This window comes from Leucopleurus acutus (assembly GCF_964270905.1).
Source record: "Leucopleurus acutus genome assembly, chromosome: 7".
Classification (NCBI taxonomy): Eukaryota; Metazoa; Chordata; class Mammalia; order Artiodactyla; family Delphinidae; genus Leucopleurus; species Leucopleurus acutus.
In genome coordinates, this window is record NC_139150.1 from 9,038,669 (window position 1) to 9,327,026 (window position 288,358).

General features: G+C 48.2%; 1 protein-coding gene across 1 annotated transcript; it reads right to left on the reverse strand.

The window, feature by feature from the left end:
* Window positions 1-70,259: 70,259 nt before the first annotated feature.
* Window positions 70,260-228,641, reverse strand: MVB12B (multivesicular body subunit 12B; the record flags this gene model as incomplete). Its single annotated transcript, XM_082841944.1, has 10 exons — window positions 70,260-70,352; window positions 93,519-93,578; window positions 96,137-96,192; window positions 145,657-145,751; window positions 173,389-173,511; window positions 176,235-176,364; window positions 184,255-184,351; window positions 189,153-189,260; window positions 215,283-215,405; window positions 228,561-228,641. The coding sequence occupies 10 exons, from the start codon at window positions 228,639-228,641 to the stop codon at window positions 70,266-70,268; spliced, it is 960 nt and encodes a 319-aa protein (XP_082698070.1). The 3' UTR covers window positions 70,260-70,265.
* Between the last annotated feature and the right edge of the window lie 59,717 nt (window positions 228,642-288,358).

Consider the following 288,358-nt stretch of genomic DNA (forward strand, 5'->3'; position numbering starts at 1 on the left):
CCGAGGTAGGCGGGAGCCAAGGAGATCCCAACCCCCAGAGATCAGGTGCTGACTGATCACCCTCGACGGAGGAGGAGGCCGCCAAGGTGCAGAGAGGGGAAGCCACTTGCCCAAGGTCACACAGCAGGTTAGCAGAGTGCTGGAAGGGGAGGCCGCATGCTCCCCTGGGCTCGTTCTACTTTTATGCCTGAGTTACTGGCAAAGCAACTCGGCCGCCCTGGGGCTTCACGGAAGAGGCGCTGCCCAGGGTTCCCCACAGGCCGGGGTCCGTGAAGCAGGATGGATAAGAGCGTGGACACCTCTTCCAAGGGGCTCCAGTCCAAGCCGAGGCCTCGGGCAAGCAGTGTTCTCCGAGCCCTGGTCTCCTCCTCTGTGCAACGGGACTGATGACAGCGTCTGTCTCGTCAGAGCCGTGCAGCTTGACGAGGGGTGAGAGCTCAGTAATAACCATTGTTATTATACTATTATCACTGCTAGTCTTCCATCCTACCCAGTGCTACACCCTCGGGCTCACCGCGGGCCCAGGAGTGTCCTACAAGATGTGTCAGTGCTGTTCCCGAGTGGCAGCTTCTCCTGCCGAGGCCGTGAGGGGCGTGAGGGGGGGCTGGCCTGTGTGTGAATCCCGACGGCTTGTCATCCCTGGGAGCAGACCAGGGATTTCACAAGGAATCACCCCCAGCCCCTCCCCGGTTGGGCCGGCAGCCCTCGCCCTGCCGCATCCTCCTCAGGGCACCGCTGGACCACCCATCCCCTGGCTCAGGCCCTCCCCCAAATCCACCCTCGCCGTTATTTAATTTTTTTTTCTGTATTTACTTTTCCCACCACTTCATTTCATTCCTGAAATACACCTCAAAGCCCCAGATAGACCCAACTCACCAGGCCAGTCGTGAGTCCGCCAGTAAGACCGGCATCGGACGCGTGAGGACCCGAGGAAACAGCCGAATCAAAAACCAAACATGGAACCAATAAAATCTTTAACCTGACACTACAAACTTCCCACAGACTTCAGAGAAATACCTCGAGAAGTGCACGACCTTTTAGTTTCTCCCCAAGGCTACCACCTCCTCCAGCGGGGTCTTTCTAAAATACAGATTTGACCTTGTCACTTCCCGGCTTCAGAACCCTTCGATGGCTCCTCATTATTTATTATTCTTATTCGCTTGCATTTATCGAGGTCCTCTGCTCGCTGGGTCCTGGGCTGGATGCCTTTCATGCATGTGTTCCCATGGGGCAGGGACTGTTGCTATCCTGGTCTCAGGGAAGAGGGAGCAGCGGTGCGGGGGGACCGCAGGGTCACGAAGCTGCTGAGTGGCGGAGCTGGGATGCAAACTCGGGTCAGCCTGTGTCCAGAGCCGGGGTCTCTCCAGCTCTCTGCGGCCCTGCTGGAGGCCTCAGCCCGCCCTTGACGAGCTCCCCGGCCCGGGGTCCGGCCGCTTTTCCCTCCGCCCCCTCTGGGTTGACCTTCCTACTCGTCACTTCTGTCACTCAGTCTCAGTGTGGGAACCACACTCCCAGCACGGGCTCCGGACCTCAACCTTGGTCTCCACAGGGACCTCCTCGTCTCCAGTCACCGATCAGCTCCTGTGGCTTGAACTCCTGAATCACCAGCGGCTCTTCAACTGCCCCGTTTTGAGATAACAGCCCTTCCTTGACCTTGAGGCTCCTGCTAGCTACCACCTTCTATCTCTTTTTCCATCTCCCGCCAAGCTTTTAAAAGCCCAGTGTGTGCCCCCCCGTATGCCCGCCTCGTCACCCCCACCCACCCCTCAGCTCTTTGCACTCTGCTCCCAAGTCTCCCCTGAAACGGCTCCGGGTGAGGCCACCTCTGACCCCTGGGTCATCTCGTCCACTTGTCCAGCTTCTGGGCTTCATCTGACCTCCTGCTTACCCCTGTCTCCTCTGGTTCACCACCTTCTGGCTGCTTCTACTCCAGCTACTTCTTGACAACTCTTCCTTTGCCCCCTGTCCTGAATGTTGGTGCACATGGACCACACTCCTTGGGGGAACTCAGCCACCACGACCACAGGGGTGATGTCCAAACCTGCACCCCAGCTCTGGCTTCCCTCCTGACCCACAGAGCCAACCGCCTCCTGGTGTCCTGGTGTCTTCGCTGGGACACCCTTCTGGCCCCGCAGACTCAGCACATCCGCATCGGAGCACCTAATGAGACTTCCTCTTGGGCTGCCCATCTCGCGGGCATCACCATCAGCCTCCAACCAGGCGTGAAGTCGGAGCATCCTGTGGACTCCTCCCTCTTCTCCTGTGTTCTTCACTCCTGCTGCGAGCGGGGCACCAGGTCCTATCACTTCTACCTTCTGTACGTCCTCTGTTCCCCCTCCTCCGCGTCCCCCGGCCCACCGCCCTCGTTCAGGCCACCATATTCTCTTGCCTTCTCGCTGGTCTTCCATCTCCAGCCCTGCTCCTCTAAACTCTTCTCCCTACTGTACAGAGAGCCACCTCTCTCAAAGGCAAATTTGATTCGGTTATGTCCCTTCAGTGGCTCCCCGTTGTTCTTGCAATAAAGCCCACCTCAGTAAAACCCACCATGGCCCCTGCCAGCCTCTCTGTCCTACTTTCTTGTTGGGGCATCTTGGGTCAGCCCACTACCCTCTCTTGCCAGTCTCCCACGCTCAGTATCAGCACGAACTGCGTGCAGATCCCCATCACTCGGGGCTTTGCTGCCTCCACGCTTTTATATGCGCCGTTCCTTCTGCCTTGAACACCCTTCCCCTCTGGTCCTCCAGGCAAACTACTGTTCCTTTTCAAGTCTTGACTCAGATGCCACCTCCCTTTGACTCCCCTGGAGGTCTCAGGTGCCCCTTCTCCTGTGGTCCTAGTGAGCTTATACAGGCACCGTGGAAGTGAGTATTTGTCATATTGTAAGAGTCTTGTTACCTCTGTCCGGCTCCCTCACCCCCACCCCCACTGGATGGGGAGTTTCTTGAGGGCTGGGCTCGGGGAGACTTTAACTCTGGGCCTCTAGTGCTCAGCCCAGGGTCCAGCGTGGAGAGGGAGCTCAACGAGTATTTGTTGGATTGCCTCCAATTCAGAAATGGAAAGAAAAGAAGAGAAAAGGAAAGAAAAGAAAAAGAAAAAGTGGACTGGAAGTTTGGAAGATCACCTGGGTGGGGCTTGGAGGACCAATAGCCAAAGGCTAGTGAATTGGGGTTTCAAGCCCGAGCCAAACCTGGGGGGGGTCTCTTGGGCTGTGTAATCCAACAACCCCCCCCAACACACATCTCAGGGTGTGGCGAGTCCTGCAAACTCTGGGGCTACAACTGGGCTTCTAGCTTCCTGGATGAGACCTGCCCGGACTCTTGCAGCCAAACACATGTGGCTTTAAACTTCAGTCCATCTTCCCAGCTGTGTGACCTTGGGCAAGTCCCTTCACTTCCTCCAAACCTGTCCCCCCTCTTGCAGCTCGATGGTAATCTCCACAGGGCTGCATGGATTCAATGAGGTGATCTCAGTAGGGCAGCTAGGCTAGTGCCGGCACCTAGTGGGTGCTCAGGAAATGTTTTTTCACGTGATCATGCAGCCTTGGGGGCCTCCCTGGTGACGCCGCCACCGCCTACCCCCTGGGGAGACCTGGCCTGACAGAGGGTAACGATCAGTAATGTGCCAGGCACCGTGCTTGGTGCCCTACTGCATTATCCCATACCATCCTCTCCATTTACCAATGAGGAACCTCAGGTTCAGAGAGGTCAGGCTACTTGCCCAAGGTCACACAGCCAGTGAGTGACACCGGGATTTGAAATCAGGATGACTTCTTAAAGGCTGGTCTGGTCTGTGTGTCCCTCCAGGCCAGGCTCGCCCAGACGGCTCCTGGTCCCGGACAGACCCAGGTTCCCTTGAAGCTCTCCCAGCCAGGCAGGCTCTTCCCATTCCCCCCGCCTCCCCTCTGCCCACCGCTAGATCTGTTTAAACTAGCTGAGCAGGGTGAGGTGGGGAGGCCGCGGAGAAGGTACAGAGATGTTTGTTTTCCTTGGGGGTTTATATCAACATTGGTCTTGACATTTCGCCTGTTATTATGTGTGGTTCTTTAGAGGGTGAAATAATATTTTCTTTTGCTTGAGAAAAGGACAAAGTTCAGACAGAGCTCTTGGCCCCAAATGGATTTTCCTCCTTCTCTGCTTTCCATGTGCCATAGCTACTCCGAGTTCCTTGGAGCCATCGCTGCGGGCAGACATCCTCTCTGGCCGCAGGTATCGTCAGCAAGCTGTGCGTGCGCCCGGGTGCTGCAGACTCGCTGTGTGCTGTAAATACCGTCCATTTGCTGGGGATGCAGTGTGTGGGCTGCACCTGGTGTTGCCCCCATGTGCACACGTGTGTGCCACGGGCTCTGTCTGCATCCTCCAAATTTGTTCTCCTTTCCTTAGACACACGTGGCGAGCTGCACTGGTACACACACCATGCTGTGTGCCGTCACCACCTTGGACATACCCCAGGGTTGGTGCACACAGGTGGCACTGATGGTGTACACTGTGGACTGTTGGTGACTCCCAGACATGACTGGGTGTCTGGAGATACAGACGTTCTCCTCGATGTGAGGAGAAAACCCCCGAGCTCCAGACTCAGCCTGGGCGCTGAGTTGTATGTGGGTCCCCTCAGCGGGTGGAGGCCGCTGTGTGCTCTGGGTCTGTTCCCTTCAGGTAATGACGAGCCCAGCCACCGGATGGCCACAGCCCCAGATTAGCTTGTAGCTGTATCACTCTGATCTCAGCCTCTGTCTCCACGTGGCCTTCTCCCCGTGGGGGTCTCCTCGGTGTGTGTCTGAATGTCCCCCTCCTTTCTCTTATAAAGACACTAGTCATTGGATTTTGGTCCCACCCTAATTCAGTGTGACCTCATCCTAGCTTAACTAATTACATCTGCAAAGATCTTATTTCCAGATAAATTCACAGGCTGAGATTCCAGTTGGACATGAATTGGTGGGGGGGAGCTATTCAACCTAGCACAGCCCCCATTCCTTGAGCTCTTTTTGAGAAGAACTGAGTTAAACTCTATTATACATTATCTCATTTAATCCTCCTGCGACCTACAGAGATGGGTGTGGTCTTCCCCATTTTATAGTCGAGGCGGCTGAGGCTCAGAAGGGGAACTTCACTTGCGCAAGGATACACAGCCAGTCAGAGGGGGTCCAGGCTTCGGCCCCAGGTCTGCTGGGGTCACGCTGCCCTGTGCAGCAGGGACAGTTCCATACACACCCTGCATCCTCAACTCAGGGTTTCTCAACCAAGCTCTACGGACATTTGGGCCTGATTAATTCTTCATGTGAAGGGCTGTCCTTGCTCTGGAGGATTAAACATACTGACTTCTACCCACTAGATGCCAGTAGCACCCTCCTTCCAGCTGTGACCACCCAAAATGCCCCTGACATTGCCAAACGTGCCCCGGGAGGGTGGCTAACTTTGCCCTTGGTAGAGAACCCCTGCTCTAGACCCTGCATCCTCTGGTGAGGATGTGGTCTGTGTGAGTGGACCGGGGCTTGCCTCTTAGGTCTGACAATGAGGTTCAGGGTCCTAGGTGGGAAGAATAATGAAGACAGTGCCTATGTCTGGGGCTCCTGCATGCGGTATCTTGCTTCGTCTCCACCCCAACCCCTGAGGAAGCCCCCCCTGGGAGGCTGGTGAAATCAGGGACGCTCAGTACTTTTAGTACCTTTGCCATTTTGCAAAAGGAAGTCCATGTCGTCAGCTCTCCCAGGCTGCTCTCTGGGGCATTGGTGATACTTCCTAATATCCCAGTTGATTTAGAAGCTCAAGGCCATCAAGGCTCCAGGAGAGGATTATCTGTCCCCGAAACTGTTCCAAGTGCTCTCTGACTGGTGGATTTCAATACTTGCTTCTTTGTTGACTTTTAGCACCTTCAAGGGCAAGGTCCTCTCTGGGTGGCTCCAGAAGGTAACATCCTATTTTTCAGAAGAGCAGCATCTTCTCTCCCCAGGATGAAGACCTATCAGCTTACTAGGTATTCTGTCCTAACTATGCCTGGCCCAGCTGATGCATGCGGAGTCCTGGCTTTTCAGTCTAATGTGCTCAAAGAGGAGCAGTCAGACTTGGTCGGGGTCATTCCTTTCAACCAAGCGCCAAGTGTGCACCAGGCCCAGTTTCAGGTGTTGGAGGCGGAACCCCATGGAGCCTGCAGTCTAGCTGGGCAGAGAGGAAAACACAAGTCAACCAAGCAAACACAGTCGTCAGGAGCATAAAAGATGCTGAGATGGGGGAACCAGGGGCTGGGAACGGGCCGCCAGGGAGGGACTCTGTCTTAGTCTGGGCCCCCCAGAAAGCAGGGCCTGAGACAAGGCATCAGTGCAAGTACTTTATGGGGAGCGCGATCCCAGGGAGGATTGAGGGACGCAGAACGAATCGGGGAGGAGGGAGAGTCAGTGTGAGGGCCTGTCATCAAGCTGGCCTCTGCTATCTAGGGACAGTGTCTGCTCAAATCCATGGCACAAGTGGCAAGATGGGGGAAGGGTTTGTCCACCACACCAGTCCTCCGTTGCTCAAAGGTTTACCCCATTTTCTGGTCACTGGTTTGCCCCATTGGGCATTATCTCTTCCTGAACGGTTGGGTTGCAAACGTGTGGGCTCCAAGTGGGTTTCCACCATGCAATGTGCGGGGAGAGACCCCAAGGCAGGAGGTGAGCTGAGGGTCGCCCAGCCTGAGTGAGGCATTGCCCTACTGCCCCTACGCATCCACAGTGTTCAACGGTGTCCAGACAGCATCTCCGAGGAGGTGACATTTGGGCTGGGACCTGAGATGAGAATGAACCAGCCTTGTGCCTGACCCTCTGAGCCACCTGTGAGGAAACCTTCCAGAAAGAACATGTGGTTGTGGCTTTTATGGGTTGTGTCTTGACCTTTGGGGAGACCTTGGGCCAAGCCTCGTAAGCCTAGCTGGTTTTCTAATGCCTACGCAGAACCAACTCTGGGTCCGGCAGAGTTGGCGCCTGTAGGGAGTGCCCCCTGGGAAGTTAGAAGAGATGTCCGGTGACATAAACCAGGGGTTGGAACCTTCGTGTTTGATGATAATTGTTGATACTTTGGTTGCTCTGGAGCAGTTTTGCACAGCTGTCCGGTCGAATACATAAAATATATGCAATTAAAGATTTTCTAGGAGTCGTATTAAAATAGAAACAGGTGAAATTAATTTCAATAAAATATTATTTAATCCAATATATCCAAAATGTTATTATTTCAACATAGAGTCGATATAAAAATAAATGAGATAGTTTATATTATTTCATTCGTATATCTGTTCACAATATGGTGTGTATTTTATACCAGCTGCAGGTGTCATTGGTACTGGCTGGATCTCAGGTGCTCAGAGGCTACACGGGGCTACGGGCTAGAGTTGCACAGCTCTAGAGGTTAGAAGTATAGTTTTTTGTGTGTATTCAGATGATGTGTTTCCGTTATCACAAACCGGAAGATTTTAGTGGACAACTGGCCCCTCGGCAATCACTGGCCCAGGAGTCAACAGCCGAGGTTAAGGTTGGGATAAAGATTAAACAAGATAATTCATGTAAAGTGCTTAGCAGAAGGACTGGTGAGGAATATGTACCTGATAAACGGTAACTGAGATAAAGTTATTTACAGAAGTGAATTTGGGTTTGCTCTAATGCACAGAAAGAGGAGGATTAAAACCTCCCAATTCAATGTCACTAAGCAGAGATTTTTATCCCAGAGATATTTCAGACTGGGCTGCCCAGGGTCGTCCACTGGGAAATAGAGGGTGGATTCAAACTTGGGCCTGTCTGACTCCAGGTTGCGGACATTGCGCCGTGTGCCCTGATGTCAGAGGCTGCAGGCAGACCACCGTCACTGGCCTGATGGGTCCCAGGACTCTCAAAGGAGCACTGAGAACCCACCTCCTTGGTTCTTCCCTATCCCCATGCCTACCTGCTGGCTCTGCCCACCTGGCCCAGCCTCTGCTTTGCACCACTCACTCCTGCCCCTCTGGGTGGTCAGATCCCAAGCCCTGCAATGCCAGGAGCTGCTCTCCCTGTGCCGGTGCTGGGGTGGGGAGGGGGTGACAGCCCCTCTGCCCTGATGCACCGCCTCAGCTGCCCAAGCTGCCCGCACTCAGTGGCATTTCTGCAACCACTGTAAAGTGTCACTCACCGCACAGCCCCATCCTCCGCTGCACCCACGTGCTGCCCTCAGTGCATGAAGTTAAAGGTCAACCTCCTCCCCATCCAGCCGGGTCCTTCCACGACCTTCCCCATCTCTACACGGGGAATTCCTTCCTGCCTCTGACTCCGGCCAGAAACCTGACTCTTCTCTCTCACCGCCTCCCAATCCACTCCATCGGGACACCTCCTCAGCTCTCCCTTCCACCCTGGGTTCCAACACTGCCTCATGCCTCTGGGCGGGTGCCCCAGGGATGCCCCTAAGTCTTACCCTCTAGTTGGGTCCTTCATACGCCATCATTCCCAGTAGAGCCATGGAGATGGCAGGGGATCATACGCCAATTCAGCGAGGTCCTACTGTGTGCCAGGCCCTCACTGGCCCCTAACATTGACCCTGGGATGCAGGTCCCACCATCGACCCATCCACACCTGGGCCCCTGAGAGCTGAACAGCTTGCCGATGGCCCCCAGCAAGTGCCAAGTGGAGCTGGGTGTTGGCCCGGCTGCCTGGTGCCAACACCTGTAGTGCGGAAAGGTTGCAGGAGTGGGGGGGGGGGCTTTGGGCTGATGTCTGCAGTTCGGGGGCTACCGCAGGATCTGCATGCCTCTGTGTCCCTAGAGCCACCTGCGGGCCACCTAGGATGCCGTGTAAACAGAAGGCTGGGTCGGGCGGCAGTACGTTCAGTTTGTCCAGGTTCTTGTAGATGCTTCCAGGGACTCAGCTTTGCAGAGGCTTCTCCCGTGCCCTACCAGCCTCTCCCTTGGGGTCCCATCTGCTTCTGAAACATGGGGTTGCAGGAGCTCAGGGGAGTCCCACACTGTGGGCAGCCCTGTGTGCTTGCGGTCTGGATGTCCCCTCCCACCACAGAGGGACATTGACCCCTTGGAGTGTGGGTGCTGTCACCAGGCAAGGGCATGGCCAGAGCTGTGGGGACACAGACAGGGACAGCAGGGATCACACAGTGGCCAGGGATGCAGGGGACAGTTGGCACTAGGCTCACCCCTGAATGGTGGGAGTGAGTCTCACCTAGACAGAGTCAGGGACACAGTGGACTGTGGTGGAGACACGGCGGTGTGGACAGGGCTCTGGGGGAGCCTGGCCCAGATCTGTCCCTGGCCCTCCCCTCCTCTCCCCGCCTCAGGTCCCTCAGCCCTCCCCACGCACCCCACCCCTGCCCTTCCCGGTCCAGCCGCTGCCACTGTCTGACGCGTCTTTGAAATCTTATCTCCATCTTGTTCTCCGTTTCCTCCCTGTCCAGGCCTCATCTGTCTCCTGCCTCCCATCCACCCCCCACCTGCTTCCATCTGTGGCCCCTCCCCCTCCCAGCCCGAGGGCCTCAGCCTCTGTCCTGTCCTGTCCTGTCAGCCCATCCCTGCCGCTCCAGGGGCAGATTTCAGCGCTGTGGCTTAGGACCCTGCCCACTGCTTCCTGTGTGCCCTGAGCTCCATACCCCGAGCTCATTCGCTGGTCCTCCTTCCTTCTGCTGGGGATGAGCTCCAGTCCCCAGGCCGGCCGTGATCCAGCCCTCGGGCCCCTGAGTCAACCTCTCCAGCTCCTGGAGCCCCTTGCTCCTCTGAGCTTTGCCTGGATCGCATGAGTCAGAGCGGCCTGGGGTTCTGCTTCACTTCAGTCTCTGACCTCCTCAAGGGTGGGGACAACTCCACCCTGCATCCTTTACAGATGAGGCTTGGTGAGCAGGTGTGCTGTCTCCGGTTCTTCACAAGTCTAGCTCTGTTCCATCCTTCAGGACTCAGCCCCAATGTCACCTCTTCAGCCAGCTGCCCTGACAACTCAATCTAACGTGGCTCCCTCCCCCACCCTGGCCCACCCAACCTCCATCCCTGCACCCTGATTTCATTTCCTTTGGGAGTTCAGCTTCTACTTTACAGAGGAAACAGATAGGAACCAAGGGCGTCTAACAGTGGGCCCATCTGAGTGCCCAGAGTGCCCCGGGGGCCCCAGCAGAGCCCTCCAGCTTCCTTCTCCCAACCAAAGCCAGGCTTCCCTGGCTCTGTCCTTGTCGCAGGGGTCCCAGCTACCTCTGGGAGTCTCCATCCTGTGGAATCAAACTCGGAGTGTAGACCCAGCCTGCCTGGTTTCAAATCCCAGCCCCACGACCTAGCAGCTGAAGATCCTTAGCTCTGGGCTGCATTTCTGCACCTGTAAGCTGCTGCGGAGGGTGAGGTGCCTATGTCAGAACTGTTGGACATAAGGATTAGGCCCCTTGCAGGTGTCATGGGCCCACAGGCAGCAAAAATACAGGAGTGAATTGCGTACTTGAACGTGAAGAGCCCCTTCACTGGTGATCAATGATAATCACAATTATCAATCATTTCGCTGTCACGATCCCGGTCTTTCCCGAGTGCTCTGCAAACCAAATCTCTCGGAGTCCTCTCAACACACTTGGAGGTGTGGACTCTTACTCCCAGCTTCCAGATGAACCAACCAGGAGGCAAAGGGCAGAGACCCCCAGGTCACCCCTGAGTATGCAGGAGGTGGGAAATGCAGGCCAACAGTGGGAACTTGGGGGCTGTCAGATACTGGGTCTGACCTGGCTCTGCCCCTGGTGACCTGGGGCAAGACATGCTCCCTCTCAGCCTTTGCTTGTCCGTCTGTAAAATGGGGACAATAACACATTGAGAATTCAGTGACTTCTATGGGCTTACTCAGTGATCACGTAGTGAATGGCGTCTGACAATAGAACTCAGCTGGGGTTTGCCCCAGACCTGTTGACCCTGACCCTGAGCCTTCCCAATCCAAGGCCTGGCCTTCCGGGAACGAATGCGGCCCCTTCCTGCTCTGCCAGGGACCCCCCCAGGCATCTGAAACTACCTGTGCACGACCCCATGTTCTGGGAGGCGAGTCTACAGTCCCATTTGGAAGCAATTGGGGCCCGAGTCTCTTGGGCCTGGAGTCCATGTTTAACTTATTTGAGGCATTTGTGGCTTCAAAGGCGAAACCTAAACGTGGAAGGGAGGGTAACGGGTGTTTTGCTGTTCATTCAGATTGTGCTTCTCTGAAGTGTATCGCTGGCTGACATCTCAACTGCTGCATGACACAGGCCTGTCTGGGTGGGCTGTGAGCTCCCAGGCATGAGCCTGCCACTGCCCTGGACATTCCATGGCTCCCACTGTCCACAGGGACCAGCCAGGTGCCTCAGCCAGATGACAGCTGTGGAGCCCAGAGACCCGGGCCCCTTCCTGGTTGTGGGACCCGGGGCTACTGCATAGCCACTCTGAGCCTCAGTTTCCTCCCCTGGAAAATGGAGAAAATGTTACCTACCTTACGGGTTTGCTCAGAACTGAGTGATTTCCTGGGATGTGGGACTTTAAGTGATCAAGCCTGGAAAGTTCCAGGCAAACCAGAACAAGTTGGTCACTTACAGGGTTGTATGTGGATGAAAAGGGAAAACGCATGAAAAGTGCTAAGCATGGTGCTTGGAGAAAAGCAGCGACGGCAGTGGCCCTGTGTGCACTGCACTTCACAGTTTACACAGCCCTTTCTTTCTATTTCACAAGTCTCCCAGTGACCCTGCTTATTCTCCTGACTTTAAAGGTGAGAAAACTGAGGCTGAGAAAACTGGCAGCGTATCTAGGGTCAGATGGGGTAGAGACGGGACCTGCTTAGGGTGAATGACCCCAGGGTCTGCCAGCCATAGCCACAGCCACGAGGGAAGCCCTTTCCTCTACTCTCACTATCTTTCCTCAGGGAGGTGAGGATTGGAAGGATGGATAGAGTTGACTCAGAGTGGGAGGGAGCTGTGATTCTGGAAAAGAGTGAGACTCTCAGCTCTCCTGCTGACAGGCGCTGGTCCACAAACTCTCACTCATTCAAGCCCCCTCTGCTGCCACCGAACTCTGTGCCTTTGGGCAAGCTACTTTATCTCCTGAGCCTCAATTTCCTCAGCTGTAAATAGGGAGTAATCACAGTACCTACTGAGCAGGATTTTTCTAAGGACTCAATGCAGTGATTTATAAAAGAGCTCTGGAAAGTGCCTAGCAAACATTAGCTAACAATAAGATTATAATGATTCAAAATAATACAATTCACAAAATGTTCTCCCCTCCAGGATCCCATTGAGTCCTCACAAAAGCACAGTTTTGAGGAGTAGCTGTGATTTTCCCCATTTTCCAGATGGCAAAACTGAGGCCTGGGTCAGGGGCAGAAGTTGCCCAAAGCTACACAGGAAGTGGGGGAGCAGGGCTGGGAAGCCAGGCCGACTGGACCAGACAAGCAGCAGAGCCCATCCCGTCTCTATGCCTGACAGCTTTTCAGCCCGTGGCCCTTCTGACCCTGCCTCCGAATGGACTTTTGTTCTCCTGTCTCCAGGAGAGTCCACCAGCTCCATTACCCGCCCTCTGCATTTTTTCCCCCTTTTTGTTGTACTTCTCACTAGTGGAAGTCAACTTATTGTTTTTCTTGTTGTTATCCATTTCTCCCACAAGAATGTCAGTTCCAAGAGGGCAGGGTCTTTGTCTTTTATGTTCACTGCAAAATCCCAGTGCCTGGCACAAAGCAGGCCTTCAGTAAACAGCTATCGAATGATTCGGTAATCTTCTAATTATTAGAAAAACAAACGAAGCTTGGAGTTCCGCACCGCCACCTGTGATGCAGTGCCCTATTCAAGCCAGCAGATGGCAGCAGAGAACAAGTTACCTGATGGGTGGAGCCCAGGTGAAGCGCACAGGTTTGACCTTAGAGCAGAGCCTCTGTGTGTGTGTGTGTGTGTGTGTGTGTGTGTGTGTGTGTGTGTGTGTGTGTGTTGTATGTGCCTTCTAGATCCCAACTGGACAGAAGGAAGCTTTTTCCAATAACATATAATAACAGCTATCACTGATTAACTACAAAAGCAGTTCGTGCCCAGTGCCACCTGTGCAAGATCTCGTTGAATTCTCATTATAGCCCTATTTTTAACCTCATTCTCAGACAAAGAAACTGAGGTGCAATAATATGCCCCAGGTCACAGCCAGGGGTGTCCAGGACCAGGAGACTAGGAGCCTTTCCTCAACCGCTGTCATATAAGACCTCTGAGCTTCAGCTGCCCCTCAGCAGACTCAGTGGGCCACCCCACCAGGAGGAAATGGGTTCCCCATCACTGGAGGTGTGCAAGTTGTGCTGGATAAGCACCCAACAGAGAGGGTTTGGGGCACCAGATGCCCAAAGCCACTCCTGACCAGGAAGGACCTGCTGTATAATTTTCAGGGCCTGGTGCAAAATGAAAATGTACAGCCCTCTGCTCAAAAAGTAAGAATTTGAAGATAGTGAGAGCAGAGCATCAAGCCAAGCGTGGGGCCCTTCTAAGTATGAGGTTCTGTGTCACTGCGCAAGTTGCATGCCCAGGGAGCCAGGGGTCTGGGTAAGGCCTATGAGGGACATGCCTCAGGAGCCCCTGGGATGTCACCAGCCCAGCTCTGCAGGAGTCCAGGGAAAAGTCCTCCTTAGCATGTTTATTCTCATAAGGCGGGACCCTACATCCCTGCACCTTTTATCTTCCTTCCCTGGCAGTGATTTATCTCCATGTGAAGGGCTGGGGCCTCAGAGGCACAAGTCCTGTTTGATGGTCCATGAATCTTTCCTGTCTGGATCCTCTGGCCACTCTCTGTGCTGCTGGGTGGACCCACTGCTTCCTTTCTGCCAAGTGTGGATTAGGACGCCATAAAACAAGGAACCCAAACTCCTGGCCAGGAGAGCACACACATGGGTTTCAGATGCGCTGGCCAGCTGGCAGGAGATGGATGGGGGCTGTGGGACTTGAGTCGAGAGGGGGACCGCTTCCCTTGGAGGCCACCATTTCCAGTCCACTTTCCCACGGGGAGGGGACTTCCTGGCCAAGCCTGGGGCCAGAGCTGGTCAGGGCCACTCCCAGAAAAGACCCTGGCTGAAGCCACAGCTAGAGGTGGTCCTGGTGGGGCAGGGAGTAAGGGAGCCCAGGCTGAGCTGAGCATGAGGGCCCCGGTAGGAAGAGCTGAGCACCACTCGGGTAGGAAGAGCTGAGCACCACTATGTGCTGGGCACTTAATACATGTTGTTCTCACGTCTCGCGAGGTTGCTCCCCTCAGAATAGCGTGGATGAGGAGCCCGAGGCTCGAGGTGAGGCCACTTGCTAAGGTCACACAGCCAGGAAGTGATGGGGTTAGGATTTGAACCCTGGTAAATAGATAACAAAGTTCTATCCCAAAGAGAAATTTTAAAACCATAATATTTGCAAAGCATATTATTTATGACTTATTTCTTGAATGTTATCTGTTTAAAAAAATTAGGTTGGAAAGGCATGTGGAACAAAATTGAAAAGTTGTATAAGATAACTTTGAGGGTTAAGCCTTCATCTCCCCTCCCCATTGTCCATAACATCCCCCCTCCCCCCCATGCCCGCTTTCAATTCTTTTGAGTATTTACCCAGAAGTGGAATTGCTGGATCATACAGCAATTCTATTTTTAATTTTTTGAGGAACTGCCATAATATTTTCCACAGTGGCTCTACCATTTTACATTCCCACCACAGTATATAAGGGTCCCAATTTCTCCACACCCTCGCCAACACTTGTTATTTATTTATTTTCATAATAGCCATCTTAATGGTATGAAGAGGTATCTCGTAGTTTTGATTTGCATTTCCCTAATGATCAATGACGTTGAGCATCTTTTCATGTGCTTATTGGCCATTTGTATATTTTCTCTGGAGAAATTTCTATTTAAGTCTTTTGCCCATTTTTGAATTGGCTTCTTTGTTTGTTGTTGACTTTTAGGAGTTCTCTCTATCATCCTGGATATTAATCCTTTATCAGATATTTGATTTACAAATATTTCCTCCCATGCTGTGGGTTGCCTTTTTACTCTCTTGATGGTGTCTTTTTTTTTTTTTTTTTGTGGTACGTGGGCCTCTCACTGTTGTGGCCTCTCCCGTTGTGGAGCACAGGCTCCAGACGCGCAGGCTCAGTGGCCATGGCTCACGGGCCCAGCCGCTCCATGGCATGTGGGATCCTACTGGACTGGGGCACGAACCCGCGTCCCCTGCATCGGCAGGCGGACTCTCAACCACTGCGCCACCAGGGAAGCCCGATGGTGTCTTTTGATGCACAAAAAAATTTAATTTTGATGGAGTTCAATTTGTCTATTCTTTTTCTTTTGTTGTCTGTGCGTTTTATGTCATAGCCAAAAAATCATTGCCAAATCCAATGTTGTGAAGCTTTTGTCCTACGTTTTCTTCTAAGAGTTTTATAGTTTTTGATTTTATGTTTAGGTCATGGATCTATTTTGAGTTAATTTTTATATATGGTGTTAGGTAAGTGTCTAACTTCATTCTTTTGCATGTAGGTATCCAATTTTTCCAGAACCATTTGTTGAAAGGACTGTCTCTTCTCCACTGACTACTCTTGACATTCTTGTCAAAAATCATTTGACCATACATGTGAAGATTTATTTCTGGACTTTATATTCTATTGAACTTGTCTGCATTTATGCCAGTACCACACTGTTCTCATGCACGTAACTTTGTAGTAAGTTTTGAAATCAGGAAGTGTGAATCCAACTTTGTTCTTCTTCGTCAGAATTGTTTTGGTTATTTGGGGTCCCTTGAGGTTCCATGTGAATTTTAGGATGAGGTTTTTTTTAACTTTTGAAAAAAAAATCATTGAGATTTTGGTAGGGATTGCGTTAAGCATATAGATTGTCTTAGGTAGTATTAATATCTTAGAAATATTAATTCTTCCAATCCATGAACATGGGATGTCTTTCCATTTATTTGTCTTCTTTAATTTCTTTTCAGAAGTGCATTGCAGTTTTTATTGTGCAAGTCTTTCACCTCCTTGGTTAGGTTAATGCCTAAGTATTTTATTCTTTTTATTCTTTGGCTGCACCACGCAGCTTGTGGGATCTTAGTTTCCCTACCAGGGACTGAACCTGGGTCACCAAAGTGAAAGCACCGAGTCCTAACCACTGGACCGCCAGGGAATTCCCAGTATTTTATTCTTTTTGATGCTGTTGTACATGAAACTGTTTTCTTAATTTTCTTTTCAGGTGGTTCATTGTTAGTGTACAAAAATGCAACTGATTTTTGTGTGTTTACTTTGTATCCTGCTACTTTGCTGAATTTGTTTATTAGTTCTATGAATGATTTTTGTGGAATTTTAGGGTTTTCTACATATAAGATTATATTGTCTGTGAGCAGATACAATTTTTCTTCTTTATTTTCAGTGGGATGCCTTCTATTTCTTTTTCTTCCCTAATTGCTCTGGTTAGCACTTCCAGTAATATGTTGAACAGAAGTGGCAAAAGCAAGCTTCCTTGCCTTCTTCCTGATCTTAGAGGGAAAGCTTTCAATCTTTCACCACTGAGTATGATGTTTGCTGTGGGTTTTTCGTATATGGCTTTTATTATGTTGAAGTAGTTACCTTCTATTCCTAGTTTCTTGGGTGTTTTTTTTTTTAAATCATAAAGGAATATTGAATTTTGTCAAATGCTTTTCCTGCATCAACTGAGAGGACTGTGTTTTTTGTTTTTTGTTTTGTTTTGTTTTGTTTCATTTTTGATCATGTGTTTTTTTTCCTTCATTCTGTTAATGTGATATATTACATTGATCAGTTCTCATATGTTGAACTATCCTTGCATTCCAGGAATAAATCCCACTTGTTCATGGAGTATAATCCTTCAAATATGTGATGCAGCACATTTTGCACCCGAGGTTCAATATCATAGATGTGACGCCTGTTTAATATCGATCTCCTCCCATTATGTTGAGCTCACCAAAGGCAGGGACCAGGTTGGTCTGTTTCCCCAGCACCATGCACAAGGCCTTGGCACAGAGTAAGAGCTCACTAAATACTCAGTGAATGAATGAGCAAACAGGAAAATGACAGAAAGAAATTACCCTAAAGAGATAACAGTATTGGATTACAGGTGATTTCAGTTTTCTTTTTATACTCTTCTTTTGTACATGTTTATCCTGATTTTATCAAAAATCAAATATACATTATTTTAATGATAGAATGAGAGACTACTCTGGGTACCCAGAGGGGACAGGATTGAAAGGCATGAAATCAGAGCAGGAACCCTGATAAGGAGGCCGCTGGAATGTTCACGTGTGGGGTGATGTTGGGGGGGTATACAATGGGTGATGGGGGCCAAAGCCTCAGTTTCCTCATCTGGATAATCAGGCTAATAGTCACCCCTGTACTTAAAATACAAAGTTCTGGTAAAAACAAACATCAGGGGCTTCCCGGGTGGTGCAGTTGTTGAGAGTCCGCCTGCCGATGCAGGGGACACGGGTTCGTGCCCCGGTCCAGGAAGATCCCACGTGCCGCGGAGCGGCTGGGCCCGTGAGCCATGGCCGCTGAGCCTGCGCGTCCGGAGCCTGTGCTCCGCAACGGGAGAGGCCACAACAGTGAGAGGCCTGCGTACCACACACAAAAAAACAAACAAACACAAAAAACCACATCATTTACTGAGACTCATTCCATGCCCTTCACTGTCCTATCTAAAGCCCCCATTCCCACTTGAAGATCATTATCTTCACTTTCTAGGTGGGAAAACTGGGGCAAGGATCCATCCAAATCCTAGCTCAGTCATAATGACCCACAGTAAGCTGTTTCTGAGCCTCAGTTTTCCTGTCTGTGTAAGGGGAACAACAATAGCCTCTACTTGTGGCGGTGCTGTGTGTGGTCAGTAGGATTGTGCTCTTAAAGCCCATAGCTTACCTTCCAGGATGGGCCAGCTTATGTGAGCTGCCCATCACCACCATGACCAATGAGGTGAAGTTACCCTCCTAGGGTCACACAGCAAACCAGTGGCCCAGCCGGGATTCAGCCCAGGCTTCTCTGACCCCAGAGCCCAACTCCTTCCAGTTTCTGGTGTGAGGGGCTCCTGTGCTTGGTAAGAGCTCTGGATGGCAGGTGCCCGTCTGGAATGTAGTAGAGCTGAGCGTGAGGGGGCCTGTCCAGAGCATCTCCCTGGTGGTACAGCGTGGACAGGAGAGGGGTCAGGGAATCTGGCCCCATGAGGGATTTCTCAGGGCCACACATCCAGTGCAGCAAGAGGTTTCCCAGCAGCCGATGCACCATTAATGGGCCTCCTTTCATCACAATACCCCGTGATAACAGACAGATTTAATTAAAAAGAACACACATCCTCCTCTGCAGGGCGGCTGCAGCCAGGGTGTAGGGCCTGAAATTAAAATTTAGCTCTATAAACTCAGCACACAGGCGAGGGTGCCCAGAGCTCCCGGGTTTTCTAAAAGCAACACCCCCGTCCCCGCATGCCCATGTTATTTATCGTGTTAATTTTGTCCTCTGGCCGCAGTGTGAACCAACTCTGAGCCCCGAGCCCCGACCCTGACTTGCCTCTAGCTCCCAGGCTGTGCCAGGCACGCGCGTGCCTCCTTTGTGGAGGAGCAAGACCGAGAATGCCAGCTTGAAATGCGGAAGACCGGGCAGGACTCTCCCTGGCTTTGTGCTATCGGGCAAGTGACCCACTCCACCCAGATCGTCTGCTTCTGCATCAAGAAGCTGAAGCTGCCCCCTGAGGCTGGGCGAGGCCTGGATGAGACAATGAGGAAGGCCACTGGGCACACAGTGACCGCTCAGCAAAGGTTGGCTGTTAACACTGTCGATGTTGTGACCACTAGCGGTGGGAGCTTCTGCACGGAGCCCAGGAGGCCTTGGCGACAGGGAGGCTGAGATGGCTGGGGAGGCCCAAGCTGGGCATTCAGGGTCCTAGATGCAGCAATTAAGAGTGGAGACTTGGGAGTCAGACGGGTCCAGGTTCAAATTCTTGTTCTGCCACTTCCTAGTTGTGTGGACCTGGGTGAGTGACTCTCCCCTGAGGCTCTGTTTTCTCATCTGTAAAATGGGAATGATAATAGAGCCTTCCTTTTAGGGCTGCAGACTGAGGAATCCACAGTCAGGTACTACACCTGGCACCGGGTAGAAGGCGCGGGCTTCGGTGCTCTGGCCCACGAGGACGGCTTTTAAAGCTGAGCGGAGGGGTTGCCCAGGCCCGGTTTTCTGCTCCGGCTCAGGGCGGTCTCCCCGGAGGCCCTCAGGCCAGCGGCACCCAGCAGGTTTACACCCCAGGTGCCCGCAGCTGTCAGGCTGGGGACAAGGGCGCCCGCTTTGTGACCAGATAGGTAGCCTGATAGCAGGGCCTGTGAGACAAAGCTATCAGAGTCGTCGACAGGATACCAAATGGGCTTCTCCGAGCAGGCGGGCGCAGAATTGCATTCAGCTCGGATTTAATTAAAAAGACTCGAATCTTTCTGATAATCCTCCCAGCAACGGCTGGAGCAGGGCCTGAAGCAGGTTTCCAGGCAACGGCGCATCCTGCAGATAAGGAACTTTGCAGGGAAGACGCAGTGAGCCCCTCGGCTGGCCCGACACCGCTGCTATCACCCTGCCCATCGCCCAGCCAGAGAGGCTGGGGCAGCCAAGTATCAGTGCTTGTGGAATGGGCAGGTCTCCAGCTCTGCTTGGAGGCTGAATCTGGAGGGTTAGGATGAGGCCGGGTGCTGCATCCTCAGCAGCACCTCCCCTCCCACCTCCCAGCCTTTGCCTGTGCTGGTCCCTCTGCCCTGCCTCCTGTTCGTGGATTCTGACTTGTCCTTCGAGTCCCAGCCCACAGTGTCCCTCCCTGTCCTCCTCTGATTACATATGAATCCCCGGCACCTGGTCCAGAGCCTGCCAGAGGACAGGGGCTCAGAGAATATCTGATATATGAATGGATGAATGAATGCATGCGTGAAGCAGACGAGCAGCCCTGAGTTTGGAACAGGGGCTCCTATACCAGTGTTACTTCTTACCAGTCTAGAAACCAGGCAGGCAAATGGTTCGTCTTCTCTGCTTCCTCACCCGCACAGAAGGGGTACCCATCACTCTGCCTGGGGAAGCGGTGTGATCCCTGCCACCCCCCAGTAGGGGCCCGAGGGGCACCCACCATGTATCCAGCACTGCACAGCCCCGGCTTCGGCTCCCCCAGGCTAGACTCAGGGCTCAGCTGAATCTTCTTCTCCCAGACCCTGCCTCACCCTGGAACCCATTACAAAATATTTTAAATTTAATTATTTAAAATAGGTAACAATTCACATGGTTCAAAGTTATATACAGACAGAACAGTGAAGTTCCCGCAGGGAACCACCACTGTTAGCTTCCCAGGTATTCTTCTCCGGGCAACCCCAGAGAGTAAGCCCCATGCTGCGTGGGCACCCTCACTGCTGCAGCACCTTCAGCGTGCTTGCCTGCTGTGCTGTGCTTGGAATACTGGCTCTGGGGTCACACTGCTTAGCTTCAAATCCCATCCCCATAGCCCTTGAGACCGATGGACCTGGGCAAGCCAGCAAACCTCTCTGGCCTTGGTGTCCTCATCTGAAAAATGGGGACAATAGTCTGACTACTTCCAGGCTTGTGGTGAGACGGCGATAAGCCCAGGTCCCTACAGCAAGCAGGACCGAAGCAAGCTGGTGTCATGTGCTTGCTTAATCCCCACAAATAGCTTCCCAGGGAGGGTATTAGCCCCGCTTTACAGATGAGAAAACAGAGGCCTGGAGAGCAGGGTTGGGATTGGAGTCAGCACTGTTTGGCTCTGTGATCCTTATCCTCAACCACCAACTTCTGCGGCCTCATGGGGGTCCCTGCAGCACAGTGACACCCACTCTGCCGACCACGGTGGGCTTTCCTGCCTGGCCCAGCCTTCTAGACCCTTGGAGCCCCTTCCCCCGCGCTGGGCTCTGGCTTCTCTCACTTGTTCACTCAACTCCCTCATTCAGCTGTGCCAGGCACCGTTCTAGGTGCCCAGGATTCAGCAAGGAACAAAAGGGATGCTCGCCGCGAAGGTCAGGAAGTTGGGGGGTGGGGGGACAAGCGTGCAGAGGGGGAGGGAAGCCCAGAGGAGGCAGGGTCTCCAAGGAAGGCTGGATGGGGAAGCTGACACGGGTGGAGACGTGCCTGGAATCAGGAGGCCGGGAGGGCAGGGCTTTGTTATTGGGGGGAGTGCAGCTGGGGTGCCCAGGACCCTACTGGAAAGCTTGCCTGTGCAGCGGGGGGAGCAGTGAGAGGGTGTGACTGATGGGGAAGGGAGTCAAAGGACTTTTGTCTTAAAAAGTGGAGAGACCTGGGCTTCCCTGGTGGTGCAGTGGTTGAGAGTCCGCCTGCCGATGCAGGGGACGCGGGTTCGTGCCCCAGTCCGGGAGGATCCCACATGCTGCGGAGCGGCTGGGCCTGTGAGCCATGGCCGCTGAGCCTGCGCGTCCAGAGCCTGTGCTCCGCAACGGGAGAGGCCACAACGGTGAAAGGCCCGCGTACCGAAAAGAAAAAGATGGACAAAAAGTGGAGAGACCTGAGAGGTTATAGGCCAAGGGTGCATGCAGAGAGAGAAGGGGCCTCTGATGAAGGGGTTCACTGCAGGCCAGGTGGGCCCCAGAGTGGGGCCACTTCCATGTGGGGCCCTGAGATGCAAGGGGACTTCCCACTGCAAGGCCCCCATTGCCTTGGGAAGGGGAGCTTGTTGGGCTGGGGTGATGAGAGGGGCTGGGGCGGAGGGGCCTGAGGGAGGACTGGAGGGCCTGGTGAGGTCTCCTCATCGATGCGTGGTGGACACGGGCAAAGCACAGAGGACAGGCAGCAGGATCCCCCTCTCAGGGACAGAGACGGGGAGCTGAAGCTCCTGGGGGGTCAGAGCGGGCCCCAGCCTGACTCTGGACGGCCCCCTCGTCTGCTCGTGTCTCTGACTCCCCACCAGGTTCTGAGCCTCATTCCTTCCTCATCCCCAGGGCCCAGGGCCCAGAGCTGCTCTACTACAGACCATCGCTTCTCTTCCATCCCATGGCCTCCCTGGGCAAGGCCTTCTCCAGGGCAGGAGCCAGCAAAGAGGATCCCCAGTGGGCTTCAGAGACTTCAAACCTTTCCTTCTTCCCAATTATTAGTTATTATTCTTTCGAAGTGATGGAGGAGGAAAGGAAGGGCGGCGCGGGGCGGGGGAGGGGAGCGCTCACTCGGGGCCAGCACCGGGCTGAGCTATGTGTGCGTACTCTGCTTTAATCCGCACAACAGCCAGTGACATAGACACGGGCTTCCTGCCCATTTAACAGAGGGAGAGACTGAGGCTAGAGAGGGTGGGGGTTTGCCTGAGGCTGCACAGCTAAGTAGCCAGGCAGCTGATGGCAGAGGTGGGATATGACATCCAGAGGCCAGGCCTTGGACAGGGCTCACTTCAGCTGGGACAGAATCAGTATCGCCCCCCTCCTGTGAGATCCCAAATCCTCTTGGGGCCTGGGGGGATGCAATTCAAGGCAAGCAGAGCGCCATACGACTTTGGAGCTGTAAACCGAGGCCAGACCATGAGAGCCCTTGAACGCAGGGGTGCCAGCAGGGCAGTGTCGTCGAGCCGTGATCTGTGGGCTGCCCCATGCCCTGGAGCCAGCTGGGCTCTGGAGGCTCTGGACCCGAGTGACCTCGGGCACCTCTGGAGAGCGGGCTGGTCTGGGCTGGGACTGTGGGATGACTGTTTGTAATTAGCTTCCAGGTGAAACTGATGCTTATTTGGGATGGAAACCAGGATGGTGGGGAAGGGATGCTGGGGAGGGGTCTTCAGTAGGTGTGCGCCCGAGGCAGACTGTGCCAGGATGTCTGGCCCCTCCCATCTGTCTTCCATGATGTCACCAGACCTCAACCACTTGGCCCATTGACCAGCCGTCAGTCACCCATTTTGTAGAGAAATGATTGGCTTTTATTTCTTTTTAATCAAAAAGGTAATGAAAGTAATAAACACAATATTTATTAAAGAAACTTTAAGGAAAAATGACAAATAGAAGAAAATAAAAATCTTTCATAATCTCATCACCGAGGGACTAGCACCATGTAAGGTATGAACATATATCTTCCAGGAACGTGTATTTTGATTTATCCAACAAATGTTTATTAAGCCCCAATTTTGTGCCAAGCAATGAGATGAAACAATGACCAAGCCAGATACGAACAAAACACACACATACACACGCACGTGCACGCACACACGTATTTCTTTTTTTTTTTTAAAGATGGTACCATGTTATTTGTGCTAGTTTTTGACAGCTCTGCTGTCAAAACTTGCTAATTTTTGACAGCTCTCCCACGTGAAAATGCACACACATAGTTAGTATAACTTTGTTTTATTTTTTTTAAATAAAAAAATCACAAGATAAAAAGTTTAAAAGTACAAATAGCTATATCCCCCTTACCATCCACTGTTAACAGTTTCTGGGGGGCATTTTTTCAGAATTTTTATGCACATAGAAATAAATATATGTTTTTTTCCCATAACTATAAACGTACTAAAAATACTGTTTGACACTTGCTTACTTACTTATTTACCCATAGTCTTGGAGATGGTTCCACATCTACACACAAAGATCTCCCTCATTCTTTTTAATGCTGCTTACGATGGATGTGCGACAATTTATCTGTCTCCTAGACTTTTCGCTGTATCTAGTTTTCACATAACTTATGGTGCCTCCTTGAATGCTCGCGTATGGAAGTTATCTCACTATCTTCCTGACAAAGTCCTAGAAGCAGAAATGCTGGATAAAACGTTATGTATATTTTAAAGGCTGTCAACATATGCTGCCTCTTTCAGAAGGCTGACCAATCGACTCTCTCTGCAGCCTCCCCAGCACTGGGTATTATCATTCTTTTGAATCTTGACCAATCTGATAAGCCAGACATGCTATCTTGATGTTGTATTAATTTGCCTGTTTTTGAGTATTGGTGGCATTGAGTACCTTTTCTTACACATATGGACCACTTTCATTTCTTCTTTTGTGAATTGTCTCTGACATATTTTTAGATTTGTGAGAGATACTTGTATGTATATGTACTTTATATGTAAATATGTTCACTTCTTTCTGTCATATCTAGCAAATATCCCTCTTCCCTCCAATTTACAGTGTGTCGTTTATATTTTGCTCATTTGGAATACTTTGCTATACCAAATATTTTGCAATTTTATGTACTTAAATAGAGCAATGAAAATTTTTTTTGTCTTTGGAGTCAGATTAGAAAGATCTTTACCACACTCAACATTATAAAAATACTCACCAATATTTTCTTCTGGTAATTAAAAAATGAATTCCTTTCTAAATCTATCTGGAATTTATTTTCACTTAAGGTAAAGCTCTAACTTTATTTTTTTCTCAGTGGTTCATTAGACATTAGGTCTCCATGTCATTTATTAAAAATCCCATTATTTCCTTATTGATTTGAATTGTCTTTTGCTGTAATTAATTCTTATTGTCTTTGGATCTATCTCACTGACATGCTTGTCTCTTCCTCTGCCAGTCTCTCCCTGATTTAATTACTGTAGTTTTATAATATGCTTTGTAATCTTACAAGCAAACCCTCCTCATTAATCTTTCTTTTCAGAACTTTCTTGGTGATTCTAATATGTTTGTATATCCAGATGAACTTTAGAATCATTTAATTTGAAAAATAAAATTCCATTGACTTTTGTTTGTATTTGTGTTAAATTTGTAGATTACTTCGGAGAAGATAGGCATTTTATAGATTTTTATAGCACTCTATCTTCCTATCCCATAAAATGTCTTGTCTCCCTGTTATTTAAAAGTTCTTCTATGTCTCTCAATAAAGTTTAAAGTTTTTATTTGTATAGGTCCTATACATTTTTGGTTATGCTTATTTCTAGGCGTTTGGTACTTTTTTATGGTTTTTATAAATGGGATTTTTTCCATTATATAGTCTAACTGCTTGCTAATGAAATATAGAAAAGTCTTTTCTTTCTAATTATCTAACTACTAGCTATTTTACCAAGCTCTCTTTTTAGTCCTAATCATTTTTTATTTGAGTGTCTTGGATTTTATAGGCAAACAGCATCTTCATTTGAAAATGGTGAAAAAAAAATGGTGATGCTGTCTTTTCCAATACTTATACTTCCTCTTAGCTCCCTGGTATGTCATGATTTTTTGGAGTGGATGGGTTACAGTCTGTGGTCTGGGAATCACCAGTAACCTCAGATGTGGCTTAGTCCGCCGAGCACCACTTTCAATACCTGGAGGGGACCATGAAGAGAAGGGTGTGAAAGTGTGTATCTGTGTCACTAAGACAAAAGGAGGAGGACCCCTGGACAACGTTGTAGCTTAGCCGCCATCACAGGCACCCTTGTCAGCAACCTGGGCTGGCTCATCTGTCTGCTGCTGGCGTTTCACTCCTAAGTACAAAGTCTGCATAATATTTAAATGTGCATATGTACTGGGCTACTTAAGTAGTCTTTCCTGGTGTTGACCATGTATTCTTGGACCTTCATTCCTGGAATAGATGCTATTTAATTACAGTGTATTAGACTTTTAATGTTCTACCAGATTCCCTTTGATAGTGTTTGATTTCCCATTTTCCCATCAATATTTCAGATGAGATCGGTCTATGGGGCTTATGGCACTGTCTTAGCTGGGTTATAGCATCAGATTTTTGACCGCTTCAGAGCATTATAAGTGAAACTTTACATCTTTTCCTATTATAAGAAAAGCTTTTCATCTTTTCCCATTCTTGGGAAAGTATGAATTGCATGTGAAGTATATATTTTTTGTGAGAGCTCATAAAACCATCTGGGCCTGGTGCCACTTTAGTGTCATCTTTCTAAAACTGAAATCTGCCTATGCCATGTGCTTTCAATAATTTTTCATTGATCACAGGATAAAGCGCAAATCCTTTAACCTGACATTCAAGGTAGAGTATGATTGAACTCTGCACCAACTCTCACCACTCTCCCTCCCTCTCTTATATTCTGGCCACATCTAACTTCTGGAAGTTCCCCAGACCCTAGAGTAGGAGATTCAAGAGGATAGGAACAGGCTTGTTTTGTTCAGTGCAGAATCTCTGGCACCCTGTAGAAGCTTCCCTTTGATAGGTATTCCTTGAACTCCTGTTGAATGGCATTCACTGTGTTAATATTGTTGTATCTTTTAGTTCACATCAATACATGTTCACTGAGCATCTCCTTTGTGCCTGGTCACATGCTGGCCCTGGGGGGAAAGAATCCCAGCCCCTGTATTCAAGGTGCTATTTGGCTATGGGGGAAACAGGTGAGTAAACACACATTATACACAGTGAGGTAATTGCAGTTGGGGGGATATGAGTGGCATTATGGGAGCATGGGGAAGGGCCATCCGACCCAACCCAGGAAGAGAGATCCAAGAGGCTTCCTGGAGGAGGTGGCCCTGGAATTAGTCTTACATGATGAGAAGTGGGGACAGGTCATTCCATGCTAAGGGGATATAGCGAGCCAAGATCCAGAAGGAAGAACAAGCACAACTCTGTTATCTCTTCTCAGGATGACTGTAGTTGCCTCCTAGCATGTCATGTCACTCTTCTGCTGAAAATCCACGAATGGCTTTTTAAGACTTTTTCCAAAGTCCTTTGTGTGAGCAAGGCCTGATGTGATCTGGCCCCTGTGTTTCTCTGAATTGACCTGATCACTCTGTTCCAACCACTGCTGCTCCTTGGAGAGCCCAAACAGTACCAGCTCAGGACCTCTGCACTGCCTGTTCCCTCCGCCTAGAGACTCACACCTTCACTCTTCCTGGGTCTCTGCCCAAATGTCACCAACTGGTGACGCTGTCCTCGACCCCTGTATAAAACAACAGCCCTCTCAGTTATTCTCTGTCCTGACACTGCTTTATTTTCTTCCAAGCTAGTAAAGACACCTGATATTATACACACACATACATATATATGTATACATACACACATTTTATGCTATATGTATGTGTATATCATAATATGTGATATGCTGTATACTTAGGATTTTTAACTTTTTTTTCGCCTGTTAGAATGGCAGTTTCGGGAGAACAGGGAGCTTGTCTTGTTCGCTCTTGTGGCCCCAGTACTCAGAACACCATCTAGAAGAATGTGCCAATCAATACAAGCAGTTTGGCATTGCTGGTAGCAGAACATACCTGAGGGGTGAAGTGGGAGGTGTGGCTGGGACCCAGTAGAGAGCAGCGGCAGGCTGGGGAGGCGGGCAAGCCTCGGGTGATGGCAAGGAGCTTGGACCTTCTGAGTGAATCAGGAGCCAGGCAAGGGTAATGAATGGTTGGATTTATACTTGGGGATGGTCACGCTGCCCGTTGGGAGGGGCGTGGTGTGGAAGGAATGAGACTGGCAAGTTACCCCAGTGCAGGTAAGGAGTAGGGGTGAAGGGTTGGTTCAGGGGGAGGGAGGCAGGGAGAAGGCGAGATTGATGATGCCTTGCCCCTCACTGAGCTGGGGAGTCCCAGAGGGGAGATTCTGTTCTGGGGGTGTCAAGTCCAAGGCGCTCTTGGGCAACCTAGTGGAGGTGCCTGGGAAGCTGGGGCCAGGTGGGTCTAGAGCTCAGGAGAGAGGCCTGGGCTGAATAGAGGTTTTGGGCTTGGAACACGGGGAGCATGACATCATTGTTGCCATCATCCCCACTCAATCTTCGTCTAAGCGAGCTTTAATTGAGCACTTAGTATGTACCAGGCACTGTGCTCAGAGTGATTTCTTTATTGACTCTTCTCTATAATCCAGTGGTGTGCTGGTACAGGTCTCCCAACCAGCTCTCTGGAGAAAAACTGTACAAACCCTGATTTGTAGAGTTCGCCAATTTCCATGATATAAATACTTCAACCATGGTTGATTTCAAGTGACTGAGGCAATGTTATGGGAGGTGGAATTTGAAGAGATGGGCAGTGGCGCAGCATCATGTGGAATTTCCACCACAGATACAATAGACTCAGACAACCTCCAGGGCATCAATGAGAGTAAAATGAAGTAATTTTACAGGAATTGACAGGTTTGGAGTATTTATTACCTTTAATTTTAATATTGCTTATTTAATTGTAAGTTTACCTAATTTAATTTTTAACAATGGCTGTTTCTAATGACCACCTTACAAAATTAATTCCTGAAAATTTAACAAGCAGCTCTTGTGAGCTGGTCTGAATCAGTTCCAGCACACGGCTGCTACAATCCCATGACGTCGTTGCTGTGGTCGGGGAGGTGAAGTGAGGTCACCCAGCTGGTGAATGGGAGATTTGGGTATTCTTGAGCAAGTCACTTCCTGTCCTCGAGCCTCAGTTTCCTCATCTGTAAAATGGGAACAATAAAACGTATCTCCTGGGGTGCTGTGGAGAGTTCATGAGTTAATGCTTGTAAAGTACCTGACATACAGCAATTGGTCGACACGTGGGAACCACTAGTGTGTTATAGTTATTTTAGTAATAATAATGAACATATATCCTCTCCTCGAGGTATTCATGTTTTAGTAGGGGGAGTTGGTCAGTGACAAGACATATACACATTCATAGGATTCTGATGCAGGCAGAAAAGGAAGACTTCCTGGAAGAGGTTGCGTTTGAACTAGGTCTGGCAGAATTGAGAGAATGGGGGTCCATGAGGAATAGGGGGAGGCATTCCTGGCTGCTGGTCCATACAAGCAGAGGAGGGATGAGAGATGAGACTGAAGGCGACTAGAAGGATGTCGAATGCCAAGACAGAGTCTGAACTTTTCTCTGAGGGCCCTGGGGAGCCGCAACAAGCTGCTCAGCAGGGCCTGGTGGCACCAGGTTGGCCTCTTGGAACATCGGTGTGACTGCGGTGGGGAGAAGGGCCAGGAGGGGGCAGGAGTGGAGGCAACATCGGCCCCGATGAAGAGACGTGGAGATGGAAGCCCACCCATCTGGGCGGGGCTGGGGTGGCCTCCAGAAACACAGGCTCCCTTGACCCCCTTCTCCCATGCAGCTACAGTGAGGGGGCAAGCAGTAGGGTTCCCTTCCTCAACCGCTATCATCCCCACCCCTGCTCAGGCCCAGGTCCAGCTCCAGCCCCAGCAGCTAATCCTGGTGACACTGGGTCCCGAGGCCGGGGCGGGGCAGCCAGGCAGCTGGCCTCAATTAGCTGGGGAGCCGGGTCTGGACAGTGTCATTAGGAGAAAAGCAGAGCCCCGCCATAAACTCTAATGAATGCATTAATGGAAGGCTTGTGCGCCTCAAAGGGGAAAAAAAAAAGTGGGTCTAAATAAAGTTATTAACACAGCCCACCTGTGTTCGGCTCTCGGCCTATATTGTTCAAATAGCCTATTAACTCCTGAAGCATCCAGTCTTGAAAGTGAGCCCTGCCTCTCTGAAGCAGACGTTTAACTGCGTTCATATAATTCAATTAGGTTCCTCAGTCGTGGTCCAAAGGCATTCTCTGGGCTTTCATCTCAGTAATGGCCTACAGGCTGGAGTGGGGAACAGGGGGTTAAAAAGAGGGGCTTGGAACCTGCTTTCTGGCCTGACTCACCGCATCACCTGGAGGGGCCTCCAAATGAGTTTCCTGGGGCAGAAAGCATTCCCCATGTGCCCGGGCTCTCCGATGGCCTTCTGTGCCTGGAATTCCCACCTACATCCTTCTTGTGCATCTCTGTCCAACATCCAGGCCCTGCAGCCCCCATTCTGCCCCACCCCCCTTGTCCAGCAGTCCAAGGACCCTGACTCCACCCAGCTGACCCTATTAATAAAGAGTTAAGAAAATTCATTAGGAAGTGGGTCTTTTATAGATTCTGTTAAAGCCTTCTTCCTACTTCTGTCACTGAAAAAGGATAAAAATCCTTTTATCACTCTACAACTTGTTAATGTTCCGCCCCGGGAGCACTTCATCTGTAATAAACATCTTCACAAAATATGCATCCCCAGGGAGGAGCCGTTAATTTCCTCAAGGCCTCACACATGTGAGGGGTTTTTATTGGCTGCAGGTGCTTCACGAGGTTGCGTGGGCTTCTAATAAATGTCCACTAAACCGCAGGTAGCCTGGGAGTGAGATGCGCCTGTGCACCTGTCCACAGAGGGCCTCCACACGCAGCTCCTCCACCTTCCCCTGGTCCGCCCTGGCAGCGGCAGCTCCCGAGACCGACCTGCCCCTCGGACGCCTGCAGGTAAGTTCTCAGGGCCCCTAGATTCCATCCGAGCCACTCACAGAGCCCTGGTGGGGGGGGTCCGGGGCCTCGCTGCTGCTGCTTGATATCAGGAGGATTCCTCCCTGGACCCCACACACCTTGGCAGGCATGGCAAACACACAAAGACGTTGAAGGCGTGTTCGCTGGTTGATTTCTGGGTTTCCTTTCCTTGTTTGCTGTGAGGGAGTCACCCACATTAGGATCTACTGTGGAAATGTGATTATCAATAAATTTGACTTCCCATTTTCTTAGTAGCTGAGGCAGAGAGAAAAGAGAGCTTGCCTCTCTTAAGTGCGATTCATAGGAAATGTGTTTTGCATATCTTCAGGGCGGTTTTTGGGATGTTAAAAATAATTGCTAGAAAAATAGGGGGTAGCTCAGTCACTAGAAAAGAAAAAGCTTACTTAAGGAGTAGTTTTCATCTGCATTCCATGAATTAATTAGAAGTTTGCATTTAATAAATACCTCTCTAGTCTCCGGGGCTCTTTCCATGTCATGATCGCCAAATTAATCGCGAGCTATGTGCTGGGTTATGGACAGATATGATGCCTTGTGGCTGAGGGAGCGGGGATGCGGCCAGTGGCTGTTTCTTAACCTCGATGTGAGCTGGAGAGTCAGCCCTAGGCTCCTGGGGGTTCACGGAGGCCCAGGGGAGAGAGATGGGGGCCCGACATGGATCTGCAGCCTCTTCCAGGATGAGGTGCCTCTGAGGACCAGAGGTCGGGATGCTGAGCTCATCCCTAAATCAAAGGGTGTATGTTGCTTCTGGACACTTAATAACTGGCATTTCTGGGGCACTTCCATGGTGGCGGTAGGGACATGACCTGAGGTCTGTCCATATGGCTTGGTGCACGCATGCCCCCACCCAGGGAAGCCACCCACGCTAGGGAAAGCGGCTGCTGGATTCAGCAGAGACAACACACTGGGGCCACAGAGGCTTCTGGAAAGAGGAGATAATCCAGATCTTTCTGAAAGCCCTGAGGAGGAACACTTAATTCAGCTGCGTTCACAGGCCCCTCCTTCCCAGCCAGGGGGCTGTGCAGAATCTCACAGTCTCCGGATCCAGGGCCGGGAGGGAGGTAGAGCAGGGCCTGGACAGCTGAGCCTTGGGATGTGCACATTCCTTGTCTGGGAAGATAACGATAACATCCCGTCACTGGGCGCAGCACCCGCGATAATACAGGTCCTGAGGTCTTGCAGTGGGTCAGGGCCAAGCACCCGGACGACAGGGGCTTACCTCTGGAATCTTAACTACCCCTTTGTGTGCCAGGAAACGCAGGTTTAAGAAGTGAGGTTACTGACCCAAAGTCACCCAGTGGAGAAAGAGAGTTTGGCAACAGAAGCAGAGGACCCTACCCGTATCACCTGCAGGCATCCTCCCTTCAGACCTTCAAGGGAGGGCACAGGCTGCCCAGCTTGCAGACCACAAGCTGAGGCTCACCTAACAGTGGGGAAACCAACCTGGCAGGGCCCTGACCTCTGCCTCCGTCCCCCGGACACGGCTGACCCCCCCACTTCTCTGTGCTGGGAGGAGAGAGGGTCATTCACCCCCTGCCCCGACTCCCACTAGTCTGCCTGGCCCGGGCCAGCAGAAGCCATAGGAGGTCCAGGGAGCCTGGAGCAGCTTCAGAGGCGGCGATGGACATGATGAAAGGCCCGGAGCACGGGACCCAGCCAAAAGTTTAGAGGAAGCAGGGTCACTGCGCCTGGGGAGCGGAAGGCCCAGGGGGCCGGGGCCCCGGCTAATGGAGAGCACCAGATGCTGACCAGCTGTTCTCTGTCTCCCTGGAGGCCTGGCAGAACCAGAAAAGCTTCTACAGCAGGAGAGAATTAGGGGGGATAGCAGAAAGAACTGGCTGAGGGAGTGGTCGGGCTTTGAGGAGCTGTAAGAAACAGGATGGCAGCTCCGAACTAGGGCCTGGGGGCCAGAGAGAGAGAGAACTCAGAAAGTTAGCCCTGATACACTGACCCCCCTCCTCTACAACATGATTTGAATGAATCCACCACCCTCTCCCACCCAGCCCTGCCTCGTGGGCCAGAAGCCCTACTCCTCCAGTGGCAGGGCCAGCGGTCTGGGGCCTCAAGCCTTGGACAGGAGCCTCTGAGGCTAAACAGTCAGGGTTCCGGGGAGACCCATGTCTCGGAGGCCTGGGCCCCCACAGGCTGGGGACAGCTGGTCCCAGGAGGCGAGACCTTTAGCGGCCAAAGCCCTCCAACATGAAGCCCCCAATCCCTTGGCTCATCAAAATAAACTGTAAAGTACTAAACTATAAAGTAAGGGTGAGGAAGGCCTGCAAAGTCCCAGTTCTACCCACAGTGAATACTTTGGTGCTTTAAAAATCCAACTAAAATATCTAGGTGTCTGTGTTCAGCTGGTGCTCTAAGCACAGGCTCTGTCTGCTCACAGGGTGACCCAGCCTGGTACTTCCTCCCTCGCATCAGGGCCGGGGCCAGGGCCACTGACTTGGGGGCTTGGGAAGGGAGGAGCGGGAGAGACTCCGGAAAGCCACGCTCAGGGCTGGTGCAGAGCTGCAGACCTCACCCCAATCGCCAACTCATGATAGGAAAACCGGGGTACAGAGAGAGAGAATGGAACAGGTCTGTGGAGTCACGGCCAGACGATGGTGGCCAAGCATTGTTCCAGCCCCAGCGGAAGCACTGTTTTCTTGATGATTTGATTCTGTTTCTGGGTGGAAAACTAGGATGTCCCTGCTCAGCTTCCTTGACCCCTTGTGGAACCCAGGGCTAGGGTTGTTCAATCAAATATAGGGCACTCCATCCAACTGGAATTTCAGATAACGAGGAATAATGTTCTAGTATGAGTGTGTCCAATGCAATATTTGGGACAGACTTACACTAAAAAAAAATTATTTCTCGTTTACCTGAAATTCCTATTGAATGGTGCATCCTGTATTTTTATTTGCTAAATCTGACAACTCTACCCAGGGCCCCTTCCCCAGTTGGGACTGCTGTGCCCTCCCGGGAAGAACCTTCCAGGCGTTTCTCTGGCAGCAGGAACCCGGGCTGGATGCACTGCTCTCACAATTCGGAGATGCCAGGGGCCGTAATCGCTCCTTTACTGTTGCGAAGAACAGAAAATGCAATTTCTTGCTATATTTTTCTTTCGGTACATATTTTTGGAGGCGGCTTGGAGGGCTCCCTCACTATGGGAGTTATTTATCAGGGAAATGAGGCGTTTTTGAGTTTGTCGTTTGTGGAGGATACGGCAGTGCCAGGCAAGCTGCTTCTGTGATCTCCTGTTTCTCTGGAAGATTATGGAAAACAGCCGACGGTGTAAGGCAAACTTTTCCCTCTGATGCTTCTGGAAGCTCATCTCCTTGATTTAAAACTTGCTAGGACACAGGTGGATTTTTTTAAGACATAAAATGGAAGGAAGGAAAAAGACAAAATACCAGCAAATGTTCTCCGGCCAGCTCTTGGAATATGATTCTTGGGATCAATGGTATTTCATTTTTCAAATTGTTGAGGTCTTTTTCAAAAAATTATTTCCAAAAGGGCCATTGCCTTTGCATATAAAGAGACTTAGAAAGGTCTTTTTCTTTCCCACTCCCTCTCTTTCTTAAGCTAACAGAAAGATGTTAAAGACATTATCTGAACTAAGCAATCAGGAAAAAATATTTGCAGAGTCAAGAAAGATCAACAGAACACGGAAAAAAAAGGAAACAGATAAAAAGCAAGTAAAACACACAGAAAAAAGTCTTTATGTTAGATTTTCGTTAAAAGTTTTTGACATCTGACTTTATACCTTGGCTTGCGAACCTGATCACATTTAGTTTCAAGATGCCATAACTAAAACATCAAATCCTGATGGCTTTTTCTCACTTTTTCCAAATATTTGATGCATTTTTCTTTTTTTTTTTTTCTTAACATCTTCCCGGACCAGGAGAAATATTCCAATATGGGAAAATAATGTATTCAGTGTATTTCTTTTCTAGAATGGTATCCGAAGGCAGTCAGGGTCTGCTCTAAAGATGGCAAAATTTTGCAAAGACAATATCCTAGTCCTAATTCACACCAGAATGAGAGCAGGGGGGTTTACCTACACTCCCTTTGCCAAGTCTAAACCATGGGAGAGTTCTGCTTCACTGAGCAAAGAGCCTGGCTGAAACCCAAGGGACCCAAACCTCAGCCTGCACCCCCTTTCCAGCTCCCATCTATCCTCTTCCCTTTGGGATCATAGATCTCAGATCGGAATCTTGGCCGGGAGCCTGGAGCCGGAAAGTGCGGCTTGATGTCAATTACGGCCCAATTCCAGAGGTGCCGTCGAAGAGTTAACTAGGATGTCCCAGCGCGCGAATGTGGGATAATTGGGAAACAAATTCTACAAACATCTTGAAAGGGGCAAAAGACCTTTGATCTTTCTATAGAGAGGCAGACATTACCAACGTTACTGCCTTTTGGGGCCTGCACACATCTCATACCAGGTTAGAGGATGCCATCTTTCTGAGAAATCAGCCGACACCTAATTCCATCATACCTTAATTATCCTAACTGGTTTCGTATGTCCAAAGGCATTTTCCCCAAAGATTAGAGGAGAGAGTAGGACTGACAAAATAATTAAATATGCAATTTGCCAAGCGTGGGCAATATGGCTTTGAAATCACCTTTTCAGGAAGTTTTACTGCTCGTTCGTGGACATGTATATTGCAGCCTTCAGACTTTTATTTAAGCTCTTTTGATTGCCTTAATGGATTAATACCTGGGTGCTATCAGCGAGGGCCTGAGACCCAAGGCTGTTTCTAATTTCGCAAATATTGCGTCCGCTTCCTCTGGTGTTATGACAAAAGCAAGCCTCTAGAATTTGCCTTCTCGCTTAAAGCAACATGCTGATCCCCTCAAATAATTGCCTGATGTCAGAATCGGCATCTCCCAAGTGGCGTTGTGGGTTACAGGAAAGTCCCGCGGTGCCAGGGGCCTGGGCGGCCGGCGGCGGGCTTGGCAGGACTGGGGAGGCCCGTGTCGTGCTCGGGGCCTGGGTCTATTCGGGGTGGCATTCCAAAAACGAGTCCGTGTCTCCTGACGGCAGGATGCCTCTCGGGTACAGAGGAATGTGTTACTGTCCCTGCTTAGGACTCCTGCCAGTGCGTAAGGAACATTCCATGGGAAGGGGCGGGGGAGGTGCTCGTGGGGATCTGCAGAAGAATCTCCGCTCAGGCTCAGTCTGCTGCGTGGAGGGAGGCATCCGGAAACCGGAGCTGGGGGTTTGCTCTGGGGGAATAGTTTGCATTCTGTCCCGGAGGCCGGGAGAGCTGGAGTCCAGGAGGAGGAATCCACGGAAGTGATCGCACCGTTCCCATCTTTTGGATGAGCTGGGTGTCTGGGGGCAGCGTCTCGGGGCCAGTTCCAAGGACATGAAAGCAGGGTCTCTGGGGGTGGGGGGAGTTCTTTTCTGGTATGGAACATGGGTGGGTACCCAGTGGGCAGAGGATGGATCGGTAACAGCATGCAGAATCGCTTGGTGCTGGGAGTAGTGAGAGGGTAGGTGGAAAGGAGGGAGAGAGAGAGAGAAACAATCAGAAAGACAGCACACACACGCACGTGTGCACACACACACGCACGTGTGCACACACACACACACACACACACACAGATTGCCTTTGAAGGCTGGGGTGGGGGGGCGGGGAGGAGACAAGGCCTAATTGTCCTAGGGATGTGCGCTGCAGCCGGGCTTTTTCATCGTCCCCAGAGCTCCCTAATGAGGCTGTGGCCTCTCCTGGTGGGAACACTGCTCCCTGGACTCAGCTTTGATAAAGCGGATGGACCGTCTGGGTCGAGTTACCAGGTTTTCCTCTTTTCCTTTTGAACCCTGCGGTGGTTTTGCTCTTTCATGACAGAGGGGGCCAAAGTCCCTGGCCTCTGTCCTCAGGGGACACAGGCCATCCCACCTCCTGGGAAGGGCAGGGAGGTGGCAGGCCCTGGAGTGGGGATGCTGGCCCAGGCCACGGGCTGGGGGAGAGGAGGGGGCTTTGCTGGGCTTGATATTCAGAACTGCTTGCCAGCCACACCGGGTCTACTGGCTGCCAGCAAAAAAAATCACCTAAAATGCTTCTTAGCAGCCACGGGGGATGCCGGCATGGTGAGCGAACACGGGTTAATAACAGCAGCGGCAGCAGAGATGATGCTGTCTGCTTACCGAGAGCTCACTCTGCTGGGTACCGAGCCAAGTGTTTGACAAGGATGATACTGTGCCCCTTTTACAGAGGGGCACATGGAGGCTCCGAGCTCAGTGGCCTACTGGTCAGAGGCAGGATGGGACTGGATCTGTCACCCCGTGGCCCAGCTCTTAACCACTGGCCTTCCTGAAGGGGCGGGGGCCTAGCTGGCCCTTGAGCCCCTTCAACACGCCAGTTTTCTAGGTGCACAGACCCTCCCTCATTTCTTCTTACCCGTGACTGGGCTTTCAGTAAGACCACAGTCATGACGTTAGCAAGACCCCAGCTTTGAGGTCCTGCCTCCCCCAGGTGTCCAGAGGTTGCCCCGGGCAGTGGCTCTGGAAGGGGCGAGCCTTGAACCAGGCACCCTGAAGCAGGAGGAGAGAAGAGGACCCCCAGCCAGTGGGACTTGGCTTTGATCTCTGATTAGAAGAAAACGCCCTCTCAGGTGGTTCCTCCTTATCAGGGAGGAAAGCCCCCTTTCTGGGCGGCAGATGGTGAGCGGCTGGAGAGAGACTGTCCCCTCCCAGGGCCTTCACACAAGACAGGTCCTGCTTTCAAAGGCTCACCTGCACTTCTGGGTCAGACCTGTCCCTGGCCTGGTGGTCTGCCGTCCCACCCCCACCTTCCGGCCCCCGTGCCCTGACCCCAGCCGCCTGCCCTTGAGGCTTTCCCATCAGGGCTCCTCGGGCCCGCTGCCTGCGCGTCCTCAGCCGCTGCTGCCCGGAAGACGGGCGGCAGCTGTGCCCAATGCCCCTATCGCCGCGGCCAGTCACTCTTGATCTCTGTGGTCCGCTGGGCTGTGAGCAAGGACCTTAACTTTTGTCTAACTTGTGAGAAGAGAACCTCATAAGCCTTGACTCATTCCGTCAGGCACCCGCTATGTGCCAGGCCCTGGGCTGGCACCGGGGGCACAGTGGCCAGTGAGGTGGATGCGGTTTCTGTGTTCAAGGAGGGGTGGTGGTTTGGTGGTTTCTGATTCTGATCAGCAGTGGGTTCTGGGCCACACGCTCCACGGTGGATCGGGACGCCCCAGAGTGCAGCCACGCCCCAAGCGAGAGCTGGGGACAGAGCCTTACAAGGTGGGGTGGCAGCCCTCCCGTGGTCCCTGTGGGTCCCTAGGGATGGTGTGTGTCGGGGCAGCGGTGCTCCTGCTGCTTCGCGCTCCCACCTGGACCCGCAGCTTGTGGGCGGAGCCACGTGACGCCTCCATTAGGAGCTGGAGAGTTGAGAATTCCTGCTGGAGCCCCTGGCAGAGTGTTCTTTCCACGTCCCATCATTGACACGCCCTCTTGGACCTCTGGGTCACATTTGTGGTAAGAGGGTGCAGAGGGAAACAGCGATAAAGGGAGGGGCATGATGAGAGCAGAGGACTTTCCCCCAACATTTTAAAAAACTTATTGAAATATATTTATTATACAGTGTGTTAATTTCTGGTATATAGCAAAGTGATTCAGTTATACATATATATACATTTTTTTCATATTCTTTTCCATTATGGTTTATCACAGTATATTGAATGTAGTTCCCTGTGCTATACAGTAGGACCTTGTTTTTTATCCATTCTATATATAAATTTGCATCTGCTAATCCCAAACTCCCAATCCATCCCTCCCCATTGGTAACCACAGTCCATTCTCTATGTCTGAGTCTGTTTCTTAGCTAAGTTCATTTGTGTCATATTTTAGATTCCACATATAAGTGATATCATATGGTATTTGTCTTTCTGACATACTTAGTGTTAGAATCTCTAGGTCCATCCATGTTGCTGCAAATGGTATTATTTCATTCTTTTTTATGGCTGAGTAGTATTCCATTGTGTATATATATATACCACATCTTTATCCATTTGCCCATCAATGGACATTTAGGTTGTTTCCATGTCTTGGCTATTGTACATAGTGCTACAATGAACACTGAGGTGCGTGTATCTTTGAATTACAGTTTTGTCTGGATATATGCCCAGGAGTGGGATTGCTGGATCATATGGCAATCCTAATTTTAATTTTTTGAGGAACCCCAATGCTATTTTCAATAGTGACAGCACTAATTTACATTCCTGTCAACAGTGTAGGAGGATTCCCTTTTCTCCATACCCTCTCCAGCATTTGTTATCTGCAGATTTTCAAATGATGGCTATTCTGACAGGTGTGTGGTGGTACCTCATTGTCATTTTGATTTGCATTTTTCTAATCATTAGTGATGTTGAGCATCTTTTCATGTGCCTGTTGGCCATCTGTATGTCTTCTTTAGAGAAATATCTGTTTAGGTCTTCTGCCCATTTTTCAGTTGGGTTGTTTGGTTTTTTTGTTACAAATATATTCAAATACCTAGAACGTTTTATTACAAATACATAGAAAAATCATGAGACCAGTCCAAGGAATGCCCACATACCCACCTCCTAGATTCAATACAAGCGAACTTTTTACTGTACTTGCTTTATCTATGTATACACATATCTGTATCTGTGTATTTTTTGTTATAAGTTTGAAAGTAAATTCCGTGTGCCATCCCTAAATACTTCAGTGTGCATTTTCTAAGAATAAGGACGTTCTCCTTGGTAACTGTAACACCATTACCACGTGAAGTAAATTAACAGTAATTTGAGAGGGAGGGATTTTGATAATTAGTTAAAAATCAAGTGCTGGTACCTCAGAAAAACAAAAGGCCTGGCAGAGTGTTATTTTAAAAGCTTCCTTTGGTTTCAATCTCTATCCAGGACAGCTGGAGGAGGAGGGGATGGCACTCTGGTGACAAAGCCCATGAGTTCCATGAGAGCAGAGCGTGGGCACGCAGTGGGTGCTTTCGAGGTGTTTGTTGATTGAATGCATCCCTGGCAACAGCGCATCCCTGAATCCCCCCTTGTGCTCCAGAGTACAGGGGGGTCTGTCCTTCCGGCTCCTTCCTTGCCCAGAGGAGGGAGGCATGTGGGGAGAGTGGGGGCTTGCCTGGGGGACAGACTGGAGCTGTTTGAATCTCTGAGACCTGGGCTGACTGGGGTACCCCCAAATCTCCAGTTCCCTCGGGACCATCGAAACATCTGGGGTGAGGGTGCGATGTGGCGCCTCCCCATGCGCTGTGAGGCCCTTTCCCCTCCCTGAGGGGAAGCATCTTGTACCTGTGTGTGTGACGTTGGGAGAGTTTGAGTGGAATTTGATGGAATAGTATTCGGCCTTAAAGAGGAAGGAAATCCCGACACAGGCTATAGCATGGAGGAACCTGGAGGTTGTTAGCTCAGTGCAGTAAGCCAGTCGCCAAAGGACAATAACTGTGTGATGTCACTTATGTGAGGTACTTAGAGCAGCCAGATTCACAGAGACGAAGAGTAGAGTGATGGCCGCAGGGGCTGGTGGGAGGGGGAGATGGGGCGCTGTGGTTTAATGGGGACAGAACTTCAGTTTTGCAAGATGCAAAGGGTTCTGGAGACGGATGCGGGCGACGGTTGTACAACCACGTGAGTGTACTTAATGCTATTGAGCGGCACACTTAAAATGGTTAGGGTTACGGTTAGAGAAATATTATGTATTTTACCACAATAAAATGGTGGGGTTTCGGTGTCTGTGATTGGCTGGTTTGTTAAGGTTCTGTTTCGGAACGATGGTGCCCCCCTCTCCTCCCATGCTAGCGGAGCCCACAGCGTGGTCAGTCAGGCAGAGTCCCCGAGAGCTGAAGATGCTTGGGAGCGTCAGACCCGAGACCCGTTTCTGGAAACGTTTCTGTTTGAAGTGAGTCTCGCCAGCCAGGAATGAAACAGAGGCATTTTGTCAAAGGAAAGAACTTGATGAAAAATTGTTTTATGAAACCCGAATTTTGGCATGTTTTCACATTTTAGTTTGTCAGAAGGCAGCGTAATAAATGTTAAGTGTGTTGTTTATTAGTATGTGCGGTTGACTTCTTTTATGATGACAATTTTATTTTCAAGTTTGTCACCGAGTCCCTGCCGGACGGGGTGGGGAGTCTAGAAAAGAAGGGCGGGAGGCACGGTTTCCAGTTTATCCAAGTAGAGAGCAGTTTTTATTAAAACAACAGAAAAGGAAGAGGCAGCCCAGGCCCAAAGCCCCCTCCCACGCACGGGTCGGGGGGCCAGCGCGGCCTGCGGGCGCCTTGTCCTGGGGCCTGGCCTTGACCTTCCGATGTCTGTCTGGCTGCGGTGGGAGCCGTGCACTGCCCGGGCCGCCTTGTGGGCCTCTTGGCTGGGCCGCGCCCGCAGCCTTTGTTCCCCAGGCCGGCACTGGGTAGCTAGTTTGTGGTTGTAAATGGAGGCCGTGCAGGGTGTGGACAGCCCCTGCCAAACCCTCCGTGAGAGCCGGCCGAGGGAGAGAGGGACGGAGCGTGTGTTTCCTTTCCTGTCACCTCCTCTCCACCCACAGTGGATGGAGGGGTAGAGGTTCCAACCCCTCGTGAGCTGAGGGCAGTGGGACCCAGGAGGAGGACACTGGGAGCTGTCACGCAGCTGGCCCTGCCACTGAGACTGGGGGCGGGGGGGTGCTTCCCTCCAAAAGCCTCCGTTTCCTCAACTGTAAAATGGGGTCTCCACGCTTACCCTGGGGCTGCTGTGAGCTCCTGTTTCCTGGGTGCTCTCCCTGGGCTGCTGTGAGCTCCTGTTTCCTGGGTGCTGTCCCTGGGGCTGCTGTGAGCTCCTGTTTCCTGGGTGCTCTCCCTGGGGCTGCTGTGAGCTCCTGTTTCCTGGGTGCTCTCCCTGGGGCTGCTGTGAGCTCCTGTTTCCTGGGTGCTCTCCCTGGGGCTGCTGTGAGCGCCTGTTTCCTGGGTGCTCTCCCTGGGGCTGCTGTGAGCTCCTGTTTCCTGGGCGCTCTCCCTGGGCTGCTGTGAGCTCCTGTTTCCTGGGCGCTCTCCCTGGGGCTGCTGTGAGCTCCTGTTTCCTGGGCGCTCTCCCTGGGGCTGCTGTGAGCTCCTGTTTCCTGGGCGCTCTCCCTGGGGCTGCTGTGAGCGCCTGTTTCCTGGGCGCTCTCCCTGGGGCTGCTGTGAGCGCCTGTTTCCTGGGTGCTCTCCCTGGGCTGCTGTGAGCTCCTGTTTCCTGGGTGCTCTCCCTGGGCTGGGTGCTTTGCAGGCCATATTCCACCCAACCCCAGGGCGGCCCTGTGTCCAGTCTGATCCCCCCTTTCAGATGAGGAATTGGGGATCAGAGCGAGGGAGCCCTGTTACCCAAGCCGCCCAGCAGTGAGAGTGTGGCTGGCTAGGGTCCTGAGTCTGCTTGGAGCCCAGGCCGGAAGTAGGGGGACAGCCCTGCCCCGCCGGCTCCGGGTGGGCCTCCTCGAGGTGACTCGGCAGCTGCCCTCAGGCTGGGGAGGAAGTACAGGTTCCGAGGACACAGGGAGCCCTGCTCTGAGAAGAGCCGGGGGTCCTGGCCAAACGTGGTGACTTTCAGCCCCGAGGGTCTCTCCCTCCTGGAGTTAGGGGCCTGGGGCCCCTGCATCTATGCTCTTGGCCCAGGTCTGGTCAGCTGGTGAAGGGGCTCCTGAGCCCCACCCGGTGGACGTACCAAGTGATGAATCCCCACCTCTATTCGGGTGGTGGGCTCCTCTTTGGGGCTTTCTGGGCTGGGGGCGGGAAGAGAGGCACGGGGCCTGCCGGCATCCAGAGCGTTTTCTGCGTAGTTCCTGACGGGGCACAGAGAGGCTGTGGCCCTCTCTGGTGTCACAGAGCATTCTGGCAGAGGGCCACCTGCCTGTCCCTTCCTGAGGCCACTGGTGCGGGCACTGAGGCTGGTGCTGGGGTTGGGTGGGACTAGGGGAAGAGTCTCCCACCTTGGGCTGCTGCCTCCTCTGCTTCCTTTGGCATGTGGGGTGGGGACTTGAAGGAAGGTAATGGGTCCCCAACACCCCTTGTTCGTCACATTGTGTTTTAGCCCCAGGTCTGGCCAGTGGCTTTGAAATAGATGTTGGTCAAGATCAAGCCAAGGGGAGCTCGTTTGGGATCCTTTCCCTAGATTTGGACCCTCCAGGGCCCACGGTCATCACCCCTGCTGTAGGAAAGGCTTTTAAGAAAGTCGAGGTGGGGGACTGGAGAGCACTGGCTGGGCCTCTGGCTGTTGGCAGCTCCTGCCCCATCTGACCTGAAGCTTCCCTGGCAGGGCCTCCAGCGTGGCAGTCGGATCCTCCATAAAAGAATAAGGATCACATTCTTCACGTTTTAAGTTGTACAAAAGCTGTATGCATAATTAATGTGCAATAAACGTGAGCAGCTGGAAATTAACTAAATAAAAAAAAAGGAATATACTTAATTGTAAAACTTTAATTTTGCTTTTATTCTTTTCCTTTCTCTCTCTCTCCCCGTTCCCCCGCCCTTTTACAACTTGTTATATTCTCAGAGCCCTTCAGATCTTGCCGGAGATCATATTCTGAAAGACTCACCTCCTGACCTCTTGCCGGGGAGCCGAGGACAAGATTAGTTTTAAGCCTTGGCCCAGTCAGCTACTTTCAGCAGAGGGTCCGAGAGTGTCCACGAGCGGGGTGTTATTGTGTCGCAGAAAGGAATGTTGTAATCACCCCACAAGACCTTCCTTGGGGGACCGCTATACCCTGGTTTCAAGGGCTTTGGTAGATGCAGCTTGGAGAGTCGCTGTTTGAAACTCAGAGAGCCCATCGTGGTATTTAAAATTCAAAAACGTGAATTCAGCGGTTAAGAAGCCAAAGGACTAAATACATTTACATAAATTCAAACAAAGTATTTTAAGCAATACCATCCAAGGCCCCCTTTCTTCTTCTCCTTCTCATTTTTTAAAGGACAAGACCTTTTCTAGGTGATAAAATTGGATGGCAAAATTTCCCAGTGGAAAAATGTATTGACCCATTCTTACTTATTGTCACATCTTTTCATAAAACCTGGGAATTCAGCTAAAAACAACAATCCATCCACTTGAAAGAAAAAGAAATATTTTTAAAGAATAAAACACTCTATTAACAGATACTTTAAAACATGATTTATTGCACACACATAACAACAACAGTAACTTAAAATATCAAATCCTTGGAATAAATCACTGCCGATCCCATCTCTCTTAAACGCCAGCTGTCTTCCTGTTTCTGCTGTCTTTCTCAGCCCTGGTCTGTATCACCAGATAATTTTAAAAGAGGCAGAAGAATCAGACGAAACTCAGAGGCATCTAGCTTATTTGGGCAAGAATTGTGTTTTTAGAACATCCTTGTTTGTCCTGGACGGTTCACAGCTGGCCCTTCTCAAGTCTTTTCAAATAGCAACCAACTCAGAGTCTCTCTTTGACTTGCTCTGTTACCAGATGAATTTATAATAAGAAAAAGACTGTCAATAGTCAATCACGTTCGTTGCCACCTCTGCCAGGTACCTGGTCCTTTTTAAGGCAAACCGCCGTCATCCTAGAGATGCCCAGGCATTGGGGACCACAGGCGAGCTGTAAATAACCAGGTCCGTGGCTGTAGATCACCTCTGGCTGGCCAGCCATGCAGCCTCCACGGCAGCCCAGCTGGCAAATGCAGCCGCCTTTGTGAACAGGTGGTCCGCAAGGGCGGCGGCTGGTTTCTGCAGCAGCCTTGAAGGACCAGCCTGGTTCCAGCCCAAGACAACCCACCCAGTGCTCCGCCAGGCCCCAGCCGCAGGCCTTCGCATTAAACAGGTTCTGACACTAAAAATCAAGGTCTGTCGGCTGTTGTCAAAGGTATATGCAGTATCCTCTGGAGGTCTCCTTATTGAAAAACCACATCTTGCTGCTGCCTGGGCTGGGTTTCTATTCCATTTGTATTGATCATGGGAAAATGTCTCATTCCCTGGCTGACAAATACAGCCAGCAGGAAGGGAGTTTGTGTTTGGTGGAAAACATTTGTTTCCACAGTGATCTGGGGGGCCCCAGAGCTGCGGTTATGTTCATGAGATGGGGGGGCATCTCTAGTTAGGCTGTGGGATTACAAATGTGGGGATGACATGGGCTTCGGAAATTAGCCAATGTGGCCACTTTGCAGATAGTGGCACTTCTAGGAGTGTGTCCTATAGATGGTACCTGTCAGTGTGTGAAAGGTCATCCAGCACAGCGCTGTTTTTAGGTACCAAGGGTACCTATAAACAGTGCTGAATACTGACACTCTCATATGGTTCAGTCTACTAGATCTACTGAATAGAATGGCGTGCAGTCTTTTTTATAAAATTTATTTTTCACTAAAGTATAGTTGATTTACAATGTTGTGTTTCAGGTGTACAGCAAAGTGATTCTGTTATACATACATGTGCATACGTATGTGTGTGTGTATATATATACACATATATTCTTTTTCAGATTCTTTTCCATTATAGGCTATTACAAGGTATTTTATAACTTTTTAAAAATTTTTATTTATTTTTATTTTTGGCTGTGTTGGGTCTTCGTTTCTGTGCGTGGGCTTTCTCTAGTTGCAGCAAGCAGGGGCCACTCTTCATCGCGGTGCGCGGGCCTCTCACTGTTGCGGCCTCTCTTGTTGCGGAGCACAAGCTCCAGACGCGCAGGCTCAGTAGTTGTGGCTCACGGGCTTAGTTGCTCTGCGGCATGTGGGATCCTCCCAGACCAGGGCTCGAACCCGTGTCCCCTGCATTGGCAGGCAGACTCTCAACCACTGTGCCACCAGGGAAGCCCTATTACAAGATATTGAATATAGTTTCCTGTGCTATGGCATTGCCGTCTTAAAAGGCATGAGATGGAGAACTCTCCAAGGTGTATTAGGAAATGAAAAAAGCAAGCTGCAGAATTATGTACCTGCTATGCTCTGTATGTGGGTTTTAATTTTTATTTATTAAAAAAATTTTTTTTTTTTGGCCGTGTGGCATGTGGGATCTTAGTTCCCTGACCAGGGATCGAACCCACACCCCCTGCAGTGGAAGCGTGGATTCTTAACCACTGGACCGCGGGGGAAGTCCCCATATGTGTTTTCTAAGAAGGAAATATACACGTTTGTTGGAATAAGCCTCAACTCTGGAAGGAGACATTAGAAACTGTCCAAAGAGACTGCTTTGGGGAAGGGACTGAGGAAGGGTGAGAGCAAGGCTGACTTTCCCCTTTACAGCCTCTCTACCTTCTGAATTTTATACTGTGTGTATGTAGGGCAGATATAAAATAATTAAAATTTAAAACAAAGATCAAGATGTCAGGAAAGCCGTCATTATATTAGGGGTTAGGAGCTCAGACCCTGTGGTCTGAGAATTCTGGGCTTCAAGCCACTTCGTCTCATGGAGCCTCAGTTTCCTCATCTGTCAAGTGGGGATAGTAATGGTGTTTACTTCACAGAGTGGAAGTGAAGAGTTCCTTGAGACATGAATGGGAAAGGCTCAGCCCAGCGGCACAGAGAATTCAGTAAATGTTACATGTTATTATAGACGACATATAAATCATAACACACACTCATAAATCCTTACAGTGACTTGCTTGGCATTTTTGTTTTCTTGAAAGAGAATTTTAAAATATCTGCGTGTGTTTAGAGCCAGGAGCTGAGACTCCTGAGTGTTACGTGGAACTCTGTTTAGGGGACCGTTTCGCTGATGCAGTGACGGCCCACGCTGAATCTGCAGGGTGGGTCTGGTGTTTTTTTTCTGAACCCGTAAATGGTCTTCCGCATCTCTGTGTACACAGGCAGGTGAACTAATAGAATTAGGCTTATTGGTTTAATTCCTCTGGGCCCCCTTGGCGAGGGGAGAGCAGCTGGATGAATATTTTAATTAAGCTCTGACACCCAGAAGTCAAAGTCCCCGAGCGGTCCCAGTGGGCAAGGTCTCAGCAGTTTGGGGTTTAATCAAGTTCGGTTTCAGAGTTCAAATTTCTTCCTGGACAGAAATGTGTCATTAGGTGTCCAAGATTTCGACTGGAAAAAAAAAAATACAACTTGACTGTATTTTCTCTAGAGAATGACACTGTGATTCGATTAGCTCCTTTTCCTTGACATTTTGCCCACTTTATTAACTTCTGCTTTGCTTCTAAGCAGGCAACTACTGTTTTACTTCCCTGAAGAAGCTCATAATATTATAATTCAAGTGTCAGGACAGATTAGGTTAAACGAACTGTGTAATTCCCCAAGGAAAACAAACTTCAAAACGGACGCGGTTCGAGTTGTAACATGTCATGGCTTGCATTAGCGTTGAACGGGGTGATTCTATCACCTGATGTGCTAAAGTTGGCTCGAATGTTCCCCATTCTGCAAGGTGAGAAATTACTTAGCTAACAAAACATTTCGTTTTCCTCTCTTTGCATTCTTTCTTTATGAGATCCTGAATGTGACATTTTCACCAAAAAATCTCTGTGCTTATTTGTGAAAAAATGTATATTAAAACCAAAACCCATCAAATGGAAAGAAATCACAGATGGTTTTATTCACAAGCAGTAGAATTAATGGCCTCTCTTCTCTTTATAAATATTAGAAGCAGATGAGTTCATTACGATTTCACCCTAATAAAGAAAACCTGCTTGATTTTGACAAGACAGTGACTTATCTAAAACATCTCCTAAATAACAAAGCTACTTCCCGCCCGTAAAACACCAGCTCGCAAACACCAGCTTTACCTGGACTGCTTCTAAATTAATGAAAAACACTCGAATCCGAAGAGCGCAGAAGAAGGGGCGGAGGGGGTGGAGATGGAATTCAAGGGATTTTTGAAAATGTGACTGATTTTGCAAAGAGCGAGTTTTGAAATGTTTACTCTGTGGTGGTTTGAAATTTTTACATCTTTCAACAAAGCGCGCGCGGAGAAGTGAAACCATCTGAAAGGGCTTTTGAAAAGAGCGACTCAGCACAAGTTGGCGGAGGCTGTGGTTCCTTTATCTCGGGCGATCTGTGCCCATCGTGCAGGAGGGAGCCCCAGCCCTTTCCCCCCTCCGCTCCGCGCCTCCGAGCTCCCAGCTCCGCGGCGGCCTCGGCCCGGCTTCAAAGCGCTGCTGGCGGAGCGTCCCGGGAGGGAATCGGAATCGGACACCTCGCTCCGGGGACGCCGGGCCGGCCGGCGCGGTCCTCTCCCCCAGCTCGGCTGCCTGATGTGGTCATCTTGTTAGTCATGGCAAGCCCGGGGTCTCTCTGTTTGTGCCGCTTTCAGCACTTATTAAGCGAGAAGTGGGAGGCTTTACACGAAACTGCAAAAGATGTTTTTTCTCCCCAGGGCCACGGCAGTCGGGGCCACGGCTTATCCATCATCGCAAAGATCTCTCCGAGGCACGGAACGAGTCAGCTCTGCCCAGAGGGGGAGAAAAATGAGCGGCACATGGGGCCCTCTGTCCCAGGACCTTCTTGGCTCGGCTCCCGGGGAAGAGGGTGGGCTCCTTGGTCTGGAAACTGCCGGGGGAAGGCCTTTGGAGAGGCAAAGGCACACAGCTTCAGGAAAGTGGCACATCTCTGTGGCTCTGGTGCCCAATTCTACAGTTTGGGGCTTTCCACTCAGATGCCCCCACTCTCCCCAGCCCCGAGACCAACAGGGGGCTCCCACCACGGAGATCCAGACACCTGTACACAAGTGGCAGTGCTGGGGCAGGGGTGCTGTTGAAGGTGGAAATAGTTTCTAAGCAGCTCCTGGAAAGTGAACAAATTCTGGTACCTGCACACCGTCTCAGGAACCTGCGTCTTTCTTGTCGCTCTGTGCTCCCTTCCTCCAAGGGAGGGGCTGTGAACTCCCCGACAGGCCCAGGTGGAATTCTGAGTTCTGAGATCATCAGAGTCCCTCCTTTGAGCCTCAGTTCCATGAGTATCAAACTGCTGGGGAGATTTTGGGGGAAGCAACAAGTTTGAGCCAAGAACCCATGATTGAAATTCTCCGCCAATAAAGCCCTCCCAGCTGAGCCCCAAGGGTCTGTAGTTGGTTCAGCAAGCAGGGGCGGCAGGAGGCAGTGGGGGATTTGCAAACTTCAAACAGGACCTCGGGTGGGGTGGGGAGACTGTGCTGAGGAAGGAGGCCACCGACAGAGGGCTCAGGGTTAATTAAAGAGACTGCACCGTGGCACCTATCAACTCAACCTTCTCCTTATTTTCTCGGCATGAAAGCACCAGCGACTCAAGTTCTACGCAGGGTGGCCTCCCTCACCTAGGGTGAGCCTGGAAGGGCGGGAGAGTCGAGCCACACTTAGGATGGACATTTGCAGCCCCCTGGAGGACCCCAGCCAAGGCTACTTTGCCTTCCCACCGAACGCTACTTTGGACATCGAGGGTCTACTGTCTTCTAGGCACTGGGCTGGCCATATCACCTGGGAGATAGGGCCCATCAGCTCTCCCATTTTACAGATGAGGAAAGTAAGGCTCAGAGAGGCAAAGGCTAAAGGGCTCACCAGCTCAAGGGTATTTGGCTGCTTTGTGGGAGAGACGGGGTTGGAGCCTGGAGCCTCAGGCTTATGCCACTGGCTTGGGCTGGGGCCAGAGACCAGCAAAGGACAGGTTATCACTGCTTACAGCCCGCCCTCACCTCGGCCCTGCCCCCTCGCACTGTCCTTGACATTCAATCAGGTGCCTGTGATGTCTGGCCCAGCAGTTGGGGCTGGGCCTCCCCAGCTTCCCCACGACAAATGGTTCTCATTTGAAAGGGAGGTTATAAAAACACATGCCCAAAGACACTGTCAGGGAACCGAGGATTAATCTCATTTCAGTCAAAGACCATTCCAAATATTTTGGGGGTGGGGGAATGGGGGTGGGTAACAGCCCTTGACTGGGAAGGAAGTCAGGGTTCGAGGGTGCCCCTCAGGTCGGGGCCGGTTTGGAGGCACGGATGTGGACTGGTGAGGTCAGGGGTCATTGCATACCTGGTGAGGCTAAGTCTGACCGGAGGCATTGCTTTGCTGCACAAAGTCCACGAGGCCGGCTTTACCGGGGGGCCGGGGCCGGGGCTCCATCGTGAACACTCACACTGGGTTTGCTATCTTGGTTATGTTTCAGGGTGGTTTAAGTTGCCAAAAGGAAGGGAAGGATTAGACGCCCAGGACATTTGCATTTTCTGGATGGTGTCAAAGCTGCATGTTTTTGCCTGGTGACTCAACCAGAGGGGGCCCTGAAGACCAGTCAGGAGGAGGGGGGCACTGCCTCCCAGCCCCCTGCCCAGACGCTTGTGGGCTGCACAGCGAACCCCCCACCAATCCGAGCCAGGGAAGTGAGGGAGCATCAGCTTGGCTCTAAGCCGGCAGCTCCCAAACTGGGTGGCTTGATCCCTAAAAGACGACCTGTGGTTCTGGGGCACAGGCGTGAGCTGTGGACTCGGGGCCTCTGCAGAGCTTTCCGAACCCCAATGGCTCCACTGACTGAGCGGTCGGGGGGTGCCAGGTGGCTGCTGCTGCAATCTCGTCTGTTCAATGACCCTGGGAGGTAAGGACATTTATTATCCCCATTTTGTGGCTGGGGAAACTGAGGCTCAGAAAGATGCAAGTGGCTTGCCTAAGGCCTGGAAGCTGGACCACAGTGATACATCTCCTTTAACTTTCTCAGCAACTTTTCAAAGTAGGGACTGTTGACTTCCCCAATTTATGGATGTGGAAGTTGAGGCTGGGAGTCGAGGCGCCGTGATGTGGCTCGTTCAAGCCACTGGGGAGGGAGGGCGGAGCTGGGGACTTTGGGTCCCTCCAGCTGATCCGGATCCGGAGCTCTGGCCCCGGCCGGTACCCCCTCGGGGCGGTCCAGAGCCCACATGGGCCGCTCCCCGCAAGCCGGCGGGCGCAGCAGGGGTGGGACCTCCAAGCGGCGCGGAGGGGGCTCGCGCTGCGGGCTGGCCTCCTTCCAAACAAATGTCCGCAGGGTGGAGTCGATGGATTCATTTTCCAACTGTCGGAGGTATTCGCCGAGCTCCCGCACGCGGAGGAGTCCCCGCAGAGCCCAGCGAGGGCCGGCGCCGGGCCGGGCTGGGCGCAGCAGAGCGCCCCCGCGTGGCCGGATTCGGGCGCGCGAACTTGCGGCCCGGGCTGTGGGCTGAGAGGGGCCTCGCGCTTTACAGGGACCCAGGAACCTTGAGAGGGAGCTGCTAGGATGGTCCCCATTTTACAGAGGGGAAAACAAGCAGGAGAAAAGTGCAAGAGAACCCCCAGGTTCCTCCAACCGGGAAATGGGATTCAAAGTGGGGGGCTGCCTGCCTCCAAAGTGCCTCCTCCCTGGAAGCAGCAAGAGGCTGTCCCGGCCCCTGCAGAGGCCTGCCCTAGGGAGCCCCTCCAGTCAGTGTGTGTGTGGGGGTGCCGGGGGCCCACAGCGGTTTACTACCCCAGCAGGAAGCGCTGATGGGTGCGGTAGCGCTGGAAGCAAATTCCAAACACGAAGCTCTTGGATTTTCTGGCAAAATCCAGCCAGGGAACACTGATGTGCTAGTGTGCACCAGGCCAGGGCCTCCCACGCTGGGTGGACAGGTCTGAGGGGGGGTGGGCGTGGGGGCTCCTTAGACCCTCTGTCCCCCTTCCTGCCCACGGTGAAGGGGTCTTCTGGGGCCTCCCTGTGGCCCAGTGCTCTCTGCTGGGTGCCGGCCAGCACTGTGCCACACCCTGCGCCAAGCATGCTGCGGGTCTGATCTCAATTCCTCCTCTGGAAAGCTCTGGGTGGCTGCTGGCTGTCATCCCAGAGCCCCAGGGTTGCATTCAGGGGAGTTGGCAGAGCTGGGCCTGTCGGGCCTCATGAGTCATCCCGATACCAGACAGGACGCCTCTTCTCTGGTGCACGGAATCCCGGCTGCCTTCAGGCACAGCTCGGGAGCTGGGCATGCTCGGGTTGGACGTCCTCAGCTCCCTGTGGTTGACCCATGCTTCTGAGCACTCTCTGCAGCCTGGTTTCTACATGCGCTGAAGTGGAGAGTCCCCGCCTGCAGGAGTGTGGTGATAACACACGCAAAGCAGAACCTCTGTTGCCCTACGTAAATGTGTGCCGGGGCTGTGTGACCAAATGCAACCCGTCCCCCCCATCATTTGTTTGCCCCTCACCTGGAACATCCTTCATCCCAGTCCATCCACCTTAGAGGTCAGCGCTCACCTTGTCTCCTCTAGGAACACTTTCTCTCCCATCTTCCAGGGCTCCTCTCCAAGGGACGGTACTGGTGGGTTATGAAAGCCATTTTTAAAGGGTTCGAGAGGATGGGCAAAGATTCTTAAACAAGGCGCAGAAAGGAAAAGATTGATAATTGGACTCTATTAATAACTAAATATTTAAAATTTTTTCATCGAGGTAATTGACATAACATTAGTTTCAGGTGTACAATATAACAATTCAATATTTGTATATACTGCAAAATGGCTACAACAAGTCTAGTTAACGTCAGTCATCATACAGAGTTAAAATTTTTTCTTTCTCATAATGAGAACTTTTACGATCTACGCTCTTAGCAACTTTCAGGTATGCAATACAGTATTAATAACTGTAGTCACCATGTTGTACATGACATCCCCAGGACTTGATAACTGGAAGTTTGTATCTTTTGACCCCCTTCACCCGTTTTGCCCACCCCCACCCCCGCCTCTGGCAACTACCAGTCCTCTATACTATGAGCTAGGTTTGTGGTGGTGGTGGTGTTTTTTAATTTATAAATAATACATTGCAAAGTGCTTATGAATCAGAAATCGTATCTGAAAGGTTAGCTTTGTGTCCCCATTTTAAATCCACCATTTATCAGCTTATGTCCTTAGGCAATCATTTAACCTGTTGAGGATTCGGTTTCTTCATCTGTAAAATGATGGTGATAACGGCTGCCCTTTCTATCTTTTTTAAAAAAATGGAGGTATAGTTGATTTACAATATTATATTATTTTTAGGTGTATGACATAGTGATTCAATGTGTTTACAGATTTTACTCAATTTAAAATTATTACAAAATAATGGCTGTATTTCCCTGTACTATATATCCCTGTTGTTTATTTTATAAAGTAGTTTGTGTCTCTTAATCCTATAACCCTATCTCGCCCCTCCCCACTTCCTTCTCCCCATGGGGAATCAGTGGTTTGTTCTCTATATCTGTGAGTCTGTTTCTGTTATATACATTCCTTTGCTTTATTTTTTAGATTCCACATATAAGTGATAACAGAGTATTTGTCTTTCTGGTCTGACTTATTTCACTAAGCATGATACTCTTTAGGTCCATCCACATTGTAGCAAATGGCAGAATTTCATTATTTTTTATGGCCAAGTAATATTCCATTATATATGTGTATATATACACATATATATGTATGTATACACACACATATATGTATATATATATATACACACACACACACACATCTTCTTTATCCATCCGTTGATGGGCACTTAGGTTGCTTCCATATCTTGGCTATTGTAAATAATGCTGCTATGAACATTGGGATGCAAGTATCTTTTTGAATTATTTTTTTCATTTTCTTCAGATATATACCCAGCAGTGGAATAGCTGGATCATATGGTAGTTCCATTTTTAGTTTTCTGAGGAAACTTCATACTGTTTTCCATAGTGGCTGCTCCAATTTGCAATCCCACCAACAGTGGGATTTCTCCACATCCTTGCTGACATTTGTTATTTGTAGACTTTTTGATGATAGTCATTTTGACAGGTGTGAGGTGACATCTTATTGTGGTTTTGATTTGCATTCCTCTGATGATTAGTGATGATGAGCATCTTTTCATGTGTCTGTTGGCCACATGTCTGTCTTCTTTGGAAAAAATGTCTTTTCAGGTCTTCTGCCCATGTTTTGATTGGGTTGTTTATTTTTTTGATATTAAGTTGTATGAGCTGTTCATATATGTTGGATATTAATCCTTTATCAGTCATATCATTTGCAAATATTTTCTCCTGTTCTGTAGGTTGCCTTTTCATTTTGTTGATGGTTTTCTTTGCTGTGCAAAAGCTTTTAAGTTTAATTATGTCCCATCTGTTTATTTTTTCTTTTCTTTTTTTTTTTTTTTTTGCCTTAAGAGACAGATCCAAAAAAATATTGCTATGATTTATGTCAAAGAGTGTTCTGCCTATGTTCTCCTCTAGGAGTTTAATGGTTTCAGGGCTTACATTTAGGTCTTTTTTGAGTTTAGTTTTGTATATGGTATGAGGAAATATTCTAATTTCATTCTTTTTACATGTAGCTGCCCAGTTTTCTCAGCACCACTTATTGAAGAGACTGTCCTTTTTTCATTGCATATTCTTGTCTCCTTTGTTGTAGATTAATTGACTGTAAGTGTGTGGGTTTATTTCTGGGCTCTCTATTCTGTTCCATGGATCTATGTGTCTGTTTTTGTGCCAGTACCATGCTGTTTTGATTACTATAAATTTTTAGGATAGTCTGAAGTCAGGGAGTGTGATACCTCTAGCTATGTTCTTTTTTCTCAAGATTGCCTTGGCAATTTGAGGTCTTTTGTGGTTCCATATAAATTTTAGGATTATTTTTTCTAGTTCTGTGAAAAATGCCATGGGTGTTTTGATAGAGATTGCATTAAATTTATAGGTTGCTTTGGGTAGTATGGGCATTTTAACCATATTAATTCTTCCAATCCAAGAACATGGGATATCTTTCCATTTCTTTGCATTATTTTCAAATTCCTTCATCAGTATTTTAGTTTTCAGAGTATAGGTCTTTCACCTACTTGGTTAAGTTTATTCCTAGGTATTTTATTCTTTTTGATACGATTGTAAATGAGATTGTTTCTTTAATTTCTCTTTCTGGTAGTTCATTAATAGTGTATAGAAAAGCAACAGATTTCTGTGTTTTTTATCCTGCAACTTTACTGAATTCATTTATTCTAAAAGTTTTTTTTTTGGTGGAAACTTTAGGGTTTTCTATATATAGTATCATGTCATCTGTAAATAGTGACATTTTTACTTCTTCCTTTTCAATTTGGATGCCTTTTATTTCTTTTTCTTGTCTGATTGCTGTGGCTAGGATTGCCAATTCTATGTTAAATAGAAGTGGCAAGAGTGGGCATACTTTTCTTGTTCCTGATTTTAGATTTTCATTGTTGAGTATGATGTTACCTGTGGGTTTGTCATAAATGGCCTTTATTATGTTGAGATATGTTCCCTCTATACCGACTTTGATGAGAGTTTTATCATGAATGGATGTTGAATTTTGTCAAATGCTTTCTCTGCATCTATTGAGGATCATGTGATTTTTATCATTCCTTTTGTTAATATGGTGTATCACATTGATTTGCAAATATTAAACCATCCTTGCATCCCTTGAATAAACCCCACTTGATCATGGTGTATGGTTTATATATTGTTGAATTAAATTTGCTATTTTTTTTGAGGATTTTTGCATCTATATTCATCAGAGATATTGGCCTGTAAATTTTTTTTTTGGTAGTGTCTTTGTCTGTCTTTGGTATCAGGGTAATGGTGGCCTTATAGAATGAATTTGGGAGTGTTCCATCCTCTTCAATTTTTGGGAATAGTTTGAGAAGGATAGGTATTAGCTTTTCATTATGTGTTTGGTAGAATTTCCCTGAGAAGCCATCTGGTCTTGGACTTTTGTTTGCTGGGAGTTTTTTGTTTTTAAATTTATTTATTTAAATTTTTTTTTTTTTTTTTTTGCCTGCATTGTGTATTCACTTGCACATGGGTTTTCTCTGGTTGCTGAGAGCAGGGGGGGCTACTCTTTGTTGTGATACACGGGCTTCTCATTGCGGTGGCTTCTCTTGTTGCAGAGCAGAGGCTCTAGGCATGCAGGCTTCAGTAGTTGTGGCACATGGGCTTCAGTAGTTGGGGCTCGCGGTCTCTAGAGCACAGGCTCAGTAGTTGTGGTGCACAGGCTTAGTTACTCTGCGGCATTTGGGATCTTCCTGGACCAGGGATCGAACCCATATCCCCTGCATTGGCAGGTGGATTCTTAACCACTGTGCCACCAGGGAAGCCCTGCTGGTAGTTTTGTTTGTTTTTTACAAATTCAGTTTCACTACTAGTGACTGGACTGTTCAGATTGTTTATTTCTTCCTGATACAGTCTTGGAAAGTTGTGTCTTTCTAGAAATTTGTCCATTTCTTCTAGGTTGTCCAATTTGTTGACATATAATTTTCACAGTATTCTCATTATATTTTGTATCTCTGTGGTATTGGTTGTTATTTCTCCTTTTTCACTTCTTATTTTGTTTATTTGGGTCCTCTCTCTTTCCTTCTTGATGAACCTGGCTAAAGGTTTATCAATTTTGTTTATCTTTTCAAAGAACTGGCTCTTGGTTTCATTGATCTTTTCTTTCTGTCTTTTTTTGGTCTCTATTATTTATTTTTCTCTCTCATCTTTATAATTTCCTTCCTTCTGCTGACTTTGGGCTTTGTTTGTTCTTGTCCTAATTCCTTTAGATGGAAGATTAGATTGTTTATTTGAGATCTTTCTTATTTCTTGAGTTAGGCCTGTATGACTATAAACTTCCCTCTTAGAACTGCTTTTGTTGCATCCCATAGATTTTGGAAAGTTGTGTTTCCATTTTCATTTGTCTTGACGTATTTTTTGAGTTCCTCTTTGACTTCTTCATTGACCCATTGTTTTTTTTAATAGCATGTTGTTTAGTCTCCACGTTTGTGCTTTTCCCATTTTTCTTCCTGTAATTGATTTCAAGTTTCATGTCATTGTGGTCAGAAAAAAAATGCTTGATATAATTTCTGTCTTCAAATTTGTTGAGACTTGTTTTGTGGCCTTGCATGGAATTTATCTTGGAGAATGTTCCATGTGCACTTGAAAAGAATGTGTATGCTGCTGTTTTGGGGTGGAATGTCCTGTAGATATCTATTAAATCCAACTGGTCTATGTGTCATTTAAGACCACTGTTGCCTTATTGATTTTCTGTTGGGATGATCTGTCCGTTGATGCAAGTGGGGTGTTAAAGCACCTGCTATTATTACATTGTAATGTTCTCCCTTTATGTCTATTAATGTTTGCTTTATATATATTAGGTGCTCCTGTATTGGATGCATATATGTTAACAAGTATACTATCCTCTTGTATTGATCCTTTTATCATTATATAATGCCCTTCTTTGTCTTTTGATTTGGACTTTATTTTTTCTGGTGTGAGTATTGGTACCCCAGCTTTCTTGTTGTTTCTGTTTGCATGAAATATCTTTTACCACCCCCGCACTCTCAGTCTCTGTGTGTCTTTAGTTCTAAGGTGAGTCTCTTGTACGAAGCATATAGATGGGTCTTGCTTTTTTCTATTCAATCAGCCACCTTATGTCTTTTGATTGGAGCATTTAGTCCACTGACATTTAAAGTAATTCTTTTCAGGTGTGTACGTACTTACATTTTATTACTTGTTGTCTGGTTGTTTTTGTAGGTCTTCCCTGTTCTCTTCTTCTTTTATTTCTTCCCATGTAGTTTAATGATTTTCTTTAGCGGTATGCTTGTGTTAATTTCTCTCTTGTTTTTGTGTATTTAATATAGGTTTTTGATTTTTGGTTACCATGGGGTTCATACATGTTGACCTAAAACTATATCTGTTTTATTTTTTATTTTTATTGGAGTATAGTTGATTTACAATGTGTTAGTTTCAGGTGTCCAGAAAAGTGAATCAGATATATATATATATATATATATATATAATCTCCATTCTTTTCAAGATTCTTTTCCCATATAGTTCATTACAAAATATTGAATAGAGTTCCCTGTGCTATACAGTAGGTCCTTGTTAGTTATCTATTTTTTTTAAAGATATATATATATATATATATTTTTTTTTAAATGAATTTATTTTTGGCTGTGTTGGGTCTTCGTTTCTGTGCGAGGGCTTTCTCTAGTTACGGTGAGCGGGGACCACTCTTCATCGCAGTGTGCGGGCCTCTCACTGTCACGGCATTCTCTTGTTGCGGAGCACGGGCTCCAGACGCGCAGGCTCAGTAGCTGTGGTGGGCGGGCTTAGTTGCTCCGCGGTATGTGGGATCTTCCCAGACCGGAGCTCGAACCCGTGTCCCCTGCATTGGCAGGCAGATTCTCAACCACTGCGCCACCAGGGAAGCCCTAGTTATCTATTTTATATATAGTAGTGCATATATGTTAATCCCCAAATCCTAATTTAGATATCTATTTGTTTTAACTAGGTAGTCCTTTAAGTGCAAACACATTCTAAAAGACCTACATTTTTTACTCCCTTCCCCCTCACTTTGCATTTTTGATGTCATATTTTACATCTTCTTGTTTATCCCTTTACTGATTATTTTAGTTATAGTTGATTTTTACAATTTTGTCTTTTAATCTTCATACTAGTTTATTTAAGTGGTTGATCTTCAGCCTTTATGTTTGCTTTTATTAATGGGATTTTTCCTTTTCTATAGATACTTCTTGTTATAGCCTTTTCTTCTTCCCTTAGAAAAGTCCTTTTGGCATTTCTTTTTGGGTCAGTTTAGTATTGATGAACTCTTAGTTTTTGTTTATCTGAGAAGTTCTTTACCTCTCCTTCACTTCTAAGTGATAATCTTGCTTGGTAGAGTATCCTAGGTTGCAGGTTTTGCCCTTTCAGCACTTTAAATATATCATGCCATTCCCTTCTGGCCTGCAAAGTTTCTGCAGAGAAATCAGCTGATAGCTTTATGGAGGTTCCCTTGTAACGGACTCTGTTTTTCTCTTGCTGCCTTTAGAATCCTCTCTTCATCTTTTGTTATTTTAATTATGCCTTGGTGTGGGTCTGTTTGGGTTCATCTTGTTTGGGACCGTATGTGCTACCTGTACCTGGATATCTGTTTCCTTCTTCAGGCTTGGGAAGTTTTCAGCCATAATTTCATTAAATACATTTTTGACTCTCGCCCCCGCTTTGCTCTCTTCTCCTTGTGGGACCCCTATAATGTGAATGTTGGTACACTTGATCTTATTCCAAAGATTCCTTAAACTGTTTTCATTTTTTAAAATTTGTTTTTCTTTTTGCTGTCTGATTGGGTAATTTCCATTATTCTATTTTCTAGATCACTTATGCTTTCTTCTGTATCACCTAGTCTGCTGTTCATTCCTTCCAGAGTGTTTTTCATTTCAGTTATTGTATTCTTCAGTTCTGACTGGTTCCTTTTTATATTTTCTAGTTCCTTGTTAAACTTCTCACTGTGTTCATCTATTCTTTTCCCCAATTCAGTTAGCAATCTTATTCTACCGCTTTGAATTCTTTATCTAGTAAATTGTTTATTTCTATTTCATTTGTTGTTTTTTCAGGGGCTTTCTCTTGCTCTTTCAATTGAGACAAATTCCTCTGTCTTTTCATTTGCCTATCTTTCTCTGTCTCTATGGAATTAGGTCAAACAGTTACTTATGGTGGTCTTGAAGGGGTGTCCTTATGTGGTAGTTTCCCTATACCGTCTGCATGTGCCCAGTGGCTTTGGTGGGAGAGCTGGATTTGACATGAACGTAAGTCACGTCTTTCCTCAAGGTGTTCTGGCAGCTATCTCCTTGGTAGGAGCTGGGGCTGGAGAAAGAGGGGCTAGGGCTGGAGCCCTCTACTCAGTGGATGTCACCACCCTGTTGGGGGTGGGGTCAGGTCCCAAGTTGCTGGAGCAGAAGCCCTGAGGGTTGGCTCTGACCTGGCTCAGTTCCCTTTAAGTGCGTGTTCTTCCCCCTCCCGGGCCCAGCACCCTCAGTCCCAGAGGGGAGCAGTGCTGGAGTAAGAGGGGCCAGTGTGGGCATTTGGTGAGGGTCAGGGCAGGGGGTGTGGTGGTCTGGCTGCCATCAGAGATCTGGAGTGCCTCTGATGGCCTCCCTGTGCAATCGTCAGTAACGGCTGCCCCTTCCCACTAAGGCATCACTTAGCATTCGAGCTGACACCGCGTCTCATGGCCCGAGCTTTTTTCCTTGGTTGTGGCAGCCCTTGCCCCAGTGTGGAGCTGCAACGTGAGGCAAAGGGTGCTGGAGCACCTTTTGCTTGGCTCAGGCGCGGGTGCACACTGGGGTGGTAGCGGGAAACAATCCAGCCAGCTGGCTGTTTCCATCTGCCCTTTCTGCCCTGCTTTGGGGGCAAGCGAGCATTTGTGCACTCCTCATGAGCAGAGTCCAGGCTTCCCACAGCTCTCCTGTTAGTCCCACTGGCCCTCCAACCAGCCAAGGGGCTCATCTTCCCTTTATTGGACCCCAGGGCTGGAATGCCCACTATGTGGCTCACCCCCGGGGAGGGTCTCCACCCATCTAACCTCCCTTTTCCTCTGAGTCCCTTCCTGGGGACACAGGTCCTGCCCTTATTGCTTCTTTTCCCCTCCTGCCTGATCCTGCTTGTATCTTACAGCTTTGTTAGTACGGGAGCCTTTCTGCTAGTCTCCAGTTAGTTTTCAGTAAGAATTGTTCCACATGTAGATGGATTTTTTTTTTTTTAACATCTTTATTGGAGTATAACTGCTTTACAGTGTTGTGTTCGTTTCTGCTGTGTAACAAAGTGAATCAGCTATATGCCTACGTATATCCCCATATTCCCTCCCTCTTGCGTCTCCCTCCCACCCTCCTTATCCCACCCCTCTAGGTGGTCGCAAAGCACCGAGCTGATCTCCCTGTGCCACATAGCTGCTTCCCACTAGCTATCTGTTTTACATTTGGTAGTGTATATATGTCCATACCACTCTCTCACTTCGTCCCAGCTTACCCTTCCCCCTCCCCATGTCCTCAAGTCCATTCTCTATGTCTGTATCTTTATTCCTGTCCTGCCCCTAGGTTCATCAGAACCGTTTTGTTTTTTTAGATCCCATATATATATGTTAGCATATGGTATTTTTCTTTCTGACTTACTTGACTCTGTATGACAGACTCTAGGTCCTGTAGATGTATTTTTGATGTGTACGTGGGAGGAAGTGAGTTCTGGGTCCTTCTACTTCGCCATCTTGATTCAGGTCCTTATTGTTACGTTTTAGATTCCACATGTAAGTGAGATCATACAGTATTCGTTTTTCTTTGTCTGACTTATTTCATTTAGCACATTGCCCTCAAGGTCCGTCCATGTTGTTGCAAACAGCAAGATTTCATTCTTTTTTATGGCTAAGTAGTATTCCATTGTATAAATACACCACATTTTCTTTATCCATTCATCCACTGACGCACACTTACATTGTTTCCATATCTTGGCTATTGTAAACAATGCTGCAATGAACATAGGGGTGCATAGATCTTTTTGAATTAATGCTTTTGTTTTCTTCAGGTAATACCCAGAAGTGGAAGTGCTAGATCACATGGTAGCTCTATTTTCAATTTTTTGAGGAACCTCCATGTTGTTTTCCATAGTGGCTTCACCAAGTGACATTTGTACCAAAGGGCGCAAGGGTTTACTTTTCTCCACATCCTTGCCAACACTTACTTGTTATTTCTGTCTTTTTGATAACAGCCATCCTAACAAGTGTGAGGTGATATCTCACTGTGGTTTTGATCTGCATTTCCCTGATGATTAGTGCTGTTGAATATCTTTTCAAGTACCTGTTGGCCATCTGTATACCTTCTTTGGAAAAATGTCTGTTCAGATCTTCTGTTTTTTAATTGGATAGTTTGGTTTTCTGCTAATGAGTTGTGCGAGTTCTTTATATATTTTGGATATTAATCCCTTGTCAGACATACGATTTGTAAATATTTTCTCCTATTCAGTATGTGGCCTTTCATTTTGTTGATGGTTTCCTTTGCTGTGCAGAAGCTTTTTTTGTTTTATGTAGTCACACTTATTTTTGGTTTTGCTGCCTTTCTTTTGATCTCAAATCCAAAAAATCAGCACCAAGTCCTATGTCAAGGAGCTTACGGCTTATGTTTTCTTCTAGTAGTCTTATGGTTTAAGGTCTTACATTTAAGCCTTTAATGCATTTTATTTTTGTGTATGGTGTAAGATAGTGGTCTAGTTTCATTCTTTTGCTAGTGGCTGTCCAGTTTTCCCAACACCATTTATGGAAGAGACTGTCCTTTACCCATTATAAATTCTTGGCTCTTTTGTTGCAAATTAATCAACCATATATGTGTGGGTTTATTTCTGGGCTCTCAATTTTGTTCCATTGATCTATATGTCTGTTTTTATGCCAATATCATACTGTTTTGGATATGAAAGCTTTGTAATAAAGTTTGACACCAGGGAGCATGATGCCTCCAGTTTTGTTCTTTTTTCTCAAGATTGCTTTGGCTATTTTTTTTGTGTGTGGTTCCACACAAATTTTAGGTTTGTTCTCTTTCTGTGAAAATGACCTTGGAATTTTGATAGGGGTTGCAGTGAATCCTTAGATTGCTTTGGATAGTATGAGCATTTTTTTTTTTTTTTTTTTGCGGTACGTGGGCCTCTCACTGTTGTGGCCTCTCCCGTTGTGGAGCACAGGCTCCGGACGCGCAGGCTCAGCGGCCATGGCTCACGGGCCCAGCCTCTCTGCGGCACGTGGGATCCTCCCGGACCGGGGCACGAACCCGTGTCCCCTGCATCAGCAGGCGGACTCCCAACCACTGCGCCACCAGGGAAGCCCTAGTATGAGCATTTTAACAATATTAATTCTTCTAATCCATGAGTATGGGATATCTTTCCATTTATCTGTGTCTTCTTTGATTTCTTTCATCAGTATCTTATAGTTTTCAACATACAGTCCTTTCACCTCCTTGCTTAAAATTTATTGCTAGGTATTTTATTCTCTTTGATGCAGTTATAAACTGTATTGTTTTCTTAATTTCCCTTTTTGATAGTTCATTACTAGTGTATTGAAATGCAACTGATTTTTGTATATTGATTTTTGTATACTACAACTTTAATAAATTCATTTATTAGTTCTAACAGTTTTTGCTGGAGTTTTTAGGGTTTTCTATATATAATATCATGTCATCTGAAAATAGTGAGTTTTCCTTCTTCCTTTCCAATTTTGGATGCCTTTTTTTATTCTTGCCTAATTGCTCTGGCTAGGACTTCTAATGCTATGTTGAATAAAAGTGGTGAGAGTGGGCATCCTTGTCCCTGATTTGAGAGGAACAGCTTTCAGCTTTTCATTGTTGAGTATATGATGTTAGCTGTGGGTTTGTCATATGTAGTCTTTATTATGTTGAGGAATATCCCCTCTAAACCCCTTTGCTGCGATTTTTAAAAAATCATAAATGGATGGTGAATTTTGTCAAATGCTTTTTCTGCATGTATTGAGAGGATCATAAGATTTTTTATCCACGTTGTTAATGTGGTGTATCACATTGATTGATTTGTGAATGTTGAACCATTCTTGTTTCCCTGGAATAAATCCCACTCGATCATGGGGTATGATCCATTTAAGGTATTGTTGAATTTGGTTTGCTAATATTTTGTTGAGTATGTTTGCATCTATGTTCATCAGGCTTTTGGCCTGTAATTTTGTTTTCTTGTGGTGTCTTTGTCTGGTTTTGGTATCAGGGTAATGCTGGCCTTGTATATTGTCTTGTATTTTATCAACTTGGCTACAGTTTCTGTATTAAAATCTTCAAGTGCAGCTGCTGATTTATCTGTTTCTTCTCCTCTTTGGTCAGCATTTCAGAACTTTTAGGCTCTTACTTGAAACAACTTGCTCCTGCCTGTTTCAGTGTCCTCCCATATCTCTTAAGGGCTACTTTTTTTTTTTTTTTGGCGGTACGCGGGCCTCTCACTGTTGTGGCCTCTCCCGTTGCGGAGCACAGGCTCCGGACGCGCAGGCTCCGCGGCCACGGCTCACGGGCCCAGCTGCTCCGCGGCATGTGGGATCTTCCCGGACCGGGGCACGAACCCGTGTCCCCTGCATCGGCAGGCGGACTCTCAACCACTGCGCCACCAGGGAAGCCCAAGGGCTACTTTTTGTTTATATTAAACTCATGTTCTGTCTGGCCTATTAGTGCTTCTTCTGGTATTGGTGGGTTAGATTCTTGTGTTCCTTTTGGTGGACCAGCTCTTCTGGTGTCTGTTTTTCCCATGTGAACTCACTGTTCCCTAGACCTCTCAGCTCCATTGGCTGGAAATGGAGCTGAGCAGAGTGGCAAGGAAGCTGGTTCTTAACCTCAACTGCACACTAACATCACTGGGGAGCTTGACAAACAACTGGCTCCTGGGTCCCTCCTCCAGAGATTCTGCTTTCTGTGATCTGGGCACAGGAAGTTTTAAAAACTCTCCAGGTGATTCTAACGTGCAGTCAATGTTGCAAACCCTTGCGCTCCCTCCAGAGAAGGACAAGGAGGGTTATAGAGGAATTGATGCACCTTGGATGTTCCAATCTGTGCCAACTTCTGCCCGTGTGTCCTCCCCAATCAGGAAATTCAGACCTTCAGGAAAGTGTCCAAGACCTCTGCCCCAGAACCACCTTTCCTGAGACCTGTGTCTCTGGTTGCACTTACTTGGCCCAAGATGTGGGGAGAAGGGAGGGGTCCAGCCCAGCTGTTGTTTTGGTGGTGAAAGGATGAAAATGGTGAAGGGATGGTGAGAGGATGAAAATGACCCATGCAGAGCGATGTGTGTGTGTGTGTGTGTGTGTGTGTGGGGACGGGCAGATGAATGAGCAAAGCCAGAACGCCGCTCGCCCACGCAATCTCTCACCTGTAGCATTGGCTGTCTTTCCCTCTGGCCTGTTGCTGTTCACCGAGCCCCTTCTAGCTTTAGTGTTGGGTCCTGTGGTCCACCAATCTTCCTGTCGCTTTCTCCGGCATCTCCCCGAGTTGGGCTCAAGGGAGAGAACCAGCAGCCCGTGGCAGTCCACCTTCCTGCCCCCACCCCACCGCCATCGTGGATCGCATTGGGCGCCGCGGCTTCAAAAAGGAGCCAGATAAGGGCCCAGCTCTCACTCTTGTCTCTGGTGTCTTTGAAGCCAGCGTAGACTTGTCCATGGAGGCCCAGTGCTTGTCATCATGATCCCTGGGGTGGTCCCAAGCCTCACAGCAAGTGCCACTGGGGCCCATTCTTCTTAGCCTCCTCAGCAATTGAGTCCAGCCCACCCACTTCAAGAAACGCATTCAAAGAGCGTCTGCTCATGCCTGCTACTTCTCTAGGCTTGTACTGGGGGCTCAGTTCGAGTGTATGTGTGGCTGGGGAGGACTGTGTAATAAGTGAGACATATACCCCTTCTTCCAGGAGCAGATAACATGAGAGGATCAAATGGCTCCAGTACCACCAATGGATCAATGGGTTTAAAATGCAAGGTGTACAGTGGCTTGAAGGGGTCAAGAAGGACATCCCAGAGGAGATACATGAGCAAGTCTTGAAGGATGAACAGGAGTTTACCAGGCAGAAAAAATGAGGGAAAAGTATTCTGGACAGAGGGAATAGCATATGCAAAGGCAAGGAAGCAGAGCTTAGGGTTTGAGGAAGCACTAATAATTCAGCAGGGAGATTTAGTGGCAGGTGAGGCTGGGATGGGAGGTGGGGGTCAGACCTAGGACAGTGGTGGACGGAAACCTGGGGGGCTCAGATTTCATTCTTAGGGTGAGGGGTGAAGCACTGTCAGTGGAGCAGTCCTATTGGATCCTGGCCATGAGGAAGATGGATGAGAGGGGAGGACATGGGCGGCAGGGGAATGGTTAAGGGGCTGATGCTGTCATCCAGGGAACAGTGTCGAGGCCAGAACTTAAAAAGAAGTAGCAAGAAAAATAGTGGCTGAGTTTGAAAGCAAGTTTAGATGAGAGAACTGTCCAGCTGGAAACAGGGTGATCATAGATGGCTCCAGGTGGGGGTGTGGGTGACTCTCGTGAGAGATGGTGGAGCTGCTCCAGGGATGGGGAAGTTAGGAGAAGGGGAACGATGTGGGGCCTGGGGGAAGATGGTACATTCAGCTCGGGATGTGCTGAGGTCAAGGCGAAACATCCAAGTGGAGACCTCCAGGTGGCTGCTGGGACTACGTGGCTGGACCTCAAGGAGACTGGCCGCGACAGAGCTAAGGGTAGTTAAAGACACAGCTGCTCCCAGCTGCCAGGAGGATGCAGAGGGGGAGAAAGGTGAGGGTGGGGCTCAGGGAGCCTCTCGAGTTTTAGGGATGAGCCAGTTATGGTGGGAAATAGCAGGCAGAATTAGGGGGAGTAGACATGGCTGGGGTGTGTGTGGTGGGGGTGGAGTGGGATGGGCTAGACCGTCGGCTTCGCAAGGACAGGGACGTCAGTGGTGTCAGTCATTGCTGAGTCCCCAGTGCCCGGCTCGGGGCCTGAATGTGGAAGGTGCTCATGCAACACGGCTTGGACGGTTGGGTGAATGTACGAATGGTGCTCCACCCACCTCACCGTCCTCCCCCCTCGTCACAGAGTGCTGGAGGGCTCCTCCATCTCTCCAGGGAGGTGTCTCACTCCTCTGCCTACAGCCTCGCCCCACTGTGTAGCAGATGCCTCTAGAGGGTCTAAACCTACACCTGCTCCAGATGCCTTGTGATCACACACTCCCCCTCCCACCAGGGCCAGAGCTGCTAGGGGCAGAAGGGGGTCACCTGACCCAGGCAGCCAATCAGAGTCTGTCCTGGGATTCTTGCCTCTGGGTCTTGTGAACTGAGAATGTGTGAACTTGGGTGGCCCTGTGAGCATGTATGTGCCACATATGCTGGTGCACAGAGCACGGGAGAGGGAGGGCCAGGGTGTGAGAGGACGAGAAGCAAGAAGACGCCCAGACAGAGACAGACGAGGCAGTGTGGGTGAGACAGAGGAGAAACAGGTGTTCCTGCTCTGGCCCCTTGGAGGCTAGGCTGTGTCCTGCTTTGCGGTCCGAGTGTCCTTTGGGTCTGGCCACTAAGCCCACCCTGGCCCAGGCTGTAGAGTGTGGACTTCAATTTCTTGCTGCCCAAAGGCCCATGTGTGAGGTGCTTCCCCCCGGCGACCCCCGAGCAGTGCAGATTCTGTGTCTTGGATGTCAAAGGCTACTACGTGTACTTCCTTGGTGACCCGGCACTAGGAGGGACTCTTCAAACTCCATGTTGAGTGTTCTGCGTGGGTTTCTCGTGGAATTCTCTGGGCTGTTCTCCCTCTCCCACTGTGGGAAAAAGACCTGAGGGATGCCAGAGGTGGGGGCCTGGGCTGGAGGTGCCAGTACGCTTTTGGGGACTTTCATGGTCCTAGTGAGATGAGAGCTAAGGGTCACCCGATTCTCGCCTTAGTCTGGCATAAACAGGGTGTCCAGCCCCAAACTGCAAAGCCACTTATGAAGAAGGTAAAGAGCTATGGTGGTGAAACCTCACCAGTCATGTGCTCACAAGGAGCCTGTGTGCGTACAGGGCTGGCAGCCCCTCCCTGGCATTTGGGGTGGCATATTGCCAGCAGGTGAGCAGTGGAGACAGGACAAAACCACCGGCGCCGGACGTGGTTGCATGTCCCCCCGCTCCCGGCAGCCAGACGGCCCCGGCTCGGCACAGACAAGGCTCGGGGCGAGCCAGAGATAGAAGCGCCCCTTTGCGTTCCTTGCTGGCGACCCATTAAAATGCACGCGTTTCACATGCTTTTATGGAAACTGGTGTTTTCTCCCTCCAGAAGCATTCCAGAGGGCTGTCGCCAGGGAGTGGCAGGGCTTTCTTCACTCCTCTGGGATCCTTCTGGCTTGTCACCAGGTCACCTAAGCTAAACGGGGGCGAAGAAACCCACCAGCTCTTTCTAGAAGGCTGGAAGGCCAGGGTGCTGGCCAACCTGGCCAGCAGCTGGGCTGAGCTGGGGAGAGCTGGAGCCCAGAGCATCCCCGAGGGAAGCCGATCGCGGTGCCTCAGAGAGAGCAGCAGACTGGGGAAAGGTTAAAACAAACGTTTATTTAACAAATTATATTAAGACGACAACCACGCAGTGAACTCCCCTTTGCCAAGTACTGGAGTCACCTCAAATAAATACACGCGCTGCGACGTTGTTCCTAAGCTAGTGACATAGCCACCTGCCTGAGGCCTGTCTCCTGGTGGTGACAGGCCCCACCGGCACGGTCGCAACAGGTGAAGAAAACTGGCCACCCCGGGGGCGTGGTGAGCGTGGGCACCCGGCCCCTCCAGGCCCTGGGGAGGTGGGCTTGGCTTTCGTGCGCCCGGCAGGCACGGGGCTGCCGTCAAGGCCTCCCTGTGCCTCACCCTTGGGCGCGCCAGCTCTCAGGGGAGCTGCGGGCTGGGACCCCTGTAAACGGTGACGGGCAGCCCGCAGCCCCGGGACTGCACCCAGCTCTCGCCCCGTGCTCGGCGAGACACTGTCACACCAGCAGGGCCAGTGACAGCTGGGAACCCATTACTGGACTGGAGGCAGGTGATCGTGATGGGACAGCTGGCACCGGGGGCTCTGGGGCCAGATCCCGCCTCTGCCACTCACCAGCTTTGTGCCTGTGGACATGTCTCAGCTTCTTCATCTGGAACCGGGAGCAAACAGCATACGCTTCGGAGTATTTGTTTTTTTGGGGGGGGAGGGGTGGTGACAGGAGAAAATGTGCTTCAAGTGCCAGCCTAGCGCCTGGCAAGGAGTAGGAGCTTTGTACGTGTTGGTCCTCCTCGCCCCCCGCCGCCTTCTGAAGGACACGGGGGCAGGTGGTGGCCATCAGAGCCTCCCAGCAGGGTGGCCCTCTGGGGAGCTAGGGCGGGGCCCTAACCCGCTACTTCTCCCCGCCACCAGGGTGCTCATCCCTCCAAGTGGAGGCTGTGGCTGGTACCAGTTCCCGGACTTGGTGGGAAAAGCCTTGTTAGAAATTTGCAAGTGAACTTGGAGTCAACTGCTTGCTCCTTATCACCGCTGTGCTGTTTCCAAGGCCTTTGGAGAGAGACGTGGAACGTTCAGGGGGGCAGAGAAGGCAGCAGGGGGTGCTGTGCTCTGGTCAGTCCTTCCGGGAAGGACGGAGGCTGCTGCCTTCACGTCTCCGAGAGAACCCCTGCCTTCCCTCCCCACGTGAACAGAGGGTTTGTGAAGAAAAGCACCGTCCCAGAAAGAAAGAGAGGTGGCTCGGTCCCGAGGTGAGCGAGCTCCACTTCCACACGGGGCAGGCGGGGCACGTGGGCACCCACCTCAGAAGGAAAGGTGCAGGGTTTGGAGCAGCCTAAAATCCACCACGGACGCGACTTCTTAACACTGTCACTGCTTCACTGTCTTAAGCTGCCGTCATGGCGACGTTCACAGTCGCTGTTAGACCCAGACCGAGTCTGGAACGTTGTGGCGGCCTCTCCAGCTCGCCTGAGTCCACAGAGGTTTGCCCTCTTCCCGGCGGCCCTGCAGCCCTGCCTTGCCTGCCTGTCCCAGAACTGCAGGGTGGCCCGGGGCTGGCGGGGGCTGGCGGGGGCTGGCGGGGGCTGGCGGCTCCTCTCCCCAGACACACCCTCACTGCTCTCTTGCTCCCTGACAAGGGGTCCCACGGGGCTGTCTCTGGACCTCCTAGGGCCCATCGGAGCCGCCGAAGTGCTTGGTTCTCAGTCAAGGGAGAACGGCCGTGGGGTGTTACCTGTTGGAGATGATCCCACAGCTGGGGTGTGAGGAGAGATGCAAGGACAGAGCCCACGAGCCAACACAGCCGGACAGAGGTGAGCAGAGACGTCACCCCTCTGCCGGTTTTAGACCAGCCCCACCCGTCCAAACGGCAGCAGCAGACACAGGGTCTCCGGGCCCCACGGGGCTCCCCCAATTCCCCAGAAACAGCCCGCTCATTTCAGTGGGTACATTTGAGACCGGTTCATCGGCTCTGTCCTGGGTAAGCACCGATCCCAAAGGGTCCTCATGGGGACTTTCCATCCCGCGCCTCCCGGGCCCTGGCGGGTTCCACCAGCTAACTACCTTTTCCTGCCACCTGGCCACGCGGGAAGGCCAGCCCCACTGGGGATGTCCTCAGGTCTCGGGGGCAGTGGGGAGAGGTGAGCACATCTCTAGCGCCCAGAAATCAGGAGGTATCGAAATGAAGCCCAAGGGGCAGCCGTGGGGGAAGAGTGGAGGGGGACGGGGGTGGTGGGGCTGATGCAGGTCTGTGAGGGATGTTCTGCCCCGGCCTCACTTCTCAGCCAGAGGCGGCAGCTCCTAACTGCCGGCCAGTTCCTGCTGCGCCCCAGCCAGCCCTGTGCCGCCCTAGGAACTGCAGGGAGGAGGGGCTGTCCCTGGCTGGGCAGTGGTTCTCCTAGGCTGCCTTCCTATGCCAGCGACCAGACACACATCGAACCTCACGTCCAAAGCGCCAACCATCTGGTGACCCCCAAGATGTGAGATACCAAGTTCTGGGGAGTTAGGACAAATTCCAACAGCCAGACAAGGCAGCCACAGGGTGAGGACCGAGCCTCCAGGGAGGACAGCGGCCCCGTTCCCATGGCACCCAGTCCCAGCCGGCACTGTGGGGAATGCCAGCATGGCCGCTGGCCACTCGTGGCAGAGATGTCAGTTCTGGCCCCAGTTTGGTGACCTGGGTCAGACGGACTTTTCAAAACAACTGTTCCTGTTAGCAGAGGCCACTAAGACACAGCCTGGCTCTGAGAAGCTGGGTGACCGCGTGTCCACGTCCCTGGGCACGGGCTCACAGAGCCTCTTCACCCACGGCCTGGTCACGGTCAGAGCACCGGGCCGGGCAGTTGGAGCTGTTGTTGGCACGTGGGCACTGCAGAGATGAGCCCTTTGTGGGGATGAGGGTGTGAGGTGAGTGAGCCCAGCGTCCTGGCAGCAAAGCTCACGTCCAGGCAAGCACCTGGCCACACGGCCGTCTTGCCGGGAAGGCAAGTCCTCTCTGGGCCGGTGGCTGGGGGATGGCTGTCCCCCGACCTCAGGGCATCCAGTGTGTGAATTGAGGGGCAAGTCCAAGGTTGTCCACTTGGGGACCCGCTGGCCGCCTCCTCCCACGTTTCCTTAGGGTCCCTGGGAAATTCTCGGGCACTTGATGCCGTTGGCGTGAGCGATGTGTTCCGTGGGTCTGGGGCGATCCGTCAGCCCTGGAGGGCCCTGTGCGAAGCCGCCAGCCCCTCAGGGTCTTCTGGGAGGAAGCAATGGCTTAGTGGTGGTGACGGTCCGGAGAGCAGGGAGCCGGTGGCGTCACTGGGCGGCCAGAACAACTGTCCAGGGCCCTCGGGGTGACTCCCGTGGTGGGTAGGGTTGTTCGCAGGACAACTGGTCATCACACAGACATGGTAGGAGCCACTGGTCACTACAGCACACACAGATTAGTCGAGATTATGAACAGCATCCCCAGGGAAGCGGGGTGTCACGTCAGGCAAGCTGATGACCGAAGAGGTAACAGCTCAGCTGCCCAGAGTCTCCCAGAAGCGCCAAGCGGGGCAGTGTGGATGGGCGGCGGGAGGGACCGGGCGAGGGGGGCGCTCAGTAGTCTGGGCAATGCATCTTCTCCCCGCAGGCGGCCCCTCAGGACTGGGGGATCTGCTGGCACCGGGTGGGGCTGGGCGGGAGCCGGGCGGCGGCGCTCTGCTCCGTGCGGAAGCTGTACTCGTACTGCAGGGGGAGGGGGTAGAGCAGCACAGTCAGGGCTAGAGGACACCGGAGAAGGACCCCTCCCATCCCACGGCCTCGGACAGGCAGGCGCAGGCCCTGAGGACACGGAAAGGGCGGCCCTCTGCACGTGCACACGTACCGCAGGCGTGAGCTGTGCACGTGCACGGCGGGCGGGGGGGGGGTGGGGGGAGACGCCTTTGGTACTACAGGTGGCTGGCTAGTTAGTGACAGTTGGTGCCTTCTGGGCCCTGCCCGCCCCCTGAAAGGTGAGCTCTCGGCCCCAGCAGTGCCCAAAGCCGCGGTGCCTGCAGCGGACGCGCACAGCTGGCTGCTGCCCCCCGGCGGATGGTCCCCACGCTCCTGCTGCTGGAGGAGTCCCACGGACGGGAAGGGACACAGCTGGGGCTCCATCCCAGACCTGACCTGGGCTAGCCGCAGCCACCAGGCTTGGGGAACCCCTGGACTTGCTGCTCTGTTCACTGCTTCCTGACCTGAAGACAAACACCGGCTGACATGGGATGCAGGGAAGAGGCAGCACCCCACACCCCGCAACGCACTCCGCACTGAGCTCCCAGCACTTCCTCCCACGTGATGGACCTGGGACTCCGTGAGCCTGGGCCAGGGCGGGCGCCGGCGGAGTGTACCTGTGCCCGGCCCGCCCTGCTGCCCGCCCGAACCTGAGCTCAACCCTCCTGCCTGAGACCCAAGCCTGCCTACCTGACCCCGGCTCACGGAAATGACAGAAGGTAGCTTCCGAGTCTGGCGGAAATTTGCAGAAGGGGTGGGGACACCTGTGGTTCACCTTGAGGGCCAGGCAGGATCTCAACATCCAAACGTTGGGCAGGGCATGCCAGGAAGAAGAGGGGGCACAGGTGAGGAGTGCCTGCCGGGCAGAAGGGCCAGGCCCGAGGCTGGGGGCTGGGGAGCAGGGCCGTGGGAATGGCCTGGACACCACGCAGGGCAGCCACGTGGGTCCACGGGTCTTAGAAATGAGTTGCTTAGATTAGGTCAGTGGTGGTTAAACATTTAAAATAATATTTTAAAACTTTTTAGCAGTAGAATGGCCATAAAACGGGCTTCCCTACGTAACGCAGTTGAGCTGCCTGGTTGAACTCAGCCCCTACTTGAAGTTGTCGCCTCGGAGACCCCGGGGTGGGGGGCTGCCAGGAAGGTGACGTGCAACCATCGCAGCACGAGGGTGACCGCTGGGGGCCCACCCAGTAGGGTGCAGACCCCAGCTGCAGCCGTGGGCTCCAAATGCCCTCCCGACCCCCAAAGTGAGCTGCCTGCGGCAAGGAGGCGTTTCTGAGGGCCGTGCAGAGCAAGGAGCACAGCTACGGGCTGAGGGGCTTTAGGGATCGTTCTAGAAATGAGGGGAAGCAGAAGCTTCCGGAGGGTTTTACTCCTCCCAAGGGGAAATGGTGGGGAGGCCGAGGCAGCCAGCAGACTACCACTGCAGCACTGCGTCCTCAGCCACCCTGCCCGCGGTCCCGGAGGCCGACCCAGGACCGACACAGATCCAGGCTGGCGCTGCGTGCGGGGGCGAGGCCTGGGCTGGCCCTGGCTGTCCTGTGCGAGCGGCAGAGGCGAGCAGCCCTGAGCAGCCACAGGGGCCAGGTGACACTGGTGATGGGACTGTGGTCCCTACAAACAGAAGGGGCGGGGAGGGAAGGACTCGACGTTGCAGGGTGACCTCAGGCAGGTCTTTCCTCCTCTGAACCTCAGTGAACTCATCTCTAAAGAGGGGTCACATCAAGAAATAAATGTTGGCGATGACGTGGAGCAAAGGGAACCCTCGTACACTGTTGGTGGGAATGTAAATTGGTACAGTCACTAAGGAGAACAGTATGGAGGTGCCTTAAAAAACTAAAATAGCACTGTCACACGATTCACTTCTGGGAATTTACCTCAAGAAAAGGAAAACACTAATTCAAAAAGTTCTACGTACCCCCGTGTTCACAGCAGCATTATTTACAATAGTCAAGATATGGACCAACCTAAGTGTCCATCAATGGATGAATGGATAAAGAAAATGTGGTACATATACAGTAGAATATTCCTCAGTGATTAAAAAAAAAAAGAATGAAATCTTCAATAAAACTGAAAGCTGGTTCTTTGAAAAAAGAAGCAAAATTGATAAACCTTTAGCCAGACTCATCAAGCAAAAAAAGGAGAGGGCCCAAATCAATAAAATCAAATGAAAAGAGAAGTTACAACTGACACAGAAATACAAAGGACCATAAGAGACTCCTACAAGCAACTATATGCCAATAAAATGGACAATCTGGAAAAAATGGACAAATTCTTAGAAAGGTACAATTTCTCAAGACTGATCCAGGAAGAAACAGAAAATATGAACAGACCAATTTACAAGTACTGAAATTTAATCTGTGATTAAAAAACTCCCAACAAACAAAAGTTCAGGACCAGATGGCTTCACAGGCGAATTCTATCAAACATTTAGAGAAGAGTTGACACCTGTCCTTCTCAAACTAAACTATTCCCAAAAAATTGCAGAGCAAGGAAGACTTCTGAACTCATTCTATGATGCCACCATCATCCTGATATCAAAACCAGACAAAGAAAGATACCACAAAAAAAGAAAATTACAATATCACTGATGAACACAGACGCAAAAATCCTCAACACAATACCAGCAAATTGAATCCAACAATACATTGACTCACGTTGGATCATACACCATGATCAAGTGGGATTTATCCCAGGGATGCAAGGATTTTTTCAACATCTGTAAGTCAATCAATGTGATACACCACATTAACAAATTGAAGGATAAAAACCATACGATTATCTCAATAGATGCAGGAAAAACTTTTGATAAAATTCAACATCGGTTTATGATAAAAATTCTCCAGAAAGTGGGCATAGAGATAACCTATCTCAACATAATAAAGGCCCTATACGACAAACCCACAGCTAACATCATACTCAATGGTGAAGAGCTGAAAGTGTTTCCTCTAAGATCAGGAACAAGACAAGGATGTCCACCCTCATCACTTTTATTCAAGGATGTCACAAAGAAAGAAAACTACAGGCCAATATTGCTGATGAACATAGATGCAAAAATCCTCAACAAAATACTAGCAAACAGAATCCAACAGCACATTAAAAGGATCATACACCATGATCAAGTGGGGTTTATTCCAGGAATGCAAGGATTCTTCAATATACGCAAATCAATCAACGTGATACACCATATTAACAAACTGAAGGAGAAAAACCATATGATCATCTCGATAGGTGCAGAGAAAGCTTTCGACAAAATTCAACACCCATTTATGATAAAAACCCTGCAGAAAGTAGGCATAGAAGGAACTTCCCTCAACATAATAAAGGCCATATATGACAAACCCACAGCCAACATCGTCCTCAATGGTGAAAAACTGAAACCATTTCCACTAAGATCAGGAACAAGACAAGGTTGCCCACTCTCACCATTCTTATTCAACATAGTTTTGGAAGTTCTAGCCACAGCAATCAGAGAAGAAAAAGAAAAAAAAGGAATCCAAATCGGAAAAGAAGAAGTAAAGCTGTCACTGTTCGCAGATGACATGATACTATACATAGAGAATCCTAAAGATGCCACCAGAAAACTACTAGAGCTAATCAATGAGTTTGGTAAAGTAGCAGGATACAAAATTAATGCACAGAAATCTCTGGCATTCCCATACACTAATGATGAAAAATCTGAAAGTGAAATTAAGAAAACACTCCCATTTACCATTGCAACAAAAAGAATAAAATATCTAGGAATAAACCTACCTAAGGAGACAAAAGACCTGTATGTAGAAAATTATACGACACTGATGAAAGAAATTAAAGATGATACAAATAGATGGAGAGATACACCATGTTCTTGGATGGGAAGAATCAACACTGTGAAAATGACTCTACTACCCAAAGCAATCTACAGATTCAATGCAATCCCTATCAAACTACCAGTGACATTTTTCACAGAACTAGAACAAAAAAATTCACAATTTGTATGGAAACACAAAAGATCCCAAATAGCCAAAGCAATCTTTTTTTTTTGCGGTACGCGGGCCTCTCACTGTTGTGGCCTCTCCCGTTGCAGAGCACAGGCTCCGGACGCGCAGGCTCAGCAGCCATGGCTCACGGGCCTAGCCGCTCCGTGGCATGTGGGATCTTCCCTGACTGGGGCACGAACCCGTGTCCCCTGCACCGGCAGGCAGACTCGCCCAACCACTGCGCCACCAGGGAAGCCCCAAAGCAATCTTGAGAACGAAAAATGGAGCTGGAGGAATCAGGCTCCCTGACTTCAGACTATACTACAAAGCTACAGTAATCAAGACAGTATGGTACTGGCACAAAAACAGAAATACAGATCAATGGAACAGGATAGAAAGCCCAGAGATAAACCCACGTACATATGGTCACCTCATCTTTGATAAAGGAGGCAAGAACATACAGTGGAGAAAAGACAGCCTCTTCAGTAAGTGGTGCTGGGAAAACTGGACAGGTACATGTAAAAGTATGAAACACTCCCTAACACCGTACATAAAAATAAACTCAAAATGGATTAAAGACCTAAATTTAAGGCCAAACACTATCAAAATCTTAAGAGGAAAACATAGGCAGAACACTCTATGACATAAATCACAGCAAGATCCTTTTTGACCCACCTCCTAGAGAAATGGAAATAAAAACAAAAATAAACAAATGGGACCTAATGAAACTTCAAAGCTTTTGCACAGCAAAGGAAACCATAAATAAGACCAAAAGACAACCCTCAGAATGGGAGAAAATATTTGCAAATGAAGCAACTGACAAAGGATTAATCTCCAAAATTTACAAGCTGCTCATGCAGCTCAATAACAAAAAAACAAACAATGCAATTCAAAAATGGGCAGAAGACCTAAATAGACATTTCTCCAAAGAAGATATACAGATTGCCAACAAACACATGAAAGGATGCTCAACATCATTAATCATTAGAGAAATGCAAATCAAAATTACAATGAGATATCATCTCACACCGGTCAGAATGGCCATTATCAAAAAAAATCTAGAAACAATAAATGCTGGAGAGGGTGTGGAGAAAAGGGAACCCTCTTGCACTGCTGGTGGGAATGTAAATTGATACAGCCACTATGGAAAACATTCCGGAGGTTCCTTAAAAAACTACAAATAGAACTACCATACGACCCAGCAATCCCACTACTGGGCATATACCTTGAGAAAACCATAATTCAAAAAAGAGTCATGTACCAAAATGTTCATTGCAGCTCTATTTACAACAGCCAGGACATGGAAGCAACCTAAGTGTCCATCATCGGATGAATGGATAAAGAAGATGTGGCACATATATACAATGGAATATTACTTATCCATAAAAAGAAATGAAATTGAGTTATTTGTAGTGAAGTGGATGGACCTAGAGTCTGTCATACAGAGTAAGTCAGAAAGACAAAAACAAATACTGTATGCTAACACATATATATGGAATCTAAGGGGAAAAAAAAAGGTCATGAAGAACCTAGGGGTAAGACGGGAATAAAGACACAGACCTACTAGAGAATGGACTTGAGGATATGGGGAGGGGGAAGGGTAAGCTGTGACAAAGAGAGTGGCATGGACATATATACACTACCAAACGTAAAATAGATAGCTAGTGGGAAGCAGCCGCATGGCACAGGGAGATCAGCTCGGTGCTTTGTGACCACCTAGAGGGGTGGGAGGGAGGGAGACTCAAGAGGGAAGAGATATAGGAACATATGTATATGTATAACTGATTCACTTTGTTATAAAGCAGAAACTAACACACCACTGTAAAGCAATTATACTCCAATAAAGATGTTAAAAAAAATTACCTAAGGAGGCAAAAGATCTGTACTCCAAAAACTATACGACGCTGATGAAAGAAATTGAAGATGACACAAACAGATGGAAAGATACACTGTGTTCTTGGATTGGAAGAATCAATATTGTCAAAATAACTATACTATCCTAGGCAATCTACAGATTCAATGTAATCCCTATCAAATTACCAACGGCATTTTCACAGAACTAGAACAAGAAAAATCCTTAAAATTTGTATGGAAACACAAAAGACTCTGCATAGCCAAAGCAATCTTGAGAAAGGAAAGTGAAGCTGGAGGAATCAGGCTCCCTGACTTCAGACTATACTACAAAGTTACAGTAATTAAAACAGTATGGTACCGGCACAGAAAAGAATATATAGATCAATGGAACATGATAGAAAGCCCAGAAAGAAACCCATGCAATTATGGTCAACCAATCTACAACAAAGGAGGCAAGAACATACAATAGAGAAAAGACAGTCTCTTCAATAAGTGATGCTGGGAAAACTGGACAGCTACATGTAAAAGAATGAAATTAGAACATTCTCTAACATCATACACAAAAATAAACTCAAAGTGGATTAAAGACCTACCTGTAAAACCGGATACTATAAAACTCCTATAGGAAAACATAGGCAGAACACTCTTTGACATAAATCGTAGCAATATCTTTTTGGATCTATCTCCTAGAGTAATGGAAATAAAAACAAAAATAAATAACTGGGACCTCATTAAACTTAAAAGTTTTTGCACAGCAAAGGAAACCATAAACAACCTATAGAATGGGAGAAAACACTTGCAAATGATGTGACTGACAAGGGATTAATCTCCAAAATATGCAAACAGCTCATACAGCTCAATATCAAAAAAGCCCAAACAACCCAATCAAAAAATGGGCAGAAGATCTAAATAGACATTTCTCCAAAGAAGACATAACAGATGGCCAAAAGGCACATGAAAAGATGCTCAACATTGCTAACATAGAAATGCGGATCTAAACTACAATGAGGTATCACCTCACACTGGTCAGAATGGCCACCATGAAAAAGTCTATGAATAATAAATGCTGGAGAGGGTGTGGAGAAAAAGGAACCCTCCTACCGTGTTGGTGGGAATGTAAACTGGTATAACCAGAGAACAGTACTGGAGAACAGTACGGAGCTTCCTTAAAAAACTAAGAATAGAGCTACCATATGATCCTGCAATCCCACTCCTGGGCATGTATCTGGAGAAAACCATAATTCGAAAAGATACATGCACCCCAATGTGCACTGTAGCACTATTTACAATAGCAAAGACATGGAAACAACTTAAACATCCATCAACAGACAAATGAATAAAGAAAATGTGGTATACACACACACACACACACACACACACACACACACACACACAGTAGAATACTACTCAGCCATAAAAAGGAGTGAAATAATGCCATTTGCAGCAACATGGATGGAGCTAGAGATTATCATACTAAGTGAAGTAAATCCGACAGAGAAAGACAAATATCATATGATATCGCTTACATGTGGAATCTAAAAAAAAGATACAAATGAACTTATATACAAAACAGAAATAGACCCACAGACATATAGAAAACAGATTTATGGTTACTAAAGGAAAAGCAGGGGGGAGGGATAAACTAGGAGTTTGGGATTAACATATACACACTACTATATATAATATAGATAATCAACAAGGACCTACCGTATAGCACAGTGAAATATACTCAATATTTTGTAATAACCTATAAAGGAAATGAATCTGAAAAAGAATATATGTATGTATGTGTATATATACACACATACATAACTGAATCACTCTGCTGTACACCTGAAACACAACACTGTAAATCAACTATACTTCAATAAAAAACTTTTTTAAATAAAAAATAAAATAATGAAATCTTGCCTTTGTGACAACACGGATGGACCTTGAGGGCATTATGCTAAATGAAATAAGTCAGACAGAGAAAGACAAACACCATCTGATCTCACTTATACGCGGACTCTAACACACAGCAACAACAGCAACCACAAAACCAAGCTCACTGTGCAGAGAGCAGATGGATGGGTGGTTGCCACAGGCAGCGGTGGGGTGGGGTGCGCGAAACGGGTGAAGGGAGTCAAAAGGCACAAACTTCTAGTCACGAAATAATTAACGCCATGCGGGGGGGGGATGTACAGCCTGGTGACTACAGTTATTAATACTGTACTGCATCTTTGACAGTTGCTAAATCTTAAAAGTTCTCATCAGAAGTCAAAAAATTGTTACTGTGTACGATGAGGGATAGTAACCACTTATTATGATGATCGCTTTGCAATATACACAAATACTGAAACATGTTGTACACCCGCAACTAATACAATGCTATATGTCAATTACACCTCGATAAAAAAGGTGGCTTGATGATCTCTACTCCCGGGGCCTACTGTGAAGGCAGGACAAGGTGCGGCAGGTTAAGGGCCCGCCTGCCCCAGCACCAGGCAAGCACTCGCTGCACATCTGCTGGCTACGTGGGGGAGCCCATCAAAGTAGCCCCACTTTCCTGCTAATGACCTTGGTCTGGGGACTCCAGCTCCCAGGAGGCTGGAGGAGTAGTGCAGCCCCGGACCAGGCCTTCAGGCAAAGTTTGGGACAATACCGCCACCTGGTGGCTGCTCAGGCGCATCACGGCTCCATCGGCACCCATCACATTCCCTGCCCCCGTGCTGGGCGCTGGGGCCAGGCGAGAGCCCTACAAGAGTGGCAGGGGTTGGACATGGGCACACCGGAGCCTTTAACCCAAATGGGCAACACAGGACGAAAGCAGCTTGGGGGAGAGAGCATAAGAGCATTTCTGCCAATGGCCGAGGGTGGTCCCTGAGCGCACCCAGGGGGTGCCACAAGCCCGGCTGGAGATATATGGAACCAGGAATAAAGGGATGGGACGTGGAAGCACTTGGGGGGCAGGGTATCTGGAGTTACAGGTGTGGAGCCGTTTCGAGAAAAGCACCCAGGGTCGGAAGACAAGAAGATGGGCCTGTAACTTGGGGCCAAGAAGGGAGGAGGAAACCAGCCCTGACGATGGACCCAGGGGCCAGGGAGGAGGGCAGCGGTGCCTGAGCTGCACAGGCCGGGCGCACGGTAGTTGAAAACACATGGTGATCTTAGCAGGGGCAGTTCTGGGTGGGCAAAAGTTCAAGAGAGCAGTGCTGACGTGGACAGGCGAGTGTGGTCTCTCCTCAGGCGTGGGGAGAGGGTGGCACCCAGCGCTGAAGAGGCTGTTAACAGCAGGCGGACCCGCCTTTAACACACGCAGGTCCTGACTCAGTAGGTCTGGGGTGGGGCCTGAGATTCTGCATCGTCAACCAGCTCCCAGGTGACCTGATGCTGTGGGTCGGTTCCGTGGCCCAATCAGTGAGATGTAGGAGCGGATGTGGATGGGAGTGAGCAGAGAGGAGCCCAGAGGCATCAGGGCTGAGGGGCTGCTGAAGAGGGGCTGGGGGAGAGGGTGGCGAGGGCCTCGCTTTGGCTGCTTTGAGGCCTTGCCTGGGAGACGCCCACCTGGGGCCGCAGCAGAGGTGAGGGAGCGAGCCCGGCGCCAGGCGCCCTGCAGGGGCACCGTCACGCGCTGGAGAGACAGCTGTGGGCTGTGCCACCTCTGCTCTTCCAGAGTGTCCGGCTCCCAGGCTGGCGGGGACGCCCAGGGCAGCGAGGCCACCTTGCTTAGCTGGGGGCTGGCCACAGAGAGCGCGTGGAGGGAGACGGAAGCCCGCGCTCCCAGACGTCCAGAGCTGGCCCGGAAGCGGGCCGCAGACCTGGACGCTGCCCTGCCGGTGTGGGCCCGGCAAGTGCGCTCCCGATGGCAGGGTGGGGGGCGGGACGAGGGGCGCAGGTGGGCAGGCCAGGGTGGAAGGGCCCTGGTGGGGGGTTGGAGGCCAGTCTTTGTGGCCAGGGGTAGGGACACGGTCACTGCGGGGGGGGGGGGTATAGAAGGGTCTTCACGGACAAACTGCTAAACTCCTGTTTCTCTCACCCTCGGGGGCGGGGGGAGAATCAGGAGTACACACGCCGCCTCCTCCTGACTCACGGCCCAAATTCGCCGCCGCCCCAGGAGGGGGCCAGGGACCCGCCGCACAGATTGCTGTCCGCCCACCCCTGCCCTTGAGATTCTTCCCTTTGTAGGTTATCTTGGCTGGAGAAAAGCACCTCTTGTTTTCTCTAACTCCCCAAATGAAATTTCAACATATGTCCCCCGTCATAATCCCCCTTAGGCCGTGGATAACCCTTCCCACAGACGCTGTCCTCTGCCTGGGATTGCTGGCCCCAAAGTGTTTGCCCAAGAGACTAGGGCCGCTTCTGGAAGCCCTTTCACTCCCTTGGGCAAACACTGAGTACCTTTGAAGGTGGATTTGGGCCCGGATCTGTTGACTCAGGACATTAGCCTCCTGCATGAGGAAAACCTGCACTCGCGTACAAACAGCAAATCCTTTTTGAATTAAAAAAATTTTCAATTAAAAAGCATTTTGGTTCGTAGAGCTGAGCCCAGCCGAGCGGCGCCCGGCCCTGGCCACAGCGCCCTCTGGTGGGCATGGGCCATTATCACAGCAGCAGGAAGTCCAGGAAAGAGACGTCGCTGTCAGGGGATCTGTGGGGCTTCCCTGGGCCGGGGATGGTGGGCCCCTGGCAGAAGACCCTGCCACCAACGTATCAGACCTCTTGAGACACAGCACGCGATTCCCAGATTCCAAGAGCCTTTTGTCACGGTGAAGCCAGCATCCTGGCAGTGGGAGATGCCGACCTTGGTTTCCAGCTGCACTGGGGAGGCTCTCTAGCCCCAGCCTCATGGCAGAAGGAGGGTGATCAAACCCCCCACCCACTCTTGAGAGTGCAAAAGCAGTCCTCCATGTGCATCAGAATCAAGGGTTTGAACCAAAGCCAGGGCTGCCTGGACCCTGCCTGGGGTCAAGGTGGGGTTGAGGGCAGGGCAGGCATCGGCATTTCTTAAAAGCATCCCAGGGACTTTAATGGTTAAGCAGGTAGAGAACCACGACCTGAAACCTTTTGCTAAATAAAATAGAGGGGAAAGAAGTAAAGGCGAGCACACACCCTCCCACCCTTCCCTCCCTGGGTCTTGTTAACTATCAAATCAACCAGAGGGCTCCAGACAAGGAACAGCAGTAAGGGATTGTTTTTAGAACCTGAATTTTGAGATGTGGAAGCTGAGGCTCAGGGAAGGATCAAACTTCCCAAGGTCCCCGAGGGCTGGATGAGGCCAGGGGCGGGGACAGGCACACTGCTGGTGGGGCAACCAGCCTCAGGACCGGTGTCTACACGCACCTCTCAATACGGGTGGAATTCTGAAATGGGGGACAGGTGGGGTCACAGAAGGGCCTGGAAGGATGTGGCAAGAGCGGGTCTGAAGGAGCCCAGGCTGGGCCTCAGGGCCCTGGCCAGGTGAAGACAGGTAGGGGGAAGTAAAGGAACAAGACACCAGCCAACTTGAAGTCTGGCTCAGGGCTGGAGTGACAGTCACGGCGGGTCCCCAGGGCAGATGGGCGGTGGGTGAGGTTCTGAGCAGTGGCCCCGGCCGTCCCCACAGCCTGCCTTTCCCAAGACTGTCCTGGCACCTGTCCTGGCCCCATGGGCCAGGCCATGACACCTGCTGTGTCACCCTGGGTTCAGCCACTCTGGGAATTTCAGCTCCGGGAAGCTTCCTCTCCTCACACGAGGACTCTGTGTCCCCCCATCTGTTTCTGGAAGCCTGGCTGCTGGATCTCGGGTACCCCTGGAGAGGAAAGGGCCAGGTGCCATTGTGAGGAGTGGGCCCTAAGGGGCCTCACGTGCCACGGCGCAGGCCTCCTCCGTGTGCTGGGAGGGCTGACAAGCCTGTAGAAGGGCTCTGTCCAGAGAAGGGCTGTCACGTACAGACTGGGGCCTGGGGGATGAAGGGAAGCCAGGACTGCCCCCCCAGACCTGGCGGGGGGCGGGTCCTGAAATACCCCCAAGCCGGGGAGATGCCTTGTTCATCCCCTCACTTGCTGAGAGCCCACAGCTGGGCCTGGAGGTCAGGGCTCCTGGACTACAGCCCATGTGCCCTGTGGTCACTAATAAGGGGACAGGAGGGGTAGGAGCTGCCGTGTCCCAAGCCAGGGTCGGGGACAGAATCCTTACGCCCGGTGAAGCTGGTACTGCTGTCCTTCCCACGTGAGCACAGCGGGGCTCAGAGAGGGGAGAAGCCTGACCGAGGCCACCGGGGTCGGGAAGCAGGAGGGTCCCACAACAAGCCCACAGCGGGGTCGGTGCGACCCTCGCGGGAAGCCTCTTCTGTGTTTCCCTTCAGGCTTTCCTGCTGGGCTGCTCAGCTCTGACCCGAGAGCAGCAACCCCAGAGACCTCAGAGACCCTGAGCCCCACCCAGCCCCACTGCTCAGCCTCACCCTAAATGAGGGGCTGAACAAGGACCCCTCGCGACCCACCTGCTCCAGGAGCAGGCACCACGTCTGTATGGGCACGGGGCACGGCTGCCGGATGAATGCATGGACCACGTGCCTATTCAGGCCGTACCTCTTTTGACTCCGGGGCACCCAGGTCATTCTCATCAACGCTCATCAGCACCCCGTCCCCCTTTCCTGCTCTAAGCCGGGGACTCCCGGGGGGGGGATGGTGACACCCACCAGCACCCTACACAGCCTGCTGCCCTGGGCTCAGTGCCGCGAGAGCCCCCCCACTCTCAGGGCACCCTCAGCTCAGGAGCACCTCCACCTAGGAACCGACAGAGCATCAAAGAGCCCTGAAGCGACTCCTACGTCCCCACCTGGGCGGAGCCCCAGCCCCTGCTCTGGGAGTGAGGCGTCAAAGGTTTCTGCACAGACCTTTCCCCACACATGGCTTCTCAGATCTCCCCTCCCTCTTCCTGTCAAACACCACACCTCTGTGCCTTTTCGAATGCTACTCCCTCTGAGACATTCGTCCTCCTCCAGGGAGGATTAATCACTAGCTTCCAGGGCCCCACATCACTTTCCATCTCCTCCTTAAGTGCAGGGTCAGGATGGGGCCTCAGACATTTCTGTAGCTTCAGAGGCTGGTAGAGGCTGTGGCCCAGAATAGATGAATGAATGAATGAATGAATGAATGATGGATGGTACAGGCTGTGGGGAGGGGGGAGGTGAATGGGTGGATGAATGAGTGGATGGAGACACAGGTGGATGGATGGACGGGTGGATGGATAGGTGAGTGAAGGGACAGATCAGGATCTGGGGACAGCTGAATGCAAAGGAGAGAAGACAGCTAGCCTAGGGACTCAGTTCTCAGGTAGGGGGCAGGTCATTCTGGTCTTCAGTCTTTGGAAGCAGCAGTGTGGGCTGTGGGTCCTCTGAATTCCCACAGCCTCTGAGCGTGATGGTGTGATGGCCCCTAATCCGTGGTATTTAACTCATGGAGGCAAAGTGCTGACCCCAGGGCTTCTTGTCCACATCACCCCTGTGAATGGTGAAATTATGAGTCGACATGTGATCTGTGTTTGTATCTCCATGCACAGACATGGGCAAGCTGGAGGTTCACACACTAGTGGCCTGTGTGGTGTTTAAAATAGTTATAAACATTGTAAGTTGAAGAGACTTTGCATAAAATGCCAGCATTTTCCAGATTTTATAAAACAAATAGGGGGCTATGGCGATTTTGGACCTTCATTCTTGCACCCCAACCCTTAGCCTCACACAGGTGAATGAAGGCTGCTTCCTTTAGAGAGAGGCGTGCTTTCCAGTTTGCCGCAGTCCCCACCATTCCCTACGAACTGCCCAACCAGAGTGTCAACTGCCATTTTATCCCTGTGAGTGCATTTTGTGTGGGCACATGGGGACAAAGTAAGCAAGAAAGTGAAATATTTCTGCACCCATGACTCTTAAAAGTAGAAAGATGAAAGACAGAGAAGGCCACGCATTTTAAGGAAAATGGGGGAAAGCACATTCTGTGGTGGCACTAGGACTGCTGCGTGATTAATAACAAGCTGACTTCTCCTGGCCCCTCCCAGGCTGCAAGGCTGGGGGCCCAGCAGGTACCTGCGGGTCCAGCCATTGGTGTCGGCATGGGGCTCTGGGCAGGGCTGGGGGCTGACGGACGCCTTTGTGGCTGAATAAACGCCGGTTCTGTTGGCAAAGAGCCATGGGGGCTCACCCCTCAGTGAGTCAGCGTGTCAGAATTCAGCTGAATGTCACCTAAAAATGGATATTTGTATTTTCCCCCTCCTAGGTTATTTGTGGAAAATATTTAAAACAATGCCGCTTTCTGGCACTGATTTCTGAGTGGAAAAGGAGAAGCCGTGGATGACTCTGGGAACGTGCCCTACCCATTCTTTATCTTTATGGTAATTTTTTTTACCTACATGCCGGGCAACCTTCTAAGAGTTCAACTGGCGGGGGGGGGGGGGGTATTACTTTCAAACTTGGGGGATGAGAGTTCCCAAAAGGACAGAAAATGACAGAAAAATCCTTTTATGATAGACGTCAAAAGACAGAATATTCATCTTGACCTCAGTTCTGCATGACCCAGGTATACAACTCATGACAGTATCCAGGGCAGGTAATTCTGTCCACCAAACATCGCTCCCTCATTTATATGATGAACGCCCTGGGCCGCTGCAGGAAGCGACCCGGTGACCTGGGTGGCGGCTGCTTGCTTGGCGACACCACTGCCGACAGAACCAAAGAGGGTGGGGGGGGGAGGGGGAACGCAGACTCTCAGAATTAGGAACTCTATTAATATAATCTACCGTATTAATATTCCTGCAGAGAAAAAATATGATCATCTCAATGGATGATTAGAAGACATTTATCAAAAGCTACCATCTAGGGCTTCCCTGGTGGCGCAGTCGTTGAGAATCTGCCTGCCAATGCAGGGGACACGGGTTCGAGCCCTGGTCTGGGACGATCCCACATGCCGTGGAGCAACTAGGCCCGTGAGCCACAACTACTGAGCCTGGGCGTCTGGAGCTTGTGCTCCGCAACAAGAGAGGCCATGACAGTGAGAGGCCCGCGCACCGCGATGAAGAGTGGCCCCCGCTCGCCGCAACTAGAGAAAGCCCTCACACAGAAACGAAGACCCAACACAGCCAAAAATAAATAAATAAAGAAAGAAAAGGTATTATGAAAATAATTTAAAAAAAAAAGCTACCATCTAATCCTGATAAAAACATCTAGGAAAATAGAAATAGATGGCTAATTCTTTAACATGATAATAAAAAAAGATATGTCTATATGCAGCAAGCCAAAATGCAGCATTATGGGTTAGTATAGAACTAGAAACTTCCGTCCAGACAAGGCGGCCCAGTGACCTCACCGAGCTGGCCGCGGTGCCAGGTGAGGCACAGGAAGAGGGACAGGAGGAAGCAGTGTTGGTATTTGCAGACGACATAAACTCTGGCCTGCGAAACTGAAGAAAAGCAACTGAAAAACCGTCAGAAACAATAGAAGTCAGTGGGGAGAGCCAGCCCACAAAATGATGCAAAAGTCAACAGCTCTTTGATACATAAATGACAGAAAATATAATGGAAGAAAAGATCCTGTTCATGAGAGCCACGAAAACATCAAACACCTAGGAATAACCTACAAAGAAGGGTGCAGGCTCTCCACAAAGAACGCCCTTCCACTCTGCTGAGCAACAGAAACAAAGACCCGGGCGCAGGCTTTTCACCAATCGTTCCTCTATTAATCTATATGCTCAGTGCAGTCACAATAAACATCTAGAATGGAGAGTTTCTCCCCCTGAAAAGATTCTCAAGTTCAGCTGGAAGAATAATCATGTGAATATAATTAGAAAAATTGAGGTGGGGCAGACAGGAGAACTAACCTCATATTAAAGTTGATTATAAAGCTATCAGATTCAAAGCAGTGTGGCAATCATAAAAAGAACAGAGATGAACAGAGTCAAGAAAAATGTCTATTGGTCCACTTACAGATGGAACTGTCCGATAAGAGTAATACTGAAAACTCACTGAAGAAAGTAAACACTGTTGTGAAAACTGGCTAACACTTTAGGATAAAATAAAGCTGGATCTAGATCTTACCTTCTAATAAACTTCAGATGGATTCAGTAGTTGAAAAGTATTTAATATTTTATATATATTAAATACTTGTGTTTTATATATATTAAAACACAAAGGGTATGAAAAAATATGGGCGAATATTTTTATAATCTTCTAAGTAGGACATGAAATCAAAAATAAAACCTTAAAACAAAGACAAAATTGCCCATAAAAAAATTAAAAACCATTGTATAGCAGAACACATCTTTAACAAGGTGAAAAGCCACTGGTTGAACGTGTGTGTGTGTTTGAACACAGGACAGAAAGGAGGTTGTTGCAAAGAACATAAAGAACTCAAAAATGAACGAAAGAAGCTAAATAAGCCAATAGAAAAAACTGGGCAAAGGGCACAAACAGAAGAGATTCACAAAAGAAATACAAACGGCCAATAAACATATGAAAAGATGTTCACCTTTAAATACCAGTGATGCTTAGCTATAGTGAGGACGTGGGAAACAGGTACCCGCTCACACACCACAGGATGGGGGAGGGGAAGTTTAAATGGGCACACTCTTTTTGGAAGGCAAAATGGTAATACCATGCCTTCTTCTAAGAAACACCCAGGGAGCAAAGACACATGTACAAGGAAATATATTGCACCGGTGTAATAGCAAATAATTGGAAACAACTCAAAAGTACATCAATAGTGGATTGCTTAAATAAATTATGACAGTCATAAAAGGGAACCATATGTAGTCATTAAAAAGAATGAGGTAGGTTTGTGTGAAATGATACGGAAGGTTGTGCAAGATACACCGGTCTGTGCGAAAGCAAGATACAGAATATTATGTCCAGTGTTGAACTCCTGTGATCTTTGTTTGACACGTGTGTGTGTGTATGTGTGTCTCTCCCAGGAGTGGACCACGGGGGACTCTCACCTTTGAAATGTTTCTGTAATGTGTGCATTTTAATAAACACGCACAACCTTTGCACTCGGAAAGAAAACACTAAATATTAAAAAATCGATTCTGATCAGCAGGGTAGCTGCTTAAGATGACAAACTGCCCATGATGTCTGCCACAATTTGTGGGGAGAGAACTGATCTCGTCTGTGGCATCAAATAGTGGTTCCCAAGCTGTGGTCAGACTCCTGAAGAGTCCAAGAAGTGGAGGTCCCCAGGCTACTTCCCACATTTCAAAAGAAGCCTAACACTTATGTGTTTGGAATGGCTATCCATTAAACTAATTCATTAGGTTCCTTTGTTTTTGGCTGAAATTATCTCAACTCAGGGTGACAGCTCTGTAAAAATTTGGTGGCAGCTCTATGTCTTTGAACAATATAAAAAAGGGGAGCGGAACAATATATAAGAAGGGTTAACTTCTATTTAATTAACTTTTATTTAATAAATGAAGTAGGCAAATTTCTTTCCCAAAACATATCAGCTTCCTGACTGAAAAAGAAAGAAGAAAAGATTCTGGGTGTTGAAAAATACTAAGTCTCACAGATAGAACACACCTTATTTCCTGTTGCAGTTTAAGACCTGACCACTAGATGGTGCAAAGAGATCACACATTTTGCAACATCTCCCTCTACAAAATTCTTAACATTAATAAGCACAATGAAAGCTTTCCAAAAGTAGAAAGAATGAACAATTGTGCTGGGATATGAACATTTTGCTTTTATAAAATTGGACTCTGCCATTTCATTACTGATACAAAAATCTTCTGCCTCACTTTCTTCCTGCATATGCAGATCCCAAATCCAGTCTAATCTCATATATTGCAAGGGCTTGCAGAAGTCCATGCAAAGTGGATGTACAGAAGTTGGATTCAAAAATTCTTTTTACCTCGCGATGCCAAATGTGTTTCCATTAATTTCAATGCCGTGAGGTAAATGCTAGTGGAATCTGCCCCAAGCTAAATAAGCAATAAGCCCTATTTTTCAATACACAAACACATAAAGATGTCAGCTCAAACTGTTTACTAATTAACACTTAAAAAGACACAAATTAGATATGCGTGGCTAAGAGCAATTATAATCAAGACGAATTTCTCCAGTCATTTGGGAACTGAAAAAAATGCCTAATTGCTGGAACCAATGTTTTAAAAACTGAAATCACGCCAGTTAGCAAATATGTTCATTTAAAGAACATTCCACGTGACTACACTCTTGAGGATTGACTACAAACATAAGAACAAGGAAAATATTTAGGTATAAAATTAAAATTTTAAGCTCCTTTAGATTTATAATTTCTTCATTAAATATGTCTGCAAACAGCAGCCCATAAAAACCTGTAGCAATTAAGTGGTTAAATGAACTGCCTCCCTTGTCAGTTTTAAAGGAGTGATTAATATCAGATCCTCCCTTTACTAATTAGACTCTCCCTTGTCTTTCAGCCTTAAAGCCTAGTGAAAATGGAGGCTGTTTGCTCCACCAGGAAGTGTGGTGGGCTAATGGCGCTCCCTTGCCACGGTTTTGAGTGCGGTGCCCACCGAAGGGAGGGTGAGCACTGTGGTTTTCCATGGAGGGTTGGCAGCAGGTGGGGAAAGGGCTTTGTGTGCGGGTCTGGAAGGCACTCTGGATGCCCTTTCAATCACAGGAATTGCCGGCTCCTATTTTTAGAGGCTTGCAGTGCTATGCACAAGGCATGGAATCTACAGTCCAGGCCACCTCTCCTGGCCACCACTCGTGAGACAAGGGACAGGGCAGTCTGTGAGGGAGGCGAGGCTGGGGATGGACGGGCCACAGGGGACGGTGGGGTAGTGGGCGGGGAGGGAGGATACACAGGCTGCAGGAAAGGTAACCGAGACACAGGAATTATTTTAGAAGCTGCTGCCCGAACTGAGGAGCTGGGGAGCTCTCACCCTGGCTGCGATGGGGCGTCCATCAGATGGAGAAATAGGGTGACTGCTTACAAGGGAAATAAAGAGCGGCTGAGACAGAGAATATTTATATGCCCATCTTCTCACTCCCAGAGAAGATGCTTCATCACGGGGTCGGCTGCGAAATTACACTTTTCCCGACTCTTGAACAGAGAGAACCTTTTGTTTGGGCAACAGGGAGGACAATAAGGGCTTCACTGGGACACAGCCCTCCGGGGTCACGGCCACCCTCCTGCAGAGCCAGACGGCTGCTCCCCGGGGCAAGGGGGCCAGGTCAGGGCCAGAAAGCACTCCCCCCCCCACCGCCGCCCTTGCTGCCGACAGCTGCCACTGGCTGCTCCCTGGTCGCCTCCCAGGGCGGAGGGGAGGTAAGCAAACACACACTCTCCTGCCTCGGGGTAATGTACACTGGCAAAGCCCCTACTCTGAGCCTCGGAAGGTCACACACGGCAGGAGATGTGGCTGCTAAAGGGCGGGGTCGGGCCGCAAGGAGGCTGGGCTCAGCGCTGGGGACCAGGAGAGGGACAGCTTCACAGCGGGAATTGGTTTACAACCTTGGCTTTTCCGCTTCAACAGCCCATGCCACCTGAGCATGTCTGAAGAATTTTTTCCCCCATATCTGCCGGATGGCATGGGCACTGATTTTTATCATGACCTTCCTTGGGGGCCTTTCATGGAACGTAACCAGGTGCTGCGTACACCACGACTGCCGGGGCCTCCCGTCAGTGCCACAGCAGCAGCCTTGGGACCAGCACTCCGGCCAGGGTGGGATCCCTGGGCCTGCACGCCAACCTGAGGAGGGGGAGGCCAGGGGACTTGCCCCAGGGTCCAGCCTAGGTGGCAGATTTGGCATGCTACCCTGGGGGGCTCGACTCGAAAACTGTGTCCCTCCGCTATGCTGTGTTGCCTCCATTGTCTACACCGTCCACAAACGTCCCTGCAGACACCCGGTATCTACACACCCACGCGGCAGGCGGCTCCGGCCCACACGGCCAGCGAGCCTCGTCCCACCTTCCTGCTGGAGAGCCGAGTGGCACGCTCTTGCTTAAGATCGTCAGATTCTCGTGTTGGCGGGCTGGAGGCGCACCGTCACCCACTGCGGGGAGGCGACACCTCATCTCTTTGCATCTGTTACTCAGTTCACGGCGGGTCCGCGCTGTGGTGATGAGGGCCGCTGGGGACAGCACTCCTGGGCTGGCTGTCGGCGATCCCTCGGGTCCCTAATCGCCAAGCTCAAGGCTGTTGGGGTGATGGGGCTTGTTCAGGGGGTGACCTGTCCCCGAGGCTAAATGGTGGTGACAGGGCGCACGCTGGCTAACATGCAGAAGCATCCCCCAGGCAGGGCAGGGTGAGTAACGTTCAAGTTGGCAGGAGAGCGGGCCCGCGCCAGTCCTGGACGGGAGGCAGCACGATGCCTTTGGGGCGAGCACTCCCACTTCCTTTATAGCTGCGGTCACCCAAGCCCAGGTTTCTGCTGTGAGCTGGGGTGACACCACGTCTCCCAGGGGGCACGGACGGATAAGGGAGGGGAGCGCCTGCCCCAGACAAAGCAGCCCCCACTGATGCTGGGCTCTCCCCGCTGCTGGGGAATCCCAGGCGAGATCCAAGGGGGTGTCTGGGATGGGCAACGGGACAGCGCAGGTCACGGTCAGCCCTGAAGTCTCCCGCCTTCTTGGGGGAGGGCGCTTGGCTTGACAGTGTAAATGTGGGGAAAGCAAACCCCCAGTGGAGCACCCCTGCCCCAAGACCCCTCCCCAAGCACATCCCCCCGCCCCCACCAGGGCAGCCAGACTGGGAATGGAAAGGGGCAAAATCATCCTGACTAGGGGGACCCCCAGCTACTCAGGGCCAACCCACAGGGCCCGAGTGTGAGGCCAGGGGGCTGTGGGCAAAGCTTCTCCTCGGCCTCCAACCCTCGGAGCTACTCTGAGTTCAGCGGCTAAAAGGGGAAAGTTCCAGTTTATTTACAGAGAAAATCCTCTGACCTTGTTGCAGGAGGAGGAGCCCGTTCACCAAAGTGTGTAGATGTCAATACACTAATCACCATTAAATGCACGTGGATGGCTGGTGGAAATAACTTTTAAATCCTCAGAGTAAATAAACGTCTCCACGGCACCCTCGACTTCGGTGGTATCTGTGATGGTTTTATGCCCTATTTAGCGTTTCTAACCTCTCCCCGTTTCCCTGTATTTTCTTTAACTCTAATTTCTTTCAACAGAGAACACAGACGTGTGTTTTTAACTCATTACTGAAAACAAGGAAGCAAGCCAAGCTTGGTCAACGGGGCTGTCTCTCCTCCGCCACCAGCAAGAGGGCAGCTCGCCGGGCTGCAACAAGACAGACTTACACCGACTCTCCCCGCTTCCTGTGGACCGGGGGAACAGTAGTAACAATGACCATGACCATGACGGCAGCCGCTGATAACTAACCGAGCAGTAGCCACAGCAGGTGCTGTTCTAAGCCACTTCCGTGACTGTCCTGGTCAAACCCATAAATGCTACAGGGCATTTTTATTACTATCCTGATCTGACAGAAAAGGAAACTGAGGCTCAGAAAGGTTAAGTGGAGGAACTGAGGATTCCGCCCCACCAGGCTCTGTTCAGAGCACCTGACATCAAGACGATGCATTCACACCAAACACATTTTTGGCCCTTTAGTGGGGAAGAGAATTAAGAGAACTTACGATGGTTTCCACCACATGTACTGGCTCTACACTGGGCTCTCTCCTGTTTCACCCCGTCCTGGTAACCTGAAGGCCCAGCCGGGCTCAGAACCCAGGTCGACGGGCCTCCCAGGTACCACTGTCCCCATCAGCCCCAACAGTAGGACAGGGAGCAACAGACTTAACGTCATAACGGAGCGGATGTGGAGTATGACACGCTAGGTCTCAATCTTGTCTTGGGTATTATTATCATTTCACCTCTCAGTCTCGATTTCTGCCCCATGAAATGGGGAGGAACGATGCCACCTGGTCAACTCGGGGTGAGAATCGATGATGATGGAGGTAAAGCCCAGGCCCAGAGCGGAGCACGCAGCAGGTGCTTCAGTGAACGGGGCTCTGGCTACAGCCCAGGAGGATGGGCGGGGAGAGAAGGGGCGACATTCACAGCTGCCAGTCTCTGGCACTCACCACCTACCCCACCTACCCAGGGTGATGAGCAACTGCTGTCCGCAGTGCTTCACACATCTATCCATTTAGTGTTCGTGAGACAGGTTCTACTGTTATCCTGGCTTTAAGCAGAGAGGGGGCGTGACCGCCCGACCCCCACGCGCGCCCCTTAAGGTCACAGGCCACGCATGGCCCTGCTTCACCGCCTGCAGCCAGAGCAGGTCCCGGCAAAGGCATCCCACATAGGCTCGCTGGTGCCACCCTGTGCGGGACCCCAAGCAAAGGCAGTCTGTAAGCGGACGGCCGCCTCAATTTTGAGCAAGGTTGACCTGGGGCTCCATGCACATGTATATTTCTGGTGTGGAAGCCAGACATTCTTTTTCCTAAGTTTACCCCCACCCCCCAAAATCTATAGATGACAATCACGTTGGTTTTTATGATTTACTGAAAATCAAAGACAAAAGGGGACTTTTTTGTCTTGTTTTTGCTATGACAGGTTTAGAAATTTGTTGTACTACATTGATTCAATTTTCCTGGATTTCAGCCATCTTTCAATAATGCAACCTGCTTCTGCAAGCTGGGTACACAACAGAAAACCCAGAGGAACTGAGAATATTGAAATGGTTCTACCATTTCCATCTTTGAGACAAATGTGCCTCTCAGAGGAGAGCTGGCTGCAAGCATGTGACCGCTTAACAACCGTCTACATGTGAAAGACGACACACACGCTAACGCTGTCTTATGGAAGTGGGGAGACCACCGGCAGATCTGACCTCTAGCTTGATTCCATTATCTCAACTCTCTTTCTTCGGAGTTGTCACATGTGCTCCAATCCTGGGTTTCTTTCTTTTTTATTAGGAAAACATCCAAACTCTTTCGAAACAGGCGGCCAAGTGGGGTCTGGCTATTAAGCAGAACGGAATGTACCGTCATCCTTCCTCTAAATCACGAAGAGCCTCTGACATTTCCCCAAACTCCTACTGGTGGCAAATAATAAAACAGAAGGAGGAAAAGCCAACTCTGCACACACACCCCAACCTCTACCTTCGTTACGCCATGACATTCTAAAAAAAATGAAGCAGAATTGATTGTTCCGTGCATCATGTAAAACCTTCTGTCTTATTACTTTAAGTAATATACACATTAAAAGTGAGTTTCTTTTTCTCAGAAATAAACTTGAATGAAATGAAAGTATTTTTCTCAGAGGGTCACCCCACACCTAGGTCCCTCCTGTTCCTGGAACACAAACCCTAATGGGGATGGGAGACCCTGGGTCGAGTGAGTGATGACCCAGGCCCCCCACCTGTCCCACGCTGGGAAGCTTGCTTACCTCTTTTTCAATTTCTGCCAGAGATTTGATGGTGATTCCCAAGAGATCAAAGGGCTGCATCTGAAAATACAGATCAAGTCATCCTTTTAAACGGCTGGAAAAATGGTTCTTCACATTTGCTCTTATTCACAATTGTGACACTTCAAACCCCCTTGTGATCTGGCGTTTTCTCCACTCCTTTTCCATGGAAACCATCGATGTGTCTATAGTGACGAGTGAGGGTAAATGGACCAGTAGCAGGAGCAGACTCAGAAAACCTGGCCGTCACCGGGGTCCCTTCTGGTGGGGACCCCGGCCTAGGCACCTGTCTACAGCAGCCGGGGGGCGGGTCACGGCTCTCCTGAAAGACCATGACTGTCACCAATAATTTCTGCCTCTTGTCTCTCCCTGCCCGCAGGAAAAGCCGGTGTGCTCTTTCTGCAGCCGCGGGGATGGAGGCGCCCATGGCTTCCCCACGCTGCCCTGACATCCGCGTCTGTGTGCTGGAACGGGTCTAAGGAACTCCACGAGGCAGGCAGCCAATCTTCTGCCTGGGACTCCTTGGCATCAGAGAAGGAGCTGGAGGGAATTCCAGGTCTTTGAAAATGCAAGGTAAATGAAGTAACTGCCCATCAACTGTCGTTTAAGAAGTCAGTGGTGGTGGAAAATGGTAACACTGCATTTTAATGGGTATTTCTGTAACTTCATAGAGATGGGGACCTTTCTTTAAAAACGCTGGCTTTTCTAGACAGCATGCAAAATCAAATGCACATGGCAACAAGAGTCAGCTGGAGGCCCAGAGAAGCCTGGGTTGAAATAATGCACGGTGAGGGGTGGAGGGAACCTGGTCTCTGAGGTCCCTGGTCCGAGTCCCCTCAGGGATCATCAGTGGTCTGTATTCCCGAGGGGTACCAGCCCAGCCTTCTGCAGCCCAGGCCAGCAGCTGGCAGCCGGGGATGAACAGGTAAAACCTGAGACTCTCTGACAAAACCCCGGGGCCTTCACGGTTCTGAACTGCAGCCCAGAGGCGGGGGATTTCCTGGGAGGGGTGGTAGAAAGAGGCCGGCTCTGAGCCCAAGGACCTGGATTCTAACTGGGCTCAGTGCCCCTTCGTGATGCAGCAGCGGCAGGTTAATCACTCGAGCATTTCCTCTCCGGTTACAAAGCGTTGCGGGAGGGCCCTGCCGGCTGGGCTGCTGAGATTAAACACAGAAGCGCAGGGAAGCGCTTGCACTGGGCTTGGCCCGAATCCGCCTGCCTGAGCACTTGCTGAGTCGGCAGAGCCCGATCTTGGGACAGGGCCACCGAATTAGGCGCTCAGCTCCTGGGGCTGCTCTGCCAGTAGCCACAAAACAGTTTGGCTTTCTCCTGCTGCCAGCCCGAGTGGTGCGAGAGCGGGGCTGCCTGCCTGAGCGGCCCGGGATCCAGCAGAGGTCCAGCTGTTGTATCATTAGGCTCTACCTGCCCCACTAAACTTTCCTGATTGGAGCCGGTGTGCAGGACAGAACAGCCTCTCCAAGGGAGTGGGCGGGAGAGGCGCCAGCATCTCCATGGCAACGCGGCCAAGTGGAGTCAGCTGAAGTTACTCATGCTCCGTAGGTCAAGTCACCAGCGTTTTTCAAGATTAAGCTGCTTACCAGAAGGGTTCAGAGAAGGCCTATTATATTTCATGAAAATGGAAACTCCACTGCGGGTCAAATCGCGAGCTGGGTGGTTTTAAGCTGGGTCCAAGAAAAACACTGAAGGATTCTTTAGCTGGTGCCCAAACTAGGGCCTTCATGTTTATTAGCTACTCAAAGCAAACTTCTGCAGAAAGGATTTTAAAAAGCCCAGAAAGCAGTCTACTGAGCCAGCATGGACCAGGCCTGCACAGCTGAGGGAGGGCCACTGCCACACTGGGGGGAAGGCACCACCGGAGAGAGGGCACAGGGGTGCCAAGCGGGGCCCGCAAAGCTGTGCGTGCTGGGTGCCTCTCACGATCTGGATTCTGGCCCTCAGACCCAGCTAGCTCACTCAATCCCTCTGTCACTAAAGATGGCTCAAGGGCCCAGCCTGGCCTCAGTTGCCTCACGTGTATCATGGGGTCCGTGCTAGCCTGCAGTGGGCGGGAGACCCACAGCTGCGGGGCACCCTGCACTAGCAGGCCCAGCCCTGCCACTCGATGCCTGCGATTTAGAGCAGAGAACGTGGTCATCTCGGAATGCGGCAATGACAATGGGGAAGTGAGGCAGCTTTCTTTCTGCTAGACATTGACTTTGTTAAATAAAAAATAACAGAAATTAGTAAGGTGAGCTTGGAAAGCAAGAACATTTACAGCCGGTGAAGTTCAGTACAATTTACCATCACCATCTGAATCAAAAAGCCTTCGCTGCGGCTGCGTCTGGGTGTGTCTGCTAGTCTGTCTCCCTCCCTCCCCACCCTCATCCCTTCTTTCACTTCTCAAGCACCCACTACAGGCAGCATTAGCTGAAGGGGCCCAGGGAGGAACACGACCCACTTCCGGCTCTCAGGCAGCCCTGCTGTAGGCTGCAGGGCTGAGCTTCCAGGGGCGGGGAGAACACGAGGACAGCAGTGATTCGGGCAGGGGCAGGGGAAGGGGAGTGGGGCAGAAGGGGAGGGCGATCGTGCTTAAAACTTACACTTTCTGGAACACAAGAAAACTTCTCTGAAATCATAAATGGCACACCATCCATTGCTGCAAAAGAAGAAAAAAAGAGAGGAAATGACATTGCAGACACCACTAATGTTCAGCACCTTGAGATACTGACACAGACAGTACAGGCCGGTCAGGGCTGGAGCCGGCCGACACGTGCACAGGTGAGTGGGGCCGAGGGCAATGGGTGCCCAGGTACCATTCCTGCTCCTGGGAAGGACACACACCTGGTGAGCGAGGCAGACGCACCTCCGAAGTGCAGACGAGCTGTGAGAGCAGGGAAGGGTCCAGAGCCCACCCGGGGTCCAGCCTGTAAGCGGTGGGAGCCACCGAAGGGCTGGTGGCAGGACAGAGGTGCACGAGGGCTGAGGGGACAAGGCCGGGCTCGGCGAGGAGGTGGGCAGTAAGCGTGTTCTTGAGATGTCCTTCCAGCTGAGCCTGATCACAGCCAGGCCGTCAGGCTCCCGGGAAAGGTCCAGGTTGGAGGAAGGAGTGGTTCTGGAGTCAGACGGCTGGGTTTGGACCCTGGCCACGGCTTTGGGTGTTGGGGGTCCGCCTGCCGATGCAGGGGACACGGGTTCGTGCCCCGGTCCGGGAAGATCCCACATGCCGCGGAGCGGCTGGGCCCGTGAGCCATGGCCGCTGAGCCTGCGCGTCTGGAGCCTGTGCTCCGCGACGGGAGGGGCCACAGCAGTGGGAGACCCGCGTACCGCAAAAAAAAAACCAAAAAAAACGGCGCAGCCTGCGGAGGAGTAGGTGTGAGCGGGCTGTGTGTGAGGCTCCGCCCCCGGCGCCCAGGTGCTCGGCAGGCGGGGCTGCGCGGCCACCATCGCCGGCTCCTGGTCCGCTTTCCTGGGCTGAATCGCGGCTCCCCCGTCTCCTCAGTGTTAACAGGACACAGAAGGGGCGGGAATGGGTCCTCAGCAAAGGAAAACGGGGCGGGGGTGTGTGTTCAGCGGTTCAGTTCCTTTCCCACAGCCCCACGCCCACCGAGTCCCCAGGTCATCGCTGTCAAATCACGACCAGGAGCTGCCTCCCCGAGCGCGCCCTCTCCCGGGAGGGGCGGAATAATGACGTCAGTGTGGAAACCTCGGCACACGGAGGAGCAGGTCGCACTGGACGGAGTGTGATACCGGTACCCCGCCGCGTGAAGTCCAGGCAGCCGCGGGCCGTGGGGCGGGCGGAGGCTTCTCCTGGGGCCCGGCTTCGCCCTCAGGTCTGAGCAGAGGCCAAACCCGGCCTCCCTGGTCCCAGCCACTGGCGTGGAGTGGAGCGTCACTCCGAGGGCAGTGGCTTTCTGGTAAATTGTGGTCACAGGAAGAAACGGAGTGATGAGTTCCCTGGGAGGCGATCATCTCTGCCTCCCCCGACATCTAAGATGGGGCCCTCTCTGGTACACAAGTGGTGGACAATTTTTTTTCAGTCCTAAGAAATAAGAGTCACAGAAGCAGAAAGAAGAAAAGGAAATAAGAGAAAGAAAAGAAATCTGGGACAAAGCCTCTCTGATCAGTAAGATAAGCCACATGTCTCATTTTAAGCTACATTCACAATTTCTGGGAAGATAAACATGGAACCTTCTCTGGTAAGTTTGAGGAAAAAGCAATAGCATAGCTGGCCGCAGCTGCTACACTGGAAACCTCCTCCTTTCCTGGGAAGCCTGCTTGGCCACGGGGCTCCGACAGAGACGTCTGTGGTCAGAGACCTCGCATCACGGAGGCCCTGCGACCTGCCGTCACTGCCTGGAAGAGGCCCAGCTAAGCACTGGGGACAGTGTGACAGCTCCCCAGAAAGGCAGGGGAAAGCCCACAGTGACCTTAACACAGTATAGCACACACGCAAATACACTAATGAAATCTGAGCACCTTTGCTCACTTACAGCTGGGAAAACCCATCCCTGAACAGATGATCCCTGAAAGGCCACGCCGCCTTCTAGAAAGAACAGGACCAGGCCCACCCAGGACCCAAGGAGAGGCCAAGCTCCCTTCCCAGAAGTTGCCACCGTGCACTCAACGTGGCTGGGAGTCAAGGCTCACCCCATGCGGCACTCTGACCCCAGCCCCCTTTCAAAAGCCACAGAGGCAGGAGAGCGTGCAGCACTGACAGCATTTCGGACCACTCACAGATTGGGGGTCAGAGCCCACACAGGCGCCAAGCAGTGACTCCAGTCTTTGGCCCTTCCATGAGGTATACATGAAATTTCTGAGAGCAAACCTGCTTCTTCCACACCAGGGCCTTTCACGGTTTTGACAACATTACCAGTCCCTCCCCAAGTGTCTAGCTGGCCCTTCTACCAGCTCCTTCCCATCAGACCGACGGGCCAGGAGGTGGGCTTGTGTGCAAACAGCCCCATCAGACCCATCATGGTCTTTCCGAAGCCACTCTTTCCTTGGCCATCCCCCTCACCGTTAAGGCACCGCCCCCATCCTGGCCACCCCAAGTCAGGCGCTAGAAGCCACAGCCTACTTTACCTCTTCTTCAGATTCTCAAAGCCCCCTGTTGTCACCTGCCCTGGCCCTGTCACTCTCTGCTCTCTGCACACGTGTCTGCACACACGCACCGCTTTCCCAGCTTCTCTCTGCCCAGGAGACAGACGGCAGGGCCCAGGGCAGAGCTCCCTTCCTGCGCTCGGGAAGCAATCAGACCCAACGCTGGAGAGCGGTTTCCAGCGAGCGCATCTTTGCCCACGTCGCTACGCGGAGAACCCCGCTCGTTCATTCACTAGGCTTTCTGCCTTTGGTGTTTAAAGACCTCCTTAGTGTCTGGGGGTTTCTGGTAAGATATGGTGAAGATCTCCGTTCTCCCTGGTGACAGCTGTTTCCATCCAAACGTCAACACATGTTCAGACAACTGGTGTTCTGACAAGGTGGGAAGTAAGTGACCTGCAAAGGCCCGACTACCCCGGGAAATGAGAGACCTGGGGAGCACTGGGCGAAACTGAGGAAGGCTAGTGACCCCTGCCCAGCATGAGGCTGGCAGTCAAGCCTGCATACAAAGGGAAGAGACAGGAGGATTTCCAAGGCGGGGTGCTTACGGCCCCTCCGCACAGGATGCCCCTCCCCTTCACGCTACGCCCACCCACCGCCATCCCTCTGGGATCCGCTCAGAGGGGCCCCCTGGGTGCCTAGCCAGGGCCGCATCACCTCTCCCGGCTGAGGGTCCTGGCCATCCACGTGTGAGTCACCTCTGCATTCCTGTCCCAGCACAGGGGGTTCCCGGGGTGCTCAGCACCCCCCATAATGGGGCTCCAGCCTGGGGACATTTGGAGAGAACAAAGGGAAGATGCCTTCCCGAGCCTGTCTGCGAAGCAAGAGGCAGCCGTGAGGGTGGCCCTCCGGACTGTGGGGCTGATGCCCTCCTGACAGGGTTTAGCAGCAGAGGAGACGGTGCGGAGATCCACTCGGACCTAATCCGACCTCAAGGGGAGCTGGGAAGGGAGAGAGATGTGAACTTGGGGATAAGTTACCACTTTATCTTAGAGCTCAGGACAGAAAGACGGGCACAGCCGGATGCTCCTCTTATTCTAGACAGCAGGCTTTAACAATCTCGGAAGAAAAGAGAGTCCATAGGCTCCCAGGGGCTGAAGCTCCTGAAGGGGAGCTGGCTCAAGAGGAACAGTCGCCACGGTGACACGCCCCGAGCCCCCGGGAAGGGGAGCCAGAGTCCCCAGGAGCCAGTGAGAGTCTGCGAAACAGATGATATGCCAACCGAGTTCCACTTATTTAAAAAATCTAATATGGCCAAGATTATGGTAGGCTGAGAAGAACATGGATTTCAGCAAAGCACTTGACAAGTTTCCCATGTTACCCATATGGACAAGATGGATAAATACAGCTGGACAATGTTAAGGGCAGGAGAATCCATAACTGGCTGGACTAGACGTTCAAGAAGCTGATTAATAAATGGATGTTGACCTCAAGTGACCTCTCTGGAGGGTGCCCAGGGCACTATCAATTACTCTAATGAAGACACGCGTAGTGGGCTTATCCACTATGTGGCTGGTGAGGACAGTCTACAAACCGGATAACAGAAGACCAATAAAGATCTCAAAAAGCCGGAGTCACGGGCTCAATTTAACAGATGGAATTTACTAAAGGTCAGTGCTAAGTCCTGTACTTTAAGTCCAAAACACCAACTGCATTAGATGGAATGAAAGAGATGTTCATGCTGGAATAACAGCAGAAGACATGAAAAAAGACTGGTCTGTAGTTGAACAAGTCAACAGCGTGACTTGACTGTTTAGAAAGGGGAAGGGATGGCACTGTAAGGGACAGTGCAGCAGTCCTGGTGCCAGGGTGAGGGAGCTGCCACCTTGGTCTGCTCTGGGCTCAAGGGAGGGGTTCAGTGCTGGGATCGCACTCTCAGAGGGTCGTCCTGGGCAGCCTGCCAGATGGTGAGGGACCTGAAGCCAGCCCACAGGAGGGAAGGGGAGGAAGCCATCAGACCTGCTGCTCCAGGAAGGCCTGATCCCGTCCACTTTTGTTCATCGTTGCACCCCACCTGGCACCCGAGAGCCCAGCGCCGTGCCCGGCACACGGGAAGTGCAGCAAGATGGAGTTTGGTCCAGATACGAGAGGCCTTGAAGGTGAATGTGGTCAAATGTCTGCACGTGTTCTCAGAGCTGTCACAGGAAGAGGGGCTAGAGAGACGGGGCACGATTCAGAGGGGGGGACCCTGACCTCCTCGGGGAAAGGCAGAAGGCAGGACCAGCAGAACCGGCGGACAAAGGTCCAGGTGGCCGGCCGCTGGGAGGGATTTTATGTGTTGGTAGAAAGCTGATCTGTGGGACTGCTAAATCCCCTTCTAATCCCACGACATCCATTTGTCTTCTCCTTATCTGGGCAGCCTTTCCATATCTTAAGGTATCTAGAGGTTTGCCAAACATCATTCTTAAAATCAATGGCACACATTTTTCATGCCTTCCAAAAAAGTTCACAGATCATCTCCATCCGGGCTCCTTGTGGGGAGCCACGTTTACTTCCTTCCTTCCTTGTTTCCCGAGCTGAGGCCAGCGTTTCGTCCTCACCGTGATCCTCCTTCTAGCCTTCAGCCTGCTGCAGAGTCCTACTCGGACTGACGTGCAGTGGAGGGGCTGGAGGGAGAGCCATGACGAGGGGGCAGCTCTCATGGAGCCACTGTTCAGGGGGTACATGTGCGCCCCCCAACCGGCGGCCCTCCCAGTCAGCCTGGGGTTCTACAGGGTTCTCACACGGACACGGCCTGACCGATCCACGGTCACAACCCAGAAGCAGGACACAGGAGTCTGTCCTTTCCTCACTGGCGCCAAAGGCGGCATTCCCGGGACCCAGAGCAGTCCGCTCTCCAGGCTCCTCGGCTCCCTTAAACCTTGGCTGGTACAGAACTTCTCCCCTAGCCCAGTTCTAGGCTAGAAAGAGAGAAAAGGAAAGGAAACCACATTTACTGACCACATACTAGAGAGCGAATGGGCATCAAATAACGTAACCCTCAAAATGATCACGCGCAAGTTACATTTAAGGAAACCGAGGCTGCAGGAGTTACGTAGCTTGGTGGGTCCAGGATTCAAGTCCAGAGCTGTGGGTGTGGCGCTGCCATGGGTGTGGCAGGGAGGAGGGGTCTGAACTCCAGGGGGCAGCACGTGTGGCAAGAGGCAGTCTCACCTCTCTGAGCCGTGGCCGCCCTGCCTGCAAAGCAGGGACAACACAGCCAGCTGTCCTAGGAGGTACTGTGAGGGCTGGAAGGGGCCCACAACCAACGTGGGCTTCTGCTACAGTCCACAGCCCCGTGCCAGGCAGGCTCCCTTTCGGGACCAGGACGGTGCTTTCTTCACCGTCTTCCTTTCTCTTCCTTTTTCTATTTTATTTTTTGGTGGCAGTTTTAACAAAACGCTGATCCTCTGCACCGAGCGAGCGGCGCGGAGCAGATGAAAGCGAGGATGTGCCGTGGGCTCCGTGGCGCAATTAGCATTCTCCTAAACAAACGAGCTTCAGCAGAGCTGTAATTAAGCAGGCCTGTAATTAAGTATATGCCCTTTATCATAACGATCATGCTGGAAAATGGCATGATGTATGGAGCTCTGTTATTAATGCTGTAATCCCAAACCGAAGTGCGAGTACATAGAAATCAGCGTGTCAGGCCTGTCACCGGAGTGTTTGTAAAATACATTAAAGAGAAAAGCCGGGAAACAATGAGCTCATTCAACTGTTCTTTTCACAATCAGGCTCTACAAGTCAAGAGGATTGTGAATGCTTACAGAATCTGCAACGTTTCAACAAATAAAGCTCTAATCTGCTACTGTATTAATACCACCCCCTATTCTAAAGAAGGAAAGCAGGGGGGGTGATTTTTTTTTTTTTTTTTCCCCAACTGACCGGGATACCTGCCTTTGCTTTCCTAGGGGAAGAAGTCCAATTTGCGTGCCGTATCTGTTTGGACATAAAATTGGATTTCAGCTTTTGCACAGACGGCTCTGCCATGAATCTCTAGGAACTCTGCCCGGCAAGGGGATAGGTCACCGCTCCTGCGTACGGGAGCTACTGTGTAACGGTACTTGCCAAGGTAATCCCTCAGAGCCTTCCCTTGATTCTCCCCTCCAAATGCACGCCCATGGACTTCTGAGGGCTCAGCACAAACCCACCGCTGACCAGCTCCCAAAGGCGCCGGGCCAGGAGCAGCCCATCACCTCGGTCAGGCCTGCCGATTCCTTCCTCAACGAGGAAATGCTCCGATCGACACATGCGTTAATTTCAACGCACTTGATAAAGAGATTCGTAAAGTCCTGCGGTAAAAAATGTAAACTTTTTAAAAAGACTCCATTACTAGCGTCTCAATTGTTGTCTGCTTACAGTTGCCAAGTGGTGTTAAGTGAGCTTGGTCACGGTTCCTCAGAAGTTCTCGCAGAGATGAGGGTGAACAACGTGGCCTGCTGGCAGGCAGTCATTTTCAGAATAAAATTGAATGCAGTTGGAATGGTAGGAGACCTTTAATTCTGTGGGCCTGCTTGGGGCTCAGAGCTGTACATAATCAGTAACCTGGCCCTTGCTTCTCCCCTTTCCTGCGGCCTTTCAAAGGTTCTTTACAATTTGTGATGGGAAAAATGCCAGCAACTCTAGATCTCAAGGCCATTTCTCAAAACTCATTTGTAAACCAAAAACACCAAGCCGGTTCGGCTTTCCTGGTGATTTCACTTTGGGGATATTCCTTGGAAGACATCTGTAGACGCCCCAGAGCCGTCTGCTAGGTGACATTCCAACTGAGTTTACACAAGGCCAACAACTTCCTTCTAGGTCCCCAAAGTAATTTGTTTTGCCACGTGATTCATAAGCCGAAAGAAGTGATTCATCAGCCACGGCGAGAGCCTCCCGAGTCCCACGCAGGAGGTAGCTCCGAGGGAGGCAAGAGGGGCCTCACGGCGTGAGCTCCCCGGGGCCTGGGCAAGTCACTCAGCCTCCGCGTCTGCCCGTCCTCGGTGAAGGCGGACAGCCGCTCCGCAGCATGACCGACGTGAGGAAACCAGAAGGGGCCAGGGGCACACCAAGCAGCCCACTGCTTCTTCCGAGGAGCGAATTCAGGTCAGGCCCTCCGCCCCATCTCTGACTTAGGACAAGCGTTCAATCTCTCTGTGCCTGATTCTTTGACTGAAGAAGGAAGGAAATCATACCTGGATTGCTGTGAAGTTTAAATGAGATAAAAGCGTAAGGCTCAGCAGGTCATGGAATCAACCTAAATGCCCATCGATGGACGATTGGATAAAGAAGATGTGGTGCCCATATACAAAGGAATATTGCTCAGCCATAAAAAGGGACGAAACTGGGACACTGTTGAGACGTGGATGGATCTAGAGACTGTTATACAGAGTGAAGTAAGTCAGAAAGAGAAAAACAAATATCATGTATTAATGCATATATGTGGAATCTAGAAAAATGGTACAGATGAACTGGTTTGCAAGGCAGAAATAGAGACACAGATGTAGAGAACAAACGTATGGACACCAAGGGGGGAAAGTGGGAGTGGGATGAACTGGGAGATTGGGATTGACATATATACACTAATATGCATAAAACAGATAAGTAGTAAGAACCTGCTGTATAAAAAATAAATAAAATTTTTTAAAAAAGCATAAGGCTCAGGTACAAACTAACTGCTCAGTAACTGTCATCAACACGGCACTAGAGGAAAAGCCCTTCCAAGGTAGACCTTTTTCTTCTCCCTGCTTTTACATAAAAACACAAGCGCATCCACATTAAATTATGTAACCCGCGGCTGTAACTCCTGATCCAAAGGCTTTTGGAGGTGCGGAAGCGAAGCCTACCCAGGAGGGCTTCCCTTGGTGTCCGGACCATGGCTCTCCTGGCATCTGCCTTCCCTTGAGCTGTCACAGGTCAAGCTCAACGGCAGGAGCAGGGCCCAAGCTGGGCCCAGGTGCTAAATGTCCCCTGGAAAAGAGCCCCAAAGCAAAGAGAAGAAAACTGCCCCTGGGCATCAGGAGGCTAGTTCACCAGGTTAGTCAGAAACACCGTAATCTTCAAATAAAGGTGCCTTCGCACCATAAACGAATATTCTCTGAGCTTCTATTTCGCATGGGTAATTAGGAAGCCCTCCCCCGCATTTCTCTGGCCACCCCCCCACCCCAGGCCTCCAAAACGCGGAGCACCTGACAGTAACTGTCACTTTAGCCCTGCAGCCTGCTTCACCCTTCCACGTCCCCACATCCTGGGAGGAAGCTGAGGGCCCTCCAGCCCTCCTACACCCCTCCTTCTGGAGTAACCACCCAGGGGGCCCCATGGGCTTTGCAGCAGGACACCTCGTGGGTCTCTGCTGGGAGGCGGGAGCCCACAGAGGCTGGGCCACGTGCCCCACAGGGACTCTAGATATATGAAGGAGAACATCCTCACTCTGCTACAGAAATGCATTTTAAAACTTTATGAGTACTTAATGGCTTGGGGCAGAGACCAACTGCATTTTGCTCAAAGTAAAGATAAAATCCAATTAAGTGAGACTTTTCCTTGCTGGCTGTTGAGCGGCTCCTGGGTAAGTCACCGTCACTGTGTGTTCACACCTGCTTCCCCAGTGCACACGCACAGAAACTCCTCGGTGAGCTCGAGACCAACAAAAAGGGCTTTGGGTGTGCAGAATAAAAAGCTGAACCGAGGGGCCAACACAGGGGTATTGCCGCCAGGCACATTCCTGGGGAGGCAGGCATGGTCTAAACGCACTGTCCTCCCGCGACTGAGGCAAAGCCTTGATGGGGACGGGACAGGCCTGGGCAGGGCTCGGGCCCCAGCGCAGGAAGATACACTTGCATTTCTAGAGCTCTTTTCACCTTCTCAAAACCAACTAATATATATTCTTAAGTTTTTTTTTTTTAACCCCTCAAAAAATGAATGCATTCTCTAAAGAAGCAATTCCAATAGTCCAGCTACGTTAAGCACCCCTTGACACCAGAGCCACATCTCAGGGGTCTCCTCGGGGGAGGAGCCGGGGTAGTGGTCTGTGCACAGTCCTTGGGGTCCCCCCCCCAGCTCATTTCCTATGGGCTTATGTATATGTTTGCACGTACAGAAGAAATGCAGGATTTTCGGGGGTATGTGTTTGTGTTTTTAATAAAAATAGCATCACAGCGTAACTGTTCTGCAACTTGCTTTTTTCACCTGTCAGAGGGTTTCCGTGTCAGGGTAGCTACAGATCTATCTCAGTCTTTGTTACACTTGCACAGAAGTAAGGGTGGGGCGACAACCGAGCGCCAGCTCATAAGGAGCCTTGATTGCCATTTAAAGTGGCCTGAATGTCCCCGTGAGGCCCCTGGGGAGCCGCTGTAGGGTTTTTGAGCTGGAGAGTGACACACTGTATTTATATTTGAGGGATGTCTCCTAGTCCAGGCACATGAGAGGGAGTTAGGCTGGAGGCAGGACCACCAGGAGGAGGTTCTGACAGTAAATCAAGGGGGGCTGGTGGCCTGGACTAGGCCTGTGACAGTAGGAACGGAGGAGAGGGGACACACGGAGGAATGTTTAGATGGCAGAATCCAGGGATCCCACAACCGGCTGTGGAGGGGTAAGGGAGGAGCAGAGGAGTCAGGGGCGTCTGAGGTTCTGCCTCAAACAGCTGGGAGAAAGGGGTGCCAGGCACGGATATGGGGGCCAGTGGGGTGGAGTCGGAAGCATGAGGATGAGCCGGTGGGTTCCATTTTGGATGTGTCAGGTTTGAGGGGCTTTTGAGACATCCAAGGGAAGACCCTGGCCGACACTGGTGGGAACACCACGACCAAGAATGCAAGACTGGTTGGTGAGGACTGCCTGGATGCAAGTACAGAAGTGAGCCCTGATGGAGCGACTGGGAGTTACCAGCATGGTGACAACCAAGGACACGAGAGGAGGGAAGATGTTCTGGAAGAAAACACGTGAGGATAGAGGCAGGCCCAGGATGAACACTGAGGGATGCTGACAGTTAACACTCAGGCTGAGGAAGAGAAGTTGGCAAAACAATGCGAAGAAGATTAGAAGGTACTCGGTGATGATGGATCAAAAAATTGGAGGTGTTAGTATAAACTTGGTTTTAATAAGCAGATATATGTCTGTGAGTCTGTTTCTGTTTTGTAGATAGGTTCATTTATGCCATATTTTAGATTCCACATATAAGTGAAGTTATACGGTATTTCTCTTTCTCTTTCTTACTTCACTTAGTATGATAACCTCTAGGTCCATCCATGTTGCTGCAAATGGCATTATCTCATTCTTTTTTATGGCTGAGTAGTATTCCGTTGTAGAAAGAACATACTTGTGGTTGCCAAGGGGGAGGGGAGGAGGGAGAGGGATGGACTGGGAGTTTGGGGTTAGTAGATGCAAACTATTACATTTGGAATGGATAAACAACAAGGTCCTACTGTATAGCACAAGGAGCTGTATCCGATCTCCCTGTATAAACCATAATGGAAAAGAATATTAAAAAAAAAGAATGTATACATATATATATATATATATATATATATATATATATATATATGTATAATTGAGTCACTTTGCTCTACAGCGGAAATTAGCACAACACTGAAGATCAACTATACTTCAAAAAAGGAAAAGCAGGTATACGTGAAAATACATGTAGATACGTATATGTAAATACACATGTACATTTACATGCACGTGTATGTGCTCCAACACACACACACGTAATATATTTCTATTTGCTGAGGCCCTAGAAGCAATGGCACCTCGAGAGTGATGAGCATACCCAGTGCCCAGCTTTTGGTTTCCAGGATTCTCCTCTCAAAGAAATAGGGCTCTTTGGAGAAATGGCTGATTCAGCACTGAGCAGGGAAGGAACACACCTGGGACATCTTGTTGCACCAGAAAGTAAAGACGTTCTCTAAGAATCGGGGAAATGCATCAGAGGGACACAGGAGCCAGGGCTCCCAAGGGCTAAATATGGAAAAAATTTGAGCATCAAAATAAATAATGATAAGAATGGATAAGAATCCACTAGTCCACATCAATACACACAAACTGGAGATAAGGGAAAGCTCTTCCTTATGATAAAATGCCAAGTAAGAAATACTGAAGGATGGAGTTATAAAATGAATGGATGCTAAAACTAGTAGGTGAAAATCTGATGAGGAATGAGCTATTTACATAGTCCTGAAGTATTTCCCACAAATTACATATTAATTACAAAAGGAAAAACAGAAATTTCACAGTGAAGAAACCGGGCACACAGCACTTCAACCACATGATCCCAGTTAATTTTACCAATGCTGGGTCATGCCAACATCATGGACCTCCTAATGTGATGCACTGAGAATAAATACCTGTTGAATAAATAACAGTGACGAGAACTGTGCTGGGAGTCAGGGGGCCCACGTGTAGGCCAGTCAGGTCTCAGTGTCCTCATCTGTGAGTGGACGGCTTGGGCCACATCAGCCACTTGGCTGGGGCTCATCTGGCAACTTTAAAAAATTATTACTGCTGCCTGTTGTTCCTCCCCCAGAGGTTCTGATTTACTTGGTCTGAGGGTAGACTCTGGGCTCCCAGGTGAGAATATGTGCAGCGAGGTCTGTGCAGCCCTGGGCCATCAGACGATCTCAAAAATCCCTCCCAAGCAGCCGCACAGCACAGGGAGATCAGCTCGGTGCTTTGTGACCAGCTAGAGGGGTGGGATAGGGAGGGTGGGAGGGAGGGAGACGCAAGAGGGAAGAGATATGGGGACATACGTATAACTGATTCACTTTGTTATAAAGCAGAAACTAACACACCATTGTAAAGCAATTATACTCCAATAAAGATGTTAAAAAAAAAAATCCCTCCCAACCCTGACACTCTCAGTCTCACAAACCGTAACAATCACCGTCAGTATTAAATAAGCGTTGGTGATTTGAGACCCGGATGTAAACCTCAGAAGATACAACATACAAAGTCCACCAAGGCTGGCCCATCCTAGGTAACGTGATTTCTCTAGCCCTCCTCTAGGTTCTACTCAAACAGCCTTCTCCAAAGCAACAATCAGGAAGAATTATAGCAGGTTCTGGGCCAGATGCCTCCCCTCCCCTCCCCTCCCCTCCCCTCCCCACCCCTGGAGTCAAAGGGCAAGGAGAGAAGGTGTCCCAGGGCGTCCGGGTGTCTACAGCCAGCGCTGACCCACGCTCCAGAGAGCACTGTCCAGGGAACAGCGTTGGGGCACTTACACACGTGCCCTCTTGAACCTCCCAGCAGCCCCGTGGGTGTCGCCATCCCCACTCTGCCAAAGGGACCTGAAGCCCAGGAGATGGGCCGTGGTCAGGGCCGCAAAGCTGGTACAGAAAGGGAGCTCTTCCAATCCACTGCCTTCCCACCACTTGAGGAAGAGGTGGGAACACCTCCCTACGTGGCATGAAGGAGTCATCCAAGGATGGAAGCAGAAAGGTATAATCGAGAAGGGCGAACATGTGAACGGAAGGTACGCAGAGCTGGAAGGTGTTAAGAAGCCAGCATGCGCGGGGTCTTCATGGTGTCTTCTGGGCTCTCTCCTCAGTGGCCCAGACAGACATACCTGCCCCAGGGATCTTTGGAGTTGGCTTTCAATGCAGGTCTCCTTAGGCTATTCCCTTACTTAAAATCTTCAACTGTTTCCTCAGGTTTAAGGGGTGATGTCCAAATGCCTCAGCCCAGGCCCTCACAGGCTGACCCCAACCTAGCTTTGTGGTCTAGCTGCCCTCCCACCCTGGCTCCCCACACCTCGGGATCTAGCTACGCCAACCTCCTCACCATTTCCTGACCAAGCCATGCATTCTGTATGCGATATGCCCTTCTCCTTGCTGTGTGCTCGGCCTGGAGAGCCCACTCCTGCCTGTGAACCCCCCAAACCAGCTGAAAGTTACCCATGTGGGTCACCTTCCGAGCTGTCACTCACTGGAGTCAGTGGCCTTGCTCCCACTGCCTCTCTGCTGCAATCATCCATCCCAATGCCTTTCCCCAGATGACAAGCTCCAGGCTAGCCCAGGGCCTGCAAGGATGAGGCGATGGACAGATAAATGATGCAAGGCCACCTTTCCGAAGAAAGCTGTGTTTCGAGATGGGAATTCTCTAGGACTCTGTGAAACGGAGACGTTCTAACTCCTTTTCTTCCGATTCCTTGATCAATGAATAAGCTTTTGATTACTTGTCTGTTTGCCCAAGTACTTTAACAACAGGATAGTAGGCCTGAGCATCACACAAACTGGAAAGGTATAACCTCGTTATAAATTATAAGATTTGAAAAAAAAGACTGCCCACAGGTTAAAGGAAAATGGTACAAAATGTGACACTCTGGTACCACAGCACAGAGATCTTCTGATCGTGATTAGTGGGGTCACATTCCCCAGGGCCTGGGCGCCCCTGAGTGAACAGGAGAACTTAGGATGAGTGCCCCGGAGCCAAGGCCCTGAGCCCTGGGGTCGGGGGTGGGCCCTGGAGGGGCAGCCACCATGGGAGGCCCCAGGCTACATCCTCCCCAAGATGCCCAGTGATTCCAAAAGCCCCGCCACAGTGACAGACAGACATGGACCAAATGAAGAGCGACCTGCTACGGGAAGTCTCACAACAGTCGAAATCCGACCTATGTTTACGTAAGACTGCACTGCCTGTGTGCCTTCCGACCAGGTTGTAACTTTATAATAAAACTTAATTTGAAAAGAAAAAAAACCCCATTTCTACACCTTGTATTTTTCTCAAACACTGAACTTCCCAATTCAAAACCAAAGGCCTGGGCTTCCTCCCCTTCATGTAGCTAGACTTGCAGCATCTGTGAGGAGGGTGGTGCCCACAGAGGGTGCGCGATGACAGGAGAGGACAGAATTACCACCTGTAGTTGGGACAGGGCACAGGCGGGCACACTGACCGACACAGAGGTGCCTTTCCAATCAGCAGAACGTTCAAGGGACTTTTCCCTGGGAAACAGCTTCTCGGGAAAACAGTACATCACATTTCCAAAATTCAGCTCCAGTGGACAAGCTCCCTGGACCACGGTAACGTGAGGAAAACGAGCGGCCACAGACAGAACTGACGCCTCGGCTGACCCCGATCTGACGTGGAAAACTGGGCGTGGGCTCCCTTCTATCTGGTTGCTGCGTCCCCGAAGTACAATGCCACAAATTACCCAGATTTCAGATTTAATATTAACCTTTAAAGGGCATGTCACAGAAACGTATTCTCTAAATATTGGTTGTGAGCTCACTTTGTAAGTCTATCACGGAAAATAGGTGTGAGGCTGCCACCCATCTCTGACTACATCTGTCATGGGCATCTCCCGCCACCTGACAGTAATTCCAACTGAACCCAGCAGTCCCACAGACGAACAATTCAGCCATCCTCGCTAACCACCGTCTGAGCTCAACCTTAAGATTTAATAATAGAGCCTGCTAATACTGCTCTCATTTCTAGAGCTGATGAACTTTCAGAGGCAACATGAGTTGAAATAATGAGTGCGGAGATGACAAAGAATTTTAATCCAAGGTTCTTTGAAATATCCAGTATAATAAGCACTTGTTCCTTTCTACAATGGGCATATAAAAGAGAAATCTAAATAATAATTGCTGTAATCATCTTGAAAAATATGCAGAGATTAATGGTGATTATGAAAATCTGTATAATTGTTCTCTGAAATCATCACTGATGAAGTGGTATCTTGAAATGGCCATAGCCGGAGAACTTTTAACACCGAACTCCATGTGGGCATGGAAACGTGACACTTCAGCTTTCTCCTCGTAAAATTATTACCCTGTGTTTACGAAATTGTTTTTCATCATTTCCAATACGCTGGCCTGCATTTTAACTCTTCATACCAGCGCCCTGAAAAGGTTCTAAGACGCCCTTAATGGGATGCATATGTCATTGTGGTTCAAAGCCCCAAGTTCAACTTGTTATTTATTCAAATAATTAATTACTCTTGTATCCATCGAGCAGTTTGTCATGACACATTAATGACTTGATAGACTTCTATGAACTGGTGAACACAGAACAGCAGAGCGTTTTTATCGTCATTTAATTTTAAAACGATCCTGTGTGAAATTATCTAGTCGTGAGTGATGGGAGCATAAAGAACAGACTCAGCAAAGCCCCTTTTGGATCATTGCTTTATTAATGGTAACGTCAGGGAAATGAAAAATGCTAACATTGTCATATTCCGCTGCTGGGGGGAGATGAATGGCTGGGGGAGAGGGTGAGGGTGCTGAGCGCTCACGCCAAGTGCACAGGCCCCTCCTGGCGCCAGGCGGGGCGGGGCTCACGCCTTGCACACCCAGAACTCCAGCTCGAGACACCACTTCCACGCCCAGGCTCCCTTTTGAGTTTATGGCTCTCAACGTCTATTACTTTTGTGTGTGTGGTCTTTTTTTTTAACTTGAATTTTCCGCTAGTGATATAAAGCAGCCTCACGAAAACATTTCGCTTTATTGCTTTGAACATTAAACGTTATTAATCCAATAGAAAAACGTTAAAGATATTGCTGTCACCTTTAAATGTGAAATGATATTAGGCGCTAAAAAAATGCTGGGTTAGGAGAAAAGATGTTCCCTTAGTTTCTTTGGAGCTTTGAGATAACTGTGCTGGGTTGATGATAAGATAATATTTCTACAGGGCTCACAGCACAACATCTGCTTAAAAGAGATTTCTTTTTTTTTTTTTATACAGTGAAAATTGTTTCTCAATTGTTTTAATTACAAACTTGGGAATCTATGCAAACTACTCCCCAGCAGTGTGATTCAAAGACAATAGACCGCAATCCCTGAAGAGCCGCAGCGCAGCCGGCGGGCGGGCGGGCATCGCGGGGGCTCTGCCTGCACGTGGCCGAGCCCGCGAGGGGACCGTGGCAGAGGCAGCAGGCATTGTTCTGCCCTCTCGGAAAGAGAAGCAAGCAAGGGTGGATCTCTTTTTCCTCGCGAGCTTCCTGTTTCGTCTTCCCAATTCCGGTGAGCAGTGATCGGCTCTACCACCCACCCGGGGGCCTGGAGCCACAGGGACCTGCCCCCTCCCTCACATCTGTCATCAGTTTCTTTAAATCCCAAAGAGGGCAGTCAGTGGTGGCAGCTCACACTGAGTTGAACTGCTCTGTGCAAGCCCCGGTCTAGGTGCTTTCTGTGTACTGACTGAGTTCTCATGACAATCCCGTGAGCTTATATATTATTATTATTTAGATCATCCTCCTCCTCCCCATTTTACAAGAAACATTCCGGCGAAGGGCAGGTAAGCAACCTGCCTGAGAGCACATGGCCAGCAAGATGCAGAGGAGGAACTGAACCCGAAGTCTGACTCTTTCCCGCGACGCCACGGTGCCTCTTAATTCTACCCAGGGATCTCTGGAACCTGGCCCTCCTGCCCACCTCTGCTGCCCTGGACCCAGGGGGATGCCGACCCTTCTGACATTAGCTGCTTCGCTACCCCTGGCTCCCTCTAATCTCCTCTCTTACAGAAGCGGATGTGGAAAGAAATGGGGTCCAGGCAGTCGCTTCCACAGTACATGGGAAGTGCAGTAAAAGTGGAGCACTGGGGGCATACGGCGGGGCAGCTGAAAACGCAGCTGATGTGAGTTGAAACAGGGGTGTTAGAATTCTGAGGATAAACAAGTCAAGGGACGTGGGAAGGCCCAAGCCAGCAGTTCGGTGGCCTATTTTGCGGAATGCCCCCCCTTTTCAGGTGGAGACACGTGGGTCAGAGTCTCATGATTTTCACAGGGACATTTCAGGCCAGGTGGCCACAAAGCCAGAGCTCAAGCCCAGGTTGCCTGAGGCCCCAGGGCACCTCCGCCCAGGTCCCACCTCGTTAGGCAGTGAGTGCCGGGCCCCACCCGGCGGTCAGGGCCTCGTTTTGCTCTGTCAGGAGGTCTGAGCAGAGCCGAAGCAAGCCACCGTGGCTCGGTGGAGTTCTGCCAGGTTTAGAGGTTGTGAGGTGTATCACAGGTTCATCTGGGGGACTGCTAGGGGGCCCTCAAAGAGACAGAGCCGCTGAGACGGAGCTACACGAGATCACAGATGCCACAGGCAGGGGAAAAAACAGTGGTTTCAATAGGAGCCCCAGATGGAAAGTCCAGGCAGGTAGTCTCGATCGTAGGGTCACTGCTTCTCATCCAGGGCACCTTCACTCAGGAAGCCGACCACAGGGGCCCTCTCTTTGGAGAGCAATCGCACCCTTCGAGATGACAAGTAGCACCGCCATGGGAGACATGCTGGTCCAGACGGGGGAGGCAGGGAGGGTGGGCACCGGTGAGCCCGGCCTTTGTTAGTGCTTTAAAGACGGTGCCTTCAGAGCTTTATTTATTTTCAGATCAGTATATTGTAGCATAATTCTTTTTTTTTTTTTCTCAGTACGTGGGCCTCTCACTGTTGTGGCCTCTCCCGTTGCGGAGCACAGGCTCCGGACATGCAGGCTCAGCGGCCATGGCTCACGGGCCCAGCCACTCCGCGGCATGTGGGATCTTCCCGGACCAGGGTTCAAACCCATGTCCCCTGCATTGGCAGGCGGATTCTTAACCACTGTGCCACCAGGGAAGTCCCCAAAGCAGTAACTTTCTTGAATTTTCTTCATTAAAAAAAATTGAGCCCCACAAAGCGCCTCCTGCTGGTGCTGGTGCTGGTGCTGGAAGCGGGAGGGGGAGGGGGAGTCAGACAGGTCTAAGAAAGCGAAGGGGCATCTCGGAGGGTGAGGAGAGGGGTCTGGGTTTAATCACAGAGTGGGCTGGGAGGTGGGGCCAGGGCACAGCTGGACTCCGGCGCAGCCAGGCGCTGACCACGCGAGGACTGCTCGCCAAGGGAAAGAGGAAGGAGCCTGGGTGAGACTGAAGAGCTGTGTGACCTGTGGTGTGAGGATATTCACAGAAAGTACAGATTCTCAAAGGTGGTTCAGGAGCTTTAAAGGAGGGACCCGGGAACACTTCCAAGACTAAAGGCAGCTTGAGAATTTTTGGAGGCCTTTTTGTCGCGTGTATTTTACAAAGGGAAGTCGGAGAGGGAACTGTGGGCAGAGGAGGCTGCTGGTGATGGCATCACCACCTGGCTTCAGGGCTGAGGAGAAACACGTGGTGCAGGTGAAACTGGCCTCTGTTGGAAGCAATCACCGTCCCAGACCCAATATCCCGGAGCAAAGGAAGCTTCTGGGTTCCATGTGGCCTAAGAACAACTGCTCCTTGGGCTCCACAGCTGTCTTTACTTTTATTTATTTATTGTTTTTTTTGGCCGCGCTGTGCAGCTTGCGGTATCTTAGTTCCCCGACCAGGGATTGAACCCAGGCCCTGGCAGTGAAATCGCCAAGTCCTAACCACTGGACCGCCAGGGAACTCCCTCGGCAACTGTCTTTGGATTCACGCCATCATTTGGAACATCCTGAGCTGGGGCGCAGGAAGGGGCAAAATGGGAACCTGGGCCAAGTACACTGACAGCCTGATTAGCAAAAGCCTGGGTCTTGGCCCGATTCTTTTTTACATAAACAAAACCCACAGTTAAAATTATTATTAATGGTGATGTAATATATGGAGGAATTTACTTAAATGACAAAATTTATTTTAAGAACTTTATAAATGATGTCAGTTTTTATTCATAGAATTGTTAGTTCTAAAGGTTCACCAACACACGCCACTTTTACATGACTGGATTCTGTGGGAGAAATTATGTGCTGAAGAGCTGTTTGCTTCTAAATTTGGGCATTCGGGAATGTCTTGGGGAACCGTCCCATCAAAACATTTATGGTCTAATTACTGTATTCAGACGAGATGGTCAAGATGACCTATCAAAGTTCACTATTCTAGAATCACCCATGACCACAAAAACACAACCCGGAGCACCAGAAGCACAAAAATCCACCCTCACCCCAATTATTTAGTTGGGTCTTTGTGGGGCGACAGCATGCAGGGGTTAAAATCAACCATGCCCACACCCCCGGCCACCGCAAACTTGCCCCTACGCTTAGACGGGAAGTCCCTTTGGCCATGACCAGGGCCACCACCCCTTCTGCCCAGCACTGGACACTGGCTGTCTCAGTTACCGAGACTGGGGTTCATGGGAGGACCGAGAGCTGTGAACAGTGCCCAAATACAAAACATTTCTTCCAGTAATAAAAAAAAAAAAAATCAATTTTGCCCCATGGGGCTCTAGCTGAACAGAAATCAGCCTGGGGGACGCTGGGAAGAGGCTGGGGCGACGCGCTACGTGATGGTGAGGTAGCTGGTGTAACATTTAAGGGAACGAAGTGGGGCAGTCTCAGAACCTTTGCAGTTAAGAGAACCGAGGGGCAGACAAACACATTTTAACAGCCAAACTCCTCCTTTCACATATGTGTAAAACCTCTGGAATTTCATAGGAAAAAACTATTTCAGAAGTAATCTTTGAAGTCTGAAAATAAAAGCAGAGAGGCAACGTCTTGGTATAGAAAGATGGTTTCAAACTACTGAGGGCACCAAGGGAAGGCGCTAATGGGCAGTGAGTCGCACCAGGTCAGAGCTACACGCTTGCATGTGTATCTCTGGATGCCTGGCCTTGGCTGTACTGACTGCATCTCCTCCTGGCGTAGCTTTTCCGTGATGGGACAAGAGACATTCGTCTTCTCTATCTCGCTTTGCCCTCTCGGGGCCTGGATGGTGACTGGGTTGGTAACGCTGATGATCCAAAGAGAAGGCTGGGCCAGGTGTGCACGTATGTGTGTACATGCGTGTGTGTGCATATGCGCACACGTGTGTGGATGAGAAAGTGGCACAGTGAGAAGAAAGAGACCACTCGAGCCCCACATGTGTGACTACCGACCTCTTCCACGAAGCCCCAGGCACACACAGGGCCCGTGATGTTGGCAACCCAGTTCCTTCACAGTCCGCAGGGACAGACAGAAAACAGTCACGGAAATTTCCAACAGTAGCGTTGACAATAAAACTCCAAACTTGAGAACGTGGCAGGGGCAAATGGGGATGGCCCTCGGGGTGTCTCTGCTGCCCTGGCCAGGTCCCTGGCCGCCCCCACTCATCCCCCCCCGCCGCTGCCAGCACCATTCACGCACCAGGAAGTTCCCACCCTGTGGGCAGGGATGCCGAGGACCAGCTGACCTGGGGAGGGCTCGCAGGGAGGCGGCGCCTTCACGGGGTTTTGTGTCCATGACACTGGCACAGGCAAAAACAGATGCTCAGTGAAAGCCTGCTGCACGGGGGAAATCGGGATTCCATCCTTACGCGTCTCACAGCTGACCGGGCACTTCAGCACATCTTCCTTGTGGTCTGTCCCACAATCCCCATTTGACAGAAGATGAGCTGAAGCTGGAAGGTGACTTGTCCTAGGAGCAGAGCTGTGACGCGAGTCCAGGGCTTTTAAAATGAAGCCACGCTGTCCTGCAGCCAACCCCCCGCCCCCCCGCCCAATGCTAGCAGGTCACTCGTCCCAGAGAAAGAGCTGCACCGCGGCCTGCAGAGAGGCCTGGAGCGCTACGTGCTTCACGGTGCTTTTATTTTGGCCTCAGTCGGCACCTACCCTTGAACTTCTCTTCCCTCCTCCCTCCTATGATATTTCAATTACTATGTCAATTATTATTGCAAGCACTTCGGCCAAAAAGCTCACCCCAACCCCAAATCACTGCACCCCAAACACACAGGTCTGAGAGAGCCCACGCGTGGCGGAAGAGGGTTCTGACAGCTCTGCCCTTCTCTGGCTGAAACCCTTTTCGCCTATTCACCAGCACAGAGGCTGACAGCTCCCCTGTTATTTCCAGCAATATTTGGAATAGAACCAATTTCCAGGACAGCCAAACCACCTGGAGGCCCCATGAAATCTGTTGCTGCGGTTGTCCCCAAATCACCACACAGACTGTGCTCCGTGGGGGACACGTCTCCCCAGCCCCAGGCCCACGTGCACAGCAGAGCTGTGCCGCCTCCTGAGGGAGAGCCCCTGGCCGGGGCAGGGCCGCCTTCTCTGCCTTTTACGGCCCAGAATCAAGCAGTGACTGGTGGGGAGCAGAGCTTCAGGGTTTAATAAACGACTGGCTGAAAGGTCTACACCCAACACCAGCAACAACGCAAGTTCTACTCGAGAGCCCCGGTCGTGTGCAGGTGTGCACCTGCGTGTATGCACGCGGCCACACGAGCATGAAGCCCAGCTTCATGGGCACACATGACATGAAGACCCTCCCGGGCACTCCGTAACCTCTCTCCTTCCTTCATCTTCCAGAGGAAAACGAGGCACCTCGTTTCGAACGTCTGCACAAGGCTTTGACGAGCTACCCTGCTCCCCTGTGCACAGGGGCTGAGGGAACGGGGTTTCTTGTACAAACCGTCACACGAGCGGTAAGCGGGTCCGAGGAGTGAAGCAGCGTGACTCTCATCACCACCAAGCCCGGGACATTCCAGGTGGCTCCAGTTAGCCAACTGGCCTGGCATTTACACAGAGTGAGCTCAGCAAACAGCTCGGGACGATCACACGGTTCACCTAAGTTGCTTTTCACTGCTTACCTGTGACCAGAGGCTGTGCGAACGGCGTATCTTTAAAGTTAAATCAGAAAGACAGATACATCAGGTATCTGTGCGTAAGTCAGGTGCATGCTGGGCACCCAGCCAGGCCCTGAGTGTTTCCTCTTCCCGCCTCTGGAAGGCAGGGGCGAGGGCAGTCCCACCTCGACCTCCCGGGCCTGCTTCTCTGAGAGCCCTGCTGTGGCCTGGCGCCCGGGCCCCTCCTCAGAGCACCGAAGGACCTACAGGTGCAGCCAGCCCTCAGGGTCATCCCCTCGGCAGGGGCCACCGTGCGGCCCCGATGGCTCTTCCTCACTGCCGCCCCCAGCCCACGCTCTGCTCCCACTGTGGGCCAGGCCATTCACCTCGTTGAATCCTCACTGTATTCTCCGAGGACACTTTTCGTGCCTCCCTTTCTGTTTCTACAGCTGAGGAAACTGAGGCCCAGATGGTGAGGGGCCTGCCTCCTGATCACAGTCTGGGGTGAAAGGCAGAGCTGGGGGAGACTCGACCCCCTGGGCCCTTGCACCTCCTCTGACCCCTACCCTTCCAGTGATGCGAAGATGTCACCAGCGAGGAGCTAGGCCACAACCTGGGGTGGAACAAAGGCCTGACGGTCCAGACGCCCCTACCGTAGTGTCTCGCATTTCAGGCTGCAGAGAGTGGCTGGTCTGCAACCACAGGCCCGCAAGACGCCCCTGGGATCCCGCAGCTGCCCTAGTGACCTCAGTCCCGGGTGCCAGCCCCGAGTAAGGGGCAACTGCCCTTTCAGCCTCCACCACACACTGGACACTGGAGTGTGGCGACTGAGTAGCTGCTGGACCAGCCTGCCTGAGCTGTGTGACTATGGGTAAGTTAACGAAGCTCTCTGTGCTTTCAATTCTGTATCTGTAAGCTGGGATTAATGATACCTACACCCCTTAGGGCTGTTAGGAGTATAGAAATGGTTTGGGTAAAGCACTCAGAATAGGGGCCGACACTTCATAAATGCTAGGTAACTATCTGTTCTTGTTATTATTATTCACTTCCCAAACATGAAACAAAATGACCAACGTCTATTCTGGAAACGCTCCGTCGCTGTGCCCTCCCCCCAACCTACAAAAACCAGTTTCCTGTAAATAATCCTCACACAGGGAGGGCACAGGACAGGGAGGGGGGCGTCCCTGATCCACGAGGCTGCTGTGACATGACAAATAAGCCGCAGGCTGACAATGTCTCCAAGACATATTGGAGTTTACTTTGTCGTTTGGGCTTGCCATCTGTGCCACACCGCCGGGGGCCGGCTTCCCAGGCTGCTCTGGGAGCACGCGGGAGAGTCCACCAGTCCCTGGACAGATCTGCAAGCTCAGCAGGCCATCAGTTAGGCAGCCTAATGAGAGGAAATGGAATTTCCCCACCACCTCCCTGGGAGCCAGGCCTTCCTTCCCAGGGAGGGCCTGGGGTCCTGGCTCTACACAAGGCAGGTAACCTGCAGCGCTCATCACCTAGTGGGCCTGCCCGCCTGGGCCGCACTGCTGCCACTGTGCCGTGGCACAGGTTGTCAGCCGGAGGGGAGACCGAAAGGCGGTATGAACTTGACCACAGAGCCCTCGCAGTCAAAGCTATAAACACCAGGAGGCTGGGGGTACAAAGACTGACAAGGCCGAGCACTTTCCTCATGGAGTATCCAGTCCAGGAAACGAGAAGGAAACCTGAAACCAAGAGGAGATGGAGAAAGGCTGCGACGGAATTCTGCAGAAGGCACCACGGACGCACCCTGGGGCACCGTCATGATTTACTGTCTGACCCTGGGAAACCCACTAACCTCTCTGAACCTCTGTGCCTCATTTATAAAATGGGAATAACAGTTAAATAAATTCCTGTAGCAAAGCAATTTCACTCAATGAATATTATTATTCCTGAAACCAAACAGAAGCGTGTCACTTGCTCCTCCGTGGGACGGCTGGTCCAAGGAGAGGCGGAGCCAGTCCTTCGCAGTGTGGGTGACGATGCAGCCGTCATCCCAGCCCGGGCACAGCTGCCCACAGGGCTCAGGGCTTACTGGGCCCAGGCCAGGCCTTCCAGGTTCAGAAAATTCTGGGGTCTGAGGGCAGGAAAGGTAGGAAGTGTCTAAATCTGCCCCAGTTATAGGCTGTCCTCACTCTTAACCATGAAGGATGAGCCTCTGCCTTCCTGTGGAAATGAGCCTTGGCGAGGAGGCGCTGGGGCACATCCACTCTCATCCGAAACCACGCTAACGACAGGAAGCCAGGGAGGCTGTGCCTGTCTGTCAGACACCCAGCCTGAGAGAGAGCACCCGCGGCTCTCTGGGGCCGTGCCCACCTGCCAGGCTCACTCTGGACGTGGCGCTGTGCGCCTGTGGCCGCCGAGCCTTCTTCAATGACATATCCACAAGCTGACGAACACGTCTGATTCCCACCGTCTGATTCGAACGTTTCTGGTGGTGGGTCACAGCAGTGCGGTGGGTGGTACACGCTGAGCACCTGCCCACCGTCCCCAGGGTCTGCCAGGCACTGTGTGTGTCACCTACCACACCTGGCCCCCAGGCTGGGCCCTCAGGAGCTTCTCAGTGACTGCTTGCTGAATGAGTGGACGGCTCCGTGAATTCTCACGGCCCGAGTGTGACACGGGTGCAGGGAGCCCTGCGAGCCTGAATGAGAGCAGCCACAGTTACTGGAGGGCGGGGGTCTCCAAAGCCCCCGTGCTCTCCCCTACCCAGCCCCCGCCCCGCGCCTGGTATTCCTGTGTGTGTCCCTGGAGTATCGCCAGGGAATGTGCAAGGCTTCAATAGCACTTCCGATGATCAAAGTTTTAGAGTAAGGGTCTTAAAGTAATTTTTGAAAGATGAAATAGTTGGTGTTTCATGTTGCTCTCTAAGAACAGAACAGCCAGTAGCAGCAATGAGCCCCTTTAGTAACAAGGTAACTATGTGGCAAAGAAAGACTGAGCAGGGCTAGACTTGGTACCATGTGCCAGGAATGGGAGACTCTGAGAGCAGAGTTCCTGTCCACAAGGAGTGGACAAAGCCTATGCAGGGCAGCTGACGTTCACGTAAAGGACACTTGAGAGACCGTGCTCACGCCTGGGTACAAAGGTGGGCTGGACGCACTTGTAGAAGGAACCAGGGGGCAACAGGAGTCACCAGGGATAAATGGCTTCTGGGAAGAGCTGGGGCTAGGGCGCAGGGCAGGGGCTGGGGAGGACGTGGAGGGGACAGGAAGGCTCTCTGGGGCAGGAGGAAGCCCAAAGCAAGGGCCCTGTGGGCAGCGCCCTGCGGACCCTTACCGCCGGAGCAGAGGGAAGAGTGACCAGGCCCACAGCCTCAGGGCCCGTGCTAAGAACTTGAGAGCCAACGTGGGACAAGAACATTATAGAACTTAAGGCCCCAAACACAAACTGGAACAAAAAGGGGGCATTTTATTTTCATGAAAGGTAAAATACACAGTCATAAACCTTCACGGCCTGAATAACACCACTTTGAAACAAACAAAACCGATGATCGAAATGATAATGACACAAGAAGAAATTAAAAAAACAATAAACGCTACCATCTTTGGTCAAACATGATGGATGGATGGATACATGCATACGGATATAGATCCATTCTTCCTATTTGATCAAAGAACGGTAGTGTGTACGTCAAACACTGTGCCTCACAGAAAGGAGACATAGTTTCAAGTGACGATGGAACATTTACTAAAACGGTTCATGGACTAGGTGACAAAGAAAGACCCAATAAATGTGAAAAAATAAAAAAATTATAGAGGTCATATTCTCTGACCACCATGCAATAAAATTAGAAATTAACTAAACAAAATCCCAATCACTCAGAAAAAAAAGTTTCCTATTATTTAAGTCAAAGAGGCAGTCAAAACTAAAATTATTATGTATTTATAAATGGGAGTACTATATAACAGACTACCATCAAAGCAATACACAAGAATATTTATATAGCTTTGAATACTTTTTACAAAAAATCAAAAAGAACTGAAAACAAATGAGGTGACCTTTCAACCCAAGAAGCTATATAAAGAACCCAGAATAGGCCATAAGAAAGTAGAAAAAAGGAACTAATAAAAATAAAACTAAATGATGAAATGTAAAGCAAAATCCTAATGCCTTTATAAGCAAATAAAAAACTGGTTACTTGAAAAGATAAATAAAACAAATCTTTAGTAAGGATGACTAAGAAAAAGGAAGAAAAAAGCCCATTTGTGCTATATATGACCACAGGTATTTTTTAAAATACTTTTAAAATCAAAATAAACTCTTAGGTGCAATTTTGTACCACTAAACTTTAACATTTAGGTGAAAGGGCTGATTTTTCTTTCAAAGAAAATGTAAATGACAAAACTGACCAAAAAAAGCAGAAAGCCTGAAAAAAAATCACTGTGAAAGAAATTGAAATTGTTGTCCTTCCTCCCAAAGTACCCCTGGCTCCCCCAAATGCTTCCAACTCCATTTAGTTTTTACAGGGTATTGTTTTTTCATTTTCTTTTTCCCCCCAAGAACAGAAATTAAAATATTTTAAAAATATTCTTTTATTTGAAAGAAAAAACGGATTCTTAGATCACTCAAAAATATCTTAATAAGCATAAACCCAACCTCACATATAAAATACCAAAATCCTAACTTAAATAACAGCAGCTCAAATCTAGTGCCATAAAGAAAAATGCACCATAGTAAAATAAGATTTATTTCAGAAATATAGCAATAATTTTCTAAATGCTAAATCATCAAAATAAAAGGATTCATATCAATAAATTAAATGAGTATGAATACAATAATACATGGATAGATTCTGAAGTTATTTTTATATGAACTTGAAATTAGCATCTGAATTAAAAAAACAAAAACAAAAACTGGGACTTCCCTGGCATTCCAGGAGTTAAGACTCTGCACTTCCAATGCAGGGGGTGCAGGTTCAATCCTTGGTCAGGGAACTAAGATCCCACATGCCGCCGTGCGGTGAGGCCAACAAAAAAAAGAACCCCAAACAAAAAACAAACGAAAAGTTAAAAAAAGAAAACCTCCCAGGAAAATAGAAATAGAAGAATCATTCCTTTAGTATGATCAACCTCTCTTTCTTAAATTACTAGCCTACCTTAAACCTGACTGCAGGACACTAGAAACATCTTCACTGAGGTCGGGAACCAGATAAGAATGCAAGCTATTGCTACTATCATTTGCTGCTTTGGATATTCTGGCCAATAATATAAAGCAAGAAAAAGAAATGAGGTATAAATATTATTGAAGAGACAAAATCATATTTGCAGATGACATTGTTGTCTACAGAGAAAACCCAAGTAATCAGTTGGAAGCTACTGGAAATAACAAGCAAACAGAGAGGTGGCCAGTTACAAAATGAATATTCAAAAACCAACAGTACCTTTTAAAATATATATACGCAATCCCCAGTTAAAACATAATGGACAAAGCAACACCAACAACAAATTTAAAACCTAGGAATTAGATAATCAGGAAGAAAACTGTAATACTTTACTGCATGATATAAAAGAACATTTGAATGGATGGAGTGTCGTATTACGTTTCTAGAAGGAAAGATCAAGTATTTTAAAGATGATCATTCTCCCCAAATTAAGTTATAACTTCAATATTTTCTCAGTCAAAATCTTGAAAGTATTCTCCTTGGAACTTAAAGTGATTCCAAATGTCAACTGGGTAAAAGGTTGAGATAGAATTACCAGGAACATTTTGAAAATCAACTACAAAGAATAATAAGACAGGATATCAAAACATACACATGTATAATACTTAGAGGTGTGATTCTCTCATTAGAATATGCATTCAAGCCAACGGAACAGGACATAAGCCACAAAATATATCACAGTAGACAACGAAGGTTAATATAAGATTGTTTTCAAGTAAGTTGGTAAAACAAGATTATTTAATAAGTAGCACCAGGACAATGATAAATAATTTGGGAGAACATAGTTAGATCCTTATCTCATGTCGTATATCAAGTTATAGAAGAAATTCAGATTTAAATGTTAAAGAAAAGGAAGGTACCAGAATACACCATGAGATAGAGAAGGTCTTTCTAAAATGTGATGGCAAAGGCACAACAAATAAAGGAAAAGCAAAATTAAAGGTCAAACCACAAACTGGAAAAAGGCAGTAGTAACATGAGAGCACGTCCTTAAAGACCCTGTCCTTAGGGAGCTGCTGCAACTCAATCAGCAAAAGCCAGACTTCAACAGAAGAGAGGGAGGGTGGGTACAGGAAAGAACTGGAGGGATCCGGGTGGCCAAGCCACACGGGGAACAGCCCGCTCACTATCTCACCTTCCAAATTGATAAGGAGTTGGGAAAACAACAGCCAGCTGGTAAAGGCTTCAGGGAAAGCAAGGGTTAGGTGGAAGTGTAAATGGATTCAACCATTTTGGTGGGCAATCTGTCATTACGCATCAAAATGTTTAAAAATGCACACTTAACCTAAGGAACAAAGACTCATCTAAAGGAATGCTCACCAAAGTATAACTTTGAGAAGTGAGGACAACAGAAGTATCCAGTCACAGAGGACTGGTTAGAAAAAGTGCACTGGATCCAAGAGGAAGACTGTGCAAACGTTCAATTCGCCCTGAGGAAGGCTCGGGAAATGATGAGTAAAAAGCAGCGGGTCTCCAGATGGAGCGGACATTCTAAGGAATAAAAAGGAGCTGCTGAGACATTCAACAACGAATCTCGAAAACATCACACCGAGTGACAACAAAACTACACACTGTATGATTCCATTTATGGTACATGAAACACATGAATGACTGCCAGAGACTTGGGGGGAGGTGCAGGAAATGACTGGAAACAGGAAAAAGAGAACTTTGGGGGGTAATGGAAAAATTCTATATCTTACTTCTGGTGGTAGTTACATGACATTTATCATGTGATCTGACATTTGTCAAAACTCATTAACTGTACACATTATAGTTTTAATAAATACGCAATAAACTTAAGGGTGAATTTTATTGTATGTAAATTATACCTCAATAAATCTAACATAAAACCCCATAATGGATGGTTAGGTAGAAATATACTTTTATATATAAATATATATGATATATACCCTAAAATAATTGTTTCTCTGGATAACGGGATTATGAGTGATACTTATCTTCTGCCCTATGCTTTTATATATTTTCCAACTTTTCTACTTTTATCAATCAGAAAAGTTTGTGTCTATTTTGATAAAAAATATCAATGAACTGTTCCGTCTAGCAACAAACTTTTTCTTAGGTTCTTATGGGAACCGCTGAGTCCCACCAGCCCTGAGGCAGAACTTTCTGGAGCACCTCTGTTCCAGTCTCTGCAGGTACCTGGCTCTCAACAGGTGCTCAGAAGGGGGGTGGGAGGGCCGAGCAGCAAGAAGGACCACCTGGCTCAAGAGCTTCATTTTGCAGCTGGGAAAACTGAATCCCAGGCAAAGGAAGCGACTTTCTCGAGTTTGGAAGTGGTCAAAAATGAGCCTTAAATCCCAGAGGGCAGTGCTATTTCCGCCACACTGGAACACCTGTGAAAATCCCTGAGCGACTCCCTAACCGTCCCAGGAGAATTCAAGCTCCTGATGAGCTGACGATCAGCAGCAGACACTCTAGGCCAACGTTTCCCACACTTCAGGAAACAGTATCTCATGTCCCAGATTCACTTATTTTTATTCCAGTATTATTGCTGACTTTATATTTTTCTTTACACCTGAAAACTCACTTAAAATTTTTTTAAATTAAAAAAATCCCATTTTATTTTTATCCTTTTAAATTTAATTTTTCTGAACTACTTTTTAAAACTCAAAGTTACCATTCCTGGGTGTGTGTTCCCACTCCCCTGTGAGAGGTGGGAGGCCAGGGCCTCCTGGGGAGGAGAATGCACCCCGCACACTGACCTGGCTGGCCTGGACGCCTTGCCACGTCTGACCAGAGGCTTTCAGAGCCACTGGGTGTTTCTTCCAGGTCTCCTGCTCTTCCCCTCTACTCTGAGAACAGCGCGTTGCAGATGGGAGCTGCTCCTGCATCCTGGGTCCCAGAAAGAGATGACAGATGGAGCATTAACCTGTGGTCACCAACTCGGAACTTGAGTGACACACAAAATGGTGGTATGGTAAGCCACCAAGGTTTGGGGGGTTGTTTGCTGACTGCAACAGTACCCAGCAAAGACTGATTAATATACCTGCTTTAATCTTATTCTCAACAATACTATCTGTTGATATGCTATTATGGTTGATATAAGATAATTTTAAAGGCCATCCGCATCTCACACTCCCTCACGGGCACGCGCCCCGTCTTCTGGGAAACACTGCTACGGCCTGAGGAGGGAGTAGATGGGTACCAGAGGAGATGCAGATAAAGAAGCAGCTCCGAAGGGAGGAGATCCTAGGACTACACAGATAAGATTCAGAAAGCTCTGAATGTTCCCCTGCCAACTGTAAGCTGCACTGTCAACTTCATCATTCACTGCGCTCATGTGTGTGTGTAACTGTTTTAAGAGTACACATCAACTGTAAGACAGAGCCAATATTCAGAAATGTTAAGGTATATAGGGAGAGTACATCTAAGATTCAAGGGATATTGAGAAGCATGGGGAAACCAGAGTCAAGGAGATGACTACATGGCCAGCTATTTCCCTAAGCAGAGAAGTGTCCTGGTTTAACCTTCCCACTCCTGAATCTTCTTAAAACAAAAACCACTCTGACCAGCTAAATATGAAAGGTGCTTACCTACTCTATGACAATAATTTAGATTCTCTGCATAATGGATACCATTTAGCTATCTAGAACTTTCACTCAGCTCTGTCACGTTCTAATAATTAATGGTCCAATTGCTTGGCTCAGGTAAATTACATTTGCATATGCAAATGACGTCTAAATACTCTGTACTATTAATGTTATCACTAATTACATAATAACAGTTACCAATTTCCACACGGATCAAACTTACAGTTTTGTAGCTGTTAGGGAAATTGTGCTTTGTAATTAAGATAATCCTCATTTCCAGATGCTAATTAACTATATAATAATTAGTCTCATTCACTAACGCAAATTAAGGATTTTCATCTTTATTGATAAAGGAGTTGCTTCTTATCAGTTAAGGAAAGATAGTCCTAGAAACCTTGCAGAGAAATACTTTTCCCCTCTAAAGGTTAAAAGGTAAATCCATTTTTATCAGTCTCATTTGAGAATGCAAATTAGGTCTGATTAATCAAGTCAAAGATAAATGTGCTCGTCTGATTTCAGGACAGAATGTATAGCTTACCCAGTTCATTTCTTTTCCCCTTATAAATACCCAGATAAACAGAGTCACAAGCAGAAGTCCTCCTAGCAGAAGTAATTCATCTATGGTCAGAGGAGAGCCGGGCGACACATGTCCCCCTCCACTACGCTACCTTGTGTTCCCCCTTCAAGGATCAGGGCAGCGTCTCGAAGGACCTGTGTGCTCATGGACCAGCCACAGTGGGAACAGGCGAGAAGAGAGTTTTGGGAGTAAAAACAGAGGAAAATGGGAAAGCCACATTTGCTTGGATTATTAAGTTTTCTGTGCTCCAAACAGAATACAAACTGGCACCTCCCATCGTGACTAATGAGGGCTGCCTCCGCGAGAACAGAAGGGCTGACAGCCAGCGAGGCCTAGTTGGCAGGTCCCAGCCCAGGCCTCGCCGCATTCATCATCCGCTAAACCAATCCACCGATTCTGTACCACCATTTGTCATTAATTATGCTAATCAGCACACCATTACTCTCTGATGACACTGTAGCTGTTATTAGCTAGTTATGGCTTTTCAGAAGCACAACTTATTGTGCACGCAGGGGCCGTGCATGCATTAGCCTACAGGGAAGAAATGTCCAATTATGAAAAGAAGAAATTTGCTATTATCTTTTTATAACAAACCAATTTAGTAATTAGAAAAGTCTCTGAACTCATAGGTTCTTTTTTTTTCTTCCCCTAAAATAATTGTAAACCACCCCCACCCCCACCCCCCCCCCCCCCCCCGCCAAAAAATGTGCTTTTCAACATTTCTCTGAAAGAAAAGGGAATACCAACAGAGATTTTTTTGTGACACGTCTAGAAGTGGGGCCTGGGGAATGACTGTGCACAAGCGCGGGGCACACAGAGACTCTGGTGGGCTGGGTTTTTCTTTCCAATTTTGAATTTGCAGGACCACTTTATTATGTATATTTCAGTCACTAGGAATGCCTACGAAAGCACACCCACGCGACCTTTTACAGTTCACTTACGGCAGATCGAAGCTGTTCACGTAACGCTGCCAGGCTGTGCACACCTCACCTGGCAGATGCTTCCAGGAGAAGCACAGCAACAGCCCACTTTAACCCTCCCGTGCCCCAACGATACCGCCAAGGGCGTCGACGCCACTCAGATGACCTTGGAGACAGACGATTTGGCCAAATTAGCACATGTCCTGTGCACGGTGTGGGGCTGTGCTCAGGGCTGGCAGAAGGAGGGAGTCGTCTGGGTCAGCAGTCAGACCAAGTCAGGGGAGACCGTTTTCCAAAACTTAAGGCTCCACAGGGGGTCTGCCCTGACTCTGCGTGTCAGCAGGGCTGACCTGGGGGCTCTTGTGCAAACCAGGTTCTAAGCCCAAATTGTTGTGTTCAGGCTGGAGTCGTTACCATTAGTTTTAGAAGCTTAGTCTGTATTAAGAGCTCATTAATATCATCAGAGTAAATGGGCCTATTAAAACATCTTTAAGCAATATCTGAACATAAATCTCCCTAAACTATATTTAATGACTGTACTTAAGATACATTATATGCAAGTCTTAATGAGACATTAGATAGCATTTTGAAGATTAAAATTAGAGAACCCATATAAAGTCTGTCCACTTAATGTAGCCTTAAGCTATACTGATGAAAGCATTACTACGAAATTATTGCTGCGTTAGAACAAATATTTTTAATCATGTCTGATTTATGCATTCTCTTTCTCATATAATTTTCATTTTCACAAAATACATTTTGAGTTTACAAAAGAGGGCATGCGAAAGGTTTGAAGCGTTTGAAGTACTCTGGAGGTACAGCAAATACAGAATTTAGTTAGTACTGCTTATTGAAAGTGCTCTGGGCTCCAAATCACATTTCTTTATGCTTGGTTTAATTAGTCATTCCAGTACTACAGGCAGCCAAATATATTTACCTTACCATTTAACTTCTTTCACAACTAGACTAGATACAAAGTAGACCTTAACCGAAAATATTTTGAAGACCAGAACACAGTACAATCTACACAACACTGGCAGTGGTAACATCTGGGCAGCTAACTGAATCTGTTTTCCTGGGCCCTCTGCAGAGCCCACGCTCCCAGACAGCACCCCTGCCCTGCACCGTGTGCTCCCACCCTCAGCAGACAGCTGGACAGACGTCCTCTGACCTCTGAGGTCTGCAACCTTCTGTTTGTCTGTTTCCCTTGAGCCTGTCATGGAGGCATCAGTGAAGTCCTGCTTCTACTCCGGGGCCCTCGCTGTGAAGAGCAATCAGTGTTGCTAGTAGAAGGATATTTTTTTAAAAAGTTTGATTCCCCCAGGGCTAAGGGGATTGAACCTTTTAAACAGATCCAAATCCACCTCAAGTCTGTTCAAACAAGGAAGCATTCTCAGGGCCTGCGGGAGGACGGCGGTGGGTGTGAGGTGCTGATGCCCAGAACTGAACTAACTGCCCAGAGCAAGCAGTCGGGTCACAGAAAGATCTGCGAGTCTCTCTGTATGAGGGATTCTACTCTATCTGAAATAGAAATGTATATCCCGAGTCTATAATAATCCTGATAAGACTTATTACCCAGCGGCCTCTTGAAAACAAGTCAAACTTCAGATTATATCCATTAGAAATGCTTTTCTTCTTTATGTACTGTATTTAAAATACTATGCACCCAAACAGGATTCTTCATGCAACAGAAAAATCTATCCGCTTCCCCCTGCTCTTGGGAGTTCTCCCAAAGGAAAGAAACTGCATCTACCCCTGTATCAAGATAAGAGCCTTACAATCTCATTTTGGGGTGCATCTGTTGAGTCCATCATATCCCACTACCAGCTCAACTGTAGAGAGAATGTTATCTGAGAACCTGGACAGGGATAAGCCTAGATTAATGTCACCCAGTAGCACGCAGAGCCTGGACTTGGATCTGACACCAGCGCAAGATGCTTTGCAAAAATTAACGCTGTAGAAAACGTTAAGAGACGAATTATCATTGGAGCTTTTTAGACTTTTTTTTGGATACTTTATACCAAAGTATAACCACCTTTTATATATGCTATTCAATTATGAAAGACTTCTGGGATTATGTAAATCAAGACAAGTCAACTGGTGACACCTCTCTTAATAGAATGAGATTATCTCGGCTTTTTTTTTCTCCTTCACAGAAGAAGAAAGTAGCACAATTTAAACACTCTGGTCATTAAAAGAAGACCCCGCCTCCAGCATGTAAAATCTGTAGCAACAAGCCTATTTCCATTTGCTTCTCCCAGATATTCTCTCCCCAAAAGGAACCACTACATAGTACAATTTTGCATTTTTAACTGTATGAATTAGGCATTCTTCATAAATAACAGCTATGTGCTATACACAGGAGCTCCTTTTTATTAGGGACACAGTAATGAACAATGAGCAATGTGTTCTATTATTCTTTGTCAAATCACAAAATGCTACATTAGAATAACTGTGCTGGTCAATGTAATATAGTAGATTAAATTCAACTTCTGTGGAAAAACCACTGTAAAACAGCATGATAAGAAGGCTATAAAAAATTTAATTTTACTCCAAACTCCATCACAAAAAAAATGGTGTGAAAAGTAATTTTGCATAATCAGTACACGCCATCTGGAACAATTAACCAAGTTCTATAGAACTATGAGGATCAGTCATATCTGCTTATTAAAGATCAGAAATTATACAAGTAATAAATCCTTGAAAAAACTAAGCGTACTCCCGCCTGTCAACGCTATTTTAACTTCAAATACTGAAGAACGCCTGATAAGGCTGAAAAGAAGAGATTAATATATGCAAATTACATCCAGCATTTAAAATCCCCACAACTGTCTCCGGTTTTCTGTCCCTTATTGCTGGCTTTATGTTTTATTCATACACCAACTCACCTGTCACTTCATAAGCTATAATATTATGGGGGTATTATTAAACAGCATAAAGCCGTGCTTTAATTGGAAAGCTTCATTGCATTTTCCAATTATTTGGAGTAAATTAAAAGCAGATGCACATAGTTTAATAAGGAGTCTAATATCAGTTCCGGGAAATCAAAATTCATTGTCATTACTAGGTCGTGATAGTTTTGCAAACTGTACTCAATTTCAGAGGTTTTCAAAAGAAAATCTGTCTATGCAATCTGTTAATTGTCATTCGGTTAATAACTGTTTAAATATCCCAACTACACAGCAGCTTCCTATTAAAAAATATTAAACTATGGGGTTTATGCAAGGAAACAAATTGTGAGAGCCACTCCCGGGCTGGGCTGGGCTTTTCAGACTTGCCAGTTCCCCATAAAACAACGGAGGCCCGGAGACACCCACCCACACAGCAGCTTCCCGGGACGGGAGGACAAAGGACAGTGGTTCTGTACTCTGAGCACCAGGGATTGCAGCACGATCAGACAGCTCTCGGTGGCAAAGGGCAGAAGCTGTATTATAAATTGTGCTTCCAGAGGTCCACGCTACTCAGCAAAAAATTAGCTTCCAAAGTTTTAATTGGTCCACCTAAAATAAATCCTTTTAATGAGTGAATTAACGGATTCAGGAGGCAAACATGGGCAAATCAAAGAAGGCAAACGTCGTGAGCAATTTGTTTTTAAAAAACTGACCCCTGAAGGGCCGTCCCTCACTGGTTCATGACCCGGGAGTGGAGTGTCCCCAAGGCCCTGCAGGGGCTGCCACGGTGCCTACAAGTGGAGTGAACCGCCAGACAAAGGACTATATTCCAAGCGGTTACGGATGTAAAGAATGAAATCCTAAAGGTTACTCTCCCTGAAGAATCCTGCTCACAGCTGTAGTAATATTAGAACTCCGCAGCTACAAGTTGCACACACACAAATATGTGTCGCTAAAGCATTTACAAATGAAAAGTCACAGGAATACTCAAACTAGCACACGTAACCTTTTCATTTTTATACCAAGTGACAGACTTTTTCAAATCCTAGGTGTGTAAATTATAATAGGACAAGCAGTAATTGACTTTTAAACTCCACCCACTGCGAGGGCTACAATTAATCTGTTTTTAGCATAAAAACTGCTGCTCTGCAAAGTTCATAACTTGTAGGCTCTTTTCCCCAATCCAATTAAAACCTAAGAGTCTTTCTAAAAGGTAACAGCACAGAATTTATGCTTCACCTCCCGGTTCAAAGGGCATAGAGGCCAACAACCCAATCATTCAAGGGCAAGCCCCCCCCCAGACCAGAGAGGACACCAAACGCTTGAACATGAGAGAGCCTTTTGGCAAAACAACCAGAAACTATGCTCAAAGATGAAGATAAAAGCAATTCTTGTGCAGTGATCCAAAAAATAGCATCTCTCTCTCTTTTTTTCCAAAATTACCTGTTTTAATAAAGTAGACACACTGTGCCAACTGAACCATTTAATTATCTGCAAAAATGATGAATCAAAACAATAGTTTGCAAAAATAAATGACTAACCTCTGATTAAAATGTCTGTCCTCATTAAATCCAAATAAAAGATACAATATCTTTTAAAAAAAATGTAGTCTGAAGAAAGGAGCAGTCCCTTAGCATCGATAGATACCCTGGCTTCCTCCCCTAAGATGGGGACATCTAAGAAAGTTGTTTAAACTGCTCTCCCAAACCCCAAGAAAGATCGTCTTCAGTGCATGGTGTGTCCTGTGGCTGCCGACCAGCCCTCGGCACAAGCCCTGGAGCCGGCACCCGGCCTGGCAGCAGCTCTGGAGCGCGGGGAAGCCTTCATGATGTGCTCGGTGGGTGGTGTGACTCTCATGGACCCTGAAAGCAAGCCCTGGCTCACAGTTACGTAAGGACTCCGGCTCAAGGGTCCTGGGATGACAGGGGCAGGAAAGAAAGAGCCACAAACCAAAAGGCAAAGAAGAAAGAAGTCAAAGTGTTTAGAGGGCTGAGCACGGATATGCTCCTTTCTCAGTCGGAGCTGATTCGATGAGAAGGGGAGGGGAAAACTGGAGGCTCATTTCAATGTTGAGATGTTCTCTTTTAAATTGTTCTACCCAGGAACAAACTTACATCTCATGCAATTACCCATTTCTGGGCTAGGATGGGGGGTTGGTCTTATATGACACCAAGAAGCCCCCTGAACTGGGCAGGGTCCCTCCAGGTGTGAGCTGTGAGTTCTCCTCTGGCCCTGCCTAGTGGACCAGCTGCCCCTCCTGATGGTATTTTAGGCGGGGTGGAGGTGGGGGTCTTACTGCAGGTGACTAAGCCCAGCGCTCCCTGGAACGACAGTGTCTGCGACAGCCATTCAGCTGCCATCTCTGCGGGGCCCACTCAGCACAAGGCACTTCACATCCATTATCCCTAATCCTCAAGATTCAGAAGAGGAGACGAATGAAATGTTACGCAAATTGTCCAAAGTCACGCAGCTGGGAAGGGCGGATACAAAGGGTGGATTTCAAGAAGCAATCCCACGACAAATATCACCGAGCGCCTCCCGCGGGCCGGGCCCTGCTTGGACGCACACCAGTGAATGAGGCGCGTGGTCCTAACCTCCTGGGACGGACCCTGGACGCCAGCAGAGAACGAAGCACTGAACAAGACGTTGTGACCAAAGACAGGTCGCCCTTATTAGAACCGGGAAACCAGTTAGACGACCAAAGTTTACAAGCGGCATGAATAGCCAAGAGGCTTACGGCCAAAGAAGCTGCCCACGCTGGGCCTATGAAAGGTCCAACCACCTTTGGCAGAAGAAGGGTGAGGGGGGCCTGTGTAATTCGTGAGCCAAAGGACCCCCTGACGGGAGTGACACTGACATTTTGTTAGCACAGGGCATATGTAAGGTAAACACAGGAGGCAACGGAACAGAAAGATGGGTGCGTTTACTGCCTCCAGATAGGAAGCGATTAAGTACTTCTAAGCGTGTCACCAGGAGCGATGCTTGGGGCCAACGAGGCACGCTCTCCTCTCTCCTTCAACATTATGGATGTTGCCTCGCCAGTGGATCATGAGATCGTTCACACTGTAGAACAAGCCAGGCGCGAGAAACTGCTCTAAACAAAGGATCTCGAGCTTGGAGGACAGTTCTGCCTCACTCACCGTCTGAGACGATCAAAACACAAATTTGAGGAGTAAGGAGCCTCGTTCTCCGGAGTATGTGATAAATACATCCTGTCCAAACCCTAGGCTGGAGCAGTGAAGACTGTGTTTTTAAACATAAAAGGTTAAGACCACCACCGGCCATTTATAAAAAGAGGGAAGGAAGCATTGGGTATTCAGGACACAAACACCAACTGCACAAAAACGGATGGATTCAGGTATTCTGTCCAGAGGGAAGGTGGCTTCACTGCTACAAAACAGATCAGAATGTCTTTTGTCCTAATGTTAGCAGTTAAATGCATTCGTCCTGACATCCTGTGTGACGGACAGAGAGGATAACTCCTGATCTCATCACCGAATTCCGTACAGCCATCCAACCTCTCCCTGAGTTCTGCCGACGCCCACACCTTTACTCACTAAGTTTAAAGACGCTCTCCTGGAAGCTGATCCCCTGTGACTACCGTCATAAGTCAGCCAGGCTGGAGCCTGGGAGCTGGGCCACGCGGGAGAGCAGGAGAACCTAGGCAGCGGGGCCAGCAGGACGGGAGCTGCGACCAGGAGCTCAGGAGAGGGTCGCACAGGGTCTGGAATGGCTCAGTGACCTCAGCAGAGGCTGGCACCTTAGAAGGCCCAATCTAGAGAACGAAGCTTCAAAGCGGATGGCACTGAGGTGACTGTCAGTTCAAATAAGAGGCCTATTGTGGGCAGGGTCCGGGAAGCTGAGACAGGGGAAGAAGACGCCTACACTTCAGTCCCAAGGTGTGAAATGGTCTGTTTGCGCTGCCCACTGCCACCACAGGGCTGATGGAAGGCCACAGCAAGGGGACATCCAGGTGCCCAGAGCTCCGCACCCCACCCCACCCCCCGACAAAGGTCTCCGTCTCTGACACAAGACCAGCAGTAGCCTTGCCTACTGATGGAGAGGAGGTTCCCTGAAGCGTCTGGAGTATTTCCCTTTCCTGGTTGGGAAAGAATCTGAGAAGGGGCGGGAGGGAGGTGCTGTGGAATAATTACAATCATAATCAACACATCTATAGCACCTTCCACGTACCAGGCACGGTTCTAATCTTCACGACAAACCGCTGCCATTCCCATTTAACAGACAAGGAAACTGAGGCCCAGAAAGGTGAAGCCGCTTGCCTAAGGTCACTCAGCTTCAAGTGAGGGGCTGTGTGCTCACCTCTTCACCGTTCTGCCCAGCAACGGCCAATAGGAGCCACACCGCTCTTGGCAGTGCCCTGCGGACTGGGGGGGTCATTGCCAGCCAAGGATCAAAGGCCTCACTCCGATGCGGTCCCAGAGATGAGGGGCCAGGGATCATCTGAGATTGAAACAACACTGAGACCTAATAAACCGTGAGCCACTCTGGGTGTGTGGGTCCTTCCAACTTCAGTTGACAAAGGCAGGGAAATGGTCCACAGCCAGAAGGAGCGTCCTCCAGGCGGGGGCTGGGAGCTCAGGGTCTGGGTGGGCTTGAATCTCAGCCCTCCCGCTTACTGGCAGTGTAACTGGGGGCAAATCAGTCTCTCGAACCTCAGTTTCTCCGCCTGTAAAATAAAGATACTTATTTTATGAGGCTCGAAACAAGGCCTGAACGTAGGACCCCAGCGACGCTGGCAGCTGTGCTGTGTCTGTAAAATAGGGGCAGAAGCAGTAACAGGGCAAATCCCAAAGGCTTTCTCGGCAGCGATTTGCTGGGATTAAACAACAAAACGCGTGGGAAGGGCTTACTCCAGAGTCTTGTACACGGTAAGTGCTAGAAGGAGGCTAGGTATTATTAAAATAAATGAATGCCATCCATTTTAATAAAAGCAAACACAACTTCAGCTCCCTAAATGTGTTTAAAGAATTTCCCTTAATTATACCATTTCCCCCTCTCAGCTGACAGTCTATTATTGCGACACAGGGAGAGACAGAGATAGGAAGAGGGACAAAGGGCCAATCCGATATAAGCTGCTCCTAGGCAGGAGCGTTCGGTAAACCTGACGACTTCATTCGCCCCAGACAAAACCTCTGAAGAAGTGCTAAGAGCAGATGAAGAGCTGGGATTAAGCGTCTTCCCTTTGTTTTCAGCATTTCTCTGGCTAGGCCTTCAGAAACGACCACAATCACGCTGCCTGCCAGGAAGGGAATTACGATGGGGAAATGGAGGCATATTTCTGCTTAAAAACTAGACAAAGAAGGTAAGCATGCAGGGAGAAAGGTGTCAGAAAGTTGGTTTTTCTCTAACTGTCCGTGTCTGGGAAGTTTATAGTCAAGACAGCGTTTGGATGGAATTTCTCTGAAGTCTGGAGTCAGTAAGTACACATTTGCTAGTAACACCTCAGGTATCCCAACCCGAAAAACACACAGGCTCCTTCCCACACAACCCCAGCCCTGGGAGGTGGGTGTTACCACCGCTACCTTAGCTACTAGACAGTGGTTGACACAGAGGAAACTTCCAAAAAGTATTAGCTGAACTACAGTTACATTTGAATCACTGATGTTGTTATTGCAATTACTGATGTCGAGAGACGTGGGCATTTAGATCCAGAAACGCGTGGTGCCGAGCCTGGCATCACCGGGCTAGCCAGCAGGAGAGGCTGGGCCTGCACCCGGCTCTTCCCACTGCCTCTCAGCTGCCTCACTCGAGGATTTAAGAGGGGGATGTGGCCCATTAAACCAACGCCGCCTACACTCCGCCGTGCCTAAATACCGAAGCGAGACTGAAGGTACAGCAGGGCGTGGCCACCTTTTAAGAGCACTGAAGTATCTGTCACCTAATAATATTTTTATTTTTCACGATGACGAAACTGGAAGAAGTCGTAACTTTCTCCTGCCGGTGGAGCACAGGAAAAGCAGAAAGGAAAGCCTGGAGCGGAAGGTAGCCAGCCCAGCAGCACTTTTCCTCCAAAGACACCAAAGGCACGTTGGAAGATTTTATGGAAGTCGCCAGCTCACTCTGCCAAGTGCGTCTTTCCTTCCTGCCCTCAAGCCAGCATCCTGTCACCTTCCCGAGAAGGGTTCATGGGCTGCCTGCCACGGAGAGCTGCCAACGTCTAAGTGACGATGCGTGACAGTGGGCCTCGGTTTCCAGGGGGTGCCGAGCCGAGCCCTGCCAGAGCCCTTATTGCAAGTTTCTCTGGCCTGAGGAAGATGTTTTCGCTGAGCACTCAGAGCGCTCTGACTGCTGAGAAGTAAAATCTCACAGATAAAATCGTACAAGGGAGCGCGGGGCCCAGATGAGCCAGTGTGTCCTGAGCGGCAATCCTCATCCAACCTTTGGGCTCCGACTCTGATCACAGCCCTGCAGGGGAGGCGAGTATGGAGGGAAGTGACATTCCCGCACTGCCTCCTGATTTATAACACACTCTTCTCTATCCTGGATCCTCTCAGCAATCCTGGGAAGCTAGTGGGCGGTTACTGTATTATTTTCCAGGGGTGAATAACTAGCATTGAGTGACCTGCCCAGGGTAACATAACGCAGGGCCCTTGCACAGCTCCAGCCAGGAACCATGCACATGCGTTGTGCGGGGCGGCCATTCACAGCGGCTCTGTGCGATGGCCCCACGTGCTTCTGACCCCAAACGCCCCGTCAGTCACATGCTGAACCTTCTTCCCCACGCTTCCCTCGAAGAGGGAACACGGGGCCTGGCACATGGCAGCGCTGTCTGCTGAATGAACAGGGAAGTAAACAGTCGTTCTGGTCTCTCTGCCTTTAATTACAACCGCATGGATTCAAAAAGGATTGAAGACAGTCTCCATCGTCTCTTCTAAACATAGCCTCTGCTGCCTCAGAGTGCTCCCAGGTGAGATCGCTCTAACACAAAGCAGTGTGGGAGGAGACCAGCAGCCCCGACTGGAAGGGACGCAGACAAGCTTCACGAAGAGGTAGTGTAGGAGCAGGGCTTCAAGGATGGGTCAGCAGAGAAAAGGAGAAGAGACGATGGGGCCACCTGGGCCATGGGACTGGCAAGGGCAGATGCACAGAAAGACACAAAGATGAGGACACAGGGAGCGACCCCGGCTGCTGGGCACAGAGGAAAGGACGCCGGACAGGTGGAGACTGGCCACTGACAGCCCCAACGCCAGGCAGGGGAGGTATGAAAGAACGCAAGGTCTGATCTGAGAGGCTGTGCTTTGGGGACATGAGTCTGCCACCTGGGCAACTGGACTGAGGACTGATAAGCCAGGTCCAGGAAGTGCGAGGCACCAACACCTGGTACCTGCCGGGCCCAAGCCCAGCCAGCCCCGTAAGCGGGGACACAGGAGACCACCAGAGGACCATGCCTGATGCTCAGGTCCAGAAGATGCGCCGGGGGAACTGGACATGGCTCTGGACCTCATCTGTCGTAAGGTGACCCAGAGCCCAGCCAAGGGGTTTCAGGGTCTCTCTCCGCAAAATCCTAGCAGAGGCACTTGCAGAGTGGAGCACCTCGAGTTCCCAAGTGCCCTGCGTGTCTGCCCGCACAAACCGTTCATTAACTCCAGTGACCACGGTGGCTGTATGAAAGCACGTCCAATTAGCCAGGCCTCCATGAATATTTGCACTCTTGAATCTTTCGCATTTCGAAAGGGTTAAAGCTTATTACTAGCATATAATTTACAGTCCTTTCTCCCAGGAAAGGAATAATGCACAGTAAATGCCACATTCATTTTAATAATACATGTTACAGTCTGTGCCCAACATCTGCACAAAGGTAAAGGAGACAGATTTTTTTGACGTGTCCCACTCTGCCATCTAAACACAGGCTTTTTGTTTCTTAAGTGACGGAAGGTTTAATCAAGAAAGCAGGCAATTCATCAATCGAAACAAGGCAGCGTGTGAGCGCCTGACAGCACACACATGGTTGTGTACAGAGCAAACCTGGCCACCTGTCACCCGCACCTTTACGACAGGATGTACAGATACACTATGCAATAAAGTGCCCACCCACTCCCATTCATTTCTGCTTTTTCTTATTCTATTTTCCTTTGTTGTCAGGGCAGGAATAGATGGATAGACAAGGGACGCAATGGCTGTTAGAGGGGATGATAAAAATTTATATGTCTTTAAAATGACTTATTTCCTCCTTGATTTGAGCACCGTTATTATAAATATTTTTTCACTTCATTGAGGAATTTTCCCCATATGCTATAATCTGGGCCTGCATCAAACTGACGTTCCTCCCGCGGATCCCTGCCACCCTCCCACGTGCTCACCCACCACCTCTCCAACCAGTTCTAGGTGAGTATGAAAATCCTCATCGGAGGATAAAGGAAAGAAGGGGTCTGAAGTTCAAGGCCACAAAAGCCGCGTGAACATGTCCATTAATGACAGAGGCCACAGGGGTACCTGCGAATGCAGAGGGCGATTCACATTACTCCGGGGCTCCCACTAGAAGCTGGCGGCCCTTCCCCTCCTTTGAGGTTGTCAACCCAATCGCAGGCTGACACTCACCCACATGCATGGGAAAAGGAGAACACACACACACACACACACACACACACACACACACACTCACTCACTCCACACGCAAACTCTGCAGCATAAACGTGACATGTGGAGCAGCTGTCTGTTAGAACACCTTACACAGAAAAGAACAGCATCTCTCACACACCCTATTGTTTTAGTCCTTGGGTCTCTTCATTTTCTGACCCGGCAGTGCTTTATGACCATTACAGTATTAAGTTTATTTCCGATATTCCAGGTGAGATTTTTTTTTTCCTAATTAAAAGACAGAAATAATGTAATCACCAGAAATGAAAGGAAAATATGTTTGCAGTTGTTTGGTATGCTGCAGATGAGTTTTTAAATGATCACACTGTGAAATATACAGATTTTCTTTCATAATAAGATGAAGGGCTGATGGCAGAAATTTTATCCAGTTGGATGAAATATATAAATCATGAATTTCATAATACTGATAATTAAATGTCCATCTTCCAATTTAAATGAGGACTAGATTAAAACTGCATGGAGAAGGCTGATATTCAGAAATCATTAATTATTTTTAATTGCTTTGCGCTTTCCCGGTCTGATGTCAGAGTTACACGGCTCGTACGGGGTTCTGTGTTTCAGATAAAATTCTCCTTCTCTCTGCACGAGTGTCGTGGCTAAACTGCCGGCCGATGGACTCCAGCTTGTCCACTCTCACACGCTTCCTGATGTCAAACATCTTGAAAAGGGACTGGTTTTTAAGAGGCAACAGCTGTGCAGGGCAATAAGCTGGCTTTTCCAGCAATCAAAAAACAAAAGCAGAAACAAAAACAGAAACAAAAAAAACCTGAAGAAAACAGAAAAACTAAAGGCAAGGTGACCACAGCCCCTGTCTGCCGGGTCGGTTCCAGGTTCCGGCTTTGTCCTGATGCAACTCCGTGCCCCTTTCACTCTCAAAAGTGACGAAGTGGAAAATAGGTCACGTGGTCAGCCTGGTGCTGACGGACAGATGAAGATGTCAGGCGCTAAAAGGTGCTTCCCTGCACCACGAGGCCTCAGCGCATTTCTGCACGTGGCTCACCCTGAAACTGTGGGCTGAGCTGGAGATGTTTGGTTTTATTACATGCTGGTTTTAATATGCCTCTGCTTTATTACTGTACTAATTTATACGACTGTGTCAGTTTTTTTCAAAACAGAGAAAAACAAGTTCTTTGGTAAAAATTCTTTACATGGCGCTATAAATCAGTTTATAACCACCACAAAAACAAGACTCTTACAGCGTAGTGTCCCATACCTACTGTCACCTGTTCCTTAAGTAAAACCTGCCACGTGGCTGACAAGACATTCCTAGGTTGGAATAAACAATCCTGGTGCCTCTGGGCTGAGCTGCTTGTTACAGGGACCCTCGGCACAGGTGGCCCTCAGGTTGGACAGGACGTTGGGGATCTCCTCTTTCCTGACGTCCCCCGAGGTCCCCAGCCTCTAAGGCACATGACACCCAGCACAAGAGCATTTCTTAAGAAACATCTCACTCAACTTCCAAACATTTTAGGGGTTCAAACATGAGTGGATCTGCCTCACGTGGGCATACAGTCTGTCCTTATCAAACTCACGGAAAGGCGGCTGTTCCCAGCTCCTTACAGGGCCCTCTGTACGAAGAAAAATTCATAAAAGGAACAGTTAGGCTCTCCTCAAACAACCAGCTTATTTTTAGGTTGTCCGTAAGGGAACTGTTGACTCAGAACCAAATCCAGAATCTCTGCTTCATACAAAGTCTCACCCAGAGCTGCACCCTACTTTGCTATCCTGTATTTTCATTCACTCTTACGTTTCCCCTTCCGTTTTCACTTTGTTACATGCATTTTTGCAGCTACCTTAAATCTTTCTGGAATAGGTGCAAGAGAAATGAGCAAACGGTCAGACACCTAAACATCTAAAAAAAATTATAAGGAAACAAAAAGGGAGGATACCATCATGTGGGACTAAAGTAGAAGACGTTCAGGAGAGAGAAGATATTCTTTAAAAGAAAACTAACAGCCACTAAAAGTTCTGCCAAGGAAACTTAGGAACTGGGGCTTTGGGACAGAATCTAGAGAAATCAACATGGCCCTGCAGCAAGTCCTCCCAGGAGAAGATCTTAAGGGCATGTAACTGAGGGAGACACACCGATAAGAACATCGCCAGGAAAGAATGAGCCCATGAGCTGCCACTTATCACAAGTAAGGACAATTTAAACAGTGGTTTGCCAACCCTACTATATGCAGGTTACAGAGTGAGACAAACCAGGTGCCCACCATTTTATTTCATCTACTCTTTCAAAGAAAACCATCCTCAAACCCTAAGGAGTGAATAACATGGTGATGGGGAATTTGAGGGGCAAGAAAGGTGAGCAGCCTGGTGCTTTCAAGCTCAGTCGGTGTCTGGGGGGCCACTGGGCACAAAAGATAAGTCAGTGGTCTCTGAGGAACATCAGTGGACAGGAGGTTCCAGGGGACTGAACAACAGAAAAAACTCATGTCCTCAAAAAGGGATAATAAGATAGTTATTGATCTGTGGCCTGGAAGTGATATCCACTAGAATTTGAAAGCGTATGATGAGTCAGAAGACTTGCGAGCACTCAGAAAAGACGGCGATCACTGGAATCTGCAAGGCTTCCCAAGAGCGTGACAAGTTAACATCCGTCCTATGTTGTTTCTTCTTACGAGCGCAATATGTGCGATCACAGAAAAAGGAGACACCGCAAAGAAACAGAAAGGAGAGCAGGAAAATCCAGTGAAAACCACTATAAACACCTCGGCATGTACCTTCCCAGACCTTTAGATATATTTCTTAAAACGAGATCACACTGCACGTCCTGGCTGTCACTTAACAGCATTCATGCACATCTTTTTATCTAAATCAGAACTGTTTCTGATGCTTGAAAAGTTAAGGCCACTGTATGGATGTTTCGTAATTTAACCACTTCCCTTTATTTTAGACATTTATGATATCCACCCCCCACCCCTTTTTTGGGTATTATATTTAAAAAGCAGCAGTGCTCGCCCTTGTGGATAAATCTTTTTTGCACATCTGTATTTTCCAGAAGAAATTCCTGGAAGAGGAGGTGTGAGGATCAAAGGTGTGCTTCATGGCCATTTTGATGAGGGTACAAGATGGCAGAGAAGGGAATAAGCTTCTCAGGATTTCAGCACGATGTTCCTCACCCCAATCCTGTGGGCAAGAGAGAACTACCCACTGGCTGGACAGTGCAGAACAGTCGGCATGCAATGCTGACGGGACGCGTGGTACCCCAGATGGCTGGAGGGATATGAACATACAGTAAGACAGCCCCGCTGAACACGGGAGCACCGCGCAGAGATGGGCTGGGCTGCTCAGAGATGGTGGCCCAGACACTGTAGGGTTGGAGCAGCAAATCAGGACGATCACCTGCCCCAGAGGTCATAGAGGGTACTCCCAGGCAAGGCAGACACTAGGCTAAATGCTTTCCTTCCTCCCCACTTCCTTCCACAACCATTTCACGAGCACCTCTGTGTGCTGGGGACAGAGCTACATGCTGTGTCCACCGGTCTCTCAGCAGCTCTGAGCAGTGTCTCTGCCTCTGCAGGCAGGACAGGGATGAACTGTCTCAGTGAAAGGTACAGAAGGAATATATGCCCTTGGGAAAACAGGTATGCCCTTGGGAAAACACTTAAAAGTACATATTACTTTAATAACCATACGTACAAATTAAATGTGGGCTGCTCTTCAAACTTCTAATAACATTGTTTGGAAACCTACGTATCTTAGGAAGGGACTGCAAGCAAGGGACGCAGTGATCAAATGGTTTCAGGAACGAACCAGAGCAGCCCAGGAGTTCGCACCAAAGGCTCAGTGCCCGACGTCCGCTGCGAACGTGTGCCAGAGCTGCTTCGGGAGGAGAACAGTTTGGGGATTCGTTCCACTACCAGCAGAGCGCCAGACATCATGGCTTTGGGCACTGTGCGTGGGCTGGGGGCTGGGGCACATGCTGCCTTGACTGTTTTTGGAGTGAACCACTGAAACCTTAACTTTGCAATACCAAACTGAGACATGCCACTCAGTGCCAAATACTGTTGGAACGGGGGGGGGGGGGGCATGGTCTCTGCTCCCTTTTAGCCAGAATGGCTCGCAGGCAGGCTGCCGCTGGGCAGGCCTCCCAGCTGCATGCACCACGACTGCGCAGTGTTGAGTCTGCCGGCCTTACGGAGCCCGCGGGTCCCGCAGGGCACGCCTGGCAGCATCACAACAAAGCAGTCCTGGACCCTGGCGGGGCACTCTGGTGCTGCCACCACCGAGGAGGCCCGAGCTGCCTGCTGCCCTGGGCCACAGCCTCGACTACCTCTGTTTGGAAGCTAAAATCCAATTGACTGCCACTTATGCAAACGTAACAGGAAGTTTTTGAATGGCTTCCCCTGCGTCTTGAGACTGTTACCTCGGCATTGCTAAACTAACAGCTGTAATGAACCCAGACAACACCTCATCAAAGCCGCGGGGCGAGGAAGCAGTGGCCCAGAGGCAGACAGGAACATTCCTGCCAAACCAGAGGAGATTTCACTCTGTGGGCCCTTCTCTGCAGAAACGTCAACAGCTGGGAAAGCCATCAGAGAATCCAGGTACGGTGGGGGCAGCCGAACCCCGTGGCTGGAAAAAGATTTGCGAGCTGGAGGGGAAAAAAGTCATCTGCTGTGACTGAGCTCTCCTCATGTGCATTGGGAACGGGGCCGCCCTGCTGGATTTCACAGACCTATTTTGCACCACTCTGCCACCAGGCATCTGGGGAAATATTCAGCTTTTCTACAAAATAGGTCATCTTTCCACACTTGTTATGCTCCTTGTCGACTCTGCTGAAATAGCCAGCGCACAAAAGAAATTCTCCCTGGAGATGCTTCTCTTCGACAACACGTTCCCGCTGCCCTGGGGAGCTTGGCTCCTGGAGAAAAGCCAGGATGAGGGCTTTGAGAACATCCCCGTCCTTCCCCTTCCCCTTCCCCAGCAGGAGCGCCACCCAGAAACGGAACGACTGGCCTTTGCTTATACTTCCAAACCTATTAGGGCGTGATCATAACAAGAAAAACTAATACTGACACGAATTATACCATTGTTCTATTTCATCTGTTTAGTAACCTGAAGTTGCAATTTTTAGAAAAAAGATTACCTTTCAAATAACCGATTCATTATGGTACATGAATGAATGCCATGTTCCCGTGTTCAAAACATCACTCACCATTAAGGGTACGTGCTGGTAAGTGGTACCGATTTGCCATTTCCCCCTTATATACAAACGCCCCCCAACTGGAGGCCCCGTACAATCAGAGTCAAGTTTGTGGGTCTCCTCAGCTCTTAGCAAGTCACCTGCCCTGCCAGGCACCCAATGAATCTCAATTCTGTAATAAGGCTTGTAAGTTTTTTGAAAAAGGAAACCAGGACTGACCAAGTTCCTGCCAAGGTAACACTATCCATTTCAGGGCCGAGTTCAGAAATCACAGACTCATACGATGGGGCCGGGGGTGGGGGAGACGCCAGCGCACCCGCTGGTCACAGACCTGGCTTTGAGAAATGAGCGATGAGGACAGACGTGGATACGGAGGGCAGGCGGCACCAGGCCTCAGGTCTGCGGGGTCCCCAGTCCCCGCGGGGAACCTGCCCTGGATCTGGTAGGTGAACGATGTGGTGACTATTCTCTGGAAACCTCCCTTCAAGCTTGTGAAATCCACGCATTGTTTTTCATCATTAGTTTCAAAACATGCTGAGGATCTGGCCCTTCACTAAGCGCTACGGCGACACAGAGGAAAGGGAAGGCCTGGTCCCTGCAGGGAACAGGCCCCCTGCAGGGGTAAAAAGAGAGGTAAGACACACAGATGCCGTTAGCAGCCAGGAAGCATGTAGAGGGAGGCGGTGCCTGGGACACAGACGCGCTAAATAGCTGGCCCTTCGCAGCGGCCGCACGTACCTGATATGGCATACAGATTGGAGTGCTGGTACCCATAGTCAGCCCGAGTGCTGTTCCTGCCTCGGAAGGTAGCAGGGAGCGTGAGAGAGATGTGCCTGAGAAAGACAGAGGAGAAAAAGGAGGTTACAGGGTGCACGGAGCAGTCCCCAAGGCTCAGAAAGCACAGGCGCCACCAACAGCCCACAGAGCCCGGGAAGCGGGCAGTCCTGGGCACCTCCGCCTTCTCAAGCAGGACTTGAGCTGCCCCACCAGCTCGAGTCCCCCTAGGAACTCAGAAGTTTCCAGACGTCAGTGGCCACTTTTTTCCATATAGCGAAGGACATCCAAGAGGAAGAAAGGGTTTCCCAAGCCTTAAGTGACGTGGCAGGTGCCCCGAGGAAGTGGGTGATTTAACCTTGATCTCTATCCACTGGGCAAAGTGCACCAGTGGGACCAGGATGCTCAGCTCTGAGTGCAGGACTTGGTTTGCCCTGTTGTCTTGGTCCCATTCCCCATCCAGTGGCTTCCACTCCTGTCCCGCGGGGCTGTGGAGGGTCACAGCCCAGGAAGCACTTTGTGAACGAAGGCGTTAGGTGTTATTACCACGTGTGTCCGGGAAACGAACGCCCACTGAGAACCACAATGGCACGTTCCCCTGAACTGCTGTGTCCGCACGTCCCCCTCAGGTGGGAGCACACAGTAGGTGCTCAGAAAGTACCTTCCATCGACCCAGCTCGTCTTTTATGGCGCAGGCGTTGGCCATTAAGGCCCACGCTGCCCACACATAAGCAGGTATCGATCAAAACACATAATCCACTTGTCGTGGTCATCAGCTGCCTTTAGAGAATGCCGAGAAGAAAGGTTACAACGATAGGAAAACCATTAAAACCCAACAGGTCTGGGGGACAAAAGCAACACAACTACCTCTTCGTGGTGTGACTGGGGGTTGGTTTGAAGTAGCTCAGTAGCCTGAACTCTGGTCACACACAGTCATTTCTAAAACGGAAGAGGGGTGGGTAATGATCACATAAAGAAAGCTCACGTTCTACATGCTGCCCTTTCCACACAACAAACGCGTGACCTCCCAGAATGACTCTGGGCGGGGCCTGTTCCCACAGGCCCCCGGAGGAGCAAACATCTGTGCCACCGGCCGGCTAGCTGGACCAGGGAGTGGGGCCTTGCTGAGCGTGAGTCCTGTGTCCACGGCTCAATCCTGATGAACTGAGGATGCAGAGGTGAGCTACCCCCTGCAAGGAGCTCTCAGGCTGGGGGGACAACGGGGCAGGAACAAGCCACTGTGCGACAGGACACGTGCTCGGAGGAGAATAAAAACCACGTGCTGAGTGAGCACGAAAGCAGGCGGGTGGGGCTTCCGGGGACACTGCCTCAGAGGAGGTTGCCGGTCTTACAGGAGGAGACAGGAGCAACGGCAGTCAGGGAGAGCTGACTCTGCTGCAGGGTAAGGCTGCCTGCGGGAGACAAAGCCGGGGCCAGACTGAGAGGACACCAAACGCCGCACCAAGGGCTCATCCGCTTGGACGAAGGTTCTCGCGCTCCGTTCTGCGCGTCACAGCACAGATGCAGGCACTACTGCTAACCATACAGACTCACAGTCCCAGCTCCGGGGAGTCTGGTTCAGTGGGCCTTGGACGCAGCCCAGAAATCTCTCTGACAAGCCCCAGCAGTGCCTCTGAAGACAGGCCGTGTTCGGGAACCCTGGGAGGGAGAGGAGCAGCTGCAGAGGGATTTGACGCAGTTGATCGATGCCTCTGACCACAGCACTTAGTCAATGAAGCTGAGCAAACAGAAGAATGAGTTACTGACTGTGGTTGTGGGTGAGCAGAGCTAAGATGGTGACAGGCGACCCTGCAGAGAGGGCTTGCCCTGAGCTGGGCCCCGGCGTCTACAGATCCCAGGGTTCTCTCGTGGCCCCGCACATCGCCCCCGCAAGGCAGGTACAGGGCCCGGTGCAAAACCATTGGGGTACCTGTCAAATGTCATTAAGAATTTCAAGATGGCGACAGCGGAGGCGGAGCGTTAAACCAAGTGCGGGGCCCTCCTGAGCGCGGGGCCCTGTGCGATGCACTGGCCGCACACCCGAGACACACCTGCCGGGGGCAGGTGTCGGCACTGCACCCACTGTACACCGAGGGCTTTTCCAGGAGCCGGGAAAGAACCCACACCCCGAGACTGCTGTGCCCCGAGAGCCCTAAGAAGGTGCATCCCACCTAACTAAGGACACGGAACATCTGCGCGGTGCGGCAGCCGCTCCAGGAAGCTCGCAGAGGAGGAGGCGTGTTGGCTGAACCTCGGACGACAGGTGCACCTGGGTGACTGCACAGAGCGTCTCCTCCTTGGAGGAGAAGACAGGGTCAGCCCAGCCATTCAGCTGTCAGAGATGGTTGAGCAAGCCGTGGCCCACATCAACCCAGATGGGTGGGGGAGGGGGGACTTGGGGCGGCAGGACAGGCAGGGTCCCTGCTTTTGCAGAGCTCACCCTGCAGCGGGGGACACAAACACGTCCATGAAGTTACAGGAGCAGCGGCTGACGCAGGGCAAGCAGGAAGACTGTCTGCACTGCCCCGAGGAAGTGCTGTTCTGGTGGGGAACTGGGGGTGGGCAGGGTTGGCGGGGTGAGGCAGGGAGGGGCTCTGGGGCATCTCCTAAGCAGCAGGAGGTCTGGCTGAGGGGGGACCTGGAAGGAGGCCGGGGTGGTCAGGGCCTGAGGCTAGGGAGAGGGTAGGGGACCAGGCTGAAGAGAGCTTCGGGGGCCACGGCACCCAGGACCCCACACAAGCTCTGACTTTATCCTGAAGGGTTTTTAAGCAGAGAAGTGACGAGATGCAATTTTAAAAGATGACCTGCTTGAGGGAAAGTGAGGGAAAAAACCGAGATGCCACGGTAGATGGGAACAGAGCAGCCAATCACAATGAGGACTGTCATGGAACTGCAAGCAATTATGCAGCACCTACTGCATGCAGACTCAACAATTCCCGTCAATATCACCTGCTGTGACCCTCTAAGTGAACGATTTTGGGGTAATTCTACGGCCCACGGAACTTAAGTGTATGCTAGAGAATCAAGCTGCCCGGTTCCTCAGCTGCCCTGTCCACAGGGACTTCCTGGCCGAAGCTGCCTGCCTCTCTGGGGCAGCAGGTTTTGCCTGGCTGACCCCACTCTGCAGCTCCTCCTTCCCTGGCCTAGTTCCTTCTGTCTCGCAGCAGCCCCTCCTGGCTCCTCCCCAACCTTGTGAGGGCTGCTGTTGGCGAGGGTTCTGGTTTAGCGTGTGCTCTCACTCCACACACTTTCCCTGGGCAACCTAATCCACAACTGTACCCTGGTTTTAGCCGTCCTCACACACCAGCCCGCCTCTCCAGACTCTTGTCACTGCTTACCCCTCCCTCCACCAGGAAGAGTGAAGGTCCTGTACGTCTCTGAATCTGCCACGTTTTTTCCCTGCCTCAGCCTGATTCTTCAGCCACCCCACTCCCTCCTTCTAGAATCCCCATTTCCTCCCTTACCTCCTCTTCAAACTCCCCTTCGTCCTTCAAGACTCCACCTAAGCATCCTCATTTGGTAAAACCCTTGCTGGGCTTGTCCCAGGCTAGATGGGTGTCTGTGCGTCCTCTCTCACTCCAGTTATCCCAAGACACCTTCTCAAGAGCAGGACCAGATTAGATCAAGTTGGTACCCCATTTTCTAGGACAATTTCTTCCCCAGAGCAGACAATCATTGAACAAATGGCCGTTGAACAAATCGAGTGTTGAACCTACGGCATTAAAACCCCTGGATCTTTTTGGACATGAACTGCTGCTGCCTCTACTATTGCATTTTCGCCCGTGTGTTTGCTGAGTTAGACTCAGGGGGTCTCTGGGAGACCCATGACACCACACATCCCACTCCCCTCTGCTACGGAGGAAAACAGGTATGACGTAAGAAGTCAGTGGTGGCAGCAACCAGGAATTTACAAGGGAAAAAACCGAAAAAGTTTCTGATCACATACGATAGACAATGTGGGGCTGATGCGGTAAATGGGAAATTAAAAGAGATTTCAAGTTGCAGGCCTGACTCTTTTACAGACCAATTGCTCAACAGGAATCACTCAAATTGAAATCAGGTTACCAAAAACTCCAGCTCTGGTGGCTGACGGTCAGGGGGCCGGGGCAACATTAAGACCAGACAGTGGGACGGCCCCCGGCCAGAGAGGGGTCCCTGCACCACAAATAGCTGCTGCTTTTGCATTTTCATTTCTATTGTTCCTGGACATAGGGAGGAAGGGACGTGGGGACAGGAGAATGAAAAGCACACCGAGGCCTCCCGTTAATGAGAATGGACAGTTTGGGCCGAGGAGACAGATCACCTGTAGTTAAATCAAACAAAAAAGTCCCCTGCTGAAGGAGAAGTGGCCCAGGGGCGCTCAACCTCCTATCAGCCTGAAAGTGAGGACGGACAGGAACGGCCGTGCAGTCAGCCGAGCCTCAGAGCGAAATGAGATTCTAATTCCTCAGCATCTGGTGGGGACCCACCTGCCAGGTGCTGGGCTGGGTTCCTTCACGTATGTCACCTTGCCTAATCCTCTCAGCAACCTTTTTAGGCAGGAACAATCACTTTCAGTTAACAGAACAGGAAACTGAGGCCCTCCGAGACGAAGCTGACAGAAGCGAGCTAGAATTCATGAACAGGTCGGTCCACGTGTCCTCTGGAGGTTACCATCCTCATCTAAAAGTTGCCCTGATGGATCATCTTTACCATCAGGTACGCAGAGTGAGATCACTCAACCAGGAATCTGGGGTCCACCCTGAGATGCCCGGGACTCAACCTGTCCGCCACTTAGTAGCTCAGTGACCCTCACAGGTCACAGTCCCTCTAATATGGGAGAAGGGAAAAGCTACAGGCGGATTTGGACACCCAATGGAGGCAGTGCTGGTGTAGTGGTGAAGAGTACCGAGCCCAGAGTCCACCCGACATAGGTTCAAATCCCAGTGCCACCAGCAGGGGCTGGGTGCCCTTCAGCAAGGGGGTGTTGCCTCCCAGTGCACAGACGCAGGCAGAGCCGACAGCACAGCACCAGGACGTGCCAAGCACGTGGCAGTACGATTCCTGTTCTGCTTCTTCCCCTTCCTGCCCTCCCTGGCACTGTTTTAAGCCCCGCTCGCTCGTGAGAGCCTCAGTACAGGACCACTATGAAACGCCTGTACCTTCCCTCTGCATTAGAATGAAACCTGAGCTGCCCCACAGCTGGAGGTCCTGCCAGTTCTGGCCCATCCCTCCTCTCTGACCTGGGCTTGTCTGTGGTCCCTGCACTCACACCCTCCAACCTCACCAGCTGCTTTTGGTCCCCTCCTCCCCTCACTCGCATTCCCTCTTTGGGGCCTCTGCACTTGCAGTTCCTGCTTCCCTCAGGCACCCCTGGGAAAGCACCCCGCCTCTCTCTGGTGGCGCTCCCCCTCGACACTCACTTCCCTTTCTGCTGAGCCCTTCCCGTTCAACAGGACTGTCGATTTCTTTATATGTGTCACTAGGACACGATCTCCGTGACACTTTCTCTTTCCACCGTATCCTTAGTGCCTACAACAGTGCCCTGCACACAGTGGGCACTTAAAAATTATTAGGGAGAACCCTAGAAGATTACCTAATGCTGTTGAATGAACCAATGAATCCAGTTCTGACCTGTAATTAGAGATCATTTGGGGAAACTTATAGGAATTACCTTTGTCATGGCATTGCTTATAAAGCCAAAAAATGGAATCAAATTCAGTATCAAATAATAGGGGACTGCTTAAAAAATTACAGTACAGCCATCTGATAAAATATTTTACAGTCATTTAAAATATTTTACAGACTACTTAACAGCCTGAGCCCATGCCCATTACCATAGCGCCTACTGAGAAAAAATATAAAACCCTTATTTTTACACTTGGAATTATAATCAGTTAACCCAACACTCTTTGGCTTACTGCCCATAACCTGATGATCTAATAAGATTAAAGGGATGCCCCACTCATGGCACTGGGTGTTGCTGGAGGAGGAAAGAAAGAAGAAGCCGGGCACTTCAGCAGAACGTGGGCGCTACACACTCAGCTTTTCTGAAGCACCTAAGCCAGGGGAGTTACAAGAACGAGCATCAAACAATGCTGAGACCAAGTCCATGACCATGATGCTGGCTGGGACCCCCCCCAGACGGCAATTTCAGTGGAGTCATTTCAATGGGCCCCAAAGTTGTTTGTTGATCACGCTGTGATCCCTCTAGATCACTCTGTTGATCTAGAAGAGTGTATTTTAGATTTTAAGAGAGTTCATAAAGATCACCAGCAGGCCAAGGAGAAGTAAACCCAAGAACTCAGGAAACTGGCTCTACCTGGGGTGGCACCTAGAGATGAAGACCCTCTGGTACCATCCCCAGTAGGTCTTGGACCACCGGAACAGGGGACTGACCGTTAGAGGCCAGCAATTTCTGCCACTTGACTCAAATGATGGATCATGATTCCAAAATCTGTTTGGCAACCAGAGAATTCCAACTAGGACAGCCTCTGAATCCTAGGGGAGCTTTACCAAGCTTTCCTCCCTGTCCCCCACCCCCAGAATGGCCCAGAGAAGACAGGGCACACCCTGCAAGCCATCACGTCTCTCTGCACGGGCCCTGGCTGTTCCGTAATAAATAGGTCAGCATTGCACGTGCTGCCAACCACAGCTCCGGCTAAATAGAGGCTGAGGGAAATTCCGTTTTTTTCCCCCAAGTCAGTCTTTGGCGCCTTATTCAATTAACATGGCCACTAAGCCGCAGACAGCTCCATGTAAGAGCCCTTCAGTTACAGAATACATTTTATTATGTGACAACAGTTGCCAGCACGATTTATTTCCTTTGATGGGATTCTGCTTTTTCCTTGTTAATTTAAATCTGTATTTTCTAGTGCTGATTCCAGGTCTGTGTGAATTTTTAAAATGTTACCATTAATCTTCCGAACCCAGTGGCCACATGTAATGAAGATGGCTCTGCCCGGGCAGCCGCGATGCCGGCTCTCCTCTCAAACTGTTGGAGGGCAGCGCTGAGGGGCCCGTGGCTGGTACGGCAGCGGTGGACTCATGGTTAGAGACAGATGTCACTTCTATCTTCCACCCCCTGCGCGTGCGCGCGCACACACACGCACACACACACACTTGCAACCAACAGATTTTGTGGTATTAAATCACGATTCCCATTCTGTTTTCTGGCTATATCAAAACCACCTTCTGCGTGCAGCAGCAGTTTTCCATGTGTGCTCCAGGGACCTCCAGGGGTTCCTCAGACTCTCTCAGGGAGTCCACGAGGTCACCACTACTTTCATAATAACACTAGGACATCACTTGCCTTTTTCCCTCTCATCCTCTCACGAGCAGACAGAAAAATCTTCCAGAAGCTTATGAGGATGTCATCACTCTGACGTCTGCTTAGGTAGTCTCGTGTTTTACGTTTTTCTCAGTTTTAAGTTTTAATAAGGGAAATATAGATAAACATAACCCACATCAACAAAAGCTCTTTTGAATCCTCATTTTTTTTTTTTTTTCTCCAGCAGGATGGAATCCTCAAGTTTTAAGACTATTAAAGTCCTAGACCCAAAAGTTTGAAAGCCACTCTTCTAGGACAGTGTGTTAAATGTAACTCTGTGGAGGCAGGTGTGTGGCTGTGCTACCTCTGGGTCAGGATGCTTCTTGGACACAAGGGCCCTCTGAGTCAGAATGACAGACTACTCTAGATATTTAAACAGTATATCACCCAAATAATGAGAAATAACATTTGTTTACTCACTTTCACTGGTATAAAGAAGCATTAGTTGAAAATATTTAAAAGACTGAAAAAAATTCAAACTAGGAGGATGAAATGATACATGTCCTAAAAAGACATCAGGACTATATGACTTGTAGGGCCAGACGTGGCTCTAGCCAGACTCCAGTCACCAAGCGTCTACAAAAACTAATGAGAACAGAGAAAGGTAATGATGGTTCAGAAGATTACCACCAAACAATGAGCGCCCAAGGGAGAGGAGGGGAGGGGAAGGAGCAACTCATACATCCTGCCCTTTGGCCAACATCCAGTATAGAAATATATATCCTCACGAGGGCCTGTAAAAAATGTCACACAACAAGATAAAAAGAACATTACCTCTGGGAAAAAAATGTACTGTAGGATGCAGAAAAAGCTATCTGCATTAGGAATAATGCGGAAATAAAATCCCCCAAACTGAATCAGCAGTATCGTGGATAAGCCCCCCACTAGTTTCCAGAATGCAGAGAAGGAAAGAACACAGAGGTGACAATGTGGAGGAAAAATATGATAAATATGGAGAACAAAGACCAATCTAAATATTCTATGTGTTAGCGAGAAATCAGAACAATTAAAAGAGAAATAACAATAAAAAACAGTTTAAAGCTTGCCTGATTAAATCTAAACAACAAACAAAATATAGAAGCCAACAGGGCTTCCAACATTCCAAGCAAAATCAATAGAGACTCACAGCAAAATAAATCCTGATTTCAAGACTACCTAATTTCAAGACTTAGTGTAAAGCTACAGTAAGCAAGACAGTGTGGTACTGGCATAAACACAGACATATAGATCAATAGAACAGACAGAGAGTCCAAAAACAGACTCACACATGTATGATCAATTGATTTTCAACAAAGGTGCCAAGGCAATTAAACTGGGAAGCAGTAATCATTTCAACAAATGGTGCTAGAACAACTGGATAGCCACACACAGAAAGGAGAACCTTGACGCTTACCTCACACCACATACATATATAAAATAACCCAAGAGATTCACAGAACTATTCTAGAAAAGAGGAAAAGGAAAGGGTAAATTGTTAAGTCCAGGCCCTGGGGTTTGATACTTTTTATTTAAACACATCTTGATTGACCAGGCATAGCATGGCCTCTTCTCAGAGAAAAGACAGGAGAAAATCTTTGTAACCTTAGGTTTGTCAAAGACTTCTTAAATAGGACACAAAAAACCAAAACTCTTCCAGAAAAAAAAAAAAATTGATATATTGGACTTCACCAACATTTAAAACTCTTGTTATTCAGAAGATGCTGTTACAAAAATGGATAGGCAAACCACAGACCCGAAGAAAATATCTGCGAACACAAACCTTACTTATAACTAGGATATACCCAGAACTTACAACCTAATAGAAGACTAACAAGCCAATTTAAAAAAGACCATATGGGGCTTCCCTGGTGGCGCAGTGGTTGAGAGTCCGCCTGCCGATGCAGGGGACACGGGTTCGTGCCCCGGTCCGGGAGGATCCCATGAGCCATGGCCGCTGAGCCTGCGCGTCCAGAGCCTGTGCTCCGCAACGGGAGAGGCCACAACAGTGAGAGGCCCGCGTACCACAAAAATAAATAAATAAATAAAATTAAAAAGACCATATGATTTGAACAGACACTTCACTAAAGAAAATATACAAATGGTAAATCAGCACATGAAAAAAATGTTCAACATCACTAGTCATTAGGGAAATGCAGATTAAAACCACAATGAGATATTACTAAGTGCTCCTACATTACTGAGGAGCAATTAGAACTCTTATGCACTGTTCGTAGGAATATAAAATGGTACAACCACTTCAGAAAACAGTCTGTAGTTTCTTAAAAAGTTCAACGTACCCTATGGTACAAGGCAGCCACTACACTTGTAGATTTTTTTTTTTTTTTGGGTTTTTGCAGTACGTGGGCCTCTCACTGTTGTGGCCCCTCCCGCTGCGAAGCACAGGCTCCAGACGCGCAGGCTCAGTGGCCACGGCTCACGGGCACAGCCGCTCCGCGGCATGTGGGATCCTCCCGGACCGGGGCATGAACCCGCGTCCGCTGCATCGGCAGGCGGACTCTCAACCACTGCGCCACCAGGGAAGCCCCTACACTTGTAGATTTTTACCCAAGAGAAACAAAAGCATATAATTTGTATACAAATGTACCGAGCAACTTTATATGTAAAAAGTAAAAAACTAAACACAAGCCAAATGTCCAGTATCAAGTGACTGGATAAACACATCGTGGTCTAGCCAGACAATGGATACTACTCGGCAATCAGAAAGGAACCAGTGATACATGCAAAATGGATAATCTCAAGATAAAGATGCTGAGTAAAATAAGAAAGATAAAAAAGAGTACATATGGTATGATTCCGTTTGCATAAGATTCTAGAAAATGCAAACTAACCTATAGGGTTAGAAAGCAGATCTGTGATTGCCTGAGGAGAGAGGATGTATTACAGAGGAGCACAGAGAAACTTCTGGGGGGTGTGTATGTGGATATATTCATGATCTTGATCTTGGTGATGGTGTCACGGGTGTATACCTACCTATGTCAAAGCTCATCAAATTATACTTTAAATATGTGCATTTATTGCACATCGAGTATACTTTGGTAAAGCTGAAAAGACTTTCCTGATCTTAAAAAAAAAAAAGACCTAATAAAGAAGCCAACGGGGTTCACAGTATTCCAGAAAAGGCAATGAATCCCACGATGAATCCTGGCAGGTACTAACGGCGACTTCAGACCTTTCTTCCGTCATACTACATGCTGAAGGCTGGGGAGCCACAGAGTTAGGAAGGGAAAGAAAGCTGAATGGACGAAAAATTTCTGAATCCCTAGGTGTCTTTCACATGTGAAGGCAACAACAAAAAAGATCCCGTCCCTTTCCCTGAAAGAAATACATTAAAACATGCTCCAGGTGATTCAAAATTAAGACCTAAGAATAGGGAAGTAATGAGACAAGAGGACTGGCGTTTATTCTTTCCCTCTGGAAACCTAGCCTGAGGAAGCAATCTGAAACATGAGAAATGACTTATTTAAGATAAAAACAGTAAAATAATGTTCGCTGACATTTTCGCAGGACTTGCCCTTCACATGCATCATGTAATCCCACCCGGATCCTATAACGAGGCACTGAGATCATCTCTATTGGACAGAAGGTCTCAGAAAGGTTCAGCAGCTTGCCTGAGGGGGCAGAGCTTGGATCTGAACCCTGATGAGGCAAATTACAAAATTCAGCTCTGAGTCATGACTCCCTCCTCAAACACGGGAAATAACATTATAAGATGTCTGATTCAGAATATTTTACAGACATGAAATGATGTTTACAGGTTTTCTCGGTGGAATTGGGGGAGGGTGCTTATGACATGATGCTGAGTGAGGAACTCGGGCGTAGACTGTGTTGAAGACAGTGATCTCGGCTGCAGGAAGAGGCAGAAACCCGATCCTTGGCATGGCGTTTGTAAGAGCAAGGAGTCGGGAAAGTGTTCAGACAACGCTAGCAGGACAGACCAAGGAAAGGGAACGAGCGAGACATTTTTATATCAACACGGTCAGATCTCGAAGACATGGCTGTACGGTCAAAACAAAAGGGAATAAAACAAAAACCAAGTTGCAGAACGACATATATGTAAGCCACCACACAAACAATATATTCCTATGCGTACGCATACACATATGTCCCAGGACAAAAAGGACCTGGTAGCTTAGAGCAGTGATGGCCCTGGGCTACTGGCAGGACTGGGATGCAGGACGGTGTCTGTGGTGTGGACAATACAAGTCTCTGAGGTCAGGGTGTGGATTGTTTTCCCCCTGCTTTTTATATATTTTTATATGTTAATTTTTTCAACGAGAAATTATTTTTCTTTTTATCAGAAAAAAAAGATGGCAAACATTAGGAGAAGAATTCTAGAAGAGCAAAGGTATAAAAACGTCCTGCACAGCACTTGGTGCTACAGGAACATCTTGTTTTCCAGCTAATGTGGCTGCTGGTGGACAAGGACCAGAGGTAATGTGCAAAAGAAAGTGGCGGGATGCGGGGAGAGATGGAGGAGGAACAGGCAAAAGCCACAATAACTGAGTGAAGGTGGGCAGCGGGGGGGGAGAGCACAGCAAATGGCTAAATGAAACTCTACTTCATTCCTGCAAAACACCACTGGGAAGAAGTCATCTGTGACACACAGCTTCTGTGCCAGGTGTAAGGACATGCTTAATGAATGCCATTTAATGAAGAAAAAGGCTCTTATAAAACACCTGGCACAAGCAGGGTGAGGGAGTCACAGGAAGGGAGACCTTCGCCGCACCTGCTGGCATTTTAATAAGCACCTTCTAGAGCATCCGCTCTCCAAGGCTGGTCAACGGTGTCAGAACCAGGTCCCTGACCACTGCCCGCACTCGCTGACAGTTTGGGGAAGCTTATTTCTTAAGGACCATATGCTCAGGTATTGGAGAGCTCTGGAAGGTAATTAAAATGGATCACTTTCAGCTGGAAGGGCCTGACCGGCACTCACATCCTCCTCTAAGACTTCACAGCCAGAATTCCTGCGCCGGGTCCCCTGTGCTTCCAAACCGAGATTTTGAGTTACCATTCAGATCTGTGCAGACCCGGAGAGGTGAGAAAACACTGTGTTTTCTTGTAACCTGGTTCTACTAAAACAGAGAGTCCGTTATTGTAATGACCCTGGGCCCTAAAATATTTTTAGGTGTGGAGATTTTTTTTTCTCACTGATTTTGGAGCCAACCTCAGAAAGTGCAAAGTTTACTACCCTTTCTCGTGATCTGATGAGACATTTAGCTTTGTTCTGTTTTGTAAATGACACCAGCAAAGTCAAGTGAGGTTTTATTAAACCTAAAATGGACCTATTTCCTCTGCAATGATAATTCACCATCTTAAACCTTCCATGCCCAGACCTGAAACTTAATTCCAAATATACCCAATAAACTGAAGCCATCCAAGGGGAGACAGACTGTGGGATCCGGAGGCACACAAGGGTACTAGAATCAAGGCGTTGTGACCAGCTCAGTCCACCAGTCTTTAACTGAGCTCCCACTGTATGCCAAGCACTGTGTTTGGCCCTGGGATCATTTTTTAAAAATGATAAGTGCGTCTTACTAAATGAAAGAAGCCAATTTGAAAAGACTACATACTGTATGATTCCAACTCTTATGACACTCTGGAAAAGGCAAAACTATGGAGACAGTAAAAAGATCAGTAGTTGCCAGAGGGGCCTCAGGGAGAGATGAACAGGCAGAGCACAGAGAATTTTTAGGACAGTGAAAAGACTGTTCATGATATTATAATGATGGACATACGTCATTATACGTTTGTCCAAATCCATAGAATGTACAACACCAAGTGTGAACCCTAAGGTAAACTGTGGAATTTGGGTGATTATAATGTGTCAATGTAGGTTCATCTTAAAAAAAAAAAAGAACGAACCATTCTGTTGAGTGAGTGACATTGATCATGGAGGAGGTAAGGCGTGGGTGAGGGAAGGGGGTATATGTGAAATCTCTGTACCTTTCTATTTTGTTGTAAACCTAAAACTTCTTTAAAAAAATAAAGTCTTTTAAAAATAATTAAAAAAAAACACCCCAAACCCAAATAAAGACTCATATCTTTCCCCTTCAGTTGTATCTATAAGTAAATTGAAACACATACAAAAATCCCCTCTATCATAGAGTAAAAAGCTCTAAATATCATAAGCTATACAAAGAGAAGACTCTAAGGTTATATGCTTCAATTTTAAGGCAATGGCATAAAACAAAACAAACATCTATTGAGGGCCTACCACACACCAGTGCCTCCACTACAGCCTGTGAAGTACCCAGGGACGTGGGAGCTGCAGTGCCACCTGCCAAGAGGGAAGAACGTGGTGGGGGAGGAAAGGCCGGGGCAACAAAACTGCAATTCAAGAGTCAAGACAACGACCTAAGAAATGTCACAAAGTAAGGGACGGGCAACAGAGGCTTCGGCAGTCAGAGACCTGGGAGGTCATTGCGGATTCACGGTTGGGAGTAGTTTTCTGGAGGGGGGGGGGGCGGCACTGAATGCTTTGTTCCTGTTATCACCTGTGTTTATGACAGTCACCACTTACTGAGCACATTCTTCATGCTTCTCACTCATCTCTAATCTTCACAACCCAGTGGGTTCTACAGGTTGGAAGAAAGAAGGTTCAGAGAGGTTAAGGAACTTGTCCAAGGTCACACAGCCAAAGGAACTGGCTGAGCTAGGATTTGAGTTTATGCTTTTTCCACAAAGCCAGGTTGCTTCACCAAGACAACACAAGCACAGAAGTATAAATGCAGACTTGTTCATTTTCCATTCAGGCAACCCATTTGCCATGATCAATATAACTTCAACCTACCAACTCGACAATATAATGAGTCTTCCTCATGGGCAACACAGACACACACACAGACACAAGCATACTCCAACAAAATCACTCTGCATTGGACAAGGGAAAAAAAGCTGCCACTGGAAGACTAAGGAAATCACAATTCCAAACTCCCCAAGTTCCTAAACGCATAACTTTAAAGTATGTTACGACAACATACCCGACAGCATATGGCAAATCAATTACTAGTTTAAATCTTAAAACAAAAACATGGCAAGTGTGGTGCAGAAATAATCAAGAACAACGGTTCAGTTTAGATTACAGTGGGCCACTAGAGTTTTGAGTACAATTAATCATCATTCCAGGCAATGGGAAGCCATATTGACACTTATTCCTAATTTGAATATTTAATTAGGGTGAAGTTCTTCATCAAATTACCGCAGAACTGGGAGAAAGCCTGGAAGACTTACACAATTGCTATCTTAACCCCTTCCCAGCTGCTCACCTGTGAGCGCAGCTCTGGCGGGGAGAAGGCCTGTGCCCAGCCTGACGCCGTGGGAACTCAGGGGGGATGCTGGCGATCGAGGCTGAGAGCGGCCAGATGGTGACAACAGAAAGGTCCAAGGGAACGAACTGCTCGTGCCCAGAGTGAACTCTGAAACGAACTCTGGACCAAGACAGAAAGTCACATGCGTGAGTGTCCACTGTGCCCGGCGTGGCACTTCCATGTGTTTCCCTATTTGGTTCTCACAGCAACCCTGCAAAGAAGGTATTCTTATCTCCATTTTATAGACAAGGAAACTGAGGCTCAGAGGACTGATATAACTTACTCAAGGTATCACTGCTTGTGAGTGGTATCAAGAAGGCCAAGCTACTCATCACACACACACACACACACACACACACACACACACACACACCCCTACCTTGTACTCCCCAAAAGAGACAAAGAGAACACCTGACAGTCAATAAAAATGTGTTTAAAGCTGTATTTTGGATATTCTGCATCGTGCAAATAAATTGGAGGGGGAGGGCAACCAAACCCAGGCCTCCTCAAGCAGCATTCTAAAATTCATCTCTTAGATTCAAAATGCACCACTGAGCTCCCCAAGCTGGGACAGCACAATGACGCTGTGTCCAGCTGCTCCGGAGACGGGTGAGGGCATGGGCAGCAAAGCTCAAGGAAACAGCCTTGGACTGCAAACGTGACACCTGGTGCGGCCGCCCCGACCCTGCACAAGGGAGCCTCGCCGAGGCAGTCACTGCACAACACCACTGGTGGCCAGGGCGGGGTGGCAGGGTGGCCGTGGTCAGTAACAGGACAAGAAAATGTGAATTTGTTTTTTTTTTTCTTTCAAAATGGCAACAGTAGCATTTATAACTACCTATCAGTTTGGACAAGAGATTACATTTCCTTAAGGTCCTCTTTCTCAATGTATGAAAAGACTTTTATTGACATTTCACGGGTGCCATGTGATTCTGAGTGACCAAAAGTAACACATTTTCCCATGCAATCTCCCCCAAGACCCCCAGGATGGGGCCAAAGGCTGACTGTGCACACTGCGCTTGGCCATGGTGGGTTCAGAGATCTTTCTGCTTCCAGATTCCACCGAGGTGCTGAGAATGTGGGGCGTCCTGATGGTTTCTGACTAGCGGTTTTCTTTTAGAAGCTCACGATGGGTTCAATTACCCTCCTGTGGACGTGGCCAGAGCTCCATATGCAGCGGCCACTTTCGGCAGGAAGCGGATTACGGGATGGAAGGGAAGAGCCGGCCGCGCAGCCCCGCGCTCGGCCCTCTTCCCGGCGGGCGGGCTGCAGGAGACCCAGGATCCAGCAGCCCTGCTCCAAGCCCGCTCCTTGCGGGAGCAAGTGGCGTCGGGAACTTTGAAACTTTCCTTTGTATATTACATTAATCCATACAAGAAAATCTCTTTTAATGAGGAGTGATGTAGTTACAAACTCTCCAGAGCCATAATTAGAGCAAACTAATTGAAGTTGTGTTTTGACACACTTTCCAAATTCACGGGTGCCGGATGACATATTCACAACACTGCTGCCGCACAACCATGGCGACGGCAAAATCATTAGGCTAATAACACTTATTTGCATTCTTCTCACGCCGGCAGCTCTCCCTTAAATACTGTTTCTACTACTGCTCCTTTACTGTAAGTTTCCACTGGAAGATATTAACAGTAATTATTAGTCCTTTAGTGGAATTTTAACGTTAAAGAATCGCAACCTGCATTAACATACATAGAATGCCAATTCTCTTCCGTAACCACCGTTGGAAGGTTGGGGGTCATCTTCCTCCACCCCTCACCCCACAACCTGATGGCGACACAGTTTCACAGCTTCACTTGGGACGACCACTCCTAGCCCACCCCCGGTGGGATCTGAAGTCCGGGCTCCTGAACTATTCTGTTTCGAATGTTTGACGAGGAAAATTTTTTTTTTTTTTTTAAAGTACGTTAAAATGAAATAGTTAAGGAGAAATTTTTTCCGAGCAGTTAAAAATCAACAATTTACAACACGGTCTTTGGTGATAATACTAATGAATTCCAGGGGGACGCGGTTTAACCACTCTGTCACCACCCTTTCAGTGATGAAAGACAGACTTGGAATAACCAGACGTGAGAAAGGCCAGCGCGGGTGGGGCAGGTCTGATCTGTCAATAGGGAGGCCCTGTTTGCCACCAACAAGGCCAGTTTTGGGGATGCTTAACTCACACACAGAGAGGAAGACTCGACAGTTCTGAATAATGGTTATTAATGACTCCCTCCTCTAAAGTGACAAATTACTTCTGAAATTTAGAACCGGAGAGGTATGAAGAGTGAAGGGAACATGACAGGAAATGCCAGCAGAACGGAGGTCCTGCTCACTACTCCACGGCGGGGAAGGGCTGGGCCCTGGAAGACAACTCAGCTCAAGGGCCCACCTCTCTGGGTATCTGGTGGCTCTTCCAGGGCCGTGAGCACAGCCATCCCCGCCTGTACCTCGTGTCAGTGACCAGCGTCTCACCTCCCAGGTGCACCGTGACGGGGAGGTGAGACCTGGTTCCAGCCCTGCTCTCCCCACGTGCCAGCCTCAACCGGTCGCTGCCAACAGCCCCTCACTGGATACTCAGGGTTGGGCTAGACAGTCACTCAGATTCTGGGCTTCCATAAATAACTTGGGATCAAGAAAAACCACCACCATGTCATTTACCTTTCGAAATTCAAGAGAAAATGGGGGCATAAGATGACACTGTCTTAACTAAAAATGGGCACTTGTGTACAATTTCAAACTACAGTATTCAAATATGTATTTCAGGATAGACGTCTAATCTCAACCAGGGAAGATTTAATTGAGTGAAGAAAATGCTTTCTTAGAAAAATGTCAAAGGCTATACTCCTTTAACGCTTGGCAGTTTTCAGTTTCTTGAACTACCATTCTCGGACCACTCTGCTATTTTTCAAGTCGCTGATTACTCATAAAACAAAAAAGGAAAAAAAAAAGGGAAACTAATTTTCATAGCTGCAGCAACATTCCAAATCATGGTACTTATTCACTACATATAAGTTTTATTACACTTGAACCCTGAAATGCCAAAACACCTACCTCCATTATAAAAGAAATGAAGAAAAAAGCCAAGCCTGGCTGAGGGCACTGCACTTCCATTGCAGATGAGCTAGTCTCATCTTATAAACTGAAATATTTAAACAGTCTCTAAACCTCACTGACCCTGCTTTTGAAAACAAGGGACATATGGGCACTGCTAGCTTTTCATCTTCTTCCAGCCTACTAAAATATCCGCCCCTCCAAAATTCAAGAGTAGCGAGGCTGCCAAACTCAGATTCATGAAAGGCCCCGTGCGTCTTCCCCTTCTTGCCCAATCAATCTCCAAAGCTGTGGAAAACAATTTGTTTAGCAAAATGAAGCAATGACTAATTAGGAGGTGGAATGTGGGTCCTGGTCTGGAAGCCTTTACGGCTGGGTTTGGTTCCCGGGGGAGGCCGTGCCACTGGCTGCAGGGGACACTGAGGTGGAGGGTCCTAAATTCAGGAAGCCCTGAGGCTCCTTGAAGGCAGGGAGGACAGGATGGTGGGGCCTGGGTTCCAATCCTGGCCCTTGGGTAAGTCACCGTCTCTCCAAGCTTCGGGTTTCTCATTTCTTAAAATGAGGACACGATTATTCACCTCACTGCACGGTTGTAAAGACTAAAACGATATACATGAAGTGTTTACACAATGCCTGGCACAAGACGCTCAAAGAATTGTAGCTGAAATAATAATGATAATGGTGATAATTGTATGTATTCTGATAATTATTGGTATTATTATTCAACTGGAAACAAAACATCTGCTGCTCAAGAAGGAAGTTCAAGTTGAATGCTACCCTACCCACCGGCAAAAGTGCCACCTAAAGAAATCCAAAAGGCCTTTGAAAAGTTACTGCAAGCAAAGGATTCTATTAACCATCCAAATTAATAACGGAAACCCTGCCTTGAGACAGAACAGCACGGGCGGGGGGCGGGGGGAGCGCTGTGCGCTCAGAGGTGGTAACATACCAGGCAGTCTCACTTAACACTCATTTTTACTTCGTTCGGAGGCTAGATTTATGCTGAGAGACCCAGGTGAAATATTCCACAGAGCCACCTGCAAACAGACTATCAGCTTCCACTCTGATAAAAGGTGAAATATCCTCCTCTAAATGGTCTGCTTCACAAAGCCGACCCTGAAGTGAACGGATAAATCTGCTCTGACACATGGAAAACTATTTTCATAATCCTGAAAAAGGCCTTTCTCCAACCCCCCGAGCTCAAACCCACTGTGCAAAGAGCCCTCGCACATTTGAGAACCAGGCATAGGAGGGAATCATTTCACGTGTATAAACCCGCTCTCTGGGACAACAACAAGCCCGCATAACCATCATAACCACCAAGAAAAATAAGGCACTCACAGTCACAAAAATTACAAAGATAACACATTTACAAGCAGCAAATACCTTGTCGAAAGTCTGATGCGCGAGACTGAAAGCAGGGAAGGCCAGCTCAGAGGTGGGAGCCGTACTGACTACTACCTAATTGTTCATTAAATAGAATCTCTGACTTCCCAATAAGCCCTATTAAAAATTAATATCAAAAATAATACCATTCCGCCTAAACTCATCATTCATATCTAACAATACCAAACTGCATTCTAATGAAATTTCACCTTCAAAATAACTCTGACACCAAAACTAAGTCTGATACTGTTACAAAAGCAGTGCGGGCTTTGTGGCCCACGCATTTGAAAGATATTCCAATAACCTTGCTCTGTAGGTCTCTCTCACACCACTCTCACGATCCCCAGAATAAATCAGACTGCTCGCAACCCTGCGTAATCGCGGGCTTGGAAGCCGGCCGAGGGGACCCTCTGGTGTATGGCCCTCACAGGTTCTCCTCAGGCAGCTCCCACCCACATGGCAGGCTCTGGGAAGTCCTTCTCTCCAGCGCCGGTCAGGAGCCTGGAGAAGCTGCACGTGAAGACGGATGGGACACCTGGGGCTGCACCACTCCCCAGCGAAATGCTTCACACCAGTGAGCCTGTGACCACGAGCATCAGGGCACAGGGACAGTCTGCAAGCCAGGGGCAGCTCATCTGCTTGGGTTCAAATCCCAGCTCTGACACTTAGTAGCTGTGTGACCTTGGGAAAGGAATTTAACCTCCTTGATTTCAGTTTCCTCACCTTGAAAAGGAGGAAAAACTAGTACCCGACTCACAGATCTGTGATGAGGATTAAATGAGCTTTTCTTTGTAAAGTACTTGAATAGTGCCTGACACCCAGTAAATAAGTATCCGTTGGCTGGCCGGTTGCCTGGATGGATAGATGGAAGGAGAGATGTATCAATATACGATACCTGGTCCTATGTGTCCAAATCAGCTCACTTTATACATTCAATTCATACTTTCTGAGTGCCGCCACGTACCAGGCACCTGAAGTTCAAAGGTCCCTACCATTCTGGAGCCACACATTGGTCACTGAATACTTACTGTATCAAAGGAGATGACGCAGCTCAAAGTACTCGGTACCTTTTGATACACAGTGATGCAATGTTATCATCATTATTTTTGTGACTAGCCTTTTCTGGGGCTTTAAAGGAGAAAAAGGAAACATGAGAACCCCTGTCATCAGTAAGCCAGAAATCTATTCATAAGACCAAGCATAAATAAACTCGGCAATGACAGGGAAACGTGAAATGCCAGACTGCACGGTGCAGGCAACTGGAGGAGAGGAAGGCGGAAAACGATGTGGCCAGGCTTTCCGGAAGAGGTGAGGGCGAGGCGAGAGCTGGAGGGTGGACAGGACCCGTCCTCTGCACTCTGGAGCCCAGTCTGTGTCTTTCAGGAGGGCAGGGGCTCACAGCAATGGCCCGAGCAGAGATGGCCAGGGTGCCAAGGAGACTGGCCTGATTCGAGCGAGATGATGTGGGAGGCGTGTCAGGCAACAGGAAGCCAGCGAAGGCTCCGGACAGGTAAAAGAGCACGTGCACGCTTGAGAGCCCCAACAGGACGGCAGGCAACCCAGGACTTTAAAGTTCCAGACAAAGAATGTAAGCGTGGGCTATTTATGTGAAATAATACCGAGCCCCCGGAGCCGCTCATCTAAGTTTGATTTCGCGTTCAGGTCCCACCCCTCCAGCAGGCTCTTCTTTGGGACACCCCTGGTGCTGGTGCTTCCAGCTGGAGCGGGGGGAGGGTACCACGAGCAGAGTGAGACGATTCCCGCACCCGTGCTCCCTGTGCTGGAAGAGCAAAGCTGTCTTACCACCTCCATCTTCAAAGGAGGGTCATAGCAGGAAGGATACGAACACGGGTGTCCTATCTTCAGAGTTAAACAAAAATGGGTGTGGTGTTCGCATGAACAGAAAGTAAGTCTACTTCTCCTACGTAAAGCCAGATCCGCAGTTGTGCCTGGCCACGGCCTGCAGAGGGGCAAGGTCCTGCAGGCCCTCCCTGGGCACACGTACCCCCAGACTGTCTCTTGCGACTGTGGAGCTCAAAATCCATGTCATAAGTTGTTTACTACGGGGGGAAAAAAAGAATCAGTGGAATCAGCCCTTGGGCTTGCCTTCTAATCTTACCTTGACGGGGGGCACATATATCCTTCTCATAAGTGATGAGCCCTTATTAAACAACAGTTTTCCACTCTAAAATGAACTCCCTCCAATCCTCTGGGCCGAGCCTTCTCCTACTAAAACCTATCAAAGAGGAGAAACTGCTGGGCCTCCTCATAGGCAGATGCCCCCGCTCCAACCCAGCCGCCGCTCGGGGAGGGGCAGACACCTCGGCAGGAAAGGGAGAACAGCCTCCATGATCTGTGCAACTCCAGGCCTCTTGTTCAAGTCCTGCCACAACAGGGCGGGTGACAGATGTTGTCTGTGGTTCAAAGAGCATCTTATGACTGAACACTGACAGAAGGCAGCCCGAGCACTTTAGGCCGTCAGCTCAGACGACAGGACTGCAGCTGGTGGGCAAAGGCTCCGTCCCCGCTGCCGGCTTCTTCCGTGGGGGGATCAAGTGGCCCAGTGGATCCCACACCCGTGGGAAGGTGGGGTCGGGGGGCCAGGACAGAGCACGGCAGCCCACAGGCTCCCGAAAACGGATGTGACAGGGATGAGCCCGGACGTGCACGGCCTGAATGCTAGATCACCGTGGAGGGATGTTTCCTCTCCTTTAGGAAGAGCTATTAACCTTTCAGATGACAGCCCTGGGATGGGAGTGACGAGACGATTTCTGAGGTCAGCAAGGATCTCTGTTCTCAAAACCTGACATCGACGTGCAAAAGTTGTGACTGAATCCTGGTGTCCCTGAGTGGAAGACTAAATGCATGTGACAGATCTTCTGCCATCAAAATGCCCCATTTCCCAGAGTATCTGTCACAGATTGATAACATCCACGCAAAAAGTTAAGTACAATTATGACTGTCACTAAGAAACATCCTTCGGAACCTGTGACTGACAACTTGCTGGAAGCTGACAAATCACTGGAAGATTCCCGAACAACTCGAGCAGCGCCGCGCACCTTATAAGGGAAGCTCAGCCCCAGCGGACGCGGGGAGGGGCTCCCGGGAGGCTGCGCCCTGTGTCTCTGCGAGGGAAGATGACATTTTCTCCTGGGGGGACAGTGTCGGTGAACGGTCACCGCAGGAGCCCATGGCCTGAGATCTGGGGGGCAGAGTTCAGGGGGCCGCTTCTCCCTCAGGACCCCAGGCCAGCAGGAAGGGCAGAGTGGCGCTGCCGGAGCCACGGGGCCCCGCCCAGCGCTTGTCCACAGAGCCGTGAAGTGCCCGGACATCCCAGCACTCCGGGGTGCAGACTATTGGCTTCAGCTGGACTCCGAGAGCGAGCTCCTGCCTGCCCACGCTGGGACGGAGCCACGGGCCGCAGCGCGTGGGCCTCTGTGTCTCCATCTCGGGAGGGTGCCACGGTGCCACCCTGCAGGCCCTGAGCTCCGTCCTGACACCGGCTCCAGTGCGCGGGAGGAGGCCCGGCTGCAGGTCGGAGGATGAGGAAGCGCCGACAGTGGCGCGAGCAGACCTGGGTGACAGGTGCCCGTTGGAGCTCCCCGAGTCACCCGGGGCAAGGTGTCTGCGGCCCTAACGTGCAAGTCTGCTGAATCTGTATTTCTGAGGGTGGGGCTAGGGAATATGATGCATTTCAAGAATCACTGAAGGTCTGAAAACCCAAACGCTGTTTGAATACTGCCAGCAATTGGGTGCACATGACCTCGCAAGCCGGCTTCTTCAATGCCACGGGGTTTTTTTTACCCTTGGGAAGTTCTCTTTATTAATTTTTTTAAAATGTTAAGCCCAAACCTGCCTCCTTATAACTTCATCCCACCTGATCTAATTTTGCCTTCGGGGGCTCCCAATGCCCCAGCCCCACCTGGAAGCACTTCTACTTTCCCTTCTACACCGCGACCATTTAGACATTTGAAGCCAGCTGCCTCGACTTGACTCAGATCAAAGCTCAGCGATTCCTCACACTCAAGCTCAATGCTCGAGTCGGGTAACTTTGACAAGGTGGTGCATGGCAGTGGACGCGACCCTCCTGATGTCCTGACAGGCGCAGGACACCGGGTCAGGGGGCGTGCCCCACTGTGCACGCCAGGCTGCGCTCGAGGTACCCAAGCTCGTGCCCGGCCTGGCTCCTTCACGTGGACCGCTGCTAAGCCACATCTCCTCAATTTGGTGCCCGAGCAGTTGACTTTTTGAACGTTGGGGGCCCTGTCCATTTTCGCCCATCACCTTTCATCCCCTGGTAGCGGCAGGGTGTTCCGGCTGTAGAGGAGATGCGGAGTATTGATTCTGTCACTCAGCACATCAGCTCTCCCTGATGACTCTGTGTCATCTGCACATTTGATATGCATGCCTCTGATGTCTTTATCAAGCCACGGGTTCTGCTGTTCAGCAAGCCGGGGGGCAGCAGCCCACCAGGGCCCCTCGTGGGAAGGCACAGAACTGTTCACTCAGCCACACTCTGGGGCTACTGGCACTCCATCAACTGCGAGTCCACCTGCCTCCCCGAGCTTTTCCGGACCTCGGTTCCAGCAGAAGCTGAACCTTCTCTTCCCCGCAGAATCATATGTGAGAGCCGGTGTGTGGGACAGGAGTGGGGGCTGCTCTGGCTGAAGGGGGAAGGTGCTTCCTCTGTCTGCACGTGCCCCAAGGCAGCAGCAAAGAAGCAATCGGAAAAGCCCAAATCCAGGGACCCCGATGTTTGCTCACACACACCAGGCCGACTTGCAAAGCTGAGGCCAGCCCGGGAGAGAGGTGGGGACGTGGGATCACGCCCGACGCCCAAGGCCAGGCCCACCCTGCTGATCAGTGTGTGTGAAGCAGACGGCAGAGGACGGGGCAGCGCTGGGGCCCAGGGAGAAGAGGAAGGCTCCAGGCCCCCGGAAGAAGTGGCACGCCCTTCTTCACATGGGAAAAACTGTCAAGAAATGAGCGCAGAGACGTGTGTGTGTGTGTGTGTGTGTGTGTGAGATGAAGACTCGCTGGGTGAGGAAGAGGAGCTCTGCCAACACGTCTTATCCTGCCTTTGGCCGTGACCTTAGACCACTGTGCCCCATTCACCGGATACAGCCAAGGGGACTGCCCATCCTGAAAGGACAACGCCACATCTGGCCCCACGACTAGCATTCTCTGCAGTAACAGGGCGGAAACAGGCAGGAGGCGCTCGTTCTGAAGGGCAGTACCGGCCTCTGGAAAGGGAAGGCGGCTCTGCCAGGACCACGAGGGCCTCAGGTGATGACCCATCAACAGAAACTCCACCAGCTGCCCCTTTTGTCTGACATAAGCTGGGGACGACAGCTCTCCAAAAAGTGACAGGAAGTTCTTTGATATACGAGTGACAACGAAAGAAATGTAGGCAGCGAACACGTTTTTAGCTTTTCAGACAGAAGCTCCGGCTCAAGAAGGCAACAAGGTCGGCTACTGGCCCTCCCTGACTCCCTTCCTTCCCCCGGGGATTGGCTGGGAAAATGGCCCGCTGCCCGCGGGGGAACCGGCCTGCCTGTCCTCCAGGCTCCTCCAAATCTGGTCAGTAGAGGGCGCTGCATCACCACACTCTCCCTCCAGCCTGGGCTTTGCAACTTGATCCCTGTGTCCACACAAAGACCACAGCTGAGGTATTTCTTATGCTTGTGGTTTAATAGTACAGGAGAAAGAAGCAGCAAAAACAAACTTGCTATTTTATGATATGATATCACCTATGTAAAAAGTACACAGAAAAATGACTTGAAGGAAATATAGCCAAAGGTTATGAGCCTTTGCTTACTGGAGATGGAATTCGTTTTTTTTCATTATTTTCTATACTCTGTCAGTTTTCTACAAGCTTGTATTCCTCTCATAATCAGAAAAACCTGAGGAGTCTTCGGGGACTCAGGAGCTGTCTGCGGGTGGGAGTGGAGAGGCTGCAGCCCAGGGTCTGAGGCTGTCGGAGAAGCATTTGTTGCAAAACTGAATACATGCCTGCACCTGGGCTGAGCTCTGGGAAATAAAAGGCACTAGACACAGTCCCTGCCTTTAAGGAGTTTACAACATGAGTGAAGGCATAACGGCTGAGAAGCGCTCTGAGGGGAGAGCCTGGCACAGGGCACTCAGGGAAGGCCTCCTGGGAGAGGCGGCATTTGCGCTGACATCTGAGGTGGGGGATGGGAGACACACCTGATGCACAGGTGTCCACATGAGCAAAGGCACAGAAGCACAAAACAGGAAGGGGAAAAGAGGCTATTGGTTCAAAGTTTGAGGCGTGGGGACAAGAGAGAGAAGACTAATCCTGGGATCCAGACCTGGAGGCCTCCATCCTACAGGCCCACTGCAGACCCCCAGCGGAGACAAAAGCCTCATCCACAGCTCACCACCAGAGAGAAAGCCGTTAGGTTCCTCTGCTGGACAGATTGCAGGGATCTGAGGCCTCACGGAATAACACACTCCTCATTTCATAAATCTTCAGTGGAAAATTTGAAAAATCAGCATTTCTTTTTTTTTTTTTTGCGGTACGCGGGCCTCTCACTGTTGTGGCCTCTCCCGTTGCGGAGCACAGGCTCCGGACGCGCAGGCTCAGCGGCCATGGCTCACGGGCCCAGCCGCTCCGCGGCATGTGGGATCCTCCCGGACCAGGGCACGAACCCGTGTCCCCTGCATCGGCAGGCGGACTCCCAACCACTGCGCCACCAGGGAAGCCCAGCATTTCATTTCTTATCAAAGATGCACAATAGGAGAACAATACGAAAACTGAAGAACATAAAAAAACCCTGATGAATTAGGGGGCTCACGTAGGTGTACAGGCCATCTGTAAATTACTGCATAGTGAGAGAGGAGAGCTTGGGACAGACAAGTGGTTTTTACTGAGAAGCATTAATGTAACATTCAATTATCCTACTGCATACTGGCTGACTTAACTCAGTCAAATTAGAATACATTTTATATTGACTATTTTGACATTTGCTTTATTTGGCAAGTAAAACAAAACTGATCCAATTTCCTTGAAGCCATTGTAAACCACAAACTGTACAACAAGAGGTTATAAAATACATAAGCCTCACAAGGCTTGTTCCCACGCGCTATCTCCAGTTCTGTGTGGCTCTCTGTGGCCTGTGTTCTCGGGTCCCCTGGCTTCACTTCCTAGAGCCCGTGCGCCCACGCTGACCGGCTAGCTTCTGGGGAGATCGCTCTTCCTGCCTTAAGTGGAGAATCAGAGCTCTTCCTTTATCTCACAGCAAGTTAAAACCTGCCCTGAGGTGGTGCCTATTTCTAGGCCCTTCCAGACCATATAATGTCAACAGGAAGCAGCTGGAACCTCTCCAAGGCGAAGGGCCTGAGCTGACCCTGAGCACACGTGACGGGAACCGCAGCCTCGACGGTGCCCTGGGCAGTGAGAAAGGAACTCCAAAGTGCTACTGAGCTGTGCGAGCCTCACACTCCTAAACCAAAGACGCGCAGCTCTGCGAAGCTCATCACCTAGTCATCTCTCTTCACACCAAAGTGAAACTGAAAACTGTCAATGCTCCTCAAGTTTCAGGCCATGGCAGGGGTAGATACGATTAAGTACCGCTCTTGGTTTGTGAAACTGTTGAGAGTGAAAAAGGCCAGACTGTCTTCTGGAGGACACCCCGAAGGACAGGCCCCGAGCTGCCGGCTCACGACTGTGCGTTCGTCCGAGGCAGCGGGAAGCCCAGCAGAGGAGCAGGGCACAGGAGACCGCCTGTGGCACCCTCTCCCCTGACTCCCGGGGGCAGGGTGTGGACCGTGGGGCGTGGGGAGGGGGAAGCACCCAGTAATGGTTTTGTCCTGTTCCTGGCCGATTTTGCGCACCTCGAACTGCCCACGTGGAAGCTCTGAGATCCGTCCTCATTTGCGTCACGTCCAGCTCCAAATGGCACTACCTCACAACTTCGTACTGGTTTTATTTACTTTTGTAATTCCTTTCTCAAGCTTAGTCTATCATTGCTGTTTGTTCCCTGTCCTCAAATAATTTACTGCTAATGATGCAGAGGTTTTTGATGGGACAGAAGGTGTTGAGACCACTACCGCCTCTGCTCCAACGGAAATCAGGTGCAGAGGCCAGTCTGCTCACCCAAGTTTCTTTGTGGAAACAACTATTAAAACTAACAGCCCCTGAAAAACTTCTCACTATTCTCTCCTACCCAAAGTACCTATCTCTTAGTTTGTAGCTCTTTGGGAACAGGAACAATATGGAAATGAACAAAATTACCTACCAACCCTCCTGCAGTTGAAAGAGTTGCTGGCCAAGGCAGAGAAGAAATTCCACCTTTTACGGCCAGCACTCCCAGCAGCGTGGCTACAGGTCATGTGTCTGTGTGCGACTATGAGCTCTTTAGAATAACAAGCCCATTTTAAGTTGCATATTCTGCTATTTTAGAAGCCTGCAGAATAGGTGCAAGACAGAATGGCTTTCACGTTCATGTAACGCAAAGATTTCTAACTGGCTTTGTGAAATCTCCTCTAAAGGTATATCGCTTCTGCAGTGTTTCCGCAGATACCAAGTGGAGGGGTTCTAAGATGTTACGCAGTGGGATCCAAGCCCACATGACTCTGTGACATGCATAACAGAACAAGATGCCACTGACAGGGCCTCACCTGGGAAGGTTGGGGGCTGGGGTGGAAGCAGCTGATGACTGGGAAGGCGTCGTGGGTTGAGATGAGTCATGATTTCTTGGTACTCTGCCCATTCGATACCAGATCCCCATGCTGTTCAACTCCCTTTAGGAGAAAAGAGAAGTCTTCATGGCACCGTTTAACATAAAATTACCTGAGCTACAAAGCAAACCAACTCATTTAAGAGAATCACAGCCTCAGACGCCAGGGAATCGATTCTCGCCCATGAAGGTGGGTTACATCACCTCCCTTTGTGCTCTGGGCATCACAGTTCAAAGCCTAACGTGATGGCAACTGTCCCAACTCAGCAGGCCCGTCTGACGTGGCCATCTTCTTCCCCCACCCCTGGGCCTGCCTTCCTACTATATGCTATCAGCATTTTCCTTGGTTCTCGGTCTGCAAAATTCTTCGTATTCCGCCATTTCATTGTGGGTATTTGTGCGATCGTCTGCTTCAAGGTCTTTGTGTGGCTGGGGCGAGACAGACAGGGCACTGGGCTGACACGTGTGCCTGGTGTTCAGCTATGGGGAGAACCAGCCCCACCCAGCTCCATGCCGTGCCGCCCCCCTCCCCCTGCCCCCCACCTCCAGGGTGAAGCTCCTCACTGCCTGGTGTCACCTGGTGTCAGCCTCCTTCTCAGGCTCAGTCTGGGAGACATCTTCACAGAGCCCGAGGCATGTGTCCCGTGAACCACCACAACTAAGGGTGGTGACAACAGGGCCCGACGGATGCCACGTCAGGGTTCCTGTTACTTGATCTGCACACACCCCCGCAGCCCAGCCCCATGCCCCACGGTCACAAGTGTTTATGAGACAGGCATACTCGCAGGGACTGTAACAGGATTGTTTTAGACACATCAGCGTCCAACTGCTCAGCTGCCGCACAGAACTACACGTTGGGATGTAGAGGAAGATCATCCCTCCAAAACCGAGAACAGCTTTGTTCAGAGCATTCTTCTGGCGGCCCCTCGGTACACGCGCAACTATCCTGAACCACAGCCGTGCCGCGTCAGATGGCTGACTCCACTCAGCTGCACTGATTTGGCCACCTCTCGGCATCAGGCCACAGTCAGGCCTGGGAGGAGCTGTTCCCAGTCTGACAACCCCAGACCTTTGCAAAGTAACCTGTGGAACTGTGCCCATTCTTAAGAAAAAGCGACAGAGCTCTGAACACTGAATTCTCTTTCCTTAAAAATAACACTGGAATTGTCTTCCTCTGAAAAAGAATTTTTGCCCCAAGATGAAACAAAAATATTCTTTATTTAGCAATCTTTTCAAAACGATATAAAAAAAGGGATTCTAGTTTTAATTACCAAGACATATATGGTAAGAATCTATTCTTTAGAATTGTTTAAATTGGTTAAAAATTGAATCTTTTAAAGTAGCATAGTGTGTAATTTTAAAGAACTGAATACACACAGCAACTGAATATACATAATACATGTAGTAATTATTAAACGGTTGGTTTCTACTATTTGGATGTAAATGGCTGTTTCTAAGATATCTGAAGTATGGTTATTTTCTTACCTATTTTCTATTTCCATAATCCTGTTTCCATAATGACTTTAAACCATGTTGCAAAACAGGATTTTTGAGTGTGTAGAAAGGGTATGATCATAGAGTCCTTTTTTAAAAAAATTAATTATTAATTTATGGCTGCGTTGGGTCTTTGTTGCTGCGCGCAGGCTTTCTCTAGTTGCGGCGAGCAGGGGCTACTCTTCGTTGCTGTGCGCGGGCTTCTCACTGCAGTGGCTTCTCTTGTTGCAGAGCACGGGCTCTAGGCACGCGGGCTTCAGCCGTTGTGGCTCGGAGGCTCTAGAGCGCAGGTTCAGTAGTTGTGGCGCACAGGCTTAGTTGCTCTGCGGCATGTGGGATCTTCCTGGACCAGGGCTTGAACCCGTGTCCCCTGCATTGGCAGGCAGATTCTTAACCACTGCGCCACCAGGGAAGCCTGAGTCCTTCTTAAGGACCACAAGATCTTGAGACAGAGAATCAGATTCCATAGCTGAAGAGTCCAAACAAGCTATCGTGCACCAAGATGAAAATAACCTCTATTTCTGTGACACCTGCTCCCCACGTGCTTCAAGCAAACACCGCAGCGCTCTCTCTCTCTCTCTCTCTCTCACCCAGTCTGTGAGCAGCCTTCAAGTAAAGGCCATGGCTTTTCGAGTAAAGAGGAGGGTCTGGGCTCAAATGAGCAAGATCCAGGAGGCCGACCTCAAAAGCCAAGTAGGAGAACGCACCCATGATGCAGGGACCCACAGGGATAAGCAAGAAGACTGCAAAGCCGGCCAGGGAGAGGCACGTGGCCAAGAGGCCGAAAACCCTCAACCACACTATTAATTTGAGAGACCCGAACTTCAGCTGACTGAGTATAATGGGTGAACACCTATTACCTTTTGGACATCCAGCATCCCTTCATCCCTCTTCTGACTCTTTACCTTCCCTCCGTATTCGGGGAGCAGCCACCCCACATTCCCAGTGCCTGAGTTCCAATGGAGCTGACCCCACTTTCAGCTCAGACTTGGTCAGAGATTGACATTTTCCTGGTAGCAGCGACGGGCTCAGGGTGCACGTGACCCCAGTGAGATCAGTCAAGACCAAGGCGAATGAATTCTAGAACTTCTGAATACTGGTCAGGAGCATGGTGTCCTGAACCAGCGGCCTCCCGGGTAGGAAGGGCAGCAAGGAGAGCTAAGGTCAGAGGCTGATGAGAGGCAGACGGCTGAGCCCACGGGTCACACAGAAGGTCTCAGGACCCGGTCCCCAGGGGTGATGTGAGCACCCTCAGCGGACAGCAGAGATGAGACTGGGGCTGTTGAGACTTACCCAATGAACGTGTACTGAGGAGGGGCCTGCTTGGTCCGGCCCATGATCCGAATGTCACAAATGGCAGCTTCGGTTGAGTCCCGTGGGATGAATTTAATGCACAGCCTCTTCTTCCTAAAAGCCACTTCCTCTGAAGGAAAGGACAAGAAAAGGGATGAGTCTTCCAGAGGTGCCCACGTCTCCGTTTTCAACACCATATCTCCTGTCACGTTCCCTTCCCGGCTGTGGAAGTGACCAGCCATCCAAGTCGCCCAAAAGAAGGGCTGGACGCAGGGCTGCAGTGGACAGGCCCAGTCACCCTGCTCTGCATTCGGGGCCTGACCCCCGACAACCCCTGCCAAGAAGGGGCCCAAAGGGCACACACACCTCTGCAAGGAGCATCCTGGAATAAACCCACGACTACAACCTGCTCGCTGCTCCAGCCATCAGATACAAACACACGGACACCCTGAGTGTCAACACATTTCACTACACGGCCTTTTTTCTTTTTCACTTTTTAAAAAATTTATTTATTTATTTATATTAAAAATTTTTACTTTTTGGCCACGCCACACGGCATGTGGGATCTTAGTTCCCCGAACCAGGGATCTAACCCGCGCCCCCTGCAGTTGGAAGCGCGGAGTCTCAACCGCTGGACCACCAGGGAAGTCCTTTTTCACTTTTTATTACAGAAATTTTCAAACATTCCCCCAAACAGAGAGAACAGTAAGATGAAACCACATGTTCCCATCATCCGGTTTTAACACTGTCAGCAATGGGCGACCTGGTTTCATCTCCTTCCCCCACCCCCTCCAGCTTTGCTGGAGATTTACAATGACTCCCCAGCACCATGTCATGACACCCACCAAAATCTCAGTAGGTATCCACGGCAGGCTTTTCTTTTTTAATTATTATTATTTTTTACCATGACTGGTATCATTCCTAACAAAATGAACAATGATTCCTTAATATCATCCAAGAGTCTCTACTCAAGTTTTCTCCGTTATCTCAAAAGTGTCATTTAACTGTTGGTTTGTCTGGACCGAGACCCAAACACCGTCTGTGCACTGCATTTGGTTGTTAGGCCTCTTCTGTTCTGTGGCAACCTCTCCACCTTCCCTTTATCTTCAGGGCACTGACAGGATGGAGAACTCAGGTCACCCCCTGTACTTCCTGTAAACCGGCAGAGTGAAAGGCTCGATTCGATTCCGATCAGGCAGGAGCCCTTCACAGGTGATGCAACGTACATCCGACGGTGTCACACGTGCGGCCTGGGGCTCAGCTGGGCCCCCCTCGGTAGGTCCCACTGCTGTTGGTACCTCAGTTATCAAGTCCCCAACAACCATGCTCATGAGGTTTTCTCATCCCCTGATGACTGTTGCCTAGATTCATAATCTCATTAAAGTCGTCAACACAGTGATTTTCTGTCATTCCTTCTGCATTTATTAGCTGGAATTTTTCTATATAAAAAACATCTTATTTTTCAACTACCTGGTCTCCCTGAAACATGCTTTGTTATAGGAAAGGAGAGATAAATATGTGATTCTTTTATTTATCAAGTCTTAGAGTGATGAGCTGGTACCCTAGCAACTGCCCAAGGTGAACCATCACCCACGTGTTTTTTGTTTGTTCATCTGTGGTTTTTAAACATGACTTTCAATCAACTGCAGCCATTCAGTACATGAGCCGGATAGATCTGGGGTGAAATTCCAACTCCACCATTATCCAGAACCATAAACTTAGGCAAGTGACTTAATTTATCGGTAAAAGGGAGTTAATGAAACCTGAGGCCATAGGGACACTGGGTGGATGAAATGTGATGACACATATGCTTCCCTTAGCCCCGTGCCTGGCACACAGTAAGTGGTCAGTAAAGAACAGCCATGGGGCTTCCGTGGTGGCGCAGTGGTTGAGAGTCTGCCTGCTAATGCAGGGGACACGGGTTCGAGCCCTGGTCTGGGAGGATCCCACATGTCGCGGAGCAACTAGGCCAGTGAGCCACAACTACTGAGCCTGCGCATCTGGAGCCTGTGCTCCACAACGGGAGAGGCCACAACAGTGAGAGGCCCGCGCACCGCGATGAAGAGTGGCCCCCACTTGCCACAACTAGAGAAAGCCCTCGCACAGAAATGAAGACCCGACACAGCAAAAATAAATTAATTAATTAATAAACTCCTACCCCCAACATCTTCTTTAAAAAAAAAAAAAAAGAACAGCCATGGATGTTCTTACCGTTATTTTTTTGCGGTATTTTTTGCGGTATGTGGGCCTCTCACTGTTGTGGCCTCTCCCGTTGAGGAGCACAGGCTCCGGACGCGCAGGCTCAGCAGCCATGGCTCACAGGCCCAGCCGCTCCGTGGCACGTGGGATCTTCCCGGACCGGGGCACAAACCCGCGTGCCCTGCATCGGCAGGCGGACTCTCAACCACTGCGCCACCAGGGAAGCCCCTCACCGTATTATTGTAAGTAAGCCTCTGGCATACAATTTGTGTCAGTGTTTGGCATTGATTTTCAAGACCTTTCAGTTCCGTGGCAGGAAATAAGCACATTTAAATCAGGGAGCGGGATAAAGAGGGGAGTGCAGTCCTGCTGCTGGTCTTGATTTTTACCAAAGGGGAGATTAGAATTAGGTGCTGACATTTTGGGGGAACCAGATGGAAACTCAGAAACTTTGTGGGTTCTTTTCCTAGGGAGGAAACTGAGGGCTAGACCAGATCTACCAGCTATGAGTAATAATACTGGAGACTGAATCCAGACCCCAAATATCGTATCCAAGAAGGCAGGGGCGGTAACTGGGGGTAAACTGTCCACAGCAACCCTGCAGCTTCAAAAACTATGAGCTCATAAGATCAGGCCTTTGAAAGTGTGAAGGAGGAGAGACCTTTCCTCAAAGTAAACTACGATGCAGGATTTTATGCACTTGCTCTGCCAGCTGCTCTTTGCTCCATTCTTCCATCTACAGCAAACTCGGGGTAAGAGATGGAGCCACTAATTACACATGCTTACACAGGCCTGACTTTAAGCAAACATACAGAGTCCACAGAAATGTGTTGAGTCACGCTAATGAACACAGAGAAAGGACACAGCACTTTACCAAAACAAACAGTCTTCCAGTTTTTTAAGTGCTATAGAGATTGCAACAAACTGTATTTTAAATTAATTACAGGAGTCTCATCTTTCTGGCTGATTTTATAAAATCAGGACCCTAAATGCTCTCAAACATCACAGAGCTGACCACAGGTTTATCTGGTCAGCTTGAGCTCACCTGTCCCTGGGTAAAGGCTCCAGGAAGGACCGCATGACCTTAAATGAATAGGCGACCCTAAACTCACCCTTCCTTGTGTGATAAGACACTTGTTGGAGGTGCCAGGACCCAACCTCAGAATGTCCATGGGGCAGCAACCAGTGCACCCCCAGTCATGGTGGGGGACTTCCCAGAATCACTGGGGCCCCACGGAAGCTAGACCAGGACTCAGCTCTGGGCCTCCTCGCTCAACTGGTTCAACAAATTGAGAGGAAAATGCAGAATGAGAACTCCCTTGGCTCTATAGTATATCAATATACAGACATTTTAAGCCACTTAGTTGTCAAAAACGAACGACAATGCAAATTTTAAAACTAAGAAAAACACAGGGGAAAAGTAGGAAATTAATACAAAAAGTCTACAAGGCAATTTTAGCTCTTAAAGAGACCATTCATATAAGAATAAGCAAAAGCAGCAGGCAAACACGTGAAAATATTCAGTTTTGCTAATAAATAATAAGTGAAAATTAAACAAAATTAGAGAGTAAAACTAAATAAAAAATGTAAAACCTAGGCTGGCAGGCTGGTGGCAAACAGGTACAAGCCGCGATCATTAGTGGCCACATGAACTGGTTTTCCTGGAAGTTAATCTGGCAGCAGAGGATAATAAAGCTTATCTTTATTGAGCCCATCCTCTGATCAGGTACCTTAGGTGATTCAAAGATGAATTAAACACGGATCTTGCCCTTGAAGAAAGTAATTAGCAAAACATGAAGAAAACAGGTAAATATCTCCACCATTTGAGGCAACTGAGGCCCAGGAGGCTGAAGTCATTTGCTCAGGGTCCCTCATTTGTAAGTGGCAGAGGCAGACTCAATATTAGGCGAGTCTGACTCCAGAGCCCAAGTTCTTCCCATGATGCCTGGTGCAGTCTGTCCTAACAGAGGTAAAGATGGGAACTCGGGAGCAGAATCGACCACTCCCTTTGGCTTCCCACCACTGTTACTGGCATTTGCTTACTCTCCTCCCTCCCTTCAACACAGGTGTGCTGTGCCAGGCAGGTGAAAAGCAGTAAAGAAGGCAGATGGGGACCCTGACCTCCAAGCGATTATAGCCACCCGCTAGACTGAGCTCCTAGTGGGTTCTTTTCCCAGGCTCATCTTTATATCCCAAAGCCTGCAGTGCCTACAGTAGACACACATCCATTGTGGCTGACTGTGAAGAAGAGAGAGAGCTTGCTTCAGAATCACATCTAGGGATCAGAGGCTGTTTCACGCAGTCTTGAGCTCACCCTTGAAAGACATGGGGTGTGGATATTCAGAGTTGACGGAAAGGGCCTTCAGGCCAGGAAAACAACAATGCAAATACGTGGAGTCCGAAAAGAAAGGAGCATGAAGACGGCACAGTAAGTGGCTCGGTCTGGGTAAAGCATGGGGTGCTTGAAGGTAAGAAGTACGTTGCAGAGCACGGATCCCGAACTCCCGGGCCACGGACCGGTACCGGTCCTCAGCCTGTTAGGAACCGGGCCGCACAGCAGGAGGTGAGCGGCGGGCGAGCGAAGCTTCATCTGCCGCTGCCCATCGCTGGCAGTGCCGCCTGAACCATCCTCCCCTCCCCCCGACAAAAACTGTCCTCCACGAAACCGGTCCCTGGTGCCAAAAAGCTTGGGGACCTCTGCTGTAGAGGAAGGTCGGGAGCAGGCCGTTGAGGACACGTGACCCAGCAGCCTCAAGTCCTTGGAAACGCATCACAAGGAAATCATTCAAAATCTATACATGTTCAAACTGATCTACAGATTCAACACCATTCCTATCAAAATCCCAGCTGGCTTCTCTGCAGAAACTGACTGATGTTAGAAGTCACATGGAAATTTGAGGGACCCAGACGAGCCAAAGTCATCCTGACAAAGAAGAACCAAGTTGGAGGACTCACACCACTTGGTTTCAACACCTGCTACAAAGCTCCAGTACCCAAGGCTGTGTGGTTCTGGCATAAGGAAAGACATATATAGATCAATGGAAGAGAACTCGGAGACCAGAAACAAACCTTCATGCTTACAGTCAGTTGGTATTCAACAAGGATGCTGAGACAATTCAACGGGGGAAAGAACAGTCTTTTCAACAAATGGTGCTGGAACGACTGGATACTCACATGCAAAAGAATACATCTGTTTAAATCAACTATACTTCAATAAAAAATTTTTTAAAAAAAGAACAAATCTGCACCCCTATCTTGCACCATTCACAAACTTTAACTCAAAATGCATCAAAGACATAAATGAAAGAGCTGAAACTATAAAACTCTTAGAAGAAAACACAGGCATAAATCTTGGTGACCTTGGATTTGGCAATGGTTTCTTGGGTATGATTCCAACAGCATGAGCAACAAAGGAAAAAAAACCCAGATAAATGGAACTCCACCAAAATAAAAACTTTTGTGTTTCAACGGACAGCATCAAGAAAATGGAATAACTGTACATCAACTCTACCTCAATTTAAAAAAAGAAAAGAAAGTAAAATGAAAACCCATAGAACGGGAGAAAATATTTGCAAATCATATAACTGATAAAGGACATATCAAGAATATACCAAAACATTTTTACAACTCAATCGTAAAAAGAAAACCCAATTTTAGATGGGCAAAGAATTAGAATAGCCATTTCTCCAGAGCAAATTACAAATGGCTAATAAGCACATAAAAAAATGTTCAACATCATTAGCCATAAGGGAAACACAAATCAAAACCACAATGAGAGACCACTGCATACCAGCTAAGATGGTGAGAATTAAAAAGAATGACAATAACAAGCATTGAAGATGTGGAGAAACTGGAACCCTCAAACACTGCTGGCTGGAATGTAAAAGGGTATAGCTCCCTTGAGAAACAGTTTGGCAGTGTCTCAATAAGTTAAGTATGGAGTTACCATATGACCTAGCAATTCCACACTTAGGTATATACCCAAGAGCAATGAAAACATGGCCACACAAAAGTTTGTGCATCCGTGTTCAAAGCAGCATTATTCATAATAACCCTAAGTGAAACAACCCAAATATCCATCAATTGAATGGATAAGCAAAACGGTACATCCATATAACAGAATATTACTTGGCAATAAAAAAAGGAATGAAGTGCTGACATGCTACAACATGAACCTACCTTGACAACATTATGTTATGTGAAAGAAGCCAGACACAAAAGACTACAGATTATACAACTTCATTTATATGAAATGTTCAGAACAGGCAAATCTATATGGAAAGTAGATTAGTGGTTGCCTAGGGCTGGCAGGGGGGTAGGGAGGAGAGGACTAGGGAGAAATGGAGAGTGACTGCTAACGGGTACGGTTTCTTTTGGGGTGATGAAACGTTCTAAAATTGATTGTGGTAAGGGTTGCACAGCTCTGCGAATATACTAAAAACCACTGGATTGTAACTTTAAATGGGTAAATTGTATGGTATGTGAATTATACCTCAAGAAAGCTGTTATCCCCAAACTCCAATACATAAATATATAAAATCTAGTGGTAAAAGGTGCTTAAACACATGCTTTTACAGAGTGGCACTACGGTTAAAAGTGTGGGGAGTCACGCTTGTGTGTGTAATCCAGTTATTCCCCCACTTCTAGATGTGTAACCTTGGATAAACTCTTTAATCCCTAAGTAGTTACTGTGCCTCATTCTTCTCATATGTGAAATGGGTATAATAATACCCATCTCCAAATAGGGGTCTCACTGAAGATTAAATGAGATCAGGTATGTAGAGCATTTAGCATAAAGACATACTAAATACCAACTATCACAATTATTAGCTAATACACGTCAGTAACAAACAAAAGCAGCCCAATGTCCAAAAGTGAGGAGACTATTAAGAAAAGTAGGCTACACAATGGAATTCACTTGTTCCATTAAAATAACAGCTATGTGGGGATCTGTGTAAATATGGAAAGTCTGGTCCATAAGAAATGCTTGCAAGAAAACAGCAAACAAACGAACAAAAAAGTAGGTCCAAAATGGAGCTAACTATGGAAAAATAAAGTATGTGGGACAAAAAGTGAAATGCAGAGTTTCATAAATGGATCATGTGTCATAAAGAAAGGATTCTCTGTATTTGTTTTTTATTTACTGCATCACTGTCGTGGATATCCTAACATTGGTCACAAGTAATTTAAAATAAAACAAGTTATAGCACATCAAAATGAGGAGGCTCAACTACCCAGAGGTTTCCAGCTCTATTTAATAACTGGCGAGTACGACAAGAACCTCGAAGTGCCCCAGGATCCTGAAGAAGCTTCCGACGTGTCAGCCACTCACTTCCGCTCTGTGTTGCTCAGGGATCAGAGTCTTCCCTCAATTTCGAATCCTGAGGACTCTAAGTTGCAGTCTTTCTGGTTCTGACTTTTCTTTGTGCTCCAAGAGCCAAAAATGGGGCTATTACCACCCTTGTGTTCCCTGCGTGCTTTTGGTTTTTTCCTTTTGCTTCTGGGTCTCATGCCAAGCTTGGCTTCAGCAGCACCGGAGAACGGGCTGAGGACAAACTATAAGCGGTTTCACTGTCCCCTTCCTGAGTGAGCCGATTCAGCAGGGAGCACCGTTCTGCTCATTTACATGCCGCTACCCAGAACACTGAAAACTCCTTGGAGAACCAAGCCAGGCATACGTCAAAAGCAGCAGGGTTTATTTGGGGCACGCAGTAAGGCCTCCTAAAATGTTTCCGAAGAAAAATGCACATAAAAATGTCTAAAAATATACCTGAAGGAAGAAAATTCTCATCGTGACAAGAAGTAGTAAGGGGTGACTCACGTGTGTCTACCGTCTCCTGAATTGGGATGAAGCCGACAGGCAGAGTGTCCTTGATGTCGATGAGCTTCATGTCCACTAACACGTTCCCTAAATGGCTCTTGGGAAGAAAGAAAAGAGAGATAGATGATTAATCTGAACACGCCTGCAGTGGGTTTGCCATTTTGGCTTCAAAATGCATATTTAACACAAGACTCGTGCCGCTTCACGACAGCAGGTTAATTACAGTAGGTGTCATTTAATGTTCCCCAGCAGTTACACAGGGACTCTGGTGGCCCCCGGGGAGGAGTTTCATCTGCAGAACCTCAAAGCCACTCACTCAGATGTGGCCTTGGTTAGCAAGATGAGCCCTGAGCATCAGCTCTTGGAGTAGCAGGTTTAGAGAGAGCACATTCCTGGGGTGGTCGCTGCACAGGGAGAGCTGCATCTCAGCCTAACAGAGAACCAGTCACACTCCTAAGTGATCGCCAGTCTGCATACTGACACACATTTCGGTGGCTAGACACATTCTGTAAAACCCCACGAATCATAAACTAAGACACAGTGAAAAGCCCTGCTGCCTAATATTACACATCTTCTAAAATGACATGCACAAGGGCCTATCATAGCTTCTACTTAGTGGTAGTGCACGGGGTCCACAGTGCGCAGTTTCCGTAACCAGTGCAAAAATATCTTCGAAGACAGCATGCCATCCTGTAACTGCAAGAGAGAATTCTCTGCAAACGCACTGGCACTCACAGCCCACATTTCAAGTTGGAAACAAGCTCTAAAGCGATCTACCCTACACTTAGATATGTGGGCCCACCTCGGAGATTTCATTAAATTCTTCAGTTAAAAAAAGAATGATGCCTTCTGATCCCAAATCTCTCCTGTCAGGATACTAGCAATGCACTTGGAATGCTCACCTTCCAGAAGCACCTCATCCTCCACAAGTCCCCATGAGCACACTCTCAGTTTACCTGTTCTGCGCTCCCGGACGACCCCACCACCTTGCCCCGCACAGCAACTCCTCAGGCGTCCTGCTCAGAGAAGGGCGTGCCCCTCCGTCTCTGTGCCGCACCCCATCCTGCGCAGTGCCAACACCATCCCTGAAAGCCAATCAGGGAATTCCTATCATCTGAACTCTACGCTATGTCCTCTCTCGGCACTCGCAATTTTCCTTCGTATCAATTTATAATGACATATTTGTGAGGTTTTTATTTAATATCTGCTTCCCCACTAGAGTTTGAGAGCCATCAGGACCAAAACTATCTCTGCTACTACTATATATCCAAGCCTAGCATAGATCTGGGCACACAGTAGGTGCTCAATAATTATCTGCTGAATAAATTAATGTTTTTTGGTACATTTTTAACTGGGCCACTCAGAACCAGAAATCAAATTGGATTTGCTTGGATGATGAATCTAAACCATATCAATAGATATATTAAAAGTATATTTAATAAATGTATTATAAACCAAAAGTACACAAATGAAATAAATTCTTGCAATTTAGCCATGAAGGTCAAAATGTCAAGTGTAAACTATGACCAGTGTTTTTTCGGCACTGTGGTCACAAAACCGTTTCTCTAGAAATACGGTATTTGCCGAGGATTTAATATCATTACATTTCAGGTAGCTGGGTCTCAGGAAGACAATGCACAGATCAGCGCAGCAAGTGGAAAGCGGAACCCTCACTGATGCGGAATAAATCTCTGACTGTGGAGGAAGGGTCTGAACCATTAACCCAACGCGCAAGCATCAGCTGCTTTCAGAATCACCTGATCTAATCGATCATAATTTTTTTTCATGGCAGTTGCTTTTCCATGTCATCACTGTTTTCTGCATTGAGAAATTAACAACTGGGTATGTTTTCCTGCCCCATAGATGGACGGGTGTTCGTCAACATCCTTCTCAAACGTCTTCTACTTGACAAGTTGCGTTTTACAGAAGTCAACTGCAAACCACTTAGCGACCTCACACTCCACACTCTACAAATGTCCCTGATCATAAAACCAGAACATCGGTGGTGCAGCCATGAAAAAAAGCATGAAAAAACCCCTCCTGTGCATATGGAACGGGAGCCTGCACTGTCAGAGCTTCCCGCAGCCCAAGTGTGGTCCCTCCGTGCAGGGGCTGCCACTGCACCGGGTTTAATACAGAAAGTCTGCCACACCATTAATTTTGCTTGTTCTTCTCCCCTCCCCCACCCCGTGCTCTCTTTCATTTCCTCCTCATAAATATGAAGAACGTATTCCCAATCCTTGTTGAGCAAATGATTCATGCCAAAAGCCCAATATGCACTGACTCAGGGTATTTATATTGTCTCTGGTAGCCAGTATTTGCTAGTATACTGTAATTATTTTTGACAACCTTGCATTTAAGGTAGCCACAGATAACCAACTTAATATTCAAATGTTCATAAATTCTTCTGTTTAATATCCTCCCTACCTAATCTATGTACATTATTATTACAGGTAATGCAGAAAGTACAGGGCATGAAAAGTGCAATTAATCTCAATCCTTCCCCAGGAAGCAATGTCACTCCAAAGCCAGGTTTCTGTATTAATAGCATTATTGGGGGAAAGGAATTTAGGTTCCAAAGGAGTCTCCACAAACCCCTACACAGCGAGTCTCAAGTCACCTAATTAAGAATCTGTCCAGTCTTGAGATTCCACATCCCTCCTTTGCAGTTGTAAAAAATTGTCATGCAAAGTCTTGGCTCTGACAGCAGGGCCGGGACAGACCGGCTGTAACATTAAAATATGCCTTATTCCTGCTCTAATCCTGGGCTGGCAAGTGGGCCCCTGCCACCCCTTCAGCTGTATCCCTCTGGATCTCACTATAGGACCCATTCTTTCTTTTTCTGAAAATAAAATGCACCTAATTTCCTTACTGCCTCAAAAGAGGGGAAGAGGATTCTCCCACTGCCCTTGTCCTCATCTTGCATCCCCTCATCACACCCACCTCCCCACGTCTGCCCAGCCCTCATGGAGCAAGACATGCATAGCAGGCACTCAAGGAACATCTCCTGAACGTTCGACAAATGTTGACTAAATCGGTGTACTTTCTATCATCCACTTACCCGTGACGCCTAAAATTAACAAGCCCCAGTGACTTCTCTCTATCATTTTGAGACCCGTCATTGTCCCCACTCCAAGGGATCAGGGGCTCTTCTGGCCTAGAGTACCGACACCCCACGGCCTTCAAGGAAATGCAACAAAAACAGAAATCAGAAATGACCAACGAGATCGTAGCTGTCCTTTGCGGCCACGGTCTCCTCTTCAGTAGGAGAGGCTGAGGCTGAGTGGAGACCAGGAGTGAACACATGAAACCACCAGGCAGAGTGAGGGTGTGAACAAGATGCTCACCCCTCAGGAGTTGGTCCTCACAGCCCTGAGCGGCAGTGAACACACGGACCTTCTGCAGAAAGGGGAGCCAGTGGGCAGAAAAGAGGCGACAAAAGCTAAGAATACGACTAGTTTCAAAAAGGTTTAGGTAAGCTCCAGGGACAAAGGGGCAAGAGTGAGCTGCACGTGGGTGTGGACGCAGGAGGGAAGGATGGGGCCAAGGGGGCACTGCCCCTAAGATCACGAGTCCCATATCTGGAAGGGCAACCCGGCCTTCAGACCTGTTCCTGGGGTCTCCTCGGCTGCACCGTGACATGAGGGACCTGCTCAGACCCACCGCAGGCTCGCCTGCCAGGACTTTCCCCTACTCCACCAGGAACTCTGTTCTTTACAGCAAGCATGTATTACTCTCATCATTAGTGGGAAAAAATTAAAGCAATGAGTTCTCCCTGAGTCTGTTAGGAATCATTTTCCTAACAAACACTTACCAACAAACAACAGGAATGGCTGGTGGAAGAGAGTGCGGGCCAGAGAACTGTGTGACTGTCCACAGCCAGCAAATGCTGCAGGGACGCACGAGGACCGTGATAGGACCACGGGGCTGTGGGGTTTGTGATGGAGAGAAAGACCGTTGCCTTTCCCCTTCCATGCTTCTGAATGGGGATGTTTGAACCTGATTTTTTCTTTATAAATTATGAACATGTATTACTGTTATAATAAAATTTATAAAAATATTTCCCACCCAATTTTTTTTTTTTTTTTTAGCATTCAGGCCCAAAATTAAATGTCACCTTAAAAATGAAAATCTGACTGCTCCCTATTTGGAGTTAGGGAAGACAGGTGGCCTTGGACAAGCATGAAAACTCCCTGATGTCAGAAAGGAGCTAGTACTTCGAGAGCCTGTCTGAGGACAGAAGTGGCGTATGTGCAGAGTGCCCAGGACGGGTCTCACACGGGGTGGACGCTCACGAAAGCCACTTCTCTTCTTTCTAAGCCAGCCATTAGAATACTTTGTTGGAAGAGCTTTAGTAGATGTCTTTAAAATTTCCTGATTTATGGGCTTAAGTATTAAACATCACAGTAAAAGAAATCTGCCTGGGTGGTGGATACCTACCTGCAGAAACAATGAAATGTCATACGTCAGAGAGACTCGGGGAGAAAGTTAACAAGGCCATGTCTGGGGGAGGGGTGACTGCGTGGCATCCTTCTAGCTATGCTCCCATCTGTTGGTCAGCTTTAAATCCAGCTCCCCTGGAAGACACTTACCTCCGTACTACCCTGTGATTTGTTACTTGGAGGAAAGGCAGGCAGACAAGAGTTGTGAGAGAAATCTCCTAGTCTCCTTTGGAGAACACGTTTTAATGGAATTCACTGTACACTTGGGTATGTGGTTAATAATACTGTTAATAAATGAAACACAGCACAGGCTGCTGATTCTACCCCCATTCACTAAAACCACAGATAAATTAACATAGTGATGAAAATAAACCACAACCCAAAAACGAGGAGATTTCACACAGGAATGTAAATGACTTGTGCTCACTTAGCAAACAGAAAACCACTAAGACTTACATTTTCTTTGGAAAATGATCTTGTGAAACACAGGTATCTGGTAACCTTGGATTTAAATAAGCCGTCTTTCCAGAGGTCAGCATCCACACCATCTGCTGTCTGTGCAACCTACACCAAAGAGATGGAGAAAAGGACAGCAGGTGAGGCAGGATGCAGCTGAGGGCGTGTGTGAGCAGCTTCTTCGTACCTGCACCAATTAACTCCAGCCTGGACTCGTGCGGCATCTCATTAGTCCATTTCATGAGGCCCTGGGAAGAGATTTTCCAAGAGGGGTAAAGGGAGAGTGTGAAAAATAACAACTTCTAAAAATACTGTCCCTGGGGAAGCCATTGATTAAAGACACCCTGACAAAAGTGGTTCTAATGAGAAAAGAGCAAATTTTGTTGTCATGGACCAAGAAGGGATTGGAGAAGTCAGCAAATTAAGTTGCTCATTACCACTTACTCGGGGGATAGTACAGGGTGCAGAAAAAAGTCCAATGGGGCGTGAAATGCCACCTGAAAGGGGCACCGCCCGCCGTGAGCCTGGCACGGCCTCCTGCTCCGTCCGGGACCCGGGCCGGCCAGGGGCTGCCGTCACTGGGACTCTGCTGGGCGCTGGGGCGGGGGCGGGGAGCTGGGAGATGCACTGTTTCTTCTCGGCACAAGCTCTGCGAGTGGTAGTCAAGGTCGGAAACTGTAGCATGATAGGAAAATTAAAAAAGACTCAGATGCTTGTTTATAGGCTAAAGAGCCATCTTCTCGTATTCAGCTGCAGAAATTTTCCTCTAAGCAGCATTCAAGGATGAAGCCGGCCTTGATTTGAGTCTTACAGGACCTGTGCATGGGACTGCGGGGCTGGGCCTAGTGGGAAGGGTTCACAAGGACACGGGAGAGGAGACGGAGGCCGGCCAGGATGCGTTCTCCCCATTCTCTCCAAGATACTCATTAACGGACCATCAGGGCCTGGGCTGCTTCCTCCCTCAGCGGCCTAACAGGTCAGAGGATTAATCAACCTCCCACACCCCGGCTGGACCCCAATGGGGGATCCCCCGGAAGACTGGGAGCAGTGCCCCTTTGGGGATGAGCTCTGCAGCCACCACCCCTGCCCCTGCCAGGGCACTCTGGGCATCTCCCTGCTCATCCTTCTGAGGCTTCGACTTTGGGAAGCCGTCCTTGACCTGACAAGCTCCAGGCCGTTCTCACAAACTGCTGAAAGCACCTCCCTTCTTTACACAAAATGGCCCTGAGGCAGCCCCATCCCGTGTCCACACTGCACAGGAGGCCCACGACCTCGGACTGTCACATGTGCAGGGCAGGGGGGTGGGGGTGGCTCCACTGGGATGGTCCCCAGAGCCCCGACGGCCATGCTCTCTGAGGGGCCTCTGGAAAGCCCAAAGGCCAACTGGCAAAAGAAAAATGCCTTCTTTCAAACCCAACAATCGTAAGTTAGCAAGTGCAACAAAGGGAAAAGAAAGGTTCTTATTCTAAATACGCAGATATGTTTGACCTGAAATCTGAAGGAGGAGTGGTATGCGGACAATCTCAGGGAACGTCTGCTGGAAGTATGTCACCCTCACAGAAAGAAACACGACGGAACAAGATCAGGCCCTGTCCGCATCTCCCCCCGAAATGGTCATACATGAAGTTTCTCGGAAAACATGAAACTGGAAGCAGCAGCCCCAGCTTCCCACTCCCGAGGATCCCTTTTGCTTTGTTTTCTCCCATGGGTTCCATGTTTGAAAGATTTTTGTTTCCCAAACTGTACTTTTATTGTATTTCCTCAGTTCTAAGATGTAGTCGTTTGGGAATCACCCATGGATTTAAAGAACACTCCTTCAGGAAAAAAGAAGTATCGTATCAAAATGCACAAACCTATTTTAAGATGCATCCTAATTTCAGAACCATTAAAATGTGAAAAGATGCTATAGGAACAAAGAAATAAGGGAACCTATGTGGTTTCTCTATAATAAATGCATTATTTTTGATAAATTTTTAAAAATAGAGAGACTGCAGAACACTCAAAGGCTGTGGGACCACAGGCTGGGACTCAGAAGGAAGAGAGCTGTGTCCAACCTCCCGCGGAAAAGGCAGGCGGTTCAGAAGGGCTTTCCAGGCTACTGGAAATTCCACTGAGGGGTGTTATGCACCCTAAATCAAGGCTATTGTTTCCAGGGTTTGAAAATGATGATTCCCTCCTCTCACCCACTGCTAGAATTTTCCCTTTTCTGAATGACAAGACACCTTGGTAGGATAAAGAGGCTGGCGCAGGAGTGCCAAGGGAGAAAGCAGGCAGTGGACCTGCTCCCTCCTCAGAGGCCCCCATCTCTCCTTCTCATCGTGGCAGTTACAGTCCTCCAATCTGCTCCTGAGAAACATTCAACACAGACATCCAAAGTCCCAGCTTTGCCCTGAGGCCACGACTCCTTTGCAATGAAGTGAAAATGTGTATCGCCCTCCAACCCCAGCCAAGGGGAGGTGTGGAGGGAGGTGAGGGTGAGAGAGAGGAAGAGGGAGAGAAAGAGAGGGGGCGGGGGAGTGTGTGAGTGTGTGAGAGTGTGTGTGTGTGTGTGTGTGTGTGTGTGTGTGTGCACGCGCACGCGCATGTGTATCTGGGCAGAGTGCAGCTGCCCGCAGCCTGGGGCCCGCAGGCCGGATCCACACCGGTGGCCGGCTCCACTGCTAAGCAGGGAGTGGGAAGGCCCGGGCCTGGCTCCCAGCCGGACTAGGGAAGTGGCCCTGGTGTAACAACCTGGGCCTTCGCAGCCCTGCCCTCCATGGAGCGATAAGAAGTACCCAAAGCTTCTTTACAACCCAGGCATGTAAAGGTGCTGTCTAACCTAAACTCTTCCCATCCCAAGTTAGATGAGCTACAAGGTAAATGTGGCAGGTGGCTACATGGGCGTGCCTGCAGAAGTTCACGTCTAAACTCTGCCCTTGTGAGCTCAGTCCTGAGTCCCAGGATGGGTGGCTGCAGGGGGAGGAGGAAGAAGTGCTCTAGGCACAGCAGACCCCAACCTGACACCCCAATGCTTAAGCAAGGCCCCTACCCTGAGGGCGCTGTGGGGACAGAGGGGATGATGCATGAGGCGTGCCTCAGTGCCCACTCAGGACCCCCACAAAGCCAGTGCCAACAGGTCCACGCTAAACATGAGGATGTCTGCTGATAGCAAAACAGATAATTTAAAGTGATACCACGCCACGTCAGGATTCGAAAAGCCCTGCACTGTCACATCGGGCTCCGCTCCAATCTCCGGTCCTCTGGGATTCCTTCCCCATCTCTGGGACCGGACCTGGTCTTCAGACGCATATCAGGTACCTGCCTGATTAACGTTTACCTGCCCCTACTGCCCCGCCGCTGGACTAAAAGCTTCACCAGGACGAGGACAATGCCTGATGGCCGCTTATCCCCTGCACTAAGCATACTGCCTGACACATATGGGCTCCACCAAAACTTGCTGACGGAATGAATGAAAGAATCAGCCGGTCAATCTGGAGCAAAGCGTGAAACACCAAGGACCCTGCGACTCCTGGAGTGACGCAATAAGAATTCGAAACAACGAAATTCCCAGGACTTAATCCCTTGAACTGAGTGTATGTATCCGCTTCAAAATCACCACTCTGCGGCCACATCCCCATTTCAAAAATAAGGCCACTTATTCTTTCGGTTCTTATTTGTACCCTGCCCTGTTCCCCAAATGACTAGAATATGTCCAATGCTGTTGCTGGCTGCAGCGCCCCCAGAGTGTCTGTCACAGGGCTTCACACACACACACACACACACACACACACACACACACTCTTCTCTCACACACTCACACTCACATACACTCTCCCACTCACACTCTCATACCCTCCCCCTCTCTTTCTTGCATCTTCTCCGGTACAGGAGCTGCCTCTGCGGAGGAGTAGGTGGGCAGTGACAGAACGGACACGTGGGTTTATCTCTCTTTTCTGCCAATATTCCTCTAAGATGACAATCAAAGTGGAGGAAGTATTGGGGCCACTAAAATAAAGTGCAAGAGAGGAGTACAACACGAGAGAGATGCCATCGGCTGTGTGGAGGTGTGGGAAGTGGACGGTCTGGGGCGTAGCAGAGTGGAGGCGGTGACGGAGGCCCCAGGGTCCCCAGCCACCAGATACTCCTAGGATGAGGGTGGAGGGCCTGGAGGTGGGTGGGTGCGAGTTTAGGGCTGAGACAGGCAGACGGGAACAGGCCTATACACAAAGCCATTAGACTCCCAGATCCCTATCCCTGTTTCAGAAGTATTTTCTGCAGAAACGGGACCAGTAGGGCTCAGGGCTCCAGAACACCAGACTGATGGGGAAGGAGGTGAAGGAGGAAGTAAGACTCCAGAGTGAAAGGAGGGGGTAACTATGCATGGTGAATGGTGACTGAATGGTGGCCCCCTCCAGGCTCACCCTCCTTCCTGCTTCTGGTACCTTGGCAGCCAGGTGTACCCTCTAAATGCTGGAAATTAAAGGATGCATCTCTGGAGAAACTAAAGAGTTCCAGAGAGAGGACCAGCACCTACAGGCTCTGTGGCCTCCTGTTATCGAGGCCAGCTCCCTGCTGCGTCACCCACTGTGCAGCCCGCAGGTCATCAGGCCTTACCCCACTGCCGGGCTCCGACCCCAGGAGCTAGGGCCTCACTCCTACCTGACAACAAAGGGTCACCAGACATCGGGGGGAGTCTCAAATATGAAAGACAGGGCTCAAATTATTAGGAAAAGGGGAACTTGAAAATAGTACAGATAATATGAGGAAACAGTGAAGGATAAGGAACAACCAACCAATTCCATAATCAATATCTTCAGAGGGATGAGTGACTACATTGCAACCACCGAACAAGAACAGAATAATGTGAAAAACATTTTAAAAGGAACAATTGAAGACAATGTAAAGAGCTTAGACATAAAAACCTTACGGCTAAAATAACAAATTCAATAAATATATTGGAAGAGAAAGTTGAGGAAATCTTCCAGAAAGTAAAATACAAAGATGAAGAGGTTAACTAGAGGGGACAAAAACTAAGAAAACTGAAGAATCAATACAACATCCAATTAATAAAATTTCCAGAAAGAGAAATAAAAAAAGGAACAAAAGGTGAGCCTCCACCTTAAAGTGGTCCTGAGAGTTCGAGCACAGTGAATAAAAAAGCCCCACCCCAAAGCAAAGCAATGGAGAATCCCACCACATTTGGGATGAAGAAACCACCTTTGAAACTTCCAGAGCGAAATAACAGGCCACGTGCAGAGGAACGGAATCTGAATGCATCAGACTTCTCACCAGCAACACTGGAAACTAAGAGAACAACCTCTTCAAAATTCCAAGGAATTCTGGAATTCTCCACCTAAACCAACATCAAGTAAGCATGAAGGTAGGATAAAGACCTTTGCAGACGTGCAACAATTTACTAAATTCATCCCCTGCCCATCCTTGAACCTACAGGAGGATGCATCAGCGCGGCTGGGGATTGAATCAATAAAGAGGAAACCCTGAGCTCCAGGAACAGATCCCACACAGGACAGCCAGGGGACGGCGGTGGCACGTCCGCCGGGCAGGGCCTGGACAGGAGGGAAAGCAGAGGTGGTCGTGGAACAAAGAGAGATGCAGCCATCTCTGAGGGAGGAGGGAGTATGGGACTGTACTCCAGCACTGGGAAGAGATACAGACGGGCACGTGACGGACGTACTAGAGCATTTACAGATAAAACCAGAGGCGTAAAGCTGTTTGAAAACAGCTAGTAACTAGCTTGAAACTAGCTTGTTACTAACAGCTAGTAACTAGCTTGAAACTAGCTTGTTACTAACAGCTAGTAACTAGCTTGAAACTAGCTTGTTACTAACAGCTAGTAACTAGCTTGAAACTAGCTTGTTACTAACAGCTAGTAACTAGCTTGAAAATTTTAAAGAAAAATGTTAAATTCTTGTATAAAAATCAGTAGGCACCTAGACAATAAAGCAAATGAAAGAAACAAGTCAAGAACTAATTCCAAGAAAAGGAAAGGGTTATAAGAAAGAAACTCTAGTCTGGTGCATTACTTGATTCAGTGGTACCCAATGTTTACATGTGTAAACACTGCCCACTAATTTACCAAAAATTGTGATACTGCCTGATAGGGGGAGATTATGAGAAAACTAAACGTGAGGATAAGCAGATCAAGAGATAAGCAGTATAGGGCTTCCCTGGTGGCGCAGTGGTTGAGAGTCCGCCTGCTGATGCAGGGGACACGGGTTCGTGCCCCGGTCCGGGAGGATCCCACATGCCGCTGAGCGACTGGGCCCGTGAGCCATGGCCACTAAACCTGCGCGTCCGGAGCCTGTGCTCCGCAACGGGAGAGGCCACAGCGGTGAGAGGCCCGCGTACCGCAAAAAAAAAAAAAAAAAAAAGAAAAGAAATAAGCAGTATAAACACATTACTTAGAAACATGGAGATGAAGTACCAGAAGTGAAAAAATCTACAAGAGTCGAAAGTAACTGCCTCTGGGGAGTGAAAAATGGAGAGCGGGCAGGGACATGGCTGGGATCAGCTATATTTTCTTATAAGCCTTTTAGTACTCTGATTTTTTAACCTGTACGTGTATCACTTTGTTAAAAAAAACAAATTTTAATTTTAAAAAATCAGAGAGCTGGGAAAATGTCCCATGGAAGACAGTATGGGGGTATCATTCCTTTTAGAGGAACCATTACTATCAGGACCATCAGGGATGTTCCTACAGGCACATGACCTCAGTTCTAGGCATCTCTGTAGTGTGTCCCAATGCGTGACAATGTTCAAAGCCGAATGCGCCTTCTCCACTGCCGGTGTCCACCAGAGCTAACACGAGAATGAGGAGGGCCTGCAGCCCCGAGGCCGGTGTCTGCGAGTGGCAGCCCCCAGTCCTGCAGAACCAACGTCGGGACGTGGACAAGCTGCCTGCCCAGGGCGGGCTCAGCCTCTGCCTCACGCAGCCCAGGCCGCTGAATTCCTTCCTTCTCGGGCTCAAGCTCAGAGGTCAAATTCTGCACCGACATGCAGCAGTCCCAGAGGGAAACGTGTGTTCAGGAAGCCCTGACGGCCCGCGGGGAGCGGGGCTGGCTACCTGCAGCTGGCTTATGGGGCAAGCCCGTGTGAAGGAATCCTGAGGTTAACTGTAGGAAACCCTCCCGGTCTGAGGACACGTGGTGGGGCAGGAATTCCTGCCGAGTACTTACTGTTTGCCAGGCTCCGGTGGAAGCAGGTTATGTGCAGTTTCTCAGTGAATCCTCCCAACCACCCAATGGAATGGGTACTATTTACTACCCAGTTTATAGGTGAGAAGATGAGGCTTGGAGAACCTCTGTAAACTCAAAGTCATTCACTGGTCAGAGCAGAGGTGGGTCTCCCTGCACCTTGCCTCTCCCCCCTCAGCACCCAGCAAGCAGAGCCCCCACCACCACCACGGCCCAGGGAAGGATAGTCAACCTCCCAGATCAAAACCAGGACACCCGTGGGCCCTGCCTTTGGGTCGGTTGAGAAGCCACGTGCAGGCCTCCCTGGACCCAAACACAAAGAACCACCCAGGGCCACTTTAAAGAAGCACCAGCAATGCCACAGTGAAAGGCAGCTGGGGGCACATGGCACAGGTTCAGACTGAATGCTGCAGGGAAGAGAGGGCTTGAGAACACTTCTGGAAGCATGTGGGTCTGGAGAGCTTCGCTCTGATGACAGAAGAAAACAAACTAATTGTTAACGCTGAAATGACTGATTTATTTTGTGAGACTTAAATTTAAGCTAATAGCCCTAATGGTTTTAAAAGGTCCTGTACATTCAGGCAAGCCTAGTGTTCTAATTACATTCTTTAACTTGCAGGACATGGGAATATCTGAGCTCACGCACACCGGGGGAGGTGGAGGAAAAGGTACTAGAGGATGCTGTCCCACAAGGACCAAGGAGTGCCCAAGCAGGCAGACCTAGGAAGAAAACACACTTGGGTTCATTTGCTCAGGACCTCTATGGAGAGGTGCATGGACTTATGGGAGATGCGGCACCATCATCATCGATGACCCTACTCTGCAGTCTATTCCACTGCATTCTCCATGCTGCAAGGATCATAACAACACCTAACATTTACTGTGTGTAAATTTACTGTGTTCTATGTGCCAGGACCTGCCCTAAGTATTTTATTCTCAAATTGTTAGTGTAAGTCACTCATTTAACACAACAACCCTATGAGTTACTGTAAATAATAATCAATTACTACCTGATTTTATAGATGAGGAAATTGAGGAACAAAAGGATCTTGGCTAAACAAATTATGGTATGTCTATGTAATGGAACACATATTCAGTTCTTAGAAAGGATGAAGTATGTCTATATATAGAATTATGTCCATAATTTATTAAGTGTGTGTGGGGGGAATCTTTTTACCCAAAAGCGTATGAGAGAATCCATATAAGGGGGAAATGGGCACACCAATTGCTCCTGAAATGAGTACTAAGTGGTACAGCCTTAAATTACATTCATTTGGTGCTGCATATCAAAAGCCTTAAAGATATATATGCTCTGTACCAAGGAATTCCACCTAAGGGCAGAGAGTCTGAGGAGATAATCAGTTCTGTGCACAAGAGTGGATCATCATTTGCTCCTTCATCCTAAGCTTCTGGGCGCCAGACACCGAAGAGGTGCAGAGGACAGAGGGTTGGACAAGACAGACTCGGTCCCTGACCCCATAGGGGTCATATTCTAGACGGGGGAAGATGCACAATAAACAGGCGAACAAATAAACAAATATAAAAGATAATTTTAGGAGGTAATAAGCATCTTATATAAAAGAGGGTCATGGGGACAGTGACTGTGGGGAGGGAGAGGCTACTCAGGTGGGAGACCGGGGGGCCCTCTCTGAGGAGGTGACAGGAAGATGCTGGCATGAGATCTGGAGACAGAGCTGTGCGGGCGGCTGGCGGGGTGGTGTGAGGACGGCAGGGGGAGCAAGGCTGATGCGCGACAGGGGCAGAGAGAGGGGCTCGGGACTGGAGCCTGGTAGGGGGGAGGGGTGCTGTCTAGACAGTGTAACGGCGAAAGCGGGGAGGAAGTGACACATTTCTGATGATTACAGGGCACCCTTACAACAGAAGACTCAGCAGCCTTTTCAAACAGCTTTGAGGACAGGTATCTACTAACATGGAAAGTTCAGGGGAAAGAATAAGTTACAAAGTGGTTTCTACAGTACAATCCCAGAATCTAATTTTAAAAAACGGTACAGATGAATTTATTTACGAAACAGAAACAGACTCACAGATCTCAAAACCAAATTTACCAAAGGGGAAATGTGGGAGGAAGTGATAAACTAGGAGATTGGGATTAACATATACAAACTTACTGTATATCAATACATAACTAACAAGGACCTACTGTAGCACAGGGAACTCTACTCAATATTCTGTAATAAGCTATATGGGAAAAGGATCTGGAAATGAATGGATATATATATATATATATATATATAGCCATCCAATTTACTTTGCTGTACACCTGAAACTAACACAACACTGTAAATCAACTATACTTGAATAAAATTTTTTTTAAAAAGTACAATCTCATATTTTGTTTTTTAAAAGTTATCTATACAGAAAAGGATCTAGACAAATACAAAGCAAAATATTAACTACTGTTTGGTTCTGCACAGTCGAGATTACGGGTATTCTTTAATGTTATTTTTTTAAATTTATTTTTATTGAGGTATAACTGACATACAATATTACATTAGTTTCAGTTGTAAAACATAATGATTCAGTATTCTATACACTATGAAATGATCACCACAGTAAGTCTAGTTAACATCCGTTACCATACGTACTTACAGAATTTGTGTGTGTGCTATGAGGCCTTTGGAGACCTACTCTCGCTGAGCAGCTTTCAAATATGTGATACAGTATCGTTAACTACAGCCACCATGCTGTTCATTACATCCCATGACTTATTTATTTTGTAACTGGAAGTTTGTACCTTTTCACTCTATATAGCTAAGAAAAACAAAAATTAAAAAAAATTTTATATTAGAAAAAAGAAAAACAACAATTTAAAAGACTTCATTTGATGGGATAAGAACTAAAGATATGCTGGATTTAAACCTGAGAAACACTTTGTAAATCTGCTCCCCAACTAAGCCCCCTGGAGAGGGTCTGTGCAGTAAATCCTTAAAACTGTCAGAGGTCCTTCAATGTCAGTATCAAGTACTCTTGCCCAAAGAGTAGCTCTTGAAAGACAGCTAACCACCGGTTTTTGTCAATCTGTTCACACCCTGGTGTTTTAAGAGAGCCCACCCACAATTCTAAGATGTGCTTGCCAGACAGAAAGCAATCAAAGGGGCCAGGACATTCCGCAGACATTCCAAAGGAAACATCTGGCAGACACTAGAAACAAGAGCGGCGTTCAAAGGGCTCCTGACATGTTAGATCATCCTCTGCTGAAACACACACACTTGGCCCAGGTCAGACAGTGGCCAACCGTGGAGCCCCTTAAACCCTTATTCAGACCAGTGCGGGCATAACAGCCTTCTGGATCCCTAACAGGAGGTGTGCCCAAATGCTTTCTAAGAAACGATAAAGTGAAAAGAGCCTTTTGACTTATCTGCTGATGAGCCCAGGAATGCTTGCTTTTCGGTTCTGATTTATTTGCATCATTTTACTGTTTTGAATCCTGATGGGAGACTCAAGTCTGCCAGGGGTCTTCAGCTGAAGTGTCTGATATTTCTTAGCAAGAGAAACGAACGCGCGGCTCTGTCCTGAGCCTGCCACCGCTCCCTCAGCCTCCGGGCTGTTCTCCGCACTCACGTCCCAGAGCACGGGCCGAGCTCTCCCTCTTTGAGCTCATCTTTCCTAATCTGCCTGGCGACCTCCTGCCTCCCCGGCTTTACCCCCGGGGCTCCCTCTCATCATTCAGGGGGTGGCTGACAGAGTCCCACCCTGCCAGGCCTCCCTGCCCACACTAGCCAGGAGTGAACTCTCTTCTTCCAGGATCTTCCCTTCTGACAGCTGCGTGCATCAAACCTTCTCTAATATGGAGAAAACCATGAGATGGAGGAAAGAACTTGGATTTTTGGAGTCAAAAGGTGGAAACAACCCAAATGTCCATCAACTGATGAACAGAGAAACAAAATGTGATCTATCCATGCAATGGAATACTATTTGGCCATAAAAAGGGAATGAAGTACCGACACATGCTACAACATGGATGAACCTTGACAACGTTATGCTAAGTGAAACAAGACAACCACAAAGGGCCAGATACTGCACAATTATATGAAATGTCCAGAAAAGGTAAATCCACAGAGACAGAAAGTAGATTGGTGGTTGCCAGGGGCTGGAGGCAGGGGGAGATGGGGAGTGACTGCTAACGAGTATAAGGTTTCCTTTTGTGGTGATGAAAATATCCTGAAACTAGACAGTGGTGAAGATTACACAACTCTGACTATAGGAAAAGCCACTGAATTATACACTTTTAAAGGATGAACTTTATGGTATGTGAATTATATTTCAATAAAGCTGTATTTTTTAAAAAAACTCTTAGCATAAGATCTGGCACGTGATAGACACTCCAAAAATGTTAGCTCTTTATTATTACTTCTGCTCCTTACATTTTTCAGAGTACATAGCCCAGGGCCTTGCTGGTAGGACACAATCAGCTATCTGCCAGATGGCTGAATGAACAAGTAAAAGAATGTACAGTGTGAAAGATGTACACGGAGTGAAGGGGGGCACATCAGGGGCTGCATGGAACGGCCCTCTCTTTATTCCACCCTCCTTGCAGCTGCTGTGGTAACCGCAGGCACAGAAGGGACCGGTTCCTGGTGCTGGGCGGGGCGCAAGAAAGCAAAGGGTCCTGGAGACACCCCTGGAAATCAGGAGCCCTGCTTCTGTATCTGCTGACGGGGAAGGGAAGACACAGGGAAATCAGTTCCTGGGGACTGTGAGGCCCATGAGACAGGAAATGGGAAGGAAACAGGGGCAGGGCACTTGGCTGCATCAAGGGGGAATCTCCTCCGCATTCCTGGTGGTCAGGAGAGAGCACCTGGGTCACAAATGCTCCTGCCTCTGCCACCTGCAGCTAGCCACGCCAGGACACAGCCCTGGACCTCCACAGACCCCATGGAGAGCAGCATCAGCGGCCTAGAGGTTCCCTCGTGGCTGGCTGGCACCCAGGTGGAGGGGGGGTTCCTCTCAGCCACGAGCACTCAATCTGTGACAGACCTGCTGATGACACACCAGTGGCCGAGGCATGAACTACTCAATCAATAGCACACAGATACCTAGTAATCACTGTGGACCAAAAAATTAAACTAGAGCTCTGCCTCACATAAAAACAAATTCTAGGAGGATTAAAGATTAAATGTGAAAAGCAAAACTTTAAAACTTTTCAAAGAAGATGTAAACTATCTTTATGATTTTAATAGAGGGAATTATTGAAGAAATAAACACACGTGTATAAGAAAATCCATAAAAGAGAAGACTGATGAATCTTACTATCCTAAAATTAAAAACTTTGATACTACAAAGGTCACTCAAATAGTGAAGAGACGAGCCTCACACTGTGAGAAATGCATAACTGACAATGGATTAATATCCAAAATAAATAAAGAAGCCCTGCAAATCAAGGAGAAAAAGAAATAAGTGAAAAGAAAAATTTTATAGAATATGTAGAAGCCATATGAGAAAATGTTCACCCACTCTAGGAAAATACAAATTAAAAATGACAATTTTATACCATTCACGGTAAATCATTGACTAAACCAAAACTATCTGACCAAAATGAGTGGGGCACAAGCTGGCACAGCCACTTTGGAGAACACATTTACTATGTTCAGTAAGGGGAAAATGACCCAGCAATTCTGCTCCTAAATTGTTCCCTAGAAAAGAAATTCTTAGCATAACGATATGAGGATATTATTTGCAATACCGTTCATAGAAGTGAATTATTGGCGACAACCCAAATCTTCATCAACAGAAGGGTCCATAAATACATCACAGTATATTCATGCAACAGAATTCCACACAGCCTTGAAGACACATGAACGGGAGCCACACATATCCCCAAGGATAAATCTCAAGAACAATGCTAAGCAAAACACCAAGTTGAAAATATGTACAGTATGATATGGATTCCATATGATAGCATCTATATAAAAGCAGAAAAGAACATATAGGAATGATAAATACCGAACTCAGTGGTTACTCTGGCGCATGGAAGGACACGTGGGCCTGGAGGGTGCACAGGCACCAGGAACGTTTTGTTTCTTTTATTAAAAAAAAAACCTCACATAAACCTGCTGAAACGTTAAGACTTGGGAAAGATGCATGGCGGTTATGTGGGTATTTGTTACGGTATTGTCTATACTTTTGTATATATATGAAAAGTTTTGTATCACAATTTTTTAATTAAAAAAAAATCAGATGACAGAGACCTTAAAAATAAAGGAGTGAGGCATGCAAACACTCGCAAATGTGCACAAGGAGGAGCGTTTCCAGAGGAGACACAGGAAGGACACCCGCTCAAATGTGAGTTTCAGGTAAGCAATGAATCTTTTTTTTTCAAAATTTTTCAGACTTAACTGGGTACGCTGTACTCTTATTCTTATTTGCTAAGCCTGGCGACCCAAACGAGGAGGCCTGTACTAAGGCTTTGTTTAGTGAAAAACCAGAATGAAACTAAAAGGTGAGCAGGGGGAGGATGCCTGCACAGAGCGCTCAGCCTACATGGACACCACACACGAGGAGTGGGAACGTGTGTGACCTACAGATGCTGATCTAGGAAGAGCTAAATGACACGTGCGTCCTTCGGTAAAGATGTAGCGAGAGCTCACTGCATGATCTAATTCACACTGAGAAGACAAGTTATGAAGCTGTAGTTCTGAAAGTTATTGACATATGCAAATGCAGGGGAGAAGGAAGAAAAAGCCAATGGACGACAGCAGCTAATAGAAATCAGAGGTGTGGTCGAAAGACGCTTGAGCTTTGGCTGTGTTGTTTGATATTTCTAAAATAAGAAGTTTTTGTATTCCTTATTTTATTAAAAATAAATACAGGGGCTTCCCTGGTGGCGCAGTGGTTTAGAGTCCGCCTGCTAATGCAGGGGACATGGGTTTGAGCCCTGGTCCAGGAAGATCCCACACGCCGCGGAGCAACTAAGCCCGTGCACCACAACTACTGAGCCTGCGCTCTAGAGCCCGGGAGCCACAACTACTGAGCCTGTGTGACACGACTACTGAAGCCCACGTGCCTAGAGCCTGTGCTCCGCAACAAGAGAAGCCACCGCAATGAGAAGCCTGCCCATCACAAGGAAGAGTAGCCCCCGCTCACCACAACTAGAGAAAGCTCGCGAGCAACAACAAAGAGCCAACGCAGCCAAAAGAATAAATTAATTAAATAAATTTAAAAAAAAAATTAAAAATACAATTCCATTTACAATTGCTCAAAATAAAAAATAAAGCATTCAGGCTTAAAGCAACCAAAACACGCATAAAGCTTGTCTGCTGAAACATACAAAATGCTGCTGAAAGTAATCAAAGAAGTACTAAATAAATGGAGAGACATACCATGCTCATGAATCGGAAGACACAATGTAATAAACATGGGAATTCTCCTCAAATTGATGTACAATTTTAACATTGTGATAATATGATTTACAATAAGGAATACATATTTGGTCTTTACCCACAGTTCCTGGCTCACAGCTCCCAAAACCCTTGGAATCTCCTGAATGATAAGAGCAATGGGAGCATCTTTTGTCATATTTGGTCTCTTGTCCTTAGTTCCTGAAATCACTTCAGAGCCATAAAAGTGAAATGGGTGTCTTGTTATTCATAACAAGCCCCTTTCCACCACAACTGGGTTTATGTTAATGAGGTGACTTCTGGAAAGCACATAAGGATGGGGACTGGTTGCCAGGAGAACCAACCATGAATAAAGGGTTGGAACTTTTAGTCCTACCCCTTAATTTCCAGGGAGGGGAGAGGGGCTGGAGATTGACTCAATTTCCAATGGCCAATAATTTAATCAATCATACCCATGTAATGAAGCATCCATAAAAACCCCAAAGGATGAAGTTTGGAGAGCTTCCAGGTTGATGAACACATGAGATCTGGGGAGAGTGGCATGCTGGGAAAGACAGCAAGGAAGCTCCTCACCCTTTCCATACACCTTGCTCTATAAATCTCTTCCATCTGGCTGTTCCCGAGTTATATCCTCTCATAATAAACCAACGACCTAGTAAGTAAAATGTTCTCTGAGCTCTGTGAGCCACTCTAGCAAATTAACTGAACCTAAGGAGGGGGTCACTGGAACCCCTGAACTACAGCCAGTTGGTCAGACACACAGGTGACAACCTGGGCTGGTGATCAGTGTCTGAAGTTGGGAGGGGGCAGTCTTGTGGGACTGAGCCCTTAACCTATGAACTCTGACGCTATCTCCAGGTAGACAGTGTCATAACTGTTGAACTGTAGGACACCTACAGCTGGTGTCTGAGAACTGCTTGTTGTTGGTATAGGGAACCACCCCCAAGCTGGTCCACAGTCCATTTATTTATTTATTTATTTATTTATTTATGGCTGCATTGAGTTTTCGTTGCTGTGTGCAGGCTTTCTCTAGTTGTGGCAAGCAGGGGCTACTCTTTGTTGCGGTGGCTTCTCTTGTTGCGGAGCACGGGCTCTAGGTGCGCGGGCTTTCAGTAGTTGTGGCATGCGGGCTCAGTAGTTGTGGCTCTTGGGCTCTAGAGTGCAGGCTCAGTAGTTGTAGCACACGGGCTTAGTTGCTCCACGGCATGTGGGATCTTCCCGGACCAGGGCTCAAACCCATGTCCCCCGCATTGGCAGGCGGATTCTTAACCACTGTGCCACCAGGGAAGTCCCACGGTCCCTTTTAAACATTACTTCCCATCTAAATTCCAATAAGATTATTCTAAAATTTACATGGAAAGACAAAGGAACTTGAATAGCTAAAACAATTTCTTAAATGAAGAATAAAGTCGGAGGAATCATTTAATCCAATTTCAAAACTTATTGTAAATCTACAACAATCAATACTGTGTGGTATTGGCAGAGGGCTAGACACACAGAATAAAACTGAATAGAGAGTCACACATATATGCCCTACTGATTTTTTACAAAGGTTACAACTTTCAACAAATGGTACTGGAGCAGCTGTTCATGCATAAGGGGAAAAAAATAACTCTGACCTAAATCCATACCTTGTACAAAAATTAAGTCAAGATGTATCACAGAGTTAAATGTGAAATGTAAAACTATAAAACTTGTAGGAAAAAAATAAGAGAAAATCTCCAGGATCTAGGGCTAGGCTAAGAGTTTTGGGGCTAGGCTAAGAGTTCTTGGACTTGACGCCAAAAACATGATTGATAAATAGAAAAACTGACAAATTGGACTTCATCAAAATTTAAAACTTCTGCTGTGTAAAGATCCTGCTAAGGTAAAAAGACAAGTACAGACTAGAAGAAAATGTTTCCAAACCACTTAACTAACAAGACTCACATCTATAATATACAAAGAACTCTTAAAACTCAACAATCCAGTTAGAAAATGAGCAAGACATGAAGCAACATTTCACCGAAGAAATAAAGATGGCAAATAAGCACATGAAAAGATGTTCAACATCATAAGCCACTAAAGGAATATAATTAAAGCCAAACGAGTTATTACTAAAACCCTATCAGCATGGCTAAAACAAAAAAGTGTTGACAATAACAGATGCTGGAAAAGATGCGGAGTAACTGGTGGAAATGTAAAATGTTACCAGCCACACAGGCTAGTAGTTTGGCATTTTCTTAAAAAACTAAATATGCAACTACCATATGACGGGCAACTGCACTCCTAGGCATTTATCCTGGAGGAATGAAAACTTATGTCAACACAAAACCTGTAAACGAGTATTTATAGCAGCTTTAATCATGATAGCTTCAAACTGGAAACAACCACGATGTCCTTCAATGGGTAAATGGTTACAAAAATTGCGGTGCAGTAGTATCAATTAATACTACTCAGCAATAAAAAGGAACAAACTATTGATACATGCAATAGATTCTCTAGATGAATCTCCAGAGAATTATGCTGAGTTTTTGAAAATGAAAAAAACAATTCCAAGAGATTACATGCTATATGATTCCATTCATATAACACTCCTGAAAAGACAAAATTATATAAATGGAGAACAAATTAGCGGTTGTCAGTGGTTAAGGAGAAGGTTAGTTAATTCCTAGAGACAGAACACAATTTGCACACTTCTGATATGCAAACCAACCAATCCTGAGGCCATATGCCCACCTGCCCCCTTTCTCAGGCTCCTTCAGTCTGAAATACTATCCTCCTGCCCTAAATCACCCCAAGGCCAGGTATCTGACAACTAGAGGCCACCCTTAGAGCCCAGAGCACGCTGAAATTATTAGGACGATCCTAAATCTGCTCACCCTTCCTTGCTTTGCCTTTCCCACAGAAACCACAATAAAGGCTCTTGCCCACACTTTCCCCTTGCTCCCTCCGCCTGCTGACCAACGCTGGTGCTTCCCCATGTGGCCCTGCAGAGCGTGGAAGCCCCCTTCTCTTGGACTGTGAAAACAAACTCTCTTTTCAATGGCAGTTTTCTCCTGATCTGTAGGCCTCACCACACCCGAACAAAAATAAAATCCCAGGTACATTTTAAAAGTGAAATGTTCTGTATCTTGACTGTATCCGTGTCAATATCCTGGTTGTGATGCTGTACTAGAGTTTTTAAGATATTACCATTGGGGGGAAACAGGTACAAACAAGATCTCCCTGTATTATGTCTTACAACTGCATGTGAATCTATGATTATCTGAAAATAAAAAGTTTAACTGAAAAAAATGGAAGATTAAAGCAAGTTCCTCCTCTTCCCCATTAATCCACTACTTGAGGTTTTTTGTCAGGAGCCTTTCTCATAGTGAAAGGGAGGTTGCAGCGAACAGGAGGGAGTGCCAGAATGCTACAGTGCTCCCCAAGTCCTCTCCCCTTTCCAAATGAACCAACCATGGAACAAGTCATTAGGGAGAGTAAAGTCTTTGGGTCAAAATCAAAATTCACAGTTGGTGGGGCAGAGACACTTAGAAGGAGGCAATTTAAAGCCATGATCTCAGAGTCATCCTGACAGCAGCAATGTTTGCCTCATGCACCCCTCCGGGAAGCCAGGCATGTGCACGTGTAAGTGGTCCATGTGTGTCCTGCCCAGTGTGGCTCCACTGCCCGAGGCCAGGGCTCTGCAGGGCACAGGGGAAGGTGCAGGGACAATGCTGTTACCATCGCTTGCTAATGACGCTTGCTAATCCAGGCCACAGGAAACAAAGGCCCAAGGGCTGGTCATAAAATCATTTTCCGTATTTTCAGTAAATCTCAGTTGCATGTATTTTCTCACAAAACAAAAGAGAGGAACACGTGGTGCCTTTTATCAAAACTAGCTCTGGTTCTGAAAATAAACCAGTGGGTGAGTTGGGACTCGGTCTGCAGTCATTTCCGCCCTTGGGAGCAGGCCCTGGACAGCGAAGCCACGTGGGGAGGGAGCCAGGGGCAGCGGGAAGAGGCTGCCACACCTGCTCCTGCATCTGCTTCATGGAACCAGAGCTTCAGGAGGGGCGGCTCTCCCGTCCTCCAGCCACAGGATCAGGGTGGTCTCCCTGCCCGGCTCGGGCCTCCCACACAACTTCAGCTTTCTGGAGACTCATGTGACAGCTGTGATCAGACCGGACAGATGGTTATGTCCTACAACTCCCGCTTGATATCTACCATATATTTTTAATAAGATATCATTCCCATCTTCACATACTTTTCATTGATTTTTTAAAAATTTCTTGAGTTCTATACAAAAATACCAACTTGCTTGAATCAGCTTCAGCATTTAGTGGATTATTTTTTTCTTTCTCCACTTTGGTAGGCAGGACCTCATTTGCGGGTTTAGAATTTTAAACTTATCCTTCTCTATGCCCCTAGACACAGCCCACAGGCCCAGAGGGGAGCTGATCACTCCTAGCGCCCCCAAAGACCCTCTCATTTGGCAGTTCAAGCATGTGAAACTTGCAATTACTTAGGAAATCCCAAATATATAAACTACACAGGACCAGCAGTTTTTTTTGTTGTTTTTTTTTTTGCGGTACGCGGGCTTCTCACTGTTGTGGCCTCTCCCGTTGCGGGAGCACAGGCTCCGGACGCGCAGGCTCAGCGGCCATGGCTCACGGGCCCAGCCGCTCCGCAGCACGTGGGATCTTCCCGGACCGGGGCACGAACCCGCGTCCCCTGCATCGGCAGGCGGACTCTAAACCACTGCGCCACCAGGGAAGCCCAGGACCAGCAGTTTTTAAGAAATGTTTTGCTGGCTAATTAGTTTCAGAAATAAACAGGAGTGTTGAGAGAAACGAGGTGGGGGGAGAAGAAGCACAGAAGAAATGGGAAGTGGAGACTTAGGGGATGCCTGGTCCGTGCGCGGCCCTCGGAGGCCCACTTGCTGGTCAGAGGCCACGACCAAGGCTGGCTTTCCAGCATGCAGCGCCGGCAAGGAACAGGAGCAACACAAACACAACTTCCTGGGCTTTTCTCTGACCAGGCTCTGGACACCAAGTCCTCTGCCCCCTCTGGGGCCTTGCTTCATCAGACAGCCCCTCTCTCTCCTGTATCGTCAACCCTCCTCACTGCTGGTTCCTCCCCATCAGCAACTGAACATACTCAACACCTGCCTACCTTTAACAAAGGAAAAAAGACTCCTGATCCCGTATCATCCTCCAGCTGCCACCCTCCCTCCTTTAAAGGCCATCTGCACTCCCACCTCCCACTTCAGGTGGACCTTTCAAATCCACTCCAATCTTGCTTCTGAGCCTACCACCAAGTTCACAAGCACCTTCTTGTTACTGAACCCAAGAGTAAGCTTTCAGCCTCATTTTATTTACCCCTTAGTGAACTCTGACTATTACTGACCACCTCTTCTTCTAGGAATACTCATTTTCCTCCAGTGTCTTACTGATTTTCCATCTACCTCTCTGGATGCTCAGCCCCAGCCCTCTTTTGAGTGCCTCCTTCCCAACCATCCCTCATCATTGATGCTCCAGGGGACTCTGGCGAGGAGTCTGATACAACAGGACCATCTCCATGACACCACGGTCTCTGCCATGTGATGGTAACACTCAGGCATCTCCCCAGACCTGCAGACACAGGGCCGCTCAATGTCCCCACCCAGACGTCACACAAGCACCTCAAACTCAGTGTGTCCAAAACCGAACCAACGGTCCTCCTCCACCCTCAACCCACCTAGCTGTCTACGTTCCTATCTCAACAGAAAGCATCAACATCCACCCAGTTGCCCGGCAAGACACCCTTGTGTCACTCTGGTCCTTCCCTTTCCTCACCTCTGCACCCGTCTCCCAACATTCAACCCATTTCTTTCCTGTGAAAGAATACGTATTCGGGTCCCCATGCCCCATGTTTCCATGTCCCTCAGATCGATCCACTGGTTAGTGGGTTAGGCTTCCACTCTCTCACTCGACACCAATACAGAGCCTCCAAACTCAGCCCTTTGCCTCAGTACCTACGCCCTCCAGTTATTTCCCTTCCTGTACACACCAAGGAAACTTTTAAAAACACAAACCTAAGAACCTTTTTCTTAAAGTCCTTTCGTGACTCCTACCACCCTCAGTATGGCCAATGCCTTCGTGTAGCTTACAACATTCTGGGGTGATCCAGCCTCATCTACCCACCCTTCCTCATCTCTCGCCTTTCACCTGATGGAACCCCTCCCAGGATACTGGAATTCCCAGGGCCTTGCACAATAGTAGGTGGTCAACAAAAATCTGTGAAGCCACTGTGTGAAGCAATAAATGAACGCAGAACATCAGAAAAAGCTTCCCCAAGGAGTTTTCAAAGTGGGTTCTGAAAGATTAGGAAAATTTTATCCAAAAAGCGGGGGAGGACAGGAATTTTGAAAATGTGGGAAAAGTGGGTTCAAGGGTTTGATGGTACAAAGTTGCTCCTTATTCTGAATATGAGAAAGTAAGAGGTTCAATGAGGCTGGAGGAGAAGTAAGTAGAAGAAAGTGAGACAGGAAGACACACTGAGAGCACGTGCGCCGAGTTCAAGGACTTGGATATCTGTCCTTTCTCTGTTTACCCAAGAGGAGGAAGCTCTTGGGGAGAAGATCCATGGCTACCACTGAAACAACATACCATCCAGGCCCTCACCCCTAGAGGTCTGCCTGGCCCAGAGGAGGGCCAGTGACAGGGAGCTGGGCGCTGAGCCTGGGGTGGGGGAGGGGGGCAACTTGGTCAATTCATCCTTCAGCCCCCAAATTTCACTTTACTGAACACCTGCTTGAGTGAGAACAGAAACTGACAAAACGTCACAACATTTCTAGAAGGCACTGGCAATACTTAGCAAGTTTAAAATGTGAACACTCTGACCCCGTAATTCCAACCTATGAAATTATTCTATGGCACTAACAGGGTGACCACACCAAAATACATACACAAGGATGTTGTTTATCACGTTAAAAACAAAAGATGGAAACAAACTCATGTCCTTCAATATGGGATTATTAGCCAAATTTTGGTACAGCCAGACAATAAAATATGCATTGTTAAGAGGATGTGATCTATCTCTATAGACTGATACAGAGCTATGCCCACAATATATTTTTTTAAGTTATGACAGTATAAATAGTACCATCCCATTTGTATTTTTAAAATATGTTTTTTAAAAAAAACTCACAAACGTAAGTTCCGGATTGTGACAACACGACATCCCCTGAGACTTTCTAAACTTTAAATCAGGAGAGGCCAAAAAATAACAGGAAAAGCTAGCACAGCACTTCCTGAGATAGACTTGTGGTGACCACGTGTACAGATTATTTAAGAATGACTTAACTTAGAGCAGGAGTTCTCAAAGTGCGGCCTCTGAGCCAGCAGCATCAACATCACCTGGCAACTGGTTACAAGGCAAACTCTCAGCCCCACCCCAGACCTACTGCAGCAGGAATCTGGGGCGTGGGGTCCCCCAGAGGAATGAGGCCCACGAAAGCTTGAGAATCCCCAACCTGGACATCTGGAAACAGTCCTTGAACTAGGGGATAATCTGTCACTTCAGAGTCACTGTGCCAAGACTCCTGTGTGTCAGGTGGGGTTTCTCAGGAAGGGAACGAAGGAGGTCTTAGATTGCAGTGAAGAAAAAGAAAAAAAAAAGCCTCCCAGGCTCTCTGAGGCCAAGACTCAATTTGGTGGGGCCCCTACACATGGCACTTGTAAACGCTGTTAGGTAGAATTAATGTAGCCAACAGCAAGGCAGAGGCCGGGCAGGGAGGGGTCGGAGGACGGACCTGGGTCTCAGCAGCAATATTCTCTGAGCCTCACTCTCTTGTTCCCATCATCCTCAGAGCTCCAGAAAAGTCTCATGAAAAGTAATTCTGGTCTCAGCTACTCTGTGGGAAACCATGGAAGGTCACAGAACAAGGGAGTGGAAGGAAAAGCAGTGCCCATCCCCACTCAGGCCAGAAAGAGGGGAGCAGCCTTGCCAGGTCAGCACGGGGAGATGCACCCAGACAAGGGCGACCTCACAGATGTCACCAACAAAAATGGTGCAGCGTGTGGTGGCAGGGGAGAAGGCCAGAGCCGATGGACCCCAAGCACACTTGAGCCGGTGCGCTGGGAAACGCTTAGGAAAAGCTGGAGGAGAGACACGGGGCAGGCCTCAAGGTATGGAAAAAAGGGAGCAACTTCTACAAGTTAAGCTGGAGAGGGTCGTGTTGTCACAATCCGGGACTTAGCAAGAAAAATGGGGAGATCTGGAAAGCTAGATCTGAAAGATGGAACAGTCTTTTAGGACTTCCCTTCAAAGCACTCATCACAATTTTATCTTACATTTACTTGTATGACCACTTAATTGTCTTTCTCCCTATCTAGACTTTAAGCTTCATGAAGGCAGGAATGTGTTTTCATTCACCACTATACCCCCAGCTCCTAGATAGAGAGCACATAGTAGGTACCCAAAAATATAGGTTGGACAAATAAACAACTTAAAATTAAAACACTCTGGAGTATTTGATTATTCTTTCTCTGTATTGTTGACTTTTTGTTTTTGCCCAAAAAGTACATCACCATATGAAATTATGTCACCAAGAAGTATATTATCAAAGGAAGCTATTTCCTTTTTGGAAAGAGAGTCATCTCACAAATACAGTGTTGTGGCTTTAGTCTGTGAGTTGTAAACACTCACTGAGAAAGGCAAGAGAATGCAGGTAAAAAGTATGATGTATTTCACTGGAAGTACACAGAAATACACCCAACAGTGGTCATCGGTGATGTCCAGCTTGATGCCCTTAGACACTGCAACATCCCAGAGGGACCTGGCAATCAAAGGTTAATTTTGTGCAGAGGAGTTTTAGCACGAAGTGCTACCGTGGCATCACGATTCATTGAAAACTGCCCATCACATATGATAAAACAGCACGTGCTACCACGCATCTACAACACAGAGTCATCCTACCAGGGACCGTGGACACATGAGACCCACCCGCCCTCTGAGGGCAGGGAACCCCAGTCACTCCCAGATCTGAGCGCGTGGCTGAGGGGCAGAAAGTGCAGGCTGTTTCAGAGGGGACTGCAGAAACAGGGACAACAAATTGAGAAGTTTAGCAGATAATCCCCAGCCCCCAGCCGAGGACGCTTCCCTTGACCTGCAGAGAAGTTACAAAATTAAATTTTTATAAACAAACACTCGGCATCTTTTACTTCAAGCAGCAACAGGGCCTCTGCTCATTTTAAAGTGGTTGTAGCATCGAGGGTCAGCAGCCCATCTAGCGCCTAGCTCTTGGGGCTGCGTGTCACGGTACTTAACGCGCCCTGTGCACAGGGAGGGATTAATCCTCCAGCAGATGCGACAGAGAGAGGCCTGGCCACAGTCCGCAGCAGAGCTTCCTCAGCCACCGCACTTCTGTCTCAGTATCTCTGCAGCCCGGCCACCACCCAACGCCTCGCACTTCGGTTTGGATGTTGACCTCACACGAAACTCCTCCGGATAAAAGGAATGGGGAGTGCCTCCCTGCCTGCCCACCCCGTGCCTTCCCTCATTCCCCTCGAACTCAGGGTCAGACCTCTGAGGAAGCAGATGCTTATCTGGGAAGAGTCCAGCGGTCAGTCCAAAGAGAGGACTCCCGCCTCCCTCCCTGAAAGGGCTTTCGGAGGGAGCTCGGACGCTCTGCCTCGGCGTGCAGGGGCTGGGTAATTGCCGGGCTGACCCTCTGGAGCCGCCTGCCCTGCTCACCTTTCATGATAATGCCTGGTACAGCCTCATCATGAAATGTGCTTATTAATCTTACTCATTTGACACTGCGCTCTTCTGCCCTGAGCTAGATGTTAGGAGAAAATGATAGGGATAGATTCTGCTCCTGTCAGACTTACCAAGACTTTCAGAAAACCAGACTATCAAAGGCCATCTGTCGCCCACTAGCCAAGCATTCACGGTGACCCCGAAGGTACAAGCAGAATGTTAAAGACACAGATCCGCAAGAGGGAACAGCGAGAAGACCTGGGCCACACCCCAGGCACCCCCCCGCCCCCAGAGAGCCGCCGCGGAGCCAGTCCTCCCAGAGATGGCATGTACCAAGCCCCCGACCTGATTCACGCCTCACTGCTTCATATCTAATTCATCAAAAGACACTTGGGCTTCTCAAATCAGGAACACTTTTATTAGCTTCCCCAGGAGTTTTATGGCACAAAGCCATACCTAATGATTCTATTTTATGGCAAGTTATACATTCAAACAGTGCTCTGAAGTCAGGCAGCAGGTAAGGCTCAAATCTTTGTCAAAAAAGATTCCCCCGTTCTTTCACTTTTAAAATGTTTATAAGCTTTCAAACAGTTGGGAAAGTGATGTGGAGCATTTTAACAGGCTTCCCCTTCTCACACGGGGCCCGGCATGGGCTGACGCAAAACGCACTGCACTGTTCGCAACGGGAGCTGACTTCGCCTGCCCACCTCCTCCGCCTGGGGACATCTGGCAATGTCTGGACACGGTTTTGGTTGTCACAACTCGGGGGTTTGTGCTATTGGCATCTAGTAGGAAGAGGCCAGGGATGCTGCCCGACTACACACTACTTTCTGATCATCTGGCCCAAAATGTCAGTAGTGCCGAGGTTGAGAAACCCTGCCTTCGGGCTTCTTCTGGACGAGGCATGGCAGCCCTCCCACCCCTGGGACATCAGACACTGATCTGATCACTGTGCCAGGTTTTCAGTGCTGGCTAATGAGACTTGTATTCTTTTATGTATTCTTGGTGCACATTTTCAATGAGCAAGAATAAAACGTCATCATAAACAAAATGAGGAAAGTGAAAATAAGACCACCTCAGAAGCTCAGAACACATGACAACAGTCACTGTTAACTAAACCCTCCCAATAGCTCCTCGGCACTTTTTAAGCTTCACCCAAAACGGAATTTACCTACTGAAAAAACAAAATAACCAATTCCAGCCATCGGTACTACTGACCACCACCACAGATGTCTGCTGAAAAGCAAAGCAAGTTCTCTGCTATACTGCGGTGATGTGGTCAGTGAGAGCCCTGGACTTGGGAGGGGGTCTGGTCCTGATTCACCACTCCCAAGGGCTGGGGCTCCGTCACTTCCCTTCTCAGAACTTGAGTTCTCCTGATCAGCACAGTGGAGAGAAAGCAACTTCCCCTCCCAGCCTCCAGGGAATCATGAGAGCCAAATGAGTTCATGGGTAGGAAACTGCTTTGTAAACCGTAAGGGGCTATATAAACATACGTCAATACATTTATGACATTTATACATGTAGGACAATCTGTGACAGCAAACCAAGGGTCTTTCAGACTCGTGGATCCTTTTCATGAAATGTCACAGCTAGAAATGACTTTGGAAATCAACTAATCCAACCCTTTAATTTTACGGAATGTGAAGATGACCATCACAGTTGTCAAGTGACCCAGCTAAGGCCATGAAACAGCCCAGACGGGCTCAGGTCATCTACTCCCAAAGCAGGACGCTCCCCACGCCTTCCCATTGGTGACGTCTTCCCTCCCTGTTTTAAGTTCCTAGAGAGAAGCAGCACATCTTACACACAGGGTTCAGAGGGCCTTGAACACAGGAGATAACTATTTGCCGAATCAGCGAATCTTGACTTACTACGTCGTAGCCTGTCGGGGCTCGGTTCCGAGAAGCCACCACCCCCACTCCCGTGATGGGATCCATTGACGTCTCTGGCAAGGCTTCTGAAAGGTCTTTGACTTCAGGCATGGCGGATTGCTCCTGGTTCCAAAAAGGAAAAAGAAAGCGTACAATTCAAACGGAGCATTTAAAGTGAACGATGTCAAGTCTCGCACAGACAGAACCAGCGTCTTGGGGCAAATATCCTGAACTAAGCTCCACGTACCTGGACTGGCTAAGGGAGCCCTGGACCCTTTCCTCCGATGAAGAATTCAAGTCATCTCCAGCCCCTGCTCTTCTCAAGTGAGCTTTGAACACTCTCCTGCCCAGCTGCCTGACTTCTGAACAGACACCACCAGCTTCTCTGAGGATGAATCAGACACGGCTAAATCTAACAGTACCTTCCGTCTCTCTCCCTCACAATACCTCCCTGCAGAAGTGCAGCCTTCCAAATCCACAGCCTCTACCACATCCAAGGGAGGAATGTTCGGGCGGCAGAGCTTTGCAAACACACAGAAGAAAGTGCTCTGGGCATGGAGATCAAGGCATGGCAGTGGAGTCCAGGCTCTGTGACTTACTAGCTGGTGACCGGGCAAGCAAGAGGTCAGGACACTGAGAGTCGCAGAGCTGCTGTGAGAACTAAAGGAGTCACGTAAATCAAGGGCCTGGAGAGGTTCCCTGGCACATAGTAGGCGCTCAACGAAAAGCAGATGAGACTGGAGGGTTCGGGATACACAGGTCCAGTGCAACTGGCCAGAAACATGGTTGGTGCTGCTCCCAAGAGAACCGGCGGGTCCCTTTGTTGTGTTTCATCCAGCAGGTCATGTGGGCACTTACTCAAAGCTAAACACTAACAATGACCATAATTCTTGTTGGGCACTTTGGGCGAAAGGGAGGGAAATGCAATTATTATTCTGCTGCTGATTGCCTCTTGATGTGACCAGAGGAGACAAGCAGAATAGAGAGAGAGCACCGGGTCTGGGCAGCTCGAGTGGCAGCACATCAGAAAGCAAATGAAAAACCTAACACCTTATGTAAACGGCTTTTAGTGCTTTTAAAAGGACAAGCTGCGAAAAAGAGCAAGTTAAATTCTATCTCCTTCTGCAGCAATTGAACTCCACTGGCTGTGGGTCTGCCAGATCTCTCAAGGCTGGGTACTGCTTCTAAAGTAAACCAAACGCCCTGCTTAACTAGGCAGGCAGGAGGAATATTCTTAGTTCTCAGCCTCGAATCAGAAAAGGCAGAGGCTATTAAAACTGACTACAGCCTCCTGAATAGAAACAACCAGAATGCTGTATGCAAGTTACCGTGTAATCAGCGTCCCCTGGAACCCACGAAAGGCTCCAGAAACAGACTTGTCAGTGCAACGGAGCCAAGTCTCGGGTTAAGGCTAGGAAGTGCCTGGCAGCAGCCACACTCTCAGCTTCTGTTTATGACAAAAGCCAAACTAAGTTATGCTTTACTTAATTCTACTGAAAATAAACTTCTAGAAGCACAGGGCAGGGGGGACAGGACACCAAACCACATCACTGCATCGTTTTCTGTTTTCAAATTTCACTTACCAGGCAGCTTTACCTGCATAAAGAACAGGGTTTAATGCTTCCTGCACACAGTAGGCACTAAATAAATATTTACTGACGGAATCTGCATACATGCCCCCAATAAAGGTTTAGAATTAAATATCTGCACCAGCCCAATCCAAAGCAAACACTGATCAAAAAGTACTTCACTTGGAAAACCCCATATTCCTGGTAACATGGAAATAACGTTGCTGCAGTTTTCAAAATATTGGTACCTGCTGTTGGTTACCAAAATGCTTGCAATTAACAACTCATTAATAGAATGTACAGTTCTGCCAGTGCTAAAATATCATGCTGTGAATTTAATAAAGAACATCAGAGGTAAGTGTTGCTGTTTTTTAAGATAGTAGGGCTTCCACTATCTGAGAGAGAGAGGGGGGAAGTGAGCATGCGAATAAATAAGAAACATTTTACTAGCTGAGAGATGCCCGTCCTCGGGTCACCACATCCTCAGCCACGTACTGATGACAATGGCCCTCCTCTGCTCTGCAGCGTGAGCAAGGGCAGGGGGCTGACGCCGCTGCTCCCACAATGCACCGGGCAGCCCAGCACCGGGCCCCAAGATGGCTGCGGGCGGCCTCCCCGAGCAGACAAAGAAGCCGGCGGCCGGGCCCGCGTGCCTGGTCATGGCCCGGCCTGCAGGCTGGGAGGATGCGGCAGGCAGGGCATTAGCACCGACCATCTCGGATGCACGCCTCCCTCTTTCCTCCCCCCCCCGCCCCCCCCCCCCCCCCGCAGTGACTGTGCCCTGGGGATCCAGCAGCCTTTGTGAGATACAGACAAATGACTCCTCGCCACACGGAGCTCCGCAGTGGAGGAAGCACCACCACCAGCAAAGGAAGCTTTTAATGAGAAACGCCCAAGATATCCACGGCAGCGGCAATCACTCAAAGCAGCCTGCCCTGAATTACATATTTTCTGACTGCAAATTACTCTTAACAGCGTCTCTACCGTCACTTCAATTGACCTTCCTAACAAAAGGCCATTTATTAACTAGCTCTCGGTGCTCCCCGGGCTGTGCGAAGCCTCCAGCCAGAAGGGATGGCACCACTGTGTCCGCGGCTGCCCGGGTCACAGGCCAGGCCTCTGCGAGGGGGAGAAGAGGCCATTAATGCCGGGCTACAGAGCAGACCTGCCGCGGGGAGAGGAGCGGGAGGGGGGGGGGCGGCAGGGTGTTTAAGGCCAACATTAACCTGTCTTGCAAGATGCGATGCTGGGCTACAGCAGAAAACGCGAAGGCCTACTCGCAACAGCTGGTGTCATCCTCAGCACTGCCCGCCCAGCACCCACCTCTATCTCCAAATCCTAGCTGCACACAGAACACACTACACACCTCCCCACATCCGAACAGCACCCTGCAATTACCAAAAAGCTTTCTCGGGCTCCTTCTCAATCGATGCTCACACCAAACCTAGAAGGTGGCTGGGGCGTATCATCCCTATTTTAGAGGAGGAAAACGGAAGCCTGGAGTTCTCAGACACCAAGAGCTGGCAGAGAGCAGAGCCCAACGGGACCTCTGGCCCTCCTTCCCCAGTCTGATCTGCTTTCCATACACTGTGTAGAGACAGACGGACTTACCATCCGATACCCATCAAGAAAGCACTTTGAACACCAATTATATTTTAAAATGCCAATGCTCTTCTTTCTCTAGCTGTAGCCCAGTAACTGAAGCAAGGGGGAGAAAAGTACAGAAAGATAGAAGTAACATGGGATTAATTTTCCCCACACCTCAGTTTCAAGATTCAACATTTCCCTCATAAATAATTTACAACAATAAAAATGAGCTAAGGCCATGTTTGTGTACGACGGAGGTAAATTTAGACCTAATGAGGGAGATCTGAGCCCTGCACAGGAGGGAAAAGGTTGATGTATAGCACGGTGTGAGTGCGATCCACGGCACACGGGGGCTCCATTACCAACTGGAAGTCACAGGGCCACCCGGGGTGGAGGTACAATTGGGGAAACTTCTACCGTCCCAGCTGTGGCTGCAAGGAGGGCTTCCACAGAAAAAGCCAAAAGTTGATGCAGTATTTTAGAGGCCAGGATAACAGATGTTGAGATTTCTGAGAACTACAGGATTGAGCCAACCTAAAGCTAAGTCGGTTCTCAGTAAACGCCAGGTAAGGAATGAAGATGGTGGCAGCGCCTGGGAGTCACATCTGCCCTCGGGCACGGAGAGGGTACATTGGTGACACCGACCTTGATCTAGTCTTCCTAGCTCGACCTCGCAGGTCATTTGGTCCCTATCCCAACCTCTACCCCGAGTGTGCAGCCAGCCTCACTCAGATCACTGCCAAGGCTGGGGGCTACAGAGCCTCGCTCTGGACAGGCATGCCCGTGTCTGCCCCGAGAGGATTTCTCTGCAAGGTGGGGAGGGAGACAGAGAATGAGTGTATGAGTGTGTGTGTGTGTGTGTGTGTGTGTTGTACATACTGGGACTAGAGGGGCTGGATGGGGTCAGTTAGGGTGAGGTGTGATTTCCAGGCCAGCAGGATTTTTTCCATGCTGTGTTCAATGAGTTCTATCCAATAACACTGGGTAAGAGAACAGCTTCCTACGTGAGCCTGCAATGCTGCAAACAGTGCCTGGGGGAGGCCCCAGCTCCCAGCACTGCAGCACCTCACCAGTGCTGTCATCCCAGGTTCACAGAGAAATGAACTTTAACTATAAAGCCCCTTCATACAGACAGCACACGGCTCCCTTGTAGCTGATCAAAGAATTACTACAACAGTGTACTTAATCCCTATAAGTCAGCAGTGCTGGGCTTAACTGATGCTGAACATTGTTTCAGAATCAAAGGCGTGCCTCCCGGCCCCAGTCTGGGAGAAAACTAAGCTACTGTATCACAGTTGAAAACTCAGGGGAACTTTGATATCATCTCTGTTTAATTTCCCCGGCCCTGTGAGCCTGGGGTTTATCTCGTTTTATCAGCTCCTGTACTGAAATCAAAACCCAACTAGCAGAGCTCAGACCTCTCTCCACGGAGGCCCTTCCAGCAGCAGGGTGGGGTGCAGGCCGAGGAGTTTAAAGCACTTTGCGCCCGGGGGCGGGGGGAGGCAACAACTGCCGGGGGGCAGGGGGTGCTGCCTTCAAAGGAGGCGCAGCAGGGACCCCGGGTGAGGAAGGAAGGCCGACTCAGAAGCGGAGCCCTCGCTGCCCACCAGAGCTGAAGGTGGGACTCGCACACAACTTCTGAGGAGAGTAATTTCAAAGTACTGCGGGGGGAGCAGGTTAAATTGGGCTACTGCCGTTGAAATGACAAAACCAGTGAGTTAATTAAGTCCCTAAAGAAGGATGAACTTGTGATCAGATTGTTTGAAATCCAAAGTCAAGGGCACAAAAGACAAACTGTCTGCCCACATCTAGCAGCTTGTGGGGCTGAGGAAAAGCAGTGGATAAATAGTTCACTCCCTGTGGGAAACGGCCGAAGAGCAGGGCCTCCACCGGGAACAGCCGTCCCCCAGGAAAAGCTCTGGCTCTGGCCGTCGTGGGGCAGCTCTCTGCCTGTTTCCCAGCAGCAGCAGTGGTACCAGCGGGCTGCGGGGAACCCGTGCCCTCCTCTGTTGCTCCATGATTCCTGGCACCTTCCTGCTAACAAATCTTATGCAGGGGACAGAGGACAGGGGAGGCCAGGCTTCACCAGTGCACCCACAACACACACACATACACAAACTGGGCCACCTCAGGCAGCCCTGGTGCAGAGCCCTACCTCCTAAGGAGACTGCAGGCTGAGGCCAGAGTCCCTGCGGCAAACAGGCACATGGCCAGCCGGCTCTGGGGGCTGCCCATGGGGGACCCAGGCTGAGAGGCGTCCACTACGGAACCTCAGGATAGCATCCTGGCGCCACCTGTACTACTTATCTAGTGACCAGTCAGAAACCAAATCGTTCTGACAAATGCTGTTGAGTACGACCTGGTGGCAACAGGCCACAGGCTGCTGGGAAGGCTGCTAAGATACTGGGGAACTAAAGCAAATATTTTCCTAAGCTCCCCTAGATCACAAAGAACTTTCCAGCTAGGGAACTAACAATGGCAAGCACTTCCTTTTTCTCCCGTGAAGGTCTGTTACTTCTAATAGGAGAATCTGGTGTACAAATGCATCCATTCCATCAGACCTATGTTTAGACTGATATTAACCACTGGATTACCAAACCCATTTTCCATAAACCATGTGAGGCGGGCCTGCGGTTTGGGCTGCTGCAGCCCGTACAGCGCAGTGCTAGACCCTGGAGTTCTCTCTCCCCAGATAAATCAGGATCAAGTTCTACAGCGCTGCCGTGGCCAAAGGCCTGCCCCTACGGGCCCGAATGTGAAAAACCAGGGAGCCTGGTGCGGGCTCCAGGAGGAGGGGGCGTTCTCCAGTACACTGTGAGCCCCACCGCAACCTGCAACTCGCTCACAATCACTGCAAGTGAAGGTCGTCCCCACCCACTCCCATCAGGTCTAGTGTCATACTGTCGCCTGGAGAGAAGGAAGGACACTGACAGAAGGCAGATGCCCTACAAATGAACCCACCCCAGGAGGTCCCAAGAGCAACATTCTCTTGATATTCGGTGACATAAAATGGTCACAGCCTTGGCTTGATGGCCACAGTGTCCAGAGCAAAAATGTCACCTCAACGCTGGGCAAATGGGCTCCCAGGCCAGAATCATGAGAACACCTGGCTTCAGGTCAGCAGACACCTCCCCTCACGACCACCCACTCTGTGACTTGCACATGGGTCTTCAGAGCTTCTCTGATCATATAATCATTCTGTGTGCTGATGACTTCCAAATTACCTCCACGGCCCGGACTTTTCTCCTGAGACTCAGACGAGTGTGTCTAGTACCCTGCTGGCTATTGTCACCCAAGTGTCCCATTAATACCTCAAACCTGGCTGACCTTGCCATCCTCCCACCTGAAGCATCTCCCACGTTCCTGGTACCTAACAGGACCTGGTGCGTAACAGCCCACAAATGTTTACAGAGAGCCCCTGTGCTGAGCGTGACACAATGGTGAAGATGGAAACCCCAACATTCTGGATGAGGAGTTCTCAAACTCTAGCATGCATGAGTCACCTAAAGAATTCCCTAAAACAGAGTCTTAAACCCACTCCCAGAGATACTGATTCAACAGGTCTAGGGTGGGGCCTGAGAAGCTGCATTTCTTTTTTTATAAATTGATTTTATTTAATTCATGTTTATTTTTGGCTGTGTTGGGTCTTCGTTGCTGTGCACGGGCTTTCTATAGTTGCAGTGAGCGGGGGATACTCTTTGTTGCGGTGCGCGGTCTTTTCATTGGGGTGGCTGCTCTTGTTCCGGACCACAGGCTCTAGGCGCATGGGCTTCAGTAGTTGTGGCACACAGGCTTAGCTGCTCCATGGCATGTGGGATCTTCCTGGACCAGGGATCGAACCCGTGTCCCCTGCATTGGCAGGGAGATTCTTAGCCACTGCACCACCAGCGAAGTCCCAGAAGTTACATTTCTAACAAGATCCAGGTGATGCTGAAACAGCAGGTCCATAGTCCAAACTTTGACTACAAGGCAGTAGGTACTCATTAGATGTTTGATGAAGGAAGGAAGGGAGGGAGGGAGGAAGGAACCTGAAGGTCATCATCCATGGGGAACAGCCTCAGAGTAAGTCCCCCAGTCTTTCCCTCCCCAACACAGGTTGCCCAAGAGCACCCAGTTCCTCCCCTATGACACCCATCCCACCATTCAAAATCTGGGTCACATCTCCCATTCACCCCAAACCTTCCCCACTGCCCAGCCACACAGGTGCTGTCACTAAGAATCCTGATGTTGTCCAAGGACATGGCCTTAGCACATACATGTGCACACATGCACGCACGCACATACACACTTACACACAGTCTTGCCTCTCAGAAGGCTGTAACACTTTCCCTAGCAGAACATCAGTTATGCAAAGGTATATGTCCACCACAGTGCTTAGCCCACAATGAGAACTCAATAAATGGATTACGGATAGATAGATGGTTGGTGGATGGATGGACGGGAGGATGGATGAATGAAGTTCCTGTCCTCCTCTCAAAATCGCCAATGTTTCATCGGATTAAGGGGGGCATATAAAGCACCAGAGGCAATGGTGAGAGTGCCACGCTGGGGTCACTGATGCTCCACGCAGGACAAACACCACGATCCCAGGGCTGGGCCATCTGCCGAGGAAGGGAGGTGGGACTGTGGCACTCCAGGGGGTTCCAGAAGTGGGTGTGACTCAGCTGGAGCAGGCTGGATGAGGGCCTGGCAGGAGGCTGCACGAAGACTCCCCTAAGGAGTTTGTAAAAACTACAGCTGCCTGTTCCAACCCCCAGGTTCTGATCTAATTGATCTGGGCTGGGTCAGAGACTGGAGAATGCAGAGCCCAGGTGCAGTGCCACTGTGCTGGGTGACACAGCGACGAATAAGTCATGGGTACCGCCTGCAGGGCTCACGGGCTGGAGGAAATGTCCCGAAAGAAAGGGACCGCAAATGAGGCGATGCTCCCTTTTGCTGGGCAGTCAGGGAGCTGGCCTTCCTGAAAGATGGAGGGTGCAGAGTACTGCAAGGAGTGCAGGCAAAAGACACGGCACCGACGGTGGCGTGAACAGTCCCAGACTGTCTGGGGAACTGTAAGTAGCAGATGGGCTCTGAAACAAGCTTATGAAATGCTTAAACAAACAAATAAACAAAACCGTTAAATACCTGTCTGCACTTCTCTGCTATTTCTAAGGTCTAAGTAATGATGTGGATCCACAGGAAGGAGCGCCCCCGTGGTCAGAAGGAAGAGATTCCCAAGTCTTGCGTTCCTATTTCCTCTCCTGTAAATGAATGCTTCTCAAGCCAAGGCCACTTCCTGCAGACCCTATAGGGCCTCTTCATGCTATTAGCTCAGGGAAGGATTGGGAGGTAAAGCAGAGGAATGGAAAGGGTGCAGACTTGGGACGCAGAGGGACCAGGGCTTGAGTCGCAGCTCTGACACAGCTGTGTGACCCCAAGCAATTCAACTGAATTGGGCCTAAGTTTCCACGCCCCTCAAATTGGAATAATGGATGATAATATTTTCTTTACAAGGTTTTAATGTATATAAAGAACTTGCAGAACTTCCATCAAAAGATACAATCAACAGAGTGAAAAGACATCCAAAAGAATGGGAGAAAATATTTGCAAATCATATACCTGATAAGACGTCAAAATCCAAATCTATTAAGAACTCCTACAACTTAGCAATAACAAAAAGCAAATAACTCGATGAAAAAATGGGGAAAGGACTTGAAAAAGGACATTTCTCCAAAGCTGATATACAAGTGGCCAACAAGCATCTGAAAAGATGTTCAACATCATTCCTCATTAGGGAAATGCAAACCAAAACCACAGTGAGATATCACCTCATACCCATTAGGACGGCTGCTACCAAAACCCAGAAAATTAGTGTTGGTGAGAATGTGGAAAAATCGGAAACCTGGTGCACTGTTGGCGGTAATGGAAATGCAGCAGCTACGGAAAACACTGTGGTGACTCCTCAAAATATGAAAAATAGAATTACTATATGACCTGGCAATTCCACTTCTGGATATATACCCAAAAGAATTGAATACAGGGTCTCAGAGAGATATTTGTACATACATGCTCACAGCAGCATTATTTGCCATAGCCAAAAGGCGGAAGCAACCCACGTGTCCACAGACAGGTAAATGGATAAGCAAAATGTGGTCATACATACAAGGTAGTATTATTCAGTCTTAAAAAAGGAAGGAAATTCTGACACTTGTTGCAGTGTGGGTGAACCTTGAAGACATTATGCTAAGTGACATAAGGCAGTCACAGAGAGACAAATACTCACAAATATGATTCCATTTATATGAGGTACTTGGAGTAGTCAAATTCCTAGAAAGTAGAATGGTGGTTGCCAGAGGCTGGGGAGGGGGAAACAGGAGTTTTATGAGTACAGTTGACCTTTGAACAATGAAGGGGTTAGGAGTGCCAAACCTTCCAGCAGTTGAAAACCCGAATATACCTTAGAGTTGGCCCTCCAAATTCGGAGTTCCTCTGTATCTGTGGTTCTGCATCTGGGGATTCAACCGACCGTGGACGGTGTAGTACTGCAGTAGTTACTATGGAAACAATTCCACGTATAAGTGGACCTGCGCAGTTCATACCCATGTTGTTCAAGAGTCAACTGTATAGAGTTTTAGTTTTGCAAGATGAAAACGTTCTGGAGATTCGCTGCACAACAGAATGAATGTACTTAATGCCACTGATGTATACATTTAAAAACAATTAGGATGGTAAATTTTATTTTGTGTGTTTCACAATATTTTTAAAAAGCATCTATAACTGGGGTTCTCAAATTTCAGTAAGCATCAGTACAACCCAAGATTCTTGTTAAACATGCAGATTCTGGGGCCCCTTCCCCAGATATTCTGATTCAAGATCTGGGTTTGAGGCCCTGGGTTCTGCATTTTAATAAACATCCTAAGGGTTCTTTCTTAGTTAATTAAGAATTCATCTATTTCTCTCTCCTAAAGGATATTTTTTTGAACATTTTGCTGTGCTGATCAGTATCTGTTTGAAAAAAAAAAAGTGTGTGTGTGTGTGTGTGTGTGTGTGTGTGTGTGTGTGTAGAACAATCCCGTGTTGATCCTAGCCACAGGCCCAGCAAGATGGCCCTCCAGTCTTCAGGGGAGTATGAGATGCTGCAAAGCTCTAGTAGGTGACCCCTGGGCTCTAGGCCCACGGGCCTCTCACATTTCAGCCTAGACAAGCTCTGCATCCCACCAGAAGTGTGTCAAGTAAACCAACGCTTGCCCACAGGATGTCCCCAACAAGAAGGCAACGTCAAGCACACCCTGCCTCCCATGCAGCTGGAGAGAAGAGATGTGAGGTTGGCAACCCCGCTGCCAACAGTGCCGACAATTCAGGGAAACCACAATTCCCAAGGGCGGCCCAGCGAGCACAAAGCCAGGGAGAGCCAGTGGGGCCAGTGCAACGCTGGTCAGGGAGGGCCTCAGAGAGAGCGAGAGCAGCCTGGGGAGAGGCAGCTCATTCAAAGAACCCAGGCCTCCCCTCCCACAAGCCAACGCGCAACCGACACTGCTCACTCAACCACCGCCACCTAAATACAGTGTTCTCAGCCCACCACATCCAACCATGTAGTCATTTGTTATTTTCACCATCATAATAGCACCTTTGACATTTCCCACTCTTGACTCCAACACCACCATGACTTTCCAGTGTGGCAAGCATGTCGCTCTTTGAGCACGAAGCATGGAGCAGTTCCAACCTGCTAAGGCAGCGGGGCCAGGGACACTTGGATTCTGATGCTTCCACAAGCCAATCTGCTGTGAAACTGATAGAGATGAACCTTCAGCGCCCACTGCCCCCTTCCAAGGCCCTGAGAGGGGATCACAATGTGTTCACACGGTTGTCTGGTTTTGTAAAGCACCAAGATATCCTTGTACACAAACAAGACATTCTTGCATTGTTTTTCTTATAGTCCTCCCCCACCACAACAAACTGTCAAAACAGCAGACCCACAAAACCGGGGTCTGACGTTAGCTCCCACTTACATTTAGTGAGGACCCACCAACGCCCTCCACAGTGTCACACACATTCATACACATTAGCCCATTCAGCCTTACGGGGTAGCTTTTATTCTCAGGCCCCTTTAACAAATGAGGAAATGGGGATTCAGAAAGGTCCCATGAGGTTCCATGACTTGCCTAGGGTCTCCTGGGTTCCAGGAGGTAAACTGACATTCTAAGCCCAGTGTTCTTTCTACTCTACCATCCCTTCCTAGTGGCCCTAAACAATAACCACAAACAGAAAGGCACTCTAAAAAAACCTGAAGCTACTCTTCTGATTAACCAGTTAACAAACCCTTAATAATAACCACTAATTTTTAATTTTTTTAATTTTATTTTTTTAACCACGCCATGCAGCACACAGGATCTTAGTTCCCCAACCAGGGATCAAACCTGTGCCCCCTGCAGTGGAATCGCAGAGTCTTAACCAGTGGACCGCCAGGGAAGTCCCAATAACCACTAATTTCTATTAACTACTTGCCCTGTGGCATGAATGGAGCTGAGCACTTCTAATATTTCATTTACTTCTTACTATAATTCTATGAGATAGATATTGTCATTAGCCTCACTCTACAGATGAGGAAACTGAGGCTCAGAAAAGTTCACTAATTTCCCTAAGAACACACAGTAAGTAGAAAAGCCAACGCTTAAGCTGAGGCCTAATTATAAAGTCCTTGCATTTAATCATGGTGCACTGTTCCAGCTAAAAGTGGGGAAAAGCCCACCAGCGGGAAGGAGGCAGGGCAGGGAAATGCCTTCAGCATAAGTCAGGAGTGCGGCCTAAATGCTAAAAGGAAGGAATAAAAAATGTGGATTAAAGAAGATGATCCTAAACTCAAAAGAACCAGTAATTGCTGTGTCAACTGCTGCACATGGGTCTTGGTGCCCAGGTCCCAAAAGAGGCCCCATTTAAATATTCTATGCATGGCACAATATCTTGAAATACCTGGTTCAATTTTCCACAAGCAAGAAAGGTGTCACCTGTCTCCTGTACTAATCTTCTGAGTACACTGAGTTTTTGAGTTAGTCTAGGCTTCCACACAGCTTATCTCCTAACTTTTCTAAGGCTTTTCTGGTGCAGCTGATAAGATTTTCTTGCCCTGTTAAAATGAGATGAGATCCAGCCAGCTGTCGAGAAATGTACAATGAGATTACACTGAGAAGGAATCACGGAGACAAAGGCCCCTAAAGAGACTCTGGCCTGCTGTCTGCTTTGTGGCAGAAAACTGAGCGGGGGGCTGGTTCGTGGGTGGGGGCGGGGAGCAGAGAAGGAGCAACAGCCATTTGCCTTTGGCCCTCCTGTGGCCTTCCCTTGTGCCTTGCCGAAGAGGCTGCAGGGGGGCAGGGAACACAAGAGTCATTTTTAATGGCCGGAAAGGCTGATGATTCAGGAAGAGTTGTGTGTTGGTAACAAAGAGGACGCAGATGCTCAAGGGTCTGCCTTCTTCACCCGGCCCCTGCCCCTGAGCCTCACTTGCGCTGGAGTCCCCGTGGGGTGACCATCGACAGGCGCACCATCCTTCGAGCCTGGGTACTCTGGGTCTTGGGTGCCCCAGCCGGCACCTCACCTTGCACACAGGTGCCCTGGAGTTTGGGTGTCCTCTCTGCTCTGCCCAGGTCACAGATGAGGCCGCACCCTAGATCATGCCCGAGGCTCAGGTGCAGTCAGCTCGGCACCCACGTGACTACAGAGAGTGGCCCCCGGGCCCGGCCAGTGAAACCACTGTCCGGGTCTGTGCAGGTGGCCGTCGTGCCCCGGCACAGGTGGGCTGCTTCACCTATCACTTGGGCGGACGTGGCTCTCGGGAGCCCTCACCAGCCCCGGCCCAGGTTACGCTGCTCGCACCCCGGTCCCCGAGCTCCCTCCGGCTCCGCCAAGCCGCAAGGCCAAGCCGGGGACGGGAAGCCGCGGCGCGCGCAGGGCCGAGCAGAGGCCGCCGGGCCTGTCCCCGCGGCCGGCCGGGCACACAGCCCGCAGGCCTCGGTGCGGCCCGGCTCCGCCCGTCCACCCGCCCCTCGGCCCGGGGCCTGCGCCGGCCCGCCCGCCCGCCCGCGGGGGCAGCAAGGGCGGCTCGGCCGAGCCTCCGCGGCGCCCTGCCCGCCCTGCCTCACTTAACTGTTCCCCGCTGGGGCGGCGGTGGCGGCGGCTGCGGCGGCGGCGGGTCCCGGCTCCGTCTCACGCAGAAGCAGCTTCTCATCGCCCGGGCGGCGCGGAAGGGGCCGGGCCCGGGGCCCAGGCGGCGGGGCCGGCGCCGCAGGTCGAGCGCGAGCCTCACCGGGAAGCGGCAGCGGCAGGGGCGGGGCGCGGCCTGGCGGCGGCGGCGGCAGCAACAACAGCGGCGGCTCCTTCCGCGGGCCGCGGCGGCGGGCCGGGGCCTCCCGGCTCTGGCGCTGGCTCCGTGGGAGGCGCCGGGCGCCCGAGGCTGGCTCGGGCGGGAGGAGGGAGCGGGAGCCCTCGCGTCCGGAGCCCGCGCCGCCGCCTGGCCGGCACCCCGCCTCCCCGCGGCCCGGCCCGTTAGCCCCGGGCAGGGCCCCGGCGCCGCCGACCTGGCCTCTCCGAGTACGCAGGCGGCCCCCGCCCCAGCCCAGACCCACGGGAGCCCCGGGCCTGTCGGAGCCTGGGCGCCCAATTGCCCCCCTCCCCCAAGTTGGCCTCTTCCAGGGACCCGCAGCCTCCTCAGCGCTCCTAGGCCTCATTGTACCCTAGACTAATCCTTCAGCACAGCCTTAGATCCCTAGAAGCCCCCAGGCCACACACACACCACCCGCCCCCCGTCACTTGTAGGGACACCCAGCCCTACTGAACCCCAAGCCAATCCTTCAGTTCATTACAGTTCAGGAGACCCACTGGTCCAGCTGACCCCACCTAAGCTTTGCTTGGCCCTAGTCCCCACTGCTAATACCAGGCCTCTCAAACTGACCCCGATCTCCTAGCAATTCTCTGCTTTCCCCTTATGCTGGGCAAATGATCTACCCACAGAGGTCTATAGCAAGAACTATTGAGGGCTGGCCTCCAGGAAGCATGTAGAAGAAGTTTAAGCACACCTATCGCCCTACAGTACTTTAGAAAAGGTACAAGCCAGAGGATAAAATGGAACTGGATGAGGAAGGGGGTCCAGAGCTTGGCCCTCAGCGAGAGTGGCTACTATGAAAGGTGGGAGTCAACTCTGCACCCTTAACCAAAAATGCTGTACAAGCCCCAGCTAGGCACCCCGGAGCAGTAGCCAGCATGCTATTTGTCAGAGCTGAGGACCCTGCAGGACTGATCAGCCTCACTTCGCTAATGCCTCAAGTGTAATTTTCACACATTCTAGGCTTTTCTAAAATAGCTGATCCTAAAGAAAAGGGTGCCAGGAAGAATTGGCTGGTGGGAAAAAATGTCCTGTGGGGAAGCCTTGTTAGTGTGTGCATTCCTGAGCAACTGTATCACTCAGAAATGCCACTACTTCAGATGGTTTTACAGGCAAGTTCTATCAAACCATTAAGGGACAGATAATCCTTATGTTATTTAAACTGTTACACAGAAAAAAAAAGTTTTCCATTTCACTTCCAAAGTTTAGCATAACTCTGATAACAAAACTGACAGAGATAACACCAAAATGGAGAATTACAGATCAGTTATAGAACACTAGTCTCCAGAGAATTTAATGTGTTTTTTGAAAAAGAGGTTCTGCAGTCAAATAACTTGAGAAAGTGCTAGTGCTGGATGCCATTTCTAGTCTATATCTTTTGGAAAATCACAATAAGTATTATTAAGGTCTCTGTGAAGTCCAAGAGTAAAGAAACCTGATTAACCTGGCATTTCCCAAACTCATATGAGCCAGGACCACCTATTCAAAGTTCACCAATTAATCTCTAACATGTGAATCATTACTCTTATAGACCAATCTGCTTAACTATATAGTAGTTGCAAAATTTTAGCAATTTGAATCCAACTTGCTGTAAAACAAGTCAAAATCCACCATAATCAAGCAAGATTTATTCCAAAAGTACAAGGATGATTCAACATTAGGGAGTATGTAAATTCATTTCATTGTTAAAGAAAAGTAAATCACAGGATATTATCAACAGGAGAAATACTTTTAAAATATTTGATAAATTCAACACTAATACCTTACAATTTTCTTAAAAAACTCTTAATGAACTAGGAAGAAAACTTCAGTTTCTTAACATGACCAAGTTTATTTATCAGAAGCCATCCACAAACATATTTAATGGTAAGACACTAAGGGTATTCTCATTTAAGTCAAAAACAAAACAAGAATGCCCATTAAAATTGGTACAAACTAAAGCCAATGCAATAACATAAGAAAAATAAATAAGAAATACAAATAATGGAAAGGAAGAGACAAAACTGTCATTTGTTCATGATGTAAATGCATGCCTAAAAATAAAAATTTAAGGGAATCAACTAAAAAGCTTAGAGACTTTGGTAAAGTGGCTAGTTATAAGATAAAAATGAAAATCAATGGCTTTCCTAAATGTTAAGGGAAAAGACTTCTTTTCCATATGGAGGGACTTCCATTAGAAAAAGACTCGTGACCTTTCTCTACCCTAGAGGACAATGAATGGTTTATCTCACTAGTGAGCCTGGGAGAAGGAACTAGACAAGAACAGATGCTCTGAGTTCTCTTTTTTGGCTTTCGCTTACTGCAGAGAGCAAATATTTTCATGTGCTCTCCACCAGGTGGTAAGTGGACCTGTTTCCGGGGTAAAGATACTATTGTCCAGCACTACCTGCTTTTATGGAGGTAAATCTATCCAGTTCTGGGAGAAATACAGCAAGCCTACTTGCTTACAGATTAAAAGCTACATTTTTCCAGTCAACTTTATCAGTAATGTAGTATTTTTATCTCCTATGTCTCTTTTCTGTACCCATGCCTCAGTTTCTTCCAAATTCAGAAGAGGAAGGGAAGTATTACTTAGAAGATTCCCTAATTACAACACTAAATATCTGTGATTTCCATTTAGAAAGTATGACTTTTTAAAAAGATTATATTCCATTAGCAATGAATACTATAAAATACCTAGGCATAAACTTAACAAGAAATGTCAAGGCCCATAGGAAAAAAACTATAAAACCTTACTGAAGGACATAAAAAATAAGTCCTTAGTAAAGGAAAAACATAACAAATCCCTGGGCAGGAAGTCTCAATATTGCAAAGATGTCATATCTCCCCAACTCAACTTATAAATTTAGTGGAATCCAAATCAAAGAGCCAACATAATTTGGTGGTGGGGTGCAATGGAACATGACAAAATTATTTTGAAACTTATCCCAATAAATAAATACGGGAAAATATCCAAGAAATTTTTTAAACTGAATAATAATATTAAATTATTATTATTATAAGAACATTATTAACAATAATGAATATACAATATAAAGTAACTTTTATATTATAGTGTAGTATCTATTAGAGCAGTAATAATATTGTTCTAACATATTAATATATAATGTAAAACTTCAGTAAATAAAATTGTGGGCCACTAGTATAAGTTCCCTGTTTATAAATGCTTTGCTTCTATCCACTGACCTATTTGAATATTTCTAATATCCCACTCCAAACCATATCATCTTGCTTAGACCACTTCAATAAATTCCTTACTGATCTGGCTTTGCCTCCATCCAAACAATGGAAGACAGCAACAAGAATGGTCACTAAATAATAATAATAATAAAATGTAGCAAGTCACTCCCTTGCTTAAAGCTCTCCAGTGACTGTCCATAGGATAAATAAAATTCAAATGCTCCAACGTGACCTACAAGATCTTGTCTTGTCTAGACCTTGCCTGCCCCTCCATCCACTTCTCAGCTGTTTCAGCCACACACTTGTTTCCTTTTAGATCCTTCAACATCAAAGCTCTTTCTTCCTTGGGGGATTTCACCCAGAGCACTCCTCTTCTCCATCTTTACAGGACCTGGGCTCTTCTCATCCTTAAACTCTGACCTTAAGTGTCACCTCCTTGGAGGCCTTCACTGGTCATCTATTTAAGTATGTCCCCAGTGTTTACATTCCGTATCAGTTCATTTCCTGCTCATCACTCATCACAGTTTGTAACTATGTACTATTTGTTTACCTGTTCAACTGTCAGTCTCCCCACGAGACTAAAAGCTCCACCAAAGTATCTGTTCATCAAGCATAACTGTGCCACACATACTAGGCCCTCAAGAAACATTTGTTTAATACATTGATGTGTCAACATTTAATATGTGCATATCCTTCGTCCATGTCTAATAATTATCAGGTAAGTGCACACAGATGTATGTTCAAGGATAATTATTTCAGCATTGCTTATAATGAGAAAATACTGAATACATCCTAAATGTCTAGCAATACAAGATTAACTTGTTAAAAAAAAAAAAGTTGTACTGACACAGAAATACACCATGGTATTTTGTTAAGTAAAAAAAGCAGTTTATAGAACAGAATGCCTTTATTCTATGAGCCCATTAATTTTATATGTATTTGTGATTATTTGTATGTATTAACATATGCATACAATACTTGGAAAAATGTATACCAAACATTAACAGTGGCTATATTTGGGGAAAGGGTAGAGACTTTTAGTGTATCTACAGACCTCATTGTCTTATGACGGGGTTACACCCTGATAATTCCGTCATAAGTTGAAAATATCATTAAGTCAAAAATGCATTTAATACACCACCGAACATCAAAGCTTAGCCCAGCCTACCTTAAAGTGCTCAGAACACTTCCATTAGCCTACAATTGGGCAAAATCATCTAGCACAAAGCCCATTTTATAATAAAGCATTGAATAGCTCATGTAATTTATTGCATGCTGTACTGAAAGTAAAAAACAGAATGGTTGTCTGGTTACAGTACGGTTGTAAGTATATTGGTAGTTTACCCTTGTAATCCTGTGGCTGACTGGGAGTGGCAGCTCACTGCAACTGCCCAGCATCACAAGGGAGTATCCTACCGCACATCACTAGCCCCAGAAAAGAGCAAAATTCAAAATTCGAAGTAAGGTTTCTACTGAATGCGCATCGCTTTTGCATCATTGTAAAGTCAAAAATCGTTAAGTGGAACCATCGTAAGTCAGGGACCGTCTGTATATCTATATTATAGCATATTTAGGAATATGGATGCAAATAACAGAACACCCAACCAACAGTAGCTTGAACAATAGGCATGTATTTGGCCAGGAGTTATCTACTTCCAGTCTTCTTGTTACAGGAAAATGAAGACATTAAGAATACATGTCCTTGCATCCTTTGTTGACCTCCTCAGGTGGTTGTCTCTTACACTCATGTTTGTTGCCTCACGGGCACAGGATGGCTCCTCCTGCTTCAGGTGTCATGGCCTCTTCTTTCATGGCAGGATGGGGGATGGGGTGGGGAGCAAAATCTTTCCCAGAAACTGATCCCATGGCCAGAAATGGGTCACCTGGCCACTCCTAACTGTAAAGGAGGCTAGGAAATTGGCTTTGTCAGTCATGGCCTGAGGCTGCCCATATCGCCAGGGCAATAAAAATCACTGTTCCCTTGGAAAACAGTATGGAGGTTCCTCAGAAAATGGAAAATAGAATTACAAGCAATCCTACTTCTGGATATATATCCAAAAGATATGAAAACAGGGTCTCAAAGAGGTATCTGAACTCTTATGTTCATTGCAGCATTGTTCACCAGAGCCAAGACATGGGAAAAACCTAAGTGTCTGTGATGGACGAATGGATAAAGGAAGTGTGAGACAGATATAGTTATAGATATGCAAAATGGAACATTATTCAGCCATAAAAAAAAGGAAATGCTACCACTTGTGACAACATGGATGAACCTTGAGGATATCACACTCAGTGAAGTAAGTCAGAGAGAGAAAGACAAATACTGTCTGAGCTCACCTATAGGCGGAATCTAAAAAGACTGAACTCAGGGGACTTCCCTCGTGGTCCAGCAGTAAGGACTCCACGTTCCCAATGCAGGGGGCCCAGGTTCGATCTCCAGTCACGGAACTAGATCCCGCATGCTGCAACTAAGACCCAGCGCAGCCAAATACATAAATATATATTAAAAAATTTAAAAAAGACCGAACTCATAGACACAGAGAGTGAATTGGTGGTTGCCAGGGGCAGGGTGGGAGGATGGGTGAAGGGGGTCAAAGGGTTCAAACTTCCAGTTATAAGACCAATAAGTTCTAGGGATCTAATATACAGCATGGTGACTACAGTTAACCATACTGTATTATACACTAAGAGAGCAGACCTTACAAGTTCTCATCACAAACACACAAAATAACTGTGTAAGGTGATGGACGTGCTACTATGGTAATCGTGGTAATCACTGCACAATATATACATCTATTAGATCATCATGTTTTACACCTTAAACACACACAGTGTTATATGTCAATTATATCTCAATAAAGCTGTGAAAAAAATAAAATAAAAATAATCACTGTTTCCTTATTAGGGAGGAAGGCCATTAAGATTTTTTTAAATTTTAATAATGAACGTATATAACCTTTATAGTCAGGGGAAAAAAAAGGTCAGTGTATTTCATACACGATGAGATCCCAAAGGGTGGTCAATACCACAAAGAGGACTTGTTCTGAGAGAGGTGGGCAGAGTACGGGGAACAGCATGGGGCTCTCTGCTCGCCAGTCCAAGCCCACGCAGGTCAGGAAGCAAGTCCAGCAGCATCCTGAACCTGAGATCGCCACTGATCACTTCTATCCTTTTTGGTTCTCCTTCAGGGCTCTCTCAATAAATACATCATTGCCCCTAAGGCTGTTCTCTGGTATTGATCTGTAGGAACTAGATAGAACAGACTGACTCTGCCTTGAGAGAGGGAGGGTAAACTCTCATCAGTTACCAGTCTTGCTGTCTAAACAGAACTTTACCCTGATCTGCACAGCTTTTAATCTGATCTGTGCTCTCAGATTGAACCCAGATGCTTGTGGGAGCAGAAGGCAGGCAGGTGGGACGAACACATTTGTGGGACAGGTGTATAAATGTGGCTGGCGCTCTTTCACAAGAGTTTGACTGGAAGGATGTGAAAAATAAACAGGGCATAACCACAAATGGTGGTGTTGAAACTAAGAAACCATAACCACGTGCAGAACTGCTTTTATTACACAGAGGCACCACGTCATGACAGATCCAAAGTGTGATTTTTTCAATACCCTCCCTAATCAAGAGGAGCTTGACCCGGGGAGCCGGCACTTAGAAGGCAATCGAGAAAAGCCGCTTCCTTTTCTTTTGATTGTAACCTTCATGAGGGCAGGCACCAGAGGAGTCTTGTCTCTCTTTTCACCACTCCAGGGCACAGTAGATACTCAACAAATATTTTTTGAATGAATAATGGCAGCTCTCAGTAGCAGTTAGAAATCATGCTGATTTCCACTCACAGGGCATTTCCTCTGTGCCAGACACTGGGCTAGATCCTTCTGCAGAAATTATTTCACTCAATACTGACATTGACCCTGTGAAGCAGAAACGGGGACTCCCATGTTACAGCTATGGAATTGGGGCTTCCTAAGTCACACTGCAATAAGTGGGGGTCGGAGGCATCAAACTCCAAATCAAATGCTTATAACTTCACTGTACAAAACTCTGGAACAGGATTCCCAGAGTCCTGGAGAACATTCTGATGGACGGAGCCCTGCTACTCTATGGGTAACAGTTGTACCTTCAACCCCTCACTGGGAGTCCTGGCCAGCCTTTTGGATTTAGAGAGATGAACAGAGTCAGTTTTGCTCCCAAGATGCTCACAGTCTGGAGGGGATTCAGTTACTGTTGGTCAACAGCCATTTGATCATCAGTAACAGAAATGCACTCAAGTTAGCTTGGGCAAAAAAAGAGAAGTCATGGAACAAATGGGGATTTTCATGGGAGCCATCACAAGGCAGGAAAATTCCAGGGCTTTTCCAGAGTCACGTGTGTCCTCCTATTACTCCTTCTCCCTTGGTTGTGCCGGGTCTTAGCTGCGGCAGGTGGGCTCCTTGGTTGCAGCTTGAAGGCTCCTTAGCTGTGGCTCGTTGGCTCCTTTAGTTGGGGCACGTGTGCTCCTTAGCTGTGACCGGTGGGCTCCTTAGTTGCGGCTCAAGGGCTCCTTAGTTGTGGCATGCGAACTCTTAGTTGCAGCATGCATGTGGGATCTAGTTCCCTGACCAAGGATCGAACACGCGTCCCCTGCATTGGGAGGCAGATTCTTAACCACTGTGCCACCAGGGAAGTCCCTGCTGCTGTTCTTCATCCTTTCTAACAGGCTACCTTTCTCTTCTCCCTGTTCACAATCTGCTGGGGCTGCTGTGATAGTACCGTTAGCCTGTCTATATCACACCAGTTCCAGAGAACTGCAGACACAGACAGGCATCTCTAAGCCCCAATTCCGGTCTTAGTGGGGGGAATCCGAAAGGTCTAGTAATGGTCAGGTGTACCCTGGACCCAATAACCTGGGGGTCAGGCACCGTTGCTCACAAATATTTTCTCCCAATCTACAGCTTCTCTTCTTATTCCCTTGATGCTATGGATTTTTAATAGTGAAATTTGAAAACTCAAAGCCAAGAAGTTAATCCTTTGTTTTTGCTGTTTGTTGATTTTACTTTGTGCTATTACTTCCCTGAGGTGCTAAGCCTCAGAGAAGAGGCTTTCGAGAGGGAAGAGCCTCATGTTGAGATGCTAGAAGGAACTGCCAAGGAGAAAATGCACTGGGTAATATTTCAAAGTATTTACCAATGACACAGGTATTACAATATGGTGTGAAGTAATTTGCCCCAGGGTTTCAATACGTATAGTCAGAGTGCTGTTGTAATAGTGAGAATAGAAATATTCATTCTTCCAGAAAGAAGCTACAGAGAAAAAGGCCGGATACCCTGGTCTTTGAAGAATAAGGAGCAGTCAGCGACAGGTGAAGGAGGGAAGCTGTGGACACACGCAGAGTGCAGAGGAAGGGTGAGGGGCTGCTGGAGCTGCTGTGAAGGGCACACGGCTGGAGGGGAGACAGTGAGGTTAAGTGATGGCCAAGGCCAGCTAGAAGGCTCTGATGTCCCTGGCTGAAGGCCTTTGGGAGCCACATTCCACATAATCTCATCCCCCAAATGACCTTAAATACCAGCCTTATGCTGATGACTCTGAAATTTATGTTCCTAGCCTCGTCCTCTTCCTTGAACTCCAAACACATATATCCAACAGCCTACCCGACTTGCCCATTTGAATGTCTAGCCAGCACCTCAAATGCATCACACGTAGAACTCAGTTCCTGGTGGTCCCTTCCAAACCCGCCCCTCCCTCAGTCTTCCCCAGCTCAACTGCTGGAAACTCCATCTTTCCAGGTGCTCAGACAGAAACCCGGGAGCATCTTTGCCCCCTCTTTCTCTCTTCTACTTCACATCTATTGTGTGAGCCTCAAGGCTAGGGGAACTAAAGGAGGTGCCTCTCCTGAATGCCAAGTTTATTTTTATAAGTGTGGGTTGGAGGCATAAAACTCCAAATCAAATGCTTTTTCGCTGAACAAAACTCTGGAACAGGATTCCCTGAGTCCTGGAGAACATTCTGACGGACAGAGGCCTGCTACTCTATGGATAACGGTTGCTCCTTCAATCCCTCACTGGGAGTCCTGGAACAAATGGGGATTCTCATGGGAACCATCACAAGGCAGGAAAATTCCAGGGGTTTCCAGAGTCACGTGTGTCTTCCTATTACTCCTTCTCCCTGTGTCTGCCTCTGTGGTTTTTTTTTTTTTCGTGGAAGAAGACAGAGCATGTTCCATCTGAAGGGTGCATACAAGTTGGCCAGGCAGAAAATGGTGGGGTCGCAGCCCAGGAAGGTCAACCAGGCACAAAGGACAGAGGGCACAGGAATAGGAGAAGGAGGGAGGTCGGTCAGACTACAAGCAGCCAGAGGAGGGAAGCCTGGAGAAGCACGTAGAGTCCTGCCAGCTCCTGCAGGGCCTGACAAGGCTTCTCTGGGTCCCCCAGCTCACCCTGCAGGCTTTCTGTGGCCTGTCGCCAATCACCAAGGCATGTGCTTGCCTGTTCTGTATTCACCCAGACTCCCGCCCTTCGCCTACGTGGCCGCCCTCGGCTCTTGGCAACCTGGTTCCCAAACCTCTGTGTTTGGCTCTGGACCTTGGCCTCTGTTGTTCACCCAGCCTCCAAATACCAGTTCATGGGCCAGTGCCTGTCAATGGGACAGGAACTGAGAAAAGTAAGGACAATGTGGCATTATATAAGAAGAATTTCATCTCCTCTTGTTTGTCACCATATCACAGGAACATGGCTGGACATAATGAATGTGAGTACAATGTCTGGAAGGCTCTGGCTTAAAAGTTAAGCTACGCAGTGAGCACAAAATGCACATTGGGAGCCCTAAGGGGAAAGATGCCTCTAACAGGCAAACAGTGATTACAATTAGAGGCCTGCCACGTGACCCATCAAGGGGCACACGATGTGAGGATTAAGGTATCACAGTAAAAGAAGACCTACAGTGACTTCAATTGTGACTCCCAAACTGAAAAGTTTTGAGGATGATCCTTTGAATGAAAAGTGGTAAATTGCCTCAAGCAGCTCCTCACACAGGCAACTCCGAATAGCTCACTTATTTAATGATGATAAAATATTCTCATGGGCAATTCAGGAAGCACTGATGTACAGCGTCTGTGCGTATTCGGCTAGTGTGTCTATGCCTGTGCGTGATGCGTGTGCACGTATGATCTGTGTAAAGTTGTCAACTGTCTTTTCTAGGAATGTTCTATACTGTGCTATTATTTCCTTCCAACTTATAAATACTAAGATGCCCTTTTGAAAGTGAAATGATGGTGACAGTATGTACTTATGAGGCAAAATAACTCTTCGTTGGTTTCCAAATTAGTTTTGGAATTCACCAGTCCAGGATCCCGAAGTCTGGGAATCAGGGCCTCCCTAATTAAACACTTGGAGTTTGTTTTGGTTTTTTATTGGAGTACAGTTGATTTACAATGTTGTGTTAGTTTCAGGTGTACAGCAAAGTGATTCAGTTTTTATATATATATATATTTTTTTCAGATTCTTTTCCATTATAGGTTACTACGAGATATTGAATATAGTTCCCTGTGCTATACAGTAGGTCCTTGTTTTTACCTATTTTTTATACAGTACTGTGTATCTGTTAACCCTAAACTTCTAATGTATCCCTCCCCCCTGACCTTTCCCCTCTGGTAACCGTAAGTTTGTTTTCTATGTCTGTGAGTTTGTTTCTGTTATGTAAATAAGTGCATTTGTATTATTTTTTTAGGTTCCATGTATAAGTGATAACATATATTTGTCTTTCTCTTTTCTGACTTGCTTCACTTAGTATGATAATCTCTAGGTCCATCCATGTTGCTGCAAATGGCATTATTTCATTCTTTATGGCTGAGTAATATTCCATTGTATACACATACCACATCTTCTTTATCCATTCATCTGTCATTGGACACTTAGGTTGTTTCTACATCTTGGCTAGTGTAACAGTGCTGCTGTGAACACTAGGGTGCATGTATAATATCCTTTCGAATTATAGTTTCCTCCAGATATAGGCACAGGACTGGGATTACTGGATCATATGGTAGCTCTATTTTTAGTTTTTTAAGGAACCTCCATACTGTTCTCCATAGCGGCTGCACCAATTTACATTCCTACGAGCAGTGTAGGAGGGTTCCTTTTTCTCCACACCCTCTCCAGCATTTGTTATTTGTAGGCATTCTGATGATGTCCATTCTGACTGGTGTGAGATAAACATTTGGTTTTGAAGTCTTGACTCCAGCTTTGACCTGAGCATCCCTTCAGGACACAACTTTCAGTGGATTTTGTTCCAGGAGGTAAAATTTGCCCAGCATTTAAGGCCACAAGTGACAAATTTAAAGGGAAAGAAGTTAGGCTACAATTTCAGAACCTAACCATAGCTCAGCTTCCCACTACTCATGATTCACTTTTTTTTTTTTTTTTTACAGTAACCAGAGTGCCAATTTGCAATATAAATCAGATTCTATTACTACCTGTGGTAGAGCCTGTTGGGAGCTCTCATATATCTGTGTACTCTTTCACATTTCCCAGCCTCCCTGGTGGTTAGCTTGGCCATGCAACTAGTTCTGGCCAATGGGAGGATGTGAGCAAAGTGATTTGTACTATTTCCAGGTTAAGGTAGATAAGTAGCTGGTGAGCCTTCCCCACCCTCTCTTCTCCTTCTACCTGTCCCTAGGTAGATGACATCACAATGACCTTGAAGGTACAAGATGATGGAGCCACAAGATGGAGGCAGCCTGAGCTTCTGAGTTGCCAAATAGAGGAAATCCTGCAGACACACTGCAGGCTGTGATGTAAGAGGAAAATAAACTTCCATTGTTGGGGAAGCCACTGAGATTTGGGGGCTTATTTGTTACTGCAGCATAGCCTGTCCTACTCTTATTGACACACCGCCTTGCTAAAATACCTACCAGTACCTTCTTGGAAAAAATCTGCAATCTTCGCCTTGGCCTACAAAGCACTACACGCTGTGCCCCGTACCCCACTTGACATTCCTCTCCTGCTCCTATGTTCACTATGCTCTAACCATGCCAGCCTTCGAGTAATGCCCAAACACCCCAAGCTCACTCCCACCGTAGGGCAGTTCCACTGGCAATTCTTTCTGCCTGGAATATTCTGCTGCCAGCTCTTACTCCCTGCTGTCCATCATCTCAGGGAGGGGCTCCCTGGGGAGGGGGGGCCAGTGGGAACTTTGGGCCCTGTGAACACAATGGGCTGGAACTGAGCCATGTCCATAAAGCCAGGAGCCACAAGCAAGTATTTGCTAAGAGAAAGAGGCACCAGGACAACTCTGCCCAGGGCTCTCTGCCACCATATTCCTGATGAGCAGCCAGAGGCCCCGAGGCCTTTAGCGGAGCTGGATCACCCAACTGACATGACTAAGTCAGGCCTGGAGCAGGGGTTCAACCTGGTCACCAGATTCCCCTCCTGCGTACCGTCCCATCAGGCACTGTCAATTTATTTACACATTCAACTTAAATAAACCATCTCTAGACACCTCTCAAGTTGTCCTTTCTAGTTAGTATCTACTCTAAAAGTCTGTTAGAACTGACAAAAGATAAAGAAGAAAAAAGAAACCTTGGGAAGTAAACAAAGCACTTATAAATCCAGGAAAGATCAAAGATGAAATTGCAACGGCCGTTAGAATACCTTGAGTTGGACAACACTCCTTATCAAAACTCGTAGATTAGAGCCAAAGCCAAGGTTAGAAGGGAAATTTTACCCTCAAAGAAATCTGTGGTGGAAGAATCAGGCAACAAATAAAGCTACATAACATTACTAGGTAAGACAACAGTATAAACAAGGGAATTGGAAAGGAAAAAAGGAGCTAGTTGCAAAGGCATTTCCAGATTATGATGTGGGTCCAAGAAGATGTCACCATGGAAATAAGAAAGTGCCACACTGGGGCTTCCCTGGTGGCGCAGCGGGTGAGACGCCGCACTCCCAGTGCAGGGGGCCCAGGTTCGAGCCCTGTCGGGGAACTAGATCCCACATGCATGCCGCATGCTGCAACTAAGACCTGGCACAGCCTAAATAAATAAATAAATAAATATTAAAAAAAATAATAAACAAGGACAGAAACTCTACCTATTAAAACTTACAGGTGCACCCCTATGTTCATAGCAGCACTATTTACAATAGCCAAGACACGGAAACAAACTAAATGTCCATCAACAGATGAATGGATAAAGAAGATGTGGTACATGTATATATACACACAGACACACACAGTGGAATATTACTCAGCCATTAAAAAGAATGAAATAATGCCATCTGCAGCAACATGGATGTACTTAGAGATTATCATACTAAGCAAAGAAGTCAAAAAGAGAAAGACAGATACCATATGATATCACTTATATGTGGAATCTAAAATATGACACAAATGAACATAGCTATGAAACAGAAACAGAGTCATAGATATAGAGAACAGACTGTGGTTGCCCGGGGGTAGGGGGGAGGATGGATTGGGAGTTTGGGATTAGCAGATACAAACTAGTATAAATAGGATGGATAAACAACAAGGTCCTACTGTATAGCACAGGGAACTATATTTAATATCCTGTAATAAACCATGATAGAAAAGAATATGAAAAAGAACACACATATCTATAACTGAGTCACTTTGCTGTATAGAAGAAATTAACACGACACTGTAAATCAAACTATACTTCAATAAAACTTTTTAAAAAACTTATAGGGGAAAATTTCCACCCACTGGTCTATGAAAGAGACAAAAAGCCTTACCATCCACCTGTGTCAGGATTGGAAAAGGAAATGGGATTCCAGGGCCACAACATGCTCCCATACAAAGCCCGGAGCTGTGGAGACTCATCCTGGAAAATTAATAAGCAACCTCATCTAGGACCAGAGGAAAAAACCTTGCGATCCCCAGTGGAGGCAAGCTTCAACCTGCTCTGTAGCTACAACCCGAGGCACACGAGACCCCCAAGGGAAACAAGCATAGTGTGTGAGATCACAGACAACAATTATAGAGCATACAAGGAAACAAGCCACCAAGAGGAAGACCCAGTGGGTCTATCCAGGGGGGACGTTTGTACCTTAAGACCTGGAGATGAGAAAGCAACCTGAGGGCCCTGTGCATTAAGCCTGCTCAGTGAAATAAAGCGAGGCATGAAAGCATAAGGCCAGAACAGGAGGGTAAGGAAAACGGAGAGGCTAGTTTGTGGTGGAGCTGGTATTCAAGCCCAGATCCACAGCTGAGTGGAACCAAGGCCGGCACTTAGTGTCTGTGTGTTGGGGAAGGGTGGGGAACAAAAGAATCTCTGTCCTGACCGTCTCTTTCCTGTTTGTTTCCTAAGAAAAAGTCTGCTCCCTCAGTTAGAAGACACCTGTGTCCACTATCCCTTGACCGCTACTGATTTTTCAAAAGGAACAGATCGAAGTGCTTAACCTCATTTATTACAGGAACGATGGGTGTGGTGGAGAAAATAAGGGTTGGCTACTGCCCTTCAGGGTATTAACTAGTGCCTGGACATAGATTCCTTATCAATTCTTTCTTCCCTTCCTCCCTTCCTTCTTCCTTCCTCCCTCCCTCCTTTCTTTCCTTCTCTCTCTCAAGCATGTATTCATTCATTCATTCATTGTTTCTTAACCAAACACCATCCAGGAATCCTGAGAGCTATCAGACAGTCCTCAGTTCAAACCCTGGCTGCTAAAGCCTTGACCAAGGCGGTGCATCTCACTGGGTCTCAGTTTCCTCAACTCTTAGATGGAGATAATAAATACCCCCTTGCAGGCCAGCAGGGAGGAGGAGAGAACACAGCACTGCCTGATTAGGGGCTCTGGACGTGAGGGTACCACCCGCCCCCACTGCCCCACTGCCCCACTGCTCCAGGGCTCAGGGTGCAGACCTGTTCCACCTGAAAAGAAGGGGGTGGAGAGTGAGACCAAGTTCACCGTTGCCCGCGGGCCCCACGCCCCCTCCCCTCCCCCTGCTGTGTGCAGGCTGGCGCTGAGACAAAGCAGCCTCCACCATGACTCCGCCTCCCAGACACACCGCTTCCTCCTTTGCCCGCCCCCGCCGGATGAGTCCGCTCAGTCCCATTGTTTCCTTCTGTATCTGGTTTCGTGACAGTTTTAAAGACACCAGCATGCCAAAGAATTCACACCGGAGCCAGCCCGGCCTCAACTGCCGTCCTCTCACCGTCATCGCCAACATATGTTTAACCCGCTGTTCTCCCGCTGTTGTAAACACGCTGTCTTCTTTCAAATCTCAATATGCTCCTTCCCCTCTCCTTTCAAATCCTGCCTGCCAGCCACACGCCTGGTCAGATTTCAGAATCACAGACACACACAGGATAGGACTCACATGCACAGAGACCCAGAGGTGAGCAGATCCCATTCCCCAGGCCCCCAGATTTACAACATCCTGGATTACAGACCGACTGAGGGACACACGACACAGGCAGGTTAACACAGAACACTGTCAGAGTCCACCAATTCGGGCACACCGAGAGACCCAGGAGCCTGGCCTCACAGACTCACAGTCTCTTAAGGTCAGACACTCAGACGGACACAGACACTGACAGAGAACCACAGGTGTGCAGTCATGCGACCAGAGGGACCCACAGAACAGCCATGCATTCACAGACATTATTCCCTGCTAATTGTGTTCCCCCGCAAATTCACATGTTGAAGTCCTAATTCCCAGTACCTCTGAACAGGACTGTATTTGGAGACTGGGCTTGAAGGGGATAATTAAGGTCAAATGAAGTCACTGGGTGAGCCCTAATCCAATATTGACTGGTGTCCTTATAAGAAGAGAAGATTTGAACACAGATGCACACAGAGGGAAGACCGCGTGAAGACACAGGGAGAAGACAGCCGTCTGCAAGCCAAGGGGAGAGGGCTCAGAAGGAACGGATCCTGCCAACACCTTGATCTCAGACATTCAGCCTCCAGACTATGAGAAAATAAATTTCTGCCATTTAAGCTACCCAGCCTGTAGTATTTCATTATGGCAGCCTTAGAAACAGACATGGAGACCACGTGACCGCCAGCATCCCCCAAACATCACCCCAGGCCCACTGCTGCCTTCACAGCCTTGCACAGAATCCCCAGTGAGCACATCACACACGCATAGACCAGAAGCCCACTTCCTGCGGGTGAGCCCCCTTCCTCCCAGCCCCTTCCTAAACACAGGGACTGAGTTTGGTCCCATCTTTCAGCATCACCAAGACGCAAGAGGAGAGGGCACCCAGGGACTTCCCTCATGGGCCATGTGGATGATAGCTCACACATACTGAGTCCCAACTGTAGGTTCCAAGGGCTGTCCCAAACACTTTGCAGGTATTAACTGGCCTGACCGTCTCAACAATTCTTGGAGGTGAGCAGTGTTATCAAAATCCCCGCTCAAGAGATAGCAAAACTGGGGCTCAGAGACATCAGGTAACTTGCCTGAGATCACACAGCCAGCAAAAGCAGCAGAGCTAGGGCTTGAATCGGAGCAGACTGGCTCAAGCCTAGCTCTGAACCATGCGGCAATCTGCCACCACAATCAGAGACAGGCCCAAATTACAGAAGAACTCGACTGCCTGCTCAAGAAGCACGTGAGCCCAAATGCTCTCCCCAGAGCACAGACTTTCCCTGGGTCTTGAGGCCCTAAGCAAAACCCTGAGCTTAGGTCTGGCAAAATAATTTGTAGGGCCCACTGCAAAATGAAAACACGGGCCCCTTGTTCAAAAAGCAGGGGAAAAGTGCAATAAAAAAAATTAAAATACAAAGCTTTTTCCTTTCTTCAGTGGTATATCTCTTGACTTTTAATATTTTTATTTGCTAGTTAATGCCACACTAGGTGAAGAAATAATATAAAATTATTAGCATGAATTGTATTCTATATTTTGTAATGCCAGTCTTAAGTGCATATATAAGAGCATTTAACTCATATGCAGAATCACCAAAATTACATACATATTTGGTAGCTCACAGAGACCGATATATTTCTTCTTATCAGAATAATAGGAACACTGCACAAAACAAACTCAACTGTTTTTATTTCTTATTTACTTCTTGATGTGCACATTCTCTTAGCATTGTCTACCCTGAGCTTACTGAGGAGTAAGGAAGTATCAAGAAGAAAAGGAACTACGGTTGCTCTATCTTTCCTTTCCTTCGTGTCACCGTTTACAACCTAAGTGCTTGGCTAACACCGGAAAGGAGCAAAGGATGTGATAGGGTTGTGCTTGGTAGCTCATATTTCTTAGAATACAATTGCCTTCTTTCTACGTTCCAAGCAAATTCTTATTTGAAGGGAACGTGTGACCACTTGAGGCTCTGGGCACCTTCTAGTTGCTTGAAGTCTTACTGGGCTCCCACACATGGTGGGTCCATCGGTATTCTGTGCCTGTGAGGCACTGCAAACACTATACATCAACAGGGAGGCAAGGAACAGTGGACGTAAATATCGTGCGTGTCTCCTCTGCTCATGTGTGTGCCTCATCATCCCACTGGACTAAAAATAGGATGGGCATTTGGACATGGGGGTGGGGAGGGATTTCTTCTGCTCTCCAGGGCCAAGACACTGAGGCGAGGGCAGAGGGTGGGTCTGATCTCAGCTGGCCTTGGCCTGCAGTGGCTTGAAGCAGGATTTTGTCTCCCCAGCTAGAGACTGAAGTCAGGCCGAGGCAGTGAGCGCGCCGAATCCTAGCCACTAGACCAGTGGCCAGTGACAAGGCCCTGGCCCGTTGGCTTTGTGGAAATGAATTCCCACAAAGAGACGGAAAGTAATGAAACGAAGTGTTTATTAGGAGGAAAAAGGGTACCTGTGAATAGACTCACACGGGTGGACTCAGAGAGAGAGTCACGCCCTCCTGGCAATTTGAATCACTTACATGGGGCATTTCTTCCAGGTTTCCTCTGGCCAATCATCTTGTTTGCCTGCTTCTGAGTCCATATTTAGTTCATCTCAGGGTCCTCCCATGTGTGCGCTTGCATCTCTTAGCCAAGATGGATTCTAGCAAACAGGCCTGTGGGTAGGTTGACATCACGTACTATGGAGTGACGCCCCTCCCTTCTGACCTCCTAGGAGCCTTTCTGCACATGTGTAGTTGGGAAGGTCTCCTTGACTTCGAGAATGAGGAATATGTGGTCTCTTTATCTTTTATCTGGGCAGGGCTCAGCTCCTCTCTGCTCCTGTCCCCCCACAAGGGACAAACTCTAGCTGCTCAGCCTGGGGCCCATCTATCTCCTGCCTCAGGTCTAGGCTCAGAGGATGGTGAAAGTCGGAAACCCCTCCTAAGCTGACAGTGTGAGGTGCAGGGAGGTGGGGGAGGTGCTGCCAGAAGGTGGGCCAGGGCGTGTCCCAAAACATTTATATAAATAGGAGCCGTTGTGAAGCAGAGACTGCTCTGTGACCACCAAGCCAGTTCCTCTTCCCAAGCACACAGCTAGACAAGAGTTCCCAGCCTCCCTGGCAGTTAGGTGGGACCATATGACTAAGTTCTGGCTAACAGCATGTGAGGTATGGTCACTGCCAAGCTTGGCCTCTACAAGTCTCTCAAGCAATCCTCCATGCTGCCTCTGGTATCCTACTCACCAGCCAACTGCAGAGGAAGACAAGTCACCACAAGATGATACAACTGGAACATGAACGGGGCCTGGGCCTCTGAGTGACTGTGTGGAACAGAGCTTCCCCTCCCCCACCCCGCACGTTGAATTGTGACATGAGTGAGAAGTTAATTTTTGTTGTGTTAAGGCACTGAGATGGTGGTGTTGGTGTTAGTTACAGCAGTGACCTTCTCCCGACTGAGCCACAGTTCCTGCTTCTGCTCCACCCCTTGCGCCTAAAGAATAATTGCCCATCAGTGGTGGTGATGCCAGTGGGGAGGGGGTTCACAAGCCAGACACCCTGCTTTTCTCTTTATAAATAATTCCTTTTCAATCACACAAGCAGTCCATAAATACCTTCTTCTTTTTCTTGTCTGTAAAAAATACAGAAATATTGACAATACAGTACAAGTCCCCTTTGCTTTTTTGTTTGTTTTTCTGTTTTTGTTAATGCTTACTTTGCACATTGTATTTCAGAACTCAAAAATGAGTCTTTTTTTTAAGATTTATTTCTTATTTATTTATTTATTTATTTATTTTATTTTTGTCTGCACTGGGTCTTAGTTGCAGCATTCAGGCTCCAGGGCACATGGGCTCTGTAGTTGTGGCACGCGGGCTCTCTAGTTGAGGCACGGTGAGCTCAGTGGTTGTGGCAGATGAACTCGATAGTTGTGGCACGCAGGCTTAGTTGCCCCGCGGCATGTGGGATCTTAGTTCCCTGACCAGGGACGTTGCAGTAACAACTCCAAAATGCCAGGGTCTTATAATGGCCAAAGTCTATTTCCCACTCACGCTACCTGCATGAGGTACATTGGCTGTGGCTTGGAAGCATATTTTCTTTCTTCCAGGACCCAGGCTTCTGGAGCCTCTTCTATCTGGAACACTGCTGGCTGTGGTTGTCATTTCAGCAAGAAAGTGTGGCAAAGCACAAACGAGCGGGTAGAGTTTCTGCCTAGAGTGACGTGTCACTTTCACTCACATTTCATTAGCTAAAGTAAGCTGCATGGCCAAGACTGACTTCGAGGGGCTGGGACATCGGTAACCAACACAATAATCTACCCTAGCCTGCCCTTCTGGTCATCATATAGTCAATCTCCCCACCCCCACCCTATTTGTAGAACCTTCTCACCTGTAGGGAAGCAAGCCAAAGTTCTATCCAGACACTGGCTCAAGCTCAAAGTCCAAGATTGCTGTGTGATGCCTGGAATTCTCTTCATCAGGGAGAAGACAGAACTGACTTGCTTTGGTTCAGAGATCTATGAACCAAAACGACCAGCTACCTGCCACCCACAGGCCCAATATGTTGTAGTGAAATGAGACGGGGAGTCACAGAGAAACACTTCCACTCTGAAGAGACAAGAAGGGGAGCACATGGCAGTCACAGCTCTGTAGATTCTGAAATCAGTCGGCACACAGTTCCAGTGGTCTATTCCCTGGGCCTCGGGAATGTTCCTTGATTAGGCCCCAATTCCATCTCCTGGGAGGAATGCCCTGGTCCAGTGGCTGTGCCCTGTGGCTCTTGGTTCTTGGGGAATCCTTTCTTTTCCGAAGTTGAACCATACGGAAATCCACTTTAATGGATCAAAATGTCCATAAAACACTGAACTGAATATTGACAATTTCATATGGCTCCACCTTTCCTCTTCCACATACGATGAGAGCATCAGAGAACATGCCCAGTTCGGGGATTGAGCAGATTTCTCCACCTTTTTTCTTTCCACGAAAGACTGGAGCCCAAAAGGTGGTTGCTTTTTTTTAAATATAAATTTATTTATTTATTCATTTTTGGCTGTGTTGGGTCGTCGTTGCTGCGTGCGGGCTCTCTCTGGTTGCGGCGAGCGGGGGCTACTCTTTGTTGCAGTGCACGGGCTTCTCATTGCAGTGGCTTCTCTCATTGTGGAGCATGGGCTCTAGGTGGGTGGGCTTCAGTAGTTACAGCATGCGGTAGTTGTGGCACAGGGCTTAGTTGCTCCACGGCATGTGGGATCTTCCCGGACCAGGGATCGAACCCGTGTCTCCTGCATTAGCAAGCGGATTCTTAACCACTGCGCCACCAGGGGAGTTTCTTTTTCAAGAATCTCTTTTACACCAGGCTGGTGTTCTTAATGAGGAGCTTATCAGTGAAGAGTAACACTATCTACTTCATTATTTCATTGAATCCATACCACAAGTTTCTGAGATAAATGCTTTTATGATCTCTATTTTACAGACACAGAAACTGAACCTCAGAGAGGTTAAGTACTCTGTCCAAGGTCACACAGCTAATATGTCTTTCAGTGAGAAGTCAAATTTAATTGCACTGCTACAATGCCCCTTCAAACAGAAAAGAAAAAAGCAAACAAACAACTTCTATCATAAGGCTACAGATGGCTGGGAGCTGAGGCATCCGAGGCATCTTTCCAATTCCTTGTGCTTAGTTATGATTTCCACTTTGCTGTGCAATGATATTTTCATCATGGAACTCTCAGCTTTGGCTCTCCTGCCTATTCTTCCATGTCTCTTCAATCAAACACCCACGAGAGGAAATCTGTTTGGCCCAGCCATAGGTCTTAGGTCACTGGCCAGCCTATGACTGGCTCTTATTGGGTCAGACACTCTCCCCTGGTCAAGTAGCTCAGGCTAAGGTTATGAGATACAAAACATGGCTTCTGAGGCACAAGACATCAAGGGGAACGACTTTTATCCTTCATAAATACCTTCACACATGCTGCTCCTTTTGCCTGGAATTACCAAGTTCTGGCTATATCCAGCAGTAATGTACCTTAAGGAACTCTCATTACATGAGCTGTGCTATAAATACAGTTAAGCTTCACAACAAACACACGATGCAGTCACTACTGAAACCAAGCAGGGCTCTGTGGGGCGCCTGAGCATGGAAGCCTTTCTGTCCCACGTTTCTTGACTCCAACCTCTGTGACCTTCCCTGAGTTCCGAAGGGCAGATTCGAACAGCTGCTTATCCAGGAAGGGAAGCGATAGGATGCAAAGACAAGGGAGGGGCTGCCAAGAAACAATAGTGTAGTCTTGGGGCAGGGTCCTGGTTCCCCTCAAGGGATACACATAACTTTAAGCCCTTTATAGAATTAAAACCCAGCAAATGGAAGATGTCAGCATTCTTCATAGGAGAATACCATCTGAGGCCAGACTAAAGGAATAGGACAAGCTCGTTAAAATTACCTGAGATGAGATTAAAGGAATGCAGGCCCTGCACACACCCTAATCTTATAAGCAACCCCACCCTTGAACCATTGCCATGAAACTCCTCACCGAACTCTCCTGGGTTAGGACACATAGTTTTCCAGGGCAGGAGCCCGCTGTGTCCCCCTTTGCGTGGCAAAGCAATAAAGCTATTCTTTTCTACTTCACCCAAAACTCTGTCTGTGAGATTTGATGAGGCACCAGTGCAGAGATGCCAAGCTTTCCGCATCACTATCATTAGCCCCATTTTAAAGACCGGGAAGCTGAGGCTCAACGAGACTAAGAAACTAGCCCTCTGACTCACATCTTAAGCTTCACAGTTGGGACTTCTGAATGAAAGCACTTTACTATACCAGGAGGTCCCACTGCACCTCTTCCAGGAAGCCTTCCCTGATTTCCCCTCTGTCAAAGTGGTTTCTCTTTACTGAACCCTCACAAACCTTTCACCTGCTCTTAGGATCTGAGCACATTTTGCCTTGTGCTATGTCCGAGGGTCGTGTGTGATTCATCTCTGCCTCTTCATTTGTTCATTTATTCTTTCATTCATTCATTCAACATTTATTGAGTGTCAGGCCCTGTGCAAGGCACTAGGGATACATTCAAATACAGTCCCTGCTTTCACAGAGTTTATTGTCCAGTGGGGAAGATAGACATTAAACAGATAATGACACCAATAATTAGTTAATTACAATTGTTATAAATGTTATGAAGAAGTCCAAGGGGGATGTGAGCATTTACAACACGGGACCTGATTCTAGAAAGCAGGGGCGATGCCTCTGAGAAAGGAATATTTCAGCTGAGTTCTGAAAGAGTAGGTAGGAACTGGCCAGGGCAAGAAAAGTTTGGGGGAGGGGGTGGGGAGGGAGCTTTCAAGGCAGAGAAAAGAGCTGGAGCCAGGCCCTGAGGCTAAAAGAACTTGGTGAGCTGAGCCTGGGCACAGTGGGTCAGGAGGACAGGGCAGAAGGAGGCCGGCATTCCTCTGGCACTGCTGTTCGGATGAGTCTCCCTGCATGCATGCTGCCAGCCCAGCCAGAGGCTCCTGGCCTGGGCGGCAGGGGCTTGAGCGAGAGTTTGCAGGCATTTGGTCTCTGGCAAGCCGGCGGCCAGGAACGATGCTATTCTCTGGCCATATCCCACGCTCCTGGGTCAGGAGGAAGGAGGTAGCAGAGAACGCGCACAGCACACTTTTTATATATGTGGGGCCATAATATTTAAGTGTCTTGGCTGTAAGCCTGCGACTAGGTCCCCCGACAGCCAAGCCTTGCCCCGCACGCTCTAACAGCTGTCTGTAAAACCCGTTTATGGAGCCGCCGTAAATTTCCCAGCTGCTGCAAACACAGGGCTGGGACACAGAGTCGGTGGGAGGGAGGCGCGGGAGAGCCGGGCTCCAGTGTCTCTGCTGGTTTGTCCTCTGGGCCCCGGCTTGGCCCCTGCCCACTGGGGGCTGCCTTACCCTAAATTCTTTTATTGAAGCTGATCTTAACGTCGACCCCGTGGGGCCTGGCTTGGGCAATCCAGCTCAGCACAGACGCAGGCACTTTCAAGATTGCAGCAAAAGGTACAGTAAATCAGAATTAAGTGTCATGATGGTGATTTGAACTGACACTGTTTTCACCTTGTCCATTTACTGGGAAATATATAACAGGGATAGATTGAGCCTGTCATATTGTACCTGAAAAATACAGCTGTTAGGCTAGGAAAGGCAGCTGGCACCGAGGCAGGGTCCCAGCGGACAGGGGGTGCATGGTGGGGTGGGGCTGGGTGTCAGCATCCCGTTGGGGTGAAAGCTTGTCCTGGAAACACTGAGAGCCTAACTGCTTTTCCAAGGGCCCATTTAAGGCAGAATCAGCCTAACCAGCCTTCTAGATGGTCATGTCCCAACAGCCACAGGGACCCTGCGGCCAGCTCCATTGCCCCGAGGGCCCAAAATGCCCAGACTACAGTGCATTTAAAAGAAAACTTTCTGTTGAAGCATAACATAGATACAGAAAAGTACACAAATCGTATTGCTTGATTTATCTTCACCAACTGAATACACCTGTGTACCCAACGCCCAGCTCAAGAAACAGAAGCCCCCGGATGGCCCCCTGTGCCCTCCCTCTACCCTCTGCCCCCCATCTCCCACAAGGGGGACCACTATTCTGATGTCTCAAGCTGTGGGTTGATTTTATACATAGCATTTTAATGAGGTCATCTTGAAATTCCCACCGATTTTTGGCCCCCGAAGAAAACAGGGACCTCTCAGCTTTAAAATAATTTATTAGGAACATGAGCAACAGATGCCCCCATCTCTCCTCCTGGAATCTCACGTGGGGTCTTGACCCCGTTCCAGAGGCAGGGTGGGTGGGAAGGATGGGGGAAGGATCTGGGATGGGTGTGAAATGGTGGGGGTGGAGCAGGAGTCAGAGATGGGGGAACCCAATGGGGCAGGGGCAGGGGCAGGGGAGCAGGGAGTGGAGAGTCAGGACAGGGCAAGGGTCAAGGGTGAATTGAGGGTCAGGCTCAGGGCAGGTTCTGGCAACAGGGTGAAGCCTTGAGCAGGAGGGGCTCAGGGAGGGAGGGGGTGAGAGGCTCTGAGGGTCCCAAACTTTGCAATTCGAGAAGCTGAACCCCATGCCACAGGGCTGAAGCACTAACAACATGCAGACGGAGGACAAGCTCTTTGCAGCCCGACTGAGGCTGCCACCCTCCCAGCCCCTGGCAGCGCCAGGCCTGGGGTGGCTCAGCCTCCCTGCCTCTCCAGGTGGAGCCCTCTCCACCCCTCCCCACTGTGACAGAGCAGAAAGCAGGTTGGTAGCCACAGCGCCACCAGCAGGTGGCCGCAGGTACTTGTCTTACGGCTCTGGATCGGCTCAGATCTGGCTTCCACCCTCGACCTCCGCTTTCCCGCTGGGCTTGGAACTCCGCCCTGAACCCACCCAAACCCACCCTGCTTGGCTGGGGCTTGAAACCCCTGCATAAACCATGCCGGCTCCCATCCCCCAAAGTCACAACAGCTCCCCAAGCTTCTGGCTTCCAAAGCTCCCAAGCTTCTGATCCCTTTGGTGCTGCTGTGTATCTGACTCTAAGTATCTCCTGCTGCTGAAGGACACCCTTAGGAGGAGATATCCCTCTCCGGTGTGAAGAGCTCGACCTCCACCTTTAAGCAAGCCGAACACCACCCAGCCAGGGACCACACCGTTCAGAGCATGATTCACACAGGACACCCCTGCTTCCTTCCGGTCATCCACGTCCTGACCCCACCTTCTGCTATCAGCCCCTTAGTGCCTGCTACACGGGAGGACCATTCTTTGCCCTGGCTTCGCCTTCAATGCTTTGACCTCCAGCCCTGGATTCTTTCCACCTTTGGCACCTCAAGGAGGACTTATTCTCGGGAGGTGGACTGGCTTCTCCTTGTCAGAGGGCAAGACAAGACACTGCCCCTTCTCTTAGTAAGACCTTCTGAGCACCCCGTCCCAGCCACATTCTCAGCCAAGCACCACAGTCACCTTGTCTGATGTTGGTTCTCACGGGACGGCAAGCTCCACAGGGGCAGGGAGGGGGCCTGTCCTGTGTGTTCCCATCACCCACTCAATGCCTGACATGAAGACGCCATTTCACAAATACCAGTTGAACAGCTGGATGATGAATGGCTAAACGCACAGGCTTCAAGGTAGGGAAATCTAAGGTTTAACCCTGACACCACTACTTAAGAGTATCACTTAACTGCCCTAGGCCTCACTTTTCTCATTTGTAAAATGGGATAATACCACCTTCTCCATGAGGCCCTGGGAGGACTGAAAGCAATAACGCGCGTCAATGTGTGGCTCCATGCCTGGCACACGGGAAGCACTCAATAAATGGTTATCGTTTCTATTTTCTCTTACTACAGCAGCAAGCACTGGTATTTCTGCTCCTAGTATCACTTGGTTCCAACAGTGGGGGGGATGCTCCTTTCCGGTCCTAGGTTACCTTAAGGAGGCATTTGCTCATGGTCTTGCGCTACAGGCTTATACCCTCCTTTGGGCTCCTTCGACCTTCAAAGTCAAGGCAAAATGTAGGCAGACCCTGCCACTTCCCTTTGATTCTCAAGGGCCCTGACTCCTGTGAAGGGCTGGAGAAGGCCTGTCCCTCTGTTCACAAGGCGCCCCCTGCACATCTGCTGAGCACCGATCTTGCCTCCCCATCTCTGACGGGCAGTCCAGGGCCAGCCCCAGGGGAGCAGCAGGGTGAGGGGAACCAGGGCCCGCTGGCCAGCCAGGAGAGGCCACGGTTCTGCTGACGAAGGGTCTTTAACAACCTCCCTCTGCAGCCACAGGCCGCATCGCTCACAGGCCCCAGGACGGGAGCCCATTCATCTAGGGCGCGGAATGCGAGGGGGCTGGGATTTCTCATTCTAGGGCGACACGGAGTTCGTATCAGGAAATATTAGTCTGATGAGTTCCCTGCGAGTGGAGGGACTGCCAGGTATTAATCACAGGCCAAGGGGGAGGCAGCGCTGGGCCCTTGGTCGAATCCTCCAGGGTCTCATCCTTTCCGGGAACTTCAGAACCTCGCCAGGCCTGAAGACAAGGATGGAAATTACCCTTGAAGTACCGCAGGCTGTTCTCTATCACTCTCTGCAGACTTTCTGCCGGGGGCTAGAGCCCTTTGTGAGGACTTAGAGGAGGGTGGCTTCATTCCCTGAGTCTCAGTTTTCTAGTCTGTAAAATGGAGTGGGAGGTACCTGCCTCACTGGGTGATCACAAAGCCAAAAGGACACCATGCATGTCAGCTGCCCAACTCGGTGTCCAACATACAAGTGGAGCTCCATAAATGCTGACCCCGGCTTCTGCCCCTTCCCTTTCCTCTTCCTCCACTGGGCTGGACACCTCTGGATGGCAGGACCTGGTTTATTTCTCATCTCCATGAAGATGAGATGGATAAGTGCATGGATATGATGATGGATATGATGGATAAGTGCATGGATATGATGATGGATAAGTGCATGAATGCATGAATGAATGGAAGAAACCCAGCCTTTTGTTTGAACACGGGTTGCAAGCAGTTGTTCTTCTGGCAAAAAGCAGGGGGCTGGTGCAGTCCCTGACACGCTGTAAAATGTCCTCCTCCCCTTTTCCTGTCCTGGTCCACCCCTGCCCTTCCATAATGAAATGACAGCCATGCGCTGTATGAGATGGCAAGGGATGCTGTGGCAAATCAGATCACATCAGTTCTGCTATAGGCCCATCTGTGGCTCCCTAGTACTTTGGGTTCAAACTCCCAATCCTTGTCTTGGAGCTGCAGGGTTTGGGCACCTCCTGCCCCTTGGCCTCCCGTCCCACCGCGCACTTCCTCACTCTCTCCCTCCCCGCTAGCCTGGGTTTCTCTCAAGCCTTGGGCACATCTCTCCTACCTCAGCCCCCCACTGCGCTGGTCCTTGTTCACAGCTATGTCACGGAGTCCCTGAACATCCTCTCCAGCTTCTAGGCTTTTGAACATATTGTCGGGAACCCTTGGGGAGTTGCCCTCTGCTTCCTGAGTCCAGCAGAGGGTGTCACCCAAAGGTCCCATATGAATAGGAGCCGCAGAAGTTTCCCCAGGGTCTCCCACCCAGGTGTCTGGGGTAACAGAGATGTGCAGCCCCCTGAAGACTTCCTGAGCTCAGACTGGAGTCCTGGGCAGCCTGGGCTGCACCAGCTCCTGAGCCCTGGAGAGGGTATGCTACCCAGGTCCGGCATCGAGGGCACCTCAGGAGCTCCTGGCACCAGCAGAGCCTACCTGGGGGGGGGCAGGTGCCATCTCAGCCCCTCCCCTGGTACCCGTAGCCCTCTCCACACCCCCAGCCCTGCCTGCTCCAGCTGCATGTGGGCAGAAAGTATTCCAGTTTGCCTGGAATTGCTAAGAACTGCTACCCTCTGCACCCCGCCACAGGGTCACCCCCCGCCCAGCCACGTTAAGTGGACACCTCAGAGGCCTGAAGCCTTTCCCTGCTGCCATGGTCTCCTGTGTGTGTGGCTATGAGAGGCCTCCGCCTCTGGCATTCGGGTCCTGCCCAGGGAAGCAGGCGACCACAGAGGCGAGTATGGCTGGAGCAGGGGGCGCCGAGCCAGGCGTGTTTTACAGCTCTGCCCAGACAGCTAACGGCCTCGGAGACACTGCCGCTGCAAATGGCGACCTTGGAGCAGCCACAAATCAGGGGGCGCCTGCCCAGTAGCCCCCGGCCCCTCCCAGATTGTCTGTCCTGGGAAGGGAGTGTCGCCAGGAGGTTTGGGACGCTCCCGGCCAAGGGCTGTAGAGTAGCCCAGCAATACCCACCCAAGCTGGGCTTAGCAAGATGTGAAAGGCCAGGTCGGGCTAAGGCGAGTGTGTGCGTTCACACTTACGTTTGGGAGTGTGTGTAGGTGCGCCTAGATGTCTGCATCTCTGTGCGTGCCTGTGATGGTGTGAGCACGTGTGTGCCTATGTAGGTCAATGTTTGAATGTATATGGACCAGTGGATAAATGTCTAAAGATAAGTGTGGGTTATTGCGTGAGTGTGTCTGTCTTTGAACGTTCTGCGTGTGTGTTTTCGTGTCTGTAGGAACTGTACAGCTGTATGTCTGTTCATGGATGTTTCTACGTGACTCTGTTTCTCTACACGTACCTCAGGAAGCACGTGTGAGCGTGCATTTGTGTGGACAAGCAGATCTCTGGATATGTACCTGTGTCAGTGAGTGGCTGCCTCGTTTTGTTCAGGAAGTGCTTATTGTGCACCTACGATGTGCGAAGTTTTGTTCTCGGTGCTAAGGATACACGCGGAATAGACCAAGTCTCTGCTTGGGGAGCATGTTTCACTCCAGCTGGGGAGACAGACAACTAAGCAACACGAAGGGAATTAAGCCGTGCCAAGGGCAGCGCCTGGGTGGGGGCGGGGAAGCTATTGAAGTAAGAGCGGGCAGACAGCGCTTTCAGATGGAGGCGGCACTGACCATGGAGGCGAGTGATGAGAAAAAGGAAACGTCATGAAACTCCGTTCAGACAGAGGGAACAGCCTGTGTTAAGGACCCAGGGCTGGAGTAGAGTGAGTGGGCAACGCGTGGAAGTGAGGAAAGCAGGCAGGTAGGGTCAGACCTAGAAGGCCTTAGAGACCTCAGTGTGGAATTTGGATTTTATTTCAGGAGTCAAGGAGAGCTTCAGGCAAGGGAATGGCAAGTTTTGATTTAAGTCTTGAGACACTCACTTTGGCAGCTCCGTGAGAATGAACTCTGCAGGGAGGGGAGAAGCCGGGACCAATAAGGAGTGTAGGCCAGCCACCTTCGTGGTGAGAATCAGCTCGACAGCAGTGGAGGGAGTGACCAGAGACTGGATACAGAACCTATCTTTCCCACAACTTTTACTTTGAAAAACTTCAACCCCACCAAAAAGTTGAAAGAAAGGTATAGTTTTAATATAAGCTAGCTTCACCGATGGTTAAATTTTTGCAACTTCTGTTTTCTTCCCTTCTTCCCTGCGTTTGAGAATTAGCTGCAGACATCACAACATTTCACCCTGAGAGACTTCAGAATATCTTCTAAGAGCAAGGACATTCTCCTACATAACTACAATACCATGATCACACCTCAGAGTTTAACACTGATCATATCTAAGATAAGGTCTATATTTAAATTTCTCCAATTATGCCTATTCTCTTGTGCCAGAAAACAAGAGTATCTTAAAAGAGTGGGGGCGACATGTCAAAAGGATACGGGAGACGGGCTGATGGAGATGGCCCAATTTTGAACAATTTGAGCATAAAAAAGAATGACAATAATGACTATAGCACATCAACCTGAATAATCCATGCATTTATACTAGTACTCAACAATGTAGAACAAAAATAGAGGAAATAATAAAATGAGAAAAATCACTGTTTTGCAATCGCCGATATAATAATTGATTCAAACAAGATTCACTAATGGATGCTAAAACCACTGGAGAAGATCTTGGGGACACAGAACGTTCACATAATTTCAGAGTATCATCCAATGGATTAATTTTATATGTCAAGTAGGAAAAGTTTCCTTTACAAAGGCAGACGCCAGCAGACCCCGTTAACCAAGGGGTCAAACTTAGCACTGAGGATAGTAGGATGTAGGACATATTTTGAACATAGACCTGACAGGGGCTGCCCTTGGAGTGAATGTGGGATCAAAGAGAGAAGAATCAAGACTAACTTCCAGGGCTTCCCTGGTGGCGCAGTGGTTGAAAGTCCGCCTGCCGATGCAGGGGACACGGGTTCGTGCCCCGGTCAGGGAAGATCCCACATGCCACGGAGCGGCTGGGCCCGTGAGCCATGGCCGCTGAGCCTGCGCGTCCGGAGCCTGTGCTCCGCAACGGGAGAGGCCACAACAGTGAGAGGCCCGCATACCGCAAAAAAAAAAAAAAGACTAACTTCCAGATCTGGGCCTTGATCAACCTGTTAAATGGTGTTAGCATTTACTGAGATGGAAAAGACTGATGCAAGAGCCCGTTGGAAGGGAGGGAATAAAGCCATCCACGCTGGATCTCTCCAGCTTGAAATCCCCATACAGGTGGAACTGTTGAATAGGTATCCTGATCTATGAACTTGTAGCTCATGACCATGATTAGAGATGGAGATGGAAATTCAAAGTCATCAGTGTACAGGTAAGCCATGGGCTGGATAACATCACCTAGGGAAGAAATCAACTTCTGTAGTTTAAAAATCTTTGATTTGTGATCAAAATAGCTTTAATTTTTCTATTGTGTGATTAAAAGGTTTTTTAAAATGTAAGTGTATGAAGAACAAATTCATAATCCCTGAAACCTCATCATTCACATTTTGAGGATTGTGCCTCGAACACCTTTCTGCTTACTCTGCTTTTGTACGTATGTTTATACATAAATGTATCATACATATTTTTTTAAGACCTTTTTTTACAAAATTTATTTTATTTATTTATTTTTGGCTGCGTTGGGTCTTTGTTGCTGCGCACGGGCTTTCTCTAGTTGCAGTGCGTGGGCCTCTCACTGCAGCTGCCTCTCCTGTTGTGGAGCACGGGCTCCAGGCACGCCGGCTTCAGTTGCTGTGGCTCGCGGGCTCCAGAGCGCAGGCCCAGCAGTTGCGGCGTACGGGCCCGGCCTCTCTGTGGCATGTGGGATCCTCCCGGACCATGGCTCGAACCCACGTCCCCCTCATTGGCAGGCGGACTCTCAACCGCTGCGCCACCAGGGAAGCCCCATCATCTTTCTTTTAAATAGACTCTAGGTTTCCTGTCACAGATAAAAATGCACTCTTCACCCCTACTGGCCTACAGTACCTGAATTATACATATATTCATCTAAAATTCCTCCTAAGGCTTTTATATTTTATTTTTTCATTTAAGTCTTATTAATGCATTGGGTTTTAATTTATTATATGGTGTGAGGTGAGGATCCAACTTCATTTTCTTACAAATGGATAGGTGCTTTTTCCCAGCATTATTTACCAATTAACCTTATTTTTTCTTACTGAGAGTGAAACATTTATTAGGTATTAAATTCTTATATGCACTGGAATATAGTTCTGGACTCTTTATTCTATTCTAAAGTTTTCTGTCAATCCAATAATCCTATGCCATTACCATACTGTCAGATTCTAGTAGCTTTACTGTATAGCTTAATATCTACAAGGCAATGTAAACCCTTTCCTTGTCTTTTCCAGCATCTATAAGCTGTCTGCATTCCTTGCCTCGGGGCCCACTTCCATCTTCAAAATCAATTGTCACCTCACCTTGCCCTCTCCTTCTGTTGTCAATCTCCTTCTCTGACTCTCCTGCCTCCCTCTTTCCCTTGTAACTATTGTGGTTACATTGGGCCCACCCAGCTCACCTCAAGATCCTTAGCCTGATCACACCTGCAATGGCCCTTTGCCATGTGAGGTAATATACCCACAGGTTTTGGATGTGGACATCTTTGGGGGACCATTTTCCTACCCACCACAGATGCCATTTCCTGGCTGTGTGCTCAGGATGGGGCTGCCTTTTGACATTATGACATGGTCACGTTTCAGAGCCCAGTCCCAGTACCTTCAGGCTCACTAGCTCAGTTCTAGTTTCTGGACCAAGGAGATGCCTCTTCCCCAGGTGACGGCACCAGTCCAGGAATAGAACATTCCCTTAGGACAGCTCAATGACCCGAGTGGCAAAGGGCAGACCTGTGCACACACAGACACATGCACACACATAGAGGGTGGGGTTAACCTAAGGGAATGGTTCAGGATTGACCCTGGGTGTTGTTAAAAGCCTGCAAGCGAACCTAAGTGCCCATCAACAGATGAATGGATAAAAAAATATGTGGAATGGGCTTCACTGGTGGCGCAGTGATTGAGAGTCCGCCTGCCGATGCAGGGGACACGGGTGCATGCCCCGGTCCGGGAAGATCCCACATGCCGCAGGGCGGCTAGGCCCATGAGCCATGGCCGCTAAGCCTGCACGTCCGGAGCCTGTGCTCCGCAACAGGAGATGCCACAACAGTGAGAGGCCCGCGTACTGCAAAAAAAAAAAAAAAAAAGTGGTATATATATACATACACACACACACACACACACACACACACACACAATGGAATACTACTAAGCCATAAAAGAGAATGAAATTCTGCCATTTGCAGCAACACGGATGGACCTAGAAAATATTATGCTTAGTGAAATAAATCAGAGAAAGACAAATACTATATGATATCACTTATATGTGCAATCTAAAAAATAATACGAATGAATGTATATGTAAAATAAAAACAGACTCAGAGATATAGAATACAAACTTGTGGTTACCAAAGGGGAGAGGGAAGGGAGGAGAGACTAATTAGGGGTATTGGGTTAACAGATACAAACTACTATGTATAAAATTGATAAGCAACAAGGATATAACAGGAAATTATAACTGTTATCTCGTAATAACATATAATGTAGTATAATCTGCAAAAATGCTGAAACACTATGCTGTACACCTGAAACTGATATAATATTGTAAATTAACTATACTTCAATTAAAAAAAGAATTTAAGAAGAATGTTAAAAATCCCATTGCTAATTTTTTTATACTGAGTACATGGTGAAATGATACTATTTTGGTTACACTGGATTAAATAAAGTACATTATTTAAAAAAAAAAAAAAAGCCTGCAAGTGCATCTGCATGTGCAAGCATGTATGAATGTGTGTGCGCACACAGCGTGTCCATGCAGTTGTGAGTGTGTGCTCACGTCCACATATGAGTGTATGGTTGTCAGTGAGAGCATAAGCATCTGTGTACGTGAATGAATGTCATGGTCAGTGTGCGTGTCTGCACGTGAGTTCAAGCTTTTTAAAGAATGAACTGAAGGCAGCCAGTTTACCATTCTAGGTGATGAACGTAATTCATCCCAGGGGAGAAGGCTCTTTGTTTTGAAAAGTATATTGTTGGCCCCCTTGGGTGTTGTAAGTGGCTTCGCAAAAGGCCTGGAAGGCAAGGGATGCAACGAAGAGGCAGCTGGATTTCTCAACAGAATTTCTGGGGGCAGCCTGGGAGGTAGCAGGTGAGAGGCACAGATACAAGATGAAAGGAGGCGGGGGAAAGGCTGTGAGCAGGAAGAGGACCCCAACAGGGAACAAGGCAGGAATTCCACGGAAGGTCAAGGCCAGTGCAGGATTTTCTATGGTGAGGTATAGCTGCTAGTTTTCCAGGAACGGTGATGTCTGATCCTGAGTTTTAATTTGCTTCCTGCTGTGTGCTATAACTGTCCCCACTGCCCCAAACCTTCAGTAAGTCTGCTGACACAATAACCTTTGTTGATACTGTTTGGGGGAGAATAACGGGATAGAAGTGGGTGTGAACGGCCAAAGCTGGAGGTCAAAGCCACAGTTAGGGGCTGGGAATAGTGGCAAAGGTGGCTACAGTGCATATCGACCCTGGAGAGTCCACCTGGACACCCATGGAGGGATCTTCCACAGCATGTCGGATGGAAGCTTCAACTATCTGATTTTAATGTGAAGTAAGGGGTAATTTTTGAACCTCTGGGTTATTATGAGACTGTAAGGACACTATGCCTGTGTGGATATATTTATATCTGTGTCATCTGGGTTGAATGTATCTAACGGGAGACTTCATGTCAACCTTACACCATCAATTACTTCTCTCCAGTTTACTCAATCTTTCCAGTGCAACTGGATCTTATTGTCTCCCTAGGAGATCTCATCTGCATTAACAGCTTCAGTCACTACCTATCCCTGGGTATTTGATCTGAGCTCAGAGATGTATTTACAACTGTCTACCTAACATCTCTTCGATGTCCCCAAAGCACCTCGGATTCAACATGTGTCCAACTGAACTCACTACACTCTCCTAATGACCTGGTTCTTGGCCGGGATTCTCAGCAGATGGTTCCACTGTCCACTCAAATATAGACACATGCAACTAGATGTCATCCCTGGATCCCTGTCCTTCTCAATATCCCTTTATCCAACCCACTGCAAATCCTGTCGATGTGACCTAATTGCGTTTTTGGGGTTTTTTTTTTGTATTTTATTTTTTTATACAGCAGGTCCTTATTAGTCATCAATTTTATACACGTCAGTGTATACATGTCAATCCCAATCGCCCAATTCAGCACACCCCCACTGCTTTCCCCCCTTGGTGTCCACACGTTTGTTCTCTACATCTGTGTCTCAATTTCTGCCCTGCAAACCGGTTCATCTGTACCATTTTTCTAGGTTCCACATACATGCGTTAATATACGATATTTGTTTTTCTCTTTCTGACTTAACTTCACTCTGTATGACAGTCTCTAGATCCATCCACGTCTCTACAAATGACCCAATTTTGTTCCTTTTTATGGCTGAGTAATATTCCATTCTATATATGTACCACAGCTTCTTTATCCATTCATCTGTCAATGGGCATTTAGGTTGCTTCCATGACCTGGCTATTGTAAATAGTGCTGCAATGAACATTGGGGGGTGCATGTGTCTTTTTGAATTATGGTTTTCTCTGGGTATATGCCCACGAGTGGGATTGCTGGATCATATGGTAATTCTATTTTTAGTTTTCTAAGGAACCTCCATACTGTTCTCCATAGTGACTGTATCAATTTACATTCCCACCAACAGTGCAAGAGGGCTCCCTTTTCTCCACCCCCTCTCCAGCATTTGTTGTTTGCAGATTTTCTGATGATGCCCATTCTAACTGGTGTGAGGTGATACCTCATTGTAGTTCTAATTTGCATTTCTCTAATAATTAGTGATGTTGAGCATCTTTGCATGTGCTTCTTGGCCATCTGTATGTCTTCTTTGGAGAAATGTCTATTTAGGTCTTCTGCCCATTTTTGGATTGGGTTTTTTTTTTTTTTAATATTGAGCCGCATGAGCTGTTTATATATTTTGGAGCTAATCGCGTTTTTTTATCCATCATCTTCTCCCCATCCCCACTGCCACCAATCTAGTCTAATAAACCTTTGTTTCTACCTGCACTGCTGCACTATTCTCCTAACTGGTCTCCCTGCGTCTGCTCTTGACCTCCTCCAATCAGATTTCCACACTGCAGCCAGAGTGAAAAAGCAATTTAAAAAATGATAGCCAAGTATTGTATGCCATGGTTAAAAACAATGTATCACCACCCCCTATTTACCCCAATCCCCTAGCCCTCATCCTGGAGGAAACTTCCAGCTCCTTTAACTACTATTTACAGTAGCCCTGATGCCTTCCAATAATATGCTTCCATTTCTGTTTCTTATGTGTCTTAGACATTATTCATTGAATTCCTGCTGTGATAGGTAAAGGTTTCGCTCACAGAAAACACTGAAATGCTCTTCACTGTAGAGTCAAGTAGTGTATTATTCTTATATGCATTTTCTTTTTTGAATACTGTTCCCCCACCAGAATTTCCACCTGCCCTTCCCACTAGTGCTGTCTGCCATGACCATATTTTCATTGTTTCCAGCCTCCCCATCCAGTTGTGTTTTGCTACATTCTCCCTTTCCAGGAGACTCCATCTCCAACATGGACTGTCCCTCCTTAGAGCTGCTGCATTGCTTCTCTTCTGGAATTTCTCCACTGTCTTTCTGAACTGGCCCAATGTTTCTTGGACACTATGTAATCCTTTTCCTTGATATATTCTGTTATCCTGCTGGAGCACCTTCTCAAGTAGTTTTTTTTTTAAAGGGTGCACTGGAGGTAAATTTTCTGAGACTATCTTTCTTCTAGCTTCCCACTGATCAACAGTTTGGCTGGGCATATAAATAATAGCCAAAAATCATTTCCCTCAAAATTTTGAGGATATTGGAAATATTGCACCGAATGTTGCTAGGAGAAATCTGATGTCATTTTGGTACTCAGTCCTTTCTAGGTAGCATGTATTTTTCTTTCTTGGCGCTTTTAATAGCTTCTATTTGTGGTGTTATGACATTTCCAGACATCATGTCTATATACGGATCTTTATGCATAATTTTTGTATTCAGTGGGCCTATTCTGGAAACCCATGTCCTTCATTTGTGGGAAAATTTCCTGTATTATTTCTTTGTTAATTCTTCCTCCCAACTCCTTTTCGTTAATTAATTTTTTCTGGAACTACCATTAGTCAGTTATTGAAAGCCTTAAACGAATCCTTTAATTTTCTTATTTTCTTCTCACATTTCTGCCTCTTTTTCTTTGGTCTTACGTTCTGGGAGATTTCATTGAATTCATCTTTTAATTCTATTGACTTTTTCATTTGAGCAATTCAATGTTTAATTTCTCAGAGTCTTTATTATTTGATGGTTCTATGCATTCTGTGTGTGCAGGAGTACTGCTGGAAGGTATAAAAATCGATGGCTTTTTCTGCCACCTTTCAATTAATTCTCTTGTTTTAAGCGTCCCGTGTCCCTCCCATCTGCCTCTGCACACATCATCTTGGAGACCAAGCCCCTCCCCGGTGCTATGGGATCGAGTCCTTTTGGAAGGAGAGCCACTTGGACTACACTGAAACCGCAGTTCCTCCTGAGAGCTCCACCAGCACCTCTCTCCCACCCACTTTTTGGCTTCCAGAAATTCGGTGAAAGGTTTGGCCCATGATATATCTTCTCCTGGTTCCTTTCATCTCTGTAAGGGTGTTTCCTTTTTACTTCTTTCCACCCCTTTTGGAGGCATCTTACGAGGAAAAGGAGATAAACGCACATGCTCAATCTGTCATCCAGGGTGAAATGTGTGAATGCAAAACAGACCACGCCCCCACCTTCCCACCCTCCACCTCCACCCTAACTTGTGTCTAAACCCCTTCATGGATTCCCCACTGCTCCTTAGGAGGCCTGCCGGGCTCTGCTTGGCTTTCCCCTACTTATCTCTTCAGCCTCATCTTGCTTCTCTCCACCTGTTCAGCTCCACATCAGCTCCTTCCCCCTGCTTCCTTTTAACTCTTTATTGAAGTAGAGCATACACAGATAAAAATGCACATAAGTATATAAGTATACCGCTCCAAGAATTTTAACCAGATGAAAAGACCAATGTAACCAGGACACAGGGCATGAAACAGAAAAATCACAAACTCCAGAAGCTGCCTTTGTGTCCTTTCCAGGCACTACTTCCCCAAGGATAAACATTCTCCTGACTTCTAACCCCATGGGTTAGTTTTGCCTGTCTTTGGACTTGACATAGATGTAATTATGTAGCATCTATGCTTTTGTTCTGTCTGCTTTCACCCATAAATATATCTGTGAGGTTCTCCACGCTGCACGCAGCAGTCACTTATTTATTTGCATTTCTGTAGAGTATCCCAATGTATAAATCTACCCCCATCTACCTATTCTGATAAATTTATCCATTCTGCTATTTATGGGCACTTAGGCAGTTTGGAGGCTTTGACTCTTACAGGTAGTGCGCCGATGAACATTGCAGTACCTGTCTTTGGGAAACATTTAGTGTGGTACACATCCATTCATCCCAGAGTGGAACTGCTGGGTCACTGGTGCACATATATTCCGTTTTTATTGGATAATAACAATTTGCCAAAGTACCAATCTATATTCCCATCTGCAGTGCGTGAAGTTCCTGTTCTCCACATCCTTTTCAATACTTAAGATTTTATCTTCTTAATTGTAGCCATTCTGGTGGGTGGGTAGTGGTACCTCGCTGTAATTTTAGCTCGTGTTTCCCTGATGACTAATGGAGCCCAACACCTTGTCATATATTCACTGGTCTCTTGAACATCTTCTTTTGTGAGGAATCTGTTAAAGTCGAAAAAAAAGTTGAACTGCCGGTTTTGTTTTCCTACTGATTTGTAGGCATTTAAAAATATATATTCTAGGGGCTTCCCTGGTGGCGCAGTGGTTGAGAGTCTGCCTGCCGATGCGGGGGACACGGGTTCGTGCCCCAGTCTGGGAAGATCCCACATGCCGCGGAGCGGCTGGGCCCGTGAGCCATGGCCGCTGAGCCTGCGCGTCCGGAGCCTGTGCTCCGCAACGGGAGAGGCTGCAACGGTGAGAGGCCCGCGTACCGCTAAAAAAAAAAAAAAGTTTAAAAATATATATATATTCTGAATCCAGGTTCTTTGTAAAACATGTGAATTGTGGATGTCTCCTCCCTCTCCTTCAGTTACAATGGCACTCTTGCTGGTATCTCTTAGAAACAGAATTTCTGGGTTTTAATATGTTCGATTTATAATTTCTGTCTTATTTAGTTAGGCTTTTTGTGTCCTGTTTAAGATATATTTGCCTATTCCAAGGTGTTCCTCTAAAAGTTGTATTGTTTTAACTTTCACATTTAGCTCTGCAAATTGTCTGGAATTGATTTTTGTGTATAATGTGAGGCTGGAGTCGAGATATACTTTTTCTCATATGGACATCGAATTGGCCCAGCACCATTTACTGAAAAGACTATCCCTTTCCCACTGGACTACGGTGTCATCTTTGTCAGAAATATGGTAATCCTGTATGTGCCGATCTGTTTCCAGACTCTCTCCTCTGTTCCGTTGGTCAATCTGTTTATCCTCGTGCTGACACCACAGTCCCTTAATTACTATAGTTTCATTAAAACTCTTGGCATCCAGTTTCGTTTCTCTTCTTCAAGTTGCCTTGGCTATTCTTGGGCACTGGCCTCCGTTTAGATGCATGTATTTGCCGTGGCCCTTCTAACCCCTGGGCCTTTGCATGTGTCCCTTCTGCTGAAACACCCTTCCCTCCTCTCATCACCTGGTTAGCTCTTCCTCTTCAGATCACACCTCAGTTGTCACTTCCTTGGAGAAGCTTTCCCTGGACTCCCTGACCAAGTCGAATGCCCTGGGGGAAGCCCTCATCATACCACCAGCCTCTGATGTGTACCATGGAATGCAATTCAATTCTACATTTATTCTTGTGGTTCTTGGATCAATGCTTATTCCTTTCCTAGTCTGTTGAGCCCCACAAGGAAGGGGACCACGTCTGCTTTACCAGTACAGGCCCAGGGCTTAGCCCAGCTAGCTGCTTGATCAAAATCTTTGAATAAATGAAGGAGAGAGTCCCGCATTTATGGCATTCTGAGTGCGTATTTGTGTCCGTGTGTGCCTTCAGGTGTACATACACAGGCAAAACTTTCAGTCTGTGTGGGGTGGGAGTGATAACAAAGAGGCCAACTTCGGAGCAGCAGATCAGGGGAGACGGAGCCCACCTCGCCCCTCCAGGCTTCTCCCCCCTCCTCTCCCCCCCCCACCGCCCCCCCCCGCTCCACTGACCAGCACCCCCAGCAGCCTCCTCGCCTCCCTGAGTGGCTGGAGGAAGACACGGGTCTCCAGCTGCCTCCGCTCGGCTGCCCTTGCGCAGTTGTCTGCCAGTTGTGCACGCCTATTACTATGAATGCCACCATCTGGTACGCCACGTGGACATCATAATCTTTTCTTAATTACATGAGCAGCGCAATCAGTTACTGCATTACAAGGCCGGCGATGAGCTTTTAAATCTTGGTGGAAATCATAAATAATTGCTCTAAGTACCAGGCGCCAGATGTGTGCCAACTTCGGTTGCACTAGATAAATAGTAACCTTACAAGAGTGTTAGACAGCAGGCGGTCCGGCCGGCCACCAGGCCACGCCACACCTGGGGCGCCACTGCAGGAAGGCCCCCACCGACCGGGCGCCGGAAGAGGGGCAGGACAAGGACTCGAGTGTGTGGACGTCAGGGAGAGAGGCATTCTCAGAGCCGGAGCCAGAGGGGGCGCAGGAGGAATGTGGAGAAAGACAAAGGGAAAATGAGGTGGGTGGACAGAAAGAGAGAGAGAACAGGAAAAGAAAAGGCGGGATGGGCGAGGGGGAGGAGGAGAGAACAGTGGAGAGAGAACAGGGGCCAGAGAGAGAAAGGGAGAGAGACACTGCGACGGAGACCCAGAGAGAGTGACAGAGCAGAGAGAGAGCGTAGTAAAAAGTCCCTGATCACAGGGAGGCTGAGAGAACAAAGGGAAGCATGTATCAGCTGACCTGCGCTCTTGGCTGGCAGCTGGGAGGGATCCCAGGGACCAGCTCAGCCACTTAGGGCAGCAGACATATGGTCAGAGGATGGATGAGGCTGTGGCCAGGCCGCAGGGGGCTCTGGGAAGGAAGCTCTCCTCCTTTCTTCTCTCCCTCTTTCTGAAAAGAGTCTGAGAGGGAGGAGGTCTGGGAAGACCCAGAGGAAGCAGCTGTGGTTTGTGCAGAGGTAGCCACTAGAGCTCCTTTAAGTAGACAGAAGGCCCCGGATTGGGGAAGTCCCTCTGCAGGGCTGACTTTTAAGTTGAGACATGTTTGATAAGCCACAGTTAGCCAGAGGACGAGCAGGAGAAAGAGCAGAGTGCTCCAGGAGGGAACAGCATGTGCAAAGGCCCAGACTCAGAAGGGAACTTATTAGCACATTTAAGAATCAGAGACAGAGACGGCTCAAGCAAAGAAAACTGTAACAGAGAAAGATAGGTAAAATGGTTGGCTGAGGATGTGTTTACTTCCACTCACTCCTGAAATCTCACCAAAATGGACTTTAATGGAATTTAAAGATGTATGAATCCTCCGGAAAAAGAGAACAGGAGAGGAGACAAAAGCAGACAAGGGTTACTGACCAAATTTGGGGAGCTAGAAAGAAGACGGATGACAGTAATTGACTTGCAGAGCAGGGAAAGCTGAAATTGGAGCCTGTAGGAAGGGGGACCAACTAGGGGCAAACCTGTTAGTCCCACGGGCCTGGGAAAGGCTCAGGGATGGGAAGCTGGGTGCTTCCAAAGGGCCTGGGAGGGAGTAACATGAGAGGGCAGGTGAAAGCCTCATTCAGCCGTAGGACCAACCATACCCCCCCACCACAGCTGAAGCTAAGAAGCTTACCCTCTGAGAGGTTGACAGAGAATGCTCTGGACTTGGGGCATTAGCTAAGCAAAGAGTGAGGCCCAGACTAAAACTGGCACCTCTGTCCTCCCATGACAGGACGCTGGCAAGTGGGCTGAGGGCTATTTCCATGCCTCCTTCTCCCTTCAGGTCAGGCAGTTAGAAAACTTTTTTTCTGGGCAAAGTGCACGGCACAAGGGAATAGGTCTCTAGAGACCATTCAGGGCCCTCCAGTGAAATAGCCAGTGTCTGCCTAACGATCCTTGGGTGACCCTCACCTTTGTGTAAAGAGCTCCCACTCGGCTCTTTATGCAACACTTTGAAATATGAATGACAGTCAACTATCATCAGATATTTGTAGAAAACTCCAGAATATAAGACAGAGATCAAAGATTCAGGGAAACAGGAAAAAGCAACTAGGAGAAAGAGAGAGAGTACAGGGAGCAGGGAAACATTTAAATAAACACCTATAAATAATTTCCTCTGAAAGATAGAAGACGACATTGCAGCTATAAAATAAGTTTAGAATGCTTTTTTTTTTTTTTTTTTTTTGCAGTACGCGGGCCTGTCGCTGCTGTGGCCTCTCCCGTTGCGGAGCACAGGCTCCGGACACGCAGGTTGAGCGGCCATGGCTCACGGGCCCAGCCGCTCTGCGGCATGTGGGATCCTCCCGGACCGGGGCACGAACCCGTGTCCCCTGCATCGGCAGGCGGACTCCCAACCACTGCGCCACCAGGGAAGCCCCTATGTACATATTTTTACAGGGAATGTTGAGAGAACATGAAGGGGTTAGAAGATAAACCCAGAAATTAGAATAAAAGATAAAGAGAGTTTCTTTCAAATAGAAAATACGATATGAGAAAATAAGAGGATCAACCCAGGGGATCCAACATACAACTAATCAGAGATCAAGAAAGAGAGAAATAGGGCTTCCCTGGTGGCGCAGTGGTTGAGAGTCCGCCTGCTGATGCATGGGACACGTGTTCGTGCCCCGGGCCGGGAGGATCCCACATGCCGCGGAGCAGCTGAGCCCGTGAGCCATGGCCGCTGAGCCTACGCGTCCAGAGCCTGTGCTCTGCAACGGGACAGGCTACAACAGTGAGAGGCCCACGTATCACAAAAAAAAAAAAAAAAAAAGAAAGAGAGAAATAAAATCAATGCAGGACATCTAGAATAATGCTAATAGGTGTTCTAGAAAAAGAGAAGAGAAACAGAAAAGAGAGCATTACCGAAGAAACAATACAAAAAAATTTCCCAGAATGAAGGACATGAATTTTCATATTGAAAGGGAACACCCCAGCCCAGTGAAAAAAGACACACAATTAGGCACGTTATTGTGAAATTTTAGAACACCAAAAATAAAGAGAGACCCTAGTAACTTTCAGAAAGGAAGAACATTGCATACAAAGAATTGGGAACCAGAATAGTATCAAACTTCCCCATAAGCAACTCTGGAAGCTAGAAGAAATGGAACAAAGACTTACAAATTATAAGGGAAAATAATTTCCAACCAATAATTCTGAATCTCACCTAGTTATCAACTAACTGTGAAAGAAGAATAAAAACATTTCCAAACATGCAAGATTTAAAAAAAATATTAGCTTCTCTGCGTTTCTTTTCAGGATGCTATTAGAAGACGTGCTACAGCTAAATAAGGGAGAAAACCAAGAAAGACAAGAGCATGGGATACAGGAAATGAGATCCAACAGAAAGGCAAAAGGAAAACTTGGAATGATGGGAAGGAAATGTATCAGGATGACAGCTGTATACCAGGTAGGCCTAGAGAAAAATCACCCTGGATTATAGTGGGGATATGGAAAGCCACAGGAGGACTGTGTCCAGTGAAGAAATAAAAGGTATATTACCTGATGAGTTTGACCATATTGGGAGGGTTTTTTGTTTTTTATTTTTACAGTTCATGGGCAAGTCTGAGGCTGAAGTGGTGAAGAATCATAGAAAACTAGGCAAATACAGCAAACAAAGAAATTATTAACTCCAGGAATAACAAAAGTTGTACAATAAAAGAATGTATTAATAGTACTATATGGCTCAACTGTGACCAATATTTACATAGTCCGAATTATATGAATATTGAATGTTCAATTGTCCAAAATTGTGCTATAGCTATGTTGGAAGGATGCGAAGAGGGGAAGTATGATCTAAGAGCACTAAATCTTCATCTTTCTTACTCGAAAGTCAATAGATTTTTCTTCAGCAACGTGGAACTAGCAGTGTACACAGTTGCTTCGAAGTACAAAATCAAACAGCAAAAGACATCGCCAAAAGTTGAAAGTTGTCTCTTGGGAAGGGGAAACTCAGGATGTAACAGGGACCATTGTTTTTTGTTATAAGCCTTATGTTGCTATTCAACTCTTTAAATCATGTCCATGAACTTTAATATAAAATTTTAAATTCAATTGAAAAGAAATCGGAAGGGGGCTTGAAATGAGGGGAATGGGCACCAGACCCAGCAAGGTCTCGAAGACCACCTTCACAGTTGAAATTTTTCCCAAGAGCAATGGGGAGCCACAGAAGGATTTTCAGTGGGAGAGTCACAGTGTGAGATCTGTTTTTCTAAAACAAGACTTTGTTTGCAGTTGCAATGTTTAGGGCTGACCTTCATCCTGAATTATCCAAGATTCAAGTATGGAGAGACGGCTCGCTCTCAGATGAGCTCTCCCAGTCTGGGGCCCTCCTGCCTTCCAAAGCGCCACACAGGCCATGATTCTGAAGGCAGATGGGAAATACAGAAAGAAAAGCTGCCCACCTCCCCACCCCCTACTCCAGTGCTCACTAGAGCTCAAACACAAAGCTGCCCTTGTTTCTGGAGGAGGGGTCATGTAGGGTCAACTCAAGAACACAGTGAACAGATTCCTGCTAAATGAGTTGGTTGGAAACACAGAATTATTTTAGTAGCTGCTGGTATACTTTACTAGTCTCATTTTTTAAAAAAGCATGAAGTATAAAGGTATTTTATCACTATATATCTTACTATGAAGTTTTGAAAGGTAGGGGCTAATTCACAATATAACAACACAGACATTTTGGCCACTGTTCTCTTTGGTGGCCACATGCCTGATTTGTTTTTTCTTGCAGTCATTTTGCTTCCTCTTTTGGGGGGACTCTTTTAAATCCTGCAAAGTGTCAGACACTGATTATACTTCCACTAAATGAGAACACATCAGTGAATGGGTCTGGGCCAAGACCGAGTGTCTAGGCAGCATTTGGAAAATGACTGCTACCAGGAAGTCCTTCAGAGGGTGGGGCATGGCAAGAAGAGTCCATTTTTTGCTAAGTGCATTAAAAAACAGCCAAAATCTTGGCATAAAATCATATCCCATTTAATGCTCATTCACCCATAATGTCAACTGTCTATGAAACAGTTTTCTTTAAAAATATGCATGTATGTCACATACATAAGACAACCGACTACAATATACTATAAAAAGTTATGTTTTTCCCTTGCCCAAGGTTACTTTACAATTCAGCCAACCAGAGCTAAGAGGTAGGCTGCCTGTACCCTCTCAGGTTCACACACAGGACTAAACATGCTTTTAGTCGATCAGCATTCTCCTATGCTATATCTGGAAGCAATTTATTCTGCAAAGAACGTGGACTGCTCCGTTCCATCTGTTCCTTCTGCCATTTATTTTAGAGGCAGTGGTGAATACGGACATGGAATATGGAATCCCAGTTCTGTCACATTTTAGTTACGTGACCTTGGGCAAAGTGAGCCTCAGTTTCCTCATCTGTAAAAGGAGGATAATAATAGACTGTGACTCACTTGTGGTTTCTGTGAGGATATACCTGGCTTTTATATATATATATATATATATATACACAATCGATATAGCCATATATTTTACACACACACACACACACACACACACACACACACACACACACACACACACACCAGGCTGTGGGGCTGCAGTGGATAGCCATAGCAGGGGAACACTTTTACTACAGAGGAGAAAAAGTGTATTTATCCATATATACACTGTATTAGTTTCTTATTGCTGTTCTAAGAAATTAACACAAACTTAGTGTCTTAAGACAATACAAATCGATTGTCTTATAGTTCTGGAGATCAGAAGTCCAAAATGAATTTCATTGGACCAAAACTTGAGGGGTTGGGAGGACTGTGCTCCCTCCAGAGGCTCTGGGAAGAATTTGCTTCCTTGCCTTTTCCAGCTTCTAGAAACCCTCTACATTCCTTGGCTCACTGACCCCTTCTTCCATCTTCAAAACCAGCAGCTTAGCATCTTCTTCAAAACCAGCAGCTTAGCATCTCTCTCCCTCTGTTTCCGTTGTTACATCAACTTTTCTTCACCCTGAATGTCCCTCTTATAAGGACCCTTGGGATTGCATTTAGGACCCACTGGGATAATCTAGTCTAATCTCCCCATCCCAAGAGCCTTCACTTATTACGTCTGCAATGTCCCTTTTACCATGTAAGGTAACACAGTCACAGGTTCTGGAGACTAAGACATGAACATCTTGGGATAGCATTATTCAGCCTACCATGCTGACCTTTTTAGACAGTAAGGGGAGGAACAATTACTTTTTGCTTTCATCGTTTCTTAAATAAAATTTATCCTGCACCCGGGACTTCCCTGGTGGCGCAGTGGTTTAAGAATCCGCCTGCCAATGCAGGGGACATGGGTTCGATTCCCTGGTCCGGGAAGATCCCACATGGCACGCAGCAACTAAGCCCGTGCGCCACAACTACTGAGCCTGCGCTCTAGAGCCCTCGAGCCCCAACTACTGAAGCCCGCATGCCTAGAGCCTGTGTTCTACAGCAAGAGAAGCCACCGTAATAAGACCATGCACCGCAACAAAGAGTAGCCCCCGCTCAATGCAACTAGCGAAAGCCCATGTGCAGCAATGAAGACCCAATGCAACCAAAAATAAATAAATATAAATTTTTTTTTAAAAAATCCCATTTAAAAAATAAAAAGAAAAGAAAAATTTATCCTGCACCCAAGTTCCATGCATGCTACACAAACGTACCTGTGTGAGCCCTCACTTTATATTGTTAGTATGAGGCTAACATAGACAGTATAGGTAGGCTGCCGAAACCCCAGGCCCTTTTATGTTGTCTTATGGTAACTTCAGGGCCAAAGCAAGTGCATTTATGTGGCTTCTCCACAGGCTCTTAGGGGTCACGTACCCCACCATGTAGTCTAGTGTTAGCTCTGAAATATCATGGCCTTGAATTTTAGAGATGCAAACTGAGGATTTATTCTCAGAAGAACAGCATATTTTATTAATGGACAAATAAAAAGGAAAAGGGAGTCTTATAAAGAGAGGTGTTATCTTCCCAGGTTCATAGAGAACAACTCAATAAAGTTTGTGCAAACCCAAAACCTACAGAAGGAGGTAAAGATGCCTGTTCTTGGAGGACTCTGTCTCTAAGAATTAAGTTGTCCAGAAAATCAAGGTATACAGAGAAAAGTATCCCTCAGATGAATTACCAGATCAGGAGCAGTGGAAAAAAGGAAACAATTAAAAGCAGCTCCACTAAGCTGGAGGAAGAGAAAGATTAAGACCTTGGGACCAGACTGGAGGGACATGAGATGGCAAATATGATCTTGAAGGCAGAATAGATGAATATGAGAGGAAAAGGTAAACACAGCATTAGAGAAGGGGCCATGTCTTCACTGTTGCTACACCAGAAATGGTGCTTGAGGAAATTTACCAAAGGAAGAGAAGCAAGATCTCAGAGGGAGACTACGACGAGTCTCCCTAAGGAAATCACATCCAGGACACCATTGGGAGATGGCCTCTTACACACACACACACACACACACACACACACACACACACACACACACACACACACACACACACACACACACACACACACACACACACACAGTATATCACTGGAGCAATTAAGACCTCTCCCCTCAGACACTGGGGCATCTAAACCAAGGAGTTACAGAGAATCCATGCAAATTGCAGAGGGAAGAGGAAGAATATCGGCACAAAATACTAGAAGCATCACAAGGTGAACTTCAAGGTCGCAGGACCACTGTAGCTGGAGATCAAGTCATTACCTAGCCCCTGAGAGAATGGCCTGATAAATCTCAGGAATTAGGACTCCCCAAAGCAGGGTTCATAGTCCTGGCTGCACATTAGAGTCACCTGGGATTAGAATCCCATAGTGAGGCTTGAGCACCACCCCAGATGAAATAAATCAGCCAGCATAACACTGATGGTCTTGGGCAAGGGTTCTCAAGCTTGAGCAGACATAAGAATCCCCGCAGGGCTTGAAAAAACACTGGTTTCCGTGCCCCAGCCTCAGGGTGGAGCTGTTGTTTGAGAATTCTGAATTTCTAACCAATTCCCAGGTGATACCGAGGCTGCCACTGGGGACCTCACTTTGAGAACCACGTTTTCTAAGGGAAGGTACTGCAGAGATAAGGCAAACTAAAGGGGGCAGGTGGGACAGTGACAGATGGAGGCAGGCCTAGGTTAGATGCTGCTTGGCGGAGAACATCTCCTGGGCAGGACTGCCCAATTTAGGAAGCAAAGACGGGGCAAGATTTGTTTGCTCAGTGGATGCTTTTAGCATAGCCAGAACTTTCTGATTTCATTATCTCTCACTCTGGGAGATTCCACAAGACAAAAACAGCGCCTTACTGAAAGGAGAAAGGAAACACACAGGAGCACGGAACTGTAGGGACAGACCCCCACAAGTGCAGAAAAAGATAAAGTAAAAAGTTTCCTCGAGGCCTGGGCCATCCCAAAGTGAAGGCTGTGCCCTGAAAAGCACAAGGGAGAGCTCTTGGATCTCACTAGCACCCCAGGGGAACAGGTTACAGAAGCTTCAATCGCAGCTTCCGCTCAGGCATCTGCTGAGAGTAATTTTACAGGAAAAGCAAAGTGTGCAGGTGACGAAGAAAGCTTCTCTGGAACAGCGCTTCTCACACTTTGCTGAGTATTAGCATTACCTGGAGAGCTTTCAAACCTCCCCATGTACAGACCACAAACCATTTAAATCAGAATTTCTGGGGGTGGTACCAAGGCATCCACATTTTATAAAACTCCCCAGGGGATTCCAAAGTGCAACCAAGTTTAATGATAGGGTCTTGCTACTCAAAGTGTGGCCTGTGAACCAACAGGGTGCTACCTGGGAGCCTGTTATAAATGCAGAGTCTCAGGTCTTCCCCTAGACCCACTGAATCAGAATCTGCTTTTTATCCGTATCTCTAGGGATCTGTGTGCACACAAATGGCTGGGAAGCACCGCTCTAGAAGGCAGCTATCCTAGGCCTAAGCAATTTCAAAGCAAGAGGCACTGGCAACAGGAGCTTGGGCACAGCTCTGAAAACACCTGCTCCAAGACACCGTGGAGGCTGTGTCATTAGAGAGGGCCCACTTTCAGTTCATCACTGGGGATCCAGAAACACAAGGCTCTGTGGGACAATACTGGAGGGAAAGAAGGTGATCTCAGCGAAATCTGCCAAACTGTTAACACTGGCTCCCTTTGGGAGGAGGGATAGTGAAGCAGGAAACTTGCGTTTTTGTTTTCTGTACAATTTGAATTTCTTAACTGTGTGTGTGTGTGTGTGTGTGTGTGTGTGTGTGTGTGTGTGTGTGTGCGCGCGCGCGCGCGCGCGTGTGTGTGTAGTGTGTTTTGGGAATTGTTAAGGATTATGTTGATGGTGGGGCTATGGGATATTCTTTAACATTTACTTTATTAAAAAATCTAATAAATGGTATTTTTTAAAAAGCAATATACATAGCAAAAGCAATTAGAAATACCAAGATGAATTTGGAAAAATCAGTCTTAATGGGATACCTTAATATTATTGCATCACTTTGTCTTTGTCAAATCAAGTAGGCAAAAAGAAATAAAAATATGGACGATATGAATAATTTCATTAATAAGGTTATTTACTAGATATATTTCAAATATGTAATCTACATATATGGAATACATAATTTTAACACATTCCACTTAGCATTTTTAAAAGTGAAGCATTTTTCTAGCCCACAAAGGAGATCTTAATACCTTTCAAAAGGTAGGAAGTTTAAGCCACATGAGGGTAGAGAACATGTAATGTCTTGTCTGCACTGATCCTCAGTGCTTGGCACAGTGGCTGCTATGATGTAGGTACTCATTAAATATTTATTGTTGGAAGGCTACATTTTCTCACTTAAATGCAATAAAATAAAATGTTTACAGTGAATGTTTGAACAAATAAAAAGCTCAAAGCATAAAAGAAATTCAAAATAAAAGAAATTCTCCCTCAATTTAAAGTCAATGTAATATTAATGTAAGGCCAGACACTATAAAACTCTTAGAGGAAAAGAGAGACAGAACACTCTTTCTTTGACATAAATCGCAGCAATATCTTTTGGGATCCGCCTCCTAGAGTAATGAAAATAAAAACAAAAATCAACAAATGGGACCTAATTAAACTTAAAAGCTTCTGCACAGCAAAGAACACCATAAACAAAATGAAAAGGCAACTCACAGAATGCAAGAAAATATTTGCAAACAAAGCAATTAATCTCCAAAATATACAAACAGCTCATGCAGCTCTATGTCAAAAAACCAAACAACCCAATCAAAAAATGGGCAGAAGATCTAAAATAGACATTTTTCCAAAGAAGACATACAGATGGCCAAAAAGCACATGAAAAGTTGCTCAACATCACTATCAGAGAAATGCAAATCAAAACTACAATGAGGTATCACCTCACACCAGTCAGAATGGTCATATCAAAAAGTCTACATGGGGCTTCCCTGGTGGCGCAGTGGTTGAGTGTCCATCTGCCGATGCAGAGGACACGGGTTCGTGCCCCAGTCCCAGAAGATCCCACATGCCATGGAGCGGCTGGGCCCGTGAGCCATAGCCGCTGAGCCTGCCCGTCCGGAACCTGTGCTCTGCAACAGGAGAGGCCACAACAGTGAGAGGCCCGCGTACTGCAGAAAAAAAAAAAAAAAAAAAAAAAAGGCTACAAACAATATAAGCTGGAGAGGGTGTGGAAAAAAGGGAACCCTCCTACACTGTTTGAGGGAATATAAATTGGTACAAACACTATGGAGAACAGTATTGAAGTTCCTTTAAAAAAAAAAAAAAAATCTAAAAATAGGGGACTTCCCTGATGGTACAGTGGTTAAGAATCTGCCCGTCAGTGCAGAGGACACCGGTTTGAGCCCTGGTCTAGGAAGATCCCACATGCCACAGAGCAACTGAGCCTGTGCTTCCCGATTACTGAGCCTGTGCTCTAGAGCCCGCAAGCCACAACTACTGAGCCCATGTGCCACAACTACTGAAGCCCGTGTGCCTAGAGCCCATGCTCCACAACAAGAGAAGCCACTGCAATGAGAAGCCTGCGCACGCAACGAAAAGTAGCCCCTGCTCGCTGCAACTAGAGAAAGCCCGCACACAGCAATGAAGACCCAAGGCAGCCATAAATAAATAAATAAATGAATAAATAAATAAATAAAAATAGAACTACCATATGATCCAGCAACCCCACTCCTGGGCATATATCCGGAGAAAACCTTAATTTGAAAAGATACATGCACCCCAATGTTCACTGCAGCATTATAATAATAGACAAGACATGGAAGTAACCTAAATGTCCATCGACAGAGGAATGGATAAAGAAGATGTGATATGTATAAACAATGGAATATTATTCAGCCATAAAAAAGAATGAAATAATGCCATTTGCAGCAACATGGATGGACCCAGAAATTATCATACTAAGTGAAGTAAGTCAGAGAAAGACGAATATCATATGGTATCACTCATATGTGGAATCTCATTCTAAAAAATGATACAAATGAACTTATTTACAAAACAGAAACAGACTTACAGATATGGAAACAAACTTGCAGTTACCAAAGGGGAAACATGGAGGGGGGAGGGATAAATCAGGAATTTGGGATTAATATACACACACTACTATATAAGATAGATAACCAACAAGGACCTACTGTATAGCATAGGGAACCCTACTCAATATTCTGTGATAACCTATATAAGAAAATAATCTGAAAAAGAATGAATATATGTATATATATAACCGAATCACTTTGCTGTACACCTGAAACTAACACAACATTGTAAATCAACTATACTCCAATAAAATTTTTTAATAGTCAATGTAATATCAATTGCAACTCAATAGGATTTTCATGGAATTTTATAAGCTGATTCTAAAATTAATATGGAAGAGCAAATGTATATGAATTGGCAAGGTAAATATTAAACATAATCTATTTTTTGTTCTACAAGATTCATAATTTTGTAAAATTATAGAAATTAAAATGGCATGACATTGGAGTAGGAAAAGGAAAATTGACAGATAACAGAACTGAGTAGAAAATTCAGGTATATCTTGTCCATTGGTTTATTAATCTAAATAAATAGATTTATTTAGATTAACGTCAAATGCATAAAGAAATTATGTGCCATTCAATAAATGATACTGGGAAAACTGCCTCACATTTGGAAAAAATAAAATTAGATCCTTACCTCACGCTATCCACAAGGAAAATGTTCCAATGGATTAAAGTCCTGAAAGATAAACACAAAACAACTGTATTAGAAGAAATATAGGAGAATGTATTATCAACTTGGGGTATGTGCTGCTTCTTAGATAAAGCACAAAACCTAAAGGCAAAGTTTAATAAATTGACTACATTATAAGCCATAATTCTGTGTGACAGATGACACCACAAAAGTTTTTGAACAGTGACAAATGTGTTAAAAATATTGATAACGTGGGACTTCCCTGGTGGCACAGTGGTTAAGAATCCGCCTGCCAATGTAGGGGACATGGGTTCGATCCCTGGTCTGGGAAGATCCCACATGCCGCGGAGCAACTTAGCCCGTGTACCACAATTACTGAGCCTGCGCTCTAGAGCCTGCGAGCCACAACTACTGAGCTCGCGTGCCACAACTACTGAAGCCTGCACACCTAGAGGCTGTGCTGTGCAACAAGAGAAGCCACCACAATGAGAAGCTCACACACCGCAAAGAAGAGTAGGCCCCGCTCACCACAACTAGAGAAAGCCCACATGCAGCAACGAACAGATAAATAAATAAATGCAGCCAAATAAATAAATTATTTATTTTAAAAAATATTGACAACCTATTTAAGAGACAAAGGACTAGGATCAAGAATGAATAAAGAATTCTTACCAGTCATCAAGAAAAAAATGAACAATAGAAACTGGACAAAGGATATGAACAGGCAATTCACAGGAAAAAACATATAAATCATCAGTAATCACATTTAAAAGGATGTTTCATTTCACTAGTAATCAAGGGACTAATTGCAAAGTAAAATAAAAAGATACTATTTTTCACTCATTAGTTTAGCAATTTTTTTTTTTTTTTTTTTTTTTTTTTTTTTTTTTTGCGGTACGCGGGCCTCTCACTGCTGTGGCCTCTCCTGTTGTGGAGCACAGGCTCCGGAAGCGCAGGCTCAGCGGCCATGGCTCACAGGCCCAGCCGCTTCACGCATGTGGGATCCTCCCGGACCAGGGCACAAACCCGTGTCCCCTGCATTGGCAGGCGGACTCTCAACCACTGCACCACCAGGAAAGCCCCTAGCAAATTTTTTAAAGTTAGAGTATAACAAGTGTTGGCAGGATGGGGATAATAAATTCATACCTTATGAGAGGAATATATAAATGTATATGAAAATGTATATAAAATGCCATTCCCACTTTGAAGGGCATTTGGGCAGGACCAAAAATAAAAAATGTACCCTGTAACATGACAATTCCACATCTTTGCTTCTACCTTGGAGAAATATTGGCACACACTCCACGGGAGCCTGCAAGTGGCTTTGACTGCAGCTTTCCCTATGAAAGCAAAACCTGGAAATAATCTAATTGTCCATCACACAGAATGTGGTTGAATAAACTATATTAAATCCATACTATACAATACACCACAATAGTTAAAATGAATCAGTTTGATGTATAGATATTGATGGAAAAGATGCTCATAACCCACAGAAGAAAGATACAGTATTGTATATATAATATATTTTTTTTTATACTTCAGGTTCTTATTAGTCATCAATTTTATACACATCAGTGTATACATGTCAATCCCAATCGCCCAATTCAGCACACCACCATTCCCACCCCACCGCGGTTTTCCCCCCATGGTGTCCATACGTTTGTTCTCTACATCTGTGTCTCAACTTCCGCCCTGCAAACCGGCTCATCTGGACCATTTTTCTAGGTTCCACATACATGCGTTAATATACGATATTTGTTTGTCTCTTTCTGACTTACTTCACTCTGTATGACAGTCTCTAGATCCATCTACGTCTCAACAAATGACTCAATTTCATTCCTTTTTATGGCTGAGTAATATTCCATTGTATATATGTACCACAACTTCTTTATCCATTCATTCGATGGGCATTTAGGTTGCTTCCATGACCTGGCTATTGTAAATAGTGCTGCAGTGAACATTGAGAGGGTGTGGAGAAAAGGGAACCCTCTTGCACTGTTGGTGGGAATGTAAATTGATACAGCCACTATGGAGAACAGTATGGAGGTTCCTTAAAAAACTAAAAATAGAACTACCATATAATCCAGCAATCCCACTACTGGGTATATACCCTGAGAAAACGATAATTCAAAAAGACACATGCACCGCAATGTTCATTATAATATGATATTCTTTGTGTTAAAAAAAATCCACAAACTATATTTTCTCTAAGTTGACATATATAAATGCCAAAAAAATCTGGAGTGCCATTTAATATGGCAAACTGAGATGATGTGGTATCCCTTTCTGCTGTCACCTAGAATCTTCCTAGAAATCCTATATAAAATATTCTACAATATTTCAAAATACAGACCTATTCATTCCCTGCCCATACACACAAATACACATAAATAACTGTCAAGTTGTGAAAAATAGAGCTATTTTCAAAAGCCAGGGCTGTACAAACTGAAGTTCAGTAGCCCTGAGGTGAGGAGTCTAGATATTAAATAGAGAATTAATTTGGAGAAGATTTAAAACAATGTGAAATTAATTAACTATATTTCAATTAAAAAATTAATTGGTAGCAATATATAATCCACTTTAGATTACCAAATAAATGTTTTAGCTTTCATTTTAGCTTAAAATGAAAAAAAAAAAATGGGGAATTAAATTTCTAGATAAGAATAACGTGGACAATGTGTGATAGTGGGAGTGGTTATCAGATCCCTGAACAGTTTGGGACAAGGGTATAGATATTCATTAACTTTAGACTTTGGTAATTCAAGCATGCATCATAAAAACTTAAGCATAACTTCTGAGCAGAGAAACAGTGTTACAAACCATTGCAAAAAAGGAAGGGAGGGAATAAAGAAATCTCACCGATCAAATAGAGGGCAGAAAATTGGGGGGAAAAGAATAAATAAAGAAAAAATATGGCAAAGAGAGAGAACAAAATAAGATGGTAGAAATATATGTTAGTATTCAAAGTAAACAAAAATGGACTAAACCTGCCAGTTAAAAGACAAAGATGCTTAGATTGGGGCAGGGTGGGAGATGGGGAGAGCAGACAGCTATTCACAGTATAAGATTACATCTCAGAAAGGTTGAAAGTAAAAAAACAGGAAATGTTATGTTAGAGAAATATAATAAAAATAATTTAAGAGCCGGTGTAGCTTATATTAAGATCTGGCAAAATAGATTTCGAGGCAAAAGCACTAATAGTGATGTTGTATAGTGATAAGAAGCAATGAAGATTCAAGAATCCTAAAGCTGTTTGCATCTAATAGCAACCTCAAAATACATAAAGCAAAATACTGAAACTGCAGACACATCCACAATCAAACAGGGAGATTTTTTTTTTTTTTTTTTTTTTGCGGTACGCGGGCCTCTCACCGCCGTGGCCCCTCCCGTCACAGAGCACAGGCTCCAGACGTGCAGGCTCAGTGGCCATGGCTCACGGGCCCAGCCGCTCCGCGGCATGTGGGATCTTCCCGGACCGGGGCACGAACCCGCGTCCCCTGCATCAGCAGGCGAACCCTCAACCACTGCGCCACCAGGGAAGCCCAAACAGGGAGATTTTTAATGTACTCTCTCTTATTTATATTTCAAGCAGATGAAAAATAAAATTAGTAATAAAGAAGATTTGAACAACACAGTTAACAAGCTCAAACTTATAAAAGCTGTTTAGAACCCTGCACTCAAATTTTAGAGAATAATCAATTTTTAAAGCATCTATGGAACAGTTATAAAAATAGTCAACTTCTAGATCAGACTACTCTTAGAAACTCCAATATCATGCAGACAATATACTCTGATAACAATGAAATTAAAAAGACCATAAATTGGTTCTTTGCAAAATTTAATAAAATATATAAATTTCTAGCATGATTTATCAAGAAAAAAGAGAAAAAGCACAAATAAACAATATTAAGAATGAAAAGGGGGGGAGACAATTTCAAATATAATAAATCATATGAAAACACTACAAAGAATTTTATAATATATTAAAAAATTGAATGATTTCATAGGTAAGTGTAATTTACAAAACTGATCCAGGAAGAGAGGATAAACCTGAACAGATCTTTAATCATTAATAAAATTATTTCAGTATTTTAGATTCAACCCACAAAAATAAAATAAAACAAAATTATTAGGCACAGATGATTTTATAAGCAGGAGTTATCAAAACTTCAAGGAATAGAAAATTTTAATTCTTTACAACATATTCTAATGAATACAAAAAGAGAGAAAGCTCCTTTACACATTTTAGGAACCTGGTACAACATTAATACTAAAACAAACAAGCAGGCTACAAGGACTGCATGTTAAAAGACAGTCTTACTTATGGGTATAGATGCAAAAATCCTAAGTAAAATATTAAATTGAATAATGAGTGAAAAACAAGGCAAAAACATAACAAGTAGAGATTATTTGAGGAATGAACGGATAGTTTAGCATTTAAAATATTAATGTAATTAGCCCAGTAATATATTAAAGGAGAAAAACTGTATTATCATCTCAACAAACGTGGGGAAAAGCATGTGATAATACTGAATGCTAATCTAAGAAAAGTTATCTAGAGAACAAAGAGGAGCTTACCTGGTCTCATAAGGGGTATTTATTGGTCAAAGGGTACAAACTTTCAGCTATAAGATGAATAAGATCTGGGGATCAAATGTACAACATGGTGACTATAGTTACCAACACTGTATGGTATATTTGAAAGTTGCTAAGAGAATTGATCTGAAATGTACTCACTACCACCACCACCACAACAAAAATGGTAATTGTGTGAGGTGATCTGTCAACTAATTTTACTGTGATAATCATTTTGCAATATATACATGCTTCAAATCATCACATTGTATGCCTTAAATTTACACAGTGTTACATATCAATTATATCTCAATAAAGCTGGACAAAAATAAAGCCCCCCCAATAGAAAAGTTGTAATAGACATGATAATTAGTGCTGAATAGCAAAAAGCATTTCTATTAAATTCAGAAACAACTAAAAAATGACTGCTATCACCACTTATATTCAATGTTATACCAGACAAATACAATTAATAAGAGAAAAAAGGCATATGGATTGAAAATGATAGAATTGTCATTATTGCCAGATTTAAAAAATCATCAGCTACATTTGAAAAAATTCCAAGAAAATCTACCAACAAATTATCAGAATAGTTAGGCAAACCTGATAAACACAAATTCCATATACAGAAATCGACCGCATTCCTACACACCAGCAACAGAAAGCTAGAAAATGTAATTTTTAAAAAGATACCACTCACAACAACAAAATCTATAAGATTTGCAAGAACTTTAAAGAGAAAATTATAAAACTTCATTGAAGTATATAAAAAGCCTAAATAAATGGATAGAAAAGTCACATTAGTAGATGTTAAAACTCACTATCATAAAGATGGAAATTCTCCCTAACTTTATGTATAGATTTGATGCAGTGCCATTCCAAAACAAGAGAGTTTTTCATGGAACTTGGTGAGCTGGTCCCAAAATATATATGGAATCATAAAGAGTCAAGAATAGCTCTTTTTTTGTTGTGTGTGTATAAGCTGATTATTCAGGGATGTATTTTCCTGCCAGATATGAAGACTTATTATGAAGCTTAAGTAATTTAAATAATGTGACATTAGTGCCACGACAGACAAACAGATCAAAAGAACAGAAAAGAGAACCTGGAAACTGACCCACACATATAAGGGACTGGCACAAAAGAGTGGCCAAAGGATGGACTATTTAATAAATGATGCTATAATAAATGATAAAGGAGTGATGGAATTAGAATATTGCCATTTTTCAAGCCCTAATGAAATAACGGATCTAGGCACATCAGTGGTTGTTAACATCCCAAAAATCTGAAGTTAGACTTTATGTACCTGCTAGTGGAAGTACAAAGATCCTATATGAAGTATTCTTACCAAATGTCAAAGCTGAATCTAATCGAGTCTTTAACTGTTTACAGGAAACACAGGGGCAGAAGAACATGCTAAATGAAACCACAAAGATGCAATCAGAAAAAGCCAGAATGTGGGAATCAGTACAGAACCAAGTCGAGTTTCTTTAATAAATAACTTTGAGGGGGAAGAAAAGAGGAAGGAGATACATATATATTAAAATAGAGTAAGGAAACATTCAACCAACTGTAATATTGATATATGGACTCTATTTGGATCCTGATTCAAATCAACTGCAAAAAGAAAACTGTGATATAATTTGTAGCAATTTGCTTACTGATGTTGAGGAAATTGGGGGTTTTTTAGATGTAATAATGTTATTGGGGTTAAAAAGAGACCTGATCTTGGGGCTTCCCTGGTGGCGCAGTGGCTGAGAGTCCGCCCGCCAATGCAGGGCACGTGGGTTCGTGCCCCGGTCCTGAGGAATGGCTGGGCCCGTGGGCCATGGCTGCTGGGCCTGTATGTCCGGAGCCTGTGCTCCGCGACGGGAGAGGCCACAACAGTGAGAGGCCCGTGTAACGCAAAAAAAAAAAAAAGAGATCTGATCTTTTAAAGATTCATGCTTACATATTTACAGATGAAATTATATGACGTCTGGCTTTGCTTCAAAATAATTTAGGAGAGAGAATGATTGAAGGTATGGATGAAACAAGACTGGCCATGATTAGATTATTGTTGAAGCTGGGTGATGAGTACATGAGGTTTATTTATTATCCTATTCTCTGTACTATTTTTTATGTTTGAAATTTTCTAAAATAAAGAGGAAAAACAACACTGGGATGATTCGTTATCCCTATGAAGAGATTATAAAATTAGATCCCTTCCTCACATCATATAAAAAAATAAATTCCAGGTGGATTAAAGACTACTTCTAAGTTGCAAAATCTTGAAACTTTTAGAAATAAATATAGGAACAAGTGTTTATGACATTGGGGTGGGAAGGATTTCCTAAGCAAGACAGAAAAAGTGCTAACCACAATGGCAAACATTAATAAATTTCAGTATATACAAATAAAATATTTGTATACAATAAAAGATATAATAAACAAAATGAAAGACAAACCACAGTCTGAGAGAAACTATCTGCAACAAAATATTAGTGTCTACAATATATAATGAACCTTTACAAATCAATGAGGGGAAAATGGGGAAATTGGCAAAGGCTAGAAACAGGCAATTCCAAGAGGAAACCCAAATAGTAAATAAGTACGTAAAAAGCTCTGTAACCTCACAGGTAACCAGGAAAATGTAATTAAAGCAACAATGAGATACATTTCACATCCACTGAGCAGCAAAACTTAAAAATCAGATGATACCTGGTGATGGAGAGGACGCAAGGAAATAAGCACTCTTATACAGTGCTGGTGGGAGCGTAAACTGGTCCAGTCACATTGGAGATATTTTGATAATACTGGACCTAGTTGAGTTAAAGATGCCTTGTGACTCAGCAATTCCACTTCCATGTAGATACACGAGATAAATTTTTTCTCATGTATCTAAGAAGACGTGGGTAAGAATGTTTATCGTGCACTATATGTAATAGTTTAAAAATGGAAACAACTGTACCTTAGAAGGGAAATGGAAAAATATTCATACAATGAAATACTAGCAAGCAGATAAAATGAATAAACTAAACCTATAGGGCTTCCCTGGTGGCGCAGTGGTTGAAAGTCCGCCTGCCGATGCAGGGGACACGGGTTCGTGCCCTGGTCCAGGAAGATCCCACATGCCGCGGAGCAGCTGGGCCCGTGAGCCATGGCCGTCCGGAGCCTGTGCTCCACAACGGGAGAGGCCACAACAGTGAGAGGCCCACGTACCGCAAACAAACAAAAAACAACTAAACCTATATACATCAACATGAGTAAATCTCAAAATAGGGCTTTAAAAAGATATGGACAATATGCTACTATTCATGTAAACTTAAAATACCCCAAAGAATTCT